The sequence below is a fragment of the Hyaena hyaena genome, unplaced genomic scaffold (genome assembly GCF_003009895.1).
Source record: "Hyaena hyaena isolate Hyena2069 unplaced genomic scaffold, ASM300989v1 scaffold_208, whole genome shotgun sequence".
Lineage (NCBI taxonomy): Eukaryota > Metazoa > Chordata > Mammalia > Carnivora > Hyaenidae > Hyaena > Hyaena hyaena.
Window position 1 is genome coordinate 1,321,646 of NW_024080839.1, and position 249,591 is coordinate 1,571,236.

General features: G+C 42.3%; 5 protein-coding genes, 4 long non-coding RNA genes and 1 other non-coding gene across 16 annotated transcripts; 4 read left to right on the top strand and 6 right to left on the bottom strand.

The window, feature by feature from the left end:
* Nucleotides 1-378: 378 nt before the first annotated feature.
* On the bottom strand, nucleotides 379-67,760 carry ESR2 (estrogen receptor 2). Of its 3 annotated transcripts, none has more exons than XM_039242159.1 (8): nucleotides 67,353-67,759; nucleotides 64,646-64,818; nucleotides 51,317-51,433; nucleotides 39,713-40,012; nucleotides 38,444-38,582; nucleotides 30,629-30,762; nucleotides 9,065-9,244; nucleotides 379-487 (listed from the first exon to the last, which is right to left on the bottom strand). In XM_039242159.1, the coding sequence occupies exons 1-8, from the start codon at nucleotides 67,712-67,714 to the stop codon at nucleotides 429-431; spliced, it is 1,464 nt and encodes a 487-aa protein (XP_039098090.1). In that variant the 5' UTR covers nucleotides 67,715-67,759; the 3' UTR covers nucleotides 379-428. The 3 variants fall into 3 exon arrangements, with proteins under 3 accessions (XP_039098090.1, XP_039098088.1, XP_039098091.1); XM_039242157.1 differs by lacking the exon at nucleotides 379-487 and adding an exon at nucleotides 6,560-7,042 and having other exon boundaries at nucleotides 9,064-9,244; nucleotides 67,353-67,760; XM_039242160.1 differs by lacking the exons at nucleotides 379-487; nucleotides 30,629-30,762; nucleotides 38,444-38,582 and adding an exon at nucleotides 6,560-7,042 and having other exon boundaries at nucleotides 9,064-9,244; nucleotides 67,353-67,714.
* Nucleotides 67,761-75,750: 7,990 nt separating this feature from the next.
* Nucleotides 75,751-76,185, top strand: LOC120238435. The gene is made up of 2 exons (XR_005530223.1): nucleotides 75,751-75,945; nucleotides 76,036-76,185. It is a non-coding gene; the product is annotated as an uncharacterized LOC120238435 (long non-coding RNA).
* Nucleotides 76,186-91,951: 15,766 nt separating this feature from the next.
* Nucleotides 91,952-98,690, bottom strand: LOC120238412. Of its 2 annotated transcripts, none has more exons than XR_005530220.1 (4): nucleotides 98,586-98,690; nucleotides 96,413-96,560; nucleotides 94,148-94,481; nucleotides 91,952-92,256 (listed from the first exon to the last, which is right to left on the bottom strand). It is a non-coding gene; the product is annotated as an uncharacterized LOC120238412 (long non-coding RNA). The 2 variants fall into 2 exon arrangements; XR_005530219.1 differs by having other exon boundaries at nucleotides 94,298-94,481; nucleotides 98,586-98,684.
* A 7,468-nt stretch (nucleotides 98,691-106,158) lies between these two features.
* On the bottom strand, nucleotides 106,159-114,296 carry LOC120238413. Its single transcript, XR_005530221.1, has 2 exons — nucleotides 114,195-114,296; nucleotides 106,159-106,414 (listed from the first exon to the last, which is right to left on the bottom strand). It is a non-coding gene; the product is annotated as an uncharacterized LOC120238413 (long non-coding RNA).
* Nucleotides 114,297-119,852: 5,556 nt separating this feature from the next.
* Nucleotides 119,853-158,079, bottom strand: LOC120238419 (coiled-coil domain-containing protein 170-like). Of its 4 annotated transcripts, none has more exons than XM_039242132.1 (9): nucleotides 157,981-158,079; nucleotides 155,112-155,468; nucleotides 152,543-152,671; nucleotides 147,356-147,612; nucleotides 134,221-134,356; nucleotides 131,511-131,825; nucleotides 124,272-124,499; nucleotides 122,966-123,181; nucleotides 119,853-120,148 (listed from the first exon to the last, which is right to left on the bottom strand). In XM_039242132.1, exons 2-9 carry the CDS (start codon nucleotides 155,247-155,249, stop codon nucleotides 119,987-119,989), a joined length of 1,581 nt encoding a protein of 526 aa, XP_039098063.1. In that variant the 5' UTR covers nucleotides 155,250-155,468; nucleotides 157,981-158,079; the 3' UTR covers nucleotides 119,853-119,986. The 4 variants fall into 4 exon arrangements, with proteins under 4 accessions (XP_039098063.1, XP_039098062.1, XP_039098064.1 ...); XM_039242131.1 differs by having other exon boundaries at nucleotides 124,272-124,511; XM_039242133.1 differs by lacking the exon at nucleotides 152,543-152,671 and having other exon boundaries at nucleotides 124,272-124,511.
* LOC120238422 (40S ribosomal protein S29-like) lies at nucleotides 143,458-143,692 on the top strand. Its single transcript, XM_039242140.1, has one exon. The coding sequence runs from the start codon at nucleotides 143,466-143,468 to the stop codon at nucleotides 143,634-143,636; it is 171 nt and encodes a 56-aa protein (XP_039098071.1). The 5' UTR covers nucleotides 143,458-143,465; the 3' UTR covers nucleotides 143,637-143,692.
* Nucleotides 158,080-158,518: 439 nt separating the features above from the next.
* Nucleotides 158,519-158,727, bottom strand: LOC120238439. Its single transcript, XR_005530226.1, has one exon. It is a non-coding gene; the product is annotated as a small nucleolar RNA U3 (small nucleolar RNA).
* Nucleotides 158,728-164,717: 5,990 nt separating this feature from the next.
* MTHFD1 (methylenetetrahydrofolate dehydrogenase, cyclohydrolase and formyltetrahydrofolate synthetase 1) lies at nucleotides 164,718-227,233 on the top strand. Its single transcript, XM_039242128.1, has 28 exons — nucleotides 164,718-164,929; nucleotides 181,713-181,797; nucleotides 188,716-188,775; nucleotides 189,444-189,497; nucleotides 190,577-190,713; nucleotides 190,848-190,948; nucleotides 192,938-193,074; nucleotides 193,922-194,033; nucleotides 198,304-198,431; nucleotides 199,020-199,117; nucleotides 199,521-199,694; nucleotides 200,813-200,949; nucleotides 202,487-202,533; nucleotides 203,177-203,284; nucleotides 203,425-203,499; nucleotides 206,974-207,076; nucleotides 211,351-211,427; nucleotides 212,048-212,188; nucleotides 213,308-213,376; nucleotides 213,650-213,761; nucleotides 213,860-213,999; nucleotides 216,525-216,566; nucleotides 219,157-219,257; nucleotides 220,023-220,200; nucleotides 222,477-222,584; nucleotides 223,363-223,515; nucleotides 225,647-225,740; nucleotides 226,980-227,233. The coding sequence occupies exons 1-27, from the start codon at nucleotides 164,889-164,891 to the stop codon at nucleotides 225,734-225,736; spliced, it is 2,808 nt and encodes a 935-aa protein (XP_039098059.1). The 5' UTR covers nucleotides 164,718-164,888; the 3' UTR covers nucleotides 225,737-225,740; nucleotides 226,980-227,233.
* A 108-nt stretch (nucleotides 227,234-227,341) lies between these two features.
* Nucleotides 227,342-232,281, bottom strand: LOC120238423. Its single transcript, XR_005530222.1, has 3 exons — nucleotides 231,917-232,281; nucleotides 230,520-230,623; nucleotides 227,342-228,185 (listed from the first exon to the last, which is right to left on the bottom strand). It is a non-coding gene; the product is annotated as an uncharacterized LOC120238423 (long non-coding RNA).
* A 3,316-nt stretch (nucleotides 232,282-235,597) lies between these two features.
* On the top strand, nucleotides 235,598-238,337 carry AKAP5 (A-kinase anchoring protein 5). The gene has a single exon (XM_039242139.1). The coding sequence runs from the start codon at nucleotides 235,847-235,849 to the stop codon at nucleotides 237,128-237,130; it is 1,284 nt and encodes a 427-aa protein (XP_039098070.1). The 5' UTR covers nucleotides 235,598-235,846; the 3' UTR covers nucleotides 237,131-238,337.
* The last annotated feature ends 11,254 nt before the right edge of the window (nucleotides 238,338-249,591 follow it).

Consider the following 249,591-nt stretch of genomic DNA (forward strand, 5'->3'; position numbering starts at 1 on the left):
CATGGATTACAAAAGTCCCAGAGGGACATTTAAGGGGAAAATGGTACCCAAGCCTTTGCTCTAAGTCACTGAGTTGGTTAGAAGGTCCTTGCTCCAGTTTTGTAGAATCTTGACCTCCTTCTCTTCCTTCCAGTCCAAAGGAGGCGATGGTTCTAGAAACCTTTGACTGGAGCAAGTCAAAGTTGCAGTGAAAGAAAAGTGTCTACATTTTAAAGCCTAATTGTGCCCATACATTCTCAAAATAAGGGTCTTTGAGTCTTGAGTCTATACTCCAGGCTTCTAAACACTACCCTCACCCTCAACAGGCCTTCCTTCACTCCAAGCTCTTGTCCTGAGCTTTTATATTCCCAGACACTTGTCCTGAGATCATCTGTTTTACAACTTTAAGAGGTTTTGCATCTTCCATTCCCCACAAGGGAGGGACATTTTTAAGCAACTATTGGCATTAAGATAACTTCAGTATGAATAAATAATTTTTCTCCCCATCCCTAATGGAGTACAATACTTAGATGGGGGTACTTACAGAAAATCTACCCAAATAATGGATGCACTGCAAACCAGGACTTTTATATGTGTGAGCTGCATTTTATTTGGACACACAGTGCCTGTGGTCCTAAATCACTAGGGTGAGATTAGTTGACCAAAGATTAAATCGCTGCTGTTTAAAAAGTCTTTGACAGGGGCGCCTGGGTGGCATAGTCGATAAAGTGTCCAATCTCGTGGTTCATGAGTTCGAGCCCCAAATCAGGCTCTGTGCTGACAGCTCAGAGACTGGAGCCTGCTTCAGATTCTGTGTCCCCCTCTCTCTCTCTGCCCCTCCCCCACTGGCACTGTCTCTCTCAAAAATAAACATTAAAAAAATTTTTTCTTTCAAGTCTTTGACAGCTTAAGACAGATTCCTAACCCTCCTGAAATTGTAGGCAAGTGTTTGTTGCTTATGTACCTTTTTCTGGGAAGAGTGTCCATGGTTTTCACCAAATTCTTAAAGGGTGCTGCAAACGTAAAATAGAATTCAGAATACAATGGGAACATGGACTACTTAAGCCTAATTATTGAAAGTTCTTATATTCCCAACAAATACATTTTTAAAGCCAAAATTATGAAAAACACTTTATTTAGCTTATGTCACATTAAACTTCTTTCCATAAACATTAAGGGGACACAGCAGCAGGGAAAAGTCATAGTGGAAGGAATGGGAAGCAGACCTCAAAATCTGCTGTCACACAACAGCAAACATTCATTTGTAAAAAGGCCCAAATGTAAGCTTAATGGTACAAAGCGTTCACCTGAAAAAATGACAAGCTAAAGCCAGCCAACGGGCTCTGAGGTACACAGGACCACTGGATGACAAAGTCACAGCACCGAGGGTCTAGGCAGTGAGACACCCAAAGCAGAACAACAAACGTGCGGAGACTGTGCTAACAGGAGCAGCTCAGGGCTGGTGTTCGCAAGCCTTAGCCCTTCCCACGAAGGAAATCCTCCCACACATTAACAAGCGGCTAGGATCCTTGGAACTCCAAAAAAAAAAAAAAAGGAAGGATGGGAGGGAGGGAGGGAGGAAGGAAAAGAAAGAAAGAAGGAAAGGAAAGGAAGGAAGGAAGGAAGAAAGAAAGAAGAAAGAAAGGAAGGAAGGAAAAAAGAGAGAGAAAGAAAGAAAGAGAGAAAGATAGATTCTTGACTCCAAAGCAACAAAAGGGTTCTAAGATCACATATCGCAGAGACATTGCACATCTTAGAGCTGTCACTGGGGCCGAAATCCCAGCAACTTGGAGAGCTATAAAGAAAAATCGGCATGTGCTTCACACTATTGTATACCAGACTCCACGCAGATGCATGAGAAAGTACCTGGAAGGTGTGAGAACTTTACAAGGGCAAATTTCCACCCTGTACTCCACTCCAGTGCATTTGGGGAAAGCAACAGCAGATAGAAGGAGGTGACAGGAATACGACCCACTGGCTTATGAGCCCAGCATGTGAGGACAAGAACAATAAAACTACTCTCATTTTCTGTTCCACTTGTATAAAGTTTAGTGCAGAGCCCATCTCAGCTGAGAAGGTAGGAGGATCTAAAGATACAATAGAAGGCAACCATAACTTTTTTTTTTTTTTTTTTTTTGAGAGAGAGAGAGGGAGGGCACAAGTGAGCAAGGTGCAGAGAGAAAGGAAGAGGAGAAAGGGAATTCCATGAGAGGAAGAGAGAAGTGGGGCTCACCCGGAGCAGGACACAAGCTCCCGAACCGTAAGATCATGACCTGAGCTGAAGTCAGATGCTAAAGACTGAGCCACCCAGGTGCCCAGAGGCAACCCTAACATTAGTGCGTGCTACACACCAAGATTCACGTCAAGCAACAGACCTACAGACGCATGGCCTGCAGCAGGAACAATACTGGCCAGGCAAGCAGAAGACTTACATTCCTGTCCAGGTTTTGCCATAAGTAGTTTTATGACTTCGAGCAGGTCAGTTTATCCCTCTGGGCTTTTACACATGGATCAAAGATGAGACTCAACGTCTATGTCAAGTTGGGAAGTTGGGAAGGCCCCACTTAAACCACAGCAGCCATGCATGTCAGATGGCAACTGATAAATGGATTCTGCAGTCTAAAAATATTTCTTTAGTGTTTTGGGGTTTTCTTTGTGTTTTGTTTTGTTTTTAACTAAACTGCATGATGACTTTAAGCTTTGGACTTTTACCTGTGTTTAGCTCTGTCACTTACTGCCCTGTGTGACCTTGAGCAAGTTTGCTTCTACCCTCTATCTTCCAGAGCAAGAAAATTAGTATAACAGTAATTATTGTGAGGAGTAAATACAAAAGTATGAGGCATTGAGAACTGTGCCTGGCACACCGTAAGAGTTCCACAAATACTATTTTTAGGTACCAAATAATGTATTTTTATGATTTCCTTCACATAACCTTTATTATGTTGTCTAAAAGGCTTTTAGCAGCTTAAATAAATGGGTCAAATCTTATTAAATAAAAACGTTTTGTTTCAAAATAGACCTAGATACTGAAGGTGCACCTTGAATTTGAAAAGGTGTCCATATATGTAAGCTTCTTAACTGATTTAAATAAAAACCCAACTGTTTTCACATGCTAGAATATTCTAGATTTGCTTCAACCTAGCTTGCTTATGATTATGTAAGTTGCTCTGCCAAGAACTGGTAACTCCTTTGTTTTTACTGAAGTCTAGAATAATTGGCTTTCTAGCTGAGTGGGCAGTTGAAATAATCCAGATAAAGATGATTTCACTGCAGACCTTGTGTTGATCTGCCTTGTTTTAATACAGTTGAGACCCTCTAGATTTGTGATTAGGCTGACAATCTTCTGTTCCCACCTCAAGTTTTTAAGAAATATCTCTTCAAACTGATGTTACAGTCGAATCCTCTGTAACTGGTCCCAGTGGCGTGAATGTGATGGGCCTGAGGCCACACAGGGGCTGGGGGGAGAGGGGGGAAGGAGGACAATGTGTGCACACTGGCTGTGCAGCCTTAGGCTGCACAAGGTCCTCTCTAGGGACTGCCAGTTCCCTCCTAGGAATCCGAGTGAACACTCTGTTCTAATGTTCTCTGTGTTAAGAATATTCCATGTCAATTATTTCAATAAGATTTGTCTATATGATCCCATATGAGACACTCGCATTTTTGGAATTAAGCCCAAGTCACATTTGTCTCTCACAAATAAGTTTCTCACGTTAAACAATAACTTGCAGATCAAAATGGAAGAAAAGAATCTTGCCACACGAGTATGAGGCAAAGCTAAGATTGCTTTTCCATAATACATAAAATGTAGTGGGTGGGTTTTTTTTTTTTCCCCTCCGATACTCAAGTTAATTCTTGTTTACATTTATCCGGTCCTATTTCCCTGAGTTAATTTCTTTTGAAAACTGATCTTGAAAACAACAAAATCCTGGCTTAGCTGTGGCAGAATTTTAAGTTGTCCATAGGTCACTTTGAGGGGGTGTGGATACACCCCCAAATGATTAATCTTTAAAATGGAGACTGAGGGTTTACCAAAAACATAAAACCTGCACACTAGTGTCATCTTCAGAGGACACGTTTGGAGCAGATGGGCACAGAGATTCAAAACGCTCCATCTGCAGAGGGAGAAAGGGCTCTAAAATATTCTAAACAAAATGAAGAACACTTTTCAACTATAGATCATGTTATCTCAACTGTCTACTTGGCCCAGACCCCAGTTCTAAGAGCCAGCCTTGCACCGAGGAGGCCCCCCAGGCCAGACTAACCTGTACCAGCAGCACAACCCCGCATGGCCAAGGAGAAATGACCGACAGTGTTACATCCCCCTCATGGGCTGACTATAAATGCAGTGAAGCAAGCAGCCTCAAGAAGCACGCGGGAATAATGAAGCATGTGCAGTGGGCACTGTAAGGGTTTACACAAGCACATGCACCATCCAGGCCATCACGGGATTGGGCATGGTCAGTGCTTAGACACCTGAGACAAATCTGGTTTCTACCCCGGGCAGCAAAATCCAACCTAAAAAATGTCACTGCATGCTACTGGGGCAGTGGTGTGGGCCTCATTCTGTTTCGTTTTTGTTTTTGAACCTGGTAGTCTCTTGTAAATGCAATTAAGAAAATTTCATCAGCAGGGGCACCTGGGTCGCTCAGTCAGTTAAGCGTCTGACTTCAGCTCAAGTCATGATCTCACAGTATCCTGAGTTCAGGTCCTGCATCGGGCTCTGTGCTGTGAGCACAGATCCTCTGTCTCCCTCTCTCTCAGCTTGTGCGTGCTCTCTCTCTCTCTCAGCAAATACTTGTTCAAGACTGCCTCCTTTGCCTCCCACTTCCCATTTCTCTAGCCTGGTATCTTCCGTTTGGCATGCGGGGTTCTAGGCTGGCCAGAAAGAGAGAAGACTGACCTTCTGGAAGACACTGGTTCCTCAGTTCCTGTAAAAGGCAGCTCATGTGATCTGTACCGAATCTCACCTAGGCTGCAACACTGAGCCACTAGGAATAATTCCAGACCACCTCACACTACAGACCATGGCGTGTTCTCTAGGTCTGTGTCCAAGTGTTTCGGAAACGGCTCTGCTCAACTTTTAGTAAAACTGTGCCAATATCAAAATTAAGAATTATTCAAGGTCTCCCTAGCAGAAACCAACCTTTACAACATTGAATTTAATCTTTCTAACAATGATTTAGTAAATACAGAATGTGCTAGCCAAAGTGAATCTATTTTCAAAAAGAGAATGGGTTTAACCTCCTATCACAAGGTAATTTTTTAAAACATCATCAAAAAAATCAAACACGATTATTTAACTGCTCACTTCCAAGGTACGGATGTAACTCCCTTTACGCATTCACTATGTTCCTGAAGATTTCGATTATTAAAAAGTGAGCTAAAATTGTAATTTCAGAGGTGCTTTATCACCTTGTCCTATTTATGTTCCGCTTGCGATAGGAACGAATAGTTTACAAAGTTTCTATTTCCCTCAGCTCACCATATAAATATTCTGATAAAATAGTTTAAAAGAGCCCTAGGATGTAAAAGAATTCTTGCTATAATTATCCCTTAATATATATATTTTTTAAATGGAGTTCACAACCCAGGTCTTTGTTCAAGTGATATGCTCACCAAATCTACACAGGTTGGCCCTGAACCCGACACACCGGTGTGTCTGTAGCCATTCATCTGTCCACAGAACAGCGTGCCTTGCACACACACAGCCTGACGTGCTCCTGTCCATGGATGGCTGATGTGGCGCTTGTGGCCGCCCCAGGGAGGCTGTGGCTATGACCCAAACCCACAGGGGAAACCCATTCCTACAAACCCTGGGCCCTTCTCCAGCACACACCAGGCACCTTGGGACAAGAGAGTTTGAAGGAAGGAAATTTCCAGAGGCAGGAAGATTGAAATCACCACAATCCTCCATGAAAGTGATCACAGACACACATGCACCCCAAATAATTAGCAGGCTCTGTGCATGCAAATCCAGAGGAATGAAATTCTATAAAGTCGGTGGCAAGGTCGGGGGGGGGGGAAGAACATGACTCACTCCCCAGCCTGACCCCCAGCTCCCCAGGTCGCAATCCCTTTGGCCTTCAACGGTAATAGTGATACGTGACCTCTGTCCTCACAGATGTGTGAAGTAGCATGGAACTAATTCATTCACTGTTGTAGTTTTCAATCCTACAGTCAAGTCGCCCAGAAGAGAGCAAACAGAGGCCTACGGGCAGGTTAGGTGGCACAAAAAAGGTTAGTCCACTTCCTAGGGCGCCTGGGTGGCTCAGTCGATTGGGCGTCCAACTTCGGCTCAGGTCATGATCTAACAGTTTGTGAGTTCAAGCCCCATATCGGGCTCTGTGCTGACAGCTCGGAGACTGGAGCCTGCTTCGGACTCTGTGTCTCCCTCTCTCTCTGCCCCTCCTCTACTCTCACTCTGTCTCTCTCTTTCTCAAAAATAAACAAACATTAAAAAAAAATTTAAAGGTTAGCCCACTTTTTAAAAGTGCCACATTCTCTCCCCTCTCTACCTTACAAACTTTCCACATCGGATTTCCACCATTCATTCCAAAACCTTCAGGATGTTTCCCAGGGAAGCAGAAGGGAGATGGAAAATAAGAAAGGGACCACACTGAGATCCTAAGAGGCCGAGCAAGATGTAAACTCTGCATTCAAACATGCCCCCTGGCTTTTTCACCCTGACTCCTGGGAAGTGGGGAGGTCGGGTGAAGAACGGTACATGGCTGAGCCTAACATGACCCAATGAGGGACCACGCAGGAGAAAGACGATGAAGCCCGCCCACTTCCAGGTGGAGCTCACGGTTTGCATTTGGGGTTCACACTTCAGCCTCTGACCTCCTCTGCGGCCTGTTCGCCTCAGGATGGGCATCACTGAGGAGACTGGGGGCTCTGAGAGCCCTCTTTGCTCTTACTCTCCTCTGCTGCGCTGCACTGGGACCCTGGGATCAAGGACTTGTGTCCGCGAAGCGTGTGGGCATTCAGCATCTCCAGCAGCAGGTCGTAGACCGGGACCACGTTTTTGCACTTCATGTTGAGCAGGTGTTCCATGCCCTTGTTACTGCGGGGACAAAGACATGCTGAGTCTTTCCCTCAAGGCGGCCGTAGGAACTTCGAAATCTTCCCCAACTCTCCCAGCAAAGGCGGTCCACTCCACACACCCCAAACTTCCCCTGGTCATTTGTGCTACATAGGATCCTTCCATCTGCCTCCTTCAATAATCTACACTTAAGGGCAAGGACCTCAGTGTCCCACCACCCACCCACAGTGTCCTGACAGAACCCGGCATAGAGGGCAATTCTCGCTGTTGCTGTCTGTATAGTTGCCGTCAACCAGCAAATATATTGCTCCTGGGGGCAATACAAGGTTAGGTTCCTGAGAGGCTCTGGTCACATTTTCATCATCCGATTCATACATAACCTAGGTGTGCCTGTTTTTTTGTTTAAAGACACCTTATTTAACATACCTTGTTGCTTCATTAACATTTAACTCACAGCCTATGGTACTATAGCTCATGCAAGAACAAAGCTTATCTAACACCCATCTTTTCTCCATAAGGCACATCCACAGCCTTCGTGCACTTAGGGACACTGATAGTGCTTCAGCACTGGGCTTGGAGGCCATTTCTAGACAGTGAAATCTCCCAACGAAAAGCATAAATATGCAAAAATGTGGCACTAAAGGGACCACGCAAAGGACATTTCTTTACACTACGAGCGCCGAACCAAGAATGCAAGTGTCACCTTGTCTGACCTCCGTTGGGAATGTAAATGTGGGCAACTCAAATTTTTTGCCGCTCTGCGTATGTTCTTGAAAGACCACAAAAAATGCCATTGAGTGTGGATTCAGGGGTTACAAGTAAATTTGGAAAAGTAGTCAACTTTGCAAATACAGAATCGTGAATAATGAGAACAGACCATATCTGTTCTGAAAATGATTGTGTGGTAAATAATCATTCAAGAGGAAACAAGGCACAGGCTGTTTTCATTTCTTTCCCCTTGTAATAATTCTTTTTTTTTTTTAATGTTTTATTTATTTCTAGGAGAGAGAGAGAGAGACAGCGCGAGCAGGGGAGGGTCGGAGAGAGAGGGAGTCACAGACTGAAACAGGCTCCAGGCTCTGAGCTGGCAGTCAGCACAGAGCCCGACGCGGGGCTCGAACCCACAAACCGCGAGATCATGACCTAAGCGAAAGTCGGACGCTTAACTGACTAAGCCACCCAGGCGCCCCTCCCCTTGTAATAATCCTTGAGGTGAATACTGTCCGTGTCCATGGCCCCTAGACTTTTGTGCTCCTTGGGTAGCAAGTACTTTTTTCCCAGCACAGAGCTACCATCCTCCACTGCCCCTTCATCAGTACACATGACTTATGTTCCCTGAACACACCCCACTCACGGCCCTACCTTCCTAAACCTGCGGGCCTCGCCAGTTCCCTTGGGTCTCGTTCTTAACGTCCTGATGCTCTCATGAGAACAGAACCACTCTTTAAGCAGAAACACAGGTCCACCAAGGTTATGTATGAATCGGAGGATGAAAATGTTGTGACCAGAGCCTCTCAGGAACCTGACCCTGTACTTCCCCCAGGAGCAATGCATTTGCTAATTCGGTACCTCCCCAGATCACTAGCCTCAGGAGTTGATCCAGAGGAGCTGAGTTTAGCCTCGAAAAGAAAATGACCTCAGAGTAGTGCTGCAGGGATGGGAGGCACTTCACGTTAGTGGAGACACTGCCCCTTTAAGAATTCCATGAACAAGCCCTAACCCCCAGCAACTAAAAAACAGATGAAGGATGCCATAAATACCCTATAAGGTGGCACGTGACAGCAATTCAGTGCCCACTATGCCAATCTTTGGCCACAAGCACATGCACTGAAGAAGGGACCCTCCCCCCCCATTCCCTTTTAGGGGGTTATTTTCCTTTAGAGGTAAAAATTCTACCTTATTACTCTCAAACCTACAAACATTTTCCCAAGGCTCTTTACCCTTCTCAGAGCATGTGCACGCTCCCCCTCACCCCCACACAGTCAGTGGAGCCCCGCCCCCCCGCCCACCACCACCACCACCACCACTGCCCAGGACTGTACCTGGCGTGTCTGACGTGAGAAAGGAGCATCAGGAGGTTAGCCAGGCGAACTGGCTGCTGCTGGGAGGGAATCCCGCTCTTGGCAATCACCCAGACCAGAGCATCGGTCACAGCGTTCAGCAAGTGAGTCAGTTTCCGGCTGCTCTCAGCCTCCTGGGTTGCTGCGGCTAACGGGTACATGCCTAGACAGAGAATAACAGCCACAAGTCATTGCTCTGAGGGAACGGAACGGAAGGCATGTATCCAGCAGCTAAGCGTGCCTACATTCTCCACAAAGGTGAGCAAATTCATCTGAGTTGTTCTGACCCCTGCACATGTGGTGAAATCTTCTCTTCACCTGCCCATGATGTCCTTCCCCCAAGAGCCAGCCCTGTCGCCAAACCTGGCTGAATGCGGGCAGACTAACTGTTCTCTCAAAATGTCACCTGGCCCACACTGTGGCACTTCCTAGCAGTAAACCTATTTAGTGGCCTGAGACCATTACGTGGTGTTTCTCAGCTGTAGCCACAGAAACATAGAGATGGTCAGAGAGTGAGATTAATTCTACTCTTAGCCCCTAGGAGGCCCCCTCAGCTAAGGGGACTTTAACAAACATAAATGAATGACCACGGCGATGTAGCCTCCCCTGTCCACCCCTCATGTGTGCTGCATGATGACAGTCATGGCAGGCCCGCTGTCCAGGCCCTTGGCATCACACCTCCGGTGGCACCTTGCTGGGGCAGGAAGTCCATCAGGCCAGTTTCCTAGTTCTTCCGGCCCAAGCATCTCACTGGGCACAGCTTGCAGGCACATGGCTCCTAAGATCCCCCAAAGTCGCCCTGCCCTGCAAGGAGGCTGCTCCCCGCCCCGGTCCCCTAGCCTGAGTGTAATCCCCCTCTGACTCTGGGATCTGAGATACTGTGGCCTCCCAGTAGTTGCAAAATAATGGCTCAGGTAAATCCTCTTGGCCCCACAGCCCCCATCAAGCCTGATTCCTCCATTTCTAGAAGCAGGGAAATAATTATCTTCTCTTCCAGGCTGTTTCAAAGTAAGAATAAATGGCGACTCTGTGGAATCAAAAAGGGAGCCACCAGCCATGCGCTACGAGGATAATGATGACGGGCACATCATCATCCATGGAATTCAGGCCCTTTCCGTTCTCTTTTCTTATTGACATTTTTAGTTCAATTAAGGTAGTTCATTTCAACACAGCTCAGTGGAGGCCAGGGACATACCGAACCACAATTATGCAAATGCAATGCTTCACCATGCCCCGGGGGCATGTCCCTTCTCGATGTCTGATGATATGGGCTTAAAATAGTCCTCTTTCTATAATAGCCCAGAACTGCTTCTCTAACCCACGGGCTCACGTCATTCTCCACAGTGACTCTTCCTGAATCCCCCCACGTCCTCAGAACTCTGACTGAATTCCATGGCAGGTGACCCACCCTCCCACTGCAGGAGGAACAAGCCCTGCCCTTGGCCCAACAGGTCCCCTCTGAGCCACCAAAATGCAAACCCACTCACGAGGCTCCCTTTCATGACTTCACAGCTTTTGGGCCAGAGTCCAAACCATCTGGTGCAGCTTTCAAGGGCACCAGGCTGCACTCTGCTCTTTTCATCTTCATTTCCCACCACAGCCCACCTTGAACCCTTTTGACTCCAGAGCACGTGACGCACAGAACATGCCGAACTTTCTGCTTAGGACCTCTCTCTCTCTCTCTCCCTCTCCTCCTCACCACCCTCCCTCTCTTGCTTATCCACATCCACTCCTCCTTTAGATCCCAGCCTGGTTGTGAACTTCCTTCTGGATGCTTCCCTGACCTCCCTACTGTCCCACCCTAAGTCTACTTTGGGTTCTCCTCTAAAGTTCTGACAGTGCCCTGTGCACTCCAACCTCCATGTTGTCCCACATCCTGGATTTCCTTATACACACCTATGGCCACCCTTTCACCCTCAGAGACACTGGACAGAAGCACTTTGAAAGGACAGACCCTGTCTGCTTATCATTATATCCTTATCACCTAGTGCAAAGATGGGCATGGAATAAATACTCACAAAGGGAAGAATTAGGCTGAATTTACATAGGTTCAGATTTTTACAAAGTGTTAGCCAATCACACCATCATAATTTGAAATGATAAAAATGCAGGATGGGGCACCTGGGTGGCTCAGTCGATTAAGCCTCTGACTTCGGCTCAGGTCATGATCTCACATTCGTGGGTTTGAGTCCCGCATCGGGCTCTGTGCTGATAGCTCAGAGCCTGGAGCCTGCTTCAGATTCTGTGTTTCCCTCTCTCTCTGACCTCCCCCTCTCATGCTCTGTCTCTTTCTGTCTCAAAAATAAATAAAAACACTTAAAAAAATTTTTTTAATGTAGGCTAATGCATATTTTAGGGATACACACAGAAAATTATTAATCAAACTAAGCTTACTTCCCCTAAAATTGACCTCAGCTGCATTAACAAGTGCTCTCTTTTAACTACTCTTCAGTCTATTCTTCTACATGATGTGTGCTCCATGGATTTCTGCTGTCAAAAAAATATTTTTGGATTTTTTAAATTTTTTAAAATGTTTATTTTTGAGAGACAGAGACAGAGCATAAGCAGGGGAGGGGTAGGGGCGCTGGGTGGCTTAGTCGGTTAAGCGTCCGACTTTCACTTAGGTCATGATCTCGCGGTTCGTGGGTTCGAGCCCCACGTCGGGCTCTGTGCTGACTGCCAGCTCAGAGCCTGGAGCCTGTTTCAGAGTCTGTGATTCCCTCTCTCTCTGACCCTCCCCTGCTCACGCTGTCTCTCTCTATCTCTCCTAGAAATAAATAAAACATTTTAAAAAATTAAAAAAAAATAAACGTTTAAGCAGGGGAGGGGTAGAGAGAGAGAGGGAGACACAGAATCCGAAGCAGACTCTAGGCTCCGAGCTGTCAGACCAGAGCCTGATGCAGGGCTCAAACTCACAGACTGTGAGATCACGACCTGAGCCGAAGTTGGCCACTCAACCAAATATACATTTTTGGATTCTAAAAGGAGACAAAACTGTGTCCCTGTACATGTGTCAGTCCAAAGTGACAAAGTGAAAATATAAAAATAAATCCTCAGCTGAGTATACAAATGTTCATAGCACCATTACTCATGATAGCCTAAAAGTGGAAACAAATCTAGTGCCCACTGACTAGTAAATGGATAAACAAGAGGTGTGATGGCCATACAATAGAATATTACTCAGCCATAAAAGAAGAACACAATGCTGATTCATGTTACAACATGGATGAACCTTGAAAACCTTATGCTAAGTGAAAGAAGTGTAAGTTATAAAGGACCCCATTTTGTATGGTTCCATGTATAGGATGTGTCCACAACAGACAAATCTATACACAGGAGTTGTGGCTGCCTAGGAGTGAGAGTGGGACAGAAATTAGGGAATGATGGCTAATGAGAACAGGCCTTCTTTTGGGGTGATGAAAATGTTCTAAAGTTGGCTGTGATGATAGGTGCATAAGTCTATGGACACACTGAAATCCACTGAATTGTATACTTTAAATGGGTGAATTGTATAGTATGGGAATCCCTCTTCATAGAGGAGTAGTCACTGCCAAGGGCAAGCCCTGGGTCTTCTACAGGCCGTGGGGGCAGCTCCATACAGGACCATCACCACCAATCACTAACAAGGAGTTTGGGGATGAGAGTCACTTAAGTTTTGGAAGGGCTGTATCAACTTTAGATATGGGAGAAGTTTTAGGGGTGGCTCAGTCAGTTAAGCGTTTGACTTTGGCTCAGGTCATGATCCCATGGTTCGTGAATTCGAGCCCCACATTGGGCTCTGTGCTGACAGCTCAGAGCCTGGAGCCTGCTTTGGATTCTGTGTCTCCCTCTCTGCCTTTCCCCTGCTCCCACTCTATTGCTCTCTCCCTCTCATAAACAAACATTTTTAAAAAATTGTTGAGCGGCACCTGGGTGGCTTAGTCGGTTAAGCGTCCGACTTTCGCTTAGGTCATGATCTCGTGGTTCGTGGGTTCGAGCCCCACGTCGGGCTCTGTGCTGACTGCCAGCTCAGAGCCTGGAGCCTGCTTCAGATTCTGTGTCTCCCTCTCTCTCTGACCCTCCCCTGCTCACACTGTCTCTCTCTCTCTCTCCTAGAAATAAAACATTTAAAAAAAATTGTTTAAAGACATGGGAAAAGTTTTTATATGAAGAAAGATGACCCTCTATAAAATCATCCTGGAGAGGAACTTAGCTGAAAATACCCACTTTGCCACCTCATTGGTCAGCAGTGCCCCGCCTGCACTGTGGGCATCCACACACCCTAGGGATCACCAAACATGCACTTACAGAGTAATTGCGAAGGGGCAGGCTCTGGCCGGGCAGGGAATGGGACACAAAGCCCTCACCTCCAGGATGCACACCACCCACACACACACGTAACAGAAATTAATCTCCTCTACACACCAAAAGTAAAAACATCAGCCAGGATTCATTTTAGAACACAATTAAATTACTTTACATGAAACTAAGGAAATACAGTAGAAAAGGCAACATCTTGGCACCATGCCACACACATACCAAAGAAAGTAAAATAAAAGCAAAGACATAGTCTCTTCTCCTCTTNGCCTCCCAGTAGTTGCAAAATAATGGCTCAGGTAAATCCTCTTGGCCCCACAGCCCCCATCAAGCCTGATTCCTCCATTTCTAGAAGCAGGGAAATAATTATCTTCTCTTCCAGGCTGTTTCAAAGTAAGAATAAATGGCGACTCTGTGGAATCAAAAAGGGAGCCACCAGCCATGCGCTACGAGGATAATGATGACGGGCACATCATCATCCATGGAATTCAGGCCCTTTCCGTTCTCTTTTCTTATTGACATTTTTAGTTCAATTAAGGTAGTTCATTTCAACACAGCTCAGTGGAGGCCAGGGACATACCGAACCACAATTATGCAAATGCAATGCTTCACCATGCCCCGGGGGCATGTCCCTTCTCGATGTCTGATGATATGGGCTTAAAATAGTCCTCTTTCTATAATAGCCCAGAACTGCTTCTCTAACCCACGGGCTCACGTCATTCTCCACAGTGACTCTTCCTGAATCCCCCCACGTCCTCAGAACTCTGACTGAATTCCATGGCAGGTGACCCACCCTCCCACTGCAGGAGGAACAAGCCCTGCCCTTGGCCCAACAGGTCCCCTCTGAGCCACCAAAATGCAAACCCACTCACGAGGCTCCCTTTCATGACTTCACAGCTTTTGGGCCAGAGTCCAAACCATCTGGTGCAGCTTTCAAGGGCACCAGGCTGCACTCTGCTCTTTTCATCTTCATTTCCCACCACAGCCCACCTTGAACCCTTTTGACTCCAGAGCACGTGACGCACAGAACATGCCGAACTTTCTGCTTAGGACCTCTCTCTCTCTCTCTCCCTCTCCTCCTCACCACCCTCCCTCTCTTGCTTATCCACATCCACTCCTCCTTTAGATCCCAGCCTGGTTGTGAACTTCCTTCTGGATGCTTCCCTGACCTCCCTACTGTCCCACCCTAAGTCTACTTTGGGTTCTCCTCTAAAGTTCTGACAGTGCCCTGTGCACTCCAACCTCCATGTTGTCCCACATCCTGGATTTCCTTATACACACCTATGGCCACCCTTTCACCCTCAGAGACACTGGACAGAAGCACTTTGAAAGGACAGACCCTGTCTGCTTATCATTATATCCTTATCACCTAGTGCAAAGATGGGCATGGAATAAATACTCACAAAGGGAAGAATTAGGCTGAATTTACATAGGTTCAGATTTTTACAAAGTGTTAGCCAATCACACCATCATAATTTGAAATGATAAAAATGCAGGATGGGGCACCTGGGTGGCTCAGTCGATTAAGCCTCTGACTTCGGCTCAGGTCATGATCTCACATTCGTGGGTTTGAGTCCCGCATCGGGCTCTGTGCTGATAGCTCAGAGCCTGGAGCCTGCTTCAGATTCTGTGTTTCCCTCTCTCTCTGACCTCCCCCTCTCATGCTCTGTCTCTTTCTGTCTCAAAAATAAATAAAAACACTTAAAAAAATTTTTTTAATGTAGGCTAATGCATATTTTAGGGATACACACAGAAAATTATTAATCAAACTAAGCTTACTTCCCCTAAAATTGACCTCAGCTGCATTAACAAGTGCTCTCTTTTAACTACTCTTCAGTCTATTCTTCTACATGATGTGTGCTCCATGGATTTCTGCTGTCAAAAAAATATTTTTGGATTTTTTAAATTTTTTAAAATGTTTATTTTTGAGAGACAGAGACAGAGCATAAGCAGGGGAGGGGTAGGGGCGCTGGGTGGCTTAGTCGGTTAAGCGTCCGACTTTCACTTAGGTCATGATCTCGCGGTTCGTGGGTTCGAGCCCCACGTCGGGCTCTGTGCTGACTGCCAGCTCAGAGCCTGGAGCCTGTTTCAGAGTCTGTGATTCCCTCTCTCTCTGACCCTCCCCTGCTCACGCTGTCTCTCTCTATCTCTCCTAGAAATAAATAAAACATTTTAAAAAATTTAAAAAAAATAAACGTTTAAGCAGGGGAGGGGTAGAGAGAGAGAGGGAGACACAGAATCCGAAGCAGACTCTAGGCTCCGAGCTGTCAGACCAGAGCCTGATGCAGGGCTCAAACTCACAGACTGTGAGATCACGACCTGAGCCGAAGTTGGCCACTCAACCAAATATACATTTTTGGATTCTAAAAGGAGACAAAACTGTGTCCCTGTACATGTGTCAGTCCAAAGTGACAAAGTGAAAATATAAAAATAAATCCTCAGCTGAGTATACAAATGTTCATAGCACCATTACTCATGATAGCCTAAAAGTGGAAACAAATCTAGTGCCCACTGACTAGTAAATGGATAAACAAGAGGTGTGATGGCCATACAATAGAATATTACTCAGCCATAAAAGAAGAACACAATGCTGATTCATGTTACAACATGGATGAACCTTGAAAACCTTATGCTAAGTGAAAGAAGTGTAAGTTATAAAGGACCCCATTTTGTATGGTTCCATGTATAGGATGTGTCCACAACAGACAAATCTATACACAGGAGTTGTGGCTGCCTAGGAGTGAGAGTGGGACAGAAATTAGGGAATGATGGCTAATGAGAACAGGCCTTCTTTTGGGGTGATGAAAATGTTCTAAAGTTGGCTGTGATGATAGGTGCATAAGTCTATGGACACACTGAAATCCACTGAATTGTATACTTTAAATGGGTGAATTGTATAGTATGGGAATCCCTCTTCATAGAGGAGTAGTCACTGCCAAGGGCAAGCCCTGGGTCTTCTACAGGCCGTGGGGGCAGCTCCATACAGGACCATCACCACCAATCACTAACAAGGAGTTTGGGGATGAGAGTCACTTAAGTTTTGGAAGGGCTGTATCAACTTTAGATATGGGAGAAGTTTTAGGGGTGGCTCAGTCAGTTAAGCGTTTGACTTTGGCTCAGGTCATGATCCCATGGTTCGTGAATTCGAGCCCCACATTGGGCTCTGTGCTGACAGCTCAGAGCCTGGAGCCTGCTTTGGATTCTGTGTCTCCCTCTCTGCCTTTCCCCTGCTCCCACTCTATTGCTCTCTCCCTCTCATAAACAAACATTTTTAAAAAATTGTTGAGAGGCACCTGGGTGGCTTAGTCGGTTAAGCGTCCGACTTTCGCTTAGGTCATGATCTCAAGGTTCGTGGGTTCAAGCCCCACGTCGGGCTCTGTGCTGAATGCCAGCTCAGAGCCTGGAGCCTGCTTCAGATTCTGTGTCTCCCTCTCTCTCTGACCCTCCCCTGCTCACACTGTCTCTCTCTCTCTCTCCTAGAAATAAAACATTTAAAAAAAATTGTTTAAAGACATGGGAAAAGTTTTTATATGAAGAAAGATGACCCTCTATAAAATCATCCTGGAGAGGAACTTAGCTGAAAATACCCACTTTGCCACCTCATTGGTCAGCAGTGCCCCGCCTGCACTGTGGGCATCCACACACCCTAGGGATCACCAAACATGCACTTACAGAGTAATTGCGAAGGGGCAGGCTCTGGCCGGGCAGGGAATGGGACACAAAGCCCTCACCTCCAGGATGCACACCACCCACACACACACGTAACAGAAATTAATCTCCTCTACACACCAAAAGTAAAAACATCAGCCAGGATTCATTTTAGAACACAATTAAATTACTTTACATGAAACTAAGGAAATACAGTAGAAAAGGCAACATCTTGGCACCATGCCACACACATACCAAAGAAAGTAAAATAAAAGCAAAGACATAGTCTCTTCTCCTCTTTACCACCTGGGAACAGCTGTGTGTTCCTCTCACTAACCTACCTGATGACATTCTCAGCAACACCCTGGAGGCGGGGCGGTTGAAGCCCCCCACGATCTACCGCGTCCTATGTTCAAAGGATGAAGATATAAGCTCTCCTTGACTGAAGGCAAATAAATCAGAAGTGTTTAATAAAAATCCCAGAATACTAGCCAAAGGGAAAATGTCTGGCTTTGGGGAGGCATATGTGGTATTGGCTTTTTGCTTTAAGGTTAGGAACCTCTAGCCATGACCCAGCCCTTTATCACCACCTCCTAAAGCAGCACCGTGAGAACAGGCTGGTGTTTGAGAAGTGGCCGTGATATGAAACAGCAGGCTGATGTTCACGGCGCTTTGCTCCCATGGTCTCGAATATAGAAAAGGACCCGTGTGGCCTCTTCAGGATCCTTCTGTGTGTTCTTTTGTGCCTCTGCCTTCCACGCACCTCCCTCACAGGAGCCCTCCCCAAGATGCAGAGTGAACCAGGGCTTGAGCTGATGTCTCCATCATCTTCTTAACGGCAAAGAGCTTTGTCTGGTTCTAACCCTCTAGTTCTTTCATTGAGCAAAAAATTTCATCCTTTTTAAGTCTTCAAATTGTTTACATAAAAAGGCCTCTTCCAGGCACCTGGGTGGCTCAGTCGGTTAAGTGTCCGACTTCGGCTCAGATCATGATCTCACGGATCTCACGGATCATGATCTCGGAGCCCAGCATTGGGCTCCATGCTGGCCACTCAGAGCCTGGAGCCTGCTTCAGAGTCTCCCTCTCTGCCCCTCCTCCACTCGCACTCTGTCACTCTCTCAAAAATAAACATTAAAAAAATTCCTAAAAATATAGACCTTTTCCTAATTTTAAATATTTTTAAAGACTATCTGCAGATTGATCCGACTCCATGTCCTACATTCAGTGCCCTTGGATTCTATCCAGAGGAAAATGTTCTCAGCCTTCAGGTTTCTGAGTGACAAGATGCCTGGTCCCACCACTCTTAACTCGGATATGTTGTTATGTTAGCTACAACACTGGTATAACACCTTTGAGTTCTGAAACACTTCAGCGAACATTGTAACAGGTTGTTAAATGCAGCGTTTTCTGTGACCCCTGAGTTTCAGAAGCCGCATCAAAGGTTGCGAATAATAAAGTAATACCAAGTGGCCCTCACATCCTAGGTTGTGTGGTGGAAGCGGAAGTGCTGAGAGAGGAATCATAATGGTGATGTCCCTTCCCCATCTCTCCCTATAGCAAGGACAATGTTCTCCTGCTACTCAAGCCTAGCAAGGACCAGACCCCTGGTTACCTGTTTCAGTGTATATCCCTATTCTAGACCAAAAGCGTGTATCTAGTTCACTTTGACGTTTTTACTACTTAGAAGTCACTGGCACATACCTGAAACTAAATAAACATTTACTGAACTGAAATTGAATTGGATAATAAAGTTAATATTCATTCTATATTATACTCATTATTAGAAGAGACAAATTACCCAGAAAAATGAATAAATAAATAGAGTATGCAGCTATTTAAAACGTAACCACTTACATCTGAAACTAATACATGGGCGCCTGGATGGCTCAGCCGGTTGAGTGTCCAAGTTCAGCACAGGGCACAATTTGATGGTTTGTGAGTTCAAGCCCCATGTTGGGCTCTGCACTGACAGATCAGAGCCTGGAGCCTGCTTCAGATTCTGTGTCTCCCTCTCTCTGCCCCTTCCCCACTCATAGCTGTCTCTCAAAACTGAATAAATGTTAAAAAAAAAAAAAAAAGTTTTTAAACTAATATTGTATGTCAACTGTACTTAAAAAAATAAAAGAGGAAAATGGGTTCTTTCAACAGATACTTCCCCAAAGAAGATACAGAGATCACAAAGCAGCATATGAAAAAATTCACACCATTAGTTTTTAGGAAAAAAACAAAGAAACCACAAAAATATACCATTACACACCTGTGAGCATGACTGAGGATCCTGCATCCCAGGGAACTCCTCAATCTCAGGCAAATCTAAATGGTTGGTCACCCTAAAATACATTTACATAAAATTTTATAAAATGCAAACTAATCTGTGATAGATTTTTATGTTGACTATGTTTTATAGTGACAGAAATTATATGGGGGAGTTGCATAGGATTGGACAAGGGGAGGAAAGGAAGAAGGGGGAAATTATGACGGGGCACAAGAAAACTTCTGAATGTAAGAGAGATGTTCACTATCTTAATTGTGGCGATATTTGCAGGGGTGTACGTATATAAATGCCCAAATGCATAAAATTGTATGCTTTAATATTTACTTATTTTTGAGAGACAGACACAAAGTGTGAGTGGGGGAGGGTCAGAGAGAGAGGGAGACAGAATCCGAAGCAGGCTCCAGGCTGTGAGCTGTCAGCACAGAGCCCCACGCAGGGCTTGACCTCATGAACGGTGAGATCAGGCCTGAGCCGAAGTCAGACACTTAACCGACTGAGCCACCTGGGTGGCCCTAAAATTGTATGCTTTAAACGAGTACAGTTTATTGTATATTAATTACGCCTCATAGTTCTGTTAAAAACAGTCTTGGCTGTAAAGTCATATACATACATATAATATACATATACATACGTATATATACATATGACTACTAACAAACCCTGACCTGGCCACCTAGCATGCTGATACCAGTGCAGACCTGACTGAATGACATAACCCCAACTTGAACTCAACACTTATGCAGGAGACCGTCTCCAGACAGCCCAATGCTAACCTACTGCAGCAAGTAGCAGCCCTCAGAGACTCTGCTCTCCCAATATGGGACAAATAACATCCACAGTCCTCTGACTTTAAGAAACCTACTCCATTTCTCTTCTCCTGACTCTCATCTCCAAGGTCTCCATCCTGTACTGGATATAGTTCCTGCTGGGCAGTATCACTTTTCTACTCCTTGCCTTCTTCATCTTTCTTTTTCTGTTTTAATTACATTGTTTATAAATGTGTTGAAGTATAACTGACATACAATAACCTGCACATACTATGTACAATTTGATTAGTGTTGATATACACACACATATACATATATGTGTATGTGTACATATACATATACCCACTAGTGTATATATATACTAGTGTAGATATACTAGTGTGTACATACACGCATACACACACACACATACCATTAAAAGCTTAATCCACAATCAAGATAATGAATACATTCATCACCCCCAAAAGTTCCCTGGTGCCCCTAAGTAATCTATCCCTCCACCTCTCCTAACCCCCATCCCATCCCCTGGCAACTACAGATCTGTTGCTACTATAGATTAGCTTGCTTTTTCTGAAATTTTTTATAAATGAGGTCTTCTACTATGTATGCTTTTTTGTCTATCTTCTTTCATTCAGCACCATTATTTTAAGATTCATAATGCTGCATGCATCTATCAGGAGTTTAACACTTTTTATTGCTGAGCAGTATTCTACTCTATCATGACATCACATTTGTTTATCCTTTCAGCCGTTGGTGGCCATTTGGGTTGTTACATGTTTAGGGCTATTAAAAATAAAGTTGCTATAAACAGTTGTGTACAAGTTTTTGTATGAACATATGCCTTCATCTCTCTTCGACAAATACCAAGAAGTGGAATGAATGGGTAACCTGGGAGTTATACGCTTAGCTATTTAAGAAAATGCCAATCAGGTTTTCAGACTAGCTGTACCAAAATAAATACTAAATAAAAGTAGTTGTACCAATTTATATCCTCCCCAGTAGTGTAGTGAGAGTTCTCATTGTTCCACATTCTCACAAACCCTTGATACGGTCAGTCTCTTTAATTTTAGCCAATCTATTGGGTATGGACTGGTTTCTCATTGTGTTTTAACTTAGATTTCTCTGATGAATAATTTTAGCATGATTTCATGTAATTATGCCAGCACTGTATCTTCTTTGATGATGTATCTGTTCAAATTTTGCCTATTGTACTTCAAGCACCATCTAGTGAAAAGATCAGTCTTTCCCCATTACCTGGATACCTTTGTTAAAAACTACGTGTTGTATAGGTCTATTTCTGGACTCTATTCTGTTTCAGTGATCTATCCTGATTTCAATACATGTTCTTTTGAATACTGTGGCTTTAGAATAAATCTTGAAGTCCAGTAGTATAAGTCTTCCAATTTAGTTCTTTTTCAAAGTTCTTTTGCCTATTCTAGGTTCATTACATTTCCCTATGAATTTAAGAATCTGTTTGTCAATTTCTAGCAAAAAGAGCCTGCTGAGATTTTTATTGGGATCAAATTGAATCTATAGATCATCTTAACAATATTGAATCTGCTAGGCCATTAATACATCTCTCTGTTTATTTACAATTTATTCAATTTCTCTCAGCAATGTTTTGAATTTTCAGTCTAACACCTTCTGTCAAATTTATCCCTAAGTTTAATAATTTGTAATGCTATATAAATATTGATTTGAATTTCAATTATCATTTGTTCATTGCTACTATGTAAAAATACAATTGATTTTATATATTGCCCTTTTATCCTACAACTCTAAAAAAAAAAAAAAAACCATTTTTTATAGACCTCTTGGGATTGTCTACATCAATAGCATGTTATCTTTCCAACCTGAGCTGACGTTGGATGCTTACTGACTAAGTCACTCAGGCACCTCACCAAAACAGTCTTGAAAAAGAACAAAACTGGAGGCATCACAATTCCAGACTTTATGTTATATATGTGTAGTAATCAAAAACAGTACGGTATTGGCACAAAAACAGACACATAGATCAATGGAACAGAATAGAAAACCCAGAAGTAAACCCACAATTAAATGGTCTTAATCTTTGACAAAGGAGGAATGAATGTACAATGGGAAAAAGACAGTCTCCTCAATAAATAGTGTTGGGAAAACTGGACAACTACTACCTGGAAAAGATGAAACTGGACCATTTTCTTACACCATACACAAAAGTAAACTCAAAATGGATTAAGGACTTATTTTTTTAATATTTTCTTAATGTTTTTTATTTATTTCTGAGAGAGACACAGCATGAACAGTGGAGGGTCAGAGAGAGAGGGAGATACAGAATTCGAAGACAGTTCCAGGCTCTGAGCTAGCTGTCATCACAGAGCTCAATGCGGGGCTTGAACCCATGAACCGTGAGATCATGACCTGAGCCGAAGTCGGACACTTAACCGACTGAGCCACTCAGGTGCTCCAAAATGGATTAAGGACTTAAATGTGAGACACGAAACCATAAAAATCCTAGAAAAGAGCACAGATGGTAATTTTTCTAACACTTGATATAGCAACATCCTTCTAGATATGTCTCCTAAAGCAACGGAAACAAAAGCAAAAATAAACTATTGAGACTACATCAAAATAAAAACCTTCTGCACAGCAAAGGAAACAATCAACAAAACTAAAAAGGGAATTTACTGAATGAGAGAAGATATTTGCAAACACACCCAGTAAAGAGTTAATATCCAAAATATATAAAGAACTTAAACAACTCAACAGCAAAAACCTAACAATCCAATTTATTATTTTTAGTGGATTATACCATTTTATTTATTTTTTAAAATAGTTTATTGTCAAGCTGGTTTCCATATAACACCCAGTGCTCATCCCCACCAGTGCCCTCCTCCATGCTCATCACCCCCCTCCCCCTCTCCCCCATACCCATCAGTCATCAGTTTGTTCTCAACATTCAAGAGTCTCTCGTGGTTTGCCTCCCTCTCTCTCCCCCCCCATTCTCCCCTTCTTCTCCCCCACGGTCCTCCATTAAGTTCCTCCTAATCCTCCTATACGTGCAAACATATGGTAGCTGTCTTTCTCTGTCTGACTTATTTCGCTCAGCATAACACCCTCAAGGTCCATCCATGTGGCTACACGTGGCCAGATTTCATTCTTTCTCATTGTCATGTAGCATTCCATTGTATAGATAAACCACATCTTCTTGATCCATTCGTCTGTGGATGGACACTTAGGCTCTTTCCATGTTTTGGCTCTTGTTGAGGGTGCTGCTATGAACATTGGGGTACATGTGCTCCTATGCATCAGCACTCTTGTATCCCTTGGGTAAATTCCTAGCAGTGATATTGCTGGGTCATAGGGGAGTTCTACTGTTAATTTTTTGAGGGATCTCCACACTGTTTTCCAGAGGGGCTGCACCAGTTTACATTCCCACCAACAGCGTAGGAGGGTGCCCGTGTCTCCACATCCTCGCCAACATCTAGAGTCCTCTGATTTGCTCATTTTAGCCACTCTGACCGGCGTGAGGTGGTATCTCAGTGTAGTTTTGATTTCCCTAATGAGGAGGGATGCTGAGCATCGTTTCATGTGTCTGTTGGCCATCTGGATGTCCTCTTTGGAGAAGTGTCTGTTCATAATATTCTGCCCATTTCTTCAGTGGATTGTTTGTTTTTGGGGTGTGAGGTTTGGTGAGTTCCTTATAGATCTTGGATACTAACCCTTTATCTGATATGTCATTTGCAATTATCTTTTCCCATTCTGTTGGTTGCCTATTAGTTTTATGGATTCCAAACAATCCAATTTAAAAATGGGCAGAAGACATGAGCAGAAATTTTTCCAAAGAAGACACACAGATAGCCAACAGACACATGAAAAGATGCTCATCCTCACTTATCAGCAGGCAAATGCAAATCAAAAGTAGAATGAGATACTACCTCACACCTGTCAGAATGGCTAAAATCAACACAAGGAACAACAGGATGTTGGCAAGAAAACGGACCTATTATGCATTGTTGGTGAGAATGCAATCTGGTGCAGCCACTGTAGAAAAGAATAGGGAGGTTCCTAAAAAAATTAAAAATAGAACTAACCTATAATCCAGTAATTGCACTACTGAATATTTACCCAAAGAATACAAAAATACTAATTCAAAGGGATACGTGCACCCTTATGTTTATTGCAGCATTATTTACAATAGCTAAATTATGGAAACAGCCAATGTGTCCATCAAAAGATAAATGGATAAAGAACACACACACACACACACACAATGGAATATCACTTGGTCATAAAAAAGAATGAAATCTTGCCATTTGCAACAACATAGATGGAGCTAAAGACTATAATGCTAAGCGAAATAAGAAAAATGAACAGCATATGATTTCACTTATATGTGGAATTAAAGAAACAAAACAAATGAACAAAGGAAAAAGAGGAGAGAGAGAAACTAAGAAACAACTCTTAAATAAAGAGAACTGATGGTTACCATTGGGGAGGTGAGTGGGGGATGGGTGAAATAAGTGATGGGGATCAAGGAGTTCATGTGTCATGATGAGCACTGAGTAATGTACAGAATTGCTGAATCACTATATTGTACACCTGAAACTAACAGAACATTGTATATTAACTATACTGGAATTGAAAATTTTTTTCATGTTAAGAAAGTAAAAAAGTATATATAAATCTGGGATTATTTATTCCTTAAATGTTTGGTAGCATTCTCCCAGAAAAGCCATCTGGGCCTGGAGTTTTCTTTGTGGGGAAGTTTTTAACTGCAAATTCAATTTCCTTAACAAATATATGGCTATTCCCGATTTTTAGATTTCTTCTTGAGTAATTTCTGTCTTTTAAGGAATTTTTCCATTTCATCTTAGTATTCAACTGTATTGGCATAAGGTTGTTCATAATACGACCTCATTATTCTTTTTAATATCTGCAGAATAGTAATGTCACCAGTAATGTCACCTCTCTCACTCCTGATATTGGTAGTTTGTGTCTTCTTTCCTTTATTCTAATCAGGCTTATCACTTCTCAAAAAATCAGCTTTTGATTTCCTTGATGTCTATTGCCTTTGTTTCTTCTGTCCCATTGATTTCCACTCTAATCTTTATCATTTGTTTTCTTTGGCTTACTTGGAGTTTCATTGGCTTTTCTTTTCCTAGTTTCTCAAAGCTGGAAGCTAAGGTCATTAATTTGAGACCTTGCTTTTATTTAACTATTGGCCTTGAGTGCTACTAATCTCTCTCAAACTATGGCTTTAGCTGCAACCCACAAATTTTGCTACAATATATTTTCATTATAAGTTAGTTCATAATCCAAAGTACTGCTTCTGATTTTTATCTGTGATTCATGGATTATTTAGATGTATGTTATCTGGTTTCCAGATGTTTGGAAATTTTCCAAGATCTTTTTATAGTTGGTTTCTAATTTAGTTTCACTGTGTCAAAGAAAATAGTTTGTATGACTTAAACCCTTTTTAACATGTTGAGACTTGTATAATGACTCAAAATATGGTCTATCCTGGTAAATTTTTCAAGAATATTTGAAAAGAGCATATTTTCTACTGTTACTGCATAGAGGGTTCTATACATGTCAGGTGGGTCAAGTTAGTTGACAGTATTGTTCAAGTCTTCTCTGTATTTACTGATTGTCTACTTGTTCTAAATTGATAGGACAGAGGGACATTAAAATCTCCAACAAGAGACTTGTCCATTTCTCCTTGCAGTTCTATCAGATTTTGCTTCAGATATTTTGAAGTTCTCTTTTTAACACATAAATGTTTAAGATTTTTATGCCTTCTTGACAAATTTACCCATTTATCATTATGAAAGACACTTCTTTAATCCTTAAATCAAACTATGTAAGCAGTATGGAGTGGCTTGCATTGTTTGTTGGTCTCAAAGTGTTTTCTCAGTCTGGAGGATATTTTACTGTCCCTGCTTCACTTCCTAACACAGATATAAATCCCATGTAGACCTAAGTTTCACATTTAGAAGTTCAATTTGTGTTTGTTTCATATTTTCCATGTCTCCCCTAAATCTGCTCTACCTCTTAGACATATGGGAAACAGTTATAGTAATTATTGTTACTAAACTATTATTTTAATGTTCTTGTCTATGAATTCTATCATTTGTGTCATTTTGGGGTCTTTTCCAGTTTATTGGTGTTTCTCCTTAGTATAGGTCATGTTTTCTGCTTCTTTGCATGCTTGCTAGCTTTTGATTGGTTATAAGACATTGTGAGTTTTACATGGTTGGGTATTGGATATTCTTGGATTCTTTTAAATATTCTTTCACTTTGTTCTGTGATGCGTTACATGACTTGACAGTAAATTTGATCCTTCAGGCGTGCTTTTAAGTTTTGTTTGGTAGGATCAGAGCAGCCTTTATGGCTAAGTTTACCTCCCTACCAACACAATACCTTTTTGGATACTACATCCAGTGTCCAGTATATTATAGTGTTTTCCCACTGGATGGTGAGAACATGAACTATTCCTGGCCCTGTGTGAATGCTAGGGATTGTTCTGTCTGCTCCTTTCTGATGGTTCTTTCTCTGTCCTTGGTTAGTATCCTCATAAGCATGAGATTAATGCTCACCTGAAAACTTGAAGGCCATCTGCTACAGATCTCCAAAGCCTATCCATCTAGCTCTCTCCTCTCCTGTAGTATCCTCTACTGCAAATCCTTGCTGCCTTGGCCTCCCCAAATTCACGACTCTGTTTTTCCAGTGCAAGAAGACCACTCGTGTCTATTGGGGTTACTTCTCTCTGTGGAATCTGGAAATTGGCTCTAGGTAGTAAACTGGGTGATCAAAGGGTTCATTTCATTTGTGTCCCTTCTCTTGGGGATCACAGTCCTATGTGGTCTGTTGTCAATTTGCATATTCTATTTTGTATAGGTCTATTTTGTGTGTTCTCTAGTTTTTCTTTTTCTTCTTTTAAATTTAAGGTGGGAAAGTGGATTCAGGCCCTATTTTTAATGTAATGCCACAAATTATCTAGAACAATGACAACAAAAGCCTATAAACGCTTAAAATCTAGCACAGAAAAGACCCCCTCTCTCTTGACAGTGGAAATTTTCCAGTAGAAACAGAATCCCATTTTCCTAACTGCATTTGACAACTGTTTCGACTACCAAGTGAGAGAGGAACTTTGTTCAAAGAAGATTTCCTAAATATAGATTGACTGTAAACAAATTCTACTCAATTTACCACCACAAGTGGTAATTACATCACATGTCTGACTCACCCTCTGTAATTCTCTTATGATGGCAGTTCTGTCAGATGCTGCAGGAGAGACGCCATAGCCTTAGTCTTTCCCATTTGCACAGATGATACTTCTAGTTTTCACAACAACACAATATGATGTCGGAGGCTAAATTGATGGTAAGGAGACTTGCCAAACAGAAGGCTTTCTACTGCAAAGTGTTGTAACAAGAAGCACATGGCTTTTTCAAGGAGCACTTTGCTTCACTGAAAAGAGTTCTAAATTATTTCCGAAAGTAAGAGAAGCCCCATAATCTAGCATTTGATGACCCTCCTATGCCAAGATGGAAATGAACTTTTCAAGCAGCAAAGACAGAAATGGCAGCATACATGTGAGGTAAGGTCTGTAGGTGGGTTTAAAGAGATCGGGAAAAGTCGATTTTCTTCCATGATCAATTTCAAAGGTCTCAGTGGGACATTTTGTATACACACATCATCTTAATTGCCGACGTAAACCGGGCCCTCGTATTATGCTGTAAAAATGTCAAGAAGGTGCCCGAAACTCCAGAGCACTTAGGAGTCTTCTTTGGCTTTCTGTACAATTTTCATTCATCCAACAATTGACCATTTCTAGTCACAAACCGCTTTCTGGTACTGGGGTGGAGAGTGCATTGGGTGCAGGGGAAATGTTCTGCTAGGCGAGTAGAGCCAGACTGAAATCCAACTGGGAAGTACCCAAAGGTTGTCTTCAGGGTCTCTGTGCCTCCTTCTTCGTTTCGCCCTTCCTCTTCCCTCGAGACTTACTCTCCCTGCCCAGATCCAGCCATCTATCTCCATGCTCCATGCCAGGGCTTGAGATGCACTGCTCTCTGTCTCCCTTTCCCCTCCATCAGATGCAGTGCCAGCACCCAACAGTACATGGGGGTGTTAGACATGCAGAAAAGTAAAGGTTACAGGAGGAGTGGGCAGGTGCCCAAAAGGAGGCCACAGGGTCTGCACTGAGTTTTGGCTTCAGGAACTGCTGCTTTGGATGATTTACAATAAAGCAGCATCAAACGATCCCAGAGATTGCTATTGTTTCCAACATGAAGCTCTAAGATGGGATAAAACCTAGGTAGCAAAGCCCCATATGATGCCCAGATGAAGTTATCTGTAAGTCAGCAGTGGAGGATTAAAACTTGCATATACAAAACAATAACAACAGCAAAAATGTGCGTATACATATTATTTCAGAAAGAAATAAGCCAATGAGAGTCAATAGCTAAGCAAAGCAATCAATACCTGGGACAGGAGCTGCACCAAATACCAGGTGGGTGGTAAACTAAACAGTGTGAACACTACATAGATACTTAGAAACATGTACAAAAGAGCACAGCTGTATTTACTGCAGTAATGGTTATGATGGCAAAAAAAAGCCGTAATTAAGTAAAGGTCCATCAAAGAAATGGTTGAATAATTTAGACACTGTTCCCACTCAAAGAATGAGTTAGACCTCTTCTAGTTGACCTAGAGGTACTTCACAGCATTTTGAAAAGTTAAAAAGCAAGACACAGAGAAGTATTTGTATATATAGGTATCCCAACTTTTAAAATTATTTTAATTTTTTACAGTGAGGTTTTTTTGTTTTTGTTTTTAATTTGAGAGAGAGAGAGAGAGAGAGAGAGAGAGAGAGAGAATGTGAGCAGGAGAGAGGGGCAGAGAAAGAGAGAGAATTCCGAACAGGCTCCACACTCAGTGCAGAGCCCCATGGGGGCTCGATCCCACGACCCTGCAATCACAACCCAAGCTGAAACAAAAGTTGGACGCTCAACCAACTGAGCCACCCAGGCGCCCCCTAACTTTTTTTAAATGGGGGGGAGGAGCTTATCTATGTGGATATTAGAGGGGAGGTATTATTTTAAAAGATTATTAGAGAGTAGAAGAAGGTATAAAGTCTATCCTCTGGTTGGTAAGACTAGCCAGTTGGTGTTGGGGTGGAAGGGCAAGCCAACAATTAGATGAAAGTAGGTCTGTTTCAAAGTCTTTATAATTTTTAACATAAGATGCTCTGCTGTTTATGTAAAATTATACATATAAGCCTGTGTGTGCATGGGTATCTCCCTCTCTGTGTATGCAAGTTTATATGCATATATCTATCTTCCTACCTACATACCCATCCCTACCTACCTATCTACCTACTACATCTATTGAGAGCTGTCTGTCTGTCTGTCTATCTATCTATCAACAGATAGAGCTGTTCAAGACTGGTCACCAAACTTATGGTGGTTATCTTGCCCAGGGCTGGGGGAGATTCCTGGTGATTTCTTTCTTCCCCGTATGTTTTTGTTTGTTGTTTGTTTGTTTGAATGTTCACAATAACCAGGTTTCACTTATGTCTTAAGAAAAGAGCAGCAACACTACAACACACATGTATCTTCAGAGCCTCTCTCATTTCTCACCTCGAAGCTTGATGCTTCCTTCCACTCAGGCCCCTCCTCCCGGGCCCCTCCACACCAAGTCCGTTCAGGCTTTCATCGTCCCTGAATACTCTGCGTGGGCCCCTGCCTCTGTCTCTCCCCTCTTCAGCCAATTCTGCACGTCGCAGCCACAGTGACCTCTACAGAACGCCTCTCTGTCGTGACACTCGCCCGCTTGAGCCTCTTCTAGGGCTGCTCAGTACCCTGTGGGGGAGGGGCCGTTCTCAGCCAAGGCACGCAGTGTAATCTCTGGCACCGCCCTGCACGACCGGACACAAGGCCCTCTGCTCTTCTGCACAGCCCGCAGCTCCTGGCTCTCCTTTCCTTCCTTCTTGTCACACTAACGTATGCCCGTCCCTAAGGACGCACTCAAACACCACTTGCTTCTGCAACCACTCCAGCGTCTTTCCTGGTTTCCCACAGTACACTGCACATACTCTGTTCCAGCACTGATCACTGCTTTTCACGATTTGCTTTCTCTCTCCCCCTCCCTAGGCTGTGAGCTATGGGAAGGCAGGACTGTATCGTCAATGTCTTTACCAAATGAATAAATGAAATCAATGAATGAATGAATCTGTAAAAGCAAAACAGTAAATATAAATGCAGGTCAACCATGTAAAATGCCTGTGTAAACAATGAACAAAGGCTGTAAGGTAAATATTTTAAAGTTTTTTTTTTTCTTTTCCAGCAAAGTGGCTTGAGACATTTTGTAAATTACTGCCAGTGAATAATTCTATTTCAAGTTACCAGAAGTTGACCACTGCCTAAATCCCTAGAAAATGAAACAGAGAAGTCAGAAAAGAAGCCATTTTCCCCTTTTTAAATAAAATGAGAAGTTTGATACTGTTCTTTACACCAGGCTCGTTCTAGAAACAGCATCTCTCCCCCATAAAACACAGCGCAGCTGTGTGGCTACTTACTGGAGTTGAGGAGGACCATGGCCTTGACACAGAGATACTCTTTGTGTTGGAGTTTTAACTCACGGAACCTTGAAGTCGTTGCCAAGAGCATGTCGAAGATTTCCAGAATTCCTTCTACACATTTCCCCTCATCCCTACAAAAGTTTGTTTGGAAATTTAAAACAGGCAGCACTAGACAACCATGAAAAGCAATGAGTATTTTCTTGTTAATCTTCAATTTCTTCCTTTAACTCTGACAAACTGGTAATGAAAGCACATCCAGTGATATGAAATTACTAGAATTATCCGCATACAGAGAGGATAGGCAACTTCTATACATTCCTAAAGCAAACATTGCAATACATACTACTTAGACAAAAGTATACAATGGAAATGCACTTTCCTTCTACATGTGCACCAAACGTTTCCTTAACAGAATGCCATTTCTGTTGATTAGTTTCTATCCTAAACCGTTTCAGGCAACCAGCCCTAGTTACGACACATATTGCTAAAATGAGACATTCCGTGTTCCCATCAGAAGACTCTGCGGTGCTAATGACAATCCTTCACACGGAGGGCTTAACTCACTTCCTGGAGTTTCATCTAGAAACTGCTGGGCAACTAAGAGACATTTAACGTAACTTGAAAAAGAGCTCATATGATACACAAAGAAATCACAATGCAAGAAGACAGAAGACAGGTTAGAATCAGGAAAGGAAGGTAGAAATGGAGACATGCACCTTTTTGACTTGCCAAAGATTATTTTTAAGCAAAAGTTTTCCAAAAATTCAAACCATATAATCAAAATTCTTCTGAACTTTCACAGAAATGAATTTTTATGCATACTTTTGAAGGCAGTTACTTGAACTATATCTAGAAAATACCAGCTTCAATTCACTCCAGCCAGACACACATTATTCTGCCTCACTGCTCCCCCAAAAACTTCTATTATCATCAGTCGTAGTCGCTGGAAGCCATTGACAAGCAGTTAGATGATTTTGCCACGAAACTTCATTTGCTTCTTAACACCTGCAGGGCATGATGAAGGGGGGCCTGGCAGAGGTGGGTGTGTGCAGGTTTCATCCTTAGTCTCCCATGCAGCCCCTGAAGGGAAACTGTGATCTTCAGAGAACTGGCTTCCCCCTCTCCTCCTTCCCCCACCCTCAAGCCAGGATGTTTCCAGTGATGGTGATGGCTGGGGAAAGTGCCTCTGGGAATTCAAATGAACCACCAATGGTGGTGAGCCTTTCCCACTGGGTTCTATGAGAGCGGACAGCACCTTGCAGGTTCCTGCATTCCACAGCATACAAACCCTCGCAGACTCCCCAGCACAAAGCTACAAGCAAGCAAACTGCAAGTTGCAAACAAATACGGTAACTTCTGCAACCACCTGTGGCTTTCTGAAAATGCACAGGTTAAGTGATAAAACACCCGCGCCTCTTAGAAGCCACTCACAGGTAAAGACCACCATGGAGAATCAGAACCCCTGGGCAAAGGGTGCTGAAATCTGTAGGAAACCTCCAAGGTTCCTCAAATCCCAACCTCCCACCTCCCCTGCTCTGGCTTTGCCAGGCAGCCTGCTGCAGGACCATGCACGCTCTGCACGTAGTGAAATACCTGTTCCCTGAATGCCCCTCATGCCACATAATCAAATCACTATGCTTGGGGACAATTAATTATTAGAAATTGTAATTGTTGGGCTTGAGGTGATTTGACACTGAAAACAGCTGGTTCTAAAATGTCTTGGCGGGGGGGGGGGGGGGGGGGGGGGGTTGGCCAGGGGCACCTGGCTGGCTCAGTCTTTCCAGCATGTTACACATTTTTTAATGACTATTTTAATGATTCTTTATTATGAACAAGGAGAGCGCACATGCATGAGTGGGGAAGGGGAGAGAGAGGGAGGGAAAGAATCCCAAGCAGGCTCCATTTCAGCCCAGAGCCCAAAGCAGGGCTCAGTCTCCTAACCTTGAGATCACAACCTGAGCTGATATCAAGAGTTGGGAACTTGACCGACTGAGCCACCCACCCAGGTCCCCTGAGCATATAACTTTTTTTAAAGTTTATTTATTTATTTATTTGGGGTGGGGGCAGAGAGAAAAAGAAAGAGAGAGAATCTCAAGCAGGCTCGGTGTTATCAGCACAGAGCCCAACAAGGGGTTCAAACTCATGAACCTCAACATCATGACCTGAGCCAAAATCAAGATGCCTCACCTATTAAGCCACCTAGGCACCCCAGAGCATGTGACTCTTGATCTCAGGGTTGTAAGTTCATACCCCACATTAGGTGTAAAGATTACTTTAAAAGAAAATCTTTAAAAAACTAAATAAATGGGGGCGCACGGGTGGCTTAGTTGGTTAAGTGGCCAACATTGCAGTTCATGGGTTCGAGCCCCATGTCAGGCTCTGTGCTGACAGCTCAGAGCCCTAGCCTGCTTCGGATTCTGTGTCTCCTTCGCTCTCTGCCCCTCCCTCGCTTATCTCTGTCTCTCAAAAAAATGAATAAATGTTAAAAAAATAAAATAAAAAACTAAATAAATGAAACAAAATATTTCTGGGGACAAAAATAAAAAGCCTACCAAATCCTTCATTGATTAAGTTTGGCTCTTTGCTGTGAGACTCAGAGGTGGGTCATGCACACGCAGGTGCACGTGTACACACATGCATGCACACGCACACTTGTACCACTCCCCAAATACATCATCCGAAATCAATCCCGTTTTGTGCAGAGGTTACCAGGTGTACCTAAAAATACATCCCTAAGTACTGAAACTAGTATAATTTCCTCATTAAAATGCATGCCATTTTTTTTAAGTTTATTTATTTTGAGACAAAGAGAGAGATGGAGAGAGAGAGGATCCCAAATAGACTCTGCGCTAACAGTGTGGAGCACAATGCAGGGCTCGAACTCATGAACTGTGAGATCCTGACCTAAGCTGAAACTAAGATGTTTAACTGACTGAGCCACTCAGCACCCCAAAATGTTTGCCATTTTAAATGTAAATTCATATTTCAAAAATGGAGGGGGGCACTTAGGGGGCTCAGTCAGTTAAGCATCCTACTCTTAATTTTGGCTTGGGTCATGATGTCAGGGTTTGTGGGATCGAGCCCCACATCAGGCTCCATGCTGACAACTTGAAGCCTGCTTGGGATTCTCTCTCCCTCCCTCTCTCTCTCTGCCCCTCTCCCACTTATGCTCTCTTTCTCACTCTCAAAATAAATAAACTATTTTTAAAAATGGAGGGAGAGCATCCTACACCCTGAGAAAAGCTATAACTCACTGTAGTCAGAACATGTATACCTCATGGAAAAAGCGAATCTCTGAATGAATTCTAAAGAATTAGGTCTGATTGTTTTTACCAAGTAGGTGTGACAGCCAGCCATTTCAATCAAGGGGTGGCATGGTTAGAATATTTGTATTCTCTTCACAGACTGGAGAAACCAAATACGTTTTGTAGACAATAAATGAGAAATACAGGAAATACGGTACAACACTTCATAAATGATAACCTACTAAAGCTCTGCTTTGAAAGGAGTTTTAAAGAGGAAAGACTTGTAAATAATATATTAATAAGATCTATGACTCTTATAAGTACAGAATGAAACTGAATTGGGGGTAAGAAATTAGGACAGGGGGTGCCTGGGTGGTTCAGTCTGTGGGGCATCTGACTTCAGTTCAAGTCATGATCTCTCAGTTCATGAATTCAAGCCTCGCATCTGGCTCTGTGCAGGCAGCTCAGAGCCTGGAGCCTGCTTCAGATTCTGTCTCTCTCTCTCTCTCTCTCTGCCCCTTCCCCTGCTCACACTATGTCTCTCTCAAGCTCTCAAAAATTAATAATAAATGTTAAAAATGTTTTAAGGAAATTAGGACAGGATTAAAAGACTTGAATTAAAAAGAGAGAAGAGGGCACTTGGGTGGCTCAGTCGGTTAAGCATCTGATTTCGGCTCAGGTCATGATCTCATGGTACATGAGTTCTAGTCCAATATCGGGTGAAATTGAGCCCTCCTTCTGGTGAGTACGAGCCCCACTTTGGGTGAACATAAGCCCCAATTCAAGTGAGTCCTGCTTCTCTTTCTCTCTCTCCCCTCTTTCTACTCCTCATGGGATTTTCTCTCTCTCTCCCCCACTCTCTCCATCCCTCGCTCACTTACATCCTTTTTCTCTCTCAAAAAAGAAGAGAAATAATCAACCTGCTCATAAAAACTTACTTCTGGACACCATTTGTCCATAAACTAGGGCTAAGTAAGAATAAAATTAGTAATTACATGGGGAATGTCTTACTGTGTGAGAACCACTCACTCCTTCATAAAAGACAAAGATTCTGTTTGATACCAAGGACAACACGTTGAATGAGTGGACCCAGCTTGGGGTGCACTATTTTGTACCCACATACGTATCTGGTGGCAGCACACGTGTGGCTATAGACCACAGTTTACTTCTGTGTCAGGGTGGGGGAGGGGCAACAGGTTGGGGGCTCGAAGCTTAACACATGGAGAAGACTTAAATATTAAATGGAAGTGAAAATTACCCGCGTACCAAAGGGAGATGAAAATTCTAAAGTGAAGATTTTTTGGGTATCTTGAAGAAAGTCAACGCACAAAGAACTAATGTGAATGAAGGCTTAGTACGTGCACGATAGGAGCCTACGGAACTCCGTAAGCGACCACAATGAGGTACGAGCCCAGATCCCAACTCCCTCTGATTTTTTTTTTTTAAATGTTTTATTTATTTCGAGGAGAGAGAGAGAGACAGCGTGAGCAGGGGAGGGTCAGAGAGAGAGGGAGTCACAGACTAGAACAGGCTCCAGGCTCTGAGCTGGCAGTCAGCACAGGGCCCGACGCGGGGCTCGNGAGAGGGAGTCACAGACTAGAACAGGCTCCAGGCTCTGAGCTGGCAGTCAGCACAGGGCCCGACGCGGGGCTCGAACCCACGAACCGCGAGATCATGACCTAAGCGAAAGTCGGACGCTTAACCGACTAAGCCACCCAGGCGCCCCAACTCCCTCTGATTTTTAAATAATATTTAACATTGGACCATTTCCTGTTGATGCCAAGGACACAACATGTCTTACTTAGCATATATGAGTTTTTCAGCAAGTACAAGCTCAGATTCTGTGATAGATCCTCACATGAATTCGTGACACTAGTGGTTCCTGAGAGAGCTATCTTGTTAGTAATAAGCTGAGGTAACCGGGTTTTCCTCTCATCCTCAGTAGGTTTGAGTTTTCCCACTGCAGAAGCCTCAACAAGAATAAAGGGAAAAGGGAATTATTGCCTCAGTCTCCACAAGTACACTAATTTAGTTGTATTTACGGCTTTGATGGTCACACCACCACTTGAAGGACAGTCTGCCGAAAGAGAGCAAGTTTCAAGTGGTGTGCAAATTATTTATTCATGTTGCAGGAAAACCTCATAAAGGAAATTCTTTGTGATGCCTCATCTCTGACTCTTTGAATCAAGAACACTTCGAGTGTATTTGAAGAGACAACTCCTCCAGAAACATACTCGTCATGTAAACAGCATTTATCTGTATAACAGATGCATGGAAGAACTGAACTATCTTAGACCTGAAATTCTAGACCTCACAAAGGTTATGTGTGAACTGTATTAGAGACTGCAACAAAAAATAACCACCGTAGGCACTACAAAAAAACAAAAAAATGCCTTGCCTGTTCATTATGAATGCATTTACAATTCTAAAGACTTCTCTCCTCTACTCAAATATACTAGATTTGGATGCTGTGCAACACAATGCTTCCAAATATTTATCCAAAGTAATGTGAGTCCACTAAAAATAATTTGTAATAAAAATTACTTATTTGCCTTCTATTATTTAACCGAAAGGTGGGCCTAAAATTTGGCCGGGATTTGTGTCAATTCACAGTAACTTCCAAATACAGGAATTAAAGAACCCAGACAAAGAGGAGACGTAGTTATACTAAAAACCAAGAATGCAATGGTCACTGAACATAAACATTAAATGTGGCATCAATTTAGAAATCAGGACAAAAGGCAAAGTAACTTAATCTCAGTGTCTGAAAATTTATTGATTCAAGGCATGAAACTTCTTCCTAGCACTAACTTCTAGGAGAATTGGGGGTGGGGGGGCTTCATTTGAACACCAAGAGGAACATAATGAGTAAGTGAATGAGAGTGACAGCACAGCAGGGCGCTTGGTTTCCTGCCTGCCTTTGCCACATGGTGTCATCAATGACAGGAAGATGAGTAGGTTTCTGAAGTGGGCAGAGAGAAGAATGGAGTTGTTCCAAGATAAAAGAATAAAGTGGAAAGTCACTTTGCCTTTCAGCCTCCTCCACTTTCCCCTTTCCAGTTCTCTATCCCTCTGACAGGCATGACCGGTTGCACAGGTAACTACTGTCATAGTTAAGAGCATGGACTTCCCCGCCAGTCCCTACACTCAGCTTCACCACTACTATCCTGTCACTGCGGGCATATTACCTAGCACCCCATTTCCAAATCTGAAGGATAAGGATAATAATGGCACTTACCCATAAAGGGCTGTGAAGATGAAACGAGTTAATACATCACATGCTTAAGATGGTGACTGATATATACAAGCCAGTAAGCTGGCTGTTTTGATTGTTACAGAAGGGTCTGGGCTTCCAGAACATTCTGTGGTTTAACACCTGGGCTTGCTCCTGCTTGAGCCATGGCCCAATCTCCAGCTCTTCCCAAAGGCTCTGTTCTCTACTGAAACAGTGGTTTGTCAACAGTGTCATGAAGCACAACAGGCAGAGTGGGTGCTAACACCTTGGGGGTATCACTTTTCATCTGTGTCACATGTGCACAGCGGTCTTCTGATGATCTAAACAGGTAGTTCCAATAGTTGGGGGCAAACACAGAGTCAAATGTGACAGAACATTCTACATGAGAACTTTTTCAAAATAAGGAATGTGGAAATCCATTTCCATGGAGATTTTCAACCTGCTCAAATGTATTCCAACAAAGTGTTCTACTTTTCCTCCTAAAACTTTTAGCGTTGTGTATTCTGGTTTTTCCTCCATGAACAGTTCACCTGAGTCAATTAAAAATTGGTTCCTTTTCAGGGTGCCTGGCTGGCTCAGTCGGTTGAGCGTCTGACTTCGGCTCAGGTCATCATGATCTCACAGTTCGTGGGTTCAAGCCCCACATCAGGCTCTGTGCTGACAGCTCAGAACGTGGAACCTGTCTTCAGATTCTGTATCTCCCTCTCTCTCTCACCCTCCCCTGCTCATTCTGTCTCTCTCTCTGTCTCAAAAATAAAAAAAATTTTTTTAAAAAATTGGTTCCTTTTCTGCACCATCTTTAAAAGAAAACGAAGTGCAATCGAGGGAAGGCACTGGCACCACTATTCCCCAATTTCCATTACCTTTCATTTAGCTTTGATAACCATTCCTTCCACTCGATTGTCAAAAATGCTATAGAGTACATGCAGAGTCCAAACACATTAAAAGAAACTTCGCAGATCTGTAAGAATTTTATCGCCTGTCTAGACAGAGCTATTCACGGTCCCTACAAGTGGAAAGAACAGCAGGGCAACTTTAAATTATAAACTGAATTTTTAGTGCTGAAAAAGCTAAGTTGACCTGCACACTTACTCACCACGTATTCTGCAGGCCCTCAGAGTCTGACCTGTAAGTGCCACCCTGTTGTGGGTAAGGACGAGTCACAGGACACTGAATCCTTGTGCCCACGCTCCCCTTCTTGGGTTCTTGACCTGGTGAAGGAGCTCATGACATTTTCATCCTCTTAACTGGCCTTTTAGGTGTGAGATTTTAATTGCGGCGCCCCGGACTCAGACCAGTCGGAGGAGAAAGGCGATGCATTTTCTTCCTCACCTGTCCAGAACGAGGTCTGGAGCGAAGATGAGCTTGCCGGGGTGGTCGATGGAGCGCCACATGAGCCCCACCATTAGCACCTCCATCCAGCAGCTCTCCAGGAGGCGCACCTGGTCATAGAGGCTGAGCTCCACAAAGCCTGGGAAAAGCAAGAGGCCGTGAGAAACACCCACCCTCCTCCTCAGCTCCCAGTGTCTGTGAAAACAAAAGAGCAAGTTTTAATAAGCTACGAAAACACAAACACTATAGAGAAAACAATCAATATTTCAAAGATGTGGTTCAATGCTGACCTCAGGAAGTGTTGAACTCAGAGTGTGCAACTCACAATGCCCAGCCTTGGGCTCCTCCTACAGACTTAATATATTTCGTGTAAGATTATAAAGGACAGGGGCACCTGGGTGGCTCAGTCAGTTGGGCGTCTGACTTTAGCTCAGGTCATGATCTCATGGTTCACGAGTTCAAGCCCCGCATCGGGCTCTGTGCTGATAGCTCAGGGCCTGGAGCCTGCTTGGGATCCTGTGTCTCCCCTTCCCTCTGTGTCCCTCCCCAGCTCATGCTCTGTCTCTCAAAAATGAATAAACGTTAAAATTAAAAAAAGAGATTATAAAGGACAGCTATCGGGGCTTACAGCTCCCCCAGACAGATGTTAAGGGAAGAACAGAAAGCTGGGACATACCTTTGTTAGTTATATATTTTACCAGCCTCTGGCCCAGCCCCTTGAACCTTCACTGCCCATCCTCCCATAGGCGGTTCCCCCTCAGTAATCAGCCACTTTCAGGGACTCAAAAAATGCTTGCTTTGAAAAAAAAAAATTAAAATTAAGTCCCCCGTACTGCTGAGAAAAACAGCAGCCAGCTAGAGGCTGCCTGCCTGGGCCAGGCCACAATAGGGGCTGGGAGCAGTGGGGGAGGGGGGTGGTAGGATGGGGGAGTGTGAGACAAGTAGAGAAAACAGCACCAGCCCCTGCAGAAATTAATGGCTTCAGGTGAAAGAGATCTCTGATTACTCCTCTGCCATGTCTGGTACAGAAATCAGAGGAATCCAAGAACTCTATATTATACGGGAGCCTGACTTTCCAGTACATGTTGAAAGCATATATATCAAGATAGAAAGAAAGAATGTATTTCATTTAAAGATTATAAATCAAGCTGACAAACTGTTATAAACCCAGACATCCTTTGTGGACCTCCAATTTGGAATCTTGCCTTATAAATGTTAAGAGCAGGCCTTTTCCCCATAAATGAAAAGCTAACATCCAGAAAGCCCTACCTGGAATTTTCTTGGCCCAACCGATCATGTGCACCAGCTCCTTGTCTGCCAGCTTGGTCAAGGACATCATCATGGAGGCCTCGGTGAAGGGCGTGCTAGGACGGCTCACAAGCACATGGGGCGGCTCTGCCTCCAGCAGTGTGAGCACCAGCTGCTCTGGGCTCAGGGCGCTCAGCAGCAGCTCCTTCACTCGGGTCACATGGCCCCCATTTTTCTTGGCCTTGCTCAGGCAGTGCAGCTGCTCCTCGGAACTCTTCTGCCTCCGCACAACACGGTAGCCACACCTTTCTCTCCGGGAGCCTAAACGGGAGAGATGTTCACATGGTGCTTTCCCGTGGCTCCCCCAACCCGGCATTCAAGGTACCTGAGTCGCCAGGGCAAGAGTGAGGTGATGATGTCATTGTAGGGCCTGAGTCTATCCTCACATTGTGTCTTACAACAGTAGCCTGACTTACTTCCTGGAGCCTGTGGGGCATGTACCTAAGATGATTACATTTGTGACTATATCAGCAAAACCAAAACAGGACTTCTTAGGGACAATAGCCCAAATGGACTTAAGGTCTCCATTTCAAGATCACCTATGGATATGAAATCTATTTCTCTTTTTTTTAACATTTATTTATGAGAGACAGAGTGTGAGTGGGGGGGGGGGGTGGAGAGAGAGAGAGAGAGAGAGAGAGAGCGCGCGCGAGAGAGAGACACAGAATCTGAACCAGGCTCCAGGCTCTGAGCTGTCAGCACAGAGCCCGACAAGGGGTTCAAACTTATGGACCATGACATCATGACCTGAGCCAAAGATGGACACATAAATGACTGAGCCACCCAGGTGCCCCATGAAATCTATTTTTCCTTTAAAGAGTGCTGACAGGGGTGCCTAGGTGGTTCAGTTGGCTAGGTGTCTGACTTAATTTTAGCTCTGGTCATAATTTCCTGTTTCATGGGATCAAGCCCTGCATTGGGCTCCACAATGACAGCACCAAGCCTTCTTGAGATTCTCTCTCTCCCTACTCTCTCTGCCCGTCCCCTCTCATTTGCATGCTCTCTCATCTCTCTCTCTCTCTCAAAACAAATAAATAAAACTTAAAAAAAGAGTAGTGACATACCTCAGTTTTCAAACCACAGAATTGGGAGTTTTCTTCAGACAAAAGATGGGCAAAACTTAGGAAGTGAATGAGCATTAATGTTTCCAAATAGTTATCAAACAATATACTTTTATAAGACATCTTTGAAATGTTCATATGTATGTGTATTTACACACATGCATATGTATTCTTTTCATATATTTACACAAATAAATTTATTTCAAGTAAAGAATTCTTTAAAATCTGAAAAATACAGAAATGCACAAATTTTGGCATAAATTCCTTCAGTTTTCTTTTATTGCTATTTACTTTTCCGTATTTCATATACAAAATTCAGATCACAGTGGGTATATACTATTGAAAACTTTTTATTAAAAAGGTGTCATTTTACATTTAAAAATCTACATAGCATTCTGTTTTATGAATATAGCATCACTTATCTGAAGTGTCCCTTGATGGAAAATTAGGTTGGTTCTAATTTCTTTGCTAGTATTCATATTACAATGAAAATGCATACATGTATCCAATTAGTTCCTTCAAATAAATTCAAAGAAGTCAAGTTGCTGAACCAAAGCACATACATATTTAAGATTTTGATACATACTGATAGATTATCCTCCAAAACTGTTTTAAGATTTTGTTTTTAAATAGTTTCTACACCCAACGTGGGGCTCAAACTGACAACCCTGAGATCAAGAGTCACATGCTCTACAGAGTCAGCCAGGTGTCCCCCTCCAAAACTTTTTTAAAAAAATTTTTAAATGTTTATTTATTTTTAAGAGAAAGAAAAACAGAGTATGATTGTGGGAGAGGCAGAGAGGGAAGGAGATCCAGAATTCAAAGCAGGCTCCAGGCTCTGAGCTGTCAGCACAGAGTCTGATGCAGGGCTCAAACCCACAAACCACGAGATCATGACCTGACCCATAGTCAGACACTTAACCAACTGAGCCATCCAGGTGCCCCATCCAAAGCTATTTTAAAATTTATAATCCATATGATACTTTAAGGGGATTCCTATTTTCTCATAACACCACTGGACATTAAAAATCATTTCTAATCTTTGCTAATCTGACAAGTGACTAAACAATCTCTTTTCATTTTGAATTTTTAAAAATTTTTTTTTAAGGTTTTTATTTATTTCTAGGAGAGAGAGAGAGAGACAGCGCGAGCAGGGGAGGGTCAGAGAGAGAGGGAGTCACAGACTGAAATAGGCTCCAGGCTCTGAGCTGGCAGTCAGCACAGAGCCCGACGCGGGGCCCGAACCCACGAACCGCGAGATCATGACCCAAGCGAAAGTCGGACGCCCAACCGACTAAGCCACCCAGGCGCCCCTCATTTTGAATTTTTTAAATTCTAGCAAGGTTGACTAACATATTTGCCATACTTTATATTTCGTATACTTATATATTGCCTATTTATTTCTTTTGCCCTCCCCCCTCCCATAACCTATAAAGTTTACTTAGTAACCATAGATAACTTTTGTTATATACCATATTTGCCTTTTGTTATATATCTTTTTACTTTTCTCATGGTATCTCTTGTCATAAGAGTACACAGTCACCTCTGTCTTTTTTTCACATCAAGATTATACCAATATTTTCTTATGTCTTCTCTAAGCACTTTTGTGATTCAAATCTATTTGGAATTTTATGTATGTTTGTATCATGTCATATTATGTTCTTCAAATGGATGTATAATTTTCCCAGTAGCATTTATTGGATAAGATTTTCCCACAATTTTTAATAAAATGCTTTGTCACTTAAGAAATATGTATAAAAGTATCTTCTGGATTGTCTCTTCTGTTTCACATAAGTTTCATATATGTTTTTACTCCTCTGCTGGTCTCAATATGTTCCAGTTACTACAGAGTCAGAAACACAATGGGATAATGTGTTTAAGATGGTGGGGGGAGGGAGAAACCTTCAATTTAGAATTATATTCTTAGCTAAACTATCATTCAAGAGCAAGGATAAATTAAAGCCATTTCAATTAAGCAAAGGTTAAAAAGATATATCGTTCATAGCCCCTTTGAAATAATTACTGTTTCTTCAGGATGGAGAAACGTGAACTCAAGAAAAGCAATGAAATTCAAGATGCAATGGTAAGAAACTAAATTGGTAAATATGTGGGGAAACCTGATAAACATAGAATGAATAAAATAATAATAATTAATTTTTGGAGGTACAGAAATGAGGTAGAACCAAATACTGGATAATAAGAAGATGAGAGAGGAATAATTTGGGCTAGAACTTTCTAAGATTGTTTATTTGGGAAGAGAAACATCTATTAGAGAGAGTGGCTTGAATTCTCACAAATGCATGCTAAAAATAGAATTGTCACTAAAAGAATTGAAACAGAACATATGACTTCCAAACCAGAAGAGGAAAAATAAAACAAGAAAATGGTATCAATTCCAAAAAGGAAAGAAAATATATGATAAATTTTTTAAAGCGACTGAAAGAAAGAGAAATTGATAAATACATTATTATAACAGATATTTTATTTTAAAGATTTTATTTTTGGGGGGCGCTTGGGTGGCTCAGTCGGTTAAGGTCATGATCTCACGGTTCGTGGGTTCGAGCCCCGCATCGGGCCCTGTGCTGACAACTAGCTCAGAGCCTGGAGCCTGTCTTCGGATTCTGTGTCTCCCTCTCTCTCTGACCCTCCCCTGCTCACGCTCTCTCTCTCTCTCTCAGAAATAAATAAAACATTAAACAAACATTAAACAAAGCATTAAAAAAAGATTTTATTTTTATTTTTTTTAATGTTTTTTACTTATTTTTTTTTTTAGGAGAGAGAGAGAGACAGCGTGAGCAGGGGAGGGTCAGAGAGAGAGGGAGTCACAGGCTGAAACAGGCTCCAGGCTCTGAGCTGGCAGTCAGCACAGAGCCCGACGCGGGGCTCGAACCCACGAACCACGAGATCATGACCTAAGCGAAAGTCGGACGCTTAACCGACTAAGCCACCCAGGCGCCCCAAGAGATTTTATTTTTAAAAGTAATCCCTACACCCAACATGGGGCTCAAACCTACAACCCCAAGAGTTGCATGTTCCACCAACTGAGCCAGCCAGGCACCCCTATATGGGTATTTTGATGTATCTTCCTCAGCAACTGACAGTGTAAATGGGGGACGGGGGAGGGGAGGAAGCAGAACACAGAACATTGGGATTGTACAATTCACTTGCACTATAAAAACTTACGGAATTTGTAAAAATTATCACATACTAGTTCATGAATAAAATTTTAACTAAAATTGGTATCGTATAGATCATATTCTCTGATCACAAAAAATAACAAAAACATAACCCAAGCCCCTATAAAGTATAGCACAAAAATACTTCTAAAAATCCATTGGTTAGGAGCACCTGGGTGGATCTGTTGGTTAAGGATCCAACTTCAGCTCAGGTCATGATCTCGAAGTTTGTAGGTTTGAGCCCCCGCATCAGGCTCTGTGCTGATAGGTTGGAGCCTGGATTCTGCTTTGGATTCTGTGTCTCCCTCTCTCTGCCCCTCCCCCACTCACACTGTCTCTCTCTCTCAAAAATAAACAAACATTTAAAAAAATTAACAATCCATTGGTTAAAGACAAAAATACAAAGTGAAAATTAAGAAAGACATATTATAAGTCAAGATGTCATGAGCATGGGTACAACTTTTACATGAATCCTCCCCCCACACACACACACAGAAAAACACCTAAAATATCTGCAAAATGCCTTGTTTCTATATTCTCACCATTATGTTTGTTCACTAAATTCAGTTGTCCACATTTTAAAAAGAAATTAAGAGGTATGAGTACATTTAAATTACTTGCTCTCAAGAAAATTTACCTGAATTTCTTATCCTTGGCTAATCAAACTAGAAGGAAGGCCTCTATCTAGAGATAACTGAATCAAACTATTTACTAAAAGAATTAAAAGCCTAAAATATAATTCATTGTGTTAGTAACCAGATATACAGCAATAGGTATTATTTAAGATCAATTATACCCCCCAGGTACAAAGGAACAAAATGTTTAAGAAAGCACCTGTCTGATCACACATCTGCTTTTTGTAAGGTATATGAGGAAAAGGAATTTACCAAACAGGTTTACATACAAAGTGAAAGGTTTTGAATCCACAGATTTGATCACCGTTCACTGACAAAGCCCTAAATACTGGGCCTGGAGTCCTGGGGATTCTAGATCGATAAAATAAAGTCCTCGACAAGGAACTCACTGTTTTCTACCAAGGACGTTTCTAATGTCATGGCTTTTACACTGGAATCTAGGCAGTCACTTGATGTGCCGCTGAGCAAGCTTGATGAGGAACTCTACCAAACAGGAGTGCTCCACATTATTAAGTGGTAATATGGGCGCCTGGGTGGCTCAGTCAGTTAAGCACCTGACTCTTGATTTCAGCTCAGGTCATGATCTCACAGTTCATGAGATCGAGCCCTGCATTAGGCTCTGTGCTGACAGCAGTAAGCCTGCTTTGGATTCTCTCTCTACTCCCTCTCTCTCTACCCTTCCCCCACTTATGCATGCGTGCTCTTTCTCAAAATAAATAAATAAACTTTTAAAAAAACAGAAAGTGGTAAAGAGCTCCAGTGAAAGGATGTTGATGAAAATGGTGAGGACAATGACAAAAACAATGATGATAATGGTAAATGATCAAAATGACAGCTCACGTCTACTGGAAGCTTCTACGTGTCAGACACTGTACAATGTATACAGATTATTTCATCCTGAAAACTGCCCTAGGAGGCAGGTGTTATTATCATCTCCATGATACAGAGGAGGAGCCGGGCACAAGAGGGCTCAAATAACTTGCCCAGGGTGGAAAAGCTAGAAAATAGTGAAAGCAGCATATAAACTCAGGCAGTTGTCTGAATCCAGAGCTGGCAGTGTTACTACTTTATCCCACCTCCCTATCAAACCCCTTTCATGTATATATAGCAGATGAATAGAGAGGTGGCATCTAAAGATACAGATTTATTCTCTCAACACAGGAAAAGAGACCAAACACATGGCCTTTTGGGTTGTTTTCCTGGCTATTTACATTTCAGCGTATCCTTACAGCAAAGCCTTATCCCTGAAGTTAGTCTGGGTGAGTATCTTCCCACCATTTAAACAACCATATTAAAACCTCAATAGGAAACCAAGATTGGTGTGGAAGAAAACGGTGATAACAGACAAGATGGAATTTCAAAATAAAAGGGAAATGGTGCAGAAAGATGCAGGTGGGGTCCTTACTCCTCCAAGACTGGATAGAAGGAAGAAGATGGGTGGAGGGCTTATCAAGAGGGCACACAAGAAGAGGGCTGGAAAAGGGGGGGAAGCATGGTTAAAGAAAGTTCACTCCTAACGGTCCTTCTCTGTGGTCCGTAAAGGGCTATATATCCACCTATTTGCATATTAATCCATCTCATCACGCGATATCCATAGATGATAAAATGTTTTTTCTTAGAAAGCCCTACCCAATTTCTTTTTGGCCAAATTCAATGACCTTTTCTCTGGTTCTCTTTTCCATGAAAGATTTTCTTTCCAAATTTATTGTGATATAATCGACATACATCGTTGTGTATGTTTAAGGAATACAGTGTAATGGTTTGGCTTGGGTACACTGTGAACTTACCCCCAGTAAGTTTAGTCAGCATCCGCTATCTCATATACATACAAAAAAGAGAGATAGTTAAATTAAAAAAAATTTTTTTTTTCTTTTGGAACTCTTGGGCTTACTCTATTAGTAACTTTCATGTCTATCATACAGCAGTGTTGATGACAGTGTGCTGTATGTTACATCAGAGAGCTTATTTATCTTGTAAATGGAAGTTTGTACCCTTGGTCACTTTTCTCTAATTCCCTCTCCCCCCACACCCTGCCTTTGGTAACCACAAATTTTATCTCTTTTTCTATTAGTGTAGGGTTTTGGGAGGGGTTTGGATTCCACATGTAAGTGAGATCAAACAGTATTTGTCTTTCTCTAACTTACTTCACTTAAGCATAATGCCCTCAAGGTTCATCCAAGTTGTCACAAATGGCAGGATTTCTTTGTAGGCTTTTCTTTTTTTAACGGCTGGATAATATTCCACTTATACACACACACACACACACACACACACACACACCAACTTCTTTATCCATTCATCTGTCAACAGACACTTAGATTATTCCCATGCCTTGGCTATTACAAATAATGCTGCTATGACATGGCGGTACAGATATCTTTTTGAGTTGTTATCATGAAAGATTTTTTTTTTTAGATGTCACTTTGGAGACCACTGATCTCCATTTGGCTTTTTTTTAATTAATTTATTTATTTTTTTACTTTTGAGACAGAGAAACAGAGCATGAGAGGGGGAGGGACAGAGGGGGAGGGAGACACGGAATCTGAAGCAGGCTCCAGGCTCTGAGCTGTCAGCACAGGGCCTGACGCAGGGCTCAAACCCACAAACGTGAGATCATGACCTGAACCAAAGTTGGAGGCTTAACCGACTGAGCCACTCAGGCTCCCTGAAAGATTTTTTTTAAGTTTATTTACTTATTTCGAGAGAGAAAGCCCAAGTTTGGGAGGGGCAGAAAGAAGGCAGAGAGAGAGAGAGAGAGACAAAAAAAATTCCAAGCAGACTCCACATTGTCAGCACAGACATGGGGCTTGAACACACAAACTGTGAGATCATGACTTGAGCTGAAGTTAGATGCTTAACCAACTGAGCCATCCAGGTGCCCCAGAAAGATGTTTTAAATACATCTCTGTACCCTGCCTTGCAAGACTGTACTGTTGTCAAAACTCATAACTTAATGTGAGCTTTTCAAAGAGAGAGGGGAAAGGAAGGAAAACTAAAATTTAGTGCCAAATACGGTACTAGGTCTTTATATTTTTTTTTCACATGTATTCCTCACAAAACTCAGTGAAGCAGATATCTTCTTTTCAAAGAACAGAAAACCAAGGGCCAGAAAGGTTACATTTGAGCACAGTCTCAGATAGCAAGAAATAAGAAGACAAAAAAGGAGAGCCAGTCTTCCGGAGTCCTGTCTTCTTGTTCTCCCACCACACACACCGCCCACTGCAGGCGGATAACACATGTGCTCCTGCTCTGGTCCCAAACTACCAGGGCTACACCTGTCCAACAGATCATAGTACAATAAAAATGCTCTTCTCCTTAGATGAAATTGTAAATCGCTTTTTAAAAAATATACACTCACCTTAAAATATTAACTTCAAATATGAAATCTTTATTTGTAATCTTTTGTCAGAGGGCCAAGGCTTTCTCCTTAAGCTCATCTGCCAATTAAATCACAAGTAACTTTCCTACATAAACCACATCCATGATACACAGCCTCTGAATTTCCAATTTCCACTTCTTTACGACAGAGCAAGAACTTAGACACTCATAACACAATCCAAATTCAGAATTTTTCTAGGTTTGTGATCCCCCCTCACCAATATCATTCATACCTAACTCAATAGCTACTAGTCTTTTACGATTATTGGTGGTGGTGTTACTGTTGTTATTTAATGTAAGTGCTACACCCAACATGGGGCTCAAAGAAAGCCCTTATGATCCTGAGATCAAGAGTCATATGCTCCACCAACTGAGCCAGCCCAGTGTCCCTCCTTTCCAGTTGTATTCAAAGCTTTCACAGAAATGATTCTCTTTTCCTACTCATATTTCATGTTTGCATAAATTCTAATTAAATTATGTAATTTGACAGTTACAATGAGTATAATAGGTTTTGGAAGAAGCCCACTGGTTACTAATAAGGATATAACTAAAGTGGTGGGAACAGAAATACTTGAATGTTTTAAACAGTAACCAATACACACTGAGAGTTCATGGGCATTAGCAGGGTATTTTACAAATAAAACAGGAAATATCAGTAATTAGGAAGCCAGAGAAGTATGATCAAATAAGAGGACTTCTGCTATACTATAATATAGACAGATGAGGTGTCTTATCTATTACATACATAAAGAAAAAGAAAAACCAATCCATATCAAAATAATATCAGCATTCTTCACAGAGCTAAAACAAACAATCTTAAAATTTGTATGGAACCAGAAAAGATCGTGAATAGCCAAAGCAATCTTGAAAAAGAAAACCGAAGCTAGAAGGATCACACTCCTGGACTTAGATGTATTACAAAGCTATAGTCATCCAGGCAGTATGGTACTGGCACAAAAACAGACACTCAAATCAATGGAATAGAATAGAGAACCCAGAAATGGACCCACAAACATATGGGCAACTCATCTTTGACAAGCAGGAAAGAATATCCAATGGAATAAAGACAGTCTCTTCAGCAAGTGGTGCTGGGAAAACTGGACAGCGACATGCAGAAGAATGGACCTGGACCACTTTCTTACACCATACACAAAAATAAACTCAAAATGGATGAAAGACCAAAACATAAGACAGGAAGACATCAAAATCCTAGAGGAGAAAGCAGGCAAAAACCTCTTTGACCTTGTCCGCAGCAACTTCTTACTCAACATTTCTCTGGAGGCAAAGGAAACAAAAGGAAAAATGAACTCTTGGGACCTCATCAACATAAAAAGCTACTGCACAACAAAGGAAACAATCAGCAAAACTAAAAGGCAACTGGCAGAATGGGAGAAAATATTTGCAAATGACATATCAGATAAAGGGTTAGTATCCAAAATCTATAAAGAACTTTCCGAACTGAACACCCAAAAAACAATCCAGTGAAGAAATGGGCAAAAGACATGAATAGACACTTCTGCAAAGGAGACATCCAGATGGCAAACAGACACATGAAAAAATGCTCAACATCTCTCATCATCAGTGAAATACAAATAAAAACCACAATAAGATACCACCTCTCAACTGTCAGGATGGCTAACATTGACAACTCAGTCAACAACAGATGTTGGAGAGGATGTGGAGAAAGATAATCGCTTTTGCACAGCTGGTGGGAATGCAAACTGGAGCAGCCACTCTGGAGGTTTCTGAAAAAATTAAAAATAGAACTACCCTAGGACCCAGCAATTGTACTACTAGGTATTTATCCAAGGGATACAGGTGTGCTGTTTGGAGGGGGCACATGCACCCCAATGCTTATAGCAGCGCTATCGACAATAGCCAAAGTATGGAAAGAGCCCAAATATCCATCAATGGATGAATGGATAAAGAAGATGTGTTATATACATATAATGGAGTATTACTCAGCAATCAAAAAGAATGAAATCTTGCTATTTGCAACTACATGGATGGAACTGGAGGGTATTATGCTAAGGGAAATTAGTCAGAGAAAGACAAGTATCATATGACTTCACTTACGGGAGGAATTTAAGAGACTAAGCAGATGAACATAAGGGAAGGGAAGCAAAAAGAATATAAAAACAGAGAGGGGAACAAAAACATAAGAGACCTTTAAACATAGAGAACAAACAAAGGGTTTCTGGACCGTGGGAGGGGGATGGGCTCCATGGGTCAGGGGCATTAAGGAATCTACTCCTGAAATCATTGTTGCTCTATATGCTAACTAATTTGGATGTAAATTAAACAATAAATAAATTTAAATATATATATGTATGAAGTCTATGTAAAAGACGAGAAATTATAAATATTAAAATTAAAGGTTCTATATCATAGCAAATACAAAAAAAAAAAAAAAAAAAAAAAACAACCCAGAGAATATTCAAAAGGCAGAGCTACCAAGAGACTGTCAGGGTGAAAAGAGATTTTTGTTTAAAATTTTTTAAACAGTCAGAAAGAGAGAAATTGCAACTAACCATAGGCAAAATACTGACTAGAGAATAACAGGAAAACTCAGGCAAAGCTGCTGTGAGTACACATACGAGCAAGTATGTACAGACAGTGAATCAAAAGTCAGCCGGGTGGGGAGAGCATGAGGTAGGCATTATTGCCAGATGTTATACTAATGCACCCATTTTTCTTTCTTCTTCATGTATGTGTCCATCTAGGTGTGTATACACACACATATGTATGTTTATACACATGTATGCATACATACATGCTATCACACAACAGAATCTACATTCTGTGTGCTTTCCATGGTTCTATCATGTTTCTGACACCTGTATGTACCTTTGCTAGAAAGCTAACAGAGGGCTAGGCAGGAGTCTTTCCCAGAGCTCTCCAAGTAACCCCCAAGATATTCTACTTTTATGCCACAGCTTTGACTGTGAACATTTACCCAAACTTCATCCTTAAGACTCTGTGAGGCGTCGGGCAGATGGTCATCCAGCCCATTTGAGCACTTCAGTTTCTAGAGCTCCCTAATTCCTGCAGTAGCCTGTTGTGTTGTCAGACCACTTGAACTGTAGACAATTCTTCCCCATAACGGGCCAAAATGCGCCTCCTGTGACTTGTTCCTGTTCACCTCAGCTCTGTCCTCTGCAACTATTGGGAATAAATCAACACCCAAGTACTTGAAGATAATTACCAAGTCCTAAGTCTCCTCCCATCCAGACTACAAGTCCCCAGCTCCCCCACCTGTCCTGATTGAGAGCTGTGGACACGCCCCCATACGATGAAACAGGAGCGAGCACTCACCGCACTTCACCATCCCGACCTCATAGCACTTCCGCAGTCGGCAGGCCTGGCAGCTTTTGCGCCTGTTCTTATCTATTGTGCACTGATTTGTAGCTGGGCAAATATAATCATTGTGTCCTACAGCAGGGGGGAGGGGGGGACAAACAAAAAAGGCAGGCTATTGTTACAAATATTTTGATGAAATATCTTCCAGGTCAAAAGCACCGATAATGCTACCCAGCTGAGAGGTAGGGGGCATCTTCTTAATGATAGGTCTAGGTACAAAGGCCAAAGTTCAGTCCCATCAATGCCTTATTAGTGAGTAAAGAAAATCTAGGAATATCTCCATATCCTACTCTTTGACTAATAGGCTATTCTCTGCATGTTCTTAAGAATTCTCAAGAGGTACATTAGAAATATGTAATGTATCCTTTGGACATGGAAAGTAAGACAGTCATCTGAAATTGGTTCTGCAAATCACAGAACTCCTCAAGGATGGTACGTGTGTATCAGGTCACCAAATTCAACTGCTTACATTCTTTTATACATATCCCTCTTTGGGATTTAACATGATATATATTTTTTTTTAATTTTTAAACATTTATTTTTAATATTTTTTATTTCTTTTTTTTTTTTTTCTAGGAGAGAGAGAGAGACAGCGTGAGCAGGGGAGGGTCAGAGAGAGAAGACGACACAGACTCTGAAATAGGCTCCAGGCTCTGAGCTGGCAGTCAGCACAGAGCCCAATGCGGGGCCCAAACCCACGAACCGCGAGATCATGACCTAAGCGAAAGTCGGACGCTTAACCGACTAAGCCACCCAGGCACCCCTAACATTTATTTTTGAGAGATAGCATGAGCAGGGAAAGGGCAGGGAGAGAGAGAGCCACTGAATGCGAAGCAGGCTTCAGGCTCTGAGTTGTTCTCACAGAGCCCAACACAGGACTCAAACCCACAAGCTGTGAGATCATGACCTGAGCCGAAGTTAGATGCTCAACTGACTGAGTCACCCAGGCACCCGTTATGGGAATTCATAGTCAAATAAGAGAGCGAAACTAATCAATAAGAGGATAATGAAATTAGCAAACTGAAGAACCAAAAGAACGGCCACTTGATGCTGGCTGTGGTTATTGTTCTCAATTCCCCACTGCCTCCCTCAGCCCTGCGACCCTGCAATGCACTAGAACGGCTGGAATGTGTTTGCCCACCAACTGATGTTGAGTGTGGCAATGAAACTTGCTTTAGCCAATGCTTTGTAGGTGGATGGGTTACTCCAGCACTCTGGCTTGGCCTCTTGAGCTCCCAAGAAGAAAAAATAAGGCCTCAGGTAGTCGTTGGTCCAAGGAGAATACAGAAACATGTGGTGCAGACTTGAACTCTACCCAGAGCTCAGAGCCATGCCTTGTTAAGTAGAGGCACGCTACCCAGCCCCTAGACCAAAAAGACATTGTTCCATGATTGCACCAAAATCAAATTTTATCATTCTCTCCCGCTTTAGGTAAATTCCAGTAACACTTGTTCAAACACAAATTGAAATCCAGTTGTTTGTGGCTTTACCACCATTTCCTGAGCCAGCCTGGGGTAAGAGTAATGGTGTAGACTGCACAGCTCTCAGAGTAGTAAGACAGCTTATCCCAGAGATACAAGCCCACTCTCAAGTGACCCTCATCCCAGCCACGCACAGGAAGCCTGATGCACCAACGTTCTGACAACCTACTGATTTCTAGATACTTTATCAATATTTCACTTAATCCTATAACTTCCCTATAAAGAGCTATCATCCCCATTTTATAAAAGAAAACGTGTAAGGTCAGTTCAATCATCTCTTTAAGATTATGGTTTTAGTATTCCATTCTGTACAATACATTTCTACAAACTTAAGCACTTAAAACAAAACCAATTCATTATCTCGTTTCTGTGAGGCAAGAATCCAGGCATAGCTTGCTCTAGTCGAGGTTGCAAAAGGCTGCAATCAAGGTGTTGGCTGCGCTGTGGTTTCACCTAAAGCTCAGGGTCCCCTTCCAAGCTCATACAAGATGTTTGCAGAATCAGCTCCTTGAAGCTGTCAGACTGAAGTTCCCGTTTTCTTGCTGGCTATCAGCAGGATACTGCTGTCGGCTCAGAGAGGAACCAGTGCCCTACCCAAAAGCAGTTCACAACATGATGTTTGCAGTCTTCCAGGCCAGAAGGGGCACATCTCTGACTTCCAGTCCCTCTTCGCTCTGGTCTGATGGAGTCTTACATAATTCTAGTGTAATCACAAGACTCCCCCACCACCACTTGCCATAGCAGGTAACCTAACCAAGGGAGTGACTCCCATATTTATAGGTTCCACACACACTCAAGAGTGGGGGGTAATATACAGTATGGTATAAATCTTTTTTAAAGGAACAGATAAGTATCTTGTTATTCCTTTTATCCTCACTTAAAACATTCAAAAATAAATTATATGCTAAAAGTCAAGATACATTCCCAATCAGAAATGTTCAATTGTCCTCTAAAACATAATGCTTTATGGCTAGAAGGTAAATGTAATTCCACAGTACTTTCCAGAGGGGTGGCAATCTTTTGAGGACCTTCTAAAAATTCAAAGAATACATGATGTCATCCCTTTTGGTTTTATAAAGAGATTTATAACAATAAGCATTTAAGGGACAATGAAGGTTCACTTTTTTCCTTCATTTTAAAAGATCATTTTACTTAAAAACAATGAGACAGCATAGTAATGAGCACACTAAATAAAAATAGCCTAGAAAATGTCTTACACAAGAAGGCCAGGGTAATTGAATTCACTTCTGGCAAAAAAAGAAAAAAAGTCCTCCTTGAACTACACGAGCAACCTCACGTATTAAAATGGTTTTCTCAGGGAGCCTGGATAGCTCAGCTCTTGATATGAACTCAGGTCATGAGATCGAGCCCTCCATCAGGCTCCGTACTGAGTGTGGAGCCTGCTTAAGATTCTTTCTCTCCCTTTCATTCTAACCCTCTCCCTCACTCATGTTCTCTCTTCCTCTCCAAAAATTAAAATAAAATATCTTTATTGTTCCATGCATCAGCCTAAGAGGCATGCTATTCCATACTAACAGAATGGCTAGAAAAGTTCAAAGCAAAATAGGTAGCTAATTCTTTAAGATATAAAGCTTTATATGAAAATGCGCCGTTTATTAATTTTTAAATTTTTTTTATTTATTTTTGAGAGGTAGAGCAGAGAGAGAGGGAGGCACAGAATGGGAAGCAGGCTCCAGGCTGTGAGCTGTCAGCACAGAGCCCGATGTGGGGCTTGAACCCACGGACCGTGAGATCATGACCTGAGCCGAAGTCAGAGACTTAACCAACTGAGCCACCCAGGTGCCCCGAAAAATGTGCCTTTTGTAATCTGAAGCATAAAAGCTTATCTGTATATTCTACAAAATTATTGAGTGACTTGGAATACCTGTTATCATTCACATCCAACAACAGAGAGGGGAGAGACCACACTGGACTGAGATCAGATCCGAGTTTAAGCTCAGTTCAGCTTCCAGGTTTTGTCACCTCAACAATAGAGCAAGGTTTATCATCCGCACCCTCCCTGGCGCGCTTATCCCTCAACAGCAGGAGTCAACCTTGTGTTTTGTTGCCTCGGGACATACATGGTGACTTCAAGGCCAAATGAATCCCAAGTAATGGAATATGTGGCTCCAAGATAAGGAATCTGCCAGCTGTCGGAGCGGCCCATTTAAAGCTCAGACTCTAAAGTTGTAAGAAACAAAGAATTAAAGATCTTTGAGCCACACTCCAAAAGATTTCAAAGGACAATGATAAAAGGACTTTCAAAGGACAATGATAAAAGGTTAATACAAATACCAAAATGAAAAATGAATAGAACAGTATTACTATTATATATGAATGCAAAATAGACCAAAAGAATGAAATTTAAAGAAATACCACTGAGAAATGTACCGTGTGTGTGTGTGTGTGTGTGTGTATAACAAAACTGTAAACAAGATACAAAAGACTTAAATAAATGGAGACAGATTCTTGATACAAAGACTATTAAAAAGATTTCTTCCAAAATAATTCTTAGGTTTAATGAAATCTCTTTTCTTAACATTAAGGAGGGGAGGACACTTAATAAAATTCTTCTAATATTCCTATGGATGAATAAACCAAAGAAAATAAACAGAATACTTATAAACAGGAAGTATTTATACTGGTATGTATTAAAATGCATTATAATATAGTAAAAGAGAAAACTATAATAGTTAAAATAATGTGGCACCTATATAAGAATGAAGAACTAGATCAGTAGAACAGAACAAAACATTAGTATATAAAAGAAATTAAGAGATCATGTATAGAGAGGGGAAAAAATCAACACATGAAAAGACGCTCAAAATCATCACTAATCAGGGAAACACAAGTTAAAACCACAATGAGACACAATTTATAGCCAATAGCTGACAATATCACATTTTTACAAGGATGTAGACCAAATGAAGTCTCATTGTTGTTGAGAATTCAAAATGATTCAACCACTTTGGAAAGCAGTTTGTTAGTTTCTTATAAAATTAAACATACACTTATCACACAACCAGCAATTCTACTCCTAGGTATTTACCCCAGAGAAACAAAAACATAGGTCTACAGAAAGGGAGATGCATGAACATTCACAGACGTTCCATTCAAAATAGCACAAAACTGGAAACAACTCAGATGAATACGTGACCGGTGGTATGCCTCAATACTGGAATAACCCCAGTAACAAAAAGGAATGAACTACTGTGCATGCAATACAGATAAATCATAAAAGCATCATGATAAATGAAAGAAATGATACACAGATGATTACATACTCTATAATTATAGGGCATTCTAGAAAAAGGCAAAACTATAGGGACAGAAAATATGTCAATGGTCACAGGGCCTTAGGAGGTTGGGGGACAGATGGCCGCAATGGGTCTAAGTGAACTTTGGGGCTGATGGCAACATTCCATATCTTAATTATGATGGTGGTTAAATGATCACATGCACTTTCAAAATTCATAAAGCTATACAAATAAAATAGGGGAATTTCATTATATGTAAATTATATCTCAAATTCAACTAAAAAAATAAGCTCCCATATTTTAAAAAAATCAATAGTTATATAATAAAACAATATGGAGAAAATTGACTTAAAGACATTTAATTTTTTTCCCTTTTTTTAGCTTTATTTTATTGAAGTAGAATTAACATACAAAGTTATATTGGTTATATCGGGTTTTTTTAACCAGAAGATTGGTTTCTTTGGAAATAACAAAGAATTACAATCCAGAACAAATAGGCTGTGGTAAAACCATAGGCAAGTCTGAGAGACAAAAGCTCAGATATATAACATTTTGATTCAACAATTCTATACATTACTCAGTGTTCTCCAAGTGTAGTCACCATCTGTCACTTTACGTTATTACAATATTATGTTCCTTATGCTATACTTTTCACCTGCAACTTTATTTTAAATTAATCTTCTTTAAGTTTGTTTATGTTGAGAGAGAGAGAGAGCGCGAGCGCTCGAGCATGAGCAGGGGAGGCGCAGAGTGCACACATGTGAGAAAGAAAGAGAGAGAGAGAATCCCAAGCAGGCTCCACACCAACAGCATGGATCCCAACATGGGTCTCAAACTCATGAACCAGGAGATCAAGAATCAGATGCTAAACTGACTGAGCCACCCAGGCACCCCATCTGTGACTATTTTTTTTTCAATACATAGATCTTTTTTCTTAAATAGTTTATCGTCAAGTTGGTTTCCATATAACACCCAGTGCTCATCCCAACAAGTGCCCTCCCCTATGCCCATCACCCCCCCTTTCCCCCACCCCCATCAGCCCTCAGTTTGTTCTCAGCATTCAAGAGTCTCTCATGGTTTGCCTCCCTCCCTCTCCCCCACTATTTTTCCCCTTCTCCCTCATGGTCCCCCATTAAGTTCCTCCTAATCCTCCTATACGTGCAAACATATGGTAGCTGTCCTTCTCTGCCTGACTTATTTCGCTCAGCGTTACACCCTCAAGGTCCATCCATGTTGCTACACATGGCCAGATTTCATTGTTTCTCATTGCCATGTAGTATTCCATGGTATAGATAAACCACATCTTCTTGATCCATTCGTCCGTTGATGGGCACGTAGGCTCTTTCCATGTTTTGGCTATTGTTGAGAGTGCTGCTATGACCAGTGGGGTACATGTGCCCCTATGCATCAGCACTCCTGTATCCCTTGGGTAAATTCCTAGGAGTGCTACTGCTAGGTCACACCATCTGTGACTATTTTATAACTGGAAGTTTGTACCTCTTAATTCCCTTTATGTATTTCACCCATCCCCCAAAACATCCCTCTTCTGGTAGCCACCAGTTTGTTCTCTGTATTTAGGAGTCTGGTTTTTTGTTTCATTGTTCATTTGTTTTATTTTTAGATTCTACATGTAAGTGAAATCACGTGGTATTTATCTTTCTAGGTCTGAGTCATTTCATTTAGCATTATATCTTCTAGGTCCAACCATGTTATCACAAATAGCAAGATCTCATCCTTTTTCATGGCTGAGTAATATTTCAGTGGGTGCATGTGTGCATGTGTGTGCGTGCGCATGTGTACCTTCTTTAGCCATCTACTGATGGACACCTAGATTGCTACCGTATCTTGGCTATTTTAAGTAATGCTGCAATAAATACAGGGGTGTATTATCTCTTTTTTAATTAGAATTTTTATTTTCTTTGGAAAAATATCCAGTAGTGGAATTATTAGATCTTTTGGTAATTCTATTTTTAATGTTTTGAGGAACTTCCATGCTGTTTTCCACAGTGGCTGCACCAATATTCTCACCAATAGTACATGAGAGTTCCCTTTTCTCCACATCCTCACTAGTACTTGTTTTTTTTTAATTTTAGCTATTCTGACTGGTGTCACAGGATATCTGATTGTAGTTTTGATTTGCATTTCCCTGATGATTAGTGCTGCTGAATATCTTTACATGTGTCTATTGGTCATCTGTATGTCTTCTTTGGAAAAATTTCTATTTAGGTCCTCTGTCCATTTTTCAATTGGATTACTATTATTTTTGAGTTATAGTTCTTTATATGTTTTGGATATTAACCACTTACTGGATGTATCATTGCAAATACCTTCTCCCATTCAGCAGACTGAATTTTTGTTGTGTTGATGGTTTCCTTTACTGTGCAAAAGCTTATCATTTGGGTATAATCCCAATAGTTTATTTTTGCTTTTGTTTCCCTTGCCTCAGGAGACATATCTAGAAAAATGTTACTAAGGCTGATGTCATAGAAAATTACCATCTATGTTTTCTTCTAGGAGTTTTATGGTTTTATGTCTCACACACATTAGGCCTTTAATCCATTTTGAGTTTATTTCTGTAGATGGTATAAGAAAGTGGTCCAGTTTCATTCTTTGCAAGTTGCTGTTCAGTCTTCCCGGCACCATTTATTGAGGAAATTGTTTTCTCCCCATTGAACATTGTCTCTTTTGTCAAGGATTAATTGATCTTATAATCAAGGGTTTATTTCTGGGCTCTCTATTCTGTTCCATTAATCTGTGTGTCTCTTTTTGTGCCAGTACCACACTGTTTTGACTATAGGTATGTAATATATATTCTGAAATCTGGAATTGTGGTCTCCTTTCTCAAGACTGCTTTTGTTATTCAGGATCTTTCATACAAATTTCAGTGTTATTTGTTCCAATTCTGTGAAAAATGCTGTATTTTTGCTCTTCCAATCCATGAACATGGAATATCTTTCCATTTGTTTATATCATCTTCAATTTCTTTCATTAACGTTTTATAGTTTTCAGAGTACAGGTCTTTCACCTTCTTGGTTAAGTTCATTCCTAGGTATCTTGTTATTTTGGTGCAGTCATAAATGGAATGGTTTTCTTCATTTCTCTTTCTGCTACTTATTAATATATGGAAAGGCAACACATTTCTGTACATTAATTTTGTATCCCTTAATTTATCTTATTTATCAGTCCTAATGATTTTGGTGGAGATTTTAGGGTTTTATATGTATAGTATCATGTCATCTGCAAGAAGAGTTTTACTTTTTCCTTACCAATTTAGAGGTCCCTTTTCTTTCCTTGTGTGATTGCTGGAGCAAGGACTCCCAGTACTATGTTGAATAAAAGTGGGGAAAGTGGACATCCTTGTCTTGTTCCTGATCTTAGAAGGAAAGCTCTGTTTTTCACCACTGAGTATGATGTTAACTGTGGGTGTTTCATACATGGTCTTTTTTTTTTTTTTAATTTTTAATGTTTTATTTATTTCTGAGAGAGAGAGACAGCATGAGCAGGGGAGGTTCAGAGAGAGAGGGAGATACAGAATCTGAAGCAGGTTCTGGGCTCTGAGGTGTCAGCACAGAGGCCGATGTGGGGCTCAAACCCATGAACCGTGAGATCATGACCTGAGCCAAAGTCAGACACTTAACCAACTGAACCACCCAGGCACCCTTGGTCTTTATTATGTTGAGATATGCTCTAAGCCTCCTTTACTGAGAGTTTTTATCAACAATAATGATATGATAAATACATTTCATTCTCACTCATTCAACATACAAAAAGAATTGAGTGTCCATTTTTGGTTACTGCAACATATTTTATATTAGAGGATGCAAAAAAATATGAAGAGTCCAAAAAAAATGATCATTTACACATTAAGCAATTATAAGAGCATAGAGCACTAACTCTTTCCCTTCTGCACACGCAGAATGTGACATTTCTTTCCCCTTTCCCAATAGCTCCTTGACTCATGTGGTAGGAAGGAAGGATATATGGAAAGCAGAGGAAACTCCCTTGTCATTGTAACCAGCCATAGGCTAAGGGTTCAAAGATATTTCAGGAAGAGATTTGTTTTCCCCCACAGCAGATAAAAAGGATCTTTTTCAAAGGATATAGTTAGCTGTTTTAGGTCAAGATTTCCTCAAGGAATAAAATTCTAGAATCTCAGTAAGCTAGAAAATTGTCATCATATCAAGAGTTCAGTTCTGAATTTTAGATATCTGGATTGTTCTTACTATATAATAGTAATATTAGTAAATAATATAAATAAATATTTATATTATTTATAAATATATAAATATATAAAAGTAAATATAAATATTTACTTATTAAAGTATATAAGTATATATTATATACTTTATAATATATAAATAAATATAAGTTAATAGTAAATAATATAATAGTAATAATAGCAGGGAAGTAGGCCTGGCCTTATAATCTACTACTGCAATGATCATAAATAAGAATATCTAAGCACTAAATATGTTAAATACAGAATTACAAGTTTTGTGTATAAGAGCAATTATAAATAAGCAAACAACACAATTTATGTTTTGATAAATTGATGACATATGCTTTCTTTATCGGTGATGCTTTCTTCTCTCAATAAGAAAATTAAGATTGGAAATGGCAGAGGGCCCTCATCAATCTAACTATGAAGATTTTAAAGGGAGTAGGTTTAAATGAGATTAGGATTAGAAAAAAATACAAAGTAAAAGATGTTGATATCTTAATATATAAGAGTTATAAAGACAACTGGAATATCTTAAATTTGCATGATGGTTATAAATGACCAAACATTTTCACAAAACCAACCTCATTTCATTTCTAGAATAACTTTGTAAGTATCTCCATTTCACAGAGGAGGAAACATACTAAAAGTCATAGAGCTACTAAATGGAGGACAAAGAGGTGGTCATCTATACAGTAAGATGAATTTCAGGGGATCTGCAGGAAGGCAACTCTTTACTACTAAATTCTACCCTTCAGCACCTTCTCGATTCTATCAAGAGCCATCCCACCATCATGATTACATATGCCAAATATTAAACTAAGTCAAAGGAAGAAACAATCTTCCTAATTCCTAATAAGTACATTTTTCCAAGCTTTTTCTTCGCAAGGGTTATAGCTAGGGATTTCTGGGGTAGATGGTGAAATCGGACTCTAAGTTCGCTTTGTCCCATGGATACAACTAGGTAACACCCATATCAGTGTTACTAACACAGAAAATAACCCAAAGACTATGAGGACAGACTCTCCACAGATAAATGTAGAGAAAAGGCCATAATGAAGAGGGTAGGAAGGGTGGAAAGGCAATCAGGAGCTAAAAAGACCTGTAGAACTGTCCACAGCAGGGGAAGGACCCATGGGTTTGGAGGCGGGGGGGAGACAGACTATCATACCAGGCACCGCAAGTAAAGGGAATGCACATGGGTATGACAAATTCCCATTAACATTTGGCTTTGAAAACCAGAGGAGGATAATTTCATAAGTTCTTTCAATCAGGGCTTAACAGGTGGAACTCAAAAATCAGCAGGCTTAGGGGCACCTGTGTGGCTCAGTCAGCTAAGCATCCAACTTCACTTCAGATCATGATCTCATGGTTGAGCCCAGCGTCAGGCTCTGTGCTGACAGCTCAGAGCCTGCTTCAGATTCTGTGTCTCCCTCTTTCTCTGCCCTTCTCCCACTCACGCTCTGTCACTCTTGCTCTCTCTCAAAAATAAACAAACATTAAAATATTTTTTAAAAAATCAGTTGGCTTAGCTCTGGGAGAGCTAGGAAGACAAGAGGGAATGGAGACTCTGTCCTTAAAGAGACAGCACAACAAACAGTCCCATGGAGATACACCACAAAAGCAGCTGTTTGAAAAATGCCTGGGGTATATGGAAGGCAGATTTGTTTACTAATCTCAGAGTGTGTGCTAGAGGGGCAGGAATCATTGGGAGATTTCTCCAGGAACAGAGGAGCTGGTGGGTGCCATTCCCCTCCCAACACCCCAGTCTAGACACACAGACACCTGCAAAAACCAACACAGTACCAATACCCTCCACATAATTTGCTAACAGCAGACCTACCCTGACCCATGTTCTCCTGAGGACTTGTTCCCCCTCCAATATGCCCTTGGCCAGAGCCCATCCCAAGTGGTACCCCAAGCTTGACAGTGTGCAAGCAACCCCGACAGGGGCCGACACCACTCCAAAGTGACTCTTGACCCAAGGAGAGGGAAAGATAACACACCAGTCCAACTGTGGCCCCAGCAGTGGGTTCAGCGCAGACACCTGATCTGACTGCTGGCCCCACGCACCAACAAAAGTTCTCAAAGGATAACTCATGGAAAGTGCCCTGTAGTTCAGTGCTACTGCATCTCTGGCTAATGCCTGGTCTGACTCAATTCAAACCAAGGTGGCCCCAGATTGGCTCACTAACAACAAAGGGACCCAAGCTAGCCCCCAACAGGCAGAGAGCCACTGCAGACAACAGGACGGCCAAAGCAGCTGGGCCACTATAGTGGGTGCACACAGCACACATAGGTGACATCCCTGAAGCCCCAGGTGTGGTGGACAGGAGACACTGCACTCCAGGGCACTATAGGACCTCTTCTTCATAAGGCCACTACTTTCAAGAGCAGGAGACGTAGCTGACTTTCCTGACACATAGAAACAGACACAGAGAGTGAGACAAAATGAGGAGACAGAAGAATGTGTCTCAAATGAAAGAGGACAAAATCATAGCAAGAGACATAAATGAAACAGACATAAGTAGCATGCCTGATGGAGAATTTAAACTAATGGTCATAAAGATACTCATTGGACTGGAGAAATGAGTAGAGGATCTCAGTAAAACTCTTATCAAAGAATTAGAAAACAAAAAATAGTCAGAAATGAAAAATTCAATCGCTGAAATTAAAAATACACTAGCGGCTGTGGCACCTGAGTTGCTCAGTCGGTTGGGCATCCAACTTCAGCTCAGATCATGATCTTGCAGTTTGTAAGTTCAAGCCCCATATCAGGCACAGTCTGACAGCTCAGAGCCTCCCTCCCTCCCTCTCATAAACAAACATTAAAAACTTTTTAAAAATACACTAGAAGGAATAAATAGCAGACTAGAGGAAGCACAAGAACAGATCAGCAACCTGGAGGACAGAGTAATGGAGAGGAATCAAGCTGAACAAGAAAAAAAAAAAAAAATCAAACTAGACTTAGGGAACTGAACGACACCATCAAACATAATAACATTCAAATTATAGAGATCCCAGAAGGAGGAAAGAGAAAAGGGGACAGAAAATGTGTTTGAAGAAATAATAGCTGAAAAATCCTGCATCTAGAGAAGGAAATAGAAATCCAGATCCAGGAGGCACACAGATACCCCAACAAAAATCAACCCAAGGTGGTCCACACCAAAACACATAATAATCAAAATGGCAAAAAGTAGTGATAAAGGGAGGCTTTTAAAAGCAGCAAGAGAAAATAATTACATAAAAGAGAAACCCCCATAAGACTGTTAACTGATTTTTAACAGAAACATTGCAGGCCAGAAGGAAGTGGCATGATACACGCAAAGTGCTAAAAGAAAAAACAAACAAACAAAAAACCTGCAACCAAGAATACCTTATCCAGCAAGGCTATCATTCAGAATAGAAAGAGAGATAAAGTGGGGCACCTGGGTGGCCCTGTTGCTTAAGCATCTGACTCCTGATTTTGGCTCAGGTCACGATCTCATGGTTTGGGAGTTCAAGCCCTGCATCAGGCTCTGCGCTAACAGTGTGGAGCCTTCCTGGGACACTCTCTCTCTCTCCCTCTCTGCTCCTACCTCATTTTCTATGTCTCTTTCTCTTTCTCTCTCTCTCTCTCTCTCTCTCTCAAATAAATAAACAAACTTAAAAAAAAAAAGTTTCCCCAAACAAAAGCGAAGCACTTCACGACCACTAAACCAGCCCTACAAGAAATGTTAAAGAAACTCTATTCTTTGAGTAGAATAAGGGAAGACAGACCATAAGCAGAAGAAAAGTAGGAAGCACAAAAGCAGTAAAATTAAATATATCTATAAAAATCAGTCAAGGAATTCACAAAATAAAAGGATGTAAAGTATGACACCATAGATCTAAAACATAGTGGGGGAGGACAGAGGGCGGGGCGGGGAGGGGACTAAAGAATGGGTTCAAACTTAAGGGACCATCAACTTTATAATATAAACTACTATATGCATAAGTCGTTATATACAAACCTAATGGTGACCACAGATCAAAAACCAGTAAGAGATGTACAAAAGTTGTAACTAGGCATCTTTTCCCAAGAAGATGGTGATGGGTGATGGTGGAAAGAGATCCATTCAAGTTTTGGAGCTCTGGGGTAAGATCTGCAATTAAACGTAAGGGGCTCTACACTTGAAACGATCTACTCCACCATCCACCCCATCCCCCAACACACGATCCACTGACCTGCTCGTCAAGTACTTTGTGTAGTACACAGGCCAATGGTGACATTTCTGCCACATCGTCTGCAAAATTATTTGAAAGCAAAAGTGGAAAATGAAAGAAGCAGCCAACAATACTCTTGTACCTTGAATGCTTCTTTTAAAAAAGGCCTTACATCCTTCACACGACCAGACTCCATAGTGATATCCAGATGCATAATCGCTGCAGACCGCACAGAAGTGGGCATCTCTCTTTGAACTTGGACTAGTAACAGGGCTGGCACAACTGTTCCCACTAATCTTCCGTTTCAAGGTCTCTCTGGGGGCAAAGAAAACATTCATTGTAAGACAGCATTAAGGGGAAAAGATGGACTTTCTAGAAAAAGCAATAGCATGAACACTGCCTAATTTACCTCTTTGCTCTCCAGAGCTCATAATAAATAAACTCCAGGAAATCTGATGAAGCACAACCTGTATTGCTGATATCATGAGATGGATAGAGTCACACTGTTGGGAATGACTGATATTTGAAAGTAGTTAGGTGAGTCTATGCCCATCCATGCAATGCTGATGATCACTAGTAACTATAGACGGCCAGCTGTAGCCATCAGGTTGTACATCTCTGAGTGTAATAAGTGACCAGAGTAAGCCTTACCCACAGGTCCGAACTACAAGCAGGTATGCAGTGGCCTTCTATAATTGCTAATTCATCAACACTGCATGGATGGGCCTAATCTCACCTAACCGGTTTTAAGTATCAGTCCACAGTCCAAGTGTTGCTAAATAGCCCATCAGTGTGCCCATTTAAATGGGCACCAAAAACTTCCATTCTGCAATTTAAGATGAAGGTCTAGAATGAAAATAACTTTCAGAGGAGTAGCAGCAGATAGACTTTAAGTTACACTGAAGTGAATGCTATACTCTGGTTTAGAGAGACAGAGGAAGGGTAGAGAAGGGCCAGGAAGGGCAGGAAAGGACAGTAAAAGTCAGGGAAGGCCAGAGACAGCCAGTGAAGGCTAGGGAGAATATAAGGAGAGAAAGGAAAAGAGAGAAAGGAGACAAGAGGTGGAGAGAGTAGGCACGTGCCTGTCCTCAGACAAGGTTCTAAAGGAAGCAGGTGCTCAGTTCTGGGGAAAGGGTGAGATGCAGGGGCTGTGGCCTGGTGAGCACAGGGCACACTGGGGGCTGGTCACAGCATGGACTTCCATAGAGGAAGGGACAGCCCATGAAGGCAGTATTAGCAGACACTAAAAGCACACCTGGCTAGTTCCTAATTTTGCTAAGGCACTTTCTTTTGGAAAGGAAATGTTAGAGATATAATTGATTTATAAATGAAAATCCTTTTACTATGGGTTAATTTACCCTGATATTAGAACTCTGATTAGATCTCATGCTCAGAAACAAAATATTTCTTCCCTTAAAGGCTAAGTGAAAAACAGAACTTTAAGAAAGTTATCTACAATGTTTATATTCTCTTTTACGAACAAAGCTTTTAAAAAGAAGAAAAATAAAATTACTGTGTAACATAGCTTTCTCAAAGTGTTACGGCAGCATTTGAAAGTAACAGATTTTAATATCCAATATGCAAGAACTTAATACTTTGGTTGTTCTAGAAATTTATCTCCCCCTCATCCTTCTCCCTACACCTCTTCCCTCCATAGCTATCATTATCATTAAATACATTACAAATTAAATGGACATTACCACCATGTTACCTTGCATTTGAAGAATACAAATATTCTTTTTAACTTAAAGAAATTTCAACTAGGGGCGCCTGGATGGCTCAGTCGGTTAAGCATCTGACTTTGGCTCAGGTCCTGATCTCACAGTTTGTGGGTTCGAACCCCGCATCAGGCTCTGTGCTGACAGCTAGCTCAGAGCGTGGACCCTGTTTCAGATTCTGTGTCTTCCTCTCCATCTGACCCTCCCCTGCACATGCTGTCTCTCTCTCAGAAATACAAATAAATAAATAAATACATTAAAAAAATTTTTCAACTAAAGTCTACATTTAGGTGGGACACATTGTGTCATGAATACTCAACTGTATTTTACTACAAGATAATAAAGATCTAACTTAAGAGTAAAGTAAAAATTTTTTTAATGTTTACTTCTTTTGAGAGAGAATACACAAACAGGGAGGGACAGAAAGAGATGGGGCGGGAGAGAGAAAATCCCAAGCATGCTCCACGCCGTCAGAGCAGAGCCCAAAGTGGGGTTCGATCCCATGAACTGTGAGATTGTGACCTAAGCCAATATCAAGCATCAGATGTTTAACTGACAGCTACCCAGGTACCCCTAAAAATTTCTTTTTCAAACCCAAATTACTTCATCAAGAGAAACGTGAGTTTGTATTTCAAACTCTAATGTCTAAAAACAGTAGTCATGATAGTGAATTTTCCCCAGGACCCAGATCTACAAGCTTACTTTTAAAATGAGGATTAGAGGGGCATCTGGGTGGCTTAGTTGGTTAAGCGTCCGACTTTCGCTTGGGTCATGATCTCACAGTTCGTGGGTTCGAGCCCCGTGTTGGGCTCTGTGCTGACTGCCAGCTCAGAGCCTAGAGCCTGCTTCAGATTCTGTGTCTCCCTCTCTCTCTGACCCTCCCCTGCTCACACTGTCTCTCTCTCTCTCTCTCTCCTAGAAATAAAAATATTTAAAAAAAAATAAAAAATAAAATGAGGATTAGAATAACAAAACAGATATTCTAGAATTCAGAATATATGTGTTAGGTGCTCTAAGTAATCTATGTGATGAATAAAGACTTTGACTACTGCATATCTTTCATCTCACTAAATCATAAAATGATTTGAATAATACCCCTGAAGTACAATTCAGAATAAATACTGGACTTACCTGTGTACAGGTAAGGTGGGTTCTAGTGACCTTGCTTCACTCCAAGGACTCTTTTGAGGTTCTGCATACAGAAGGGACGACTGGCAATGGATTGCTAAGGGAGAGAGGTGTCCAGGAGTCGGCCACAACACATTTGGGCTTGTGGTCTGTCGACCAGGTCCACCTTCTGAGCTAGTGGCACTGCTGGGAGCACCGTAATTCATCAGAGTAGGGCTATAGAATGTCATGGCTGAATATTCATGGCGGCTCTCCACGTAGGAGGAAGGTATATAAATGGGGCCATGCTCCAGGGGCAGGATGGATTGACTGCAGTTGTAGGAGGCAGGAGAGTGAAGGCTAGATGGGGAGTTTTTGATATCCATGTCTTGAATAGGTAACAGCTGAGGAAACTCTTTGTGAGAAGAGGCACAAAGGGACATTATAAGGTTCTCAAAGACTCAAGGGCTGTAGAGAAAAACAAAAGACATTTCTAAATTAGAGCTATAGGCCTAACTATTAAAAAGGTCCAAACAGATTTATTATGTACACACACACACACAGCTTAGAAACACATCTGAAAGACAGACAAAAAAATATTAACCTCAGGGGGCAGGAATGGGAGGCATGGAACTCTCATTTGTTACTTTATTCCCTTTTTTGTCACTTTTGTCATTGTTAGCTCCAAGAATTTTTTTAACCACAAGAATTTATTGTAAAAATATTTTTTAAATTAAAAAAATGCAGGATTGAATTAAAATGCCAAGGTTGGTTCCCCCCCCCCCCCCCTTCTGGAATAGGTAAGAATGAGAATTAAAGAAAACCTTGAAAAGAGCAGGTCAATGGACCTGGATAGCATTAACAGATATTCAAATACACAATGAATCAATCACCAGTAATAAACAAAAGGAACGACAGGCCACTGCACTCGTGTCAATGAACTTATTGCTTCTCGGGGTTAGCATATGGCCCATGGTAAGCGCCGGAGTCCCTTTACCTGTTCAAAGTGAGCACAATGTTAAACCTTCTCGGTAGAGGGCGCTGCACAGACACCGCAGGAGGAAGAGGCTGCTGTGACTTCTGACACTGTCAGAGGGCGGCAGTATGAGGGTGAGAGCAACCAGCGGACACGGAGCCTGTGGCGGGCCCTTTCCACAGTCACCTGTCCGGACTGTGGAAGTCACAAAGAAGTGACTCCGGCCTGAGGAGTCACAAGTCGTTCCTTGTACAAACCTCCTCACCTCATGCTGTGAAGACCTCTGTCCCACGCAGGTACCCGGACTCCCAGGGCACAACCACGCAATGGGCTGCTAATGGCCCCCCAGCCCCTGCGGCACCCTGGTTAGCGGCCCACCAGTTACTGGCCCACCCACCTTTCCTAAGGAGATCTGAACCCCTCCAAATTTGTCCTTCCTTGGGTGCTCTCCCTTACCCCTACGGAACCATACAGAGTTTACTTATATATTAGACCTAATCTCTTATTTCTTTCTATCTCCTGATTGGACCCAGACTGCTACATAACAGACTAGAAAATCCCAAAGTAGAAAATTCAAAAACTCAACAGTTGACATAGAAACCAAAGCAGGTTCCAGGCTCTGAGCTGTCAGCACAGAGCCTGACGCAGGGCTCAAACCCAGAAACTGTGAGATCATGACCTGAGCTGAAGTCCGGCACTTAACTGACTGAGCCACCCAGGTGCCCCACAAATGCCTCTTAAAATACAAAGAAAGATGCTCAATTTCATTCATAAAAATTAAAACCACACCCAGAGACCATTTCTCACTTATGATGTTTGGCAAAAATTCAAATGTTTGATCTCGCCTCCTTGGCGAGGCTGTGGAAAACAGAGACTTTCTCTGACGTTGTCAGTAGGATTGCAAAATGGCACAGCCTCCACAGATATCTGGCATTACACAGAGATAACACATGCTTTACCTTTGGGCTATGAATCCATAGTGAGATTCAAAAAAAGAAAAAGAATCATAGGCTACCATTACAAGTGATATTACATCAGTCCTTCACTCTGAAAAGTAGTCATTAAGGGAAAGAAATGAAACCAGTACCTTGCCCTTTTGAGAGGATCCGCAATGTAGGCCACAGTTGAGGGCAAGCTCTTCTTTACAAAAGAATGCCACCCAACAAATAGTCCAGAAAGAAAATACTTGGACGGATAAATTGGATACAGAGAGCAAGTGAGAATGTTAACAATTACTGAATCTAGATGGTGGACATTCATGATACCAGTCTTTCAACTCTTCTGTAACTTCAAAAGTTTTCATAAGAAGCTTTGGAGGAAAGACACAAAATAACACAATTCCAAATGGAAACCTTTAATAATAAAAGGTTAGAAAAGGGGAGTCAGGGTGGCTTAGTCAGTTAAGCATCAGACTCTTGACTTCAGCTCAGGTCATGATCTCGCATTTGTGAGTTTGAGCCCCTCATGGACTCTGTGCTGATGGTGCAGAGCCTGCTTGGGATTCCGTCTCCCTTGCTCTCTCTCTCTCTCTGTCACAATAAATAAAAATAAACTTTAAAAAATATTCGGATAACTGAAATAATATAATCTGGGAAAGGGAACAATGACCATTAATAATTAGACTGGCTGAGAGAGATCATTAAGTAAACAAGCTTGCCTTGAGAAGTTCTCCGTCTCTGGTAGTTGCAGCACCGGTTATCACCTACTTCCACCTGTAGGCAACCTGGCTCTCTAATGCTCCTGATTACTTCATCCTGACACTTTCATTTGAATACTCACTTCATTTGTCCTCAAAACAACATACGGTGGTTTTAAAATATGTCCACAAATTCTTCAACATTCCTCCTTTCAAAAGGTGGAGTCTAACCTCCTCCCCTTGAGTATGTGCTAGATTTATGCTCATTTTTTTTTTAAGTTTATTTATCTGAGAGAGACAGAGACAGACTGAGTAGGGGAGGGGCAGAAAGAAGGGGAGAGAGAGAACCCCAAGCAGGCTCTGCACTGCCAGCACAGAGCCCAAATGCACAAACTGAGAGATCATGACACAAGCTGAAACCAAGAGCTGGATGCTTAACCGACCGAGCCACCCAGGCACCCCAATGACTCATGTTTAATGAATGAATTATGTCAGAAGGGATGGTATGTGGCTTCCATGACTACGTCATAAAAAGCACTGAGGCCTCTTCCTGGCTGGCTCCCTTGGATCATTCATTCCAGGGGAAATTAGCCACTACAGTGTGAGGACAGTCAAGCAGCATTATGGGGGCCTCCTGCCAAGGGCCAGCCAATGGCTCGGTGAGTGAGATAGTTTGGAAACTAACCTTCCAGCCCCACGCAAGCCTTCAGATGACTGTAGCTCTGGCCAACATCTTGACTGCAACCTCATGAGCAGAACTAGAACCATCCAGCTAAGCTGCTCCTGGATTCCTGACTCTCAGAAAATGTGTCCGATATTATGTTTGTCATGTAAGCTCCAAAATTCTACAGTACTAATTAATACAATATCCTACTCTCCTATTTGTATTAATGACCAAGCCCAGTGTAATTAGCCTTGACTTTTCCCCTGCATCCACCTTTAACCACCAAGGCACACTTTTTTTTTTTCCCCTCCCAGTGCCTCTTCCTCGTGGTCTAGCTTTGCCACCATCTGAGCAAGCTCTCATTACTTCTTATCTGCGCATCTCCAATAGGCTCCTTACCACTCCTGCTCTCCAGTGAGCGCCTTCTCCAGGTCCATACAGCTGCCAGATTAACATTCTTGAAACCCAGCTCTGACCAGCCCTCTGCTTCTCGCCAGCCTGTGTAGGAAGTCACGCTCTTCCAACATCCAAGGCCATCCACTTGGCTGCCCCAACCCACCATTTCATCCTAAGGTGCTGTTCTCCTACAGAACACCTGCCACGTCCGTAAGGAATATTCAGAGTGCGTTGTAGAGCCACCGGCATTCTATGCCTTAGCACTTTTTTCAGTCCTAGCACCTCTAAGTACTTACAAACATAATCCTCCTTTTTAGAACAGCACTGAATCATTCTTGTAAATGGTAGAAGCATGATTAGAATTCAAGCTCCTTGAGGGGCGCCTGGGTGGCTCAGTCAGTTAAGCATCTGACTTTGGATCAGGTCATGATCTCACGTTCATGGGTTCAAGCCCCGCATCAGGCCCCATGCTGACAGCTCAGAGCCTGGAGTCTGCTTAGGATTCTGTGACTCCCTCTCTCTACGCTTCCCCCACTCATGCTCTGTTTCTTTCTGTCTCAATAATAAATAAAACATAAAAAAATATTTTTTAAAGAATTTAAGCTCCTTGAGGGCACATGCTATTTTTATTCACCTTCCACTACACCTCAATAAATATGTGTTATTATGAAAGAATATGAGGAAATGCATTTGTAAGATTTCAGCCACTAAAGGGTGTTAGCCAGAGAGGAGAGCATCTTTGGTAGGCATGGCACTGTACTGAGATAGGAGAGCTAAAGGAATCGTGACATGGGCACAAAGGACTACTGTGCCAGGTAACGGAGGCAGGAAAGACCAGGTGAAGCACTGAGGCACTAATACAAACACGCTACGAGTTGTAATCGACATTGACTGACCATGAAAGACAGGAGACGGAATAGTAACTGGAGAAGAATATAGCGTCACAAAAGTTTATTTACATATATAATATATACATATATACTTACATATGTAAATAAACTATATATAATATACAATTCACACGTATATCAATGTGCATTTATTAATAACAATTTCATATGTCCATTACTTAGATTCCTAATCAACACATACAAGCCCTGATTCCTAACAGAACACATGCAGGATAAAGCACATAATAGTAACTGTCAAAACTTTTTTGAAGTTGTGGTAAATTACACATAAAGCTTATGATAGGTTAACCACTTTTTAAATTCATTTTTTAATGTTTATTTTTGAAAGAGAGACAGTATGAGCAGGGGAGGGGCAGAGAGAGGGAGATACATAATCTGAAGCAGGCTCCAGGCTCTCAGCTGTCAGCACAGAGCCCAATGAGGGGCTTGAACCCACGCACCGTAAGATCATGACCTGAGCTGAAGTCGATCGCTTAACTGACTGAGCCACCCAAGCACCCCAATATTAACCACCTTTAAATGTACAGTTCAGAAGTGTCAAGTACATTCACAGCACTGTGCATCTCCAGAACTCTCCACTGGCACAACTAGGGCCCCCACCTGCTGAACAACAGCTCCCCAACCTACCCCTCCTCCAGCCCCTGGCAACCGCCATTCTACTTTGTTTCTTCTGGATCTGACTACTCATGGTTTCTCGGCCTTTTGACTAAGATCAAGTGTGGATCTGACTACTCACAATGCACATAAGTGGATCATACGGTATCTGTTCCTCTGTATCTGGCTTCTTTCACTTAGCACAATGTTCTCGAGGTTCTTCTGTGTTGTCTCATGTGTCAAAAGTTCCTTCCTTTTTAAGGTTGAATAATATTCCATTGTGTTTATGCACCACATTTTGTTCATCAAGACAGGGTTTAAAATTTAATTTGTTTGTTTGTTTGTTTTATTTTTGAGACAGAGAGGGACAGAGCACAAGTAGGGGAAGGGCAGAGAGAGAGGGAGACACAGAATCTGAAGCAAGCTCCAGGCTCTGGGCTGGCTGTAAGCACAGAGCCCAACGCGGGGCTCGAACCCAGAGCCCAACGCGGGGCTCGAACCCAGAGCCCAACGCGGGGCTCGAACCCAGAGCCCAACGCGGGGCTCGAACCCAGAGCCCAACGCGGGGCTCGAACCCACTAACCCATGAGATCATGACCTGAGCTGAAGTCAGATGCATAATTGACTGAGCTGTCCAGGTGCCCCAATCAAGAAAGGGTTTGAAACACAGATGCCTGAAAACATTTACACAGGGGCGCCTGGGTGGCTCAGTTAGTTAAGCGTCCGACTTCGGCTCAGGTCAGGATATCACAGTTTGTGTGTTCCAGCCCCACACTGGGCTCTGTGCTGACAGCCAGCTCAGAGCCTGGAGCCGGTTTCAGATTCTGTGTCTCCCTCTCTCTCTCACCCTCCCTTGCTCCTGCTGTCTCTCTCTCAGAAATAAAAAACATTTAAAAAAAATTTTTTAAAGAATATTTCCTTAAAAAAAAAAAGAAAAGAAAACATTTACACATCCGTGGAAATAACCAAGGTTAGAGCAAGTAGTTGAATACCGAAGAAACACAGGCATTGGCAATTAGGTCACTGGTAATGTTTAGAAAGCGATTCTATGACCATCAGTATTGTGATGAGCCATCTAACCCTCAGTCTGTCCGGAAACATCTGTCCTATTTCAATCCACCTACACATACACTTGCTCAGTGTGCTTATGTTTCTTATATTGTACTGTGGTGACTGTATATTAGCACATTGTTTTTGCTATATGATTTGAGAATATCTTGTGCAGCCAGATATTTAATCAAAAAACATTTAGAGTACTTTAACAATACAACTTAAATAGTACACATTCTAACAATTGAAAGGAAAATACTCAAAGTAGCATGCTTAACGAACTGTATTTATGTACAGTAAAATGTAACCTGGAGGTAATACACTTTGCATTTCTTAAACCTAATATGTGTGTGTGGAGGGTGTGGGTGTGGGTGTATAGATACATAGATAGATAGATGAAAACAAGATGGCCTACCCAATAAATGAAAGTATATCCAAAAGTTAATGTGGTCACTATGGTGAGTATACACATTATATACAGGAAATTCTGAAGCAGGACAGCAGTGAATGTTAGAGTAACAATTTGAACAAGACTTCAAGTTAATACAGAATTAAGAAGAAAATCAGTTGAATGGTTTAAACAACAACAACAACAACAAACATTCTCAACATTTTGGTCAATCAAGGTTTGACTGAATTTCATGCTGTCTCAACTTTATACTGCCCCCAAAGAAATGTATTTAGCATCTTCGCATAAGTCATTCAGCAAAACCAACACAGAAACCTATCAGAAAATCACTGCTATCTTTTACTTTCATTAGGGCTCTTACAAACAGAAAGCTTCCACTGATACAAAGCGATGAATAGCAGCATGGAAATTCATAAACCTGAAATAACACTTGCTATTATCCAGGTGGAAAGTGAACACACAATTGAAAATGAATATGACAGCTCTCTCGGGAGCACAGAATGAACCCCATTACTCATTTTCACCTACAGCTGAAATGTTCCTTCTCAACCCAGAAATGCTGAAACGACCTATCAGACACACCCCCAAATGGCAAACGTCAGGATTCACACAGGCAATCAGTCAGGTGCCACAGCGACTTTGCTTAGGAAAACGGATTTCATACACTTACACCAATCCATTTCTCTAGAATTTCTACACACGCCTCACACACTAATTCCTGTGAGAGCACTGGTTGCTAGAGCATGATTAAAAGGCTGTGTTGCCTTTTGGTTGGATATCCTTTGGATGCATCCAACTTCATGTGACAACCATTTGTCAGTGCGACCTCGGATCATTAGGAACATGGTAGCCAATGCAAAGGGTTTCTCTGAAGCAAAGACACAAGGCGTGATGAGCTTAAATCATGGCAAGAGAGCTGGCAGACAAGCAAGCAAGTAGCAAAAGTCTTCACTAGAGGTCTAGAAAAGCACATGAGCCTCTACTGGCTATGTGAGCAGTCCTATCAAAACGAGGACAAAATGGGTGAAGCAAAGAATCTCACTGTAAGGCGGAAGTTTGCCAACACTTTCCTCTGAACAAGCAAGCATTGACTCGGTGAGCACAATATCAAGTACCACAGGGAAAAACAGTCTCTCAGCAGCTTAATTGTTGGGCATGGCAGGCACAGAACTGCACCTGACCAACCAAAGAACATCTACCCGGACATCCTGATTCTAAGAATTAAACATTTCTTTGCATGTCAGTTTTCTTTTTCTTTAGTTATGTTTTATTTATTTCTGAGAGAGAGAGAGAGAGACAGCATGAGCAGGGGAGGGTCACAGAGAAAGGGAGATACAGAATCTGAAACAGGCTCCAGGCTCTGACCCCAACGCGGGGCTCGAACCCACAAACCGTGAGATCATGACTGGAGCCAAAGTCAGACACTTAACCAACTGAGCCACCCAGGCGCCCCCATGTCAGTTTTCTTTAATCAGTCACCACAGCCTAAAAGAGTTGGCCCATATTCCTCATGACGAACAGCTCTATCTTCTGTGCAGAGGCTTCTCAGCCCCACGCCCCCAGCGCACACGGTGGTGGCGAGCCCTTTCGGGTCACATCTATGTCCAGTAGGAAAGTGTTTTTGCACATGTGTGAGGACACACAGCGTTCTAACACAATGGCTGGGGAACACATTCTAGAACTTTAGCAGAAGAAAAGTTTTTAAAATTCCAAATATTGACAATGATTCCTTGGGGAAAGGGGAGGGGAGGGGAGGGAAAGAGAGAGAAAGGGAAAGAAAATAAAAGAAAGGAAAGAAAGAGCCCTCGAGAAAGGTAGAAAGGCATTCCAGGAAGAGTAGCATGATCTTATCAAAGTACCTATCAAATCTAGCTCAACAACGCGAAGGCAGTCACCATTAGGCCTGCTATGACGTACATTCTGGCCCGACGGACACAGCAGTACTCGGTCCAGTCCAAGTCCCGGCTCTGCTGACAGCCAGGTGAGCACACACAACTCCCGTCAACTCCCCGAGCCTCCATGGCTTCTTCAGTAGAAACGAGGACCTACTATGGGCTGCATTTTTTCACAGCACTTGGAGGAGGATGAAGTGACATGATGAAAGCATCCTGGGAAGGCTGATCACAATCCAGGAAGCTGACGTCAGTCTATTAGCGTGCCCCTGGGCACGGCTACAGTGGGCGGCAGAACTTCTAGGCAAAGTAAAAGGCTCTTCTGACCACTTTGAAGATTTTTGCCTCTTTATTGTACTTTGCTAACTTTTTAAAATTTTTTAACATTTATTTTTGAGAGACAGAGACAGAGCGTGAGTAGGGGAGGGGCAGAGAGAGAGGGAGACACAGAATCCCAAGCAGGCTCCAAGCTCTGAGCTGTCAGCACAGAGCCCAACGTGGGACTCAAACTCACGGACTGTGAGATCATGACCTGAGGCAAGGTCGGACACCTAGCCAACTGAGCCACCTAGGCGCCTCTGTGCTTTGTTAACTTCTGCTTAACAGTCCATTACACCAGTCCAAACGCTGGGCTGCTGGTAGCCTGTTAGCCCTGTGTGGAGCACACATGCCACATGCTCCCTGTGCTGTGTTCTCTAGCCTGTCCGTCACTTTCCCAAGCATTCAGTCCAAACACCCGTCATGTGTGTGCCCCAGGTAACATGTGTCATAAATGCATACATGTCACAAATGCATGCATTATGTGCCATAAACGCACATTCACAAAGCAGACGCTAGAAGGAATTTTGTGGAAAAGATAAAAAAAAAATATTTAACCATCAAGCATCCTTCATGTGTGTCTGTGGCTGTCTACCAATCTTTGGCCTTAAATTTGCCACAGCAAAACAGAGCCCAACTTGGGGCTTGAACTCATAACCCTGAGATCAAGACCGGAGCTGAAATCAAGAATCGGATGTTCAACCAACTGAATACCAACCACCCACACATGCAACTCTTAAGAATGTGTATACATATCTCCTGAAATGAGAAAAATCTTATTCCCCTAGTAGCCCACTGGACCTTACTGAGCCAGCTAGCAAACAGAATTTTGAGGGCTTAAAAGTGGAAGAGGACCGAGCCTCAGGTACCAAATCATCACACGCTAAGGCAGGGAGAGAGAGCCCATCAGCCTTCACTCTGTCCAGCAAGTCTCTGCCCCCTCCCAATTCCAGCCATCAGGGAAGATGCACCACTCAGGAAATGGAACCTTTTCAAATGTGCATTTGGGACAGAATGGGGAGGGTTGTGTGTGAAGAGGTTCGAGAGGACATGACCAATGCAGAAGTTAAACTGAATGTACTCATCTCACGTCTCCAGTCCTGGGTTTCACAGATGAACATGAACACTGACCCACAAAAAGTTGCAGGTCTGTCTTGAGGAAACATATACAAGCCCAGTAATCCATCTTTCCAGGTGACTCTCTCTCCTGCCCTCTGTCAAGTACACCCATACACAGATTCCCCGCTAAAGCACTTAATTATGAAGAGCTGTAAGTGTTCCAGCCAGGAATGCCAACTATCCGGTTTGCTAGTGCTTCATAAACACGCCACTGGGCATATCCTGGTCACCACCACTGAAGTTCTCTGAAAGGAAGTTGCGTATATAAAATACAGGCTCTTAAAAAAAAAAAAAAAATACAGGCTCTTGTTTTCATAGCACAAAGAAGAAAGGAAAAAGACATCATCTGACATAGCTTTATTAGGAGTGCTTAACAGGCTCCTAAATGTTCACTGAATGATGCATTAAACAGTAAAGAATATTAGCTTACAAGAGATTTTGCGTCTATGCCCTGCAAGAAAATCTAGATTTCAAAGCATGAGCACAGAAATGAAAAAATTCTGACATCACACATAAACTGGGCACAGACCTCATATCCTATTAAGGAGAGTATCCAGGGGCACCTGGGTGGCTCAGTCAATTGAACGTCTGACTTTGGCTCAGGTCATGATCTCACAGTTCGGTTCACGGGTTCTGGCCCTGTATCGGGCTCTCCACTGGTGGTGTGGAGCCTGCTTGGAATTCTCTCTCTGCCCACCCCCCCTCCCCACTTGCACTGTCTCTCAAAATAAATAAATAAACTAAAAAAAAAAAAAAGAAGAAGAAAGGTGAGTATTTTAACTTAAGTCACAATCCCTCTGTCTTATAGTTTAAAGGTCTCCAAATTGTCGTTTTCAATCACTCTTTTGTTCCTCACCATTTAATAATATGTAATTCCAGGTAACTTTCTTAATCAAGTATAATAAAAGTATTTTTAAAGGCCCAGATTATAAGAATGCAATACATTCTATTAATATTACCTAAATAACCAATGTTTTGTAAATAACCCTGCATTTCCTTTGGGATAACTGATGTATGTTACCAAAGGCTTATCCCACAACAGAATCCAAATGTGCTAAGAATGGAATCTATTAGCCCAATGGGAATTTAACACTTAGTCCTATTTGCAAAATCACTTCTCAATGCCTCCATTTATTCCAAACTATATACAGGATTAAAACAAAAATACACAACCCACAACCCGACTCATCCCAACGAAAAGGGGGAGGTGGGTGGGGGGACGGAGGTGCTCTTTTGTGAAAAGCAAAGAAAGATCAGGGTTTCTAGGTTAGAATGTACTGAAGAGCAGAATGGTAAAAGCAGTGAAGAGCTCAGTAATGTGCCGGCATCGGGGATGGGCAGATAGGGTTGACTACAAAGTCACAAGCTGGGGCTTTTGGGGAGTGATGGCACTGTTCTACATCCTGATTGTAGAAGCGATTATATAAATGTTGCAACTGTCAGAATTCCTAGAGTGATACACCTAGAGGCTGTATTTTGCTGTATGTAAATTACACTGCCAAGAGCCTGACTTTTCTTAAAAGGCTATCATGTCTAATTCCATGTGCCCGGCGCTAAATTATGAAGTCTAACACTCAAGTATACAGTTCTGAAGTGTTCCAGATGTAATTACTAAAACCTTACCAGTAAATGATTGAAGTTCAGCCTTCAGTATTTTATATCATCATTTTTTATAGGTATTATATAAAATGACTCAAACACAAAATAGAATTATCACAAGATGTATTTTGCATCATTACCTGGACGTGTAGAAAACTGCAGTGCCTTAAAAATGGACAGAACTATTACGTGTTAATTTTTAAGGGTTGCATTTACTAAATTTTACCTTTTTCATATTATAAATTGAGGAATAGTAAAGGTTATTAGATTTATTCGAGTCCCTCAGAACCACTATGAAATGTGTTTTTAATTGATTTCAGAAATAAGTGTTACAGGAGACTGGTTACTTTTGAAGTGAGAATGTTTCAGTAATTCAACTGAAAAAAAAAAATCCTTGGATGTAATACGGATCCTAAGATTGTGCTTTAACACCTATTGATGAACAGGCCCTTACATTTCCCCTCTTCTTGAAAATATGCAGAAATATAGATTTTTTTCTGCAGAAAAAATAAAAGTCAAAGAAAGAATAAGTGTCAGATTCCCAGCACAGGTACTTGTGACAAGAGAGCACAAACCTTAATTTTCACATGTTCACTTAAGTAACAAACATCTTTCCTCACACACGAAGGACAACAGCCACTGAGAGTTCAGAAACTTAAAAGTAAAAATTCCCAATGGAATGTCCATGGAAATGTTAAAAATTTAATAACCAAGCCAAAAACCTTTCATCCTTTGGTACCACACCAAAGCACAAAGTTGCTTTTTTAAAAGCTAGTAAAATTGAATCAACCTGGTTTTCCTAATTAAGATATCCATCCAAATCCGAAGTTTTGTTTTTTATACAAATACTATTCCCTTGACTTTAAGTTCACACTTCCAATATGAATTAGACACAAACGGTAATACAAAAGGGTAAGAGCAGCAAGCTGGGTTCCTCTTCAGCAAATAAAACAGCCCAGCTCTTAATCCTGCGGGTTTGCCCAGGATAGAAGCCAATCTGTGTTATCACCGAGGAATGCCAGTTAATACATTTAAAACACTGGTCACCTGCTTGATCCCCAGCACACTTTCCCAGACCTGCAAAACTCAGGCATGACATCCTTGCTCAACTTTCCCACTGTCATCATTTCACGCAGTCCGAAGATCCGCAAAGAACACCCAGAGTTTTTCTTTTTAAAAGACACGTGTGAACCCAGAATTTACAGGCACAAACGAATTAAACTTGTCCGCTTCTTGAATGAAAATATTGATAGTCAGAGCGTGAAATTTCTGTTTCCTATGGTTTTCAAGACAAGTGGTTGGGGGGGGGGCGTCTTTTATTCTTCATATTACTAGCTTCTCACCCCAGGATTTCAAACAGAAAAGCAGACAAATCACACTTGGAGTCAAGGGCACTTACCTTACAGGTAAACACGGGCCTAGCGGTCTCTAAAATGCGGACACGTGCCTTTCCCAGAGTAGCGGCTCGCGCACCTGGCTCTGTCTGGGCCACCAGCTGCGGAGAGGGAGCCCACCTCGCGCAGCCCAGGCCTCGATCGCCAGCCTTTCCCCCGCAGACGGGATGCCTGTCGCAGCCCAGGGCGCGGGGGTGGGGGGTGGGGGGTGGGTCCCTCTCCGGCCCGGCTCCCGCCGCCTCCTCTCCACCCTGCAAGTTTCCAGCGGCGGTTCTCGCAGCCTCGGCGCGTCCAGCTGCCTAGCGGCAGGGACGCGAAGTGGGTTTCAACAGGTCTAGCAGCCAGAGACACTGCAAAGATCACAAACGACTCAACGAGGAGCTTCTCCTTCCTTTTAAAGACCCGGGAGGGGGGCGGGGGGGAGAGAAATCCAAGAGCCCACGTGACCACCCAGCCAGCTGCTGGGAAATCTCGGGAGGACGCGGACTCCCTTGCCTGGCCATCCACACCTGGACGTAGGGGGAAGCCCCAGGGCAAGGCCTGCCACCCTCGAGCCCTTCACAGTCACCCTCAGGGGGACCAAAGCACCCCTGGCGCCCTTTCCCCCCGTCTTGGGTTTAGGGGGTCTGGGGTGGGGTCTGAGAACGTGCACTTCTAACCAGGTTCGGGGTGCAGCTCAAACTGAGGCTGCCCGGCTGGGGACCGCACTTTGAGGATCACGCCCCTAGACCCTCAACCACGTGGGTCTGAGAGGGGCTGGATGTGTCGGTGTCATTAAATACAGACACCTGACTCTGAGAATCTAGTGGTGAAACTAGAGAGGCTTTGGATTTGCCCAATCCCGGGCAGCAAGCTCGGGTTCGCGCCCCTGGAGAGGCGAAGCCACGCGGGCGCGGGCGCGGGCGGGGGGGGGGGGGGGGGGGGGGGGTTCTCAGCGGCTCGCTGAGGAGACCTTTGGCTTTGGAGCAAAGATCCCAGGAACTTTCCTCAAACTCACCTACTGCGAAGAAGCACCTGGGGAGAAATCTGTGCCCCGGCCGCAGCTGCGCCCCTCCTCCCTCGGCAGCACCTCCGCGTTCTCTGCAAGCGAGCGCCCCCTGGTGGCAGATCCAGGTCTCCAGTCTGCAGAGTCCCCAAGCTCTACTCACCTACCCTGCGGTAGCACACAGTGTGAGAACTCGGATAGTCATTGAGAAGCAACTGGCTTTAGGGCAGCCACTGGTAGCGAAAGTCGAACGAAAGTCGACCATCTGCAAGTTACAGATGTCCCATAGGCCATGCTGAGACCCCAGTGCCACATTTGTGTCTAATCATCAAACTATCCGTACACATGGCCCTAGGGACCTGGTTCTTGATCTGGCTGTGGCTCCAGATCTCTGGCAGAAAAAGACTAAAAGGGAATTGGGAGGGAAACGTATAATGCCAGCCTCAAGCACTTGGGGTTTAGCCAAAAATAGCCTAGACAGACTTTAGCACCGTGGATTTAGAAGAGTGAGGTCCACAGGTGGTGAAGGCAGGTTCCAAACAAGAGAAGCCACCTACTTTATAAACAACGGTTATGAAAAATCTTTACTTCGCCACCCCCTTCAATTTTCATTAAAGCAAAGACGCCTGGATCCCCTCAGGTTGTAAGGCAAGGTTTCCTGATCCCTGAGGGAGAGAAGTTAGCTTGGGCAGGAGGTGGAGCTGACCAGTTTCATGGTGTAGGACTATAGAGGATGGTATGCCGATCTTTACCGATCTCAGAGGAGTTTCTTTGTCCCCTCTCCTGGGTGTCCCTGTCTGTGCCCAGGACCCATATGCCCCTTCCTCCTTTCCACCTTCACGAGAGAATTTTAAGTGATGGTTTTAAAAAATCACTTCCATTTGGAAGTACTTACTTGTGAACAAGATACCTCTGGGAGATTATTATGAGGGAATTTCAGTCATGAGCCAATAGACAGAGATAAGGTGGGGGTGAAGAAAACTGACACCTGTCAGGTATCTACATCGTGCCAGAGAGTGTGCTAAGTGCTTGCAAAGCATCTCATTTACTCCACATGGCAGTTCTATGAACTAGTTCCCTCTCAGATGGGGAAACTGAGGCTCGCAGAGAAAGAAAAAGAAAGAAACCAATAGCAGCAACGTTTTTGTTGACAGCTACCATTTATTAGGCATTTAGCCATGACTCACTTCTCTACATGTTAGCTCATTTTATATACAACAAGGCTATGAAGGAAATTCTATTATTAAATATCCCTATTTGACAGTTGAGAAAACGGCCAGTCTGTGGCTGAGCAACACTTGAACCCAGGCAAGAGCCCAAGACTGTTTTCTTGCAGACCGTGACTGCAATCGATCAGAAATGAAGATGGCTTGAATGTCACGACATGATAGCTCCCACAGACAAGCCCTGCCTCAAAGCTTCCTGCCACCGGAGAGATAAGCGTCAGCTCACCCGAGAACTAGAGTCCCTGCTTGCTGTGGTGCTTCCTCCAGAAGGCGTTCCACTCATGGGAACAGCATGTTCCCTCTTTAAAGACCCTCAAACACCCACAGAAGCATCTTGTTACACAAGGAATGCTCACTGCACAAAATATTAAGCAAAGAGAAAGAATGGGAATAAGTACATTTCCTTCTGATTCATCCTGTGGATTGAGAAAGATAATCGTACCTTAGGGATGGAAACTTTGCCTAATTTAATGCAATGAGTAGGGAGGATAATTATTCTGACTATCCCTAACACATAGCCAAAACTAAGAAGGGGTTCTTGAGACAGTTAATATCAACGGCTAGACTGAAAAGGACCCTGAAATCTCGTATTAATGACCATGCTTCCATTCAGAAGATCCCCATCTCAGGCACCTGGGTGGCTCAATCAGTTGACCGTCGACTATTGATTTTAACTCAGGTCATGATCCCAGGGTCATGGGATTGAGCCCCACATGGGACTCCATGCCCAGCATGAAGCCTGCTTAGGATTCTCTCTCTCCCTCTGCCTTTTCCTCCTGCTCATGCTTTCTCTCTCTCTTTAAAAGAAAACTTTTAAAATTAAAAAAGAGAAGACCCCCCAATCTCATTTCTACCTCACTCACGGCCTCCCCAAGGAGGCACCTACATGGTATGACATGGAAAGACCCTCCTCTTCCCAAAATATTCCAGAACAGGGACTTAGTCCTCACCGTTCAGCCATCCTTTGGGGTTAAAGCATTGAATTGTTGAAATACAATCATATTATGTATGATGGGCAATATTCATTTACTAGCATTTATGAGTACACTAAGGAGATGAGCTTGCAAGATGAGCTGTCATCTAGGAAAGCAAAGGAGGTTGGCATTCGACAGGTACATTTTGCTGTAGGAGGAAAGAAATCCTCTCCATCAGGGTGCAGCTTCCTCATCTTTTTTCTTTTTTTAATGTTTATTTATTTTGAGAGAAAGAAAGAGGGAGAGAGGTGCGAGAGCAAGCAGTGGAGGGGCAGTGAAAGAAGGAGAGAGAGACTCACCGGCAGGTTCCATACTACCAGCACAGAGCCCGACATGGGGCTCAAACTCACGAACCATGAGATCATGACCTGAGCCAAGATCCAGAGTCTGACACTTAACCGACTAAGCCACCCAGGTGCCCCCACTTCCTCATCTTTTCATCCTGCCCCTGTTCCCTCTAGTGAAGTCCTACCCAGCCCAAAGCCGAGAGCCTGAGTAAAGTGAAGACTGAAAGAGCCCAGAACATGCACACCGCCTGCCCCAGCGCCCATCCTGCCTGTGCGCTCTGCCGGCACCGTGATTGTACGGCGCACACCTTATGTCTCTAGCTTCCCCCACCTCAGCATAGCGCCCACAGCATTCAACTAATGCCTAGTTCAACCCAGCCTTCAACAAGTACCTGCTGAAGGCTTCAACCTGGAAAGATCAGAGGAAAAGGGGAGAGGTTTTCCTGTAGTAAAGAAACTATTAAGATGCAAAACAAACAACCAAAACCTTGTTGAAGACGAGAAAGCAAAAGCAGATGTGGAGGGAAGGATTCCTACAAAGTGTTGCAGGCCCCAGGACAGCTTTGGATTGTCACTCTCTCTTCTGAGCCTGAGGTCAAGTGGGAGGATTTAGGTCCCCAGGATGCTCTTCACTGCTCCAATGTATGATAAGGTGGGGCTCTTTCTTCATGATGTGTGAGCATAAGTTGGTATGTTTTAAGAGGACCTGAGAGATATAACCCTAAACTTATGGAATTATAAGTAGGAAGGGATGAGGCGCCCGGGTGGCTCAGTCGGTTGAACATCCAGCTTCGGCTCAGGTCATGATCTCACGGTTTGTGGGTTTGAGCCCCGTGTCGGACTCTGTGCTGACAGCTCAGAGCCTGAAGCCTGCTTCGGATTATGTGTCTCCCTCTCTCTCTGCCCCTCCCCTGCTCGTGCTCTGTTTCTCTCTGTCTCAATAATAAACATAAAGAGAGAGAGAGAGAGAAGGGAAAGAACGTGTCCCCTACAATGACATCTGCACTTGGCGGTGATGAATTGGAAAGGTGGGATTACTAATGTGATGTGTCAGATTATTTCAACTGCTCGTGAATCAGGGTTTGTCAAATAAATTGGATATTTGAAAACTGCAGTAGGCAGGCTTGCCCAAGGTTGGCTCATTTTTATTGAATTTAATCCTCATAACTTCCCTTTGGCTGTCCCTTCTTTACAGATGGGGAAACAGGGCCTTAGAGAGATGGTGTTTCTTTTGTAAGGTCACCCACATGCGTGTGGCAGAGGGAAAGCTCCACACGAAGGTTTTCTACCCACCTGTTAATCCCTTGCTTTCTCCACTGTTACGGCTGTGATGTTTTTCTTATTTGTTGTGTAAACCGAAGCCCATTTGTCCTGAAGAGGCTGGATATTGCTGAACGAAATCTTGTTAAGTTCCTGTCTAGGTATAACCATCTGTGTGCATATTTATATAACTTGATTCTTTACTGACATAACTTTGACCGGAGCCCTTAGTAAGGTGGCAAGGTCATAAGCAGCAAGGTAGACCTAACCTGATACCTAAGCACCCAGACCACAGGACAAGGTTGTTCTGACCTGCAGTTGAAATGAACCATCTGGGCAGCTAGCTTACATAGCCAACCCCTTATAATGCACCCTCCATCTGTCTCCCTCTTGGTCTTTGACATTTGCAAACATACAGACTTTAAAAATTAGTTTTTAGGAACGTGTGGGTGGCTCAGTTGGTTAAGTGTCCGACTTCGGCTCTGGTCATGATCTCGTGGTCTGTGAGTTTGAGCCCCGCATCGGGCTGTGTACTGACAGCTCAGAGCCTGGAGCCTGCTTCAGATTCTGTGTCTTCCTCTCTCTCTGTCCCTCCCCCACTCCCACTACTGTCTCTCACTTTAAAAAATAAATAAACATTTTTAAAAATTTAATAAGTTTTTATCCTATCTACTACTCTTTTAAGGTACTTAAATTCTGCCCAAATCTCTTGCGTAATTCGTTTCTAATTTTCTATCCAATTGAAACAAACAACTTGAAGAAGACATGTTCCTGTCCTGAGCCCCAGCTGTGACTGAAGCAATTCTCTTGAGCTAGCAAAGCAGCTAGCCTCTGGAGGTCACTGGCAGGAATGTGACCCCCCAGTTGAGAAAGAAAATGTTAAAGAACTGTTAGAAATGGTGGCAAATTGTAATATGCAATTTCACAAATGACTCAAATGCAATTCTGGAAATGCAGCTCCCTTGCCTCTTCTGGCATAGAACAAAATAATATTAATAACAGGTCAGACAGTGTTAATAGTCCCAGATATGAGGTCAAAAAAAAATAGCATATATAGACAGAAATGGCTCACAAGGGAACAGATTCTGATGAGACTGTCTGCTTCCATAGAGCTTAGCATTCAAAAAAGTTGACTGAAGTTTTTCTACTTTTCATAAATGTATTTGGCATTTTCAAGTTCTTTGTTCATATCATGGAAAGTTACTAGAAATGTCTCATAGTGTTGAGTAACACTCTAGTGATACAAATTGCATTCATGGCTTTTAGAAAAATACAGACCCCATCCCTTGTGCACAGAGAGACACTGCTTTCACATAAGTCATTGCCTGACCTGATGAGTCTAAACAGAGAGGACTCGTTCATTCCCTGATTCAATCTCCCCTTTTGCTGGGAATTATGACCAGGAGATAAACTTCTCCAAGTAGCTTACATAACTTCTGAGGGTTCGCCAGTGTTATTCGGGGTGCCAGGAATCCCAGAATTCTCCCCTTTTTTTTCTTCTTTTTATATCTCTACTTTTTTTTCTGTTTGTCCAGGCAGTTTGTTCACTCATCTTTTCTTCTGATTCTGCCCACACTCTGGCCAGATACTTCCTCAGCCTGCTCTCATCCGCCACATTCTTCCACCCAGCAGCCACAGCTCACTAAGAGAACTGCCACCTTAGGGCGACACTGGCTTTTACAGTCGACAAAGCGCTTACGCAGCCATGCCATGCTTCATTTTCATATCAGCCCGGTCATGGTGATCTTATCCCCATTTGGCATGTAAAGTGAGTTCACCAGATTTATGCTCCTAGGAACCCTAGTCATCTGACTCGTTATATAGATCCAGTCCCGCCTCCCTGAGAGAAATTCATTTCCTGCATTCCCAACACTGGCGGAGGCCTCTGAGCGTCCACCATACTGCTCCTCCCAGTGTCCCTGGCCTTGCATCCCTGACCCCATCCCTTCCCACCTTATCTCCATCTAAAGTACCATTCGAGGGAGAAAATCATTGCCAACTTCTTTAGTTATTTTTACTTTAAAGTTATTCTGACACTTGACATTGCATTTATTCTTTCTGAAAACATTCTTTGGGAAGGCTTCTTGCCTTCACGCATTTCTCTCTCTGTGAGAATGCCCTCTCACCACTGACAGACAAAATGCCCTAAGTCCCTGCCGAAAACACAAGAGAACATGAAGGTGTTTGTTCTCAGGGGAGGAGAAGACCATTCCTTCAGTAACTTCTTGTAAACACTTGATCTGCACTGTTTCATTTAGTCCTCAAAACAGTCTCACAAGGGAGACACTATTTCTGTTCCCATTTGGCAAATGAGAAGACTAAGGCTCAGAAAGTTTAAGTAATGTGCCCAGTATCACAGAGCTAGTAACAGTGGAGGGTTCGTATCAGATCTATTTCGCAGAAAAGCCCATTCCCTGGGTTTTTTTTTTTTTTTTTCCATTCCCTGGGTTTTTTAACTGCTCATCTCCTGAAGGCTTTATGTGGAGGGGAGAAGACCAGTGCCTAAGAAATGGCCCACAGTGCCTGTTACAAATAGATCAGACACAAGTAAATGGCAGAGACGGGGAGTTTTGTGGACATTCAGAGGCTCCCCTGTATGTTTGGGTTCCTCTTAGAAATTAACCCCCTGTGCTTGTTTCCTGAGCTGACATGGAAGGTGCTGATCTCCCCAGGGGGCTGCGTGGGTCCTCTGAATTCCGCAGGGGCTAGGCCCAGCCCTCAACATCCTTCATATTCTTCCACTCTGGCTACTGGAAGCTGCTTTCAGGGCACAGGACTTCTACAGGGAAGATGGAGAACATACAAGTGCTAGAGCAGCGGGAAGGCCAGAGGAGCCCACAGGAGGATGGAGCCCAGGCTCTTAGCGGATATATGCCCTTGAACATTTTCCTGGCCTCTTCAATCCTCTGTAAAAGAAGAAAATGGGCGCCTTGGGTGGCTCAGTCGGTTGGGCGTCCGACTTCGGCTCAGGTCATGATCTCACAGTTTGTGGGTTCGAGCCCCACATCGGGCTCTGTGCTGACAGCTAGCTCAGAGCCTGGAGCCTGTTTCAGATTCTGTGTCTCCCTCTCTCTCTGACCCTCCCCTGCTCACACTGTCTCTCTGACTCTCAAAAATAAATTTAAAAAATTTAAAAAAAGAAGAAGAAAAGCATGAGAATGTACTGCATGAGGTGATTGTGGGGATGAGCTGTAACCTGCCTGACGCCTGGCCGGTTCTCAATACGTGATGGCTTTAAAAAAAAAACCCAGCAGTCCTTGGAACGAAGGGCTTCACAGGTATAGGGAAAACTTGGCCTTGGAGAAGGCAAGGAGCAGCTTTAATGGTTCAAGAGGTTTGGGCTCCCAGGGTGGAGGAGGGAGGAGAGAATCAAGTGCCCTTGATTAGTAGAGGTCTGCATACAGCACTTCAGGCAGGCCCGATTGTGAAGTGAGTCAGAGCAGACCCATTGACATAGAAGCCGATCGTAAGACTGATTTAAACCAGCGTATTTCCATATTCCTAGATCGTGAGTCACCTGAGCCACTGGTTTAAAATATAGATTTCCAGGTGCCTCCTCCCCAGCAGACTCTGAACCAGGTGCTCTGGGGTGGGTCCTGGACATGTGCATTTTCCACAACCCACTGGGTGACTTTACGATCAGGGAAGTTTGGAAAACATTGCTCTAAAATGTTCAAAGTGCTTAGATGCTCAGTATATAATGGAATCTGTGTAATGGCTGATTTATCATCCCCATTTTCCAGGAAAGGCAACTAAGACCCAACAAAGCTCAGCAATGTGCAGAGAAATCTGTTCACACGGGCTCAGGGTCGCTGATCGTTAACTACTCAAGGAACTTGCAATTGAATTGTTAAACCAATTTTAGCTTGAAATTAGCCATGGTAAGTAGATACACTATGGATTTCTCTTGGCTCGAGAGTGCTGTTTCCTTCAGAACAGAGGACATTGATCGATGTGAACACCTCTCAGCTGTTCTCTGGTTTTTGGTTCATGACTCACTGTGAATACTGCATTGTCTTTTTCTTTAGGGAATCCATAGGTACTACATTCAGAACAGGACTTTTTTTTTACCTTTTTTTTTTTTTTTTTTTTATTTCTAGGAGAGAGAGAGAGACAGCGTGAGCAGGGGAGGGTCAGAGAGAGAGGGAGACACAGACTGTGAAACAGGCTCCAGGCTCTGAGCTGGCAGTCAGCACAGAGCCCGACGCGGGGCTCGAACCCACAAACCGCGAGATCATGACCTAAGCGAAAGTCGAACGCTTAACCGACTAAGCCACCCAGGCGCCCCCAGGACTTTTTTTTTAAAGAGTTAGTTTACTAGCACACCACTTAACGAAAGTAGTCAGTCTTGCTGTTAGTAACTGAGCCAAGTTCACCTGTGTCCTTGACAAGTTCAGTTGTCCTGGTCCAAGTGCTTTAGTCCAGACATTTTCTCCTCCTGCAGTTAATATCTTTTATCGTCCCTAAAACCTCCAGTCCTAGACAGAGTTATCAAAGGCTCAAATTCTACAAAGGACCACCTGCTATAGAGTTGGTTCAGATTTTCCAGTTAGAGGATCTAAGTGTTGGCTTTACACAACAGGGTCGTGTCTCCCTCTAATGGATGGTAAAGAATAAGACAAGTAAGATTTCTACTGTTGAAGCAGAAGGCTTTGTGTAACTTATCTATATTACATGTTGAAACAATATATAATAACTTATTCAGCTGATTTCCAAGAGCAGCACAAAAATGTCCTTTTGTTTTCATTCATTCAATATTTATCATTTGCTTAACTATGTGCCAGATATTAAGGTATAAAGCTATGAATTACATAATACAACGGCAAAAATGAGAAAATTTACTATGTACTGAGATTTTTTAAAATGCCAAGATTCCCCATCTCCCCTCATCTCCCTCCCACCTCCCCACATCTCTATCTACCCCAGCTTCCCAGTGCTTTGTGGTTCATCTGCCCTGTTGCATTGGAGACACAGGGCTTCTCTGCTGCTTTCCCCAAATAAAATCTCTTGAATAAGCAACACCCAAAGATAGAGAATGATTCAAACCTTAAAATAAAGTTTTCTCTTAAATAATATAAAAACAGGGAGGGGGATAAAAACATAAGAGACTCTTAAATATGGAGAACAAACAGGGTTACTGGAGGTGTTGTGGGGGGGATGGGCTAAATGGGTCAGGGCCATTAAGGAATCTACTCCTGAAATCATTGTTGCACCATATGCTAACTAACTTGGATGTAAATTAAATTTAAAAAATAAATAAAATACTTTTAAAAAGACAATCTGCTATTCTGTAATAAAAAATAAAGTTTTTAAAAAGTTTGTTTTGAAAGAGAGAGAGAGGGAGAGAGGTGAGTGGGGGAGGGTCAGAAAGAGGGTGAGAGAGAGAATCCCAAGCAGGCTCCCTGCTGTCAGCGCAAAGCCCCATGACAGGACTGGGGAGAGGGGGTGTCTATCTCACCAACCGAACCATAAGATCATGACCTGAACTGAGATCAAGAGTTGGACGCTTAACCGACTGAGCCACCCAAGTGCCCCTTAAATAAAGTTCTGAGCGTGGAATTCCAGGCATCCTCCAGCACTGAGATCTGGGTAGGCACCAGTCTGTTTGCTGGTTGTTGAGCACAGCATGGTCTTCACGGATGCCTCTTCTGTCACACGAGGGGGCTCCTCACCTGTTTTGATTCTCTGGTGGGAAGGGAAAGTGTGTAAACTGATTGCCAAAGATTCTGTTCACCCTGTGCCCAGTTTTCCACAAGAGAGAGGAAAGGAAGGAGAGGAAATTAGCTCGGGCCGGTTCACCCTCAGGGGACTTTCCATCGCACACTAGCAGAGCGAGACCTGAGAGAGTCCCTCCTGCAGGCGTTAATACTTCCTCAGGGAAGCGGACACATGAAGGCTGACATGTTACCCACTTAAAGTTTTACACATAATAAGCCAACAGATTGTTAAACAAAAGGTTTTATTGTGCAAATATATTTTGCAAACATACCTTTGAACTGATAAAAATTGAGAAGTGTATATAAAGCTATGGTTTGCTAGGACTGAAAGTTGGCGAAATATCAAAGATGACTGAATTTAATTATTATCAGGCATGTCTGGCGTCTGTTGATAGGACAACGCTGTTTGGATGAATAATCACATTTGAATGAGCACTAACATGAAAAGATATGGAACTCACAATTACTCCCTAAAAGTTATTGTTTTAGTCCATTCAGGCTGCTTTAACAAAATACTACAGTCTCGGTGATTTATAAACAACAGAAATTTATTCTCACAGTTTTGGAGGCTGGAAATCCAAGATCAGGGTACCAGCATGGTTGGGTTCCGGTGAAAGCCCTTTTTTGGATTGCAAACTGCCTACTTGCTGTATGGATGGTGGGAAGGATCTCTCTGACATCTTTATTATAAGGGCACTTGGCCCATGAGGCTCCGCCCACATGAGCCCAAAGGCCCCACCTCCCAATACCCTCACCTTAGGCATTAGGTTTCAATCTATGAACACTGAGGACATGCAACTAATGAGACCATTAGCAGATACATCTCCTGCCTTTGCTTCAGTAGGTCACCAATTATTTTGTTATAATTGAATTTTTATATAATTTATGTTCTATCACCTAAAGAATAAAAAATAAAAAGTAATTGTTTTTCAAATTGTAATTTCATAGTGAAAAAAAGTTTGAATATCTATTTACCTAAAAGAGTAAATTGTAGTATTAAAATGGCAATTTTTTGTTGTCGTTACTCTAAAGATGTACAACTGTCTTCTCATTTTGTGTGTTTTAATGAGAAATCTGCTGTCATTGCTATCTTTATTTCTCTGGGCATGTTTTTTTCTTTTCTAGCTCCTTGTAAGAGTTCTTCTTCATAACTGTGTAGCAATCAGGGTTCAGGCAGAGAATCAGAACCAGTAGGAGATCTATATAAAGAGACTTGTTGCAAGGAATTGGTTTATGTGGTCATGGGGCTGGCTAGACAAGCCTGACAGCCACAGGACAGGTGGTCAAGAGGAGCACTGGAACTCTCAGGCACTGAAGCGCTGTCTACAGGAAGAATTTAGTCTTCTGGGAACAGGCCACTTCTGACCTTTACTTCGGGAAGGCAGTGGGGGCTGTGGGCCACTTCTCTCTCTGATCAGTTGACTTCATTCACTTCCAGCTTCTTTCTGAGGTTTTCAGACCATTCTGGCCTTTTTTCACTCTTGCCAGGATCTGCAAATCTACCTCCATTCTCGTTATATTCTGTGGGGATAAACATGGAAATGGGCAACATTGAGAAATATCCATCAATGTTTAACTGTTTCAGGTGTAACGTGATCCAGTATTTGTTTCAGAACCTTGAACAGAAACTTGACTGGATCTAGGTGCTTGACATTGCTATCCTGAAAGACACTGATGAGAGAATCAGTTTCCTTCATGGAATTCATGGGCTGAGAGAGTCTCTTTCTCTCTTAGGAAGAATTCTGAATGGAAATCTGGACTAGATGGTCCCTGAAGCCTATACATATGCTGCCATAAAGACTGCCATGCGCTCAGTCTCTTCTAAAACCAGAATATTACAGGGGTGCCTGGGTGGCTCAGTAAGTTAAGTGTCTGACTTCCGCTCAGGTCACGATCTCCCGGTTCATGAGTTTGAGCCCTACATCGGGCTCTGTGCTGACAGCATGGAGCCTGGAGCCTGCTTCAGATTCTGTGTCTCCTTCTCTCTCTGACCCTCCCCTGCTCACGCTCTCTCTCTCTGAAATAAATAAAACACTAAGAAAATTTAATAAAACAAAACAGAACGTTATGTAAAATTATGGACCTCTCCCTTATCCCTCCAACCCATAATTCCCTTTGCTTTATTTTGAAGAGAAAATCTAATTTGGAAGCCTCCCTCCATTAATCTCCCCTCACTCTCATTTTGTATCCTTAAAAAGCTCACCTGGTCTATGTCAGCAGCTGTGCCTGGGGACACTGGGAGGCCAGTTGGGGGAGGGGCGGGAGGCCGGGCTCACCCAGAGGCCCGGCAGATCCTCCCGGCTGAGGATCTCTTTGTAGAGCTCCTCTGCTTGCTGGTACTTGTTCTGCCTCAGCTAGGCCGAGGCCTGCAGTGAGGGCAGGGCCTGGGTGATCTGGAGCTCCCCGGCCAGTCCTCCCTCTAGCCTCTAACCTCGTGACCTGGGGCCGGTGACCAGCTCCTGCTCTGCCTTGGGCTAGTGACACAACCTCTTTGTGCCTCGGTTTCCTTGTTTGCAAAATGGGGCAGAAAGAGCCCCTGCCTTCCAGGGCCCTTGAAGTAGTGGGTGGGGCCGGGTAGGTGCGGAAACGGGGGTCTAGAGCTCAATAAATATTGGACTCTGTCCTCTCGGCCCCGCCCCCTCAAAATCCCGGTTCTCCAACTGGATGGTCCAGGCTCCGTAGAAGCATTTAGGAATGCAGACCAGGGACATCACCCTGTGTGACACCATCACTGTCACCTCGCCCTCTCACCATCACATTTGTCATTAGGAAACAAGACCAAATGCATCCTTAGAAGCCTGCTTTCGATAGGGTGGAAAGTTCTGATCATTTTCCAAAGCTACAAAGCAATTTCGATCTTTTTTTTTTTTTTAATCCTTCATGACTAGCATATTGTGCTTAATAAAAGAGAATCAGCCAAGTTAGGAGCACAAAGTTTATCAGAAAGAGACTTCTGGGTTCAGCCCCTTTCTACCTTTACTAGTTTTTCACATTGCCCAAGTGGTTTAAAATTCCTGAGCCTCAGTTTCTTTATTTAAAAAAAACTTGTAGAAACAATACCTAGGTATTTTTTGAGAATTAAATGAGATAATATACCTAAAGCATTTGGCACAGTGTCTCATGTGCAGTCAACGTTCAGTAAACAGTAGCTATTATTGCCAGATTATTTTTTAATTAATATACCACAAAGGTATAAAAGTAGAATTTTTTGGCATATCTAAATTCCCTACAGAATGTAAAGATACCCCATCATTAATATGCATCACTGCTTAAAAGAGTGTGTTATCTAAGCAGATGTTATATAAGCCAACGGTGCTGTAATATAATACTATTTTAACCAGACCTTTATTGTTACAAGCAATAAAGAATCTTAACTCAAGGGGCCTAAACAGAGGGAGATGTACTGTCTCACCAACAAGTCTCAGTGTGGGGCAGCCCCCAATTTCATTCCAAATTCAGAAGCTCAGTACTGTCATCAGATCTGTCCTTTCCATCTTCTGCTCCTCTGTGAGAGGTTCAAGGGTCACATTTGGTCACAGTGTTCAGAAGAGAAGAGGATTACCTCCTTCCTGTGTCGTTTCTGAAAGCAGGGGAAAACCTTCCCAGAAGTTCCTCCAGTGTATTTTCTTGTGTCTCCTTGGCCAAACTGGTTGTGATAGTCACATCTCTAAATTGATCACTGGCTAAGAGAAAGGGCCTTCCGTACCTTGTCCCTGCCAGGATTTCTCTCTTCTCTCAGCACAGGACTGCAAAGAATGAGTGGGACCCAAACAAATATGAGGGTCTAGCAGCAAAATAAATAAATAAATAATTTATTAATAAATAGAAATAATAATAAACACAGAAATGGCTGTTAGGTAAGGAACCAAATGTACTTGAGATATCAGGGCTGCTTAGAATTCCTGTATCTGCATGCAGCATAATAAAGCACAGAGAAACCTCAGTAAGTTTGTATCTAGCCTACAACTGTTAAGGGGAACGCCTGGCTGGCTCAGCTGGAAAAGCATTCAACTCTTGATCTTGGGATTGTGAGTCTGAACCACACATTGGGTGTAGAGATTACTAAAAAATAAACTTTAAAGAAAAAAAGAGCTGTTATGGGAAATCCACTGCAAATCTAAAGAAACAATTTTTTAAGTCAATAAAATGTTCCAAGATGAAAATTAGCATCATGTGCATTGCAATAGTATCTAATGTACAATTATTTCATACACAATTATAAATATCCTTTCTAAAGTAAAATTATTTAAGAGTGCAATTTGCTTTTTTCAAGAGATCCTGGGGAACTTTTAAATATTGCACTTCCACTTGCTTTCACGGCTAAACAAAGCAGTATTACATCTTTCCATCTTGCCTGTCCTTAACAGTCTTATTAGATGCAACCAAAATGGCATATTGATTTCAAATTTTCATTTACAGGGAGTTGAAAATACTTAACAATTCAATCTGTCTGACCTACTCCTACATCCATGTTCCCAGTCATTCTCTGTCAATTACCTAATACACCCTTCCCTGCAAAATGAAGCCATTTTTTTTATTAGATTTTTGCTACAGTTCTCCAACATCATTTCAACTTGCAGCTGTGCTTAGGAGATTGGAGGATACTAAAATTGCAGAGAAAGGATATTGACTTAGGGATTGATTTTAAAATAATTGGGAAGCACTATTGGCTTAGAGGGTATTGAGGGTTACTAAAGGAAATTATATTAAAATGCATTAAGAGGATAACTTAATGTTACTTTATAAAACTCTAACTTAAATTCATATTTGGGCCTCTTGACATTTCAAAACCTAATGTGTGATTCCCAGTAAAATCCCAGAATGATTTCGCTTCACAATGTAAAAGCCTACATTTTCCCCCCTAGCTTTACCCACCATTGCATGAAGATACAATCAATGATGATTAACACTAGAGATGTCAAGAAGTCTCACACCTGTGCTGTGAAATACCTGCTAATCCTTGGTGTAGGACAACGCATTGTTTATGAAAACTGCTTAAAGCAATGTGAACAGAGGGAAAATGATTAACGAAATTAAAACAGGCAGAATAGCCATTTTTTTTTGATAGAAGAAGTGTGTGTGCGAAAACGGTCTCAACCTGTCGCTAAAATGGAAAGGATTTTAAAATGGAAACTCACAGTCTCAGACCATTTATTTCAGATTACTGGGCCGATCAATTTAACTGTGAGAAATAGATTTGACATTCTTGTCAGAAAGAGTTGAAAGCATAATTTAACTATTAAAGTTATTTGAATGCACATTTATTCTCCTTCCTGGCAATATTTCTCTTCTACTTATACAGTTGTCCATGAAATCAAATCCAGGTTTGAAACACCTATAATTATCCCAAGGCAAATCTGTCTGTAAACTGTCTTTGAAGAATTAAACTACCATATTTTATTTGTCAAATAAAATTTTATTGAGGCACCTGGGTGGCTCAGTAGGTTAAGCGTCAGACTTCAGCTCAGGTCATGATCTCACGGTTCATGGGTTCGAGCCCCACATGGGGCTCTGTGCTGACAGCTAGCTCAGAGTCTGGAGCCTGTTTCAGATTCTGTGTTTCCCACTCTCTCTGACCTTCCCCTGTTCATGCTGTCTCTCTCTCTGTCTCAGAAATATATAAAACATTTTAAAAATTTTTAAAAAAACAAACTTTTATTTATAAATATCTACTCACCAATAAAATTAGGGCAAATCTGTTGCTATAATAGAAGTAGTCTGCTCTAAATCAATTGTAAAGTAGTTCCACATATTCAGAAGTTGTATTCATCAAGCATCTCAGGCTACTGAATGTAATTAAGACTTGCCAAAAGGACAACAATGGCCTTATAGTAATGGGCACAAAATGATTTTATCCTGTCAGAAAAATGATCTGAACGCAATTCCTAGCAAGACTAACATCAAACATCAAAAACTGAAGATGGGGATTTGCATTCTAGGAATATAGAATAGACCAACTTTGTCTTATTCCTCCTGCTACGTTAAGTACAATAAAAACCCTGACACTGTATATAAAACAAACTTAAGACTCTGAAAGGTGGAGAGAAGAAAGTAGACCAGCCAGGGATCTGAGCAACAACATGGTGGCCCAGTTGCCTGGATTTTCTTTGATGCCTCAAATATCCCAGACTTGGAACAAACAAAGTCAGCTGGCCAGAAATACAACATCTAAAAAACATAGAAAAGGAATATTACTGTCTTAGTTCATTTGAGCCACTATAACAAAATACCACAGACTGGGTAACAACATAAATGTATTTCTTACAGTTGTGGAGGGTGGGAAGTCCTGGCTGTGCCCTCACATGGTAAAAGGGGCAGTGGAGCCCTCTAGAGCTTCTTTTATCTGGGTACTAACCTCATTCATGAAGACTTTTCCATCACAACCCAATCATCTCCCAAAGACACACCTCCCAATGCCATCCCACTGAGCATTAGAGTTTCAACATATGATTTGAGGAAATATGCAAACATTCAGATGATAGCAATTACAAACAACTCCACACATGTAAACTTGACAACTTGGTTTAGATGGACCAATTCCTTGAAAACAAAAACTACCACAATTCATCTAATATTAACTAGATAAATCTTAGTGTCCCTACAGCTGTTAAAGAGATTAAATTTATAATTAACACTCCTCCCAAATCTACAGGTCCAGATGACTTTACTGGAGAATTCTACCAAACACTTAAAGAAGAGTTAACAACAATTTGACCTAAAATATCTTCCAAAAAACAGAAAAGGAGAGAACATTTCCCAATTCATTTTTTTGGCATTTTTCAATCTTATCTTCCTAAATTTGAGATATAACTGAACATATACCATTGTTTTAGGTGTACAATCCAATGATTTGACTCAATTCATTTTATACCCAGACACCAAAACCAGACAAAGATAATATGGGAAAAAATAATAATAATAACTACAAATATACCTACCTACTTCATGAATATACACAAAAACCCCTCAGAATATTAGCAAATTAAATTCATCAATATATGAAAGAATTATATACATGACCAAGTGGGCTTAATTTCAGGAATTCAAGGCTGGTTCAGCATTCAAAAATCAGCGTTACCTACTATATTACCAGACTAGAAAAGAAAAATCATATGATTACATCAATATATTCAGAAAATGCTTTAGACAAAATTCAACACCCACTCACGATAACAATTTCCAAAAATGGGAATACAAGGGAACTCTTCAACTTGTATAAAAACAATATCAAATATCTACCTCTAATATTATGTTTAATAGTTAGAAATTAAATACTTTTCCTCTGCCATTGGGTAGAGGATGTCTGTGCTCATCATTTTTATTCAAACAGCACTGAAAAACCTAGCCAATGCAACAAGGCAAGAAAAAGAAATAAAATGACTACATATTGAAAAGGAAGAAATAAAACTTTGTGCCCCAAAAAATTTCCAAAAAGAGGTATTTGAGATGGCTCTTGAAAAGAAGATTCATTCATTCAACAACTAACAAATTCACCACAGTGTGGGTCTTGTCATTCATTCATTCATTCATTCATTCCACAATTTTAATAACTAGTAGATATTTATTAAATATCTACTAAATTCCAAACATTGTTCTAGCTGTAAGGATTCAGCAGTGAACAAAATAGATAAAATCTGTCCTTATGGAATTTCTACTTAGCAGAGGGTAAGGATGGGACAGAAAATAAATCAATAAATCACACAATACACATTTGACAGAATAAGTACTACGGGGAAAAGTAGAAAAGGGAAGGGGGAGAATGAGTACAGGAGAGGGAGGGAGGTGCTGCAGTTTCAAAGAGAGAGAGGTCAGAAAAGGCCTCACTGAGAAAGTGACATTTGAGCAAATACTTGAAAGAGCTGATGACTGTGAGCCATGCCAGTATCAGGAGGGAGTGCTCTCCAGCAAATGCAAAGACCTGATGCCTTTGTGACATCACAAAGCTTGTGGCTTGTGAATGGTATCTGGGAGAAACAGTCTGACTAGAATGAGACAGAGAAAGCACTTGGAGATGAGGTCCCAGGAAACAGAAACACTAGTGTGTAAGACTTTGTAGGCCACTCTGAGGCCATTGTGAGGACTGTGGATAAAATTTCCACAGGTCTGAGAACAATCTAGATAGAAGGAAAGGCAAGAACAAAGATGGAGAAACAGGAGTGAGGGGGAACTTTTGAGAAACACAGGAACTCTTTCCAGGATCATAGAGTATCTAGAGGAATACGGGAGATAAATAAGGTTGGGAAACATAATAATAAAGACCTGGACATAACACAGAAGCATGGGAACTTAATTCATGAAGCAATAGGCAGCCATGAGATGCATGAGTGAAAACACTGAAATTGTACTTTACAACAATTAGAACGGTCAGAAAAACAGAGTCTGGCAACTAGTAAATGCAGAGCAAAAACTATAATTTTAAATCCCAGTATTCTGCCTCTCCTAATGGAATAATTCAGGCAAGGATCATCAATGATGAGGAAGTGGAAGGTTGATGGGAAACTGGATAAGCTCACAGTAACGTAATAGTGGTTATAAAACATCACATAAATAACAACCTTAATAACGTGAAAGTATACGTAACAAAAGTTGGGAAGTATTATAGTGGTAAGAGAGCTAAAGGGCAGGTCAAGGAAAATAAGACCTTCATTTCACTAACTCAGAGAACAAGAGACATCATGGATAGTGGAGAGAACAAGAAAAAAGTGTCAGTATATTAAGTCACAAATGATAATTAATGGAGGCAAAATAATATAACTTTACTGAGAAAATGTGGGAAAGGAGGGGAAGGACTAGTGTGTTACCTAGATCTTCTGCCGTAGCTAGAAAGATCATTCCTTAAGTTGATTTCAAATAGGAAAAGGCTCTTTCTTGTGGTAGAGTGCCAGTATATAGAGGTAATGATGGAGTCAGCAAATTCCCATTTTACAACCATCATAATAAAATCTGATTCAGGCAAGAATCATCTACGGATGCTACATACATGGGGTAGGAGCCAAGTTTGATAAGAAACAATATTTAATCAGCACCAAAGTTTCTCTTCATAATGTATGCATTAGTTGCAAAAGGAAAAACAACTGTACACTGGAGGACTAGAAGAATACCTTAAGCAAGTGATCAAAATAAGGGGCAAACAGGTGTGTGGCTGGCTCAGCTGGAAGAGCATGTGACTCTTGATCTCAGTCGAGGTTGTGAGTTCAAGCCCCACACCGGGTTTAAAGTTCACTTTAAAAAAAAAAAAGGTTAAAAAAAATAAAAGGCAAACAGGTATCATGTGTCTCTGGATATGATAACTTGAGAAAGACCACATGTTGTTTTCCTCTCAAAAAATTAATAACCTGGGGGTGACTGGGTGGCTCAGTCAGAAGAACATCTGACTCTTGATTTTTGCTAAGGTCTTGATCTCAGGGTGGTGGGATAGAGCACAGTGTTAGGGTCTGAGCTGAGCATAAAGGCTGCTTAAGATTCTCTTTCTCCTGGGGCGCCTGGGTGGCTCTGTCGGTTAAGTGTCCGACTTCAGCTCAGGTAATGATCTCGTGGCTAGTGGGTTTGAGCCCTGCATCAGGCTCTGTGCTGACAGCTAGCTCAGAGCCTGGAGCCTGCTTCAGATTCTGTGTCTCCCTCTCTCTCTGACCCTCCCCTGCTCATGCTGTCTCTATCTCTCTCTCAAAAATAAATAAAATATTAAAAAAAAAAAAAGATTCTCTTTTTCCCTCTGCTCTTCTCCCCAGCTTGCACAAATTCTCTCTAAAATAGAATTTTGGGGGACACCTGGGTGGCTCAGTCGGTTGGGTGTCTGACTTCAGGGGAGTGCGATGGCTCAGTCTGGTTAAGCACCGACTTCAGCTCAGGTCATGATCTCCCAGTTCCTGGGTTTGGGCCCTGCATTGGGCTCTGTGCTGATTGCTCAGAGCCTGGAACCTGCTTCAGATTCTGTGTCTCCCTGTCTCTCTGCCTTCCTCCTCTTGCACTCTGTCTGTCTCTCAAAAATAAATAAACATTTAAAAAAAAAGAATTTTTTTCATTCATAACCTGAATCTTATCATGAGGAAACAATATCAGACAAATCCGAATGAGAGACATTCTAAAAAATAACTGGCCTTTATTTTTCAGATTTTAGTATCTTTTTTTTTTTATAACATTTATTTATTTTTGAGAGACAGGGAGTGAGCAAAGGAGGGCAGAGAGAGGAAGACACAGAATCCGAAGCAGGCTCCAGACTCTGAGCTGTCAGCGCAGAGCCCCAAATGGGGCTCGAACTCAGGACTGCGAGATCATGACCTGAGCTAAAGTTGGTTCTTAACCGACTGAGCCACCACACTCCCCAAAAGCTTTAGTATCTTTAAAGACAAATGAAAGAAAGAAATTATTATAGATGGAAACTAGATGTGGAAACTAAATGCAATTTGTGATGCTGAATTAGATCTTGTATCAGAAACAAAATAATGCTATAAAACACATTACTGGGACAACCGACAAAATTGGAATATAGAATGTGGAGTCAATATAGAATTTATTGAATCATTTCTGGTCCTGACAAGATGAAATAAACACATGCCACCCTATTCCTCCTGCTAATAATGAAACAAACAAACAAATAAGACTGGATAAAATCCAATTTTAGTATATGTGCTGCCGAAGCCAGCACAAACCTGGATAAAATCCATAAACCAACTGACAGAAGACCTAAAGGTGAAGAAAAGAAGGCAAACTGGCTAGCGACCTCGGACGTTGAGTTCCCTGGGATTTTGTCAGCCTCCAGTATATCCAGGCCTGGCTGGGCACAAGAGAGCTCCCTAATCCCAAAACACCAATGGGCACAGACCAAAAGACTCCAAAAAAAGTCCATTTTCTCTAGCTACGGGACCAGGAAAAACAGCTTCCCAGAATAGCACACTTGAAGGGGCACCTGGGTGGCTCAGTTGGTTAAGCGTCCGACTTCGGCTCAGGTCATGATTTTGTGGTTCATGAGTTCAAGCCTCGTGTTGGGCTCTGTGCCGACAGCTCAGAGCCTGCAGCCTGTTTCAGAATCTGTCTCCCTCTTTCTCTGCCTCTCTCCCACTCATACTCTGTCTCTCTCTCAAAAAATAAACATAAAAAAAAAAAACACAGCACATTTGACCAAACCTACCCCACTCAATGCAAACCTCTCAAAAAGTCTACTCCCCTCTCGCTTCCACTATCTCCCAGCCCTGCCTGACCCTGCGGGATTCCCTAACACTTCATTAGAACCTGGGCTAACCTGCATCCTAGATAAGCAGCTCCACTCTGGGTCAACCAAGCTGAATTTGGAGAGGATCTTTGGGCAAAACTCCAGCTTTTACAGTCTCAGCCCTCTTTTCTATCACCTTTCTCCCATAAGGCAATCAAAGCTCTTTTTGTTTGGGCTAGGCAAATGGCCTCAGGGCAAAGTAGCAAAAAAATGGCTTTCTGCTGGAATGCCTCCCAGATTTTCCCTTCATTTTAAATCTATTCCTTAATCCTTTGTCAACTCTTAGATAGAACAGTAAAACTTTCTTCTTAAAAGCATCAATCTTTCATTATTTAGGTCTTTTCAAGAAAAGAGTTTGTGGAATAATCCAGACTGCCACTACTATAAACAGGAGGTCTACTCTTTAAAAATCTTGTATTGAATTATATCAGATAAAGAAAAGCAAATAAATCATAACCGTACAGTTAGATGGATGTTCACAAGAAATCTATACTCCTATAAATAGGATCTGAAACAATTATCAGTAAAGAGTTCTTCAAAACCTTTTTTTCAATGTTTTATTATTTTTGGGGGGTTTTTTTGTTTCTTTGGTTTTTTTTATTTTTTTAATGTTTTATTTATTTCTGAGAGAGAGAGAGAGAGAGAGACAGTGTGAGCAGGGGAGGGTTAGAGAGAGAGGGAGACACAGAATCTGAATCAGGCTCCACGCTTTGAGTTGTCAGCACAGAGCCCACAAACCGTGGGGCTCAAACCCACGAACCGTGAGATCATGACCTGAGCCAAAGTCAGACGCCTAACTGACTGAGCCACCCAGGCGCCCCTATTTCATTTTTGAGAGACAGAGAGAGATAGCACATGTGCACAAGAGCGAGCAGGGGAGGGGTACACAGAATCCTAAACAGACTCCAGGCTCTGAGTTGTCAGCACAGAGCCTGATTTGGGGCTCAAACCAACAAATTGTGAGATCATGACCTGAGCTGAAATCGGACGCCTAACGGACTGAGCCACCCAGGAGCCCTTCTTCACCACCTTTACTACTTCCTGCAAAGGGAACCATTCTCTTGACTTCTAACACTGTAGTAAAAGTTTTGCCAGTTTTTTAGCTTTATAAATGGAATCATAACATTTTGAGACTTGCTTCTTTTGCCAATTATTTTATTTGCCTTTACATCATATATTCTTTATTATTATAGTTGAAAGACTCATCCATTTGGATATAAAACAATAGTTCATTCATTCTCATCGCTGTACAGCATCCCATTGAATGACTAAGCCACAATTTATCTGTTCTACTGTTGATGGAGAAGAACCACTGAGTCGGTCACAGGGTATGCATAGTTTTGGTTTTAGGAGTACTTCCAAACATATTTTCAAACATACAAATTTAACCTCTTACCAGCAATGTAGGAGAATCCTAGTTCTTTGTTAACCCTTGACCAATTACTTTTAACCACCTGTGAAATCCTGTTAAAAACAAACAAACAAAATAGTACCTTCTGTTTGCATTCTACGCCTTCCAGCACCTCGTGTCCCTTTTTTAAACTCTGGGCTCTGAGTTGGCAAGTTCGGTTTCTGAACTTTTGTCAGGTAAAAATGGGAAATAAGAGGAGAAAAAATTATTAAAGAAATGATACATTTGATTTGGAAAGAAACTAGAAACAAAAGGCAGAAAAAAGAGGAGGGGAAGTTAAAGTCCTGGGCGACATGGATGCTGGCTCTAGAGTTTTTGAAGAAGGTTGAGAGTAGGGTGAAGAAGTGTCAAAGCAACCAGATTAGGCCCAACATAGAGCTAAGACCCATGTCAGTAGAGTGAAATTTAACTCAATTTCATGCTTGGTTCTCCCAGAAAAGGAAGGCCGAGGAACCTAATCAGTGTTCCCTGTTCAACACAAGTCACCTGACGTGCTGCCTCTGAGACTTCCCTTCGCTCCATGTAAGGAAAGTAACCTTGCAATAGCCCATCTGCTTCTACCTAGGAGGACTTCCCTGTGCCTGCTCCCTGATGCCTGTGGAAGTCTTTCATTTCGTACAACAACTTGGAGAGCTTTTCTATCTGCTAGCTTGGATGCTGCCCGATTCATGAACTGCTGAATAAAGCCAGAAGATGAGTAAATTATGGACATTTTTCTTTTAACACAAGGGAAAGGGGTTTTCGAATGTGAGAAATATAGTGAGTAAAAAATGGAAGGTATTATTGTGAATTATGAATATTGGATTTCTTTGTTGCTTGACTGGAATTACTATCAACCATGGTGTCTAAATAGGGTGTCTCTAGATCAGCCAATCCCGTGGAAGCTGGTGGGGCACACGCCTCTGGGAGGTGAAAGAATTCTGGTGAGGCAGAACAGAGAGATAGTTAACTGAATACACAGCAAGGGGGTGGCCGAAGGGACTGCAGAGGAGAGACTCCCATGGGGCACTGGGTGGGGACTGCTTTAAAAGGGGACGATGAGGAGGTATGGTGATGTATGGAATTCTCTCTTTTTTTTTTTGTGGTAACTGTGCCTAGTTAGCCCATTGGTTAGTTAGGACCTATGGGTATTTTGAGGAAGGTCGCTTTATGGGCCTGTCTGTATTCCATTGCTCGAGCCTTGTTTGACTGAAAGCGGCCTCTACATCAACTACTTTTGATTACTGAATTATTCCTTTATAACTGGAACCCCACACACAAATTGAATCACGTGGAGCTTTACTTCACATAAACATAAACCAGAGTTTTACTTTACATAAATCAGCTATGAGGGTTAATTGAAGGTATTTGAACAACACTTCCACTAGCTTCGTTGACAGTATCCCTCCCTGCCCCTCCAACCCCAGGAAACCTGCTCTTATGAATTCTTACCAATCAACTACTCTCTAACTCTTCACTCAATAAAGATTTAGGAACCTTGTTCACACAATTCTCTACCCAATTCATGCTGTAGTCCCAGATTTCAACAGCCACAGTAGATGGCCCATCCAACAGGATAGCTTCGTGAGTAGTGTGTCTGTTTAATTCCAGTGACCTTCACCTATATTCAGTGATGTGTTGTTGAAGACAGTTCATTCCAGCTCCTGAGAGCTTACTGTTCATATCTCTTTCTAGTTCCACACTCGGGAACATGTTGGTTACTTGCAATCACCATGGTGGTGGTATTTCCACAATTAAAATCAACAAATGCTACAAATCGGGGATTTATTTTTTCATTTGTGAGAACCAGTATACCAGTAATGACTGTCTCTATCCCACTTCAAGCTCTCACATGCAGATTCAGAAAGAACCCTGGACTTAGTCAACCCAAGAACTGCTCGACACCAGAAATAGAAAACTAGAAAATTTCATTCTCTAACCACCACCTCAGCTCTCAGCTCCCACAGCCCTCTTCTCCTATACCTTCTCTTCAGTGTCACACTAGACCTTCAGGCTCTACTTGCATATTCTCTCTATACATCACAAAGGCAGAAAGGCTTCCAGTTGACCATGCTGTACTGTTTCCTTTGATTCTTCATTAAGAAGCCCAACAAACGACTCAACATTTATCAATTATCTCCTGGCATAAGACAAGGTTAATAAAAATCGTATTTCTTCAAAAATCAATCAAAAGTTGTTTTTACCTTCATTATGAAATGTTCATGGTATCTTTTCTTCTTTATTTTACTTAATTAAGTAAGCTGTATATGTCCAGCATGGGGCCTGAACTCATGATCTCAAGATCAAAAGCAGCATGCTAGGGGCACCTGGGTGGCTCAGTCAGTCGAGCATCTGACTTCAGCTCAGGTCATGACCTCACAGTTTGTGGGTTTGAGCCCCATATTGGGCTCTGTGATGACAGCTCAGAGCCTGGAGCCTGCTTGGGATTCTGTGTCTTCCTCTCTGCCCCCCCACCACCACCACTTGCGTGTGTGCACGCTCTATCTTTCTCTCTCAATAAATAAACATTTTAAAAGAATTTTTAAAAAAAGAGTAGCATACTCTTCCAAATGAGTCAGCCAAGAGCCCCTCTTTTCTCTGTCTTTTTAAAATTCCTGTAATCTTTTTTTTATCAAAAAGGTAAATCAAACAATCAGGCAACATCATGCAGGAGGCTCTGAGTAACATTTGCAGCAGGAAATTATATCCAAATACATGTCCTTATAATTTGAAAATGATATGTATATTTGCAGGAATGAATGGAGGAGGGATAGTGTATTGCTTTCCTATCACTGCTGCAACAAATTATCACAAACTCAGACGCTTAAATCAATATAAATCTATTATGTTACACTTATGGAGGTTAGAGTTCCTATACAAGTCTACCAAACTAAAATCAAGGTGTTGACAGAGATTCATTCCCTCCAGAAGTTCTAGGGGAGCATTAATTTTCTTGCCTTTCCCAGCTTCTACAGGCTGTGATGGGATCTTCTTCTCTTCATATTTATATAGAGGGTGAATCTGTTCATATCTGCCAACAGATCCCAAATGGTTTCTGCCTTTTGTCTTTCAGATGCACCCTGTACCAATAGACGATTGATCAATTAACTTTCAAATGTCACTTAATAAAAAGAAACATAATAAAAGAGTAACAAAAAGAGGGGCGCCTGGGTGGCTTAGTCGGTTAAGCGTCCAACTTTCGCTTAGGTCATGATCTCGTGGTTCGTGGGTTCCAGCCCCGCGTCGGGCTCTGTGCTGACTGCCAGCTCAGAGCCTGGAGCCTGTTTTGGAGTCTGTGACTCCCTCTCTCTTTGACCCTTCCCTGCTCACGCTGTCTCTCTCTCTCTCTCTCTCCTAGAAATAAATAAAACATTTAAAAAAATTTAAAAAAAAAGAATTCACACATTAAAAAAAAAAAGAATAACAAAAAGAAATATATACTTGGAGAGAGAGAGAAACAATGGATTTCTAATGAAAATAGCTCTTCAGTCATACAAATATTCCTTTGAGGAATGTCATTTCAGAAACCATCCCCTCAAGATTGGGTAGAAACCTCTACTTAAATACAGTAAGACCTTCAATTACAGTAACTTGTTCTTTGAGTGTTCCTCAAGACAAGCAAACATTTCTCATAAATTTTAACTTGGTTAACAAGCGATGTCTTGCAATACGAGTAGTACATGATGCTGAACATCACATGATCACAACTGAGCCGATGATTTTCTCTCTTTCTTACTGTGGGATTGTGGGTGATCGTCTCCCATGCTCAGATGTTTGGTCTCAGGCCACAGTGTTTGGCAGAAATCAGCGATTTTTCAGAAGGTTGGAAGGTGTCCACAAGTGACGCTAGTGTATTTTTTGTCACTTCAAAGCACCTATGGACAGTCTGTGGCTTTTCCATACAAGAGGAAGCTTAGGAATGCTTTGCTTCATTCTAGGTGACACTGCCTGCAGATATAGACCCTTTCCTCTGTTGCCTTATTGCCAGTTACATTAAATACAGTATACGACAAGAGCTTATTATTATTATCTGAGCCAACAGATAGCAGTGATTCTGTTAGAGATAGTGAAAGACATCCTACACAATAATGTTCCTCTCTCGTCTCCCTCACCCCAGCCACAAAGATTTTCAAAGGTAAAAAGAGGTTAATTTTCCTTATATTTTTAATTTTCTTTATTATTTTATATTATATTACCGTATTGTAATCATTTTTATATGAATCCTTTTGGGTTGTGGAATGAATCATCAGAGTTTCCATTATTTCTTATGGGGAAATTTGCTTTGATATACAAGTGCTTTGGATTACAAGCATGTTTTTGGAATTACTTATGCTTGCAAACCAAGGTTTTACTGTACTAATATAATACTGTGATGGTCAAAAGCATCATCCATTTACACATGGACTAAAGCACTTCTACCACAACAATTCCCAAAAGGGGATTCATTAATTAGATTTGAGGAAGGAGAAAGGAATTGAAAATAACTATACTGCAATAAAAAATGACATTTGTCAAAACTTGCTTTGTCATCATATATATAAATAGCTTAGATACACGGCTAATTATGTTCACAAGTTGCTTTGAATACCAGTTGCAAGGGAATGGTAACATCTCCCTATTCTAAAGCTAGTTTACAGTTTCAGACCTAATTCCATATTTTCTGCTTCATGTCCTAGAAGCACAGCCACCAGGATTGATGACCTTGAAGTCCAGTCAAAATAAGTAACCCAGCTGAAGCACAGACAGAAAAAATTTTTTTAATTACATTCAAGACATGTGGTACACACTCAAAAGATCTAACATGTCTGTAATTGGAGTCTCATAATAAGAGAAACAACAGGGTTGAAGAAACGGTGACTAAAAAGTTGCCAAACCTGATGACAGACATCAACCTACAGATTCAATTCACTCTGTAAATCTTAAGCATGATAAAGATAACAAAATCATACCAAAGCACATCATAGTCAGAGTGTTTACAATTAAAGACAGAGAAAAACTTAGAAGCAACCATGGGGCGGTGGGGTTAAGACACACTACCTTCAAAGATACAACAAGACTGAGAGCTGACTTTTAACTAAAGCAATCAGAAAGTGGATGACATCTTCAATGTGCTGGGGGGGGGGGGGAACCCCTGTTATCCTAGAGTTTTACACCCAATGAAAATGCCATTCAAAAATTAAGATTAAATAAACAAGTTTTCAGGAAAAACAAAACTGAAGGGAACTACTGCTGTAAGAACTACACTATAAGAATTACTACACGAAATTCTTCAGGTTGATGGAAAATTAGCCCATTTTAGAAACACAGAATAGGAGGAAGGAATAAAGAATACCAGAATTGGTGAATGTGTAGAGAAACAGAAATAAGTACTAGCAGTTAATAATGACAATAATAATAATGTCTTGTGGGATTTACTGCATTTGGAAAAGTACATGATAATAGTACAGTGGGTATAAGGTAGTTTAAAATGGAGTTAAAGTATGATAAATTTCTTAATTTGGGGCAGAAATTAGAAAATTATTAACTTAAAGTAAGTTATCATAAGTCAAATACATATGCATTTTTTAACCTCTATGTCAAGGACAATCACTAAAGATAACACAAGTGTATAATTAAAATATAAAAGAAAAATACAATAAAATTAAAATATTCAACTTAAAGAAAGAGATAAAGGAAAACATTAGGAAACTGTATTAGTTAGGGTTCTCCAGAGAAACAGAATGAATAGAATGTGTGTACATATGTAGAAAGAGATTTTGTTTTAAGAAATTGGTTCATGCAATTATGAAGCCTGGCAAATCTAAAATCTACAGGGTAGGCCAGCAGGCTGGAGACCCAGAGAAAGCCAATGTCACAACTGCAGTCTGAAGACAATCTGCTGGCGGAATTCCTTCTTAGGTGAGGTCAAGTTTTGTTTTGAATAGACCTTCAACTGATTGAATGAGGCCACCCACATAATGGAGGGCATTCTGCTTTATTAAAAGTCCACCACTTTAAATGTTAATCTCATCCAAAAACACTCTCACAGAAACATCTAAAATAATATTTGACCAAATATCTGGGCATTGTGGCCCAGCCAAGCTTACCCATAAATTAACCATCATATGAACAAAGAATAGAGGGGGGAAATAGACAATAAACAGCAACATAGTAGACTGAAATCCAACTTCATCAGAATTTACTTTAAACATCAATAGTCTAAACATTCCAATTTAAAAGCAGATTATAAGATTGGATTAAAAAACACAAAGTTCAACTATATGCTGTTTATATAATAGATAAGCTTTAAAATTTTTTTAATGTTTTATTTATTTTTAAGAGAGAGAGAGACAGTGTGATCAGGGGAGGGGCAGAGGGAGAAGGATACACAGAATCTGAAGCAGGCTCCAGGCCCAGAGCTTCAGCACAGAACCCGATGCAGGGCTCAAACACACGAAACCATGAGATCATGACCTGAGCTGGAGTCGGATGCTTAACTGACTGAGCCACCCAGGAATCCCTTAAAATGTTTTTTAACGTTTATTCATTTTTGAGTGATAGAGACAGAACCTGAGTGGGGGAGGAGCAGAGAGTGAGGGAGACACAGAATCCAATGCAGGCTCCAGGCTCCAAGCTATCGGCACAGAGCTGGATGTGGGGCTTAAACTCATGAACCAATGAGATCATGACCTGAGCTGAAGTTGGACGATTAACAGACTAAGCCATCCAGTCGCCTCATAAAATAGATATGCTTTAAATATAACAACACAGAATGGTTGAAGAAAAAATGGGGGAAAAAATTGCCATGCAAACACCAACTGAAAGAAATGTGGTTTCGCTATGTTAATACCAGACACAGTATCTCCCTCTCTCTGCCCTTCCCCTGCTCATGCTGTCTCTTTCTCAAAAATATATAAAACATCAAAAGAAAACATTTTTTTTAAAAATCAAAGTAGATGTGAGTCAAGAAGTATCACATGAAATAAAGGTGAGATTTCATGATAAAAAGGAGTAATTCAACAGAAAAGTAAAAATCTTAAATTTGAGTACAAACTTTCACCAACTAAAAAGTAAATGCTGACAGGGGCGCCTGGGTGGCTTAGTCGGTTAAGCGTCCAACTTTCGCTTAGGTCATGATCTCGCGGTTCGTGGGTTCGAGCCCCGTGTCGGGCTCTGTGCTGACTGCCAGCTCAGAGCCTGGAGCCTGTTTCAGTCAGTGACTCCCTCTCTCTCTGACCCTTCCCTGCTCACGCTATCTCTCTCTCTCTCTCCTAGAAATAAATAAAAAACATTAAAAATTAAAAAAAAAAAGTAAATGCTGACAGAACTATACATGGAATTTAACACTCTTTTCTCAGTAACTTACAGAACAAGTAGAAAGTCCTAAGTCTAAAAATCTCAGTCAACATAGCCCTTGTTGCAAGGAGAGGACCGGTAAAGGAGCTGGGAATCTGACATGGCCTAAGAATCTTGGTACAGAATCTTCTCCAGAGTCCACTACAAAGGACCTGCTTACAGTCCTTCTCTCCTCCTGTGACCTTGCTGTCAAGCCATCACCTGGAGATGCAGGCATCTGAAGGCTTGACTGGGGATGACCAAAACTGTTGGAGGCCTGAGTTCCTCACTGACTACTGGGAGCAGGCCTCAGTTTCTTGCTGCAGAGGACTCTCCAAAGCACTGCTTGCTATGTTCTCATGACAGGGCAGCTGGTCTGCCCAAATGAATGATACAAGAGAAGGAGCTAGGAGGAAGTCATGGTGTCGTTTAGGACCTATTAACATCCCTCCACTTCTGCCATATTCCACTTAATGAAAGCTAGTCACTCAGTCTAGCCCACACTCAAGAGTAGGGAAATTTGCCACCATCCCTTCATTGAAAGAAACAGTTTGAAAGAATTTGTGGTCTAATTTGCTGCTCTCTGTTCAGGTTTTTTTCCCTAAAACAATGTTTCTAAAAGTTATATACCCCAGCACTGGGGATAGAAAGATAAACAAGAAAGGCAAAAATCTTATAGAACTTACTTTCTACTATGACAAGACAATAAATGAGTATAAAAACTAATAATTTTAGATAGTGATAAGTGCTACAGATAGAAAAGGGTAACAGTATCAGGGAAGGTAAATGAGGGAGTAATTTTTGACAGTGTGATTAGACAGGCCTCCTAAGGTATATTAACATAAATGAGATCATATACATTCTATTAGATAAACCAACTTTATCATTCAATACGGCTATTTGTCTTATCAGCTAGGGCTGCCATACAAAATACCACAGATTGGGGGTGCTTAAACAACATTTATTTCTCATAGTTCTGGAGGCTAGGAACTCCATCAAGGTACCAGTCGATTCAGTTCTGGCGAGCACTTACTTACTTCATGGCTTTAGTGTCCTCACATGGCAGAAGAGATGAGAGTTGGGTCTCTCTTCCTCTTAAGAACACTAATCCCATCATGGGAGTCCCACCTGTGAGACCTCATCTAAACCTAATCACCTCCCAAAGGTCCTACCTCCAAATACCATCACACTTAGGGTTAGGTCTTCAATATTTGAATTCTAGAGGGACAAATTTCAGGCTGTAGAAGTTATCTTTCATATCTATACACTAATAGTTTTCCTTTCTTTATGTGTTTATTTAAAAAAATTTTATTTCTTTATTTTGAGAGAGAGAGAGCAAGTGGAGTAGGGGTAGAGAGAAGGGGGAGAGAGAATCCCAAGCAGGCCCCGCACTGTCAGTGCAGAGCCCAAAGTGGGGCTTGAACTCACAAACCGCGAGATCATGACCTGAGCCGAAATCAGGAGTTGGATGCTTAAATCAACTGAGCCACCCACATGCCCCTCTATACATTAATATCTTTCCTTTAAAACTACATCCATCTTGATGAAAATTTGTTTTTTTCCCAATTGTAAAGAATACTATGATAAACACTCGTGTGTGTGTGTGTTTGTGTGTGTGTGTGTATAATATATCTATCTTTGCGTGCATGGGTAAATATTTCTGTAGGATAAGTGCCTACAAGTGAAACTACTTGGTCAAAGCACACATTTAAGTGTTTGATAACATCACTCCAGAAAGCTTGTAAAAATATACACCTTCGCAAAAAGGGGTAAACACTTTCTGTAGTGGCTGTCAGTATAAACATTTATATCAAAAGACTTTATATACAGTTGACTACCAAAGGGAGGTAGGGTGGGGAAACGACCCTTGGCACAGCTGAAAGTCCACATGACTTTTTAAAATAAATTGACTCCCAATGTTGACCAGAAGCCTTACTGATAACATAAACAGTTGATTAAACATATTTTGTATATGTGTTATACACTGTATCTTTACAACAAAGCTAGAGAAAAGAAAATGTTAAGGAAATCACAAGGAAGAGAAAATACACTTATAGTGCTGTACGATAGTTATTTCAAAAAATCCACATGGACCCATGCAGTGCAAACCCATGTTATTTAACTGGATATTTATTCTCTTAAAGTTAGTTGGGTCATTCTCACTCTTTTACCTGGTCAATTTGTTAACATTTAACATTGTCCATTACCCCCTCTTCCACAAATCACTTTCTTCACTTATCTCCTCAGGCTATACACTCTCCTGAGTATCCTTGTAACATACTACATTCCCCTTTTCAATCTTTATTCCTGGTCCCCCCTCATCTCCTTGAATTTGGCCATTCCCAAGGTCAAATGACACGCAACCTCATGGATTTGGATTTAAATACCGCATCTCCAATGGGATGTCTAAGAGGCATCCAAAAGCATCTAAAGCTGCATTCATAATCTTAACTCGAAAACCTCACCCTTCCAGTGCTACCTTATTTCAACTTTGTAAACTGCAACTCCATGTTTCCAGTTGTTCAAGCCAAATCCTTTTTTTCTTACATCCCAACTTCCTCTCTTCTTTGAGATTTCTGCTCAAGACAGATCCTGTCTCCCACTGCTGTTCCCTATACTCCTGGTTTGCCTCTTTTTTTTTAAATGCCATGTCTCAATATCTAAAATTACGGTGTTTCTTTAATTGATCATAGTCTCCTCTGCCAGAATATTAGCGGGAGGGTAGGAATTTAGCTGGTTCGCTGTGGTATCTTTGGCATCTAGAGCAGTTTTATGTTGCTGTTGGCATAGTGGTCACCCAATAGTTATTTCCTCAATAAATGAGTGAATGTACAGGTCATACATACAGAGATATAATTGAAAAGCAGGCTGATGGAGTGGCAAAGGCAATAAATGGAAAGATAAGGCACTGAGGATTGGGCCTTAGCCTAAGCACCCCTAAGATGTTTAGGCAACTTATCCTTCAAAGTTGATTTTCTTCACCTGTAAAATGGGGTTTATGCCATATTCCTCAGCAAATGAGACAGTTGATACAGTATTTCTTTGGATTGCAATACACAAGTTTCACTACCCGCAACACCTGGGAAAATATGCTTGAAGTCTCCTCTTAATTTCATCTACTCAGGTATAACACGATTTGAGCGTACATCTTCAGAGTCAGTACACTGTACCTTTAAAAGTCCACTTGTGCGAACTTTGAGAATAAAGGCAATTGCTAGGGAAAAAATCGCCAGTCTCTAATTCCACTATGGTAACAGCTACAAAACTATGTATATATGTTAACGATCATTAATTGCACACTTAAAACGGGTGAATTTTATGCGATGTAAACTACATCCCAATAAAACCGTTAATGAAGAAAAACCCCAAAATAATGAATCAAGTTCAGTAAGTAAGCTCTGCCATCGATTAGACATGGTTTACGAAAGAAACCCCGGTATTTGAGGTTTCTTTGCTGAGCAACCTATCTTCAGCACTGTACTGGGATAACTGAGCTGAAAGCAGTAAGAACCTAGCCGGGTTCCTCCAGCAACGAAAGCATCGTACCCCAAAGCTCGCGGTTACCAGTCCTCACGAGATGCCTCCCTCCTGGCCTGTTCCGCAACCAAAACCCCATCTCACTTCTGCAGAGTGGACGTCTGCGGGGAGGCAGTGTCCTCACCCCCAGACACACACACACACACACACACACACACACACACACACACGTGGGTCACTTGGAGTCTAGTTCAAGTAACGTCCGTCCTTCCCCAACCCCAGATCTGCGCGGGGGAGCTGACGACCCTTCCGGCACAGACCGACCCCGAGGTTCCCCCGGGCACTGGGGGCCACGCGGCGCTCCAGCTCAGGGTGGCTTCACACAGCGCGCAGGCCTTGACCTTGGCCGAGCAAGTGTCACCTGAGTTTTTAAAATGGTCCCGGGGTCTGCCCTGACGCTCCGACTGGGGAGCGTGGGCGCCACCAGAGCCTGCCCGCGCGGGAACTCCGCCAGAACTCCCCCGGGGGAAGCACCGCGCGCACAGCCGCGAATGCCCGGCCGCCAGCGGCCGCTCCCGCGCGCGCCAAACTCTTCTCCCGCGAGACCGCCCCTCGGTTGGGCTGGGCTGGAATCGCGAGGCCCGCCCCCTCCTCAGCGAGTTTCCCGCCCCACACGGAGGCGCGAACCGAAACGGCTCCTCCACCCTCCAATCATATCTGCCAACGAGTCCCCACCAAGGTCGTCTGCGTCTTTTTTGCCCACTTCCGCCTTCAGCGACGCTCGTCTACCGCCCCAAGTACGAGCGTCCGCGGTCCCCGCCCCGCACAGCGGCGCAGGCGCAGTAGTGCGGGTCCTCTGAACGGTAGCTCAGGACGGGCCGGGCTGCCGCGCGCAGCCGGGGAAACGATCCCCCACCGGCAGTTTCGCTGCATCCACTGTAGATCTTGAATGGGACTCCTGCCCAGGCACGTGGTTTCCGTAGCAGCAGCTGCACTTGACGCTAGCATGTGTCCCGCAGGCGAACGTTCAGAGTAGGGTGTTGAATGGTCCCTTTTTGCGGAAGGAGACACTGTAGTTAGCCTCGTGGGAAGATGTTGATCTCCCAACCTTTCACGCCGGAAAATGGCACTTTTCATTTGAGGGAACGGTCCCCAACAGAAAACCTGGCTATTCCTACTGGCTCCTGTCTTGGAGTCAACAACCTCCATTAATCTTACCTGAAAAATGTACCTGCTAGGGTAGTTGTATGATAGGGAAAAGACAGGATAAAATAGGCAGAGACGGAAAGGTCAGGACCTGAGGTCCCAGGGTGGGGAAAAAATGGAAGTTTGGAGCAATGCTGGGAGTATCTGACCTCAGCAAACTCCCTCGGGCATAAGGTTCCTCTTGAGAATGTAACAGACACCACCTACTACCCCTCAGGATTCCCTCAGGAATTAGATAAAAAACCTAACTAAAGAGACTTAACTAAAAATTAGTAGACCATAAAACATACGACGGGCAAGGAATGGTACGGCCATAGACATACAATGGATATGAGCCAATCAGGAATGGACAACCCAGCGCCTAGAGCTATCAAGCCCATAAGGGTAGAACCTGAGAAGGAAGGGGGGGGCGCTAGGGAAGGAGGGGGCTGACCAGAACCTTACAAAACAAAGGTCCTTGCCTATAGTCTGGGGGCGCTCACTTTGGAATGCTCCCTCTGTGTAGAGAGAGCTTTCGCACTATTCTTCCTTTCAGATCTTATACTCTAATAAACTTTTCTCTGTTGCTCACTTTGCGTCCACCTCTTCATTTTTCAAAGCAGCGAGACAACGAATCCTGCGTTTTGAAGTAAAAAAAATCCTGCAGCAATTGGGACTGCCTGAAACCCCAGAGTCACAAGTCAGAAATGCAGGCCACATTTCCTAATTTTGAGGTTAATTTTAAATTTTTTCGTTCAACCCAAGACTTGACCAAGGGTTACAAGGCTGGTTAATAGCAGATATTCAGTAAGAACTTTATCCTTCCAGGCCACTGCTTTCCTCACTGTTAGAGTTTTACTGCATGCTAAGTGGAGCTCCATAAATTTACCATTTCTTCTCAAACTCGTGCTGTCCTCCATTTGTCACAACCGCAGTCTTAGACCTAGAGTCACTTTCTAGTTTGGCCCCTAAGAAAATTCATCATTCCAGTTGACCTCTCCCTGTCCCACAAACGAAGGAGATCGGATTGCTTGACTAGTGGATCTGGTTGTCACTGTTAACTCTACTTTTGGTCATTTGGGCAGTTTCTAGTTTGGGGCAATTACGAACAATGCTGCCATGAATAATTTTGTAAATGTCTTTTAGTGTGAAGGTAGGTATATATGTAGGAGTAGAATTGCCCGTTTATAAGGCATACATGTATTCAATCTGGGTAGATAAACTATAGTAGGCATTATCATGGCTGCCCCAAAATGCCTATGTCCTGATCCCTGGAACCTGTGAGTATTTTAGGCTACCTGGCAAAAGGGAATTAAGGTGCTAATCAGCTGAATTTAAAAGAATTAGTCTGGATTGTCCAGGTGTGTCCAGTGTAATCACAAAAGTACTTAAAAAGGGGAGGAGGAGAAGAGGAGGAGGAGAACAGGAGACCTGGTAGTGTGAGGAAGACTGGAGGGCCTGATGCCCCTGGTTTTGAAGGTGGAGGAAGGTAGCAATAAGCCAAGAGCTGGGTGTCTTCTAGAACTTGGGGAAGGCAAGGAAATGGATTTCCGCTCCTCCAGAAGTGACATGCAGCCCTGTTAACACCTGATGAGACTTCCAGAAAGGTAGTCCAATAAAGACTGTTCCAGCCACAAAGTTTGGACGATTTGTTACAGCAACAACAGGAAACAAATACATTGTCACAACTGCTTCCCAAAGCACTTAAGGTGCTCTGAAAACATATCCGGGCTTCAGCCCTACACCTCACTAACTGAACTGGAATCTCAGGATAGTCCTGGGTGTGGAGTGGGAGGGGGGATTAAGTTCATTAGATAATTCTGATACATCTCGAAAGTTGAGAACTGCTTATCTGAACGACTTATCTAAACCCAGTTCTCATCATTGAAGAATGTGGTAGTGATTTGACCACAGGACTGAAAGCAGTTCTCATAAAGACAGTTCCAGATACTAGAAGTCCCTCTCCCTTTTCTTTTCTGCTCAAGAATTAGCATAGCTAAAAAAAAAAAAAAAAAGGAATTAGCAAAGCTAGGGGCCACAGGGGCCCAATGAGTCCACCAAGGGGAAGCCTTTTAAGCTCCCAGGGACTTTTTAATTTTTAAAAATTTTTAATGTTTAGTTTTGAGAGAGAAACACAGTGTGATTGGGGAGGAGCAGAGAAAGAAGGAGACACAGAATCTGAAGCAGGCTCCAGGCTCTGAGCTTTCAGCACAGAACCTGACGTGGGGCCTGAACCCATGAGCCGTGAGATCATAACCTGAGCCAATCAGATGCTTAACCGACTGAGCCACCCAGGTGCCCCCTAGGAATTTCAGACGTCGAAAAAAGTTGCCTGTGCACAAGAACTGATATCACCGAGTTCATTAGGATCTGTTGTGACTGGACATTTTTTGTTAACTAATAGAATTAGAAGATCATGTGATGTTGGAGTAGGACTCACCTTCATGCCTTTAGGATGCTGGTTCCATTGTAGTTATAATTATGTAAAGCTAAGAATCCAGGAAAGAATTGCCAGAGAAGGAATTAAAAATATGATTTTACATGAAAGTACCCACCATTTTCCTGAAATAAAAACCAGTGACAACAGCAGCAAGTAAGCAGTCTTAAGCCCAGAAAGCCCACATGCAACTCACTGAAGTCAGTGTGAACAAAGCTGAGGTCAACTAGGAGCACGTGGCTGGCTCAGTTGGTTGAGCATCCAACTTCAGCTCAAGATATGACCTCATGGTTTGTGAGTGTGAGTTCAAGCCCCACATCAGACTCACTGTCAGCCCAGAATCTGCTTCGGACCCTCTATACCCCTCTCTCTCTGCCCCTTATCCACTTATGCTCTCTCTCTCAAAAATAAATAATAAACCTTAAAAAAAAAAAAGCTGAGGCCAACTATATTAAACATCATATGTACCATAGGCTTTCAATCAAGTACAGTACATGTAAAGTAAACAAAAAAAAGATTAGGGGCACCTGGGTGGTTCAGTTGGTTAAGTGCCTGACTTCCTTTCAGGTAATGATCTCACAGTTTATGAGTTCAAGCCCCAAGCTGGGCTGTGGGCTGAGTGCTCAGAGTCTGGAGCCTGCTTCAGATTCTCTCTCCCTCTCTCTCTGCCTGCCCCCCCCCCACTCTCTCTCTCTCAAAAATAAATGAACATTAAAATTTAATTAATTAATATAGCTAACCTTTTACACTGCTCCATGGCTGAACAATCAGTTCCTACTGACACAATTCATAAAGAAGCATTAAGACTAAGAGCTCTTTGGGGCGCCTGGGTGGCTTAGTCGGTTAAGCATCCGACTTTCGCTTAGGTCATGATCTCGCGGTTCGTGGGTTCAGGCCCCGCGTCGGGCTCTGTGCTGACTGCCAGCTCAGAGCCTGGAGCCAATTTCGGAGTCTGTATCTCCCTCTCTCTCTGACCCTCCCCTGCTCACGCTGTCTCTCTCTCTCTCTCTCTCTCCTAGAAATAAATAAAACATTAAAAAAAAAAGACTAAGAGCTCTTTGTATTTATAGATCTTTCTTTAATGCTGCATGAAGTGGCTCCTCCAAATACTGCCACACCTTGGCACCTTTACTTTCATGGAAAGCTTGACTCTAGGAACTGGTAGTATTTGCAATTCCCCAGAAAAGGGGAGCTCTGGACAGCAGGGGGCAGCCTGTGACAGCCTGCCTGGCTCCTGAGGTAGTGCAGTCCTCCCAGCCCCGCATGCTGAGGCTGCAGCAGGTGGCTGCCCTTGGGCCATGGCCCTGGGGAATCCTGAACAAGAAGGTGGTTGTTCTAGCTTCACCAGGTTGGGCTGCAGGTGGAAGCTCTGGACAGGGTGTCCCTGCCTTTCCTGTTTTGCCAGGGCCAAGGGGCAGAGAGAGAGACGGAGACACAGAATCTGAAGCAGGCTCCAGGCTCTGAGCTGTCAGCACAGAGCCTGACAAGGGGCTCAAACTCAAGAACCATGAGATCATGACCTGAGCCAAAGTCGGGTGCTCAACTGACTGAGCCACCCAGGCAGCCCTTAATTACTTTTTTACCACTAAATGCTTCATATCTGATTTTCACACTCACAGTAAGTCAAAAATAGACAGACAGATTCAAAGTATAGAACACAACTGTACCTGGATATGCAAGGGGGTGTACCCAGTAAATTGTTCACTCTAGAAACAGGCTGTTAACCCCAAATATATATATTACCACTAAGAACACAAGCTCTGATTAATGTTCTGTTTAAAATACAATAATAGGGGTGCCTGGGTGGCTTAGTCGGTTAAGCGTCCGACTTTCGCTTAGGTCATGATCTCGCCATTCGTGGGTTCGAGCCCCGCGTCGGGCTCTGTGCTGCCAGCTCAGAGCCTGGAGCCTGTTCCAGAGTCTGTGACTCCCTCTCTCTCTGACCCTCCCCTGCTTACGCTGTCTCTCGCTCTCTCTCCTAGAAATAAATAAAACATTAAAAAAAATTTAAAGTACAATAATAAATATAATTAGATATTGTATATTGCAAGTAACAATCTAGACGAGACCATAAATAAATGTATAGAACAAGGCAATGACAAAAGTTAAATGCCAAATATCAAAGAAGAGAATTTTTCAAGTGAAAAATTCCCAATGCATTTTATTCATAACGTAACCACATTCAAGATGCTGGAGGAGATGTCCATATCTACGGCAGCAATGAAAAGACAGAACTTTTTTATTCATTATCCTGTCCAGTCTCAGAGTGAGAAATGATCTTTGATTTGTCAGATGCTTCATAATCTTGTATAATAAGCCTTAGGTGATTGATGATTTCCTTGTCTGCAGTTCTCATGTTAAATCCCAACATCTTCATAATAATTTCTCGAAAATCAGTAAGCTACAATAAACCACCAAAAACGTCAAGACATATTATCAGTTTGGGTCACCAAATATTACATACAATGAAACTGGTATCAGAAATATAGTCTCATATTAAACATTTCTCTATGAAATGTAACATTCTACATTCAAATTGTATTTTTAAGATAGAAAAATAGCCTCTTTTGGGGTGACTGGGTGGCTCAGTGAGTTACGTGTTCGACTTTGGCACCCCATGATCTTACTCTGGCACAGATCATGATCTCACAGTTTGAGTTCAAGCCCCACATGGGGCTCTTCACTCTCAGCACAGAGTCCACTATGGATCCTCTGTCTCCCTCTCTCTCTGCTCCTCCTCTACTCTCTCTCTCAAAAATAAATAAAAACATGAAAGAAAGAAAGAAAGAAAGAAAGAAAGGTCTCTTCTTTACAAAAACTCTTTTTTTTAAATGTCCTTTTCATTTTAAAATTTTGATTTTGATTTTTCAGTAGTCTTCACGCCCAGCACAGAGCCCAACATGAGCCTTGAATTCATGACCCTGAGGTCAAGAGTTGGGTGCTTAACTGACTGAGCCACCCAGGCACTCCTAAGATTTTATTTTTACACTTCATAGACTAAACCTAATTTTATTGCTGCTTTTCATCCCTAAGGTAATTCCTTTATGGATTTCAGACTTGTTGTATGGTAATACTAGTCCCCTAAACCCATCTCTCTCCACCCCTCCTCCCTGATAAGGAAAGCAGCTCTAACCACCCATAAATCACGAGCCCAGGCTGGGGGACGCAGCTGGCTTCCAGGGGCGGCCCAGAAATAGGCCAATGCGCAAATGAGGAAATACTGAGAAGTCTAAGACCTGGTGGGTCAGAACACTGGCAAGTGAGAGGGAAAAGAAAGGGTCCTGAAACACATTAACTGAAAATGGCAGTTGTGAAGGACAAGGTTTCTGAGGGGAGAGAGAGATACCTGGAAAGGTAAGGTGCTCCTTGGAGGTTTAGAGATAAAGGAAAAGAAAAAAGCAAACAATGGAAAGGGAGTGATTTCTATAAACAAGATTGTACTGCAAAATCAGACATCACATAAACCCCCACTTTTAGTGGAAACTGCACTTACTGTACCAACACAAGAGGGTAGCATTGAGTTAGGAAACCAAGTGAGTAAACCCTGCCCTGTAACCTACCTAAAGTAGAAACCCCTGAATTGAGAGGGCAGGACAATTAAAAGGATTTTAAAGTGAAGTGATAAATGGCAAATAACATCCATTCGAATTTCTTTTCTTATTAAAATTTTTTTAATATTTATTTATTTTCGAGAGAGAAGAGAGAGAGAGAGATAGGGCACAAGTAGGGTAGGGATAGAGAGAGAGGGAAACAGAATCCAAAGCAGGCTCCAGGCTCCAAGCTGTCAGCACAGGGCCCAACGTGGGGCTCAAATCCATGAACTGTGAGATCATGACCTGGGCCGAAGTCGGATGCTTAATCGACTGAGCCACCAAGGCGCTCCCATCCAAATTTCTTTAAGAAGAAAATAGCCTCATCCAAATTAGTCAGGTGATGAAAATAGTCCCCACAGAGAACTGCCATGAAGCAAAAGAAACATGTCTGACACAATACCCTATATGGGTACCAAACAAGGATTTGCAGACATGGGGGGGGGGGGGGCGTCGGTGCTGGGAACACCTTTATTGTGAATCAAATAGTATTCAGAATACAAATGGACAAAAAAAGATATCCGAGATGCCTCATAGGTAAGGAAGATGTGATGGCTAAACTCAGGCAAGAACAAGGAAAGTCATTTCAGAGATAAAGGAGTAAGCTACAGAGCACCCGAAGTAGAAGAAATCTGACTGAAAATATAATAAGGAATATTGAAAAGAATAAAAACAAGAGTATAAATAAGCAGAAGCTTAAAAAGAGAAAGAAACAAAATAATGTCATGATTTTATGTTTTAAGAATTCCTGGGGCGCCTGGGTGGCTCAGTAGGTTAAACGTCCAACTTCGGCTCAGGTCATGATCTCATGGGTCATGGGCTCAAGCCCCATGTCAGGCTCTGTGATGACAGCTAGCTCAGAGACTGGATCCCCCTTCGGATTCTGTATCCCCCTCTCTCTCTGACCCTCCCCTGCTCATGCTGCCTCTCTCTGTCTCCCTCTCTCTCTCTCTCTCTCTCTCTCAGAAGTAAATAAAAAATTTAAAAAAAAAAGAATTTCTTAGGTAATCTGCTAAAGTTACACATTTCTTAAGCAACTAGTAATGGACATGTGGCCTATAATTCCACCATAGCCCCAGTTATTATCAGTTAGCCTTTAAAAAATTCTCCTAAATCATCTGCTCTGTAAATGCAGTGGAAATCTAAGCAAATTTAGAAGCACTACCCTCTTTTCCTAGAAAGTGACTCAGCCCCAGACACAAGGGTTCCCCTGAACTTCCAATCTCTCACATCTTCTTCCTCCTTGTCACTGGTTTATCAGAGGATGCGTATGCAAACCTAACCTAAGGTAATCATATATCCCGTCCTTTGCCACCGAGGATTTACCAGGAATAAGCATTTGATCTAAGCTTTAAAACACTTTCTTGGGATTCTCTCTCATGTCACAGAATCTCTACATATGAAACAAGCTGACGTACACAGCGATGCCAAGCAGAGATGGTGAGAAGAGCTGTGTGAGGCTCCAGGTGCTGATCTTGGTGCCCTCTCAGAGGTCTGGCTGTTTAACTCACCTTTGATTCCATAAGCCAACAACTTCCTTTTGGTTTGGCTTAGATAGAGTCGAAGTTGAGATAGGTGTTGATCACTTCGACTCAAAGAATCTTACTGTACCAATAAATAACACAAACCTCTTGTGGTCCCGATACTTTATCAAGCGTTCTCTTTGCTGTGCCGAGCTCCAGAGTGACAGCATCTAACATCTGATGGGCTTTCTCTTTCTCTCCTCTGGCCTCTTTCTTGGCAGAGTCTGCTGCAGTTTTCAAGTTGTCTGTTTTCACACCTGCCTTTCCTTGTGTTGCTTCAACTTTCGTTAAAGATTGCCTGAGCTTTTCAATTGTTTTGTCCTGTAAGGATATAAGGGTGAGGGAAGGGAGATGGCTGTGGTTAGATCTTTTCTAAATAATAGACCAGGTGCATGGTATAACCCATGCTTCTTATCCTTCTTCTTCTTCTTCTTTTCTTTTTTTTTTTTTTTTTTGACCTGGTATATGGAGAAGAAAGAAAATTCCATAATTTATGAGTTAAGAGGACATTTCTCAACCATCAAACTCATCAATAGCCAACAGTCACTGAGCACCTTTTTAGGCACTTGGGACTTAAAGAGGTTTAAAGAGTATTCCATGTCCTCAAAAGTCTTAACAGCCTCTGCTAACCAAATTCAGAAATACAGAAAATAACTGGCTTCGCGGTAAGATAAATATTATAATAAAATGGCAGAAACCACATTGATTCATAAGTATTTAGCGCACCTTTGGTTTAAGGCATAAAATGTATGCTTGAAATACTACAAGTGAAGCTTGGTATGGAGAAGATCCAAAGAGGAGCCCCCAAAATGAATAAAACTTTTAACTGTTACCCCAGTAAGAAAGACCAAAACAAAACTAAAAAAGCAAGGGCTCTAGAATCCTAACATTTAGATCATCAGTTACTTTCAAGAAGTACGGAAGAGAATACAGTATGGCTTCGTGGAGTTGATAATGCTCTCGTTTTTAAGATAAGTGGTAGATTTGCATGCAACTAATTTTATTATCCAATATGTTTTAATATTATATATACCCTTATGCATGTACATAAAATAGCTTTAATGTTATTTTTTTTACTTCAATGAGAAACATGCAGCTAAAATAGTAACAAGACCAGGGGAGCCTAGGTGGCTCAGTCGGTTAACCATCTGACTTCAGCTCAGGCCATGATCTCATGGTTTGTGGGTTTGAGCCATGTCAGGATCCGTGCTGACAGCCAGCTCAGAGCCTGGAGGCTGTTTCCGATTCTGTGTCTCCCTCTCTCTCTGACCCTCCCCTGTTCACACTCTCTGTCTCTCTCTCTCTCTCACAAATAAATAAAACATTAAAAATTTTTTTTAAAAAAATCAAATAAAATAGTAACAAGACCAAAGCTTAAGTGAATATTTGAAAGCTTACTTCCTTGACTTACCTTCAGGACATTTACTCTTGTCAGTTGAGTTTTCATACTTTTATTTGACAATTTCAAATCACTCAGCTGTTTCTGAAGTTTCTGAATTTTCTCCTCTAATCTTTGAGTAGTAGCAATCTGCAAATTCTGCTGAATATTCAATAGTGTTTGTTGCTCATTGTCTTTCTCGAGCTGTTTGGCCATCTTGCCATGTGCTGCTATCCATGAATTCTTAGTCCCAGAGTTTTCCTTTGCAGAAATCAACAGTATTGAAATAAAAGTTGTGCTTCTGGGTGGTATTCCACACTAGCATACCAGATCTACTCTAGGCTAATAAACTACAGACAGTAATACTTACATAAGTAAATATTTTTTCACCAGAAATATGCATTATCAAAATAATCTGGAAAACTGAGTATGACAATAATACGGACGGCTCAGTGCTGAGAAGGGCACAGTTACGTAGACAACTTCATAAACATCAGATCGTAACAGATTAGGTCAACTTTTTAAGGAATGTATTATAAGGAAATATTTAATAAAGATTCAAACACAAACATATTCTTTACATGACTTATAACATGAAAAAGTAGAAACAGTGCAAATACCAAAAAAAGTACATATTATTGATTACACATTCCCTAGAAGTCAAGCTTCAAAAATATTTACTAAGAGAAAATACTAATGATACAACTAAATGAAGGAAGGAGGATTAAGAAAAACTATCCCTATTAATTATGTTAACATATGTGTGGAAAAATATTCTTCTTAAGTATTTATTTGTTTATTTTGAGAGAGACAGACAGAACATGAGTAGGGGAGGGGCATAGAGGGAGGGAAAGAGAGAATCCCAAGCAGGTTCCATGCTGTCAGCTCAGAGCCAGATATGGAGCTCGATCTCACAAATTGCAAGATCATGACCTGAGCTGAAATCAAGAGCCAGATGCTTAATTGACTGAGCCACTTGGATGCCGCTCTATGGAAAAATATTAGAAAGAATTACACCTATTTAATAACACTGGTTATCTTACAGTGATAGGATTACTGGTGATTTTAATTATATTCTTTCTAATAATCTGCACTTTATAAAGTTGCTACCAGAAAAAAAGAAATGATGCAAATTTAATAAAAATATCATATATTTTCACTATATATAAATCAAAAGCTAATACAATTTGAATTTAAAAAAAAAAAAAAACTACACTGTCTTTTATGCCCCAAGCAAGCCTGGTTAAAGAGAAAAGAGAGAAAGTAAAAATACATAACATTAGGAAAGAGAAATACACAGAATGCATAGATATAGAAAATATGAAAATAATTCTAAAAGAATATTTTAAAATTCAGTGGCAGTAAATAGAAAATCTAAAAGAAATACATTATTTTATAGAAAACAATAATATGCAATCATGATCAAAAAACTCTAGTAAAGTGTTGCCTAGACCTGGGTGGTCAGTAAAGTATCTGACTCTTGGTTTTGGCTCAGGTCATGGTCTCACGGATCATGGGTTTGAGCCCTTCGTCAGTCTCCATGTTTAGACTGCAGAGCCTGTTTGGAATTCTCTCCCTCTCCCTCTCCCTGTTTCCCTTCAAATAAATAAATGAATAATATAATAAAATAAATAAATAAATTATACTTGGAGAATTAACATACTTTTTCAGAATCAAGGATAAAAAATTCAAAGATACTGACAATTAAAACCATATGAATAATATGTTTGAGCATTAGCTATCTATGGAACTTTATACCCAGCAAACAGAGAACACATTTTTTAAGAAAATTTTTAATCTTTATTTATTTTTGAGAAGAGGAGAGAGACAGAATGCAAGTAGGAGAGGAACAAATAGAGGGAGACACAGAATCCAAAGCAGGCTCCAGGCTCTGCACTGTCAGCACAGAGCCCAACGCAGGGCTTGAACTCACGAAACATGTGTTCCCGACCCGAGCTAAAGTCAGATGCTTAACCGACTGAGCCACTTGGGTGCCCCAAGAACACATTCTTTATAAGCACACATGGAATAGCTACCAAAATCAACAAGGTATTAAGCCATGTAAGAAGTCTCAATAAATTCTCTAGGATCATATACTTCCAACATATTGTAATAAAATACAAAATTTTTAAATGCCTTACATCTGGAAACCTAAAAATGTATTACTATGTTTAAAATGAAAAGTAAGGAAAACAGTATATGTCAATATTTGTGGAACAAAGCTAAAGTACCTCTTGACAGAAAAATAGTTTAAATAAGTGCATTCATCAGGATATTTGAAAGGTTAAACATAAACCAGGTACTCTTATTCTTTCTCTTCTTATTCTTCCTTTCCTTTCTTTTCCTCTCTGTACAATACAGTCCTCATGCCAGCAGATGGGCAGAACAAGGTAGGTGCCAGAATGAGAAGAGAAAAGCTGTGACCCAAGCAGGAAGACAAAAGGGGACACAGAGGAGGTGCCCTGCAGAGTGGCTCAGAGCCTGACCAGTGTGAGAGGAGAGCCCGGGTGGAGAGGTGACCTGCGATGGAGTGTAAGAGGCTGAACAAGATGAGGAAGACGTGCACACGGTTTTGGAAATTAACAAGAATCAATAGGAACCCAAATAAGAAAATGGGTAAAGGAAACAACTAGGCAAAGACTAAAAAAACAAAAGACTAAAAAAAATAAATGTTCCAACTCACTAATTAGAGAAATGCAAATTAAATTAGCAATCACTTTATACCCGCCAAAATGGGAAAAATTAGGAAGCTGGTTAATGCCAAGAAATGACAAGAATGTGGAGATTCAAGAACATTCATGTATCTCTGGTGGAACTATCATTCTGTGAAAGCCAACTGGCAGTACTTAATCAGATTAAGCATACATCTACCCAATGAACCACTAATTCCAATCTTGAGCAGACACCCGTATGAAATTCTCTCACAGGTCCTTAAGGGGACTTGTACAAGGATGCTGATGGGCAGTGTTTGTGGTGGCAGAAAGACAGAGGTAACCAGGGTACTCTTCACTGAGGAATGGACCGGCAAATCATGGCAGATATGCACACCATAGAACTCCATGCAGTAGACAAAAGCAATGAACTAGATGAGCAAATAGCAATACTATGTGGATCTTTTTTTCTAAAATTTTTTTTACATTTATTTATTTTTGAGAGGCAGAGACAGAGCACAAGTAGGGGAGAGGCAGAGAGAGAGAGGACACAGAATCCGAAACAGACTCCAGGCTCCAAGCTGTCAGCACAGAGCCCAATGCCAGGCTCCGACTCACAAACGGTGAGATCATGACCTGAGCCGAAGTCAGATATTTAACTGACTGAGCCACCCAGGTGCCCCTATGTGGATCTTAAAAATACAATGCTGACGGCACCTGGGTGGTTTAGTCGTTTAAGCGTCCACTCTTGATTTGAGCTCAGGTCATGATCTCACGGTTTGTGAGATCAAGCCCTGGGTCGGGCTCTGTATTGAGGTTGGGATTCTCTCTCTTGGGATTCTCTCACTCTCTGTCCATCTCCCTGCCCCTTCCCCACATGTGTTTTTTTTTTCTCTCTCTCTCAAAATAAATTTTTTTTTTTTCTAGGAGAGAGAGACAGCGTGAGCAGGGGAGGGTCAGAGAGAGAGGGAGTCACAGACTGAAACAGGCTCCAGGCTCCGAGCTGGCAGTCAGCACAGAGCCCGACGCGGGGCTCGAACCCACAAACCGCGAGATCATGACCTAAGCGAAAGTCGGAAAGTCGGACGCTTAACCGACTAAGCCACCCAGGCGCCCCTCAAAATAAATATTTTTTAAAAATCTGTAATGCTGAGTAATAGAATGAGATTTTACCACAGTACTATTTATCCAAATTAAAATATATGTATAAAATTATACTTAAAAGAACATATACAGTGGGGCGCCCGGGTGGCGTAGTTGGTTAAGCGTCCGACTTTCGTTCGGGTCATGATCTCGCAGTTCGTGGGTTCGAGCCCCGCGTCGGGCTCTGTGCTGACTGCCAGCTCAGAGCCTGGAGCCTGTTTCAGTCTGTGACTCCCTCTCTCTCTGACCCTCCCCTGCTCACGCTGTCTCTCTCTCTCTCTCCTAGAAATAAATAAAACATTTAAAAAAAGAAAAAAAAAAGAACATATACAGTTGCCCCTTAAACAACATGGGTTTGAACTGTGAGTCCACTTATATGCAAATTTTTTATAAACATGGTACAATACTGTCAATGTATTCTCTCTTATGATTTTTCTTAACATTTTCTTTTCTCTGGCTTACGTTATTGTAAGAATACTGTGTATATATAAATAAAGCATACACAATATGTGTTAATTGACTATGTTATCAGCAAGGCTTCTGGTCAACGGTAGGCTGTTAGTTTTGGGGTAGTCAAAAATTACACATGGGGCTTTTAACCTACATGGGGAGGGTGTCAGCACCCCTAGCCCCCACATTGTATAAACAAAAAGATATACATTAAACACATTAGATTGTCTCCTTTGGAAGAGGGAATGGGAAAGTAGACCTAAAAGGAATAAATAAGAGAAAGCCCTTCCATGGCCCAAGGTAATATGTTATGAACCACAGAGTTTGATTAACTCATCCTTCTGCATATGAGATGCAAACTGTGAGGAGTAGGGAAGCAAAGGAATACAAGAAGCCAGCATTAAAACAAAACAACAATGTGCTCAGCCTTACTAGTAATCAGGTAAATATTAAAACTACTATTTTAACCCAGCTCTCTCTCTCTAAAAGAATGACATCATCCAGTGCTGGTGAGGCTGTGAAGAACAAGCATGCACTCAGTCATTTCTATTTGGAAAGTGAAACTTCCAAAAGTTTTTTGGAAGGTGGTATCTTGGCAGTGGTGATTACAATTTTAAATACTCATACACTGTGATCCTCCAATTGTATACCTAGAACTCAATCACATAGGGGGAGAAAGCACCAATATGGAAAGATATATGTATAAATATACTTATTGCTTCATTATTTGTAGTGGCACAAAAAGTGGAAATAATTTGAGAGTCCATCAGTAGGAAACTTATCAAATAAATACGTTACATATATTCTGCGGAATACTATGCAGCTATTAATGGAATGAGTTAAATCCATTCTTTCAACCTAAGGAAAAACCATGAGGTACTTACTTTTTGTGATGGAAGAAGAGTATTTAACTAGCATAGTCTCAGTTTTTTTTAAGTTTATTTATTTTGAGAGAGGCAAGTTGCACTGTCAGTGCAGAGCCCGATAAAGGGCTTGAACCCACAAATCGTGAGATCGTGACCTGAGTTGAAACCAAGAACTGGACACTTAACCAACTGAGCCACTCAGGTGTTCCCGCAGAGTCCCAGTTTTACAAAAAGTACATACATGTACTTCATGATATCCATAACCATGGCAATAGTTGTAGAAGATATATACACTACTGGTTACTGGGGTAAAATAGGCTGAAAGAAGGCTGGAAGAAATTATTGTTTTCTTCCAAACTTTTCACTTAGTTTCAAGAGTTATAAAAAGCATGTGTTAACTGAATATTCCTAAATTTTAATGTAGCATTTTAGGGGCACCTGGGTGGGTCAGTCAGTTGAATGTCTGACTCCCGATTTTGGCTCAGATGGTTCATGGGTTCCAGCCCCACATCGGGCTCTGTGCTGGCAGTGTGGAACCTACTTGGGATTCTCTCTCTGTCCCTCCTCCTCGCTTCTCAAAATAAATAAATAAACTTAAAAAAGTAAAATTTAATATAGCTTTTTAAAATGTTTGCAAGAAAGTGAATAATCATTGATTACATATTTAGGAACAGAGGTAGAAGCCAGATTTATGCTTAGACTCTATGGAGTATGCAGCGATAGCACTTCACTTAGCACTAGAAGTTTTCTAAACTCAGCGCTTAATGCATACATGATGGATGAGTAAATGAGTAAGTGGTGAGTGAGCCGGTGAGTGAGTGAGATTATGTTTGAGCCAGAGCAGTTATAGGAATAGTTTATCATAGGTATGATATGACAAATGGTTCTACTAAGAAATAACGATAGAGAATTTAAAAATCTCCTGAAAATAAATGATATTGTCCTACCTGTTTCCATCCCACTCTTAGAACTGACTCTTTCCCTATAGGTGTAGAGAAGCAGAGAGTAGGGAAGGACCTTGTCTACACGGTCACTACTGCGGAACAGCCTCGCGGGCCCATCCTGACACTCCTGTCTGGCTGCCACAGTGCCTGATGCTCCACCTGTACAGTCATTCCTTTAAGTTCCTTCCTTTCCTTCAAATTCGCTTTTTAAAGCACATTAACAAATACATTAACAAATGCCCTCACTATAAATACCAAATGTGTGCATCTTAGAGAAATGAGAGATATGGAATGAGGAGAGGACTTTTTTTTAGTGTTTATTTATTTTTGAGATAGAGAGAGAGGGAGTGAGCAAGAGAAGGGCAGAGAGAAAGAGGGAGACACAGAATTTGAAATAGGTTCTGGGCTCCGAGCTGTCAGCACAGAGCCCAACACAGGGCTTGAACCCACGAAACATAAGATCATGACCTGAGCTAACGTCCCATGTTTAACCAACTGAGCCACTCAGGCGCCCCAGAATACCACTATTTTATAGCTATCATTCATTGAACTTTTACTGAATTGTAAGCATTTATAAAGTGAGCATTTATCATGTATTAATCCATTTAATCCTTACACTCTGTGAGATAGGAACTTTGCCCTCCAAGCCCCGACCCCACCCTACTCCACCAAATTTTACAATGAAACCAAGGTACAGAGAGGATAAGTAATCCACCCAAGAGCACATAGCTGGCAATGGCTGAGCAGGGATTCATACTAGGGCTCTCTGCTCTTCACAAATACACTATACTACCTCTGCTCTAATAATGGACATCCTCCTCCCTTTTATACTATAGTACTAAAAATGAAATCAAGGGGCACCTGGGTGGCTCAGTTGGTTAAGCACCCGACTTTGGCTTAGGTCATGAACTCACGGTTCATGGGTTCAAGCCCCGTGTCGGGCTCTATGCTGACAGCTCAGAGATTGAAGCTTGCTTCAGATTCTATGTCTCCCTCTCTCTGCCCCAACCTGACTCATGCTCTGTCTCTCTCTGTCTCTCAAAAATACATAAACATTTAAAAAAAAGAAAAGAAAATAGATTAATTTATAAAAAAATAAATAAATGAAATCAAAATTAAAATTCAGAGCCATGAATTTACTAAATTGGCTAATATAAAAAAATCCACATGTTAAAAGAAATAAATGTTACAGAACGGCTTGTCTATCAATACACTTACAGACTTCCAAGACTGCTCATTTGCACCAATTTCCTGAATCCTCTCTTTCACAGCTTCCTCTGTGGCTAGTGTGGGCACAATATTGTTGCTCAGAAGAGTAGCCAACTGACTGATGAATGTCTGATTTTGAGATGGTGCAGTTTTTGTTTCCCAGCCAGATGAATATGAAGGTCTGCCCAACTCATGTTTTTGTTTTTCCTTAGGGATTGAATCTTGCTGACATTCATCCCAAATTTTCTGGCCATCTTTTGGTCCTTCAGAGTGAAAAATGTTGTCTCTCTCCAAGTTCTTGGTCAGGATAGCTTCACCTTTATCCTAAATATGCCAACACACGTTAAATTCCCCATTTGGAATTTAATATGGAGATATTTACTTCCTTTTTTTGAAATATAAATATAGTCATAATACAAGACTTCAGGAGAAAGGTCCTCCAAAGAAATAAAGAGTTATGGAGTCATAAGAGAGACGAGGGCATACTCAAAAGAGCAAACTGGAATATCAAGAGGTATTAAAATGACTGTATGGAGAAATTGTTTTGAGAACACAGGAAATTTAGCTTAGAGAAGTAGCTAACCAAATAGTCTCAGTTTATGAAGTTAAACTCTTTGTAGAAAATTCTGAGCTAATAAATGTAGAAAGAATGATAGAAATTTAAAAATTAGATACAAAAATGAAATTTTGTATCTAATGAACTAACTGATTCAGCCAAGGACTGTCAATGAATGCTAAGACAATTAAGTGAAAAATTGGGAGGGAAATGGATATTTCCATAAAGACTTCATTATGGTTATAAAACATCACTTAGTAATAAGAATTTTGACTATGTAAATGTATAAATGAAAGAAGTCACACCTCTTCTCCCAACCTTTCCCTTGTGTTCCTAAAATCCTCCTTCCATTATAAATAGGCAGGGCTAAAACAGACAAACAAACAAGCAAAAAGTGATGCTTGTACTTCTTCCCGTAGGAAGATTCTACCTTTATAAATTCTAGCCTTCTTTTCACCTTCTTGATACCTTCAACTCTGGAAGCTGAGTAAAGAGGTTCTATTTCTGGGCTTTTTCTCAGGGGAAACTGAGAAATAGAAAAGGAGCTAGAATTGTTGAGGGGCTGACGGGTTTTGCATCACTATAAGCCTAGAAAAGAAGAGGCAGAATAGAAGGGCAATGGAAGAAAAGGTCAGGGCTGCACAGATGCTGGTTTGGGAGAGTCTTTCAGAAGGAATGTGGCAGATTAGTGACAGGTGAAAAAAATGGAGAGCGTTCTTGTGAATTACTTGAATGGGCAATTGAAAATTGGAATTATTTTTGTTAAGTTTATTTATTTTTGAGAGAGAAACAGAGAGAGTGAGTGGGGGAGGAGCAAGGAGAGAGGGAGAGAGAATCCTAGGCAGACTCTGCACTGCCAGCACAGAGCCCCATAAGGGGCTCAAACCCACAAACTGGGAGATCATGACTTGAGCTGAAACCAAGAGTCAGATGCTTAACCAGCCGAGCCACCCAGGTGCCCTGAAAATTGGAATTACTTTAAACTACTTTAAAAGTAGTTACTGGGGCACCTGGGTGGCTCAGTAGGTTAGGTGTCTGGCTTTGGCTCAGGTCATGATCTCCTGGTTTGTGGTTCGAGCCCCTCATCAGGCTCTGTGCTGACAGCTCAGATTCTGTCTCCATCTCTCTCTGTCTCTTCCCCACTCACACTCTGTCTGTCTCTCTCTCTCAAATATAAACAAAACATATAAAAAATTTTCTTAAAAAAGTAGTTGCTGAATATTTCTAAAGGGAACCCCTCACATTAATTGGATTATGATGGACGTTGTTTTACATTCAGATTATATAATAAACTGTTAAAGTCTAAGGGTTTTAAAATAAACTTTGACCATTTCCTTGACAAAAGTCTGCCTCCCATCCTCCAACATTCTATAAAACCTCTACTCATCCTGCGAATTGCTTTCAACTAATGACCAGGCTCGTCTCTTCCTTCTAAACCCAACTCAGGCCATAATTCTAGATTTCAAGGTCAAATGTAGATGATCTGCCAATTTAGCTTTGTGATTCCTATGCCTTGGTTTCAATGACTTTTGCCTACACTGTCCTTCAACACTTACATCCAGAGCCCAAAGCCCAGCCACTGTCAGCAGCAGGAGGTAACACACAGCAGAAATGTAAAACACTTACATTTCATTCTCTTATCACCACCTCTCCTCCCAGTTCTCGCTCAGCTCTATTCCCTTTTACAGTTAGTTCTTCAGTATCACAGAGGCCTTAGATCCACCTTGAGATTTCCCTCGGTACTTCAAAAAGGCTTTTGGTCAACCATACTGCACAGCTTCCTTTGATCCCTGCCCCGCCCCCAGGATCAGAAGCAGACCAACAAACTCCTAAACATTTGTCAATCATCTCTTGGAGTAACACAAGGAAATGCATATCCTGTTTCTTGAAAAATCAATCAATATTGGGGCGCCTGGGTGGCTCAGTCGGTTGAGCGTCTGACTTCAGCTCAGGTCATGATCTCACAGTTCGTGGGTTTGAGCCCCGTGTAGGGCTCTGTGCTGACAGTCGGCTCAGAGCCTGGAGCCTGTTTCAGATTCTGTGTCTCCGTCTCTCTCTGACCCTCCCCTGTTCACACTGTCTCTCTCTCTCTCCCTCTCTCAGAAATAAATAAAACATTAAAAATTAAAAAAAAGAGAAAAATCAATCAATATTTATTCTCACCTTCATTATAAAACTATATAAGGAATCTTCTTGACCTTTCATATTCATATGATGGGTGAATCCATTAGCACCTGCTAACTTTTTCTCCAAAAGGCCTGCTTTCCACTCTGCCTTTTCTCTTTCAAAGAGATGGACTCTGTGTAAAATATGGGTAGGAATAATATCATGAAACCAACTCAATTTTCAACTTTCAATTAAAAATAATTAAAGTTGGGGTGCTTGGGTGGCTCAGTCGATTGAACATCCAGCTTTAGCTCAGGTCATGATCTCACAGTTCATGGGTTCGAGCCCCTTGTCAGGCTCTGTGCTGACAGCTCAGAGCCTGGAGCCTGCTTCAGATTTTGTCTCTCTCCCTCTCTGTCTTGCCCCCACACTCACTCTCTCTCCTCTTGCTCTCTCTCTCTCAAAAATAAACATTAAAAATAAAATTTAAAAAGATAATTAAAGAGAGGAGTGCCTGGGTGGCTCAGTTGGGTGGGCGTCCAACTTTGGCTCAGGTCATGATCTCATGATTCACGATTTCAAGCCCCGCTACATGCTTTATACTGACAGCTCAGAGCCAGAACCTGCTTTGGATTCTGTGTCCCCCCCTCTCTCTCTGTGTCCCTCCCACCTCCTTTCTCAAAAATAAACAAACATCAAAAAAATTAATTAAAGAGAGAACCTGGGTGGCTCAGTTAGTTGAGCATCCAACTCTTGATTTTAGCTCAGGTCATGATTTTGTGGATCATGATTTCAAGTCCCATGTCAGGCTTTGCATTGTCAATGCTTGGGATTCTCTCTTTCTCTCCCTCTCTCTGACCCTCCCCTGCTCTCTCTCTCTCTCAAAATAAATAAACTTAAAAAAAATAAGAATTAAAGAAGTAATCCCCACTTAAAATATATTAAATATATGTATCAAGTTTGAAATGTACTTCCTCTGAAAAGAATTGTACAGTTACCAAACTATTTCTAGGGAGAAACTAGAAATAGCAGAGAAGTGGGGAGGAAAACAATCCAGTGCTAAGTCCTCTAGTCATTCCCCTAGGGAAGGTCAATTTTTAAACCATCCTTTTCATGGGGAAATTTGAGCATGAATATCTGCCTGCCACTGTTGGTAACACTGTGATGACCAGGAGGTTCCACAGGGATACAAGGACTCCTGTTTTAATAATGCCTGATGGCTCTTCTACTGGGATTTGATGAGAGGAAAGGGAATTAGAATAATGATGCAGCAATAGAGAAGAACATACGTAAAAACTTATTTTATTATCAAATATACAAATAGCTAATGATTTGGTTCTTTTTGTTGTTGTTGTTCTTGTTTTGATTACCAATTGCTAGGTATTGGTAATATTTTCTACCTTATACCCATAGCTAGTTTAAGGTTGCAGCTGATCTTCTATATTTTTGTTTGTTGTTGTTTCTGTATTTTTGATCCTCTTCTGTCTAAGAATTATAGCTTACAGAATTAGTGAATTTGAGTCAGGTTAAGAGAAATTATCTGGGGGTGCCTGGGTGGCTCGGTTGGTTAAGCGTTCAATTTCAGCTCAGGTCATGATCTCATGGTTCAAGGGTTCAAGCCCTTTGTTGGGCTCTGTGCTGACAGCTAGCTCAGAGCCTGGAGGCTGCTTTACATTCTGTGTCTCCCTCTCTCTCTGACATTCCCCTGCTCATGCTGTCTCTCTCTCTCTCTCTCTCTCAGAAATAAGTAAAACATTAAAAAAAAAAAAAAAAAAGAAAGAAATTGTCTATATTAACCAAACAGAAAGTTTTAATTCAAAAGATTATATTAGAGGGGCGCCTGGGTAGCTCAGTCAGTTAAGTGTACAACTTGGGCTCAGGTCATGATCTCGTGGTTTGTAGGTTTGAGCCCCGTGCTGGGCTCTGTACTGACAGCTCAGAGCCTGGAGCCTGCTTCAGATTCTGTGTCTCCGTGCTTGCTCTCTCTCTTTCTCTCTCTCTCTCTCAAACACATTAAAAAAAATTTTTAAGATTATATTAGAGATTGCAGGACGCACTCAAAAGGTCTAACCCACCTATAACTGTAGGCCTAGAGTGAGAGTAGAGACAGAATGGGAAAAAACAATATTTGAAAAAATAATTCCCAAGACTCCATACCTGATGAAAGACATCACTGATAGATTCAATAAGTTCTATAAATCCTAAGCAGGATAGATACAAAGAAAGCCATACCAAGACACATCATAGTCAAATTGCTACCAATAAAAAGCACACCTTAAAAAAAAAAGCACACCTTATTACCTCCCAAGGTACAGCAATAAGACTGACAGATGACTTTTCAACAGAAACTATAGAAGTCAGAAGATAATCAGATGACACCTTAGCGTGCTGAAAGAAAAAAATACTGGCAACCCAAAATTTTGTACTCGGTAAAACAAAACAAAACAAAAAATGTCCTTCAAAAAATGAAAATTAAACAATATAATTTTGGGACAAAAAAAATAGAAAATCTGTCAGAAGAAATGTTTTCTGAAAAACACTAGAGGAGGTTCTAGTCCAAGATGGTGACATGAGAAGACCCTGGGCTCACCTCCTCCACGGAAGCACTGGGTCTACCTTTATTTATACAGCAGTTCTGCCTGAGGGGGGCTGAGGGCTGACTGAGCAGCTTCTGCACAACAGAGGATGGGGAGACCACACGGAGAGGTGTGAGAGACAAGAGTAGCCGACACCCCTGCGAGCTCGGGGTCACTGGCCCACACCAGTTCCAGATGCCCTGGGCCTTGCAGGGAAAGCCCAGGGTTGGAAAAGCAACTGGAACATTAAGGAACTGGCCCTGGAATGGTGCCCAGCGGTGAGAGGGCTACTGAAACTCCCTCTGGGTCAGAGACACTGGCAGACGGCATGGTCTGTGCCCCACCCCCCCCCCCGCCACCATGGTGGTGATGCAGATGGGAACAGGGTTCCAAGTGCCGTGGTTGGCCTGCCGTCCCAGTGAGCACCAGGTCCCTGGTCCATAGCAGCCCCAGACACCCTGGGGCATGGAGGAAAAGCCGAGGTTTAAAAGAGCAGCTAGGGTGTAAAGGAGCTACGTCTAGAACCTCGCTGGGCAGTGAGGGAACAGGTGGAGCTTTCTCTGGGCCAGAGGGGCCCGGGAGTACCACGGTTCACCTCCCCCTTCTACCTGGGTGGTGCAGATAGGGCAGGGCCCAGGCTCCATGGCCAGCCTATCATGTCAGCAGGCCCCATGCCCCTGGCCCACACCAGCCTCAGACACCATGGGGCACAGAAAAGCCACAGTTTAAAAGAGGAACTAAGTATAAAACAGCCAGCCCTAGAACTCTGACAGACAGCGGGGGGGCCTGCTAGAACTCTCCAGGTTGAAGGGGCTGGTGAGCACCACAGTTATGTTCCCCATCCACCTTGTTCCCAGAATGTGGATGGGAACAAGGTCCAGGTGCCAGAGCCAGCCTGCCACCTCAGTGAGTCTCAGGGCCCTAGCCCACCAACCCCAGCTGTCACACAAAGACACACACTGGGACACCCCTGGTCCAGCAATCACTATGGTTGCAGCCAGCATGCCAAGGTGACACAGGCACAAAGCACCTTGGAAAACTCCAGGCCCACACCACTTGAGCTCCAGGCAGCTTACTAGGGGACCCCCGAGACAGAGCACCCTGGGACCTCTTAGCTAATGTCTGCTTTGGCTCCAGCTGCCTTGCTAAGGTGCCACCTGCATGGAGCACCCTGGGAACCCCCAGTCCATGCTCACCTCAGCTCCAGCTGCCCTGCCACAACACCTCCTGCATAGAGCACCCTGGGGCCCTACGCCCACACCCCACCTCAGCTCCAGCCACCCGGCCAGGGAGCCTTCTGTATAGAATATCCTGGGACAACCTGGCCCATGCCGGCCTCCATTTAAATCACCCCAACAGGGCACCCTCTGCACTACACACCCCAGGATACCCTCGCTTTCACCTACTTCTGCTTCAGGTGTCCTCCCAGGTGACCCTGCACAGCACATGCCTCACCTCAGTTCCAGACATCCCACTGGGACACTTCCTGCATGAAGTGCCCCTGGCCCCCTGGCCCGTGCCCTACCGTGGCTCTAGCCACCCTGCCAGGGCACCCTCTGCCCGGAGAGCCCCAAGATGTCCTGGTCTGCACCCACTTCAGCGTCAGCAATCCTCCCAGGCACGACTCAGCTTGTGCCTACTTGAGCCTTAGCTGGCCTCCCAGGGCACTCTGCGCGAAGGGCCCCAGGCTCCCCTAGCTCGAGCTCACTTCTGCTCCGGCTGTCCTACTGGGGCGCCTTTCACACAGAGTCCTGGGACCACCCAGGCCCACACTCACTTCCGCTCCAGCCATCCCACCAGGGTACCCGCAGCATGGAGTGCACTGGGACCCCAGCCCATGCCAGACACAGCTCCAGCGAGCCAGCCAAAGGCACCAGCCACACACAGTCTACACAGAAGATGACCATGGACAAGATCATTCCTGCAAGTTTAGGAGAAGTAGCTGTTCCATCTAATTTATAGAAACAAACACAAACAGTCCAGCAAAATGAGAAGACAGAGGAATATGCTCTGAATGAATGAATAAGACAAAACCCCAGAAAAAGAACTAAATGAAATGGAGATAAGCAATATGCCTGATAGAGAGTTTAAAGTAATTATCATAAAGATGCTCACCAGACTGGAAGGAAGAATAGACTCAGTGAGAACTTCAACAAAGAGATAGGAAATATAGAAGAGAACCAATCAGAGTTGAAGAATACAAAAATCAAAATGAAAAATACATTAGAGGGAAATCAACAGTAGATTAGAGGATGCACAAGAATGTACCAGCAATCTGGAAGACGGAGTAACGGAAATCACACTAGCTGAACAGCAAAAAGAAAAAATTATTTACCTTTATTTTTTATTTATTTTTAATTTTTTTAATGTTTTATTTATTTCTGAGACAGAGAGAGACAGCGTGAGCAGGGCAGGGTCAGAGAGAGAGGGAGACACAGAATCCAAAGCAGTCTCCAGGCTCTGAGCTAGCTGTCAGCACAGAGCCCGACATGGGCTTGAACCCATGAACCGTGAGATGATGACCTGAGCCGAAATCGGATGCTTAACTGACTGAGCCACTGAGGCACCCCTATTTATTTTTAAAGAGGATAAGGTGCATGGGTAATTTAGTCAGTTAAGCATCTGACTCTGGATTTTGGCTCAGGTCATGATCTCACAGATCATGAGTTAGAGCCCCATGTCAGGCTCTGTGCTTACAGTGCAGAGCCTGCTTGGGATCCTCTCTCTCCCTCTCTCTCTCTGCCTCTTCTCTGCTCATACACACACACTCTCTCAAAATAAATAAATAAACTTTAGAAAAAAGAGGATAGGTTAAGGGATCTCTTGGACAACATCAAGCAAGCAAACATTCACATTATAGGAGTCTCAGAAGAAGAAAGGTGCAGAAATAATAGCTGAAAAATTCTCAACTGGAGAAAGGTGCTGGGAGCCGCACTGGCCTCACTGGATAAAAGTCACAGCAAGGAAATGGTAGCATTTGCACAGCTCCTGCCATGAGAAACGAAAACTGGTATCTCCTTCTGCTACTACTGACATGTTGGAAATGAGCCTGCTGGTATTGACCAGGCCTCACAATATTCCATATCAAACCGATATTCCCCACACAGATTGCTCATAAGGAAAAGCATATCCCTTCCTTTTCAAAAGAGATTTCAGATGAAAGCATTGTGGATGATTGTCAAAAGGCTTTTCCTATAGGCCTTGCAGATTCAAGACTTACATAATAAAGGGGGCTAAGAACACAAATTACAATTGAGCTTGGCCCTGAGACAAAGAGCCTAATTTAGAGTTAAAGACAGATATCCACTCCCACCCAATTGTTTCTGCTTGGAGCACCAGCCCCCCTCCCAAGGCATTTGTGATCAGTATTTGGAGTGACTTATTCTGGCCTTGAATATGCTGATTGCCCTCTGTGAAGGAGCCTATTGAGGATCTTCTTCTTTTGTGATTATGAAAGCAAACTTGTTTCCTGAAAGATCTGTTTTTCTTAATACTTCTCCTTAAACAAACAAGCTATTGACCCCTGCTCACAAAGAAATAACTTCACCCTTTTTATGCTAAAAACATTGTCTTGTAGGCTAAAGATACCTTCCTTTCCCATAGGATAAGCATCTAAATCACCTACCTCAATCACTATTGATAAAGGCTATGCAGGAGTCTTCTACAAATCTATGTTCTGGGAAATTGTTACATATCAAAGAAGTTTGTCATCAGAAATCATTGTCTAAGGCAAATGCCACTTCTGTGCCATCCCCCAAACACTTAATTATAAAATAAAGTTGAGCCCCAGTCAGAGCAGAGATGCCTGCCTGGTGACCAGAAAGAATCTCGTGGCCTCTCTCATCCCTCCCTCGCTGACACCGTCCATCCTCCAGGGACCCCTGGACCTGCTGAAGCCTGCCTCCGACAGAAAGTAAACAAACATCCAGGTTCCAGAAGCACAGAGAACTCCAAACAAGATGACTCAAGGAGGTTCATATCACCAACACATTTATAAAGATAAAGAGAGATTTTAAAAGTTGCAAGAAAGAAGCAACTAGTTACATACAAGGGAAACCCCATGACGCCATCAGCTGATTCTGCAGCAGAAACTTTGCAGGTCAGAAAAGAGTGGCATACATTCAAAGAGCTGAAAGGATAAAACCTACGACCAAGAATAGACTACCTGTCAAGGTTATCATTCAGAATTGAAGAAGAGATAAAGCATTTCCCAGACAGGGATGCCTGGGTGGCAGTCAGTTAGCATGTGACTCTTGATTTTGGCTCAGGTCATGGTCTCATGGTTTGTGAGCTTGAGCCCCACATCAGGCTCTGAGCTAATAGTCTGCAGCCTGCTTGGGATTCTCTCTCTGTCCCTCTCTTTCTACTCCTCCCTCTCCCCCTCTCGAAATAAATAAACTTAAAAAAAAGTTACTCAGACAAATAATAGTTAATGTTCATCACCACCAAACCAGCTTACAAAAAATGTTAAAGGGGCTTCATTAAATAGGAAAAAAAGGTTATAATTAGAAGTAAGACAATTATGAATATAAAGATACAAAGCATATGACAGCATATACATAAGATGTGGAAGAGAGTAAAAAAGAAGTTCTTTTAGCATAGGTTCAAATGTAAATCAATTTACTATAAACTGCTAAAAACTTTGGGTCCTATACATGAACCTCAAGGTAACTGCAAACCCAAAACCTATGATAAATACACAAAAAATAGAGAAAAAGAATTCAGGCATAACACTATAGAAAGTCATCAATCACAAGGAAAGATAGCATGAAGAGACAATAACTATAAAAATAACCAGAAAACAATTAATAAAATGAAAATAAGTACCTACTTAAAAATAATTACTTTCAACATAAATAGTCTAAGTGCTCCAATCCAAAGACAAAGGGTGACAGAATAGATTAAAAAAATAATAATAATAATAAGAGCTATCTATATGCTGCCTACAAGAGACTCACTTCAGACTTAAAGGCTTCCACAGACTGAAAGTGAAAGGATAGAGAAAGATACACCATGCAAATAGAAATGAGAGGGAAAAAAGCCAGGATAGCAATACTTATAACAGACAAAAATAGACTTTAAAACAAAGATCGTAAGAAAAAACAAAGAAGGGCATTACACAATGATAAAGGGGTCAATCCAACAAGAGTATATAACAACTGTAAATATCTATACACCCAAAATTGGAGCTTAAATACATAAAGTAAATATTAACAGGTATAAAGGGAGAAATTAGCAGTAGTACAATAATAGTAGAGAACTTTAACACCCCACTCACATCAATGGAGATAGATCATCCAGGCAGAAAATCAATAAAGAAAGAGTGTCTTTGAATTACATATTAAACCAGATAGACTGAACAGATATATACAAAACATTCTATCCAAAACAACAGAATACACATTCCTTTCAAGAGCCTATGGAACATTCTCCAGGATAGATCACACATTAGGCCACAAAGCACATCTCAATAAATTTAAGAAGATTGAAAATCATATCATGCATCTTTTCTGACCAGAATGGTATGAAATTAAAAATTAATCATGAGAGAACTAGAAAAAGCACAAATGGAGGCTAAACAACATGCTGTTAAGCAGCCAGTAGGTCAATAAAAACAATCAAAGAGGAAATTAAAAAATACATGGAGAAGACAAATGAAAAACACGATGATCCAAAATTTTGAGGACACAATGAAAGCAGTTATAAGACAGAAATTTACAGCAGTACAGGTCCACCTCAAGAAACAAACAAACAAAAATTTCAAACAATCTAACTTTACACCTGAAGAAACTATAAAAAGGAAAACAAAGTCCAAGTTTAGTAGAAGGAAGGAAATAACAAAGGTTGAAGTAGAAATAAATGAAATAGAGACAAGAAAGAAAGAGAGAAAAGAAAGGATCAGTAAAACCAAGAACTATTTCTTTGAAAAGATAAATACAAAATTGATAAACTTTTAGCCAGACTCATCAAGAAAAAAAGAAAGAAGACAGAAATAAATAAATCAGAAATGAAAGGGAAGAAACAATGGGCACAACCAAAAGAAAAAGGATTATAAGAGACTACTACAAAAAAATTATATGCCAACAAATTGGACAATCTAGAAGAAATGTTTAAATTCCTACAAACATAACAATCTTCCAAACTTGAATCAGGAAGAAATAGAAAATCTGAACAGATTACCAGCAACAAAATTGAATCAGTAATTTAAAAAAAAATCTCTCAACAAACAAAAGTCCAGGACCCGTGAATTCTACTAAACATTTAAAGAAGAGTTAATGCATATTCTCCTCAAACTATTCCAAAAAACAGAAGAGGAAGGAATGCTTCCAAATACATTCTATGAGTCCTGGTACCAAAACCGGACAAAGACACTGTATGAACAGAAAACTATAGGCCAGTATCCCTGATGAACATAGATGCAACAATTTCCCCCCAATAGGAGCAAACTTCATTCAAAAATACATTGAGGGGTACCTGGGTGGCTCAGTTGGTTAAGCATCCAGCTCTTGATTTTGGCTCAGGTCATAATCCTTATTGTAGATCATGAGATGGTGGGATTGAGCCCTGCGTCAGGCTCCACGTTGAGCGTGGAACCTGACTAAGATTCCCTCCCCCACCCCCTCCATTCTCACTCTCTCACTCTGTCTCTCCCTCTCAAAAATAAAATTTTAAAAATACATTGAAACACTTTTTTTTTTTTGCCCTCATTGCGTCTTAGAGAGCAAGATGGGTCACCAGCAGCTCTACTGGAGCCATCCAAGGAAATTCGGCCAGGGTTCTCATTCTTGCTGCATCTGCTCAAACTGGCATGGCCTGATCTGTAAATATGGCCTCAACATGTGCCACCAGTGTTTCCATCAATACATGAAGGATATAGCCTTCATTAAGTTGGATTAAGTGAACTTCCTTGAATGGGTCATCCAAGATACCTACCTTAACAGCAGATATCCAAGATAACCTACCTATCTTAATGCCAATTCATTGTACATAAAATAAAAATACTTCAATTCTAGGGAAAAAAAATACATTGAAAGGAGTATCCACCATGATCAAGTAGGATTTATTCTGGGGATGCAAGGATGGTTCAAATTCATGAATCAATCAGTGTGATACATCACATCAACAAAACGAGGGATTAAAATCATATGAACATTTCAATAGATGCAGGAAAAGCATTTGATAAAATTCAATACTTGTTTGTGATAAAACCTCTCAGTAAAGTGAGTTTAGAGGGAACACACCTCAACATAATAAAGGCCATATATAAAAAAAAAACTACAGTTAATATCCTACTCAATGGTTAAAAACTGAGAGCTTTTCCTTTAAGATCAGTAACAAGACAAGGATGTCTATTCTCACCACTTTTATTCAACATAGTATTGGAAGATCTACCAACAGCAATCAGACAAAAAAATAAATAAATAAAAGGGATCCAGATTGGTAAGGAAAAAGTTAAACTATCACTATTTGCAGATGACATGATACTATATATAGAAAATGTTAGAAAGAGTCCACCAAAAAACTACTAGAAATAAAAAATAAATTCAGTAGGGGCACTGGGTGGCTCAGTCGGTTAAGCGTCCAACTTCAGCTCAGGTCATGATCTCATGGATTGTGAGTTCGAGCCCGCCATTGGGCTCTGTGCTGACTGCTTCAGATTCTGTGTCTCCCTCTCTTTCTGCCTCTCCCCTGATTACACTCTGTCTCTCTCTCTCTCCTTCAAAAATAAACATTAAAAAATATTACAAATAAATGAATTCAGGGCGCCTGGGTAGCTTAGTCGGTCAAGCGTCCGACTTTCGCTTAGGTCATGATCTCACAGTTTGTGGGTTCGAGCCCCACGTCAGGCTCTGTGCTGACTGCCAGCTCAGAGCCTGGAGCCTGTTTCAGAGTCTGTGACTCCCTCTCTCTCTGACCCTCCCCTGTTCACGCTCTCTCCCTCCTAGAAATAAATAAAAAACATTTAAAAAAAAATAAATGAATTCAGTAAAGTTGCAGGATACAAAATTAATACACATAAATCAACTGCATTTCTTTTTTTTTTTTTTTTAATTTTTTTTTTTTTAATGTTTTATTTATTTCTAGGAGAGAAAGAGAGACAGCGTGAGCAGGGGAGGGTCAGAGAGAGAGGGAGGCACAGACTGAAACAGGCTCCAGGCTCTGAGCTGGCTGTCAGCACAGGGCCCGATGCGGGGCTCGAACCCACGAACCGCGAGATCATGACCTAAGCGAAAGTCGGACGCTTAACCGACTAAGCCACCCAGGCGCCCCAAATCAACTGCATTTCTATACAAATAAAGTAGCAGATAGGGAAATTAAGAAAAACAATCCTATTTATAATTATAGCAAAAAGAACAAAATACCTAGGAATAAATATAACCAAGGAGATGAAATACCTATATTCTGTAAACTGTAAAACATTGATGAAAAGAAATTGAAGATGACATATATGGAAAGATATTCCATGTTCATGAATTGGAAGAATGAATATTGTTAAAATGTCTATACTACCCAAAGCAATCTACACATTTAATGCAATCCCTGTCGAAATAACAATAGCATTTTTCACAGAACTTGAGCAAATAGTACTAAAGTTTGTATGGAACCACAAAAGACCTTGAACAGTGGATCTTCACATGAAAAAGAATGAATCTGAACTCCTAACCCCTAATTCACATCATATAAAAAAATAGTCAAAAATTTTCAGAGATATAAATTTAAGTGTTAAAACTATAAGTCTTAAAAGAAAATATATATGTAAATCTTTGTGACCCTGCATTAGGCAATAGATTCTAAGCTATGACACCAAAGTCTCAAGTGACAAAAAATAAACTTCCATTAAAATTAAAATACTCTGGGGGCACCTGGGTGGCTCAGTTGGTTAAGCGTCTGACTTCAGCTCAGGTCATGATCTCATGGTTCGTGGGTTCGAGCCCCGAATTGGGCTCTGTGCTGACAGCTAGCTCGGAGCCTGGAGCCTGTTTCAGATTCTTTATCTCCCTCTCTCTCTGACCCTCTCCTCCTCACACTGTCTATTTCTCTCTCTCTCAGAAATAAATGAAACATTAAAAAATTAAAAAAAAAATTAAAATACTCTGTGCTTCAAAGGACACCATTAAGAAAGTGAAAAGACTAAGCAGCCTCAGAAGGGCATGCAACTCTTGATTTCAGAATTATGAGTTCAAGTCCCACATTGAATATAGAGATTACATTTTAAAATTTAAAAAAAAACTGAAAAGACAACCCATAGATGGGAGAAAATATCTGTGCATCATATGTCTGATAAGTGTCCAGTGTTGAGAACACAAAAAACACAACTCAAAAATTGAAAGACATGATCCAATTTAAAACTGGGCAAGAGATTTGAATAGATATTGCTATAAAGAAGATATACAAATGGCACATGAAAAGATGTTCAACATCTTTAGTCTTATGGAAATGCAAATTAAAATCACAATAAGATATGACTTCATATCCACTAGAATGGCTGTCATAAAAAAGATAAGCAATAATAAGTGTTGGTGAGGATGTGGAGCAACTGGAATCCTTATACGTTGCTGATGGGAAGTAAAATGCATAACTGCCTTGGAAAATGGTCTGGAAGTTCCTCAAAAGTAAACATAGAGTTACTTTATGACCCAGCAATTCTACTTCCAAGGCATATACCTAACAGAAATGAAGCATGCAGTCGTGTAAGCGCTCACTCAACAATGGTCACAGGAACATCATGCATGAAGCCACCCCCAAAAAAGGAAACAATCCCATGTCCATCAAATGATGAACGCATGAACAAACTGTAGTATATCATACAGTAGGATATTATTCAGCCATAAAAATGAGTAAGTATACTGACTGATGCTTCAACATGGATTAATCTTAAAAATATTTTGCTAAGTGAAATAAATGAGACCCATATATCTTATGATTGCAGTCATGTAAAATGTTCAGAAAAAGCAAGTCCATAGAGAAAGATTGGTGGCTGTCAGAGACTAGAGTGGAAGAGGGAGTAGCTAAAAATGGGCATGGGTTTCTTCGGGGGGTGATTAGAATATTCTGGAATTAGTGGTGATGACCGCACAGCCTTGTGAATATATTAAAAACTACTGAATTGCCTACTTTAAAGGGGTGAGTTTTTTCTTTTCTTTTATTGAATTGTACTTTTATTGTAATTGTACTTTTATTGAAGTACAGTTGACTAAAAGGGTGAATTTTAATGGTATGTGAATTATCTCTCAATTAAAAAAATGTCTTTTGAGGGGCACCTGGGTGGCTCAGTTGGTTAAATGTCCAACCAGGTCATGATCTCATGGTTCATGAGTTTAAGTCCCACATCAGACTCTGAGTTCAGAGCCTGGTGTCTGCTTCAGATTCTGTATCTCCCTCTCTCTCTGCCTCTCCCTCGCTTGTGTTTTCTCCCCAACTTGTGGTCTCTCTCTCTCTCTCTCAAAAATAAACATTTAAAAAACGTGTCTTTTTTAATATATAATAATTTTGAGTCATGTTATTACCTGAAATTCTACTAGGTTTAAATTTTGTGAACAATCAGCAATATGGAGTTTATATTCACAAGCTTATGACAAATGACATGTTTGAAAACAAACTAGAACATTCCCTACCTTAGATTGTTTTCCATTTCTATAATTCTTTCAGTTAGGTTCCAGTTGCCTCTTTCAAGATTCTGAATATTGATATTTTTCAAAGATTTAATTCTGGTTAGAGAAGCAGTAAGTTCCTCCAGGTCCTTGATATCCTCCTTCAGGGACATTATCTGGAAAGACTGCTGCACATTATTTTCTTTGTAACTTTCTAGCTCACTCTTCAACTCTTGCAATGAAGTTTCTTTTATGAAGAGCTTGTTTTGAAGATTTCTTAGCTATTAACAAAAGGAAAATGTTACTTAAAATAATAATTTTGGTTTTATTTTATTTTTTTAAATTTTTTATAGTTTATTTATTTTTGAGACAGAGAGAGACAGAACATGAGTCGGGGAGGGGCAGAGAAAGTGGGAGACACAGAATCTGAAATAGCCTTCAGGCTTTTAGCTAGCTGTCAGCACAGACCCCAACCTGGGGCTCGAACCCATGAACCGTGAGATCATGACCTGAGCCGAAGTCAGACGCTTAACCGACTGAGCCACCCAGCTGCCCCTAAAATTTCAATTTTAAAATTAATAATAATTGGTTCTGATATATTTTTTGTTAGCAGCAAAATTTACATTGCCTCCTTTCACCCTCCCCTCCAGAACTGAGTGGGTCTACCAGGCTTCTACTATTTGCCTTATCACTATGCTAAAGGATGAAAAACATCTTATCTGCATGAACACAGTCATATTGCCCTCACAAAGAAAAAATTCTATAAAAAAATCAAACTAAAAATACTGGCAAAACACATTAAATTTAACTTTAAGACACCAAGCCTTATTATACATATTAGTAACATTTTTTACAAGTTGTGTAACTCCTACTTATTACTACAGTGGTATATCTGACAATGCAAAAGTTTTAGCTCAATATCATAATGCCTAAACTAGACAATACAGTTACCAACTGAATACTTTAATATTTAGCACTTCTATATCTGGCTCTTCTTAAATATAGCCCCTCTTGCACCTGTTTCTCCATTATTGGGCAGAAACACATGATAATTATTTTTGTATGTCCCGCAAAGAAATAAAATTGATTGTAACAAAAAACTTTAAATGCATTTAGTGAAGAGAAAAAATGGTCTTCTCAAGACAATTGTGTTCCTGTGGAATTAAATAATAGGTTATTGGTAGAGAGAAAGATGACTCAGGTTGAAGGCATTCTGTTGAAATCACTAGACTCTTTTTTATTTTTTTTTAATGTTTTATTTATTTCTGAGAGAGACAGCATGAGCAGGAGGGTCAGAGAGAGAGAGGGAGACACAGAATCCGAAGCAGGCTCCAGGCTCTGAGCTAGCTGTCAGCACAGAGCCCGATGCGAGGCTCGAACCCACGAACTGTGAGATCATGACCTGAGCCGAAGTCGGATGCTTAACTGACTGAGCCACCCAGGCGACCCAACTAGACTCTTTTTTAAAATAACTTTAGGGACACCTGGGTTGCTCAGTTGGTTAAGTCTCTGACTTCAGCTCAGTTTATGATCTCAAGGTTCCTCACAGGTTTGTGAGCTCAAGCCCCACATATGGCTTGCTGCTGTCAGCGCAGAGCCTGTTTTGGATCCTCTATACCCCTCTCTTTGCCCCTCCCCTGATTGTGCTATAAATAAATAAATAAAACATTAAAATAACTTTAACACTGGGAAACCAGGCAATAATCATCACCAATTTTTGTTAAATTCAGAAAATTTCAATAAGGGATATGGAATACTTGTTAATATATATATTATCAAAAAGCAAGTCAAAATGAAACCTTGTAGAACCTTTCATATATCTGCTTCAGTAAATAAACATATTTATAGTTACCAATGATTTATGTACATGTAGAGAATTGCTTTTAAAAAGTACTTTGAAATTCTTGAAAATAACTCACATATTTTCTTTAGAGAATGTTTAAAACCTATGATCTTTTGTTGACAATTTGGTTTAAAAGGCTTCTTTATGAATTAGGAATAGACATAAACTTTAATCTACTCCAAATCTGAATTATCAAAAATCTGAAGGGGCACCTAGGTAGCTCAGTCAGTTAAGCGTTCAACTTGGGCTCAGTTCTGACCTCATAGCTTATGAGATTGAGCTCCTTGTAGGCTCTGTGCTGACAGCTCAGAGCCTGGAGCCTGCTTCAGATTCTGTGTCTCCCTCTCTCTCTGCCCCTGCCCTGCTTGTGCTCTGTCTCTCTCTCAAAACATAAACAAACATTTAAAAAAATTTTTAAAAATCCTAAATTTGTTAAATACTAGTAGTAAGTTATAGGATGGACAAGAAGAATAATGCTACCGATACTAAAACTGCTCCTGTTTTCAGGGGTTGGCATTACATTTTTCTGGGGGGAAAAAAGACAATTTAAGAAATATCTCCAGTGTCATAAAATGGATTGAATTTATATAAACTCCATTTAAATTTAATCTCTATTCACCTCCATATGGTAAAAGAGGGAAATTTTTAGAATAGAATTGAAAGAACTATTTATCTATGTATCTATGTATTTATTTTTTTAATGTTTTTTAAATTTTATCTTTGAGAGAGAGAGAGAGAGAGACAGAGTGTGAGTAGGGGAGGGGCAGAGAGAGAGAGGGAGACAGAATCTGAAGCAGGCTCCAGGCTCTGAGCTGTCAGCACAGAGCCCCACATGGGGCTTGAACTCACCAACCATGAGATCATGACCTGAGCCAAAGTTGGTTACTGAACCAACTGAGCCATCCAGGCACCCCTATATTTATACATTTTTAATGTTTATTTATTTTGAGTCAGAGAACATGTGTGCACAAGTGTGAGTGGAGGAGAGACAGAAAGAGAGAGAATCCCAAGCAGGCTTTTCACTGTCAGTGCAGAGCCTGATTGGGGCTCAAACTTACAAACCGTGAGATCATGACCTGAGCCGAATTCAAGAGTCAGATACTTAACCAACCGAGCCACCCAGGACCCCTCTATATCTATATATTTAAATAAAATGTGAGTCAGGCTATTGGTAGATGAGATAGCAGAAAAGAAGCCCCAAGGAATCAGGCCAATGTTGTAGGCTGAGTTTTATCTTCTCAAAATCTCACATGTTGAAGTGCTAACCCCCAGTGACCCAGAATGTGACTATATTTGAGGACAGGATCTTTAATTAAGTTAAAATGAGATCTTTAGGGTAGGCCATAGTCCTCTATGACTGATGTTCATATAAGAAGCAGAAATTTAGGGGCAGCTGGGTAGCTCAGTTGGTTGAGTGTCTGTCTTTAGCTCAGGTCATGATCTCATGGTTTGTGAGTTTGAGTCCCACATCAGGCTTACTACTGTCAGCACAGAGCCTGCTTCAGATCCTCTGTCCTCCCCACTCACCGTGCCCCTCCCCCACTTGCACATGCTCTCTTTTTCAAAAATACATAAACATTAAAAAAAAATAGAAGAGGAAATTTGGACACAGATACAGAAGGAAAACTTCATAAAGACACAGAGAATAGATGGCTACCTATAAGCCAAGAAAAGAGGACTCAGAAGAAATGAATCTTCTCACCACACATATACACACAGTCATTATGTAAGGTGACAAGAGGGATTAATTTATTGTGATCATCATTTTGCAAAATATATGTATAGCAAAACATGACATTGTACATCTGAAACTTATATAATGTTACATGGCAATTATATGGCAATAAATCGAAGAAGAAGAGGAAGAGGCGGAGAAGCAGTAGTAGTAGTAGTAGGAAGAGGAGGAGAAGTACTACTACTATTAATAGTAGTAGAAAGAGGAAAAGGAGGAGAAGAATTACTACTAATCCTGTTGATACCCTGTCTTAGACTTCCAGCCTCCAGAAAAACTTTTATTATTTAAGCCACCGAGACTGTGCCCCTCTGTAGTGGCAGCCCTAGTTAACTCATGCACATGCCATATATGGCTACGTTCTTGAAAGTCTGGTCAGTGTCCACAATATAAGCATTCAGAATACTTTACTTAAATGTAACCATGGACACAGTACAGGCACAGACAGCCACATCACAGTACCTTTAACAAAGACATGGCCTTTGGGATTCAATCATGGTTATCTTCAAGACTGTCTCTTGCAAAAAATAGCCTGAGGGCACTTGAGCTCAACTAAAGAATTCCTACACTCTTGGGGTACCTGCTGGCTCAGTCGGTTAATCAGGTTAAGCATCTGACTTTGGCTCAGGGCATGATCTCACCACACATACACACACAGTCATTATGTAAGGTGACAAGAGGGATTAATTTATTGTGATCATCATTTTGCAAAATATATGTATAGCAAAACATCACATTGTACATCTGAAACTTATATAATGTTATATGGCAATATACTTTGAGAATCAGCACCATGTTGGGCTCTGTGCTGACAGCTCAGAGCCTGGAGCCTGCTTCCGATTCTGTGTCTCCCTTCCTCTCTGCCCCTCCCACACTCACACTCTATCTCTCTCTCTCTCAGAAATAAATAAACATTAAAAAAATTCCTACACTCTAGTTTATCACCTAGTGTTAAGTGAAAAGTCAAGGCATTTTCTACAAAAGTGGTTTCTTTCTTCTTCATCTCTTGATATTACTTATACATCTCATCAAGTATTATATAAGACTAGTGGATATTTGACATTTGGTGCTATGTTTTAAATAGAAACTCAAACTTCCATTAGAAAATATATAATACATACAATTGATTATTATTTTTATATAGATTTTGAGCATGGCCGTTCCTAGCACTATTTTAACACTACAGCACTCAGTGGTCAACTCAAAAGTATTCAACAATGTACCATCTTCAAAAGGATTCATCTGGTAAAAAACAAACAGATGTGGGTCTAAATTAGTGATCCTCAGTAATAAGACAGTTCAATATTGAGAAAAAAGCAAAACTGAGTTAAGGTAATACTTTAAGTCCCTTATCAGAATGTTTCTCTCCCTGGTGTGCCTGGGTGGCTCAGTGTTTAAATGTGTGACTCTTGATTTCTGCTCAGGTTATGATCTCAAGGTTCATGAGTCTGAGCCCCACTTAGGGCTCCACACTAATAGCTCGGGCCTGCTTGGGATTGTCTCTCCCCCTCTCTCTGCCCCTCCCCTGTGTATGTTCCCTCCTCTTTCTCTCTCAAAAAAAAAAAAAAGTTTCTCTCCTTACTTTTACAGAGGATATACTTTCCCTTGACACTTTATTTTCAGATAACCCATATACCTCAGCTAAAAGATTCTTGTTTTTCACCAGCAAACCAGCAAGGTCAGGATGGACTGGATTAGCTGCTCTTTTGTTGTACATCACTGGGTTCTTGGTGGGAACCATTTTAACAGGTGGATCAACACAAACCTACAGAAAGAATTGCAAACTAATTAACTGAACATGTACCCTGCTGATCAAAACCAATAATATTTTAACCCACACAAACTTACATTAGTAGCTTCAAACAGAATACAACTTTAGAGTATTTATTTTGAGGTGTTATGGTAACAGATGCAATAGGTCTCAGGAAAATAGCAAGGAACTCATATTAAAAGATGTATATATAGTCAACAACACACATCAAATATATTAGATTGAGAGGAGATAGAAATGGAGATGATGGGGGGAAAAAAAGCATGAACAACCTTACACAGAAAGATTATACTCTACCATGAACCAACATAATTAACTTGACAGTGTACCTGAGATATAAAATAGGAGTAAACTCATTAAAATGTGGTAGGTGTCTTATTTAGTGCATTGCAATATCACTAAAACTTATTTTATTTATATATTTATTTTCATAGGGATTGCTATTTTTTAATTTTTTTAAACAATGAATATTTCTTTTTATTCCTTCTTAGTATTTCAGTGTATAGTTAGCTTTTAGGATTGAAGAAAGGCATGTACAGAAAATAACCATTATTTTTCTTTGCAATATCACTGAGATTTAAAACACTAATCATAAAAATAAAAATAACAACTATTATTTCCAGTTAGGCTTTTGATTTATAAAAGTAAGAAATATACAACCTACAATTTATTTTTTATATTGAGCTCTTTCAAGTATAGTTTGAAAACTTTTTATTTCATAGTTTAGAAGATATAGATAAGAAGGCATGCTGTAAAAGAATACGTCAGCATGTTTATATACAAAAATTAAAATAGTAAACAATTGTATTAATTTGTAATGAAATTCTATGCAGCAGTTCACATGCACAGACTAAGCTTATGTGAATCAAAAAGAACTTTTTTTTAATATAATTTATTGTCAAATTGGTTTCCATATAACACCCAGTGCTCATCCCAACAACTTTCAAGAACATAAGACTGAACACAAATAACACGGCAGAAAGTTAGGTCTAGAATATCATTTATGTAATTTTTTAAATGCCCAAAACATTAAAAGCATCCACATATAAGCAAGAACATAAAGCTTATACACTTAGTTCAGAATAGTTCTCTCCCTAAACAAAACAAAACAAAAGGCCCAAGATGGTCAAATAACACTTTCACAGAGGCTTGTAATAGCAGCTGCCCTGGGGGCCTGAGTGGCTCAGTCGGTTAAGTGTCCAACTCTTGGTATCAGCTTGGGTCATGATCTCACATTTCCTCTAATCCGGCTCTTTGCTGACAGTGCAGAGCCTGCTTGGGATTCCCTCTCTCTCTCTCTCTCTCTCTCTCTCTCTCTCTCTCTCTCGATCTCTGCCCCCCCCCAATAAATAGTTAAAAAAAAAATAGCAGCTGCACTAACACCTCCATCTCTTACCACCCCAGACCCTGGGTGCACTCAACCAACTTCAGCCTAGTATCCAAGATACCTAATGATCAACAGCAGAGACTCCAGGGCCTGCCCCAGTGCTAGGAATGGCAAAGATTCTTACTGGTGGATGTTTGATCTTCTTAAATCTTTTATATGATCCATCCCAAGTGCTTGAGATGGCATCAAAAGTTACAAAATGGTCCTCAATTGTTACCAGTCAAGTTTTACCTCTTTTAAAAGAATAAGTGAAGCAAATTAGGGCAGGGGGTGTCAAATATAAATCTGTGCAATGGGTACATGTGTATTCCATATGTATGTCACAATTCTTTATCCATTCATCCGTGACTTACTTTTACTATAAAACATTTCCTCTCCTACCAAAGAAACTAAGCTTGTCATTCTTATTTAATCCCAATATGGGGGTTAGGAAACAAACTATTCTACTCTGAATTTTCACCCCAAGCTCAGAGTTTATCACCAAGGAACTGTATGCTAAAAACTAGGTGGAGTTTTCTAGTGACCTTAAAAACATCAACGGAAGGGACATCAACTGATCCAAGAGGATATTTAACCTGCAGAAAGATTCTCATTAGGGTCTAGCCCTAATAAAACAAGGCTGTAAACCAAGGAGATAATATGGTGCACTAGAAAGGTAACAGGACTCAGACTACTTAGTTCTGTCCCCAAATCATGTGGCTTCTCTCATTCAGAGGCCTGTTAGAGTCTATTTTTATATCGTTTTGGGATTATTGGGCCTCAGTGAAATGTTGGAACCACCAAAAAGACAAATATAAATAAAATCCACTTTGAGGTTCCATTCGATTTAGATGCTTCACTGATCCTTATTCTAGAGTCAAGACGGGAATCAAAAGAAATTAGAGTTCATTTGACCTCATGTCTTTGATCAGTCACTAGCAAAGACCTAAAAGGGTGCTAGCACAGGCAGGTGGGCAAACTGAACTGGACTTTCCTTTCTCTTGACTATCAATTGTACCTCTATCTTCTAAGAACAGAGCAAAAATTAAATGCCAGTGTACAACTCACCTCTGGGCTATTTTTCTGAGATGTGTGAGCTGATAGATGCTTGACTTTTGATGGCTTAGCCTCGCGAAGCCCTTTGCTTTGGCCAGTCGTAAGCCTTGCTGGATCTGAGTGATTTAAAAATTGGAGAGGGCCTGACATGCTGGAGATACAAGCAGCATGAAACAGATCTAGTAATGGTGATCCAAGGTGCTTCCAAGGAGAGTTTGTAACGAGCAGTCAGGAATTGATGCTGAAGTATGCACAGCATCAATAGCAATGTCTTCAGGAAGGTTCCACTTCAGATCTTCACATCTTAGCCAGGCTTCAGAAGGAGCTGCCCGCTGAAACTGTTGCTTGGAGACAATACAGATCTACTTTCTAAAGATCAAACCGCTGTTTAAACTGTAACTGGTGCAGTGTGCTAATGTACATATATGTGATCATATCATACTTAAATGCTACTTATGAATCATATCTAGAGACATCAGACTTGCAAATATCCTTCATTTTCAATTTCTCTGTCAGGATTCCTAACTACATCCCTCTAAATTCAGCCAAAAGATAAAAAGTCTAACATGAGTTTATAATGGAGCAACTGATAATTCATAATGTTCTTTCTGCCCCACTGGAATGTACTTTTACATTATGATTTTCATAAATTCAATTTCCCAGGAACTTCAATAGTGCCTTAAATCCATACTCCCTACTCAGTTCAACATCATATATTATCTTTCTTTTCGGAGGTTAAAGAAGGCAAGAGAGAAGAGCCATCTTCCAAATGAATGCCCACATTTTATTAGCCAATAAGCTGGAGATTTCTTTTTTAAGATCAGGGGATGTATGGGGAAAGAGGAGGTGAAAGCAGCATTTAGAAAGACCAGAAGGGCTGCATCCAAGTGGGGTATGTGTTTCCTTGGCTGGTTGGTATCTCTCAAAAAATTGAACTTTCCCAGAATAAAGGAATTTTCACACAGAAAAAGAAAATCAAGATGATGTGATTTGAATAACATAGAACAGAAAACATGAAGGCCTGATTTTATTCACTAACCTGAAATCAATTTTGAAATTCCTGTATTATTTCATTCTTTTGATATTTAAAGCAACCATTAAAGTACAAATCTCTCTGAGGCACCTAGCTGGCTCAGTGGGTACAGCATGTAACTTGATCTCAGAGTTGTGAGTTTGAGCCCCATGTTGGGTACAAAGATTACTTAATAAAGTCTTTAAAAATAAATAAATAAAATACGGGGCGCCTGGGTGGCTTAGTCGGTTAAGCGTCCGACTTTCGCTTAGGTCATGATCTCGCGGTTCGTGGGTTCGGGCCCTGCGTCAGGCTCTGCGCTGACTGCCAGCTCAGAGCCTGGAGCCTGTTTCAGTCTGTGACTCCCTCTCTCTCTGACCCTCCCCTGCTCACGCTGTCTCTCTCTCTCCCAGAAACAAATAAAAACATTAAAAAAAATAAATTAAAAAAAATAAAGTGCAAATATCTCTAATGAGACTTTAGTCTTTCCTTTATTCTCATTATTTAGTACCTACAATCATTACTACATTAATTGCATTTCTAAAAACCAAAGAAGGGAACTGAAAAACAACTGAAGTTTTGGTGAATGAAAAGGGAGGATAAACAGTTCCTAATTTCTGGAACAAGAATGACAGTGGAGACAAAAGTCTTCTTAAGAACTCGAGGGGCACCTGGGTGGCTCAGTCAGTTGAGCCTACAACTTCGGCTCAGGTCACAATCTCACGACTCTGTGAGTTCGAGCCCCACATTGAGCTCTGTACTGACAGCTCAGAGCCAGGAGCCTGCTTCAGATTCTGTCCTTGTCTCTCTCTCTGCCCCTCCTTTGCTCATCCCCTCTCTTTCTCTTTCTCTCCCTCAAATATAAACATAAAATTAAAAAAAATTTTTTTAATGTTTTATATATTTCTGAGAGAGAGACAGCGTGAGCAGGGGAGGGTCAGAGAGAGAGGGAGTCACAGACTCTGAAACAGGCTCCAGGCTCTGAGCTGGCAGTCAGCACAGAGCCCGACGCGGGGCTCAAACCCACGAACCGCAAGATCATGACCTAAGTGAAAGTCGGACGCTTAACTGACTAAGCCACCCAGGTGCCCCATATAAACAAAATTTTTAAAGAATTCTATCTTTTACTTTTATTTCCTCACCATTTTATGAAAATTATGCTCTATTAAAAATAAAGTTACTTAATGCTTCTAAAAACCATTAAGAACTGCTTAATGCTTTCCTCACCATTTTGTGAAAATTATGCTCTATTAAAAACAAAGTTACTTAATGAGTTACTTGATGCTTGTAAAAACCAGGCTATATTATTATGTGGACCAAATTATACCTCTAAAAGCATGGACATAGACATATAAAGCCTTCAATATCAGTTCAAATACCTCATCATTCCTCAGTTACTCCAAGGTAAATGTAATCTCTTTCTCTAACTCCTGTAGTGTATGATCTATATTTTTCTTTCAACTGTTACCTCATTCAATGTTGGATTATATAAAAATCTTATCTCTCCTACTACATTAAAGGTACTAAGAGCAGGATCTATCTCTGGTTTTCCTCTATCAATCTCAAGAGCAGGCACAAAAAATACACACTGAACAACTAAAGAACCCAACAGAAGAAAAAAAGTTCCTTAATTTTTTTAACTCATATGGATAATAGTATTGTTTTCCCAAACTAATCTTATATAATAAAAATGTATTAGGAGACTAAAGTAAACAAAATAGAGTAATATGACACAATTATTCCGTGATGACAAGTTCATAGATGACTATTCTGTTTTCTATTCATTTAAAAGATTTATCAATACTTCAAATTAGAAAAGATACAGTATGCTATACTATGCATCAGAAAGTAAGAACCACAAATTTTTACCTTATCAAACACAAGAGAAAAGTCCAAATTGAAGTTCAATTCCCAGAATAAACCTGAATTATCCAGTGTGAGTGGCTGCCTGGCATAATTTGCCAGTAGAATGTTTGTACATCAAAGAAGCCTGTTTCTAGGTGAACGCATCACAGAACTCCAAGGAAGGGACAAGTCCTTCCAAAGTGATGCAGTAAGTTAGCCCCTGGCTATTTTCCTAATTAATAAGGTGAAAGCACAAAGTGATTTTCATCAAGCACTAGTAAACCTAAGAACTCTTAAGAAAGTGATTCCACTGAAAGTAAACCTTCCAGCAAATTTGGAAGGTTTTTTTGTGGAATTCTTGAAATAGGTTAAAGTTTTGTCTCCAATACCTCATTCACGGGAGAAGTACCTTGAGAGGAGAAAATTATTTGATTCAATCTACTATTCCTAAAGCAGAAGATGATTTGTCTGGAAAACTGATATTCTAATTTGAGGCAAATACTTTTTTACACTAGAGAAAGTGTGTCCCTAATGTTTTTCTTTTCTTCTTTTTTTTTAAGAAACTATTCCAACCATGTCCCTTCCTTCTTAATCCCCCAAAGGAGGAAAAGAACCATCATCAAAGGGCAAAGAGAGGCTGCAAAAGCAACACCAAAGTCAGCTTCATACTCAGGAAAGGACACTGCACCTCCTCCTTGTGGTTGTAGGTACTCTACACGTTGCGAGAAACTTCTCCAGTAACGAACTATAGAAATGATCTCTGGGGCACCTGGGTGGCTCAGGCCATGATCTCAACAGTTCATGAATTTAAGTTCTGCACTGGACTCTGCTGTCAGAGCAGAGCCTGCTTCAGATCCTCTCCTCTGTCCCCATCTCTTTCTGCCCCTCTCCCACTTGCGTGTGCACTCTCTCCCTCTTTCTTTCAAAAATAAACATTAAAGGGGCGCCTGGGTGGCTTAGTCGGTTAAGCGTCCGACTTTCACTTAGGTCGTGATCTCACGGTTCATGGGTTCGAGCCCTGCGTCGGGCTCTGTGCTGACTGCCAGCTCAGGGCCTGGAGCCTGTTTCAGTCTGTGACTCCCTCTCTCTCTGACCCTCCCCTGCTCACGCTGTCTCTCTCTCTCTCCTAGAAATAAATAAAACCTTTAAAAAATAAGTAAATAAACATTAAAAAAATAAAATAAAAAAAGAAATGATCCCTGAAAGTATAGTCTTCCTATTATGTATTCTTGATACCAGAACCATTAGGATGATATTTCAAATATCTTCTCATCTTCTTGGTTCTCAACTTTGCCTGCACATTAGAATCTCAACAAAAACTTCAAAAAAATACTAAATTCCTGATCCCACTCCAAGTTCTGACTTAATTGGTCTACACTGGAGCCTATGCATAATGCTTTTTTCTTTAAAGCTACACAGGTAATTTTAGTGTGACTTTAGGGTTGAGAATGGCTGTTCTACTAGAAAGGAGGCAGCAGAAAGTGATATTCATTGGAGTGAGAGTAATAGTAACTAACCTTAGAAAATAATATTATTTTCCCCCTAAAACAAGATTTTAAAAATTATATCCTCAAGCAGTAGAACAGAAGCATGAACAAGACAGGAAATGTACTACACACTTTTTCTGGTTGAAAAAGTGAACAAGTATATAAATAAAATTATTTTACATAGTGATAAGAGTTGTGAATAAAGTAGACTAATATGACACAGTTAAATGAGTAGGCAGGAAACTTTTGATAGTGTTATCAAAGAAGCCTGTTTTATTGTCGGAGGCGGCTCCAGCAGGTCCAGGGGTGCCTGAAGGGTGGACGGTGTCGGGGGGAGGGAGAGAGAGCGAGTGAGCCCCGAGATTCTTTCTGGTCACCAGGCAGGCATCTCTGCTCTGACTGGGGCTCAACTTTGTTTTTGAGATGGCACAGAAGTGGCATTTGCCTTAGACAATGATTTCTGACAACAAACTTCTTTGATATGTAAGAATTTCCCAGAACATAGATTTGTAGAAGACTCATGCATAACCTTTATCAATAGCGATTGAGGTAGGGGATTTAGATGCTTATCTTATGGGGAAGGAAGGCATCTTTAGCATACTAGACAATGTTTTTAGCAGAAGAGGGTGAAGTTACTTCTCTGTGAGCAGGGGTCAAAAACAGGTCTTTCAGGAGATACCTTTGCTCTCAAAATCACAAAAAGAACCTCCTCAATAGGTTCCTTCACAGGGAATGATCAGCATATACAAGGCCAGAAAATGCTCCAGGCAGAAACAAATGGGTGGGGGTAGATATTTGCCCTTAACTTTAAATTAGGCTCTTTGCCTCAGGGCCAGACTCAAGCCTCCTTTATTATGTAAGTCTTGCATCTGCAAGACCCTTAGGAAGAGCCTTTTGACAATCATCTTTGGAAAGGCAAGGACATGCTTTTCCTTATGAGCAATCTGTGTGGGGAATATTCGTCTGATCTGGAATATTGTGAGACCTGGTCAATACCAGCAGCCTCATTTACAACATGAACCAGTAGTAGCAGAAGGAGATACCAGTTTCCTTGCTGTGACTGCCATCCAGAGAGGCCGGTGCGGCTCCTGGCATTTTATATATACTGACATAAGTTAAATTATATTATACATTTTATTGGATAACCTGATCTTATTGTTTAACAAGAGGGGAAAGGGATCTCACACATCTATATGTATCGATTACGTATCTATTGCTCCTTTAACAACTGTATCCACCCTGATGAAGATTTTTTACTGTTGAAATCAACACTGTGAGCTCAGAACACTTTTATACATGTTATTCTAGGGTAAATTCCTAAAATTGGAATTACAAGGTTAAAGAAAGCATACAGTTAAGTTTCTGATAGATAGTATCAAATTTCCCTCAAAAAGGTTGGAACAAATGGAGCTTTTGCAAAAAGCATGCATTTTTCCCCAAACAACTGCCATTAAGATCATTTGAATAAAAATATTTTGTCTTTCTATTCTCTGTGAAATGATTGTCAATCTTTACCTGATTTGACCAATCTGCAATATATTTGAATTACCCCTTTTCCCATAAAACACTTTCTTTACCTGTCTTCTAAAGCAGTGTGCCTCCGTGGTTTGCCTTGTAACAGAATGGACTCTTGCTTTTCTTATAAAAAATTGTCTTAGGGCACCTGGGTGGCAAGCATCCGACTTTGGCTCGGGTCACGATCTCAGGTTTGTGGGTTTGAGCCCCGCATCAGGCTCTGTGCTGACAGCAGGGCACCTGGAGCCTGCTTCAAATTGTGTGTCTCCCCCTCTCTCTCTGCCCCTCCCCTACTCGTGCTCTGTCTCTCAAAAATGAATAAACATTTAAAAACTTTAAAAATTGTGTTAATTCTTATTATTTATTTTTGAGAGAGATTCAGCATGAACAGGGGAGGGGCAGAGAGAAGAGGGAGACACAGAATCTGAAGCAGGCTCCAGGCTCTGAGCTATCAGCACAGAGCCTGACACAGGGCTCGAACCCATGAACCATGAGATCATGACCTGAGCCAAAGCTTAAGGGACTGAGCCATCCAGGTGCCCTTGGACTTGCTTTTCAATCTGCCCTCCAGATTTTTCTTCATCCTCTTGAATTCTAAACACTGAGTGTCCTCGGAATCAGTCCTTGGTCCTCTCTCTAGCTATACCCAATCCCTTCATGGGCTCTTATCTGATCTCATGGATTTAAATATCTATTTCATTTGGATGTCTAAGAAGCATCTGAAAAATTTAAAACGGAATTAAAATTCAAAATCTGCTCCTGACAGTGTTATCTTAATTCAATTCAATATATGACAACCTCACCTTTCCAGTTACTCAAACCAAATCCTTTCATTCTCTTACACCCCAATTTCCTCTTTTTATACAGGTTTATGACCAAGTCTGATTCCCTAGAAACGCCTTTCTTACCGCATTTCTAAAACAGTACTCTCCTGCCTCTTACCACCATTACCCATCCTCTTAGCTTGTCTATTTTTAAAAAATGATATGCCAATATCTAAAATTAGAGCATATATTTCTTTAATTGGTCTTTGTTTTGCTACCAGAATATTAGCTGGGGGCAGGATATTCATTGGTTCACTATGTTATCTCGAGCACCCTGAGCAGTATTTTTTTTTTTAAGTTTATTTATTTATTTTTGAGAGGGGGAGAGAGAGGATCCCAAGCAGGCTCTGTGCTGACAGCACAGAGCCCAACAAAGGGCTCAGTCCCATGAACTGTGAAATCATGACCTGAGCCAAAATCAAGAGTTGGATGCCACCCAGGCACCCCAGTATTTTTTTGTTGTTAGCACAGTAGCCACTCAATAACTGTTCAATGAATGAATGAATGATATAGGTCATATAAAGATATTATTATTGAAAACCAGTTGTTGAGGTGGAAAAGGCAATATATTTAGAGATGAAGCATCAGGTTTGGGGCTTGTCCCAGGCACAGCTATACAACTTTGGGCAAGTTATCCTTCAAAGTCTGTTTCTCCAGATGTAAATAGGGGTTTTGCCATCTTCCTCAGCAAACAAGACAGCTGAAAATAGTCAATATGTTTTTCACTACCTGCAATTTACCAGGAACATTTGCTTCAGTTTTCTTAATTTTACCTGTTTAGGTCAAACACAATATAAGGATATGTGTTCAGAGGTCCTCATATTAAGTTATTACATTATATCATTATATTATATATTATTACTATTTTTAACTAGTCTCCATGCCCAGCATGGAGCCCAACACAAAGCCTGAACTCACAACCCTGAGATTAAGACCTGAGCCGAGGTCAAAAGTCAGACACCTAACTGACTGAACCACCCAGGCACCCCTATATTATGTATTATTAAGTCATACTTCTAATTTGTCCACTTGTGCAAACTTTATCAATGGTAAAGTAAATGCAATTACTAGAAAAAAATTCACCAAAAATTATTTAATTCTACTACTGGTGGTGGTTGTACAAGTCTGTGAATCAACTAAAAAGCATTCCATTGTACACTCCAATCAGGTGAACTTTATGGCATATAAATTATATCTCAATACAACTGTTAATAAAACAAAAAAGAGATTCTAGTTCCATATATAAGGTTACTGTAAAATATCCTCAGAACTTAGGAATAAAGCGAAAACCACCTACCAAATACCGAAAAATTAAAAAAGAAAAGAAACAAGTTCAAAAGATGAGCTCTACCAATAACTGACACATGCCACCCTAAAAAAATGTTTTATAAGAAACCCAGGTATTTGGTCAAATCCAAAATGACCTGAACAAAATCACTATCTCAGAGAGATATCTGCACCTTCCTGTTCACTGCAACATTACTTACAATAGCCAATATATGGAAACAATTTATGCCCATGGAAGAATGGATAATGTTATACACAATCCAACCCACCTACCCACAAGACTCTTCAATTTTAAAAAAGGAAATTCTGCCTTTTAGAATAACACGGACTTTGAGAGCATAGGCTAAGTGAATAAAGAACAGAAAAATACTGTAAGTTGTCATTTATATGGAATCTAAAAAAGCCTACTTCGTAGGAACAGAATAGTGATTGCCAGGGCGTAGGGGAAATGGGAGACTTAAAGAGTATAAACTTCCAGCGATAAGACGAGTAAGTCTGGGGAATCTAATGTTCAGCGTGGGGACTATAACCAACGACTATCAATACTGTATTATACACCTGAAAGTAAAGAAAGACCTGAAATGTTACTGTCACACACAGAAGCTACTGTAATTATGTAAGAGAATGACGATGTTAGCTAACCCTCTTTTGGTAACTATTTCATAACATATACAGGGATCAGATCATTATTCTACATCTTAAGCTTACATAGGTTATATGTTAATTATCTCCCAATAAAACTGGGGCTAAAAAATAAACACAGTGACCTGAACAACTTAGCTTTAGAGCTACACCAGGATGACTGTAACCTGAGCACAGTAAGAACGCAGCTAGTTTTATAGAGTTGAGCGGACAAACGCCCCATCCCACTTCTGGAGTGGACGCCTGCGGAGAGGAAGTGTCCTCTCCGTGGGTCACTTGGCCTCTAGTTCAAGTAGCGTCCGTCTTCTCCAACCCTAAATCTTCGCGGGGGAGCTGACAAAATCCGGGCTTGCAGACTGACTACCCTTCCCGCATTGACCGACCCCGAGGTTAGGCCGCGCACGTGAGGCCAAGCGGCGCTGCAGCTCTAAGGGTCCCAAATAGAGCGCCGGCTTCGACGGTGGCCCAACAGGAGTCAACCGAGATTTCAAAACGGTTACGGGCGCCACGTGGGCCCTCGGACTCATAATAGAGGTGGAGGCCCCACACCAGTCTGACAGCGCCAGTGGGCAAGAACCCAAAAGCCGCCCCAGGCTCTGTGGGTTTCACCTCTGCGGGCCAGCCCTGCGCCCCACCAGGTACCCTGCGCGGAGACCGGCCAGAACTCGCCCGGGGGAGCCGCGCGCCCTCAGCCCCGGCCGACACCTTCGCCGAGGAGCAGCCGTGCCCCAGGGACACGCCTCACTCCCGCGCGCGCGAAACCGCTCTCCCGCGAGATCGCCCCTCCGGCTCCGCCCCCTGCCGTACCCAGGAAGGCCTGGAATGGAGGCCCGACCCTTCTTCCGCCAAGTTCTCCGCCCCATCCGAAGGCGCAATCTGAAACAGCTCCTTCCACCAGCCAATCATTTCCGCTAGCCACTCATCGCCGAGTTCCTCCATCTTTCCGGGGCTTTCGGAAGTCCAAATCCCGGCCCTTCGCTACAGAAGTTTCTCTGTCCTTCCGGACTGCGCACGCGCACCGACGGAGCGGGGGGGAGGGGCGGTTGGCGCCGGCGCAGTAGCACGATCTCCGGGGGTGGTCGCTAAACACGTGGGTTGTGCTGTTCAGCGCGCCAGTGGAGCTAGTGGATCCTCAATTTCCGTGGTGTCCATCGTGGGCAGCGGACTAATAAAGGCCATGGCACCGGCGGAAATCCTGAACGGGAAGGTGGTCTCCGCGTAAGCACCTGTCATTGTTGCTAGGGCATGTTGGGATCCAGGCGAGGGCTCAGAGTGGAGTATGCAGGTCCCCATGTTCGCATTTTTTTGCTGGAGGGACACTTGTAGCACAAGAGTAAGGCTGGCCGGGGGCGGGGGTGGGGAGGACGTAGTACTGAACCCGTTACACTTGAAGATCGGGTCCCCTGCGGTCGAAGAATGGGGCCTTGGGCACCGTCCGCGTTTCTAGAAGGGCTGCCGAGTGGCTGGGCCGGCTGGCTCTTGGATTTTGTACCAGTTCTCTTAACCCGCCCGACGGTGCTCGTCAAAATGCGGCTGCTGACGGCTCTCTGCTCGAAGAGTGGTTGGGACTGTCTGCAGCACCATAGTCAGAACTCAGAAATGCAGTTTACTCCCTCACGCTATAATTCAGAGGTGAGGAGACAAATTAATAAGATTAATGAGGTGACAAAACTTGACAAGGGCACAAGACTGATCAGTGATGGAGGGGCCTCTTCCAACCATCGCTTTTCCCACTACACCTGAGTCATCATTTGCTAAGTGGAACCCAGTAAACTTTACCTTTCCCTTCAATTTCATGCTCCTCCAATACCCTTGTCTCTGTCCAGGCCCTAAAGTTACTTTCAAGTTTGACTCCTGAGTCCCGACACTATCTCGTGTTACATTTGACCTTTGCCTGTTCTACCCGTATAGGAAATGCAAATGCTTAACTAGTGGATAAATGTTGCCAGACTTACTTCCCAGAAGTACCCCTTGCTGCTTTTTGTCTGGGAGGTGACTAGTGGGAAAATAAGAGAATAGAAGAGGGAAGGATACATTTTGTGTGACTCTCCTGGAAGTTGATCTTGGGACCTTTGACTTCGCAGTTATTTAATAACAACTGTAGTTGGCAACGGGAATTGTCTTGTAAACCTGCCAAGTCTGTGAGTAAAAGGTTTTTGAGTGTATTACAGAGTCCTTGGTAGTGAAAACCGTCCTGGGGCAAAATGATTTTTCATGGAACGTAGAGATGGTGGACAAAGAAGGTGAGATGTACAGTAAATGGTAGTGAATCTTTCACATTGGTAAAGAGAAACTCCAGACTTTGAGACGAGAAATCACAATACATTTGAGTGCTTTTGAACATGTGCTATGCTAAACTACATTGTTTCTGCTTGAGTTTGCTTTTTGTTTGCTGACAGTCAAACCTACTCCCTTTACCAGTGACTTTTTCTGGTAAAGTCTTTTTATTTAAAAAAAAATTTTTTTAATGTTTTATTTATTTCTGAGAGAGAGAGACAGCGTGGGCAGGGGAGGGTCAGAGAGGGAGACACAGAATCTGAAGCAGGCTCCAGGCTCTGAGCTAGCTATGAGCACAGAGCCCGATGCGGGGCTCAAACCTATAAACCATGAGGTCATGACCTGAGCCAAAGACGGAGGCTTAACCGAGCCACCCAGATGCCCCGAAATCTTCTTTTAAAAAAGACTGGTTGAAAAGATAATTTAGGCTTTCTCCTTGGCAGGCCACTGAGAATAGGTGCTCAATGGGTATGTTTTTGTTGAGTGGAGAGCAAGTTAAATATGTTCTTAGCTCCACAAAGGTAAATGCATTGTCTTGTTTATGTCTATATCCGAAACACCTAGAAACCTTCTTTCACTCCTTAGTAGTTATGTGGCTTTAAGCAAATTAATTTATAGCAAAACTTCCTCTGATGTAAAATTAAGATAATATATAGACCATTGAGTTGTTAGGAGAATTAAATGAGTTCTTAGCTTAAGGGCATTTAGAATTATTCCTGACATGTAATAAGTTTTCAACACGTTAGCTGTGTTTTTTAAACTTTTTTTTTTTTTTTTTTAATTTCTAGGAGAGAGAGAGAGACAGCGTGAGCAGGGGAGGGTCAGAGAGAGAGGGAGTCACAGACTCCGAAACAGGCTCCGGGCTCTGAGCTGGCAGTCAGCACAGAGCCCGACGCGGGGCTCGAACCCACGAACCGCGAGATCATGCCCTAAGCGAAAGTCAGACGCTTAACCGACTAAGCCACCCAGGCGCCCCATCTGTGTTAATGATTAGAAATTAGTTAATGTATACATGGATGATTGATTCATTATCTTTTAGACAGTGATAGCTGCCTTGAGATCTGTTTCAGTGGTTCTGAGTATTAACTCACGTTGAAGTCACTCAGGAAGCTTTTTGTCACTAATTCTTTTTATTTAAACGTGAATACATATGGGGGTGCCTGGATGGCTCAGTCGGTTAGGCTCCGACTCCTGATTTCAAGGTTTGTGAGTTCAAGCTCCTGTTGGGGTCTGTGCTGAGAGCACAGAGCCTGCTTGAGATTCTCTCCCCCCTCATCAAAATAAACTTCAAACATTAGTACATGCAGTGAGTGTGCCTATCACAAGTATACAACTCAATGAATTTTTTGCAACTGAACTTAACTGAATAGCACCAAGATCAAGAAATGGCATTGACTTGGGGCATCTGGGTGGCTCAGTCAGTTATATGTCCACCAGCTCAGGTTATGATCTCACTGCTTGTGAGTTCAAGCCCCGTGTCAGGCTCTGTGCTAACAGCTCAGAGCCTAGACCCTGCTTCAGATTCTGTCTCCATCTCTCCGCCCCTCCCTTGCTAGTGCCCTGTCTCTGTCTCTGTCTCTTTCTCAAATATAAAAATAAAACATAAGCAAAAAGAAAGAAATGGCATTGGCACCCAAGAAACCCTCCTTTCCTACATCCAGTCACCACCCCCAACAAAGGTAAACACTAAAAAAAAATATTTATGTATTTTTGAGAGGGGAGGAAGGGCAGAGAGAGAAGCAGGCTCCAGGCTCCGAGCTGTCAGCACAGAGCCTGATGTGGGGCTTGAACTCATGAACCTTGAGATCATGACCTGAGTTGAAGTCGGACACTCAGACCGACTGAGCCACCCAGGCGCCTCAAAGGTAGTCATAATCCTGAATTCTAACAATGTAGATTAATGTTGCCTGTTTTTCAGCTTTGTATAAATGGCATTGTACAACATTAAAGACTTCTGGGTCTGGCTTCTTTTAGTGAACATTGTGTTTCTGAGATTATTCCGTATTGCATGTAGTTGTAGCTCATTTACTCTCATTGCTGTATTGTATTCCACTATATGAATATGCCACTGGTTACTCATCCATGGACACTTAGGTTTCTAGTTTTTGGTGATTAGGAATTTTACTGTTATGAGCATTCTTTTGCATGTCTTTTGGAACATATGCATATTTCTGTTGGTTACATATCTAAGAGTAGAACTGTAGAGTAATAGGTCAAATATATATGATCGGTTTTAGTAGAAATTGCCAGTCTTTTCCAAGATATTTTTGCCAGTTGAGTCTCATAGGGTACTTTTGAAATACATCAATGCCTGGTGCCCATACCAGACTGATTTAGTTGGATTGGCTAGCAATATACTACTGGATCCAAATATTCTCTAAATCTTTTAAAAAGCTCATTTCTGTGATTCTAATGCATCTCGAAAGGTGAGAACCACTTACTTAAAACCTTAGACATAAATCCAGTTCTTATCATTGAAGTATGGCAATGATTTGGCTCTAAGGATTGAAAGTATTTTCTGGGAAAGACTGTTCCAAATCCTGGAGGGGTCCCTCTACCCAGCTTGTTCAGAGCTGACATAGCTGACTTTTTACATTGCCCTGTAGTAGAGCAATCAGTTAGTTTCTGCTAACACAATTCATACAGGAGCATTAAGGCTAAGGTCTTTTTGTACTTACAGAAGCTCTTTCTTTTCTTTTTTAAAAAATTTTTTTAAATGTTTTTATTTTTTTCTGAGATAGAGACAGCATGAGCAGGGGAGGGTCAGAGAGAGGGGGAGACACAGAATCTGAAGCAGGCTCCAGTCTCTGAGCTGGCTGTCAGCACAGAGGCCCATGCAGGGCTCAAACCCATGCACCGCAAGATCATGACCTGAGCCAAAGTCAGACGCTTAACCGAGCCACCCAGGTGCCCCCAGAAGATCTTTCTTTTATGTGCTAATAAAATGGTTCAAAGACTGCCATACCTTGGCACCTTGACCTGCATGGAGAGCTTGACTCCAGGAGCTTGTAGTACTCAAAATTCCTCAGAGAGAGGGAGCTTTGGAAGGGGAGGCGGCCTTCCTGGCTCATCACGCACTTGCCCAGCAACTTGTACTAAGGCTGCAGCAGGTTTCTGACTTTGGTGCTGGCTCTGGGGGAATCTGAACAAGATTCAGCTTGAGTAGCTTGGATTACAGGCAGAGGCTCTGGGCAGGGGGTCCCCACTTGTCCTCTGTTACTGGGTCAGCGACTCTCTTGAGAGGGAAGTGAACTTACATTGCAACCAGGGATCCTGGAGTCCAGGGAAAGGGTCCCTCATTCTTCTAGTCTGCGGATCAGCTGTCTAGGTTGCCAGCAACTTTTGGGTCTCTCTGCAGATAGATTTGCAAGTCTTCAAGGGCCCTGGGCAATTTCTTCCCTGATATATAATGTTTGGACTGTAAAATATCTTCCTTGGGGAGAGAAAGGGTGGGACAGGCCATTTGTTCTAGAGTCAGAATTTCTCTAAAATCAAGTCCACTCAATCCATCCCATCCTGCAGCTGAGGCAATAGTTGAGGCTAGAAAGTGATGCGATTTGGCCAGAGGTTACTGGGCTGGTTAATGGCAGAGGTTCAGCTGGAACCAAGCCTTGTTCACCCAACACGTGGTGTTTTTTACTCTATCAGGCACTTACAACTTTGCTAAAGGGAATTTCGTAAACTAATCTGTGTCTTACTCGTTGCTGTGCTTCCCACTCTGCTGAGAAGACCATCTTTGACTTTTGTCTACTTTTATTATTGTTTATTATTCACTTATTTTATTATTATTTATTGTTTTATTATTCCTTTATACCTTCCTGGAAGCCAAGACTAGACAGAGTTCCTCATTTCCAGATTCCATCTCTGCCTGTTCTGCCCTGTAGGGAATCTGGATCTAGTTGCCAAATTATCTCCCTTTGTGAGGAACACCCCGTTTCTCCATTAAGGGGGTTCCAAGACTGCAGCCCAAGTTTGACAGTTGGGAGAGATCTGAGGGTCAGAGATAAGTGTGTGGCATTTTTGGATATTTATTCACTTACTCAGCAAATATCTATGTGCCTTCTGTATGTATGCAGGCACTCTTCAGAGAGTCTAGAGACTATGGCAGTAAATAAAATAGCACAAATCCTTGTTTCTGGAGTTTGTATACTGATGGGTAGAGATGCACCATAAAATAGGTACAGAAGTGTAAGGTGGTGAGAAGTGCTGATGGGAAAACTAGAGCAAGGAAGAGGAGCAGAGATTTCTGACACCTGGGGGATTGTAACTTTAAATATGGGAATTAAGCTCATACTATTGTAAAAGTGACTTTGGGGCGAATATCTGATGGCTGTGTCTCTGTAAGCTTACCGATATTATGAGGAAGAGGGTTCCTGGCCAAAAGCAAGCCTGTGCCATGGACCTTTGACCTCACTGGGTATTAAATGATGGCCTTGGGGTCAACAGTGATGGCCCCAGAGAAGCTGACTAAGCAGAGCTGGGTGAAGTTCACTGACCCACCACCCTGGCTTAAAAGAGGTGTCCTTAAAGAGACAGAGGGGTGGAAATTAGATGGAAGAACCACCCTGATTTGCGTGGTGCCTAAATGGGGTGTCTCTTGAACGGATGGGGCCCCTAAATGTGGGGCAACAATCAGGTGAAAGCCAGTGGGGGCGCGGGGGGTGGGGGGGAGGAATTCACCTGAGGCAGAACAAAGGAGATAGAATTTATTGAATATGCAGCAAGGGAGAGGAGAGGCTGTCTACAGGGAGGCTGAGGGAGAGGCGGCTTGTCAGGAGGGAAAGTGAGTTTTAGTGACATGGGATTTTCCCTTTTTTGGTAACTGCCTGGTTGTAAGTAGCCCATTGGTCAGTTAGGGGCTCTGGAGATTTCAAGGTAGGTCGCCTGGTGGGCCGGTCTGTATTCAGCCAGGTGGTCACTGTGGCTCTTTCTGCATTCCTTTGCTCAAGCCTGCTTGCCTAAAAGTGGCCTCCACAATTTGGTTTTTAGGCTAGAAATTGCAGTTCTCACCTACGTGCGCCTTTCAAAGTGACACTTGCTGGATGTTGTGTGGTTTGTTTGCCTTTCCTTTCTCTTTGTTTGAGATACTTGAGCCCACTCCCTCCGTTGGTGGCATTTTTTCTTGGTCAGGTCTTCTTTCTGGAAAGACTGGTTCTGAAGAGACAGGCAGCTTGCTACTTGTCAGGCACTGAGAGGAGGTGCTCTTAGTTTTTCTGGGTTGAGCAGAGCCAGTTGGATAAGTTCGTATGCTCCCTCTGGGGAACATTGGGTAACTTAGTTTACCTCTTTGTGCCTTAGTTTTCTCATCTGCATATTGGGGTAGTAATGGCACCTAATTTATAAGGTTTTTGAAATTAAATGAGTCATTCATTACTTGTAAAGCATTTAGAGCAGTCTCTGGTGCATAGTAGGTTTTAATGAATTGGGGCTTAATAGTACCTGTTGAATAAACAAGTGGTGTCTGCGTTTATCCAGGGTGTGTCTTTGGTAGCTGGCTTATAACCTTGAGCCTTCAAATTAGAGTTTATCCTACTGATCAAATATAAAAATGGAACCATGGTATACATTTAGCTCCAGGGCTAGAAGAACTATTTTTGTGAAAAGAATTTGCCCACCACAGAGAAGGGCTGCTAAATGTTGATAAGCTTTTTATTTTGTCCTGTAGATAAAGTACCTATAGACCCTGTTGTGCTTAAAAAGACTTGCCTGTAATGAGATCCAAAGTGCAGGCCTTTCAGAAGTTAGATGGGACCTTGAATGCCCAGGCTGGCTTGACTCTGGGAGCCTTGTAGGGGAGTGGGGCCTTCTGCGAGGTTGTAAATAGGCCACCCAGCCAGGCTACTGGAGTATTGTTATAACTGGATCCTGGCAGAGCCTGGAGCGGGCAGCCAACTACCATGACCGTGGCACCAGTGAAAATCCCGAGGATGTGGGCCAAGACTAAGTGTCCGTCCTCATCCATCAAGAAGGGTGGCGTCAGGCAGTTCGGGATTTGGACAGTGGAGCTTTGAGGAGGGGTGTGTGGTCCCTTGTGTATCCCCGTTTGCACTGGGAGTCCTCAGGAAGAAGGACTATCAGGCTAGCCTAGCACGGAGGAGGGCCCTTGGAGCATAGGGAAAAGGCACCCTCTCCTTCCATTGACCCTGGTAGGGGCTGAGCAGGGTAGAAAGGCCAGGGCAAGTTAGTCAGCCTCGCTTTCCTCTTCTGTCCTGTGGGGATGGCCACAGCACTTATTCACACCCTGGGGTCTCAGAGAGGATTACAAGGGTGTGTAATGTATGGCTCTCCGAACAAGCCCGTGAGCTCCTGTGGTTAGGACTGTATCTACTGACATCGGATCCGTAGTGTTGAAAGCCCCCAGGACCCCTGTACAATGTGGTTTGCTTCCTTGGTACTTTCCTGTAAAGGGGCGTTGTGGCATCTTGTACCTCCATGAGCGTGAAGGATTGGGTGGCTGATGGTGCCACAGTCAGGATTCCTCTGCCACCCAGGCCACCTTAGCCTCCGTTTGGCAGTTTCTGAAACTTTGGCCAGAATGACTACCTTGACCAAGATTTACAAGGCTGGGGTGGGCGGGGGTGGGGGTGGGGTGGGGGTGGGGAGAAGAGTTACAAGACTGGTGGCAGGGACTCCACAGTGTATTTTCCTTCCTAGTCAAAGGCTCTTACTTGCATGCTAAAAGGAATTGCAAACTTGTATCCTCCTGTTAGGAGGTGAACTGATAAATCTGTTTGGAAGGCTCCCAAACTGCTTCTCTTCAGAAAGTCATTTTCAAGGCTAAAGGCAAGTCAAACCTTGCTCTGTTAGCTAAGTTTTCCTTTTCACTCTTGATGAAAAGTTCTTCCCCTGGAGCCTGGGCAGGAGAGGTACAGCTTTGTGGTGCTGGTGTTTGAGGAGTATTGGGGAAGAGGGAATATTTCTGTAAAAGGTTTTGCCAGAGCCTAAAAGGAATTTCTCTTATGTGGCTTAACATGGTAAGTGATCTTTCATTTTGGTGCCCAAGTACTAGGCCCTGTAAGCAGCCTTTTAAAAATCTATTTATTTATTTCTAATTTACTTAAAAATTTTTTTATGTTTATTTATATTTGAGAGGTAGAGAGACAGAGACAGAATCTGAAGCAGGCTCCAGGCTCTGAGCTGTCAGCCAGCACAGAGCCTGATGTGAGGCTTGAACTCATGAGCTGTTAGATCATGACCTGAGCTGAAGTCAGCCGCTCAGCTGACTGAGCCACCGAGAGCTGCTCCAGGCAGCCTTTTAGATGTAAGCTCTTTTTACCCAAGATTTTCCTTTAGCTTTCTCTAAAAGCAGAAAGCTCAGGTCTTTGTGAGGCTTTTCTCAGATAAGAGCTCTTGGCCTGCTCTTCCTCTCCAATCGGAGGCCCTCCGTCCTCCACCTTTTTTCCACGTTCTCCTCGGATGATGAGCCAGAGACCTCTTGGGACTTGGGCCCATAATCAGCTCCGATGGCCAGATCTGTGGTTAATGGTGAGACTAACTCTGAGGGTTGGGCTCTTGCTTACAGATCCTCATATGTGGGGGGCCATTCCGTGATGTCTCATAACTCTTGCTACCGACTGACATTTACAAAATGGTGGCCTAGAGGCCAGATGTCGTTATACATTTTGTTGGGCTTACAGAGTTATTTTTAAAAATTGGACTGCTTTCCAACACGTTTATGTGTATAATTATCCCCCCAAATCTGGAAGCCTGACTTTTTGAAAGGAAATAGAAAGTTTAGCAGTGATGTGCTCTCTATTCTTAACGTCACCAGTTTGTTGGCTCCGAGTAGAAGCTTTCCCCCGCTCCCCTGTGAGGGGTAAAGGAGGTGGGGCCACATTGTTTAGGGATCCTAAAACACTTGGTTGTGTCCACCTGGGCTTGGCAGTGTTTTCCACTTTGTGACCGTTTTCTAATGCACTTTTCTCTCTCTCTCTCTAGTGCACTTTTTATTTTTATTTTATTTTTAAATTTTTTATGTTTTATTTATTTTTTGAGAGAAAGAGAGAGAGACAATGAGAGCAAGGGAGGGTCAGAGAGAGAGGGAGAGACAGAATCCAAAGACAGGCTCCAGGCTCTGAGCTGTCAGCACAGAGCCCAACGCGGGGCTGGAACCCACAAACCACGAGATCGTGACCTGAGCCGAAGTCGGACACTCAACTGACTGAGCCACACAGGGGCCCCTCTAATGCACTTTTAACAAAATCACTTTTAAAATGGTACTTTTTTTGAAATTTTTCTTGACCAATTCAACCCAGTTTCCCAGCTCCATTTGTTTCTTTTAGATCAGTGGGTCTCAAATGGGGCCAGTTTGCCCTTTTCTCCACCCAAAGGCACATTTGGTCAGAGCACATTTGGATGTGTCTGGAGACATTTTTGGTTGTCAGATGGGGAGTTGTCATCTAAGCTAGTGGCATCAGGAGGTAGAAGCCAGGGATGTGCCTAAGCATCCTGCAATGCACAGAAGAACCCCTACAATGACTGATTATCTGGCCCAAATGTCAGTAGTGCAGAGTTTGATAAACCCTGATCTAGAAACTTAAGGAAAGTAGTTATTTTATCGCAGTGTATGTGGATTAATGATGACTTGTATACTCACTATGAATTAGAAGATTCATTCGAATTTTATACCATTTAGCTATTTTCATGTCATGAATATCGGGCAATTTACCTTTCTTAGGTCTTTGTGACAATTGGATAGAAGAATTTTACATTAGGGGCGCCTGGGTGGTTCAATCGGTTAAGTATCCGACTTCAGCTCAGGATGTGAGTTAGAGCCCCGAATCCCCGCTGCGCTGGCAGCTCAGAGCCTGGAGCTGCTTTGGATTCTGTAACTCCCTCTCTGCCCCTCCCTCGCTCACACACGCTCTCTCTCAAAAATAATAAACATTTAAAAAAAGAAGAATTTTACATTATAAATTTTTATTGGAGTATGAAATAGATTCATATTAAGCTTTTAAAGATATATTTGAGCTATCTGTCAAGTTTAGCATATATTTTCATTAATTATAATATTTCTTATATTTTAGTCAAAATCATGAAGGAAAGTACTGATATTAGTTGATCTGTATACTGATATAATGTAGCTTTTGCAATTATATCATGTATCAGTGAAATCAATCAGGTGTTTTTTAAATGTTTATTTTTTAATTTTGAGACAGAGAGTATGTGAGAGAGAATCCCAGGCAGATTCCACATTTAGCATGGAGCTGGCACAGGGCTTGATCTCATGACCCCAAAATCATGACCTGAGCAGCTATCAAGAGTTTGATAATTAGCTAACTGATCCACTCCAGGAGGTTTTTTTCTAATGTTTGAAAACAATCAGTTCTAACAAGAAGGTAATTTAGTCTTTTAACTTAACTAGGAATTTGAAATATATGTATTTCTTGGAACACTAGGTGGCCTCACAATCACAATTGTTTTTACAAGAAACTACGCGTTAGGTTTTTTTTTTATTAGAAGTATTTTTTTTAGCGTTATAACATTGTATTGGATAAATGAAACAACAAATGAACAACATGAAAACAATGCAAATAAAACGTGTGTTTTGCACTGTTAAAATCTTATAACAATAATCTACTCCTTGGGGGATGGGGCAAAAGAAATTTGTATCCTTTAGAAAAGCCCTGTATAGTGAATGAAGATGAATGTTTTTTCTTTTTCTCTGATCAGTTATTAGTGGTATAAGTTGGTTAAGCCTCCAACTTTGACTCAGGTCATGATCTCACAGTTTGTGGGTTTGAGCCCCATGTCAGGCTCTGTGCTCACAGCTAGCTCAGAGCCTGGAGCCTGCTTCGGATTCTGTGTCTCCTTCTCTCTCTGCTCCTCCCCCACTTGTGCTCTGTCTCTCAAAAATAAATAAAATGTAAAAAAAAAATCTTAAAATAAATAAATAAAATAAAGGTATATTCTGTGCTCCTTTGAGAATCATTTGCGAATTACTCTAAGCATGTACTGTATTCAGTATTTCTGAACTGAGGCAGCTTTATTTTCATCATGTAGATTTCTTAGCCAGGTAGTTAAATACCCTTTACTGCCTCCTTTTTCTACCTATAGCTTCTGTTGAAATGGCCCTGTAGGGTTATATTTTAGCAATGCTTTTTTTCTCAGTCATAAAATGTCCAAAATTTGAAAACGAGCCATCATTTTATATCATAAAGAATGAATTGTAATTTGTAGTGGACTTTTCCAGGAATAATTGTACAAGACTTCGGACAAATGAAATCTGGGTGACAAGGGGCGCCTGGGTGGCTCATTCGGTTAAGCGTCCAACTTCGGCTCACGTCATGATCTCATAGTTTGTGGGTTCGAGCCCCGCATCGGGCTCTGTGCTGGCAGCTAGCTCAGAGCCTGCAGCCTGCTTCTGATTCTGTGCCTTCCCCTCTCTCTGACCCTCTCCTGCTCTCTCTCTCTCTCTCTCTCTCTCAGAAATAAATAAAACATTAAAAAAAAAAAAAGAAATCTGAGTGACGACTTAGGGGTATTATCTGACCAGGACTCTCTGGGGGTAGTGTGATTCTATGGGGACATATACCTTTGACTTTTATTGATTAACAACTGTAGGTGGCAGAAGTTAAGTTGGTGAAGACTAATACTAATGCACATGACTCTTGTCTACACATATTTAAACACATTTTGACAGGTTGAAATATAAATGATTAAAAAAAATTTTTTTGAATGTTTATTTTTGAGAGAGAGAGAGCACGAGAAGTGGAGGGACAGAGAGAGAGGGAGACACAGAATCCGAAGCAGGCTTCAGGCTCCGAGCTGTCAGCACAGAGCCCCATGTGGGGCTCAAACCCACAAACTACGGATCATGACCTGAGCCAGAGTCAACTGCTTAACCAACTGAGCCACCCAGGTGCCCTGAATATGTAAATAATTTCTATCTTGACTTTCACCCCTTAGACAAAAAGATAACCCCCAAATGTTGCATTTTATTGGCCAATAGCAATGCTTCTCAACTTTAGGTACTATTAACATTTGGGCTAGATAATTGTTTGCATTGCATTGTAGGATATTTAGTTGCATCCCTGGCCTCTACCCACTAGTTGCCATTAGCAACTTAGTTAAAATTGCCTGTGCCTGTTTCTAATTGGCGATGCTTATTTTACTAGTATCAGTCCAACAGGACCAGAGACTTTAATGGTTTGCTGCTACTTTGTCTTACCACATTCACCTGTACTCTAGTACTGATTTCTCCTACACTGAGATTAAGATGTATCTTCCCTTAGGTTTTAGAGAATGTTTGTGCAGGATGGTGAGACTCTGGCATATGGAGGGCTCCTATCCAGGCATCGGGGGTGTTCTCCAAGTGCCTATTTCTGCCTCACTTTGCCCTGATTCTTTACCAGGAGTGTAACTCATGGGCCATGGCTGGAAATGAAGGCATCTGTAACTCAAAGGAGGTGTCAGTGGTTCAGAAGTTGTACTGTGATATGGCAGTTTAGCTTTCTGGAAGTAACGACCTTGAAAACTAAAGAGATTCCCACCATATAACTCCTCATACTCTCTGACCCTAAAATAAAGTTAGATGAAAGAGGGAGTGTTAACTTGTCTTTCCATGTCTTTTACAGTTTCTCAAGCTTGACGCTTGGCTTTTGTTATTCTCCTTTTCATTCCAGAGTTCTTCAGTTAGTGGCCAACTCAGAAACAAGGCAGAGAAAACTGTATAAGGGACCATGGAAACCTGTCTCTCTCTCTCTCTCTTTTTAATTTTTAATGTTTGTTTATTTTAGAAAGAGAGAGCAAGTGCTAGCACGGGAGGGGCAGAGAGAGAGGGAGACACAAGACTCTGAAGCAGGCTCCAGGCCCTGAGCTGTCAGCACAGAGCCTAATGTGAGGCTTGAACTCACAAGCTGTGAGATCATGACCTGAGACAAAGTCAGACACTCAACCGACTGAGCCACCCAGATGCCCCACAACTGTCTTTTTAAAAACATGTTTTTAATTAAAAAATTTTAAATATTATTTATTCGGGCAGCACAAGTAAGTGAGGGGGAGAGAGAGAGGAGAGAGGAGAAAGAAATGGGACTCACTTGAAGTGGGGTTCGTGCTCACACCATGCAGGACTTGAACTCACAAACTGTGAGACCATGACCTGAGCCAAAGTCAGATGCTTAACGACTGAGCCACCCAGGTGCCCAATTTTTTTTTTTTTTTAACCATCTTGATTTTTTTTTCTTCTTGCTAGAACAGAAAAGTTTCTGCCTATTGGCTTTGGTGTTCTGGGCTAATTCTTGCTGATTGTGGTTTATGTGCATTTTTAAATGTCTCCTTACTATTCTGATCATGTCTCACAAAGACACCTAAATGTTAGCTTTTAAACAAATCTTTCTACTTGGAAGAATATCCCTGCTAATGCAACTTTAAAAAAAATCCTGCTTCTTAGAGAAAAGCTTAAGGGAGTCACTGTAACTGATCTCAGTCTATGATCTTTTTTAGAAAAAAGAAACATTGCACACTTAGATGCATTTAAACTCTAGCATAGAAAATACAGAACATTTTGTTCTTTGCTCTTAACCTAGTGGGCTGAAATATTTCCCACCCATACCACCTTGTATAGCACCTTATAGTACTGGGCTCTCATCGCTTGCTGCCTGCTGGGTAAAGATAGTTTTAGTTGTGCCTAGACTCCCTTCTTCAGGTGTCAGATGGTCATTATTCTAGAAGCCTTATAAGATTTGGGAAATAAATTCACAATATCAGTATGAGATCTGCTCTGTGCCTTAAAATATTTGTAGTTGTCAATCTTTCCAGCACTATTTTGCACACCCACCGACCTCAGAGCAGTTGGTAGTCCTGGCATTTTCTCTCTGCTTCTGTTAATATATCTAGAATCCAGCCACTTCTTGTCAGCATACTGTTGATATCGTAGTCCAAGGCACCATCACCTCTGGCCTGGATTTTTGCAATCTGAATAACTTCTTGCTTGTGTTCCCTGATTCTCACCGTTCTCCCTTTAGTCTGTTCCTGGTTTGGCAGCCAGCAGTAATTTTTTTAGAAATGCTAAGTCCTGTCTTGTCAGCGCTGTTCCCAGTCCTCTAATCGCTTCCCATTACATTCAGAATAAAAGACAAGCTCCCCAGTCTACTGGATCTGGTTACTGCTTTCTCCTTGGACCCCCATTTACCCATTCAGGGCCTTTGCACTTGCTGCTCTTTCAGCTAATTGGCTCTTCTGCCTCTTTGAATGGGAATAGGAACGCCGCTCCTCCCTTGGCTACCTCACAACATTATTGAGAATCTCTGATACAGGTTTCCCCTACTTTTTGAAAGTGCAGCATTCCTGTGAAACCTTTCTTAAGCCAAAGTGGCACAAAGTGAAGAAGCAGTTTTGGAAAAGTTTTTGAGCATTCCCAGACCCAACAATAACCTCCCTTAGGCTTCTCTGATACCTGAGGACATACTTTGCTAACAGATGCACAAAATACATTGAGGTAAAGCCCAGACACTCCTAGGGTTCAAAGCTGTGGCGGCTTGATGCTGAGTTGCCGAGTCCCTGGCAGGAGCTGGGTGGTGTCTCTCTGCAAGGGCTTGCTGCAAAGCAAACACTGAATACTTCTTGTTTTTGTATATTTGTGGGCTTTGGTTTGGTTTGGTTTTTCGTTTTTTGGCTTTTTTTTTTCATAAAAGCAAAAATCCTCTGGGTTCCTGTGGGCTAGTGAAAACAGGTATGAATGGCGATCTTTCTGAAAAACAAAGTGGCGAAGCCTGAACTTCTGAAAAGCAGGGAATCCCTGTATCAAGCTGTTTCCGCTGGTGGTTCCTGTTTACTGTCTTACATTGTGCCCGGAGATGGTTCCCCCATCCCAGTGAGTTTTGTTTGGATTGGGGGGCCTAAAGGAGACCGTGTAGGGGACCTGTGCCTAAGCCTCTGTGTTAACATAAGGTTGGAGGGGAGGGGACCCGAGGGAGCTGAATAGACCAGCACTGCATCTAGTTGCCATGCGGGGGAGGCAGCCAGGGCTAGGCCTGCTGGGAAGATGCAGGTCAGGGCCCGGGAAATGCCACGTGTTTCCAGTTTTCTTGTGTAGGAGCGGAACTGTGATCTCCCTTCAGGTCAAATCCCAGTGATAGAAAAATCCAACCGTCTATTCATTCCTGTTAACTATATCATTGTATAGGATAATTGATACAAATGATTTTTTAAAATAAGGTCACCAGCTTGAAATGATGAGGGAGCGAGGGGCAAGCTGAGGGCAAAGTGCAGCCTAACAGCAACCCCTCCCCACCGTACCCCCCACTCCCGCCAGTGGGACACCTATGATATTCCTTGGACACCCCAGGCTACCCCCAAAACAACCGGGAAAGAACAAAAAACAAATGGTTACACGGATAAGAGCCTCCACCAGTTTACCAGATAAGGGCAAGCCCATTATAGCCTAAAGTCCAGGAACTCCTTGCTGTCTTAAATTTAATGCTTTGCTAGAGGGAAGAACCACCTTAGCTTGACAATAGCCAGGCCTCTAGGAAATCTTTAGCATTTGAAAGTCTCTCTGGAAACTCCCTCTTGACCTTATCTCCCCCCCTTTTTCCCTCTCTAATACAAAATGGTCACACACACACCCCCCCACACTTACAGTACAGCTCTTCCTGCCCATGGGTCCTGTCCCATACTTTAATAAAATCACCTTTTTGCTCCAAAGATGGCTTCAAGAACTCTTTCTTGGTCATTGACTCCCTACAAGCCCCCCATTACCTCAGAACTTCATCAGAAATAAAATTTTGAAGTCTTAAGTATGACTTCTTGTAGCATTCAACATTTTTACCATTGACGAGGCAAATCCAAATAATCTATTTCTTGTGACACTTGTGCCTATTTGTGTCCATTGTTTACAAGCGTGGAGGACTGGAGCAGGGAGTAGTCAAATCAGGAAGAGGGAAGACATGTTTTTCATGTCCGTATGTATCTCATGTGGCAAATGTGGCTGAGATGAAGGGCAAATGATCTAATTTAATGTACTTGATGTGTTGTTGAGAAGTTGTATCTTGGTAAATTGATTTGTTCTTTGTTTCATGAGAGGTTATACTTTTTTAAATGTTTATTTATTTTTGAGAGACAAAGTGTCAGTGGGGGAGGGGCAGAGAGAGAGGGAAACCCAGAATCCAAAGCAGGCTCCAGGCTCTGAGCTGTCAGCACAGAGCCTGACCTGAGGCTTGAACTCACAAACCATGAGATCATGACCTGAGCTGAAGTCGGATGCTTAACCTCCTGAGCCACCCCGGTGACCCAAGAGGTTATACTTTTAACCTTTAAATTCTTCTGCAAGGAAAATTCTTTTGTGAATTAGAATATAATTTATAAATTCATATTGACTTTGGAGTGGGATTCACTGATTATCACTCATTTGTATGTGGGTACCTTGTGATCATCTTACCAGGAAAAGTTGAGCAAGTGTGAGCTCTAGTTCTTATCTGCAGAAGTTTTTCATATAGCACCTGGAGAGGGGGAATGCTGAAAAAGATGAGCATTAACAGCCTTCCAGAAGTGTTGGTTTAAACTAACTGTCCCCATTCTGCATGGCCCAGTCAGTGTAATTAGGAGTTAGGAAAGATCCACATCTACCTGAGTCCTGGAAGATGGATGTGTAATTCATGGTACATATTATACCAGATAATGTCTATTCAGTGAAGGCATTTTTAAAAGAGAAATGGCCTCTTTTAAATGACTTATTTGTGCTTGAAACATTCAGTGTTAATTCCAACCTTTCCTTTTTCTCTAGGCAAATCAGGGAGAAGCTGAAGAACCAAGTCACTCAGATGAAGGAGCAAGTTCCTGGTTTTACACCAGGCCTGGCAATTTTACAGGTATTATGATAGTGTATTTCCACAAATATCTTCCTTTCTCAGCTTCTCAATAGCACTTTAGACAGCAAGCACTTCACACATCTCCTCCCTCCCTGTCTTCCTCCTTCCCTTCCTTCCTTTTACTTTGATGAACTCACACCTTTTTGGGCTTTCTCTTCAGCTCAGCAGGTAGATGTTGCTGCAGTCCTGGCCCCTCTGCTATTCTCTGTGGGCACATTTTCCCTGGCCCAATGCCTCTTGACCTTTGGCCTTAGGATCCCTTTACACTTTAAAAAATTTTAAGAACTTAAGGAGTTTTTGCTTGTATGGATTTACCCATTGATATGTACTGTATTAGAAATTAAAATGTTTTAAAATATTTATACGTTTTAAAATGTCAATAGTAAGTCTATTATATGTTAGCATGAGTAACATACTTACAAAAAAAGAATTTTGAAAAGACAAAATTTAGGGGCCCTGGGTGGCTCGGTTGGTTAAGTGACCAGCTTCAGCTCAGGTCATGATCCTCGCGGTTGGTTGAGTTCAAGCCCTGCATTGGGCTCTATGCTGACAGCTCAGAGCCTGGAGCCTGCTTTGAATTCTGTGTCTCCCTCTCTGCCCCACCCTGGCTCGTGCTCTCTCTCTCTCAAAAATAAATATTTGAAAAAATTTTTTAGGGGCGCCTGGGTGGCTTAGTCGGTTAAGCGTCCGACTTTCGCTTAGGTCATGATCTCACGGTTCGTGGGTTCGAGCCCCACGTCGGGCTCTGTGCTGACAGCAAGCTCAGAACCTGGAGCCTGCTTCAGATTCTGTGTCTCCCTCTCTCTCTGACCCTCCCCTGCTCACGCTCTCTCTCTCTCTCTCTCTCTCTCTCTCTTTCAGAAATAAAACATTAAAAAAATTTAAAAAAAAATTTTTTTAAATAAAATAAAAAAATTTAGTGAGACAAGAAGCATTATTTAGCACTTTAGTTATCTGGCTTTATAAAAGACACCTGGATTCCCCCTGCTCCTTTGTTCAACCTCTTGCTATGTGTTGGCTTGATTGAAATATATAAAGAAAATCTGGTCTTATATAGATGTATACTTGTAAAAAGAGGTTGTTTGTTTGTTTTTGGGTTTTTTTGGGAGTCTTCCCAGATAATTATGGATACTTTTGTGACTGCCACAGGACACAGTATGTTTTTATAGTTTAGTTGCACTGTGTAATCTAAAACTGTCAGTGAACTCTCAGGCTTGGTTACATCAAAATCCACTGCGTTTTGTTGCAGTTTGAATGGATGTTTACCCATGCTTGGTTTGTTTTGTCTTCATTCCTCAATTAGTAAAATAATGGTTCACTGAATTATGCAGATCTTCCAAACGTTAACATGTTTCATTATGCAATATAGAGAAAATCACAGTCATCAGTATCACCAACAAATTTATCAGAAGAGTCTTTAATTATTGAGAAGTTTGTCAAGCTTACAGGAGTGGATAAAAAAAAAACTTCTGATTTGGGGTGCCTGGGGGTCTCAGTCGGTTAAGTGTCTGACTTTAGCTCAGGTCATGGTTCATAAGTTCGGGATCTGCGCTGACAGCTTAGAGCCTGGCGCCTGCTTCGGATTCTGTGTCTCCCGCTCTTTCTGCCCCTCCCATGTGTGTGCGCGCGCTCTCTCTCTCTCTCTCTCTTAAAAATAAACATTAAAAAAAAACCTTTTGATTTTCCCTTGAAAGCTCAGATTTTACCATTGGCAACAAACATGATTAGCTCTTTACCTTGAGGTAGCAGGCTCACTCTGTCCAGTTTTGAGAAAATATGTGCCAAATATTCAAGCATGAATAATCATTGTTTGTCAGCTGTTTTTCTCAAGTAAAGACAGTGTTCCGTGTAACACTGCTGTGGCTCAGTGGGCCAGGTGACAGGCACAGGGATTTTCCTGGTGACAGCCGGTTCGGTGTGGGGCACACATGTCTGATGAGCCCTTCCCAGTTCTCAGCACAGGGTATTAAAGACATGTATGCAAGTGTTGAGGTTTAATAAAATTAATCATTTTTACTGCATCATGAAGAGCACTTCAAGTGAAATTGGCATCTGTTTTTACTGAGAGTGTGTGGCAGTGACTAGTATAGTTTGGTGCCGTTGCCTTGATTTGTACTAAGTCTTACCCACCATTGCCTTTGCAGCCCCCATACAGATGTGGAAAAGGCAGTGACATCATGGTGCCATTATAAAGTAGTTTGGCACTTGCAGATCTTCTGAAAGGGTCTTGGGGTTCCCTCAAGAGTGGGTAACCTGCCCTAAACCTGGCACTTTAACCTGGCCCTTGATAATCAGCTCTGGGTCAGTAACTTCTAAACCTGGGTTTCTTCTGAATTCTGGACTCTTGGTTTCTAGGAAAACTCTCATTTCCCTTCTTTCTCTGATCTCTTTTGCATACTGTTCCTCATTTTTCTGATACCTAAACATTTGGATGTCATAGGGTCCAGCCACAAAACCCCACTTCTACCTAGTCCCTTCCTTCACTGAGTTCACCTGGTCCCATACCCGGGAGAGTCCTTCCTGATTGAGGCCTCTGCCCAGGGTTTCTTCCTCAGTTCCAGACTCATCCAGTAGGACGCCTTCGATAAATCGGTAAGAGGCATTGGACAGATGGACAGATGCACATTTGAGGGGTTGATTTGGATGACAGGACGCCGATAACTTTCATTTGAAATTCCGTTCAGAGACACCTGCTTCCTCACTTCACATTTCCATGTGTCTCCATGTTATCTTTTAATCCCTTGCTAACTTTCTGTTCCATGTTCAAGAATTCCAGAGTGAATAGTTCTTAAATACTTCCCCCTATTGCTGTTTATTATCCAGGAGGCCTTAGCCGAGAAGAAAAGTACACAAGGCCTGTGGGTTCTGCCTGGTGTGTTCTCGACTGTGGTGGGTTTTTCTTTTCTTTGCAGATTAATGAGGATCAAAGGTATGTTGTGGGCATTCACTCAGTACGCTCAGGAGACCAGTTATTTCTTGACTTATTCTTGTGAATTGTTTGTTGTAGAAGGAGTACATGTGGTTGACAAGAACTCTATTACTGTAAACCTTTGCAGAGGTTTCAGAAGGGATTCAAAAAAATCTCAGTATTAGCAATATTGCAATTTTTTCCTGTTTTTAAGATAGACTTCTGAACTTGTATTTTAAGTGTGTTGATTGTAAGAGTTTTTGTTACATGAACACTGTTTTGCAGCTTGTCTCCTGTGTCCTTGCCAGTAAAAACAGTGGTAGAATATTAATAATGGTGGTGGTAGGATATTTTACGACATCTTTCCCTGATGTAAGGTTTACGTGTTATGTTGTAATCACGTCCCTGCTACCTCGACCTCTTGTTTTTTTCCCTGCTGGTGACTGACACCATCTTCCCACACACTCAACCAGAAACCTGAGCTCTTCTCTTGAGGATCTCTTTTCCTCACTCTGTTAAGTCCCCTTAGCAAATATCATGTTATCGATTGTGCCTCTCATAAGCTCTTCCAGTAGCTACTGCTCGCACCCTCTCCACTGCAGGCACCTGCGTACAGGTTTCAGGCTCTAATCTGGACCCTTCCAGTCTGTGTTTAGCTGTTACTGCGGGATTGCTCACAATCCATCCAACCACACCCACCCCGCCCTCTACAGGAGTGACAGTACTGCTTATACAGAGTGTCTGATGTAGTCCCAATGCTTTGTGTATACTTTTAGTTGTTCTGAGCTGCATACTAGCCCTACAAGCTGTGTTTCCTTATAGTCACAGTAACTGATGCTCAAAGATCTTGGGTACTAGCCCAAAACCACAGTCAGGAAGTGCCTGCATCTGGGATAGGAACCCAGGTCTGTCTGTCTCTAAACCCCATTTGCTTTCCTTTTTGTTTTTCTAATTCCTTAGCATTGCACTCAAGGATATTTGTAGTCTGGTCCAGGTATATACACCTAAAAGTTGGATTTTTTTTTAGAACAATTGATTGGTAACTTTCCAAATAACTAAATACTTAAAGGAAATTAACACTTGACTTTTCAGTATAAGAGATTAAGGCTGTATTTCTATCCCTTTATCACATAAAAAATATTCATTATTAATATCATTATTAGTTGCTTCCTACCAAGAATTATTCAGGGTGTTTTACATATAGTAACTCTTTCAGTCCGCACAAAAGACATGGACAAAACAGTAAAATGAATAAACTCAGGTCTATTAATAAATAGACCAAGACCCAATATATTTTACGGTGTAAAACAGGGATCAGTAAACTGGTCCCCCATCCAAATGCTGTCCAATTTGGAAGAGGTTAAGAATGAAGCAGAAGAATATATGACAGAGTATGTGGCCCCCCCCAAAGCTAAAATATATACTGTCTGACCCTGTTTGCAGGAAATAGTTTCAGACTGTTGGTGTTTAAAAAAAAAAAGTCCCTAACTTATTCTGGGATAAGACCTTTTTAGAATAAAGTAATTCACCTTTTTCAAGAAAGAAATTAGCATTACTGATAAAATGCTTCAGTGATTTTCTTGATAAACTGTGATAGGATTAAGATTTGTTCTCGGAAACCAGTCTTCCACCTACTTGCTTGACTGTCAGTCAAGAATCTACTGTTCTTCAGCTAAACATTTTTTCCGCATCTAGTCTGTCAGTGGTTGTGTAACCGTTTCCCCTCAAACATGTCTGTACTAAGAGTCTCTGGATTGGCTTTTAGGAAGACTTTTCCTTTGCACTGGGCTTACCTTAACACTTTGACACATGCTCATACCCATAACCATTATGCTTTCTTTTTAAAACTGGTGGCAGTTTTGGAATTTTTTAAAAGTTTCATTTTTAAAAAAATGTGTATTTTTGAGAGAGAGAGAGAGCGAGGAGGGGCAGAGAGAGAAAGAGAGAGAGAATCTCAAGCAGGCTCTGCCTTGTCAGCGAAGAGCCTGAGGCTGGGCAAGAGCTCACGACCTGTGAGATCAAGACCTGAGCCAAAATCAAGAGTCGGAAGCTTACCCTCACCACCCAGCCAGGTGCCTCTAAAAGATTTCAGTTTTGAGAAATGTCTACACCCAACCTGGGGCTCAGACTTACACCCCTGAGATCAAGAGCCCGTCACTTACTCCACCATCTGAGCCAGCCAGGCGACCCTGGGTTTGGAGTTTTAGAAAAATTCTTTCAGAAATACGCAGACAGAAAACAGTTACCTGTAAAAAAGATCCGCAACAAAAGACTTGAGACTTCTCACTAGATGCTGAAGACAGCATCTCTGAAGGAAAATGTCGTGACTCCAGATTCAGCCAGGTAAATCGTGTCAAGGGCAAACACAGCAGAAAAATATTTCCAGATACACGTAGACTCAGAAAAATGTCCACATACCTTTCCTGGGAAAGTGACTTATGTTGCATTTCCGCTACCTGGGTGAGGTATGAAGATGAACTGTAGAGCAGAGAGACTGTGGTTTAAAAATGTCTGGCAGTGAATAGCAAAACCATTTAATCTCATAAATGAGTTTAAATAACTAATTGTAGGGGCCCCTGGGTGGCAAATTGTGGTTGCGTGTCCAATTCTTGATTTTGGCTCAGGTCATGTCCCAGAATTGTGGGATTGAGCCCCACTTCGGGCCCTGCACTGAGCACGGAGGCTGCCTGGGGATTCTCTGCCCCTTTCATCTAGCCGCACTTGTGCACACATGCACGCTCTCTCTATAAAATAAAAAATGTACTTTAAATATCAATGAAAATGTGAGGAACAATACTGTTGTGCTTGGAGCCACTTCCTTTCCTGCTTAGATCTAAGAATCCCAGAGTGTATTCAGTGTGGAAACTGAGTCAGTGAGGGCTGAACAATAGGGAACACATACAAGAAAGTGACCGCAGAAGAAACAGGAGAGGCTCTGGAATTCTGGGGGATCCCCCACAGGAAGCAGGTAACCCATAGAAAAATCAAATTCCCTCCAAAGGCTTCACCTGACTCTTGAAATGCCCGTGAGTGCAGGCAGAACTGAGAAGTGTCTGTATGAGGGACAGCTGAAGCTGGGGGAAGGCCAGGTTCCGTGACCCTGAGGAGAGCTTCCAGTAACCCCACCAACATGACAAGGACTGGAAATACTCAACCTTCTTCCTGTGCGAGTTATCCTGTTAAAAGGAGTCCTGTGTCTGTTATCCGTGGCATCACCGGACCTACTGTTTCCCCCCTCTGCAGTTTTGGGAGGAACCAAACTTATTGTCGAGCGTGAGAACGTGGGAGCGTGTTTGTAAGACAAAATTTTACAGATATATGGCCAACAGTGAAACACCATAAATATGTTCGTGACTAGAGGAACCGAGGGGGACACAGTGAGAGCCGGCACGGTAGTTCAGAGCATTTGCTGCTTCTGCACCACGCTTTCCTCTCTGTCTTGAGGGCAGCGGCTGCCCTTGCCTCGCGTCGGTGTCTCTTCTGAGTGAGGCCAGCCTGAACTAGCCCCACCCCAGCTGGCTTCTCTTCCCAGTGTAACTGCGCAAGAGAATTTTCTACTGCCCTTGGGCGTGGGGGGCGGGACAGAAGGTGCAGATTATACCTTCTGGGCTTTCCTGGCTCCCACAGCTCTGGTGACAGAGATGATTCTGATCATCTGAGGACAGTTCAGGCCTCCACGCTCTGTTGTTCTCGCAGGGCGGCTCCAAGGCAAACTCCTTGTTTAGTGTCCAAGGCAGATGCAGGTGTCCCCTGCCTTTTTTTCTTTTTTCTTTTTTGGTCTTGTGGCTTTTTCAGTGGGCTCAGGTGGGCCTTGTTTGCTGAGGGGTTGGTAACACCACCTGTGTTCGTATCTCCATTCTGCCCCCGCATTCTCCCGTTCTCCTGTGAAGTTCTCTGCAACAGGAGTCTCATGATTAAACATTCCTTTTATCAAAACTAAAATTTTAGAAGCTTTTCTGTACACTTTGCCTTTCCTTGATCATCTGATTTGCATGTATTTATTATTCTAGGTTGGCGACAGAGATGATTCTAATCTTTATATAAATGTGAAGCTGAAGGCTGCGGAAGAGGTAAAGCCCGGAATGGCAGTGCCATCACCCCAGCCCGCCCCCACCCCAGGTCTTGTTGATGACCCCGTGCCCTGTGTGCCCCTCCCTGTAAAAACTTTCATTGCCCATGGCAGACTTGAGTTGATCTGTTTTGCGAGTCAGAAATGTAGGGCTGAAGCTGCAGCCCCTGGTTTTACCCTTGGATGTTTTCCAGTCCGTGGTCTGCTGACTTCCCAAAGAGCAGGACCAGTGGACGTGAAATTGCTTAAGAGCAGTGGTGACAGTGAACAAGTGAAGGATGAATGGGTCAAAGTGAGAGATTCATTCTTCAGAACATACGAGGGTGTGGGCACCTGGGTGGCTCAGTCAGTTAAGCAGTTAAACGTTTGACCCTTGATTTCAGCTCAGGTCACGATCTCACGGTTCTTGAGATCGAGACTGTGTCGGGCTCTGCCTTGGCGTCGTGGAGCCTGTTTAGGATTCTCTCTCCCTTTCTCTCTGCCCCTTCCTCCGCTCACATGTGTATGCAGGCACATGCACGCACGCGCTCTCTCTTTAAATAAACAAACAAAAACATACAAGGGTGAAATGGTGACTAAGGTCACCTGATTTGTATTAGTCATATTGATGAAAAGAAATGGCCCCATGTCTAACGTTCTCTTGCCTGTTTTAAATGTCCATTTTTGCAGATTGGGATCAAAGCCACGCACATTAAGTTACCAAGAACAGCCACAGAATGTGAGGTGAGCTGTGAGGAATCAGTTGTTAAGAGGGATAGCTAACGTGCTTTCATCTCTGGTCTTTGGTTTAGTGGAATTTTAGGAATTGATACATTCACCGTATGAAAGACCTCAAGGTAATTCTTTGTTTGCAGACTCTGCCTCCAGAAAAGTTTTGGAAACACACAGAGTAAATGGTGCCATCCTAGGGTATGGCTGTGTGTACTCAGTGCATGATCGCCATGTCCTTTGCTTCAGACCCCTGCAGTGTTCACTATAAACCGATCCTGGGCCTGTAGCTGTGTGCCTTTTAAAAACCAAATATGGGGGCGCCTAGGTGGCTCAGTCAATTAAGCGTCGACTTCGGCTCAGATCATGATCTCATGGTTCGTGGGTTTGAGCCCCACGTCAGACTCTGTGCTGACAGCTAGCTAAGAGCCTGGAGCCTGCTTCAGATTCTGTGTCTCCCTCTCTCTCTGACCCTCCCCTGTTCATGCTGTCTCTCTGTCTCAGAAATAAATAAAACATTAAAAAAATTTTTTTTAAAGTATGTATTCCATTTATATGATGTTCAAAAATAGGCCAAACGGGTCATCAATGATTAAAGTCAGAACTGTAATGGCCTGAGGTTCAGGGAGTAACTGTGAAGGGGCAGGAGGGAGAAAGAACTTTCTGAGGTGATGGAGATGTTCTACATCTGCACTATTCAATGGGGTAACTGCTAGCCCCGTGTGGCCATTTAACTGGAATGAAACAAAATGTAAAATTCAGTTCCTTGGTTGTGCTAGCCACGTTTTAAGTATTCAGTGGCCATTCCTGTGCAGTAAAAAGTGCACATTATAGAATGTTTCTGTCATCACAGATCTTGTTTTGGATGAGTAACATGGCTATACTATTGAAGTTCTTCACTCTTTTCCTTGATGACCTTCTTAGCAGACACTGAAGATTACATATGGTGTTAGAATTGCTCTCAGGTTCAAAGGGAGGTACACTGTAAGAGGACTACAGTTAAACTCTTGGAGGAAAATAGGGCAACCAAAAAGTGTTTCTCTACCTTTTTGGTATCTATGTATTATACAAATTGTATGCGCTGTTACTTTTAGGTGTTAAGGTACGTTACGTCATTGAATGAGGACCCCACTGTACACGGTTTCATAGTGCAGCTACCTTTGGACTCAGAGAATCCCATTAACACTGAAGCGGTGGTCAATGCTATTGTACCCGAGAAGGATGTGGATGGGTGAGTGTGCCTTGGCTCTCCGTATCACGTTACATGATTCCAATTATGTTTCTGTTTCCGGAACAAACCATATGTGCTTCTAGAGAGTAAAGACATCTAATTTATTTCTGCCTTCATTGCTTTCATTGTTTTAGATTGACTAGCATCAGTGCCGGAAAACTTGCTAGAGGTGACCTCCATGACTGTTTCATCCCTTGTACGCCTAAAGGATGCTTGGAACTCATCAAAGAGACAGGTAGAAACAAGTGAATGAAAACAAACCACCATTTTTTGGGCCTGGTCTTGACCCATGGAGGTAAGGGGGTGGTACACTAGGCCCTAAATGAATGGACTTGATTGGCACAAGGTTACCTGTCAGCTGGGGGCTTTACCTAAATTCTCCATTTTTTCGACAGCTCTGTGGACTAGGTACTATTACTGTTTAACAGCTTGAGAAAACAGGCTCAGAGAGATGGATGCGTAACTTGTCCGAGAGGCAGCAGAGTCAAAATGTGAACTCCATTATTTGAGTTCAAGGAAGTTTATTTTTGTTTGCTTTTTTTTTCTCAAAGAAGTTTAACTTTTTTATGGAAAGGTAACTTCTAAAGACATAAGAATTCAGACACAGTGAAAAGTCCCAACCCCCAAAATGGAACCTGAGTCTCCATAATAGTTTGAAGACTCGACAGATGGCTGGAAGCAGATCTCTTGAGCAGTTGGCCATATTACCCCACTACCTAGTGAACATCTTGGTATTTTAATTTCATCATGAACACTTTCCGCAGAGGTTATTTTTTACAAGGAAATGTGTCCTATTTAGAGGAAGTGGATCAGAAGTTTCAAGTGGAAAATGCTGGCCAACGTATATGAACATTTTCTGTGGTTGGCAAGACAAGGTTAAGCTATCAGCTTCCGGCCGGCTTTTACTCTTCAGTTCTACAAGCGAATTTCTACTCCGAAGCATATCTCCTGAGCCACAGCACCTTATTTGCCCTAACGCAGCTTCAGGTCCTTCTCAGAATCCTAGAGAGTCTATAATAAAGTACCCTTTAAACATCTCAGACCTTGAGGGCTTTACTTCTAGATGTTTATGATGTTAGCATTACACAGAAGCTTACCTTTTCTGAATAAAACTAACGTATGCAGCACAATTTAAATGCAAGCCGCCTTAAATAAGCAAGAGTTCACTTGAGCCAGGCTGTGTAGAGAAGCTCATGTGGAGACTTTAGGATCTTATCCCTGCTTTCTTCTTGTGGTGGCTCATTCTTGGGCTCTCCTTGATTGTCCTGAGCAGGTCCTACCTTGTGCCTGACAGTTGTACAGCTAGATCTCATTGGCCAGGGACACATGTGAGTGAGGGACGCCTAGCTGGCTCAGTCAGTTAAGCATCTGACTTTTGGTTTTAGCTCAGGTCACAGTCTCACTGTGGGGTTGAGCCACACATCAGGCTCTGTGCTGACTCATGGAACCTGCTTAGGATTCTCTCTCTCTCTCCCCTCCCCACTCTCTGCCCCTCCCTATTGTGTGTGCACGCTCTCTCTCTCTCTCTCTCTCTCTCTCTCAAAATAAATAAATTATTAAAAAAAAAAATGTGGGTGAGCACCCAGACCATCTCCTTTATGGAGTAGAGTATGTCAGTCCTGAAAAGGACATTGGGATAGTGCCCGAAGAATGGATGCTGAGTCATCAAAAAGAAAGCTTTCTGCTACATTTAAAGTTCCCCTTTGTCTCTTTCCTGCAAATAACCCTGTGGCTCAAGCCCTGTGCCAAAAGAGAAATTTGGATGAAGAACTACATAAATGAACTTACCAGAGCTGTAAAGAATTACTGATACTTCTCTAATTTCCTTTCCTTCCGTCCAGCACATCACATGTACCCTATTTGTTATAACTATTTTTCCCACATAAGTAAATCTACTGTCTTCCATATGGCTGTTTAGCTGTATGTCAGGTTTTCTTTCTTCTTTGAGTGTAGGTTTTCTTCCCACTCTCCTATGACTCAATGAATGGATCTTGGCTTAGGCTGCTCCCCAAAGCCCACAGCAAAAAGGACACAGTACATGTCCCAATTTGCAGCTGAAACCCTAGAGCTGAGACTATTATTGCCAAAGAAGGGGTGTTTTTAGGAAGACTTCTGCTTGATGCTCAGAACCCCGTGTTTGTGCACTTGTTCTGAATTTTCCCATTTAGGCGGCGCGTTAAGAGGGCACCGTCTCCCCACACTCTGACTCACCCTGTTCTTTCAGGGGTGCAGATTGCTGGAAGGCGCGCCGTGGTGGTGGGGCGCAGTAAGATAGTAGGTGCGCCCATGCATGACCTGCTCCTGTGGAACCACGCCACAGTGACCACCTGCCACTCCAAGACTGCCAACCTAGGCGAGGAGGTAAGGGGCCCGCAGCAGAGTGAAAGAGGTCTGTGCGTGTGCCTGAGTGCGCACGTGCGCGGTGGGTGTTCTCACCTGGTTCAAGTGCAGAAACTGCCATGTACTCTATTTTACTTCATCCAAGATCTCATTTAACCCCTCTAGCAACTCCCTTGATTCTTGTCTCATTTTACATGATGAAGAAACAAATTCTACTTAAAAACCTGCCCAAGTGGTCACAGATTTTGTTCTGATCCTATTCTTTCTGTACCAGTCGGCCTCGCAGGAAGGTAGGGTTTCTCAGTATAGAAACTGGGATGGATCCCAGCAGCCAGATCACAGATGTGTGACACAGTAGTGGGTTCAGAGATGGAGGTGCTCAGGAGGGGGATGTGGACGGTGGTCCTATGGACCTTCTTCACGTCTTGTTCTTGACGTGCATCCGATCCCAGAGCCTAAGAATTCTCATACCTATCCTGCTGACAGCGCACCTTCTCTTTTAATCCTCCTGAAGCAGAGCTCTGCAGGAGGGGCTGGTCCCCATACTGCATAGGAGAGGGGGCAGCCTCCCAACGCCACATAATTTAGAGCCAGGCCTGTGGCTCCAAGCCAGCGTTCCTCCCTGTCCTGCGTGTTTACATCACCTTCCCCATTTCAGAAGATTTTAGTAACGGGGAGCATTGTGGCACATGGAGGAATGAGCCCAGCATAGGAACTGCGAGAGATGGTGTGTGGTCCGCATAAAGTAGCTGAGGACAATGAACAAGGACAATGAACAGGGTTGTCTGTGCCACGTCTAGATTTTTATTTATTTGTTTGTTTTATGTCTCACTGTTTAATTTCTGAAGTCAAAACCCTCTTTCCCTAGGTAAATAAAGGTGACATCCTGGTGGTTGCAACTGGTCAGCCAGAAATGGTAAAAGGGGAGTGGATCAAGCCCGGGGCAATAGTCATCGACTGTGGGATCAATTATATCCCAGGTGAGTGCCGCTAGAGGAGGAAGGTGGTTTCTGGTGAAGGACGGGCAGAGGAAGACATCTAGGTCATCAAGTGAAGTCTGTGTGAGAACCCCTTGTCCCGTTTCAGGTTTGAAGTGCTAGGGTCAGAGCAAGTGTCCTGAGCGGCGATTTTAGCCACTGGACTGTGCATTTCCTGAGACAGACTTTGTATAAGGAGAGGGTGGGGGACGGGACACAAGGGGAGCTCACCCTGCCTTCTCCCAGAGATCGCCCTTTATTCTTAACGAAGGGTGAGTGGATTTAAAATATAATGCAATCTTTGTGGAATGCTGGGTTCTCCGGGAGAGGGGCTCACTTTGCCAAGACTCTCTCGTGGGAGGGCTTTACTAAGGAGACTTGGACCCAGACCCTTCTAGACAGAGAGAATAAAGCCAGTGCATTGTTGTTCCCTCCCAGTTGATCCCTGAATCAGATAGTTTTCAAATATCAGAAAGTTTCCCTCCCTTCTGTTTTCGGTGTTAGCAGTGAGTGTTACCCTGTTAGGTGGCTGCACTGCTGTGCGCCGTTTCCTGGTCTCCCACACGCATCCACCTGCGAGTCCCTGCCTGTGTTGGTGGGTCTTTTTTTTTTTTTTTTTTTTTTAATTTTTTTAAATGTTTTATTTATTTCTAGGAGAGAGAGAGAGAGAGAGAGAGAGACAGCGTGAGCAGGGGAGGGTCAGAGAGAGAGGGAGTCACAGAGTCTGAAACAGGCTCTAGGCTCTGAGCTGGCAGTCAGCACAGAGCCCGACGCGGGGCTCGAACCCACGAACCGCGAGATCATGACCCAAGCGAAAGTCGGATGCTTAACCGACTAAGCCACCCAGGCGCCCGTGTGTTGGTGGGTCTTGACAGGAGCCTCTTTCTCCCACGTTACTTGTCAAGCTCCGTAGCCCCACCCTCGTTTCCGCCGCCTCGGTGGCCTTTTATCTCCCACTGCCTTGTGAACCCCTGTCTTCACCTATTGCGGAGTAGACCATGCACCCTTCTCTGCACACGCCTGGCTTGTCCTCTGTGGTTTCTGTCCCCGTGTCCCCCGTGCAATAGGCAGTTCTGTGAAGTTGGCAGACTCTTACAGGACCGTACAGTGAATAACTGTATACGTGCCTCGTAGATTCAAGAACGGAACAGTGTTTAATCAGACAGCTGTTTCCGTGCATCACACATCAGCGCAGCCCGGGGCTACGTGATCGGAAAAGCTCCACTTTGATCTTCAGTTAAACTACCTCCTCCCTATCTCTCCTTCTTTTGAAAATCCTTCTCTCCCTTCCCCCGTGCCCCCCTGCCCTCCCAGAACTTGGTGTCTCTTTGTGTGCGGTGTCCTGTGCTTTCCTCCACCTCAGGGCCATGATCTCTGCAGTTTCTTGTCTAGCTTTATGTCTTCAAACCGCTGGCACTCACACCTGTTGAATTGTTGAAGGGAGTTACAGCAAGAGTATTGGGTTTTTTTTTCCCTTCCTATCTCAAGTTTGAAACACAGACACTAAGCTGCCAAGGAACATTAGTCACTGTCAAGCCTTCACCATTTTTAACCTCCCTCCCACTCTCCCTACCATGCTTTTAAGACAGTAGCTCATAATTGATCACTCATTTTCCTGTAGTGTAATTATCTAATGGGTGATAAAGACATTGCTCTCCTACAACTCCTCACTTTGAGTACTTGTGATATGACATTCAAGCCCATTCTGTTTAAAACCTTGCATCTTCTGTATCATATTTCTGCTTTAGCCATCTTTTTTTGGGGGGGGGGGGCTAGATTTGAGAGATGGAAAAAAAAAGCCTGGGTAGGAATCTTGAGTCTTAACAGATAGGTATGAAATGTTGACTTAAACATGAAACTCCCCATCTTGTTCACATTTATTTTTCACATAGATGGTGAAATATGAATAAGAGCAAATCAACATCTGGTATTCTGTGTTTTTACTGATCTGGGGTATTTAGTAAATAAGTTTTGATAAGGCTGAATTTTATTGTTAACTTCTTAAATTGTCTTTAGTAAGCCAAGTGGGAAGACTGTTTTTATGTGTTTCTCTTACATGTACTTTCTGCTCTGCACTTGAATCTTAACAGTATTCTTTTTTTGGGGGGCGGGGTATGTAATTCATTCTTTATTTGGCAAATGTCTTAGGATATTATCCCTGAGTGGACCATGTAAATGATTTTCTTTCTTTAAATTTTTTTGAGAGAAAAAGAGCATGAGGAGGGGAAGGAGCAGAGAGAGAGAGAGAGAGAGAGAGAGAGAGAGAATCCCAAGCAGGCTCTACACTGACAGTGCAGATGGGGCCTGATCCCACATCTGCCTGATCATGACCTGAGCCAAAATCAAGAGTCAAACCAGCGCCCAACCTACCGAGCCACCCAGATGCCCTGCGAATGACTTAAATAATCAAAATATAAGTCAAGATATGGCCCAGTTACAGAACATGATGCCTTGAAAATGAACATTTGCAAACAATAACATTTAGTTCCTCCAGTCTACCCACTGGTCTGTAACTCAGTGATTGGACTTTGTACCTATAATTTCCAACGAAAGAAATTCTAGGGCTCGGGTAAATACCCAGAATGTTTATTGGTTACTGAAGCCATACAGTGAGAAGTGATGGCTTTTTTCTACTGACTACATCATACTTTACACAAAACACTGGACGTTTGCCAGAGGGCCCTCAGAGGGTCGGCCCTAACCGTGCTTGATTCAGGGCAAAGCTGAGCTCAGCTTGCATAGCGGTCGTGCACTGATCGATGTGTCTCCTATATACGGAGACGCTAAAATGATCAGCATGAATACATAGGAAGAGGAGTGGGGCATTTTAAACTAATGTCCGGGTTAGACTATTGAAACCTGTACCACAGCTCTTAGTCACAGCTTCTGGACATTTTGAGATGACTAGGGTTCTGAGAGGACATGTTCTGTGTGGCTTGCTTTATATTCTAGTAACCTGAAACCATCCCTAGGAGAGAGATTCTCCAGCTCCTTAGAGTGCATATAGAAAATACCCTGCTTCTAGGGTGGGAAGAGAAACCCTTATATTTAGGGAATGCTTTTTTTTTTTTTAATTTTTTTACTGTTTATTCATTCCTGAAAGACAGAGTGCAAACAGGGGAGGGGTGGGGGGCGGCGGGGGGAGGGACACAGAATCTGAAGTAGGCTCTAGCTCTGAGCTGTCAGCACAGAACCAGACATGGGGCTCGAGGTCACCAACTGCAAGATCATGACCTGAGCTGAAGTCGGACACTAAATTAACCAACTGAACCACCCAGGCACCCCTAGAGAATGCTTTTTCAATTTCAAGAATGCACAGATGTCTCACTTGATTCTCAGCAAGCTTGTGAAATAGGTAGTGTCTTTCTTTTGCAATCTTTGGACTCCTGGGCAGTAGGAGTTCACAGAGGCTAAGGACTGGCAGTCAGTAGAAGAGCTGATCCTAGAACTTAGATCTTCAGTCTGACTTTGGGCTACACCCTAAAGTTTGCTATCTCGGTTGTGGTGATCTGATTGAAGAGAAGGGGTGAAATGCTAAGATCCTCCCTGATCCTGCCTCAGGAGCCTTAGAGCCACAGAGTCTAGTCCTGTCCCCCAGCCCCTCCCGGAAGTGCACTGAAGCCAAGTCTAGGAGGTACTTTGTGTGAGTGAGCAGTGATGCATCACTGGGTTTTGTTCTCTTGAATAGCTATTCTTTGCTGGTGAGATTTGTAGTTGTTCTTGTTTCCTTTTAAGGGAAGTGTAATTATATTCTTTGCCTTTTGCATACATTTAAGTAGCTGCTTGTCTTTGGAATTGGATGTTGAATTGTTCCTCCAGCTCACGCATGGAGCTTACAAAGTGCTGACAGTTGCTGTAGAAACGGTATCTGGCAGCTGTGACATAGTTGGAGCTCTGTGCACCAAAAAATTCCTTTGTAGGCCTTGGCAAATTAACATTTTAAAAGGTGCTCATTACATACTGGGTAGTTGGTTTTAAGAATAAAAAACAGTTGGTATTTTCTTTGCCACATGACTGCAAAAGGATTCTCCTGGTTCTGAAAACCACTTAAGCATCTTGTGAATTTTTGCGGGTGAAATAAGTTTCTACCTAGAAAATAACAAACACCTGTCATCCTGTAGCTTTTTAGTAAAATAGATGCTTGAGCCTGATGGGAATACACACCCTTAAACTCTACTTAGTTTTTGGTACAAGCTGTCATACTCAATGACTTAACTTGGAAATAAACAGGATTGTCTGAGACCTTGCTTTGCTCTTTGTCCCCCTTGACCAGATGATACAAAACCAAATGGGAAAAAAGTTGTAGGTGACGTGGCATACAATGAGGCCAAAGAGAGGGCGGGCTTCATCACACCTGTTCCTGGCGGCGTGGGGCCCATGACGGTGGCGATGCTGATGCAGGTGCGTGCAAATAAAAGTTTCTGCACTGGACGTTAACTGGACTTACTGCAGTTATTTTGCAGTATATATAGATATCGAATCATTGTGTTGTACATCTGAAACTAAAGAACATTGTATGTCAGTTATACCTTAATTAAAAAAAAAAACAAAAGTTTTCCTAATAGGTGTAAAAAGCTGGCAGAATTCAAGTTACTGCTTTTAAAGAAGGATGCCAATCTGTCGAAGGGAAAAAAGGGACTATTAGAACAGAAATATAGAATCAGTTATATTAGTAGGGGAAAGTAGGGATGGCACAATTGGAATTTACTTTGGAGTATCAGAAGCTCAGCAAAAGGAAAGTGCAAACACACAACTTTGCTAAGTGCACTTGATCTTGCTTGTCCTTTTTAATATACATACAAGCTGAAATGGGGTGAGCCCAGGGCACTTTAGCAGTGTGTAGACTCTTACCGAGGATTGAGGTATGTTTATAGGGAGATCATAAAGCTGTTCATTTTGCGGTTGAACTGGAATGACCTGGGATTTGGAACTGAGGTGGAAGTTAAAATAATCACTTCTTCTAAGTTCCATTTGTGACCTTTCATTTAGAGCACAGTGGAGAGTGCAAAGCGTTTCCTGGAGAAATTTAAGCCAGGAAAGTGGACAATTCAGTATAACAGCCTTAATCTCAAGACACCTGTTCCAAGGTAAAAATAAAATTTTACTGGTTTAAAACTTTGTGGATTATCTGTTTTTAGCTCATGGATACCATGGCTACCTGTATGTCCTCTCCCGCCATCAGTGGTCGGGGTGGGTCATTCCTAGGATGCCGTTAAATAAATTCAGTGAGTCGGGGCGCCTGGGTGGCTCAGTCAGTTAAGCGTCTGACTTCGGCTCAGGTCATGATCTTCTGTTTTGTGAGTTCAAGCCCCGTGTCAGGCTCTGTGCTGAGAGCTCAGAGCCTGGAGCCTGCTTAGGATTCTGTCTCCCTCTCTCTCTGCCCCGCCCCTACTCGTGCTCTGTTTCTCTCAGAAATAAACATTAAAAAAAATGTTTTTAAATAAATTCAGTGAGTCAAGATTGATACATATTTTCTCTTTTTCTTGTAAGTGACATTGACATCTCACGATCTTGCAAGCCGAAGCCCATTGGCAGCCTGGCTCGGGAAATTGGTCTGCTCTCTGAAGAGGTAGAGCTGTATGGTGAGACAAAGGCCAAGGTTCTACTGTCCGCACTGGAGCGCCTGAAACACCAACCCGACGGAAAATACGTGGTGGTGACTGGGTATGGTTGTTATTCCTTTGCTCGACAAATCGTAATCCTGATGATTATTATCACAGATTGCATTTCCTCTTAGCATATATATGCGAAGGTTCCTTTAATTTGGTTTTAACATTTTCACACCTGTTTAGTCTAATTTGATTCTTACAGCAACCCTGTGAGACAATTAATAGTAGATTCTAACCCTTTGGAGTTGAGAAAATTTGTGAAGGTTATCCATGTAGTAGGGGAAAGAGTTGAGTTTTAAAAGCTGGTCTTCAAATGGAATAACCTTTTTTTTTTTAAACCCCAATTTTTTATTCAGTAGATGTATTGAGCTTTCTTTTTTTTTTTTTTTTTATATTTTTTAATTTATTTCTAGGAGAGAGAGAGACAGCGTGAACAGGGGAGGGTCAGAGAGAGAGGGAGACACAGACTCTGAAATAGGCTCCAGGCTCTGAGCTGGCAGTCAGCACAGAGCCCGACGCGGGGCTCGAACCCACGAACTGCGAGATCATGACCTAAGCGAAAGTCAGACGCTTAACCGACTAACCCACCCAGGCGCCCCTTGAGCATTCATTTAAAAAAAAATTTTTTTTTAATGTTTTATTTATTTCTAGGAGAGAGAGAGAGAGACAGCGTAAGCAGGGGAGGGTCAGAGAGAGAGGGAGTGACAGACTCTGAAACAGGCTCCAGGCTCTGAGCTGGCAGTCAGCACAGAGCCCGACGCGGGGCTCGAACCCACGAACCGTGAGATCATGACGTAAGCGAAAGTCAGACGCTTAACCGACTAACCCACCCAGGTGCCCCTTGAGCATTCATTTTTATTGCTTGGCTGAGTTATATACAAAAGCTAGTTTTTTAGATTACATCGAACTATTAAAATTATAGCGGCATCTCTATAAGATAAAATGTATTTTCTCCTCACAGTGAGAAGAGCTCAGTTACAACCGTCTTTTTAAATGTAACATTTTTTTGAAGCTTCAACTAAGACTCTTGGAAAAGATCCTTTTCAGGGTCTTTCGTCTTCCTTACTATTCAGATTAAGAGTCATTCTCTAAGATCTGTTAGGTGTGGCTTAGTGATTCACATCAATATAATTCCTATACATTTACTTTCCCTCTTTTGCTTTCACCTTGAAGAATAACTCCAACGCCCCTGGGAGAAGGGAAAAGCACAACCACCATTGGGCTGGTGCAAGCCCTTGGCGCCCATCTCTATCAGAACGTCTTTGCGTGTGTGCGACAGCCTTCTCAGGGCCCCACCTTTGGAATAAAAGGTATTGGTAGGACTAGACCTTGGGTGGCCAGAGAGCACTGCTTCTCCTTCAGTCCTCTGGTCCACTTGACCCAGGAATGCTTATGGGTCTTCATATAGACACCAGGAATGTCCACATGGCGCCGCCCCCCCATCCCCGTCGTGATGCTCTTGGTGAAGGCTTTCATCAGATCATCCCAACTCATGCTGTCACTATTTGACACTGCGCCCGGGTTCCCTGGGATGGGTAATAATGTAGCGAGAGGTGCTTTTGTGTGACTAATAGTCAACTGTCACAGTAACAATAAAGGTAATGGTAGCTACTGATCATCTTGCTGACTTTCTAGAAACAAAGACACCCTACAGATGTCTCACCCTGTTGGGAGTGAGAAGAGCCTACTGTTCTTGAGTATATGCTTTGTGCTGTGTCTTATGCTACGCAGTGTATGCGTTTTCTCTTCTAATGGGAGATAGTTGCTGCTGCCACTGGTTTGCAGCAGCAGCAACTGGGGCTCCCAGAGTAACTGTCAAGTGCCAGAGTGGGTGCCACGTCGGTGTCAGGCACTTGAACAGCACTGCCGACACAGGGTTTCTTCTGATTGCACGAAACGTGGCATCACTGTTTGCTTTCCGCCTTTCGCTTTTGGTAGCTGTGGTACTGCTAACATGCTCTTTTCATAAAAATTATTTTTATTAATTGCAAGTGCGTAGAGTTAGCTTTCTCACTTGCTTGGTGAGAGGATCAACCCTTCTGCGATCACACACATTGGTCTAGTGACTGCTGCACAGGGCCCACCTTTGCTCTTCTTCTGCCCGTAGTAATATGTTTTATAAATGTCCTGACTCAGTACATCGTGACCTTGTCTTAACAACCATCTTTCAACTTCAGAACGAACCTTTCCCTTGCGCTGCTTATTGAACCCAATATCCTGCTTTTCCCCTTGTCACTAATTGCCCCATTTTCCTCGTGTGGTCAAAAACCCCACAAAATCTAAACCTCAAATTGACATTTATCTCACTGATAACCTGATAACCAGAATATTTTTGACTGGTCTTTTGTTAATAATCCAAACAGACCAGCAAAAGCTAGCAGTTGAGCTCTTTTCTAACATGTGTCTCCTATTTAGGAAGAAGTGCAGGCTCTGTGTTTGTGTTTGGCGTGTGTATTTTAAACAGGCCTTTTTTAAAAATACCAGCGTAGCATTTATGAGAGTAGGAAATTGAGCAGGGTTGCCTTTATGTAACTGTAGGCTGGGTTTTTAACAAATGTTAGGAATCACGGGGAACCTGTTTCTAAAGATAATGAGTAGGTATGTCTGTGTTCATGGTTTTGTCATTTAGAGTCAGGTTTCAGCGGAGACTATTCAGCATGAGCAAGATCAAGTGTTTCAGCCTGCTAAAAGAAAATTAGAAAACACTTGATCAAAGCTGCCCAAATGGTTGAAAAAAAGTAAATAGATAATACGTGTGGCAGTGACAACAACCAGTTTGCTTTTATTTGATTTCCAAGTGCTGGAGAAACACTTAACCTGAGTCCTCACCCTTGACCTGCCCTGTAGGTGGCGCTGCAGGAGGCGGCTACTCCCAGGTCATTCCCATGGAAGAGGTAAAGTGCCTTGGATTTGCTTTCAGTTGGACCCTGAATTATAGTTTTTCCTTCCAGAGATTAACCCTTTTGTGTAGAGTTCTTAGTGGACAAATGACTTGTATTCTCATCAGAAAGGGGAAAACATCTTACTACGCAGGCTTGTGAGACAGCTTAGTTTTTTCACATGACAAGGACTTCAAGGTCTGGCTTTCAGTGGGAATAATACTTTTAAGCAAGCGATGAAATGAAGCATGAGACTGGGAAGGACCGACACCAAGCCCGTTCAGGGTGGCAGCTCGAGACACGGGAGGGAGCACGGTCTGGGCACACAGGCGCAGGGCTGCCCTCAGGAGCCCTCGGCGCTCACGGTTTATAGGACAGGAGGATGCCCTCAGTAACCCGGGGCTGCTACTCATGCGGCTGGTGTGGCGTCTGTGGTCACAGGACGTGTCCCTTAGGGAAAATACCAACTTCTTGTCAGGATAGACAGGCCATAATCGATGTTTTCAAGAGCAGTTTGTATCGGGTGTTTGTTTGCTGACTGTGCCGCCATCAGGTTTCCGGTAGCTTTAACGCAGGCACTGATTTGGTTGCAAGATGATGATCGTCAGAAAGATGTTGGAGAAGTTGCAAGACTGATGTGGCCTCTGCTCTTTTGTAGTTTAATCTGCACCTCACTGGTGACATCCACGCCATCACTGCAGCGAATAACCTTGTTGCTGCAGCCATTGATGCCCGGATGTTCCATGAACTAACGCAGACAGACAAGGTAGGCTGCTGAGGCCCCGGGGGCACTTTTGAAAGGGCTGACGTACCCACACTGATGTTGGTCCCTTAGGTGTCGATGATGCAAGTTGCAGGGCAGGGTGTTCCTCTCATTTCACAGCCCTTTTCCTCCTTTTCTTTAAGGCTCTCTTTAATCGTTTGGTACCATCAGTAAATGGAGTGAGAAAGTTCTCTGATATCCAGATCCGAAGGTTACGGGTAAGATTCTCCCCTGTACATTTTTGATAATTGTATGAAATTGGGTGATTGATAAGAAGATACCTATTTTAGATCAAGTTACTTCCATAACCATAGCCTTTTTTTTTTTTTTTTTTTTTAATGTTTTTTTTATTTATTTCCAGGAGAGAGAGACAGCGTGAGCAGGGGAGGGTCAGAGAGAGAGGGAGTCACAGACTGAAACAGGCTCCAGGCTCTGAGCTGGCAGTCAGCACAGAGCCCGACGCGGGGCACGAACCCACGAACCGCGAGATCATGACCTAAGCGAAAGTCGGACGCTTAACCGACTAAGCCACCCAGGCGCCCCATCCATAACCATAGCCTTAATGTCATTGTATACATAGCAGAGGTTGGTGGTAGAGGATAGCTCTCATTCATCTGTAAATTATATGTGGTTATTCCTAGAATAAATAGAGCACTGACAACCCGCCCTCAGTCAAGAAGACTAATAACTTCTGGGGCACCTGGGTGGCTTGGCTGGTTAAGTGTCCAACTCTTGATTTCGGCTCGGGTCATGACCTCACCATGAGTTCGAGGCCTACATTAGGCTTGCTTTGCTCTGAGCGTGGAGCCTGCTGAAGATTCTCTGCCCCCCCCCCCCCACCAAAAATAAAAACAAAGCAAATACATAGTCATTAAACATACACTGTACCCTATGACTCACAAATCTTACTCCTAGGTATTTATCCAAGAGAAATGTCAACTTGTGCTTGTACAGAAACATGAATGTTTTTAGCAGCTCAATTCATAATCTCCAACATTTAGAAATAACTCTAATGTCCTTTAGTGGATGAATGGATAAACAGACCTGTATGTCTATGCAGTAAAAAGGAATGAGCTATTGGTACACACAATTTGAAAGACTCTCAGAGGCAACATATTGAGTGAAAGAAGCCAGTCTCAAAAGGTTGCATACTGTGTACTTCCATATATACGGTGTTCTCAAAAAGACAAAGCTATAGTAATGGAGAATAGATCAGTGGCTGCCAGAGGTTATAGATTTGGGGAGGGGATGGTGCAAAAGGGATAGCACAAGAGGGTTTTGAAAATAAAATTTGAAAATACACTCATTGTTTTTACATATGAGAGGAATTGTACGTATATATACATATATGTATATACATATATATACACGCATATACATATATATTTTTTAATGTTTATTTATTTTGAGAGAGAGCGTGAACAGGGAAGGGGCAGAGAAAAAAAGGGAGAGAATTCCAAGGTGTCTCAGTGTGATTATGGATTTCATGAACCGTGAAATCGTGACCTGAGCCAAAATCAAGAGTCAGATGCCTAACTGAGGCACCCAGGCGCCCTGTATGTATATATTAGTTAGCCTCACATATGTAAGCCTAAGTATGTGCTGCCTATTAGCAATAATAGTTTTACTTTATTTTTAATTTTTTGCAACTTTCTATTTCAGTGTTGCAAGAATGGGACAGGAAGCTCCCCTTTACCGGGATACATTGTTTATGTTTTGCCCTGCTTTCAAAACAATTATGTTTTATTTACTTATATGCAGTTTTTTTCTGGACTTGAAAAAAAGTGACTTTTACACAATATGATATATCTTAGCTTATTTTTTTCATACCCCCAGAAATCCTGTGTGTAAGGTAATTACTGCTCTGTTTTATAAAAGGGTTATGTTTGAGAGGCATGGAAAGAGCAGACAACTTCTTTTTTTTTTTTTTAGAAAGTTTTTTAAGAGGTTGGAGTTTTTTTTAAACTTTTTTTAATGTTTTATTTATTTTTGAGAGAGAGAGAGAGACAGTGTGAGCAGGGGAGGGTCAGAGAGAGAAGGAGACACGGAATCTGAAACAGGCTCCAGGCTCTGAGCTAGCTGTCAGCACAGAGCCCCGACGCGGGGCTCGGACCCACAAACCGTGAGATCATGACCTGAGCCGAAGTCGGACGCTTAACCGACTGAGCCACCCAGGCGCCCCAAGAGCAGTCAACTTCTAATCTTACCTTTGCTGATGGAATTTTTTGTCAGATGCGGGGTGGTACTGGACGAATTGTGTAAATAATTATTTACAAATCTCTAGGATTTGAAATCAAGGGACTTGCCCAAGGCTACAGTTTCCTTCCCACCCCACCAGGTTGGAACTAGAACCTTGGTCTCCTCCTGGGTCCCTAGCCCTCCTCTGTGGCAAAGTGTGCTCACAGCCCACCCCTGTGTGCCCAGTCAGAGCGGGGTGTTGATGGCAGATTCTCAGCCTAGTGACTGAGAGTTGTGCTAGCTTTTGTAAACAATGTCATGTGCTAGGCTTCTGAGGCCATTTGATGAGCCAGTGAGGGCCAGCTCTTAAAACACATCTGAGATTTTAAAACAAAGTTTTCACAGTGTATAAAAAGGAACTGTGTAAAGAACAGGGCTTGCTGGAGCCCACTCAAATCTACCACGCATTAGAAAAAAAAAGGGGAGGGCCGTGCGTGGGTGGCTCAGTCAGGTAAGCATCTCACTTCAGCTCAGATCGTGATTTCAGGGTTCCTGGGTTTGAGCCCCGTGTCGTGCTCTGTGCTGACAACTCAGAACCTGGAACCTAGTTGGGATTCTGTGTCTCCTCTCTCTGCCCTTCCGCTGCTCGCTCGCTCGCTCTCTCTCTCTCAAAAATAAACATCAAAAAATAAAAAAAGAACATATTTTTTAAATTTTATTTATTTATTCTTTTAGGAGAATACATTTTATACGCACTTTCCATTTCAGGGTGTGACCTGCATACATACACACTGTAAATAAATAAAATTTCCAAGTTCCGTGAGGAAGAAGAGACAAACCTTTTTTTGTGCCTTTTGGAACAGTAAGAAGGCGTTGAAAATGCAGTGCTATGTAAAAACCATGTGAAAATGATTTATATTGATTTTTAATGATTCATAACTTATTTTTACCCTTCCTAACATTTCATTTGCATTGGGATTCTCAATCGTTTGATTGAAAAAGCTTTTTGTACCTTGCTTTTCCTTTCAATACATTTGGGCTTGGTGAATTAGGTACCATATATTTTGGTCATTGTACTTAAAAAAAAAATTTTTTTTAAATGTTTAATTTTTGAGAGCAAGCGAGCAGGGGAGGGGCAGAGAGAAAGGGAGACACAGATTCCAAAGCAGGCTCCAGGACGTGGACTCGCAAACCGTGAGATCATGACCTGAGCAAAAGTCGGATGCTTAACCAGTTAAGCCACCTAGGCGCCCCTATGCTTATTTAGGGCTAGGTTTAGAGAAAGGCCTCTGGTACTTAGTTCAAGGGATAAACATTGTTAATAATAACTGTGTTGTGTGAGAGAGTAAGAAATAAAGGCTTAGCCTCAGGGATCTAGTTTTCCCTTCTGCATATCCCGTGGTTGTATTTCCTAGAGGGCACTCCCTCTGGAGATAGTGAATTCATTTTTAAAAAATTTATCACGCTTTTGTGTGTTTTATCTTATCGATGTTTTAATTTTCCTGCCTCTTCAGAGACTAGGCATTGAAAAGACTGACCCTACCACACTGACCGATGACGAGATAAACAGATTTGCAAGATTGGACATCGATCCAGAAACCATAACTTGGCAAAGAGGTACCAGTGCGATGCACGCGCCCCATTGGCTTTCGATGTGCTGCACACCCCTCCCTCCTGTGGGGCTTATTCGAGTGTAAGGGCCAGAAGCGTGTGTGTTGGTGTCTTCATGGCTAAGGCATGACCAGGATGGCGACTGACTTGTTTTTTCTGGCCACCTCCATCAGTCTCTCTCTTTAGGAGCTGTAATCAAACCTCCTTCCGTCAGGTTACTTGGCCATTTTGCTGGCTTTTCAGTGTTGATTGCAGCGAGGGTAGTTTTAAGGAAGTTCATGCGTAAACCAGAAATAACACTCTGCAAGTTTCTTTTTATGCTAAAAGCTTGGGTTTCATGAAGTAGAGAAATTACGTTTAACCACTTCTTGAATCATGCTGTTCTTTACTCGCAGAACGCTTATCTGATGCACGTGACTTACATTTTCTTGTCACTGTCTAGGTTGCCTACTCATTTTTACCTCATTTTATTAAACTCTTGTAACAAAGTAGGTAGCCTTCAAGGTTTAAACAGTTGGCAGTGGGGTGAGCGTGTTGCCTGGCCTCACTGCCAGTAGGTTTCCTCGGTACAGCTGGCATAGCTTAGAATTGTATTTGGTACCAACGGTGCATCTATGCTTTCCCTGTCACTGCTGAGGAGTTTTTATCCAGTCATGCAGAAGGCAGCTGATGGCAAGCTTATTGACTGACTGCTTCTGTGATTTTCATTGGTTCAGTAACTATTGCTAGCTAATAGCATTTTTAAAAATTTTGTTTTTAAGTTTATTTTTGAGAGACAGAGACAGAGCATGAGTGGGGGAGGGTCAGAGAGAGAGGGAGACGCAGAATCTGAAACAGGCTCCAGTCTCTGAGCTGTCAGCACAGAGCCTGATGCAGGACTTGAAATCATGGACTGTGAGATCATGACCTGAGCCAAAGTCAGATACTTAACTGACTGAGCCACCCAGGCGCCCCCTTTTTAAAATTTTTTTAATGTTGATTTGAAAGCTTATTTATTTATTTTGAAAGAGAGAGAGAGAGCCAGAGAGAGCAAGCTGGGAGGGACAGAGATAGAGGGAGACAGTGAATCCAAAGCAGGCTTCATGCTATCAGCACACAGCCTGATGAGGGGCATAAACTCACAAACTGAGATCATGTCCTGAGCCAAAACCAAGAGTCAAACACCCAACCAACTGAGCAACCCAGGTGCTCCAGGTTAATGGCATTTTAAAGATGACTCCTTTAGAGGGTGCCTGGCTGGCTCAGTCGGTTAAGCATCTGACTCAGGTCATGATCTTGTGGTTTGTGAGTTTGAGCCCTGCATCGGGCTCTGTGCTGACAACTCAGAGCCTAGAGCCTGCTTCAGATTCTGTGTCTCCCTCTCTCTCTGCCCCTCCCCAATTTGTACTCTGTCTCTATCTCAAAAATAAACAACATTAAAAATTTTAAAGATGACTGCTTTAGTATCTAAAATCACATTGATATTCCTCTTCCTTTGCTTCCGTAGGTAGATGGTATAATATTTTATGAGGAATAAGCTAAAGACTCATTTTGAAAATTTAGCATCTCATTCAATTTTCCTTTGCTTTATGTCTAATTCATGCTTTCCAGGATAGTAGAAGCAGACAAGGAAAAAGTAGATCATACCTATTGACTGGCTATTTTATATAGAGAAATCAAATACAAAGAACTTGACATAGTTTTTGAAAATAAGAGTAGGCTCCAACAGGCCACTAGATCCTTCACTTGCCAAGTGGGGTATGTGAGTGTGAGTGAGTGTGTGTGTGTACCTGCACACGTGTATGTGTGCATGCATTGTACAAGACCTTGCTTTGGGGGTTTAAATTAAAAAAAAAATTAACATTTATTTTTGAGAGAGAGACAGAGCGTGAGGCAGTGGAGGGGCAGAGAGAAAGAGAGACACAGAATCTGAAGTAGGCTCTAGGCTCTGAGCTGTCAGCACAGAGCCTGATGTAGAGCTCGAACTCAGAAACACCGAGATCATGACCTAAGCCAAAGTCAGATGCTTAACCGACTGAGCTGCCCAGGCACCCCTGGGGTTTAAATGATGACAGTCTTTATGGAAAATAATTTCACATATAATCAAACACCTTAAAATTGTCTCTCCTGTTTGACCTGTTTAGAGTATGAACTGGTTTGTTGTTCATTTTGTGTTTTATTATTGTTTGGTACATCACACAAGAAACAAAATTGGTAATACACCACAATGTTAACAGTAATTAGTCCTGGAAGATGGAGTTAAGATTAGTTAGCTAGTTGATCTTTGCCATGGGGTATACAATTGGATACATATTCTGTCATCAGAATGGAAATTGTTTCCTCTAAGTGTGCTACAGAAAAGAGCAAGCCTGTTACCTAGCATGCTTCAGAGAGCATTTGCCTTGCCCTGCATTTACGGTGTCTCTCGGGATGGTGTACCATCAGTGACTCATCCCACAGAACAATAACCTTGGCCTTTTAGAAAACTGGCCTCCTCTGTTTTTCTTTTCACACGTAATGGGCTTTAAAATAGATGCCAGATTTGTATTTAATTGTTTGAATTCTCTAGACAGAATAAAACCAAGACACTCTATGTTTCTTTAAAAATACCCTTTTTGGGGGCACCTTGATGGCTCAATTGGTTGAACGTCTGACTCTTGATTTCAGCTCAGGTCATGGTCTGGTGGTATGTGGGTTCAAGCCCCGCATTGGACAGCCTGGAGCCTGCTTGGGATTCATTGTCTCCTTTTTCTGTACTACCCCCCACCCAAAATAAATAAATAAATATTAAAAATATATATCCTTCTTTAGGGGTGCCTGGCTTGCTTAGTCAGTAGAGCATGTGACTCTTGATCTGGGATTGTGAGTTCAAGCCCCAAATTGGGGGCAGAGGCTACTTAAAAATGAAATCTCTGAGGGGTGCATGGGTGGTTCATTTGGTTGAGCTTCTTATTCTTGATTTTGGCTCATCATCATCCTAGGGATGTGGGATCGAGTCCTGTATCGGGCTCCACACTGAGTGTGGAGTCTGCTTAAGATTTTCTCTCTCATCACACTGAGATACCTCACGCCAGTCAGAGTGGCTAAAATGAGCAAATCAGAAGACTCTAGATGCTGGCGAGAATGCGGAGAAACGGGCACCCTCCTACACTGTTGGTGGGAATGTAAACTGGTGCAGCCCCTCTGGAAAACAGTGTGGAGGTTCCTCAAAGGTTAACAATAGAACTCCCTTATGACCCAGCAATAGCACTGCTAGCAATTTACCCAAGGGATACAGGAGTGCTGATGCATAGGGGCACATGTACCCCAATGTTCATAGCAGCACTCTTAATAAGAGCCAAAACATGGAAAGAGCCTAAGTGTCCATCAACGGACAAATGGATCAAGAAGATGTGGTTTATCTATACGATGGAATACTACATGGCAATGAGAAAGAATGAAATCTGGCCATTTGTAGCAACATGGATGGACCTTGAGGGTGTTATGCTGAGTGAAATAAGTCAGGCAGAAAAGGACAAATACCATATGTTTGCACGTATAGGAGGATTAGGAGGAACTTAATGGAGGACAAGGGGGAGAAGAAGGGGGGAAATAGTGGGGTAGAGGGAGAGAGGCAAACCATGAAAGACTCTTGAATACTGAGAACAAACTGAGGACTGATGCGTGGCGGGGGGGGGGAGGGGGGAGATGGGCATGGAGGAAGGCACTTGTGGGGATGAGCACTGGGTGTTATATGGAAACCAACTTGACAATAAAGTATTTGTAAAAAAAATAAAAATAAAAATAATAGAAGGCTCTAAAAAAAAAACTTTAATCTTCACTAATCTAAAAAAAATTTTTTTTCTTTCTCTCTCTCTCCCACTGCCTTATCCCCTGCTTGCATTCTCTCTCTAAATTAAAAATATATATTTTTTAAAAAATAGGGGGCTCCTGTGTGGCTCAGTTGTTTAAGCCTCAGACTTCAGCTCAGATCGTGGGTTGGAGCCACGCATCATGCTCTGTGCTGTCAGCTTCAGATCCTCTATCTCCTTCTCTCTCTGCCCCTCCCCTGATCATCTGCTCTCTATCTCTCAAAAATAAACATTAAAAAAATAAAGAAAATAAACATAACCTTTTAAAATAATTTCCTGTTCATTTATAGTATGGGAGCATCATTTCTGAAAGTGAACCCATATTCTAGCTTCGCCATCAGCTTTGAAATCAGATAATTGCAGACAGCCGTGAAGTTGGACTTGTTGCTGTTGGGTTAACTTACTGGGCTTGTCCTGAAAATTGTTCTGTGTCTTCTCTTTCTCCTGTAGTGTTGGATACCAATGACCGATTCCTGAGGAAGATCACAATTGGCCAGTCTCCAACAGAGAAAGGGCACACACGGACGGTAGCTGTTCATTTGTTCTAAGTAAATTTGTTCTTGTGAACCAGATCCTTGCCACTTCCGCCCTCCTCCGTCCTCTCCCCTACGATCAATTCTGCCAGGTGTTGTTCTGCCTTCTCCTTTTTAAAATGGAAGCGAGTAGGTGTGTGGGACCGAGCACTCCTGACAGCTCTTGCAGTAAATCCCATGTGTCACCTGTGTGTTTCTCCCCCAGTATTTTTTCCTGGAGGTGGAGAGCCCCCAGTGAATATCCTTGTATGTGACTTATTCAAACTGCCTCTGTTTTTTTGGCCATTTATATGTTCCTTCGATGTAACAGCTTCCGTGTTGTTTCCTCATGGGTTAGGGAAACCATCACCACTCGAAGGCTGCCTTCAGCAGAGATTGTTTTTTTCCTGCTAGAGCGTTTATTTTTAGAAGTTAACCACTCAAGGTCTTGGAATAGTTGATTGCAAATATCTGCCCTTGGAGAATTATTTTCATTAAGTTTTTTGTGCACGACTCTGTCAGTCTGTCCATTTAAGGTATTCGTTTAAGCCTTGGGTGCAAACAGGGCCTGCCTTTGCGATTCAATCTTCCAGTTTAATGCAGTGTTGCATGTTGTGTCTCTTCCCTGCCCACAGGCCCAGTTCGATATCTCAGTGGCCAGTGAAATCATGGCCGTCCTGGCTCTCACCAGTTCACTGGAAGACATGAGAGAGAGACTGAGCAAAATGGTGGTGGCATCCAGCAAGAAAGGGGAGCCCATCAGTACCGAAGATCTGGTGGGTGCCCGGGTTCTCTGAGCTCGGTGACACATCTGTGTCTGTCAGGGCATCTCAGTTACTGATGAATTCACTATGATTTTCCTACTTGTAAGACAATTAGAAATTTATAAACAGTACTTCGTGGCGAGTAGTAGGTGGATTGCCCCAGTAGTAGACCACAGGTTTCAGATGGTTTGAGCAACAACCTGAACCTGTGAGAATTTCTAAAAGTGGATGTATGACTTCAATTTTCAGAGAACATCAAATGTCCCAGCGAGGTCCTTAATAGCTGAGCCTGGAGTCACACCCTGACCTCTCCCTGGGACAGGTCTCCTGGGACAGGTCTCCCTGCTGAGAGGCCTCTTGGTGTGAGGCTTATTGGCCACCGTGTCCACGCTCATAAGCACATTGGAAACAACTCATTTGCTGTTCTATCTGATGGTCCTCCTAGGCTACCTGGGAGCCTGCTTCGAGTTCTGTGTCTCCCCTGCTCCTGCTCACACTCTGTCTTATCTCTCTTGAAAATAAAGATTAAAAACTTTTTTAATGTAAAGTTTTACACCCAAACCAGAAACTTGAAAACTCACCAAAAATGAATATGGGTGTGATCCGTAGCTTTATCTGCTTTGCTACTGGTTTGTTCAACTATGGTTGGATGGTTTCAAAGAGAGACCAGATATTTAAGAGTTTGTATTGAACTCGTGGGTAAATTTTCAGTTTCAGCTTTGGGAAACACACACTGAATTTGGTGTTTAGCATTTCTGCCCAGACATCAAAGTTACAAATAACTCAGTTCTCTATGAGCTAGCATTTCTGTGCTATAAACTAGTATAAAATGGCTTCCTCTCATCAGTCAGCAACAGAGCTTGATTGAGATGCTTGTTTCCAGAGTTCCATGTTTTTCACAAATTACACATGGATGTCATTTTCATTCTGTGTGTTATCTCTGCTTAAAATAAGTGGTAACTTCATAGTATATCCAGAAAAAATAAATAAATGGATGGTATAGTTCAAGTGAAAGTCCTGATTGGTGCACAATGGCTAAAAAAAGGAAGACTTAAGAATGTTGAGTTTTGGTTTGAAAAGGTTGGGGTTTTTTGCAGATCAGAAACAATGCTTCATGCCTTTGTTTTGTAGGGGGTGAGTGGTGCACTGACGGTGCTTATGAAGGATGCAATCAAGCCCAATCTCATGCAGACGTTAGAGGTGAGCAGAGTGACCGCTGCCTTCCCAAATCGGTCTTCCGTGTCAGACCAGAGCGGTTATAAAGCACACTTCTCTTGCGGAGTCAGGGAGTTCTGTACCTGCTCGTGTCTCTCTTCCCATTCTTTCTCACTGCTGTGATTGGGATGCTGCTGAAATAGAAAAGAGGGGGCTTTGTATTTTTCTTCTGGAAAGTCTTTTTCTTTCAGATTCCAGCTAACTTTCATCCCCTTGACCATGTTGGTGGTGCCGCTCATGATATCTTGATTTCCACAGGGAACTCCAGTATTTGTCCATGCTGGACCGTTTGCCAACATCGCACATGGGAATTCCTCCATCATTGCAGACCGGATCGCACTCAAGCTTGTTGGCCCTGAAGGGTTTGTGGGTGAGTAGTTTTGGAAAATCAGTGAATAAATTATTTCCCTTTTAATGTCAAAGGAGTTAGGATGGCCTTTTTACTGTTGCTTTTCTCCTTACTTACAGTGACTGAAGCAGGATTTGGAGCTGACATTGGAATGGAAAAGTTTTTTAACATCAAATGCCGGTATTCTGGTCTCCGCCCTCACGTGGTGGTGCTTGTTGCCACTGTCAGGGCTCTTAAAATGCACGGGGGCGGCCCCACGGTGAGGACCAAGAGTTGGAAGAATCTGATTGTTGGGAATGTTCTGAAGGCTGAAAGGAAGTTGGGACGACTTGTGCCTGTTTCTTCACGAAGCTGCTCATACTCTTATGATTAATAGGGCGCCAGAAGCAAGAGGTGTTCAGACGGCTCTTGTAGTGGCTGCCTTACCACTCATAGGCACTGTCAGCTCTTGGCGTTTAAAGATGGTGGCAATGGGCTTCATGGCTTATCTTTCTGATGATATCTAAGCCCTTTCAAGGACATGTGCGTGGCTATTTTGACAAAAAACCCTTTATGTTTAGACTGTTCTTTTTAAATGAGTCCCATTTTCCCTGTAAATAGTGATGCTGGCAGCCAGCCAAGTAAACCATTTAACTGAGACAGAGGTCAGTGCCTTCTTGAAAGGCACATGCTGCATGGCACTAGTGCCGAGCAGGAGGGAGGGGAAGGAGAAAGGTAGGTCTGACCTGGACTGTGTCTGGGTAACAGAGAGAAACTAGGTTAGGACTAGCTTATCTTCAACTCCAACCTGAACTTTGCATTTTCCTGAATTCCTACTCGTTAGAAATTGTACTTTGTATCCTATTATTTTAATACCTTTTCTTCAGCACATGTGCACAGAGAAATTATGCTAGTTTTTATAAATTACTTGAAGAAGTAGTAAATTCCTAGCCTTCTTAAATTCCAGAAGCTGGTCTTACAACTTGAGAAGTAAGAGCTCCCTCTCTTAAAATCATTGTTTCTTTTCTTTTTTTTTTAAATTTTTTAAAAAAATGTTTGTTTTTGAGAGAGAGAGCACGTGTGTGCATACGCAAGTTGGGGAGGGGCAGAGAGAGACAGAGACACAGAATCCCAAGCAGGCTCCAGGCTTTGAGCTGTCAGCACAGAGCAAAACCCAGGGCTCAAACCCATGAACCAGACAATCATGACCTAAACTGAAGCTGGACTCTTAACCAACTAAGCCCCCCAGGCGACCCTAGAATCACTATTCTTAGTGTAGCTATCATATAGCAGTTCTGAAGCATTTTAGTCCCAGAACTTGTTTTCATTTAAAATTCTTGAGGCACTGAAAGAACTTGTGTTAAGGTAGTTATGTCTATTGGTATTCACTATATTGGGAATTGAAAATGAATTACATTTTAACAAAAACAATTTTTTTTTTCATGAAAAGTTGTTACCTTTTCCAAAACAAAATCTAAGCATCATACAGTTTTCAGATCTCTTTCTTATCTGGCCTAATTGAAGACTACTGGATTCCTATGTTCTCCATGTGATCAGTTGTGTTAGCACATGTCTCGTATTCTTTCCAAAAGTCCATTGTACACTCAGTGAGAGAATGAGTGTGAAAAGGGCCATGATATCTTGGAATGATTATAGAAATAGTCTTGACCTCATGGACCCCTTGAAAGCATTCGGCCCCGAGACCATGCTGAGAGAGCCACTGCCATAACACAACCCCAGGACACCTCTCCAGTCTCACTTGTCCCCCAGGTAGCAAAAGCACTCCTAGCCCACGAATGCAAGATGGACCCCTTTATCTTCCCAGTTATAACCAACATGTTTTCCTCTTGCACCGCTCACACTATTGCACCTTCTTTCCTTCTTTCCTCCTTTCCTCCTGATCTTATGGTCTGAAAGATAATGCCGGACACTTAACCCAGGCAGCAGTGAGAGGAGAGCCTCACACATAGCTTCACTCCTGTCAGGGAGCCAGACCTGCTGCTCACATTCCATTGTGGAGCTACATGTAAGCCCCAGAATATGGCGGCTCAGGTCCCCCGCCTATTGCCCCGCCGCTCAGTGGCCCTCTTCGGAGACGGAAGAATGGGAGCGGACCACGCTGAGAAGCTGAAGGCTTCTCGGGCACTGTCTGCTGTCCACAGTGAGTCCCTGGAATCAGCACCTTCTCCTCAGCGCTCGTACCTGGGGATGCAGCAGGGCCAAGCCACCGGCAACCTCACTGCTTAAGTATTCTGACACCTTTCAGTATAATCTGATGGAGGGAGAAAATCCTGTGTTGTGTCACTCTTGTTTGCATTGCTCAGGCTCCCTACTTCAACCGCACAAAGGCATGCATTGGCTCCATGGAGTAGCTCAGGAATCCATCACAGGGCTTGTCACAGACTCCACTGGCGGACATTCAGGGTGGCCTTTCTGACCACTGCCTTTTTCTATACGTGGACCTTTACTTCCGCCCCCACGGCTATTTGCTATGCTCGCCGAGGTTATGGCCCTTGCCTAGAACACATCCCTTTCCCCACCGCCTTCACAGATCCATCCTCCCCTCCCTCCGTCAGGCCACAGAGGTCTCCCACTCTGCTCAAACCAGACATTTTTGTTGTGTGCAGTAGGGCTGGTCATATGCCCTAAATCCCTCAGGCAGGAAACAACCTTCTCCTGCTGTAAACCACCCCTCCCCCCGCTAGCATGCAGCTTCGGGCCTTTTACACGCAGCAAGGTGTCATTTTAAGCTAAAACTGGATTGTAAATAGAAAATGCCTCTGACTTTGCCTCCTTTCCTTCCAGGTTACGGCTGGACTGCCTCTTCCCAAGGCTTACATAGAGGAGGTAACTTCCATCATTTCTAACCACTTGTCCCAGAGAGCACCACACCCCGAATCGGTGTTTCTCAGGCCAGCCTGTTTGGAAATGAGGGGGGTGGGTATGGCTCCTGGAGTCAGGGGCACTAAAAGGCTTGCTTCATGCTGAAGACTCTTCCTGAGTGAGGTAGAGAAGAAGTGCTTCATAAAACAGGCGCCCCCCGCCCCGTGCCTGCTAGTGAGGCCAGTGGTTGGTTCTCGGAAGGGAGCAGTTTTCCCCCAGGGGACATTTGGCAATATCTAGAGACCTATTTTTGATCATTTCAACTTTAGGTAGAAAGTGCTGCTGGCACTGAGTAAAGGCCAAGGATGCTGCTGAACAAACAGCGAGCAGCGCACAGGGCAGCCCCCACGGCAGAGAGGCACTTGGCCCCAGCGTCAGGGGTGCTGAGGTGGGGAAACCCTGCCCTGTAGACTAACGTTTCCTTCCACGGCCATCCCGCATCGGCTGCCTACTTACCAAATGCCATCTGAGTCTGAAGCAAGCAGGGACTTTTTGTGAAATGGCTTTTCCTCCGCAGACTTAAATCCACCTTAAAGGGCCACTATGCAGTCAGGACCCTGGTTATTTTTCTAGGTATAGTTTCTAAGCTGATTTGGTTTGTAGCTGTCAAGGAGGAGCTCAAAGAAGAATTGTGAACCTTTTCCTTTTTATATCATTTACTACCAAACTCCCTGGAGGCCGTTTGGGGTGGTTCTATGAGAGACAGAGGGGAGGGTCAGCCGCCGCCACTGTGAATTCAACTCTTCTGCCTCTTTTGGAGGCTTTCAAGTTGTCAAGCAATCGAGTGCCACTGTTCAAGCCCTACATGAAGTATTTCAGAAGCAGCTAGAAAAGAATTGTTGGTGCCTTGAGTCTGCCTGTCTTCTGAGTTATGATTTGCCTTTTATGGTCATTTGTCTGATTCATGCGTAGGAGGGGAATTCACAGTTCTGGCCCTCCTGCCACCCCACAGCCTTTCCTGTGTCTAATTAGAGTGACTGCCCCTCACTGGCCCAGCTGGTGTCTTCGTTTACGAAATTCTACTTCTTAAAAACTGTTCTCAATCGGTCTTACATATTAATTGGTTTTCATGTGACTAGAGGTAAAGAATTAGCAGTGCTCTTTAGAATATCAACTAAATCCTAATTTTAGTTTTCAACTATTAAAGGGGAAAAAAGGCACAAGTCCTGTTTATAACCCTAATTGTTTTCTACCTTTATCTTACCCCCTTTTTCTGCTCTTTTATTGAATCCACAGACCAAGGGCTGTTAATGCCGCGTTTTGCTCATGATCCAGTGTGTTTATTTTTATATATAAGATGATCATATTTTTATCTTAAAAATATTTAATGTATTTTTTTTCTTCTTTTTTTTTTTAATGGTTTTTTTTTTTTTTTTATTTCAAGGAGAGAGAGAGAGACAGCGTGAGCAGGGGAGGGTCAAAGAGAGAGGGAGTCACAGACTGAAACAGGCTCCAGGCTCTGAGCTGGCAGTCAGCACAGAGCCCGACGTGGGGCTCGAACCCACGAACCGCGAGATCATGACCTAAGCGAAAGTCGGACGCTTAACCGACTAAGCCACCCAGGCGCCCCTATTTAATGTATTTTTAAGCTTAGAATGGTAGCATCCTTTTTGTAAAAGAAAGTTAAACAATGTAAGGGTATAATACATGATTTGAGTCCCCTGAACAGTTTGGTGTATGTTTTTGAACACTTAAGACATTTCATGAATATATACATGTATTTTTCTATTTGTCCAAAAATGGAATTAATGAAGCTGTCCATAGTTTTGTAACTTTGGCACACTTTAGTACGTCTTTGATAGTTCTCACATTAATACAGATTATCTCACTTTTCCTGGCATCTGCATGGTACATATTTATAGAGTGTATAAATCATAATTCACTGGCGCAGTCTGCCATTGAAGGAGGTTTGTGTTTGCACTTTTCCAAGGCTGCAAACAGAGCTGCCATTCACATTTAACACATTTAAAGGTATGTTTTCTTAATTATTTTCCTTTAAACATAATAGTATTTGGTTCCCAAAGATGGCATTTATCTTGTTTTCTTTGTCCCGAGTGGAGGTACCTGGTTGAGCTCATTAGAACCTTGGAAAGCATCACTGATCACTTCGTGTTTTCTGATGGCATGTATGGTGGCTGTGTAATGAACACTAGGCACTGTGTTCTGTCTTCTGTGCAAGATGCTGAGTTTATACTCATTGGACCATATGAGTACATAACACCTATAAACACAAGGTTGTAAATGTAATTTACTTAAGAGCGACTAATTCCCTGCAAACAGCACACATGCTATTAAGATGTGGTGTGATGATAGCAGCTCTGCCCGCCCTCCTGTTTTCAAGATAGCCAGGAGACGAGCTAGTGCCCCTCCAATGTTACACGCTGGTCCGAGGTTATGGCTCCCTCACGCCCCCTCACCACGGTGTGGAAATGTGCCAGCAGGTCTGCTGTTAGCTTGTTCCGACAGTGAGTGGCTGGATGCTGGTTCCAAGAGAAAGGTTCCCTTTTAAGAACCTGCAGCTGGCCTCATGGACCTTTCCCTGTTGTTTTTACAGAACCTGGAGCTGGTGGAAAAAGGCTTCAGTAACTTGAAGAAACAAATTGAAAATGCCAGAATGTTTGGAGTTCCAGTGGTAGTGGCTGTGAATGCATTCAAGTGAGTACAAAGAGTCGGAGTCCAGGGGGACTGTGGAAAATGGTCAGATATTGGTTATTAAGCCTGTGCTCTTGCAGCCATTAAGGAGGGCCTGTGGTGTGAGTCGCACCACAGACGCCACACAGACTCGTCACTTCTCTCACTGGGGGTCCAGAGGCAGATTTGGCTCCTGTGGGTCCCCTTCTCCACTGGGTGAAGTGGGTGACACATAGGCTGAAGTTAAATGTTCTTTTTGCTCTCTAGAGGCCTTTTGTGCCAACAGAAGGTCATAGCCCTACGGAGTCCCATTATTTCAGTAGGTCTAGTGGGATGTTCTCTTGACAAAGAGTCGAACATATTGAGCTAGAAGTGTTCGTGCGAGAGAGAACTTGTGTAGGCCGTGTAGGTATTGTAGTGCTAGTTTTGGTCTTGTTATAATGGCCTAACCACAGCAGATCGGGAGGCAGCATTTTAACAAAGCTGGTATTTATTGATTCCTGTGATGTGCCTGGAATGTTCTAAGTATTTTGCATGTGTTTGTCAACTAAGCTTGATGACATCCCAATGAAATAAGTGCTATGATGATTCCCATTTTACCACGTGGAAACCAAAGCACACAAGGATTCAATAACTAGCCAAGAGTCCACCCAGATGGTAACTTAGGGAGCCAGGATTCAAACCCAGTCTGTATTACTTGCTTAGTTTCCATTTATCAGTGAGTAACTCAAAAGAGTTTGTCCTCTCTAGCTGTCATTGGTGCTTTAACATGAAGTGCTTCCTTTACAGGACAGATACGGAGGCTGAGCTGGACCTCGTCGGCCGCCTTGCCAAGGAACATGGGGCTTTCGATGCTGTGAAATGCACTCACTGGGCAGAAGGGGGGAAGGGCGCCCTAGCCCTAGCTCAGGCCGTCCAGAGAGCAGCTCAGGCACCCAGCAGCTTCCAGCTCCTTTATGACCTCAAGGTGGGTTACTTGCTGTAAGACAAAAAAAAAAAAAGGCACAATGAGGTTTCTGTGCAGCTGCCTCTCTTTAGAGCCCGTGTTTAGCATCTTCAGCTTTATGAGATTGATTCCCATGTAGGTGACTTACACAATCACAGCCTGGGCTCCCAACCCTAGACAGCTTTCTTAACCAATGCATGTGTCTGCTTATTTACAGAGTAGCAGGTTCAGGCAAGAACGCTCCAGGAGGTTGGCTCTCGGCCTAACTTCTGAAAAGGCTCACAGGACCTTCTCTTTGCTGGCAGGAGAAAGGGTTAAATGCAGAACCAGTAGTATAATTCACTACAGCCTTTATTCCAAGGCATTAGCCACACTGTGGCAAATTGGCAAGGAGCTACATCAAGCTCACAAAAGCTTTCTGACCACTTCCCAGTAGCTGGGGAAGGCAGTGTGCTCCCGAGCTCACTTCCTAGTTCGGGGCGTGCAGAGAGGCTCTTCGGTACAGAGGCTTCGGCATTCTTTTCTTCTCTGAGTAACTTTAAGAGGCACTGCTTATTATGTGATGTGACAAAGTTAGTTCTGAGAAACACTGTTCTTATAGTAGGGTTGCATTTTGTGTTCAGTTTTCTGTGCGTGTATTTCAGGATATGATTAGACGTGAAGCAGTGTGCCCACAACTGGATGCTTTGTGAGAAACTTGGGATGCATGTGGTAGTTAATTCTGCTTGTATTTTCCAGGCTGGTTCTTGGCTTGGTTTTTAAAAAATAATGCTAGACTTTCAAAAATAGCCATAGAAAGGTAGAGGGAAGAAACCCCAGAGTTTTCGAATTTTTAGCATTCTCTTGTTTCTGTTTGCCCTTTGCAGATAAAATACACTGACATTTCATTGACATTGTCCTATTGACATTGACGTTTTCCCGTTAGGCTTTAGTTTTCGAGACTGGTTTGAAAATCTGTTCAACCAATCATATTTTCAGGAAATGCCATAAACACAAATCTGTACACACATGCAAAGAAAGCATTTATTAAGGGACTCTCTCTAGGCCCATCTTCGGTACCTCAGTTAGGAACCCCAGTCCTTGAAGACCAGCAGGAGGCCCAGAAGATATGGAGTAATAAAGACTTTATCATTCATGTCTACTTGGAATGTTCTCTGTTCTGGTAAACAGGGGGCTGCCATTTTTTGTCTTTCTTAGCATCTGTTGGTCTTCAGTCAGCCCTCAACGAAAATGCTTTTGCTTCAGAAGCTCTGAATGTGCCTCGGCATTTATAAAGCTCCAGTGATAAGCTGCATAGAAAAGTAATCTCTTTCGCATCTTTATACAACCGTGATTGAACAGTCCCTTTATTTTTGTCCATTATATAAAGTCTCTCCTTAAATTATCACTGCGTAGCTCAAAAGGGAATTTTTATCTTTATAGATTGTTGCTCCTTTCAGAAAACAACATTTGCCCAATGTGTCCTCCTAGCCTTAGTTGCTAGGGAGCATAGAGTCAGGTATATTGCCTAATTTTAGTACTTTGCTCATCCAAGGAGCCTTCCTTCCCATTTCCTTTAGGCAGTCTCTCCTTATTGCTGTTTGCTCTGCATCCTCATTCCCCAGTGGAGCAGCCCCATGGCGGGGGTGGGGGGAGGGCCCTCACTGGGTGACTGACCACTGGCCTCCGTGCCTGGCCCTGTTTGCTTCAGGTGCCACAGAAGGCATGGCCTTCATGGCACTCGCAGTGCCTGTTGTCGTGTAAGTCACTGGGTGTTTTTTAAATACGTAGGTGATTTTGTTTTTATGGCTATTTCTAAGCAACAGTGATTCGCAGTCACTGTCTTATGTTAAAAATAGCATCTGCCTCTCATATAACAAACTGGGAATTAGTTGTTGGGTGGATACTGGTTGTCTTCCGTCAGGAGTATCCCAGGCCTGGTTCCACAGGGGTCTGATCTCCAATATTAGAATGCTACTTTGTATTTATGAAGAATGAAGTATTCTTGTGTAGTCAGCACTATTGTTTATGGCACCCTTAGGGTGGTCCTAAATACACACGCATGCGCACACGTACACACACACACACACAGTAACCTCATGTCTGTGGGACATTTTCCACTTATAAAATCTGGAGCTTGGTATTAAAAGAAAATACATCCAAGCCACACGCACGTCACGTTATTTGTGTATCTGTTCGCATGTGTAAAAGCATCTTCTTGCCCTTTCGGGAACTTTGACCTGGAGCGTGGCCCTGCCCCGGTGCCGCAGCATCATGTGTGTCTACTCGTGACATCCCCTCTCTTTCCTGTGGATTAGCTTCCAGTTGAGGATAAAATCAGGATCATCGCGCAGAAGATCTATGGGGCTGATGACATTGAATTACTCCCCGAAGCTCAACAGAAAGCTGAAGTTTACACAAAACAGGTAGGTGTTTGGTTGATTGGTTTTTTTCAGCTCTTTACAGAGCAGCCCAGGCCTCAGAGCCCCCGAGTTCTCCCTGCCATGCCGGGTGCCCTCTGCCTCACTTCTCTGGGTGACGGTCTTCTCTTCTCCCCTCTGGATAATGAGTTTGCTTAGGTGGTGCAGTCCTTTATCTCCCCAGAGGTGGGATATGAAAAGTGTCAAAAAGCCATCGAGAAACAGGGAGTGTCTTCCTCAAATACGGAGAGCCTGCCTTCAGTTGTGTCCTCACGTCTGCTCCAGATGATCACTTTTAATTGGTTATATAGATGAAAATAAAATACTCACTTTTGGAATATGGTTGTGAGTGCTTACCTCCTTCACCCAACAGTGATTTTTTGTGGGGGCAGGGATCTCGAATACTAAGCTCGAGGTCAGTGAGGTAGAGATGGATGTGAAGGGAATTAGATGTTTCATTGTCTTTTAAGTTTTAAAAATTTTTAATGTTTATTTTTGAGCGAGAGCGAGCGAGCACGCAGGGCAGGGCAGAAAGAGAGGCAGACAGAATTTGAGTCAGGCTTCAGGCTCTGAACTGTGAGCACAGAGCCCCACATGGGGTTTGAACTCGTGAACCACGAGAACGTGACCTGGGCCGAAGTCCTACGCTTAATTGACTGAGCCACCCAGGCGCCCCGGGAATTAGATGTTTTAAATAAGTCGGAGGACCCGTATCATGACAATGCCCAGAGGTGCTTTGTCGTCAGCTTTTCTCTTGCCCTGCCTTGTCCCTTTCTCTGCCCAGGGCTTTGGGAACCTGCCAGTCTGCATGGCCAAGACACACTTGTCCTTGTCTCACGACCCAGAGCGGAAGGGTGTGCCCGCAGGCTTTGTCCTGCCCATCCGCGACATCCGCGCCAGCGTTGGGGCCGGTTTCCTGTACCCCCTGGTGGGGACGGTGAGTGCTGCAGGCAGAGTGGGGGGCTGTTCATCTGGGCTTCTCATCTGGAAGCGATCCCTGAAACTGTGCAGCGAGTGGCAGCTGAGCAGAGTTCACGGCCGAGGAGCAAGCTGGAGTCGGGCCTGTTAGGGTTAATCCCGCCGTGGGTCCTCCTCGTGTCCATTCAAGGATGAAGCCGTGACTTCTTGTGGTGAACGACAGTTCTGTTTCCCAGGGGCAGTGTGACCTCGACGGGATCCAGGACAAGCCTCGTCGATAGCCCTTGACAGTGCTAATGTATAATCACAGCTGACGCTGATTGGGTACCTTTCACAGACAAATTCAGTCCTGCCAACGGTCCTTGGGGGGTAGGGACAGAGGCTCCTACACTCCCTGGTCTCCTCGGCAGGCTTGCAGCTTATGCCTGAAACTCCAGGAATTGGTTGTTTCTGAGTAAAGAATTGCCCCCTTAAAATGCGGATGAAGCCTTTAGAGGTGGAAAATGAGGTTGCTTATTTCCATTTGGAGATGCATTATCAGATGCTTCCTTATCTTACGACTTCATGCATATTAAAGGGGGAGCTTTGCTGACAGAGAGGGAGAGGGGTGCTTAAGGGCACGCTCACAGTGTGCACTGACCTTCCCAGATTAACGCAGATCCTGTGCCTAGGTTTCCCCCTTAGACCCGCCCAGTGGCCTACACCTGCAGCTTGTCCTTACCTGCAGTACAGGATTGAAATGGTAAGCTGAGCCAATTCCCAATGGAAAAGAAACCAATTCTCCTACTGGAGCTGCATTACTTTTTCAGGATAGAAAGAAAGTGGTAGGAGATGGCATTATAGAATCTGAAGTATATAACATTAAAACCACATCCAGTTTTCACTGCTGGTTTTGGCCTTGGGCAAGTTATTAAAAATGTGTACCCTGCTCCACCCAGCCTTCAGCGTGGGGCAAACTGGCGCCCCTTCAGCCACTGCAGAGAGCAGGAAGCTGAGCTGTGTCATGACGTTCTTCAGTCCTTGGGATTTATAGGAATTACCTTTCGAAAGGAATGTTCAACCATTGGCCTGGCAGCTTGACTGTCACAGAAACGGGTGTTATTCTCTCCTGACACACTGTCAGCACTGCCAGCTGGAAGAGCAAGAGCTGCACTGCGTTCACCTTCAACGTGCATGCAGGGGGATGGCTATAGAGAGGAAGGCAAATCAGACAGGTCCAGCCTGAGTTTGCCAGTAGCCTGTCTGCCTCAGGGGGCACATGCCCATTGTCTTCAGCATCACCTCCAGGCTTTTCTGCTAGGTCTGAGGACCGATCCCTTCCTTCCCCCTTCTTGTCCACACACCCAGCAGTTGCCTACAGAGTTCAAGAATAGAGACTGATATCAGATTCCTATAGAATGTTCTGGGAAGTTATAGTTAAGTTGTGGAAGTTCAGCTTAAACTCTTACTGTCTGGATCTGATTTGGAACTTGTACATATGCATTATACAAGGTATTGTTACAGGTGAAAGTGTATAGAGTTGTTACTTAACATGCCTTAAGGATTCGCAGCTAGGTAGTAGTTGTTAAAGCCAGGTCTTTAGAAGAGAAGCAAGTACAAATATAACCTGTAGGCATTATGAACTCTGTTTTAGAAGGCCCAACTGGACCCCTAAGAATAGTGATTGTAAAACTATCTAGATTTTGTACAGAAATGTCTTGGCACAAGTTAAAGGATACTAATTCCTCATGTGCTGCTGAAGCAAAATAATATGGGCATCAACATAAGACCTACTAAAATAAATTAAAACAAAATTAAAAAGGCAAACCCTACACCTCCCTTTGGTCTTGTGAGGGCTGAGGAGGGGGGAGGTGACTCTTCAGCCCGCCCTCCACCTGCCTTAGGAAATGAAGGTGGAAGTCCCTCCTTGCTACTTCTTATTGCAATGGTCAGTGTGGAAGACGGTAGTGAAGCCTGGCGTTGGCTTGCCGGAGACACAGTGGTCTCTGTGAGGCCGTAGCAGGATCAGTGACTTGGTGTGTAACAAGAAGAGCGCCCCCTTTATTCACAACTGTAAAATAATACTCTATCTTTGTGCCTTGGGCTTTTTATCTAAAGGGAAGGTAGAAACGAAGATCACTTTATTTTTAATGCTATTTCACATTTCCTAGATGAGCACAATGCCCGGACTCCCCACCCGGCCCTGTTTCTATGATATCGATTTGGACCCAGAAACCGAACAGGTGAATGGGTTGTTCTAAACAGGTAAGTTGTTATTGGTGAGAGTTTTGCTTTTTTCCCTTACGAGGCATATTTGTGAATTACGGGACTCCAGCTAATGCTCTGAAAATGCATATTATAATGCTTTCAAAATGTCTGTCTCCAAACATCCAACACATTTTTGGAAAAGGAGCATGGTTTGTCAAGGGGCAGTGTAGGGGAGAAAGCCACTGTGTCGTGAGCTCTAGAGGAACTGGCGCAGAAGCTGGGTTCCGAGTCATTGGCACCCTGGAGAACAGGCACCACTGGGGGCCTGGGTACTCTGAGTAGATGGTGGGCAGGAGTTAAGTAAAGTCCCAGAACGTAGAAAAGAAGAGGAAACAGTCCAGGATTTCTTGGGGTCTTAAGTAAAAGGCTCCCAGACACTCATCATGATGAATGAGCCTTCCTTAGACACATCTGGTTTAAATTTCAAAAACATCAAAGATGTAAACCTAAAAAGCTTTCTCCAGGAAAGAAGAAATGGTGTGTCAGTGAGAAAATGGGAATTAGACTAGAATTAGCATTCACTTGTGTTCTTATCAGCAGTAATGGGCTTTTCGACAATGGAGGAATAGCCTCCACGTTTACCGGGAAAGCTGACTTCCCACCTGCACTTAACACCCCACCAGATCTATCCCAGTGTTTTCAGAGAAGTGCAGGTTTGCCATCCCACCTCCCTTCCTAGGAAGCTATTTAGCTGTGTACTCCAGCAAAACGGGGAATAAACCAAGAAAACGGAAGACCTGGTTTTCAGGAAACCGAGTCCCGATCTGGGCAGTTATGAAGGGGAATCCTGACAGCTGCAAGTGACCTAGATTTACAAGTCTAGGAATTGAGGAACGCTAACTAGAAGGAGCCAAAGACAAGGGTGTCAGGGTAATAATGCAGAACGAAAGCTCTCACACTGTTTAAGAGAGTCAAGGTCCAGGTGATGGCAAAGTGTAGTCCTCTTCTCAGCAGCTGCAAGGATGGGTGCTCCTACAGAGGGAGAAGAGACGGTGTGCTTGTGTGACACTGGAAATGTCCCCCCGGCTCACGCCTGGCCCGGCCCTGAACAGTGTTCACATAGCCATAGTGGAAGTGCCACGCGTTGTGTTCAGGTCCGTGGGCAAACCCTACTCTACCAGAGTTCGGTGTGGACAGGATGGAAACGTTAACAACTTTGGCAGCTCTAGAGGAGAATGCTGGGGCGGGGGTTGCAGCTCATAGAAACGTTTACTTCTTGTGTCCTTTCCCTTCTAGATTGCTCCTCTTCGAGAAGCTGCTCTGAATGTCTGGCCAGTGTCTATTCAGGCCGACTATTGGTTAGGAAGTGTGGGGAAGGTGGAGAGGAGTCAGCCCCTGCCCTGAAGATCTTCTAAAAGAAAGAGCAGGAGTTTACCCAGGAACCTTTCTTCAGTCTTAATTCCCACCACGATGTATAAATTAACATAAATCATGCACAATTCTGCTTACTTGATTGAAGTTCCACCGAATAAAAGGAAATGATTTTGTGATCTGGATGTTTAAATATGAATTGTAGCCACACAGACTGTGCTGCAGTATCGCTGCCGTCCTGGGGGAGCCCCTTTGCCAGCAGGCCCCCCCGGGACTGAAGAAGCAAGTTGCAAGACATTCTTTATTGACACTGTTGTGTCCCAAGGGGTAAATGATGCATGCTTGCAGATTTTTGAGGGGACATAATCGGGACACCTCCTGAGAAGGTGGAGTGGGAAGTAGGGTATAGAGAATGTGCCTTTTTAATCACATACCTTTCCATATTGTTCCTTGAAAACAAACAGATCTGAGAAAGTGCTTATCCACTTCTGTGAGGGGGTCGCATTTCTGGTACAGCTTTAGCACCATTTATTTTTAAGTCCTCACAAAGGATGGTCATAACGCCCTGACTACAGGTCCATCCTGTCTGCTCTGTTGGTTCAGCAAATGTTCATTGAGCTTATGTGCTCCTGTGCCTGGGCTCTCTCCCTCCCTCCGGAATGTTTTCCCTGAAATGTTTCCCTCCTTTTCTTGCTTATCTTCTGTCTCTGTTCTTCCTTTCCTGTTTTCCCTTCCCTCTTCTCCCTTATCTTTCTGCGTTGGATCCTTCCAGAAGATGTTGTATCACCATTGATGCCTATGTAAACACTGCTGGCATTGGCAGAGCAGTATTTTTCCTGGTGTCTTTGGTTTTCTTACATTTAACTCCCTAGGTTCACGTCGGCATTGTAATATAGTCAGTTTTGCCATCCAAAGAATTGATGGTGGTGCTTTGGGGACATATGGTAAAGGGGTCATGAGTGCAGAGCCCCATGCTTTGTGCTGTTCCTGGCACGTTGTACACAATGATGTTGTCAGTTCCTGTTCCAAAGCGTCATTTGGGCCCTCTCTGCACAGAGTTCACTGTTTTTGATGTCTTTTTTTAATGTCCTCTGAGACCTCATCTGGAATGGGACTTGCCAGGAATTCATTCTGTAAATAAGGGAAGGAAGCAGGCTATTTATTGTTAGACATTGGTGACTCAAAGATCATCTTAAAAGATTTAGGTTTCCCCATATCACCAAAAGCCAGATGGGTTTATATCCTTAATATTGGTAAGAATAGTGAACACGATTGGTGGGAGAGGGTGAGTAGAGGTGTAGAAGCCAAAGTTGGTAAACAAAACCCTAATGTAATTAGTCCAAATTATTTCTACCAGATATTTAGAATGAATGGACAGTCACTAATGCAAGAATTTTCCTAAGAGGGAGTAAAATACGTCTTCAGTAAAAATTCAAATGGTACAACTTGCTTTTTCCACCTGCCATTATATCTTGGAGATCTTACTATGTCAGCAGTTTGAGATACACCTTGTTTTTTACGGCTGTGTAGTATTTCCACAGTCCTCTATTGTTGGACACTTCCCATCATTTTTGGTTATTGCTATCAAAAATCAGAGAGCAGTGAATTTGCTCTTATGTATCTGTGAGGTTTGCAGAGAACCACGTGTTGGGTAAATTGTTAGCAATGGAATTGCTCAAAAGTGACCTCTAGCTTCAAAATGGGAGCTGACCTTTGGGTAGAAATGTGTAGAGAGAAGTTTTAACAGACCATATTTATAAATTAGGTTTGTATCTCCATTTTACAGAAAGGCAAACTTCATAATTGCCGTACTTGCTGCCTGCCAGATAGTCTTGGTAAAGTCCTCTGACTCAAGCCTCTGCTCTTAACTATCATTCTGCTGCTCATCAGAGCTATTCCTGGAAGGCAGCCCCTGCCACGTGGTACAGAAGTAGACTTCCCATTTGTGACAGGTGGAAAGCTATGCCCATTTCACTTCCCTCTTGAAGGAAGGGATGATGAAAGGTGGAAGAAGCAGAGGGAAGAAATAAAGAGGTCAGGAAGGCTGCTGAGCAATTATTAACAGCATGGGGGTTTGTGCCATTGATTCTTCAGTCTGGTTAAGTGTGATGCAGAGGGGCGCCTGGCTGGCTTAGTTAGTGGAGCATGTGACTCTCGGTCTCCAGGCCGTGAGGTTGGGCCCCACGTTGGGAGTAAAGATTGCTTAAATTTAAAAAAAAATTTGTTTTTGGTGCGCCTGGGTGGCTTAGTCGGTTAAGCGTCCGACTTTCGCTTAGGTCATGATCTCGCGGTTCGTGGGTTCGAGCCCCGCGTCGGGCTCTGTGCTGACTGCCAGCTCGGAGCCTGGAGCCTGTTTCAGTCTGTGACTCCCTCTCACTCTGACCCTCCCCTGTTCACGCTGTCTCTCTCTCTCCTAGAAATAAATAAAACATTAAAAAAAAAATTTGTTTTTAAAGGATAAATAACTGCAGGCTAATTGAAGACCTAAATTCAAGACCTACAGAAGCATTAGTGCTCTGGGTACATATTAGTACGTTTTGCCAGACAAAGTCTGATGTCTTTACCTTGAAGCGAAGAGCCCTTTCAGATCACTGGCCTCCCTGTTTCCATTTTTTTTTTTTTAAGTATTTTTATTTATTTCTAGGAGAGAGAGAGAGAGACAGCATGAGCAGGGAAGGGTCAGAAAGAGAGGGAGACACAGAATCTGAAATAGACTCCAGGCTCTGAGCTGGCTGTCAGCACAGAGCCCGACGCGGGGCTCGAACCCACGAACCGCGAGATCATGACCTAAGCGAAAGTCGGACACTTAACCGACTAAGCCACCCAGGTGCCCCTCCCTGTTTCCATTCTTAACCCTTCTCTGGGCCACTAGTGCTTTCCCTCCCCATATTTGTAATGTTACTGATGAACAGATTGGACCTTCGATATTCTCTACTTCAGAGGCTGTTGCCATGCACTGAAGATCTACATAACACTCTTAGTTCAGAAGAGGCAGCAATGTGCTATCAAGTAAAGCAGATTACAACAGAACTGCCGTTGAGTTTGCATTCACTGGTACAACCTGATGGTGCCCAGAAACCGATAAAAATACCAGAGAACGTGAGCTACAGGTTCGTTTAATGGTGTACCAGGAAAGGGTGCGGTGGGCTGATTCCCAGAAGGCCTCCAAAATTTTTGTAAGAATTAACTCCTAAAGAGTTCTAAACCATTTTTTGGTAGCTACATGCCCAGGCCATGGGTGGGTGAGGGCCAGGATGGGAGAAATGGTATGATCAGATAAAGGATGAATTCAGATAAACATGCAAGCTATTCTATTGGCACACTATGTCTGGTGATATTAACAAGATAAGCTGTAGGTAGGATAATTTCTCCTCAGATTGGAGAAATATATTTATAGCCTGTTTCTCATTATATAATGAAAAGCTACTAATGGAGTAGCAGACAACGATACGGGTGATAGCTTACCAACTGTCACTTAAGTGAGTTCAGGGATGACAGGTTTCTTTCATGCATGAAGTACTGAATACATTTCTTAAAACTCAAATATGGCATCAATTTCTAGGCATATCCTAAAGAAAAACCACAGTGCAGTATTTTATTTATAGCACTATATTCTTTGTGTGTGTGTGCGCGTGCACGCCTTTGTGCATGTGGTAGAGGTTGGGGATGAGTTACTTGAAATACACCTTAAAGAAATCTTTCCTTCAAATACAAAACCAATTTACCTCAGCCTCTTACCAGTTCCCTTCCACTGGCCTTTTTTTTCCCCCCAAGACTAGCAATTAGAATAAGATCTACAAGTCATTGAGGTGGCCTTTATTGTTTTTAACCTGTCCCTTGTGTTATTTCCAACTCCTACCTAATAAGGCCGCTCTTCTACCCTATCTTCGTCTGGATAAGCTCATCTTATTTCTGCCTGAAATTGTTGTAAATGCCCATGTCTAGTAGATTTGGGAAAACTTGGATCTCAGTGACTAATAGCATCTCAGTTTATGAGTGGCAGGAATTTCTTTTGGCTTGTTTGAAGTTCAAAGGTGTCAGCGAGCTTAGCAACCCATCTGGGGACATCAATGGCATCTTCACAGGCTGCTGTTGGCTGTCTGCACAAGGATAAACTGAATTCTTAATTACCACTGAAGTGGATGCTTATAGATTTTCCTGTTTTACAGCTTGTCTCTAACTTTACCTGTAAATTTAAGACCATGACAACTTAAGATTTGGTTTTGCAGTTGTGACCTAATGGTACTTTCTTAAGTCTCAGTGAGGGCTACAGAATCTCACAAAGGTAAAATATTCCTGGAAAAACATCCAAAAGCAGATAACATTACTTTCCCTGAAGATCAGGATCCTATCAAAGAATGGAGGTAAGTACAACCGCTTTTCAGTAATTCTTGGCTCCCGCCTTAATAGGTTCTTCATGTGGATGGTGTCCCGGGGAGGGCCCCAGAGGAGCCCAGAACTGCAACCCGAAAGGACCTCACTGCTGGAACTCCCAGGAATGCTCTGGTAGGTGCCGGTAATCCTGAAGCATGTCACCTAAGCCCTCAGAGCAACACCTCTCCTTGGTTAATGAAACCGATGCGCTAAGTGTACTAATTTGAGGTGCGTTTCACTACGCTAGCAACTGCTTTAGAGAAAGATCCAGAACATGTATGAAAATACACAACGCAGTCGTCCAGTCAGGAAGGAGGGGAGATGGAGCCTGTGCCCTTTGCTCTGATTGAGACTGGAATCCCGAGAAAAGCCATCTCCTGATCCCCACTCCCGCTTAATCGAGAGGGACAAGATTAAGCAGACATTGGAAACACATGGGTTCCTATGCCCTTCTGACCTCCTCCGCACACAGATTGCATCGCTCCTACCTGCGCCCCTGGACTAGGGAGATTACTGTGTGTCTAGGTCTTGGGCCTGAGAGTCCATTTGGCAGTGAACCATAATAACACCGTTACACCCAAAGCCACTGCTAGGAAAGTTGGTTTGCTTCCATTTGTATTTTGTTTGTTTCCATTCATATATGTAATTTTCTCTCCAAACGAGCTCTCCCTCTGCAGTTTTGAATCCTACGTGGTATCGGCCGTGACTTTAAATATTTGGTGTGTTTGGGGGGCTTCAATGGGACTGCCAATAATTTAAAACCTGATTTTGCTACTTTGCGTCTCAGGAAATGCGGAGCTCATTCCCCCTGTCGCCACCCCATCTGCCAGCCCTCCCTTCGGGTGGTCCCCCGCCCCTGTCCAGACGTGGTAGCGCGGCGGGGACTCGCGCGGGGGCTGGAAGCGCCGGGTGCGCTCCCACGCGGCGGGGGCAGCGGCTCGCAGGCCGCGCCCCCGCCCCCCGCCGCCGGCCCTGGCCCCGCCCCGCGCCCGCCCACCCGGCGCGCATTGGTGCCGCGGGCTGTCGCTCCCCGCTCTCTGGGGAGGGGGCGCCGCGGGCTGCGGTCCCACTGCAGAGGGTTGTTCTCTGCGCGTGCGACCGGGGCTTCCCGGCTTCCCGGCTTCCTGGACGCCGGGCCTCGCGAGCCGCCCCCTGACCTCGGCGGCAGGGTCGCCGGGGACCCTCGCGCCCTCGGTAAGTGAGGGACGGCGAGGCGGTGGCAGGGAAGGGAGTGGGGGCCGGGGTCAGGTCCTCTGGCCGCCTGCGCGGCGGGGTGGGCGCCCGCAACCCGGGTCCCCGAGGTGACCAGGGTAAGAACCGGGAGAGGGTCGTTCGTCAGGCGGACGCGCCAGCCGGCGCCAGCCGGGTCAGCTGTGCCCACCTACCCTCTTCGCGGTACAGCTCGTCCTGGCAGCCGGGGTTGCGGGGACCGCTTTTCCTTCGTGACCCTCATTTGAGGGAGATGTGATTTGGGGTCCGTGGCCATCATAATTGTGCAGAGAGCCTGAAGCTGGGCTCTCTGCTCCACGCCCCCGGCACTTTCCTTTTTGAGTACTTTATCGTGCGCTCCAGCACCTGCCGCGGGCGCGTCCGGCCGCGACGAGACGCCTTCCTCCCGGGGGCAGCCTGGCGGTCCGCATCTGGCCCTGGGAGAGACTCGCAGCTTTCCTCGCGAAGCGCTTGCCCTCTTCCTCCGTGCTTCTCTGCTCAAGGAGAAAAGTGGCGTTAGACTTGCAGTTCTGTCAGGAAATGACAGCGGGGACTTTACGATTACTGCGGCGATAAAAGTACCCTGCTGGCGAAGGAGGAATCATCTGCAGAGTAACATTCTTCAAAGTTGTAATGTCTACAGATTGCATTTTCCCCCATTTCAGTTAGGTTTTGGAGAACTTGTTGTTGTTTTTTAATATATATATTTTTTAGTTTATTTCTAGGAGAGAGAGAGGGAGACAGACTGAAACAGGCTCCAGGCTCTGAGCTGGCAGTCAGCACAGAGCCCGACGCGGGGCTCGAACCCACGAACCGCGAGATCGGACCTAAGCGAAAGTCGGACGTTTAACCGACTAAGCCACCCAGGCGCCCCGAATTTGTTTTATTTCTACCGTGATATCCATTCAAGTGAGCTTCTCAGGCAGTTAGTTGTCTTTGGGCAATCCAGGGCAAGTTCAAATCATTACCGTCTTAAACATGGTCCAATTTCAGTGTTTCTATTAGTTATACATCCTCTGGTTGGTGAGCACTCTCAGGTGCTGAGAACTCCAGGGCATGGGAAGACAGAGAGAGCTGTTATCAGCTGTGGTTCTAGGGCTGTGGAAGCATCATGCGAGGAGGCACACTGTACAATGTTCATGTTTTAGTTCCATCGCTGTTCTAGGTTGACCTTGTCTTTCTGTTAGGGGCATGGAGTATGTACCTCCAACCTAAGGGAATACTTATATCATAAACTGATTTGCAGAGTTCCAGTTCGTTTTGTGGTTCAGAGAATCAAGAGCTGCCCAAATAAACCTGCAACACTGAAGGATTTACGTAAAAATAGTACAAAGAAAGAGTCCCTTTGCTTATTTTAGGACACCCATCAACAAAAATTCATATGTTTGTTAAGATCCTCCCCTCACATCTGTGGTCATTTGGTGTTGTCATGCTGGTCTGTGGATTAATTTTATATTTATGTATAACTAATCAGTTTGCCAATCACATAGCTTAGCAATTATCTTTGGCTCTCTGATTAGTTCCAGAACCAAGAAAACAAAATATAAGGAATTTCAGAAGCTTGATTTTAAAATAACAAGAACTCAGGGGCGCCTGGGTGGCTCAGTCGGTTAAGCGTCCGACTTCAGCTCAGGTCATGATCTCACGGTTTGTGGGTTTGAGCCTTGTGTCAGGCTCTGTGCTGACAGCTTGCTCCGAGCCTGGAGCCTGTTTCAGAGTCTGTGTCCCCCTCTCTCTCTGCCCCTCCCCTGCTCATGTTGTCTATCTCTCTCCCTCAGAAATAAATAAAACATTTTAAAAAATAATTAAAAAATAAAATAACAAGAACCCAGCCTAGTCTTGGTTCAATTATGAGTTCATGGGCTGCATTATGGTTAAACAACTGTTAAGCAATTAAAACATTTTTGACTAGTGAATCTAGGAATCTAGTGCAGATTAGTATCTCCAAATGATTCATTTTCATGATAAAACTCTATTGCTCACTTTCAGAGCATGGCCTTCAGAAACAGGCAATCTTCGGTTGAATCCAGTCTCTGTTACCTCCTAGCTGTGTAATATCGGGCAAGTTGCTTAACTCTCTTGTGCCTCAGTTTCTTCCTCTGTAGGTAGTGATACCAGCGCCTACCCACTTTGTAATGTTGGGGGGAAGACTAGAGATGTATGTAAAAGTGCTTAGCCTTACCTAATGCACAGATGCTGCTCAACAAATGTTAATTTTTATTATCATTCACTCTTACTGACCTTTGACTATATGGTCATTATGGAAAACTTTTGAACAGTAGATACTAAGGGGAAAAAATGTCAAAATTATACAACTAAATTTAAGAGTGGAGAGTGACGGTGATGTTAAATTTTCCAAAAGTATGTATGAAAAGTAGCACCTCCCTGATGGAGCATACATTTTTAGAACAGAAACCTTATGGTAGAATGGAAAGAACATTGGAGAGGCAAAGTCTTCGGTTCTCACTCCAGCAATGACCTTATCTAACTGTATGGCTTTCAGCAGTCCAACCACCCACTCTGGAGCTCAATTTCTTCATCTGGCTGGACTTGAAAAATCTCTAAGATCCTTTGCAGCTGCAGAGTTATTTATTGCATGTAATAAAAATGACCCTAGCTTGCTTATCACCTTGCCTTTCATTGTTTTGTTAATGTTGTTTGTTTGTTAACTTGGAATTGAGTCATAAACATTCATTAAGACAGCACACTGCAAGAATTTATATCAGATTTGCAAATAATACAAGATGACGTTTTAACAGAGTAGAGAAAAATAAATTCACATGGAAATGTTTTTGATATTTCAATTCTCCAGTTATTTCAGTAAGTTCTTATATGGGAAACATGCCTGGTAGAATCATATACATTCAACAGAAATCTAGGAAATTGTTTTCCTAGAAAACAATAGGCTGATGGTGAAATAAAATGCCACTCTCTTTTCTCTCATCAGGTTGATCCTTAAGTAAAATAAAAATCTATCCCATAAAGGGCTTTCATGAAGAAATTAAAGAGAGAAATTACAAGTAATAGAGATACTAGGAATTGTATGCTGGAGAAACCACCTAAAATTACCGTATGGAGTAAGACAAAAGGAGTGAATACATCCGGAAGAAATTTTACTTCGTATGATACTTTTGCCATTTTTCTGTCATAAAGGCTGCTAAGGAAGAAAGAATATAGTTTTCTAGAGAAAGAACGAGTGTAATGTAAAAATGGAAGCTGCAGTTTCTGAAATTCAAGTCGAAAACAAGGATGAGAAGAGACCAACGGAAGTTAGTCCTCAAGATGAGCGGCAGGAGGAAAAAGCATCAATGCTTTGCTTCAAGAGAAGAAGGAAAGCAGCCAAAGAAATGAAGCCCAAAGCTACCTCTAAAGCTGCTGATGCAGCAAGAATGTGTCCCCCAGAAGCAGGAGCTTCTGATCAGCCACAGCCCCCCAGGGGGACCTGGGCCTCAATCAAACGTCTTGTAACACACAGGAAAAGATCAGCATCTTCAAAACATCAGAAGCCCTTTGAGGCTCAAGTGCAACCTGAAATCAGTGCTGAGGATGCTGATCTTTCTAAGAAAAAGGCAAAATCCAGACTTAAGATTCCCTGCATAAAATTCTCAAAAGGAGAGAAAAGAAGTAATCATTCCAAAATTATAGAAGACTCTGACTGCAGCCTCCGGGTCCAGGGAGAGGCTGAACGTTTGGGTACAGAAGCTCCAACCCAATCCCAGGCAGCCACGCCCAAGTTGCCCCAGGACGTGAGTAAAGATGTCTCAGAGAAAGGGGGCGATGAGGTCTGTGAGCCAAATGCGAGCAACCGCACAACTGCACCTGGGGAAAAAGTGATTGCCGTGGAACTTGGGTCAGACACGGGGCATTCTGCCATCCACACGGGAACTCTGGTCCTTGAAAGAGATACTGAAACGACAGAGGAAAAGCAAAGTGTTCAACCCCAGCCGGCAGGCCCGCTTGAAACTTCAGAAACACAACATCAACTACCCGAGGTTTCAGATGTTCCTCTGTCACCTGCAACCCCCGCTCAGCAAATCGTGGAAGAGGCCAAAACCAATATCCTAGAAAGTGGACCAAATCAGGAACAGCCTGAAAGTAGAGAGATTGTTGCTAAAGGGAGTGAGCCAAAAGATACTGACCTGAGCCAGGAATCAGAGCTTAGAGGAAATGAGGTCACTGCAGAGAAACCAAAACCAGAAGAAAGCAAAAGAATGGAGCCGATTGCTATTATTATTACAGACACTGAAATCAGCGAATTTGATGTTAAGAAATCTAAAAACGTCCCTAAGCAATTCTTAATTTCAATTGAAAATGAGCAAATAGGGGTTTTTGCTAACGATAGTGGTTTTGAGGGCAGAACTTCAGAACAATATGAAACCCTCTTAAAAGAAACGGCTTCTTCTCTTGTCAGAAATGCTATCCAATTGTCTATAGAACAGCTGGTTAATGAAATGGGCTCTGATGATAATAAAATAAACAATCTTCTGCAGTGACTTAATTTCCAGATCATGGGAGGAAAAAAAAAGCTTAATGCTGAATTATTTTACATATTTGTGGCATTTCTTACTCAGTAACAAATGAGAGATTTATTATCTGTGGAATTTAAAGGTACAGCTTCAATTCAGAAGTGCTAAAGAATTAAGTTCATAAAACCCTTCCTCCCCCTGAGATGTAGTCACTTCTGGATGAGAGGAAGCCCGTACAGATTGCAGTGCACAGTGACACACAGGGAGTTGTGAAAATGACATGTGGAGATTGGGCTGCTTGGGGAAGGAAGCTGTATTAATTGAGCGCTTATGGTATGACATAAACTCTTTTCTGTTCTCTGATGTCATAAAGCCTGGTTTCCCTTTGACAGTTCGATCCTGTGTATAGGTAAACATCACATTCGATTTTCAAACCTTTTCTTTTCCCCCACAGTGCACTTTGATGTTTAAAATGGTGAATAAGGTGAGCTGTTTTGGTGAATGTGTGATTTATAATTGTTATACACTCATAGGCAGTAGTCTTACCTCAAAAAATATGGCCTTTTCCCAATTTCAGCAGAATGTGCATATTTGAATTAAACATGAGTGTTTTTCTAGTCATGCTTAAATACTGTACAAAAGCCATTCACAATTTACTTCAAACAGACAGATAATTACCAAGTGCAAGGGCGTAGACACAGGCAGGGCATTCTCTCTCTCCGTCTCCTGCCTCCAGCAGACCTGTATAAAGCCATTTCTGCATGGGGTCGTCGTCTACTGAAATGTTTAGAAACAAACAAAACCCAAAAAGCTAAACAAGAGCAACAGCAAAAACAAAAAGAGCGAGATCATTGTTTTCCATCCAGGGGAAGGTGAACTGCCCCAGGAACAAATTCTCTCAGAGAACGTAGGATTCATCTTGCAAGATTGCTTCTCTGGAGACCATATCCATCAACCCCTCCTCAAAGAGGGAATGTGAATTCAAAGCCAGCCTGGCAGTAAAGGTACTAGGAAATCATAATAACCTAGTGAAAATATTATTCATTCTTGACCAAGGATGAGCCAAGTACATAGTTGAATAGAAAGTGAAAAGTTATCACTAAAGCACATTGTATTTTAAATGTCACTGTTCTCTCATTGTGCCCATGTGTCGAGATAACCAGTAACAAACATTTTACATGGATTTTGAAAAATAACTTTTTCATCAGTATTTTCAGTCCAACTAATCCCTTACCAAAAAAAAAAAAAAAAACAACACAACGAACTTAATGTAACAATAACAAGGGCTTATTTGCATTTTATTCAGTTATTTAAATCACCTATCTCATTAATGATTGCCGTATTTTTTGAAAAAGTAATTCCATTTCAATCTTCCCTTGTGTCGAATGGCCATAATACTACGATGCACTTCCCTACCTCACAGGTAAAGGTTCAAACTGTAGAGTCCCCCACTAAGTGACAGCATTACTCTGAAAATGGATGAAGTATGAAGAACTTACCATTTGCAATTGAGTCAGTAAGGTATTTGTTAAGGAATATTTGTACATTCTTGGGGAAATGAGTGTATATTGGCTGATTGGAAATGATCTAGGTGACTTCCAGCATTACTGTGTATAGAAAGTATGTGCTTATTTGTCCTATAGAACCTTCTTTGTTTCTTGCTTTGAGTCCGTCTTGAGTCCTCTGGCAGAAAAACCTAATCTGACTCTGGAACTGAACCACATAATGGATACTATTAGCAAGATTCTTTCCTGAGGTGCAAAATCATCCCCCCAGACTTTCCTACCTTCATGCCTATAACCTTGGGAGCAGAAACCCACAAAAATCCTTCAATTTAGCAACATGAAAGTGGATTTTTAAAACACATGACCCAAGAATGAATTTCTTTAGTATACAAGTTTTAAGCATTTAAAACAGACTGCTAAGTCATTCTCCCTAAAACTACCCTTTTTCATTCACTCTGTGTGGTGCTAATGGACTTGGATGGCTACCAGCTACCAGCAAATATCAGAACACATTTAAAAGTGAACAATTGTTAAAAACCTGATCAAAGTCGGTGCATTTTAACAGTGTTTTGAAGAATCCTGTCTTCATTTACCACAAGAATGGCTCAAGCCCATATGCTTGCACTGTAAACTTTTTAGTAATCTCTCATGAATGAGCACAGAACACAGCACTCATCAGTGGTTGAAAATAGGAAGGTTTAGGCATATTTATTTGGGAGTTTGAAAAAAAGATGCAAGATAAATATGTGTAATTATTTTTGTTAAAATAACACTTTCTCTAGTCCTAGGTTTCTCCTTTTTTTTTTCCCACTATGGTTTAATATATATTTTTGGTTAGATGTATTATAATTGAGTGTTTCTGTGGTAAGATGTGTACTCTACTTGCATTCATCTTAAGTGATTTTTCCTTAATCTTTCCTATTCAGAATATCTGGTGAGTTAAATCAGTAGGATTCCAGTTTGAAAAAGGAATCCAGAAATTAATTGGTCTCCATCTGAATATACCTGCCACATGCCCAAATCCTATTAAATGAATTCAAAGGTGATCCAAACTGTATTGTTGTAGAAACAAGCAGGAATCAGATAACTTGGAAGTCTCTTATAAAATATGTTTCATTTCAATAGTATGTATTTTAAGCAATTCGACCTTATACACCAGACATTAAATAAATTTAAGTAGGTTCTTTTCGATTCATATCCATTTGACGTGATTAAAACAATCATTTAAAAGGCAGTTCAGTAACACTACATTAGTTTTCACTTAAATTTGCTGTGTAATCTTGCTTTTACTGAGCATTTATTAATTGGTTGGGATTCAGTTTCTCTTTGAGCTTAAGATTTTACAAGGTGGATTGGTTTACTGGATGCTTGTTAATTTCTTCATCATATTATATTCCCCCTTGTAAGAGTCAAGTATTATTCACTTTGCTTTACAACCCAGCGAATATGAAAACCCTCTTCTATTTTCTGTAGCACTATTCACTTAACATTTTCTCAAAGTACTTTATAGGATATAAAAATAGTACTGGGTAACATCTAAGTAAAGGCAGCAGAAAACAAAAGAACTTTCAAACAGAAATTATGTTCCCTGCTACCTCCTCCACCTCAAAGAATAATAAGCATGTGGCACAAATGGAGTTCTTCAGAAAAGCTGTCTGCATAATTTTCTTTCAAGGTAATGCATTTGACAGCATGAAGTTTGTGACGATCTTAATGGGTCTCGTATTTAGTGGAGACTAAGAAACTTTGATTTATTTCTGAGAGATTATCTAATTTCTTACTGCTAAAGGCCATTTAGTCATGGGAGGGCACCGGCCAAGTGGGCTTCTGCCTACAATCCAGACTTAACTTCATAAATGTTTAACTTCCAGTTGCCTTATTTTTTATAGTTATGAGTTAATTTGTGGGGGTGGGGGGTTTACAGCAGAATTTTTAAAATAATTGTTAGGCTTTAGAGTCCCATTGTTTGGAAAGATCCTTTTAATCTCAACTTTATTTAGATATGTAAAGTCTTTCTAATTTCATCTGATACTCAATACATCAGGGTTGACTTTTCTGCCTCCCATTTCTGCATTTTTTTAAAGTCCTCTTTTTCAGTTTCAGGCTCTTTAGGTTCAAATTCCTATGATGTCTTATCGTGTAACATCAAGTTTCTTATACAGAATTCAAAATTGCAGTCAATAGTACATTTTATGATACATTTTTGAAAAAAAGTTCTTGCGATCCTTATTTAGTTACAAAAATTAAACAGAAGGAAGCTACAGGAAATTTAGATGTCCTGATTAAATTCAGTTTGGTTCAACATGTGTTGGGTATAACATATGCCCAACACTGTTTGGTGAAGAAGACGGGCTCCCAGCCCTCCAAGAGCTCAAGCCAGGCAAACAGCACCCACAGGAACTGGGGCAGGGATTAAGGCAAAGGGTCACAGGCAGTGCAGCTTCATGGGTGACGTAGAGGGGAGAATAAAGAGACACTGGTTCATTTGTCCAGTGTGGGGAGGTCATCATCTAAATACAGGGACAGTTTGAAAAGCATTCAGTTTCTAAATAGTTACACAGTTATATTCATTATGATTTGTGAACAGGTGCAGAAAAAAGCCTGCATAATGTTACATATTTATAGTAGTTCTTTGTCTGTAAAAAATGTTAAGTGGATGAGCTATTATGAAAGTAAAAATTCCATTTTGTATTTCCTATTAAAATTAGTACTATAAACTGTGGATCAGATGCTAATATTAAAGAAATACTCTGTAGAAAAAAGGTTTCAACCTGAATTAATATATGTACTAACTATTAATATAGAATAAATGTTATATTGGCTCATGCTTATTTTATTCACCTAAATCTTTTAAGAGAAATGTGGTGTATTATGTTTATTTCCTAAAAGTATAAAGATCGTACTGATGAAACTATTGAGTTAGCATTACCAGGGGTTCTGCTCTGCTGGTTGGGTGTTGGACAGATTTTACAATGATCTGCCTAAAAGAGCCCACCTGTAGGGGCTCCTGGGTGGCTCACAGTCTGTTAAGCGGTTAAGCGTCTGACTCTTGGTTTTGGCTCAGGTCATGATCTCACAGTTTGTGTGTTCGACCCCTGTATCATGCTCCGCACTTTGTGGAGCCTGCTTAGAATTTTCTGTCTCTCTGCCCCTCCTCTGCTCATGTGTTCTCTCTCTCTCTCTCTCTCAATCAAAATAAATAAATAAACTTAAAAAACAGAGCCCACCTACAGCAAAGAGAAACACAAACACCTCAAACTTGAATCCAATTTTAGTGAACTATCAATCCATCTAAAGGGCATTTCTGACTTTGATGCCATCTGTAAATGTGGCAAAAGTGCACTTGTTTTCATCCTCTCTTGCTATACTCAGTTGTTTTTCTACATTATATTAACCTAATAATTGTTAGTAATCTTTATGGTTTTCCAAATAATTAAGCAATCTTGATATGAAAATGCTTAAGTAATTCAAATGCTGCTGCTAAAACTGGGTGTTTCAAAAGTTCTATGTTTACAGGGACACTGATTATATTCCCCTAACATTGACAACCCTGGTTTTCCTAAAGCACAGTACAGTGGTAACAACTGGGCTTCTATTAAAGATCGTCCTTTCTAAATCTCGGGACCGGTTTAAAGTCGACTGTATCTGGGGCACTTGGCTGGCTCAGTCAGTAGAGCATGTGATTCTTGATCTCAGGGCCGTGAGTTTGAGTCCCATATTGGGTGTGGAGATTACTTAAAAAAGAAAATAGAGTGGATAGTGTCCTAAAACTAAAATGTGTTCTGAAGCAAAATGTCTTAATAGTGTACAGACCCTGTATATAGGGCATTTTGCAGAATTAAAAAATTCTTATTATATCACAATTCTATTGCAAAAGAAAGATTTACAAGACTTGTTTTCACAGGCAATTCTGTGACTCTTTTTTTAGACCCACCATTACTGCTGAATTCTGGACTCCCTGACCCCTTTGTGAGTGCCTACTGCCCTCCTCCCCCGCCACCGCCGCTGAAAGCTTGAGATCATGAGAGGTTGAGTTTCTGAGAGTGAGTACAGACAGTCCCCAACTTACATTGTTCAACTAAGGATTTAACTTCATTGGGACAGTGAGGGGCCAAGGGCCTTTTTTTAAAGTAGGCTTTACATCCAACATGGAGCCCAACACAGGGCTTTGAATTCATGACCCTGAGATCAAGAGTTGGACACTTAGCCAATTGAGCCACCCAGGTACCCTGATTTTTTTGACTTTATGATCATGTGCAAGAAATATGCAGTCGGTAGAAACCATGCTTGGAATTTTGGATTTTGATATTCCCTAGACTAACACTAGTATGATCCTCCGTCATGGTGCTAGGCGGCAACAGCCACAATTCACATTCAGCCATGTGATCATGAGGGTCAATAACTGGTACACTTAATTTCTCTCCCCATACAACCATTGTTTTTCACCTCCAGTACAGTACTCAATAAATTACATGAAATATTCAATACTTTATTATAAAATAGGCTTTTTGTTAGATGATTTTTCCCAAAGTAGGCTAATGTATGTGTTCTGACCTATGGTCAGGGTAACTAGGCTAAGCTATGATGTTCCATGCGTTAAGTGTATTAAATGTATTTTCAGCTTACAATGGGTTTATTTGGACATAAGCCCATCACAAACTGAGGAAGATTATATGTATTTGTACATGAGCACACTATATATCCACAGAAAATCCTCAGCAAATCTGGGCACAAGTGTCATGAATAATGAATGAATGAAGAATGGTCTGGTGGCTTCCAGCCTAGAAAAGTCCCAAACTGAAATTTGTCTCTGGAGGGGCACCTGGGTGGCTCAGTCAGTTGAGCGTCCACTTCTTGGTTTTGGCTCATGTCATGATCTCAGGGCTGTGGGATCAAGCCCTGTGTTGAGCTCCACACTGACAGTGCAGAGCCTACTTGGGATTCTCTCTCTCCATCTCTCTCTGCCCCTCATCCACTTATGTGCTCGTGTACGCTCTCAAAATACGCAAACTTAAAAAGAAAATTGTCTCTGTACATTCCAGCTCATAACAGCAATGGTGGCGGTGTTCAGCAGTTTCTGCATGTTAGCAAGACAAGATGCACTTTCCCTATTGACTCATTTTGTAGCTAAAGTCAAATAGGGCTTTGATGTTTTTATTGCAGTCCAATTATGGGGCTAGGATTCAGCTTTTCACAGCTATGCTTGTGGCCATGAAACCCAGACCTTCCACTTCTGCACTCAGAGAGGTGGGGAACACAGGGTGACACAAAAGCAGATGGAGTCATTTGTACTTGAACCTTTTATTCCCAGATCCCTACTGTGACATCCGTACCTTCAGGGCACAGGAAGGTCTAGTCAGTATGGCTACAAGGGGGTCTCTGGATCACATCTGTGATCAGTCACTCAGTCACAACTACTGCAGCTATAGGCAGGCGCGCTCAGATCAATCAGATAGCCTCATACATAAGTGACAATGCAGAGGTTCCCTGTGAAACAGCCATTTATGGCATAAAAACTTTGAATATTGCTTGTCTTTAAAGACATCATCCGGGGTGTCTGGGTGGCTCAGTCGGTTAAGCGTCCGTCTTCAGCTCAGGTCATGGTCTCACGGTTTGTGGGTTCAAGCCCTGTGTCGGGCTCTGTGCTGACAGCTAGCTCAAAGCCTGGAGCCTGCACCAGATTCTGTGTCTCCCTCTCTCTCTGACCCTCCCCTGCTCATGCTGTCTCTCTCTCAGAAATAAATTTAAAAAACATTAAAATTTTAAAAAATATAAAGACATCATCCAAGGGGCACCTGGGTGGCTCAGTCGGGCTCTGTGCTAACAGCCAGCTCAGAGCCTGGAACCTGTTTCGGATTCTGTATCTCCCTCTCTCTCTGACTCTCCCCTGCTCATGCTGTCTCTCTCTCTCTCTCTCTCTCTCTCTCTCAGAAATAAATAAAACATTAAAAAAAAATAAAGACATCATCCCAAACCGGAGCATTTCCATCCTGATCAGAACTAGTTAGAACTATCCTTGTACTCTGGGTAAGGCTGAGATGTAGAGTGCCAAAACCATAGGTCACCACTCAATTCCACTGAAAAAGTCACTAGGCTCAGCTAGGATGTTTGGTGGGTTAAGTGTATTAAATGTATTTTATAATCTTTTATCTGGATGTGCCGCAAACAGCCTTCTCAGTAGTTTCACTGATTTCATAGTGAATTTGCTTAGAATTGTCTTCTTAGTTTTATGGGTTTCTTCCATACCCTTTGTGGCTGCCTGATGTGTTTTTTTCTGATCTGTGGAAGTTTAATAGTGAATGATAATCATTATATACAGTAAAATCCAATCTTCTTTGTGCACAGTTCTATAGATTTTGACCAACATATAGTTGTGTCACCTAGGGAGTCTTTTTTCTTATTCTGATTTCATTATTTTTTTTTTATACCACATGTGTATTTTAGTTTAATTTCCTGGCTCCATCAGTGGAAACTGCTACTTTGCTGCAGAAAGTCAAAATAAGGGCTTCTTAAGCCCTATATTTCCAGGAAGGAAAGGCAAGGCTGCTATGCACCGCTGTGCAAGGTGCACAGCTCAACTGCAGAAGCCCTCACGCCAGGGAGTGGCGCCCCCTAGCTTCTACTGTGTATGATCTACATGACCATACGTGGTGGCTCTGAATATAGCCACCAATTTGAGAGATCTGCAAAACTGTGATGGTGTTAACAGTGAAACAGGAGATATTTAAAATAAAAAAGGAGGCTTCCATTTATATGCCTTTCCTCCCACATTTTAAAAGATTGTGATGGAAAGAGATGACAAGAACCACTGAGCTCATAGCACCAGACTTTGCACATATGTGTAAGAAGGGCGATGCTGCAAAATGAGAAGTGGTCTGGATAAAAGAAAAAAAAAAACTTGGAAACTTGGCTGGATTCTCTAGTCTGCATTTTGAAAACTTTTCTCTTACCTTTGCAAATGTTATGTCCTTCTAAAGAACCACCATCGATTCTTTAGATGTTTCTCCCTATGAGGAACTTAGAACAAATGCCAATGACCCCCCACCCCCCCAATTTTTTAAATTAGATATTTACCTACATATGGTTTGGACTAAGTACCGTATGCCTCCCACTACAGAAAAATGTGGCAAAGCTAAATTCAGAAGACCTCATTCTTTCAGGGCCTATTTGGTCTGCATGAATCTGACATGGACCTTCCAGAAATTCAGACAGTCCAGACAAGGAGTAACAACTACAGCCGGTGACCAGCTCCTTCTCAGGCTTCCTTCCACACGAGCCCCTCCCACAGTTCCCAACAAAGCAAGGACCAGTTCAGGGGTGCAGACAACCCTCCCCCAGAGTACTGCTCTTCCTTCAGATTTCTGGCACAAAAGGACACCATAGTTTTTTAATAGTTTAAAGGAAGATACTTTATTTCTATTATTTTGATACAATATCACCAGGTCCTTTCAATGAAAAAAGTTTCAACACTGTATAAACAATGGAAGATAATTTATCTGAGAGGAGGTGGGTTCATTCTCCAAATTGGCTACTCAGCTGTAAAATGAACTTAAGAGAAGCATTTAGTGATTAGATGCAAAGTTCTAGGCTAATGATAATAATACTGCAAGCAGAAATGATGGAGGAAAAAAGAGGGCACACTGCACTCACTCAGTGTTGGAAAGCAAGAAGAGTTGAAGGCAAAGAACTCTATTAAAGAAAGTCTCAGTTTACTCAGAAAATGGACCTGGTTGGAAGGAAGGGAGGGAAGAAAGGTAATAAACACCAGCTTAGGGGCACCTGGCTGGCTCAGTCGGAAGAGTATGTGACTCTTGATATAGTGATTGTGAGTTCCACCCTCTCTCTGGGTGTAGAGATTACTTAAACAAAACAAATGAAACCAACCAACAAACAAAACCCCACCAGCTTAGAAAATCAGTTGTTGAGCCATCGTTAAAAAAGAAATTTCAGAAAATAATATATAGGCCAACTTCACAGGATGTGAATGTGAGGAAAGGAAACAGGAGGCAAGAAGCAAAGGAATATTCACTCAACTGTCCCTTGATTTCTCTCTTGACCAGGCAGGACCCCAAAACCGAGTCTGAGGTCTGGTTAGGAGAGCAAACATGATGGGGACTAAAATTCCAAGGACTAACTGTTAAAGACAAGAATCCTCAGAGAAGCTCAATATAACAATCACAATAAATGTTATATTTAAAAAACCCATCTGCTACAATATTTACATGTAAATTAGAAGCTTCTTGATCAAAGAGAGATGTCAAAATCCAGAGGTACCCAACATATTATAGAATTCTAAGAAAATTCTTGTTAATCATGAGTAAGACCAGACCCAGCAGTAGCTAAGTACCAAATAGTGAATTAAACAGTGATGCTAAATTTGAGCATCATATAAAATGGGGTTTTAAAAGATCCATTGGTGCCACCTTTTGGCCAGATTAAAAATTTACACAAATTACAACCTACGATCTCATGTTGTTTTCACAGAGACCTTGTTAGAGACATAGTTGTTTCATTTAACATTATGTGAATAGATTTAAAACGGCCTTGATGCCTAATACAGCTGATTTTTAATCATATTTTTTAGTTTTTAAGAGCTGGGATAGAAGATAATACAAATAGAGTTTAATTCTGAACTAACACATCCCATACTGTGTAAGTATTCCTATAGTTCCAGACAACCATCACAAAACTTATTTTAAGCTTTTAGATCGGGATTAGTCAACTTCAGCACTATTGATGTTTTGGGCTGGATAATTCTTTATTTGGACAGGGGGGGATTGTCTCCTGCATTGTGAGATGTTTAGCAACATCCCTGGCCTCTACCCACAGATGCCAGTAGCAACTTTCCCCTCCCCAACCCAACCCAGTTATGACAACCAAAAACATCTCTACATTGTGAAATGTCCCCATGGTCAGGGGGATGACCCTGTGTATGGTTAACTTAAAATGTCAACTGGCCACAGGTGCTCAGATATTTGGACAAACATTATTCTGGGTGTGTCTGTGGAGGGGTTTTTGGATGAGATAAACATCTGAATCTGTAGACTAAGGAAAGCAGTTTGCTCTCCCTAAAGTGAGTGGCCCTCATCCAGTCAGTTGAAGACTGAATGGAACAAAAAGGCTCATCCCCTGAGAGTAAAGGGAACTTCTCTTGCTTATTACTCTGGGACATTGGTCTTTTTCTGCCTTTGTGGGTCTCAAGCCTGCTGGCTTTTGGACTAGAATGACACCATTAGCTTTCCTGGGTCTCCAGCTTGCCAGCTGTAGATTTTGGGACATCTCAGCTCCATATTTGTGTGAGTCAATACTTTAAAATCAATCAACCTCTCTCTCTCTCTCTCTGTACCATACACTGTTGGTTGTTTCTCTGGAGAACACTGACAAATACATGCCGGTTTGAGGACCACTGCTGTACATTAGGTTACTAACGAAAAAAGTAAACAGGGAAGAAAGAAAGAAGCAAAGCAGGGAACTACTGGGCAGTGGCTAGATATGACCTTTCTTTCCAGGATGGCAGTTGGAAAGCACTTGATTTGGACACAATCTTCTATTAACACAGATTGGGGTGCCTGGGTGGGTCCGTTGGTTATGGGTCCGACTTTGGCTCAGGTCATGATCTCACGGTCCCTGGGTTCAAGGCCCGTGTCGGGCTCTGTGCTGAGAGCTCAGAGTCTGGAGCCTGCTTTGGATTCTGTGTCTCCCTTTGTCTCTGCCCCTCCCTTGGTCACATTCTCTCTTTCTCTCTCTTGAAATTAAATTAAAAAAAAACATTTAAGAATTAACAAAAAATACAGATTATGGTTGCTAAGACCTGGGCTCACTGATGCCCTTTTGCATCACACATCCAAGATGTTCCCTGGCACAGCGGCTTACTTACTCCAGTGCTAGGAGGACATCTGGCAGACACTGCTGTAAAATAAGAACACAGTCTATAAGCTGCACTTAAAAAAGGTTTTGTTTAGGATCAAGTCACATTCATTTATTGGTCATGATAAAATACATGAAATCCACTGTTTTCATTCCAAATAGAGGATACAAAACTTTCTAAAATAACGTTTCTGAAGCAGAGTCACAGTACATAAGGTGGGAGAGTTTAACCATACAATGTGCTATTCGCTGCGGTCTCCTGAATTGGCCCGTGTATTACTTGTACTTGGAGGATTTCTTCTGTGGGTCCTTCTTATTGCAACGTTTTTGAAATCCAAGTTTCTCTGAAACAATTTTAAGTTCATATTTGATCTACTCTGACTACATGACTTTATTTGGCACGAAATGGAAGAGCTGATGGCAGTTGATGGCAAATGCATTGGAGCAGTTATCTAGTAGGTAATCGAGGGTGGCACAGATACCCAGGGAAGCACAATAGCTTCTTCCAGGTCTTGAAGACACAGATCACAGTTTCTGATTCCTTGTATTTAAGACACCCAGGGGGGCGCCTGGGTGGCTTAGTCGGTTAAGCGTCCGACTTTCACTCAGGTCATGATCTCACGGTTCGTGGGTTCGGGCCCCACGTCGGGCTCTGTGCTGACTGCCAGCTCAGAGCCTGGAGCCTGTTTCAGAATATGAATCACACTCTCTCTAAAACACACCAAAACAAACAATATCTATCTCTCTCTCCTAGAAATAAAACATTAAATAAAATAAAATCTGCCTTAAAAAAAAAAAAAAAGACACCCAGGCTTGGGACCATATAATCTAACCAGTTTTCAAAAAGTCCCACCATACAAACATAGAGGTACAGCAGAGAACAATCATTTACAGATTCCACTCTTAGGAATTTAAAAATTAGTTATAATAAAATACCTTAGAGCTACATTTAGCTTAAAACATACAAAGACACAGATTATGAAAACTCTTCATGTGGCTTATTTTACCACAATTACTGCTAAAAAATGACACTTAGCAAGGATCAGGGTTACAACGCTAAGAATTTGCCTGGACAGATAAACATTAATGGAATTATACCATTTTCCAGACTCTCTC

Coding starts and splice junctions, on each gene's coding strand:
- LOC120238419 (XM_039242131.1), bottom strand. CDS start 155,249: ATGTCAGGCCCTCTCCAATTTTTAAATCACTCAGATCCAGCAAGGCTT. Junction 134,357..147,355: donor GAAATGGAAAACAATCTAAG/GTAGGGAATGTT, acceptor TATTTTACACAG/AGTCCATCTCTTTGAAAGAG. Junction 123,182..124,271: donor CAAGAGTAAATGTCCTGAAG/GTAAGTCAAGGA, acceptor ATATCCTTACAG/GACAAAACAATTGAAAAGCT.
- AKAP5 (XM_039242139.1), top strand. CDS start 235,847: ATGGAAGCTGCAGTTTCTGAAATTCAAGTCGAAAACAAGGATGAGAAG.
- LOC120238422 (XM_039242140.1), top strand. CDS start 143,466: ATGGGTCACCAGCAGCTCTACTGGAGCCATCCAAGGAAATTCGGCCAG.
- MTHFD1 (XM_039242128.1), top strand. CDS start 164,889: ATGGCACCGGCGGAAATCCTGAACGGGAAGGTGGTCTCCGC. Junction 203,285..203,424: donor AACTAACGCAGACAGACAAG/GTAGGCTGCTGA, acceptor CTTTTCTTTAAG/GCTCTCTTTAATCGTTTGGT. Junction 213,762..213,859: donor TGGCCCTGAAGGGTTTGTGG/GTGAGTAGTTTT, acceptor CCTTACTTACAG/TGACTGAAGCAGGATTTGGA.
- ESR2 (XM_039242157.1), bottom strand. CDS start 67,714: ATGGATATCAAAAACTCCCCATCTAGCCTTCACTCTCCTGCCTCCTAC. Junction 40,013..51,316: donor GGTCGGGATGGTGAAGTGCG/GTGAGTGCTCGC, acceptor TCTCCCGTTTAG/GCTCCCGGAGAGAAAGGTGT. Junction 7,043..9,063: donor TCTCACGTCAGACACGCCAG/GTACAGTCCTGG, acceptor TTGTCCCCGCAG/TAACAAGGGCATGGAACACC.